The sequence below is a fragment of the Eleutherodactylus coqui genome, unplaced genomic scaffold (assembly GCF_035609145.1).
Source record: "Eleutherodactylus coqui strain aEleCoq1 unplaced genomic scaffold, aEleCoq1.hap1 HAP1_SCAFFOLD_53, whole genome shotgun sequence".
In the NCBI taxonomy this organism is placed as follows: domain Eukaryota; kingdom Metazoa; phylum Chordata; class Amphibia; order Anura; family Eleutherodactylidae; genus Eleutherodactylus; species Eleutherodactylus coqui.
The window spans coordinates 359513-647870 of NW_027101708.1; the positions used below are offsets into that span (position 1 = coordinate 359513).

Genomic DNA, 288358 nt, shown 5'->3' on the forward strand with positions numbered 1-288358 from the left:
GTAGATTGGAAGAATTACTTGTATGCCTATTCCATGTACTATGATGATAATTATTAATGTAAATTAACTACAAATATATAAACTGTTTATTAAAAGCATTTACACCCTTTTCTTGGACTTTTTTTCAGTTTGTATTGTGTAATAACTAGAGATGAGCGAATATACTCGTCCGAGCTTGATACTCGTTCGAGTATTAGCGTATTCGAGATGCTCAATACTCGAGACGAGTACCACGCGATGTTCGAGTTACTTTCACTTTCATCTCTGAGACGTTAGCGCGCTTTTCTGGCCAATAGAAAGACAGGGAAGGCATTACAACTTCCCCCTGCGACGTTCAAGCCCTATACCACCCCCCTGCAGTGAGTGGCTGGCGAGATCAGGTGTCACCCGAGTATATAAATCGGCCCTTCCCGCGGCTTGCCACAGATGCATTCTGACATAGTTCAGGGAAAGTGCTGTCTTGCTGGAGTTGCTATAGGGAGAGTGTTAGGAGTTATTTTAGGCTTCAAGAACCCCAACGGTCCTTCTTAGGGCCACATCTGACCGTGTGCAGTACTGTGGAGGCTGCTTTTAGCAGTGTTGCACATTTTTTTTTTTTTGTATATCGGCCGTGCAGAGCATTGCGTCCTGCAGTAATTTTACATTGTCCAGGGCCAGTAGTGGGCAGGGACAGAAGACATATTTAGTGTATATAGGCAGTGGGCCTTTCCAAAAACATTTGGGAAAAAAAATCTATTTGGGCTGCCTGTGACCGTCCTCAGTGTACTGGGTCTCTGCTGGGGGTAGTTGTCCTAATTCATACGCAGCCAGCTAAGTATTACAGCAGGCTTGCGCAAAATTCTTTCCTGGCTCTGTGTTGCCTGTTACATCACCGCTGTATTCCTGTCCACAGTGAAACAGTCTGCAGTAATTTTACATTGTCCAGGGCCAGTAGTGGTGAGGCAGGGACAGAAGACATATTTAGTGTATATAGGCAGTGGGCCTTTCCAAAAACATTTGGGAAAAAAAATCTATTTGGGCTGCCTGTGACCGTCCTCAGTGTACTGGGTCTCTGCTGGGGGTAGTTGTCCTAATTCATACGCAGCCAGCTAAGTGTTACAGCAGGCTTGCGCAAAATTCTTTCCTGGCTCTGTGTTGCCTGTTACATCACCGCTGTATCCCTGGCCACAGTGAAACAGTCTGCAGTAATTTTACATTGTCCAGGGCCAGTAGTGGTGAGGCAGGGACAGAAGACATATTTAGTGTATATAGGCAGTGGGCCTTTCCAAAAACATTTGGGAAAAAAAATCTATTTGGGCTGCCTGTGACCGTCCTCAGTGTACTGGGTCTCTGCTGGGGGTAGTTGTCCTAATTCATACACAGCCAGCTAAGTGTTACAGCAGGCTTGCGCAAAATTCTTTCCTGGCTCTGCTGTGCGTTCCGTAAGCGAAGTCAGCCTCCAACCACAGGCCAATAAGCGGCACATTTAATTACAGCGTTCTGTTTCTGCACTACTGGTAATACACCATGCTGAGGGGTAGGGGTAGGCCTAGAGGACGTGGACGCGGCCGAGGACGCGGAGGCCCAAGTCAGGGTGTGGGCACAGGCTGAGCTCCTGATCCAGGTGTATCGCAGCCGACTGCTGCGGGATTAGGAGAGAGGCACATTTCTGGCGTCCCCACATTCATCTCACAATTAATGGGTCCACGCGGTAGACCTTTATTAGAAAATGAGCAGTGTGAGCAGGTCCTGTCGTGGATAGCAGAAAGTGCATCCAGCAATCTATCGACCACCCAGACTTCTGCGCCGTCCACTGCTGCAACTCTGAATCCTCTGGCTGCTGCTCCTCCTTCCTCCCAACCTCCTCACTCCATTACAATGACACATTCTGAGGAGCAGGCAGACTCCCAGGAACAGTTCTCAGGCCCCTGCCCAGAATGGGCAGCAATGGTTCCGAATCCTCTCCCACTGAAGGAGTTTGCCGTGACCGATGCCCAACCTTTGGAAAGTTCCCGGGGTCCGGGGGTGAGGCTGGGGACTTCCGGCAACTGTCTCAAGAGCTTTCAGTGGGTGAGGAGGACAATGACGATGAGACACAGTTGTCTATCATTGAGGTAGTAGTAAGGGCAGTAAGTCCGAGGGAGGAGCGCACAGAGGATTCGGAGGAAGAGCAGCAGGACGATGAGGTGACTGACCCCACCTGGTTTGCTACGCCTACTGAGGACAGGTCTTCAGAGGGGGAGGCAAGGGCAGCAGCAGGGCAGGTTGGAAGAGGCAGTGCGGTGGCCAGGGGTGGAGGCAGGGCCAGACCGAATAATCCACCAACTGTTTCCCAAAGCGCCCCCTCGCGCCATGCCACCCTGCAGAGGCCGAGGTGCTCAAAGGTCTGGCAGTTTTTCACTGAGAGTGCAGACAACCGACGAACAGTGGTGTGCAACCTGTGTCGCGCCAAGATCAGCCGGGGAGCCACCACCACCAGCCTCACCACCACCAGCATGCGCAGACATATGATGGCCAAGCACCCCACAAGGTGGGACGAAGGCCGTTCACCGCCTCCACCAACGCGGTTACTGCCAAGGTCCACTTAACAACGGACACGTGGACAAGCACAGGCAGGCAGGGCCACTATATCTCCCTGATGGCACATTGGGTGAATTTAGTGGAGGCTGGGACAGAGTCAGAGCCTGGGACCGCTCACGTCCTACCCACCCCCAGAATTGCGGGCCCCAGCTCGGTGGTGGTATCTGCGGCGGTGTATGCTACCTCCACTAAACCACCCTCCTCCTCCTCCGCAACCTCTGTCTCGCAATAAAGATGTGTCAGCAGCAGCATGTCGGCAGCAGTCGGTGTCGCGCGGCGTGGCAGCACAGCGGTGGGCAAGCGTCAGCAGGCCGTGCTGAAACTACTCAGCTTAGGAGATAAGAGGCACACAGCCCACGAACTGCTGCAGGGTCTGACAGAGCAGACCGACCGCTGGCTTGCGCCGCTGAGCCTCCAACCGGGCATGGTCGTGTCTGACAACGGCCGTAACCTGGTGGCGGCTCTGCAGCTCGGCAGCCTCACGCACGTGCCATGCCTGGCCCACGTCTTTAATTTGGTGGTTCAGCGCTTTCTGAAAAGCTACCCACGCTTGTCAGACCTGCTCGGAAAGGTGCGCCGGCTCTGCGCACATTTCCGCAAGTCCCACACGGACGCTGCCACCCTGCAACATCGGTTTAATCTGCCAGTGCACCGACTGCTGTGCGACGTGCCCACACGGTGGAACTCTACGCTCCACATGTTGGCCAGGCTCTATGAGCAGCGTAGAGTTATAGTGGAATACCAACTCCAACATGGGCGGCGCAGTGGGAGTCAGCCTCCTAAATTCTTTACAGAAGAGTGGGCCTGGTTGGCAGACATCTGCCAGGTCCTTGGAAACTTTGAGGAGTCTACCCAGATGGTGAGCGGGGATGCTGCAATCATTAGCGTCACCATTCCTCTGCTATGCCTCTTGAGAAGTTCCCTGCAAAGCATAAAGGCAGACGCTTTGCGCTCGGAAACAGAGCCGGGGGAAGACAGTATGTCGCTGGATAGTCAGAGCACCCTCCTGTCTATATCTCAGCGCGTTGAGGAGGAGGAGGAGGAGGGGGAAGAGACAGCTTGGCCCACTGCTGAGGGTACCCATGCTGCTTGCCTGTCATCCTTTCAGCGTGTATGGCCTGAGGAGGAGGATCCTGAAAGTGATCTTCCTAGTGAAGACAGCCATGTGTTGCGTACAGGTACCCTGGCACACATGGCGGACTTCATGTTAGGATGCCTTTCTCGTGACCCTCGCGTTACACGCATTCTGGCCACTACGGATTACTGGGTGTACGCACTGCTCGACCCATGGTATAAGGAGAACCTTTCCACTCTGATACCCGAAGAGGAAAGGGGTTCGAGAGTGATGCTATACCACAGGACCCTGGTGGACAAGCTGATGGTAAAATTCCCATCCGACAGCGCTAGTGGCAGAAGGCGCAGTTCCGAGGGCCAGGTAGCAGGGGAGGCGCGGAGATCAGGCAGCATGTACAGCACAGGCAGGGGAACACTCTCTAAGGCCTTTGACAGCTTTCTGGCTCCCCAGCAAGACTGTGTCACCGCTCCCCAGCCAAGGCTGAGTCGGCGGGAGCACTGTAAAAGGATGGTGAGGGAGTACGTAGCCGATCGCACGACCGTCCTCTGTGACGCCTCTGCCCCCTACAACTACTGGGTGTCGAAGCTGGGCACGTGGCCTGAACTCGCGCTGTATGCCCTTGAGGTGCTTGCTTGTCCTGCGGCTAGCGTCTTGTCAGGAGAGGGTGTTTAGTGTGGCTGGGGGAATCATCACAGATAAGCGTACCCGTCTGCCAACCAACAGTGCCGACAGGCTTACACTCATAAAGATGAACAAAGCCTGGATTTCCCCAGACTTCTCTTCTCCACCAGCGGACAGCAGCGATACCTAAGCAATACGTAGGTTGCACCCGTGGATGGAAGCATCGTTCTCTATCACCATCAAAAACGGGGACATTTTTGCTTCATCAATCTGTGTATAATATTCATCCTCCTCCTCCTGCTCCTCCTCCTGAAACCTCACGTAATCACGCCGAACGGGCAATTTTTCCTAGGCCCACAAGGCTCAGTCATATAATTTTTCTAAACAATTTTTATACGTTTCAATGCTCATTAAAGCGTTGAAACTTGCACCTGAACCAATTTTTATTTTAACTGGGCTGCCTCCAGGCCTAGTTACAAATTAAGCCACATTAACCAAAGCGATTAGTGGGTTTCACCTGCCCTCTTGGTTGGGCATGGACAATTTTTCTGACGTACATTAGTACTGTTGGTACACCAATTTTTTGGGGCCCTCACCTACAGTGTAATCCAATTAATTTTTTGCCCACCTGCATTAAAGCTGACGTTACCTCAGCTGTGCTGGGCACTGCAATGGGATATATTTATGTACCGCCGGTGGGTTCCAGGGAGCCACCCATGCTGTGGGTGCACACGGAATTCCCATTGCGGAGTTTACCTGCCTGTGACTATTTATAAAAAACCGCGGTCTGACTGGGGCATGCAGACACCTTGACAGAATGAATAGTGTGTGGCACATAGGTTCCCCATTGCTATGCCCACGTGTGCAGCTCCTGATGGCGGTGGCACAGGATTATATTTCTCATTGCTTCTGTACAGCATTGTGGGCTATCGCCCCGCCCCTTTTAAAGAGGGTCGCTGCCTAGCCGTGCCAACCCTCTGCAGTGTGTGCCTGTGGTTCCTCCTCATGGCAGACGCACTTATAAATAGAGATGAGGGTGGTGTGGCATGAGGGCAGCTGAAGGCTGCGCAGGGACACTTTGGTGTGCGCTGTGGACACTGCGTCGTGCGGGGGGGGGGGGGGGGGTGTTTGGCAGCATGTAACCCAGGAGAAGTGGCAGCGGAGTGTCATGCAGGCAGTGATTGTGCTTTGTTGGAGGTAGTGTGGTGCTTAGCTAAGGTATGCATTGCTAATGAGGGCTTTTCAGAAGTAAAAGTTGTTGGGAGGGAGGAGGCCCACTCCTGCTGCTATTGTGGCTTAATAGTGGGACCTGGGAACTTGAGATGCAGCCCAACATGTAGCCCCTCGCCTGCCCTATCCGTTGCTGTGTCGTTCCCATCACTTTCTTGAATTGCCCAGATTTTCACAAATGGAAACCTTAGCGAGCATCGGCGATATACAAAAATGCTCGAGTCGCCCATTGACTTCAATGGGGTTCGTTACTCGAAACGAACCCTCGAGCATCGCGATAATTTCGTCCCGAGTAACGAGCACCCGAGCATTTTGCTCTAGTAATAACATGAATTCATAATAAATTACTTTTTATAGAAATGAATAACAAAAGCCTCTTTAATGTCAACATGAAAATGAATCTCTTCAAAGTGATCTACAGTACTAGTCAAAAGTTTGGACACGTTTTCATTTGATGTTTTTTTTAGTAGCCCTTTTACTTTTATGATAGCTTTGCACACTGTTGGATTCACTCAATCAGCTTCATTAAGTCGTCACCTGGAATGGTTTTTCAACAGTCTGAAAGTAGTTCCCACAGATATTGAACATTAGTTGGCTGCTTTCCCTTCGCTCCGCAGTCCAACTCTTCCCAAACCACCTCAGCAGGGTTTAGTTTGGGCGATTGTATAGGGCATGTCATCTGATGCAGCATTCTCCTTCTTGGTGAAATAATCCCTACATAGCCTAGAGGGCTTTTTGGGGTCATTGACCTGTCAAATGGTGTTTCCACTAAGTGCAAAACAAATGGGGTAATATGTCGCTACCGAATGATTCTGGTAAGTGTGTCTTGAAATTTGAATAAATCAACAACAGTGTCACCAGCAGAGCACCCCCACACCATCACACCTCTGGGCCTGATTCTTGCAATCTCCTTAGAACAACTGATGTAAGATGCGTCTGCACTCTGTGAAGCATTTGTGCGGACTCTAATCTGAGGTGCTCGTAATGTACTGTTTCTGAGGCTGGTAACTATAATGAACTTCTCCTCTGCAGCAGAAGTAACTGTTGGTCTTTCTTTCCTTTCTTGGTGCGGTCCTCATGAGAGCCAGTTCCATCGTAGCATTGGATTGTTTTTATGAAAGCATTTGACCTTCATGTCTAAAAGTAATGATGGACTGGGGGCGTGGCCTGGATGGCTTTGATGGCGAACGCTAGTCTGTGAGCTCCGTATTAACGCACCCCAAGCAACATGAAGCGACAGAAAGGACCCTAATTACCTACAGGAGGTGTCGGAGGAGCCGCTGCACCCAACCATATCAAGAAGGAGGCTGCCGAAATTAAAGGAAAAAAGAAGAAATAACATGGAATTAATAGGAGGTGGTTATAATAATGTGACTTGACTGTGTAAATTAATTACAATTATGAAAAAGAAAATCACTTCATTCATTACCATTCACCTCTCCCAAAGTGGCGTGAAGTACAAGTATCATACTCTACCAATATAGGCACATATAGTAATATAACACACAGTGCACTCTGGGGACTGTCTTCTGCCAAGAAGACATATTGAAATGGCCACTTTGAGGAAAGCTTATTTCTCCATCCCTGCTCTCACCCCATTGCCTCTCACAATCTGGAGGTCTCCACTGTGTGCTGCAGCCACTTCCATGCAGTTCAGCTACCTGTCTGATGCTTATCAGGCACTATCTTGATGTTGTTTTCACTTTCACACCAATCCCATGATGCATCAGCACAGCATTACGTGACCAGCTCTGCAACACTGCCATTACCATCTGTATTATATATTCACCTAAGATAAACTACTGACCATAAGTCAGGAGGATGAGCTGTGATGTACTCCGTTATAACTGTGTGACATCATCAGTACATCAGTAACTGTGTTGGGGGAGTGTCTGCATTCCCCTCTAGGCAGTTTCTGTGGTAGGGTCCATGCAACAGGATTACACAGGCTGTGAAACTGACTAGAAACTGAACATATAACCCCAAGTAAACCTGCACTGGTCAAAATTGAGATCATGTGACCATCTAAGGAGGAGGCGGCCAGGAGTTTCAAATAGAAAGTAATAATGTCAGGACAGTGTCCGGGATATGGGGGTCCCTGAGATATCCCGCAACCCCTGTCCCTGCCTACTTGCCCCCCTGGGCTAACCCCCACGGCGACAACTGGGCGGCGGTCCCCACCCTCACTAGGGAAGCGGGACACGGGAAGACAAACAGACACTGAAGACAACAAACGGTAGAGTGGTCAGACAATCCGGGTCAGCAACAGGAGGGTACGCAGTACAGAGGGGTCAGGCAAAAACGTAGTCAAGGTCCAAAAGCAGAGGTCAGGAAAGCCAGGGTCACAAAGAGCAGTAAGAAAATATGCGGGTGCAGCTGGAGAACCAAACTAACACTGGCAAGGGCTGGAAGGAAAACACACACTTTTAATTGCTGTCAGAGCTCCTGCCCCAGCAGCTGATTGGGGCAGGGAGCCTGACAGCAGCAGGGCAATCAGGAGGTGCTGGGGACACGCCCGCAGCCTACAGAACAGAGCATTACCAGGGAAGCCTGCTTGGTAGTCCGGTAACTCAAGAAGCACCTGCTGCCTCCCTAGCAACCCGGCGGGGACCAGTTTTACAGCGGCCCGGGCAGATCACTAGAACCGGGGCTCCCCTACGCCGCATTCCTGTAACCCGGGTGGCAGGACTGGTGGTGCGGGCCCGAGAATTGCTGGTTCTGACAGTACCCCCCCTTCTACGGGGGGACACCGGACCCCCATGGCCAGAAGCGGGCTTGAGCGAGAAAGCCCTGTGGAATGATCGGACTAGGCGTGGTGCATGAACATCCCAGGCAGGGACCCACGTCCTATCCTCAGGGCCAAATCCTCTCCAGTGGACCAGGTACTGCAGCACACCTCTAACCCTTCGGGCGTCAACAAGCCTTTCTACTTCATACTCCAGTTCCCCCTGTACCAAAGAAGGAGGGGCAGGTTCTGGGTGGGTAGAACTGGAGTCACGTATTTTTTAAGCAAGCTTTTATGAAAAACCTTGTGGACCTTCCAGGAGTACGGAAGTGACAACTTATATGACATCGGGTTGATAACCTGTGACACAGTAAATGGGCCATTGAACCGAGCAGCAAGTTTCAGGGAGGGGACCTTAAGTCTCAGATTCTTGGATGACAATAAAACTTGCTCCCCGACCACAAAAGGTGCTGAGATAGTACATCTTTTCTTAGAGTATTTACGTAGTTTCTCTTGGGAACCCTGAAGGTTCTTACGAACCTGGGCCCAAACTGTGCACAGTTCCTCAGAGGATATGTCAGCGACCGGATTGTTAGAGACAAAAGGAGTAGAAAGCGAGAGTTGGGGATGGAACCCATAGTTACAAAAAAAAAACAACATATATACTGGAAGGGCTCACTACATAATGAATGAAAAGAAAATCGCTCTGCATATTATAAACGTTATTTGTAATTATTAGAAAATTCTAGTACCAGTGTTGCTGGTGGTGCAATGTCAAACACACACAGCTCTGCCACACACACTTTCTAATATAGTATATTGAAAGGGATTGGAGTAGTAAGCATACGGCTGCTGTTTTAGGATCTGCTGGTTTAGGGCCTGTGATGATGTCACCATCATTTCGCCACTAGGCTGTTTGATAGATAATAGATAGCTCTGCTACATGCACATCCCACACAAACAGCTCTGTTACAAGCATGTCACACACACACAACTCTGCTATATGCACATCCCAAGCAGCTCTGCTACCTGCACGTCACATGCACACTGTTAGGAGAATTTGTGTGTTTACCAAAGAGAAGACAATCTCAGATCTCGTGTAGAAGCATGGGCCCCTGGAGAAATACAAATCACACCAGCCTGTTGCGGTATCAAATGATTTTTAATATATTCAAATTTGCATGTGGTTTATATATCATAAATTACATCACAGGAAAAGTGTATACTTTCAAAACTAATAAGAATACATGGTAGGCTACAACTAAAATGATTAAAATAAGTTACACGTTTAAGGTGCAACATTAACATACAAAGAAACCGTTATTTCATTAGGAAGGAATGCAAAGCAGGAGGCCTGGAGGACTTTCTTATCTCTGTCAGTAACATACACTCACTGGTATATAGAAATGGTTACATTAAACCCCTTCACTACTTAAACTAGCAGGATGCTATATCTTTCTAGTCTACAATCTAATAGCAAAAACAATTAACTGATACATTGATCTACAATTTTCTAAACATTCACCACTTTGGATCAATACATCAACACTGTATCTTAGTAAGATTATGTCTCAAATACATTTTTGGAGCATTCCCCTTGTACACAATCAGAACACACTGGAATAAAAATGTCACACTTTAAAATCATAAAAGTAAAAAAGTGCTTTCTTTATAGAATTTTTAACCATCGCTTGTCATACAGAGGTGGACACTTGAACCAGTAAGTCATCTTGTTCTTCATCATCTTGTATATTCAGGAACATAGTTTTAATGATGGAAATGTCATTAAGGTTTTGTAGCAGTCCTCAGATACATAAAATATAGCAGCAACTGCAGAGTACTAAAATGGAGGCAAATACTGACACAGAGACTACTTGTGACCAGTCTCTGAATGAATCGTCTGTGCCAGAGTTTTCAGCTTGTTCATTTGATAATACATTTAACCCCTCCAGTGCACTGGTAACACTACCATCTGGTGCAGCATTATTAGGAATGAAAGTACAACAACATCCTCCAATCATTTTAGAAACCCCTCCTTTTCCTGCTAGCAACATATCAAGAGCCCTTCTATTTTGCCATGCAATGAGTGAGGTAAGTCCTAGTTGCTCGGCTGGGCCCTTGATTGCATTTCTTGTATAATTAACAAATCTCTGTTGGTTATAGTATATGTAATTAATCCAGTCTACATATTTATTCACTGTTACCCACCATGCAAGAAAAGACTCAAACCCCGCAGTTATCTGATGCCTCGCCTCATACCCCCCTTGGGACTCTGATTGCATCAATGTAAAATTTGGCATCAAAGGAACCTTTGGGAGAGGTGTCCCTAGTTCTGTGGACAGGCCCTCACTATTGCCCTCTGAGGTCATGAGGTGCACAGGCACTATCAGCTGTAGCAAGGCACAATCCCTGCCGGGGCCTGAACCTGGCACTTGTTTTAGTCGCCTGTCACCACACAACCACCACACGTCTGCCCATGCTCTTTGTTGCTCAGGCCATATCCCAGAAAACAATGTGCCCTTTACTGTTATCCTCTCCGCACAGTATCCCTCAGGCAGTCTCCTGTAGTCTGCCTTAGTCCCATTACCAGGTAGTGTGAAGCAAGTATAATTCCAGGATAGGAGACAACAGCAAGTGGTATTTGGTCCTTGCACACAGGTGGAAACAGCAAACTCAATGTATAACATGAATCACTTATCTGTGGGGTGTACATAGAGCTGACAAGCTTAATCATACATTTTACATTCATCACAGCTTGAACACTTGTCATTAACTTTCATCCATCTGTGGAGTCAAGTCTTTCTCTCTCATAAATATTAATAACCATATAATTCTCTATATACAATGTTTACTGCATAGCATAAAAATTCACGCAACTTCTACTACTCCAATCATAGTAACATAGTTCATAAGGCTGAATGAAGACAATGTCCATCTAGTCCAGCCTGTCTAGCCTTCTGTTTTGTTGATCCAGAGGAAGGCAAAAAACCTAAAGAGCAGAAGCCAATTAGCCCTTTTGGGGAAAAAATTCCTTCCCAACTCCCTAATGGCAATCAGACTGTTCCCTGGATCAACCCTAATAGTTCCTACCTGCCTGTATACCCGGATTAATAAATAATCTTAGATTTATAGCCTATAATATCCTTCCTCTCCAGAAAGACATCAAGTCCCCTTTTAAACTCCTCTAAGGATTTTACCATCACTACATCCTCAGGCAGAGTCGCTTGATCCTCCAACCTAAACAACCCCCTCTCCTGAATTTCTCTTATAAAGGAGAGGTGATGAAGTAAGATAAAAAAAAGCTTTAACTGTTTCATGAATTCTTCAGCTAAATGTAGTATCATTGTAATATTTTTCCCTTAATATGAATACTCAGGTCTCACATAAAGGTTATCAACAACTCATTTCTCCTGCAGGACATTCTCACAGAGAAAACACAACAATAACACAATTTAGCAATTATACACATGTCCAACCAATTACAGAACTGACATGTACAGAAATAACAACAAGAATATACCTTAAAATTCCCATCTTTCCTATTTTTAAGACAGCATAATGCACTTCATTACAAGTTTCTATTCCATTTACTGAGGTGAGTACTGCTGTAAGAATTTGTAAGGTCAGTCACAAACTCCCCCTCCCTTCTTCTCACTGAACTCTAAAGCTGAAAGGCTGAAAGGTAGGGGTGAGGATGAAAGTGAAACTGCAGCTTTATCAGAGGTTTGGCAGAATCAAGTATCCTTTACCCACTTATTCTTTTCCTTATATCCACCTAAAGCTAGCTGATCTTCCATTGTGAGATTTGTGAACTTTATAGTGTCAACCAAGTCTTCAACCATTGTCTCACTCTGTGTCACTTAGTAACTTCCATATATAATGTTTTATTTTGAATTACTTGCATAAAGAAATGTCCTATTGAATTTATTTCAGGTACCCATGCACCTACAGCAAACAACCGTTGGTCTTTTAAGGTAGGTTTTTGCAGTGTGGTCAACAACTGATTACAATCTTTGCTACGCGTGCATGGAGAATTATTGCCTTTATTATTGATAGCCTTTTTTTTTAAACTTTGTGCATCAGTCCTTGACATTGTATAACCCCAATCCTGTGCTACAGTGGTCCATAGGGCCGGAATCCATTCTTTACACTCAGTCCTGAGAGGAATGAAAAGATGTATTTGTCTTCCCAGGTAAGCTTCTTTGCTTCATCTTGATCCCCACAGTCCATAATCTGACACATATCTACCAAAATGGTGCTCGTCACTCCTTCTGTAAAAATTAAATTCAGAGCTTTACCAGTTCTATCCCACCACGTAGGTTCAGAAACACCCCTATAATGGTTCCCTGGTTTCCCCCAACAAAAAATGTTCTACAGACTCACCGATACTCCCAAAAGTAAAACTATCCCTCCCATCCTGCACTGAAGGTTCCCTGTGGGTATGGGGTTGGAATTTTTCACCGGCTTAGAGACATCAACCACCTTATGCAGTATTTCCCCCAGTCACCAAACTATTTGGGAAGCCTCCAGCAGACTGTCCCTGCTCTGCCTGTAAAATCTTTTTACAATGGGACAGGTGAATCCAGGTTTGTCTTTCAGCAATCTTAATTGCTGTGGGGGTGGCGGGGAGAACTTGGTAGAGTCCTTCCCACTTTGGGGTCTTCCAGTTCTTTTTCTTTATCACTTTTATAAGGACCCAATCACCAGTTTTTTTCCCCTTAGTAATGCTTTAGCTACCTTGGCTGCATCCAACTGACCTGTGGGAAACACTTATATCCACATGGTTAAAGCCTCTATAATAACTAGACAATATTTTTATCTTCACATTTGTTTAATTTAATATTATTCATGCAATTGTGCAGAATAGATACTAAGATGTGGGAAAATGACCCCTTTTTGGTTTTCTAATCCTTTGTGCATTGTATTTTAGCATAAACAATATAGGGCAAATAAAATGTTTTTTAGAGTAATTTGTGAAGCCATACGCCTGTGAATACTTTAGATATTAGTGCAACCATCCCTTCTGTTGAGACATGGCAAAGGCCATGGCTCAATACTGCTGCATATCTAAGTAGTGACCTTTTTACCTTGTGCCCACTGACAAGCCGTAGTCAGAGCTACCAGTCCTGCTGTCTGCGCAGATTAGTGCTTTGGCAAGGACCCAGCTATTATGGTCTATTCTAGTGTAACCACAGCATATCCGGTGGCATTGGTGCCATCGGAGTACTTCCTGTATGACCCATCTACAAAGAGAGTGTATTCAGCATCTGCAAGGTGGGTAACACCTTTTGTGCTATCTCTCCTAGACAGTTGGAGTACCATCTGATAGGCAGTATTGTAGATGAATTGAGTGTAGTACATCTCTCAATTGTTAGGTGTGACTGTGAGAGCAGTTGTTGCAACCTCAAAAACACAAACAAAAGGCACAACTGTGCAAAGGAAACATAAAACTATGGGGAATTCTTTCCCTATAGTCCCCTAACCCGGGAAGGGGCCCTGCCTACTCAGCGAACCGATCGCTCTGAAATGTGCGAGCCCGCACGCGTGCCTGGGCCACTGACAAGTCCCTATCAGGGAGCCCTAGCACAAAAGAAAGGCAAAGCAGAAAACCAAACAAAACAGAAAAGAACTTAGCTAGCATGGAGAGCTTCAGCCAAGATGTGTTCTTCCGTCGCTGTCCAAAGGCAACTGAAGTATTGACCAGCACAGGAGATAATGCTGGCACTGTTTAAGTAGGAGCCAGGCTACTCAGCCCCAGGTGCTGACTGACATTGCTCCTGCAGCTACCACACCCCTCAGCTCCAGGAGAAGCAAGGGCACACCCAAAACCTGGTAGGGCCTGCAAGCAAGGTGCAGGCATCAGAACGGCTGCAACAGCAGTAGTGTCATGCAGGAGAGATGTCTAGAAGAACTTAGATATGAGATTTTGTTTTGTTGGAGTAGAACTGCAACTTTGTGGGGTACTTTCAGTGTGAGTGGGTGAAACAGTACTATAGTGGCAGATTTGACTGCTTCAGCTGCCGCTACTACCGCTTGTACACAGGGTGGGAGTGCTCAGGCTACTGGATCTAGTCTGGAAGAGTGTCCCTGAGTAAACATAGAGGTCATATACCCTTCCCTTGAGTTAACAGTTTACACAAAGGGCTTGTTATAGTTTGACAGCCCCAAACTGATGTGCCCACCAGAGTCTGTTTTAGTATACCAAAGGCTTCCACGGAGGGTGCATCCCACTAGGTCCTGTCAGCAGCAGCCAGAGGTTCATTATAGATAAGTCTGGTAAGAGACAAAGCCAAGGATGCATAATTTGGGATCTAGGCTCTACAGAAGTTCATCATCCCCAAAAGGACATCATTTGTTTGTGGTTTTGGGACCTCCAGGATTGCTTGTTTCCTAATATCATTCAAATGCCTACTGCTATCGGAGCTAATAGAGCTCCTCTTACGTTTACTGCGTGGGCCAAATGAGATATTCAGAAGTTTGTGCACAAAAGGTAACGGATTGACACCATGATCTGTATCAAGCCAGTACGCTTCTGATTTATTCAAAAGAATACAATCGCTTTTACGGACAAGTGTTACATCACAAACTAGTAGTATACAAAAAAGAGTTAGTGTGCTCATACAGGATTGGTTAGTCCAATGATAATGATTCACACGTTAGTAAAGTATCAAAAGTGAAAGAATTTGTAAGGAGCATATAGTGTTATCAGTAAATGAGAAGCTTATCCAATCATAATGTACAACTACTCTGTGGGAAACATGAGTGGGAGGAAGATGCAAGGGTCTAACACATTCTGAACAAGTTTGTAAATGAACACGTTTAACTGCTAACCTTTTGCAAGAGAGTAGATATAACAGAATATATATATATATATATATATATATATATATATATATGTGTGTTTCTTATATCAGCCTAAGCTGATATAAGAAACACATGACAAGATAATAAATGATATATAGCATACGAATATCATTACTATAACAGTCCCTCCTTTTTTGTGTCTTAGGGCAGCTAGGGTAACAGCTGGTCAGGTACTTACACCTGCCCTAGTGGCAAGTGCCCATATTCCCCAGATCCTCCAACTGATGCACCCCTAGGCTCACAAGAAAAAGTGTCATAGGAAGGAACTGCAAGAAGAGAGGGTTGATCAAAAGCAGATTCAGCTTCAGAGTCAGTAGTAAAAGGCAAAGCCTCTTCTTACATAACAGGGACAGCTTTGTTAAGATTCTTTGGGAAAATTCCTTGAAGGCACGGAATAATGCAGTCAATAATAGGAATGTCAGCAAGAATAGTCACTAAAGTTCCAGGAAAAGATGAAATCTGGTGGTTCCAGCTGCCAAAAGTATCAGTCCAGCAGTCATCAAAAGCGGTCAGAGATGCCAGAATTTGCCGTTCTTTAGAGAGGCTAGTTAGACCCTTAAGAACCTTAGTTCTGGAACCATAGCTGTGAGAAAGATGGCAGGGATTGAACAACCTAGGAGAAAAGTGTATGTTCATCATGGTGGGAAGACTCTCTTGCAATGAGATGCGTGTATCCGATTGGATTTGTCCTTCCAGCTGAACATCTGTAGCGGTAGTCAGAAACACCTGTTATGGACCAAGTCTGTGTTCTAGAGCTTTGCGGACGTGTCTTTTATTAACCATCCAATCTCCTAGTTTCACAGAATGAGTTCCTTCTAAGCTATCAGGCTCTGGAAGGGAAGCAAACACTGGAGAATATACATTAGTTAAGTGTTTTGTAAGAGCAATAAAACAGTTTGTGTTACGGCACTCTGCCCCCCGAGCGCCAGTTGGGGTGCCCTGATCTCCTGCACCCCACTGTCCCTGCCTACTTGCCTCGGCCCTGGCTAACCCCAGGCGGACAACTGGGCGGCAGTCCCTGCACTGGCTAGGGACCTGGCGACTGCCTAGATGGAACTACTAACAGGGGACAGAGTGCCGACAGAAGAGGCAGGTGTAACAAACCAACAAAACTTACAAGTACAAGCAGGGCTGGAGATGGAGCTCACAGGCAGATAGACAGGACCTGAATAGCAACTAGTGCTGACTGGGACAGACCAGACTAGGGGCTAACAGGACCAACAGAAACAGGCTGAGAAAGGATAGCAGGGCTGACAGACACCTAGGGACTGGCTGAGGAAACCTGCAGACAGACTGACTAGATGAAAGCAGAACCAATAACTGGCAGTGAGCTCACATCACTGCCAGTCTCTTAACCACAAGGTTCCGCCCCCGGGCGGAGAGTGGGAGGAGGCAACTCCACCCACTGCTGTATAAGAAGAACGGAGGAGTGCGGGCGGCACCCTACGGGTGGGCACGCCCATGCCGCCGCCCACCGGCCGTCCCAAGCTGCTGGGATAACCTCGACACAGGGCTCCAGGCTGCTGGAGCCGACGCCGGAGCGACGCGCGCCGACCGCGGGACCCCGTGCCGCGCTGTATGGTAACATTACCCCCCCTCTGACGGGGGACCTCCGGGCCCCCGGAAACTCGACCAGGCTTATCCAGGAGGCGGCTGCGAAAACGCTGTACCAACCCGAGAATGTGACCCTCCTGGGCGGTCACCATGGGCTGATCCTCAGGTCCATGACTTCGGTAGTCTGTGGCTGCCCCATTTCCTTCAGGGCCAACCGTTGACATATCGTCATGTTTCAGGTCGTCTTCCGAGTCAATGTCCAACCATTCACCACTGTCTTCTGAGCTATCATACTCCAAAAAACTCTTCCGGGCCCCCAAATATTGTAAGGTTCCTGTAACCCGGCGAGAATCCAGGATCTCCTGGGCCTCGTATTCAACTTCATCACGGACCGGGGTGGGCGGCGGGGGACCGGAGGTGGGCATCACCGAAGGGACAACAGGTTTCGACACAGACTTATGGAACCCCCTGCGACCCCTCTTTTTGCGATTTCCAGAGGACCGGTACCCCTTCTGTCCCGCCCTGTACGGCTCAAACACCGACAGACTCTCCTCACAACGCAACTGCATACGAGACCCCACCCCTTCCTTCCGTCCCCCCTGCAGGGCATCGGTGGCGACATCAGCAGCAGGGCAGGCGGACGGGGTGTGAAGGTAAGTGGGACCTCGGGGACTGAGTGCGGTCTCGACTGAGCAGGGAGGATGGGAAGCGCGATGGCTATGGCAGAACGGGCCCCACTGGGTTAGCTCCCCAGTGGCCCAATCGAATTGGGGGTTATGCAACGCCAGCCACGGCATCCCTAGTACCATGTCTACCGACATTTTCTCCATTACCAGGAATGATAGACCTTCCGAATGGCGACCCCCCACAGTGAGTTGTAACACTGGGGTCCTCCATCGTACCAAGCCCGAAGCCAGAGGAGTAGCATCAATGCTAGCAAAACGAATTGGCGTCTTCAGCGCCAAAAATTCCGCCCTCAGGGGCTCAACGAGACGCATGCTTACCAGGTTAGCGGCTGCTCCGGAATCAATAAATGCCTGCCCTAGGCGGGAGAAGTTCCGGAATCTAACCTGGCAGGGTATTAGAAGTCTAGGACGTACCTGTGGTCCTAGGCGACCCTCCCTGCAATCGCCTAGGACTGGGAGTCTTTCTGCCGATTCGGACTGTGGGCGCTGAGGCCTCAGGGGGCAGGTTATCACCCGATGTCCAGCTTTCCCGCAGTAGAGGCAGAGATGATGCAATAACCGAACTCGGCGTCGCTCCTTGGGATCCAGCGGGTCCAGTTCCATAGGTTCGGGAACAGAGACTGGTACGGAAGAGGAAGAAACCGGACAAACGACCTCCCTGACTCTACTGGTCTGCCTGTCCTGCTTCCCAGCCCTGAGCCTCCTATCTGCCTTCACCGCTAGCTCCATGGCCTCCTTTAAGGACCCGGGAATGGGATGGGAGATCAACAGCTCTTTGACCGCGTCCGAGAGACCCTGCAGAAAAACGTCCTTCAGGGCACTCTCGTTCCATGCAGTGTCGCCCGCATAGCGTCTGAAACTGGAGCAATAATCCTCCACACAAAGCGACCCCTGATGCAGCGCCAGCAACCGTGAAACCGCCAACCCCACTCGGTCCGGCTCATCGAAGATGCCCCCGAGTTCCTGAAAAAAGGAGTCCACCGACTGCAGGGAGGGGGAACCCTCGGGAATAGAAAAGGCCCAAGTCTGGGCAGAGCCCCGCAGCAGGGACATTATAAGCCCGACCCTCTGGGCCTCTGAGCCCGAAGAACGGGGACGCATCCGAAAAAACAGGCGACACGCCTGTTGAAAAACGAAAAACTTGTTCCTCTCCCCAGAGAACACCTCGGGGAGAGGGCACTTGGGTTCGGGACTGGTAAAGGCGTTCTGCCCCTGCGACAACGCCCACTGCTCCTGGGCCACCATGCGAGCTGACAAATCCCGGATCACCGGCACCAGGTCTTGCAGCTGGTTTGCAAGGGCGCTGATCGCCGCCATGAAAAAAAAAGTATTTTAAGGGCCAGTTATTATGTTACGGCACTCTGCCCCCCGAGCGCCAGTTGGGGTGCCCTGATCTCCTGCACCCCACTGTCCCTGCCTACTTGCCTCGGCCCTGGCTAACCCCAGGCGGACAACTGGGCGGCAGTCCCTGCACTGGCTAGGGACCTGGCGACTGCCTAGATGGAACTACTAACAGGGGACAGAGTGCCGACAGAAGAGGCAGGTGTAACAAACCAACAAAACTTACAAGTACAAGCAGGGCTGGAGATGGAGCTCACAGGCAGATAGACAGGACCTGAATAGCAACTAGTGCTGACTGGGACAGACCAGACTAGGGGCTAACAGGACCAACAGAAACAGGCTGAGAAAGGATAGCAGGGCTGACAGACACCTAGGGACTGGCTGAGGAAACCTGCAGACAGACTGACTAGATGAAAGCAGAACCAATAACTGGCAGTGAGCTCACATCACTGCCAGTCTCTTAACCACAAGGTTCCGCCCCCGGGCGGAGAGTGGGAGGAGGCAACTCCACCCACTGCTGTATAAGAAGAACGGAGGAGTGCGGGCGGCACCCTACGGGTGGGCACGCCCATGCCGCCGCCCACCGGCCGTCCCAAGCTGCTGGGATAACCTCGACACAGGGCTCCAGGCTGCTGGAGCCGACGCCGGAGCGACGCGCGCCGACCGCGGGACCCCGTGCCGCGCTGTATGGTAACAGTTTGTCAAGCTACCAGGCTGCATCTGGAGTTATCGCGCCAAGTACAATCCCAATCTTGGGACTGACCCAAAAAGTACCTCATATGGGCTGAGGCTTATTCTGTCAGGTGTGTACCTTATGGAGAAGAGTACAAGGGGGAGGCACTCGGTCCATGGTCTATTGAGCTCTGCCATGGCCTTCTGGATCATGGTTTCTAAGGTACCATTTAAACTTTCTACTCTACCACTGCTTTGTTGATGGTATGGAGTGTAAAAGGCCAGTTCTACCCACAACACTTTCATTACTTATCTGCATCACTTCTCCAATGGAGGGAGTACCTCGATCAATCTCAGTTGTCTCTTGTACTCTGAACCTGTATACCACCTCAGAGATCAGTTTTTGTGGTTGCATTTTTGTGAGCCAGTATGCCAGACTGGCTACCCTGAGAATGGAGCTAGACAGACCACAATGGACTCGTACCTGCCCATCCTTGGCAGTTGAAAGTAGTCTACTTAAAGATGCTGGAATGGGTAGTTGGGATGAGGGGTGCACTGCATGGGAGCCTATATAGACCTCCCCACGTTGTTCTGTGCACAAATCAGGCAGCCCTGCATGTGTTTAGCTGCTGTGATGCTAAATCCTGTTCAGACCAACGACTAGGAGCCACATTTGTCATAGCTGTTTTGGACAGGTGTGTATTTCCATGAGAGGCTGGAGCCATGACGAAATAGGGGCCTGTGGGAGACAAGGCTTGTTGGATACCATCCATTTATCTCCAGGTGTCTCTCTGCCCCTCTTGCTGATTTCCAGTGTTCCTTTCTCCCTCCTTTGGTTGCCTGCTTTTGTAACTGAATCAACAGGTCATAATCCCCCGGCGGTGATTTCTGGGAGGGTACCTATACCGCCCCAACCCCTGGAGGATCAAGTCTTGGCTTCTGTGTGGCTGTTTCTTTACAGCCTGATCAGCTGGGTGATTTACAGTTGCCTCTTTTGTGCCATCCTTAGAGTGGCCTTTTGTTGCGTTTTCAGGCCACTATCTCAGGCAGCAAGAGAGCTGACATCAGTGTTTGTACACCTTTTCTGCTTTTCATTGCTTTTTCATTTGCTTTCAAGAATGATCTTACTCTCCAGATGGGTAAGGAGAGCACAACATACCCTGTATAGAACCTGCCTACTTGACCATACCTCGATCCATCCACAAAGAGTGCAAAATCAGGGTTATCTAAGGACTAGAGATGAGCGAAGTACTCGGTTCGGGTGTGTTTTTGCACTTGAGCACCGCTTTTTCCGAGTAGCTGACTACTCTGACGAAAAGATTTGGGGGGCGCCAGGGGGCGGCATGGTGGAGCGGGGGGTAGCAGTGGGGAATAGGGGGGAGCTCTCTCTCCCCCCCCACTCCCCTCTGCAACCCCCCGCTCACCCCCGGCGCCCCCCGAATCTTTTCGTCCGAGTAGTTAGTTACTCGGAAAAAGCGGTGCTCGAGTGCAAAAACACCCGAAAAGAGTACGTTCGCTCATCTCTACTAATGACTGATCAACATGACTGAATCCCCTGTCTCCAGGGCTACTAGCTAGTGCATAGTCATGTGTTTCAAGCTGAAAGGAAAAAAACTATCAGGTGATTATTCCCACTTACTTCCTTTTCCAGATGTAGCAAGGTAACTGGACTGAGGGCGTTGCAACGCTGACACGTTGAGTGGCATGAGCAGGGCGCACTGTAGGTAAAAGTGACATTTTATGCGACAAAGTCTAAGCAAAAACCTATGACAGTGTTCTAAATACTGTCATATGTAAATTGAAAGCTATCTCAGAACTTTTTATTTTTTTATTATTATTTCCTTTCTCTGCTGCTAGGTATGTACAGAACTGAGAAAATGGCTAATGGAAGTCCAAGGTTTGCCTGTTTCCTCCATTGCTTTTTGTAGTTTAAATTTCAGGGCACTGTTCATCCTTTCTACTTTCCCACTACTCTGTGGATGGTAGAGTGTGTGAAAGGCCTGCGATATACCCGCAGACATAATGTGTTGCTGTTACGGCACTCTGCCCCCCGAGCGCCAGTTGGGGTGCCCTGATCTCCCGCACCCCCACTGTCCCTGCCTACTTGCCTCGGCCCTGGCTAACCCCAGGCGGACAACTGGACGGCGGTCCCTGCCCTGGCTAGGGACCTGGCGACTGACAAGCAGGAAACTACCTAATGGGGGGAACAGAGTGCCGACAGAGGAGGCAGATGAATCAGACCAACAAAACTTACAAGGCTGGAGATGGGACTCACAGGCAAACTGGCAGGGTGCTGGATAGCAACTAGTACTGACTGGGCCAGACTAGATTAGAGGCAAACAGAACCAACACAAACAGACAGAGTAATAGGGGACCAGAGGGAGCTGACCGACAACTAGGGACTGGCTGAGGCGAACCGCAGACAGACTGGCTAGGTGCATGCAGAACCAATAACTGGCAATGAGCTCACTTCACTGCCAGTCTTTTAACCACAAGGTTCCGCCCAGGGGCGGAGAGTGGGAGGAGGCAACTCCGCCCACTGCTGTATAAGAAGAACGGAGGAGGGCGGGCGGCACCCTACGGGCGGACACGCCCATGCCGCCGCCCACAGCTGCTGGGATAACCTCGACACAGGGCTCCAGGCCGCCGGAGCGACGCGCCGCGCTGTATGGTAACATTACCCCCCCTCTGACGGGGGACCTCCGGGCCCCCGGAAACTCGACCAGGCTTATCCAAAAAACGGCTGTGAAAACGCTGTACCAACCCGAGAATGTGACCCTCCCGAGCGGTCACCATGGACTGATCCTCAGGTCCATGACTTCGGTAGCCTGTGGCTGCCCCATTTCCTTCAGGGGCTCTCCTTTCTACATCTTCTTCAGGACCGACCGTTGACATATCGTCGTGTTTCAGGTCGTCTTCCGAGTCAATGCCCGAACGTTCACCACTATCTCTTGTCCCATCCTCGCTCCCAATGACGCTGTCTTCAAAATATGAGGCAATTCCAATTTTAAATCACTGTCATCTGAGCTATCATACTCCAAAAAACTCTTCCGGGGTCCGAAATATTGTAAGGTTCCTGTACCCCGGCGAGAATCCGGGATCTCCTGAGCCTCGTGTTCAACTTCATCACAGACCAGGGTGGGCGGCGGGGGACCGGAGGTGGGCATCACCGAAGAGACAACAGGTTTCGACAACGACTTATGGAACCCCCTGCGACCCCTCCTTTTGCGATTTCCAGAGGACCGGTACCCCTTTTGTCCCACCCTGTACGGCTCAAATACCGACAGACTCTCCTCACAACGCAACTGCCTACGAGACCCCACCCCTTTCTTCCGTCCCCTATGCAGGGCATCGGTGGCGACATCAGCAGCAGGGCGAGCGGACGGTGTTTGAAGGTAAGTGAGACCTCGGGGACTGAGTGCGGTATCGACTGGGCAGGGAGGAAGGGAAGCGTGATGGCTATGGCAGGATGGCCCCCACTGGGTTAGCTCCCCAGTGGCCCAATCGAATTGGGGGTTGTGCAACGCCAGCCACGGCATCCCTAGTATCATGTCTACCGACATTTTCTCCATTACCAGGAACGATAGACCTTCCGAATGGCGACCCCCCACCGTGAGTTGTAACACTGGGGTCCTCCATCGTACCAAGCCCGAAGCAAGAGGAGTAGCATCAATGCTAGCAAAACGAATTGGCGTCTTTAGCGCCACAAATTCAGCCCTCAGGGGCTCAACGAGACGCATGCTTATCAGGTTAGCAGCTGCTCCGGAATCAATAAACGCCTGCCCTAGGCGGGAGAAGTTCCGGAATCTAACCTGACAGGGTATCAGAAGTCTAGGACGTACCTGAGGTCCTAGGCGACCCTCCCTGCAATCGCCTAGGACTGGAAGTCTTTCTGCCGATTCAGACTGTGGACGCTGAGGCCTCCGGGGGCAGGTTATCACCCGATGTCCAGCTTTCCCGCAGTAGAGACAGAGATGATGTAATAACCGAATCCGGCGTCGCTCCTCGGGGTCCAGCAGGTCCAGTTCCATAGGTTCGGGAACAGAGACTGGTACGGGCGGGGAGGGGACAGGACAAATGACCTCCCTGACTCTATGGGTCGGTCTATCTTGCTTCCCAGCCCTGAGCCTCCTATCTGCCTTCACTGCTAACTCCATAGCCTCCTTTAAGGACCCGGGAACGGGATGGGAGATCAACAGTTCTTTGACTGCGTCCGAGAGACCTTGCATAAAAACGTCTTTCAGGGCGCTATCGTTCCATGCAGTATCACCCGCATAGCGTCTGAAACTGGAGCAATAATCCTCCACACAAAGCGACCCCTGATGCAGCGCCAGCAACCGTGAAACCGCCAACCCCACTCTGTCCGGTTCATCGAAGAAGCCCCCGAGTTCCTGAAAAAAGGAGTCCACCGAATGCAGGGAGGGGGAACCCTCGGGAATGGAAAAGGCCCAAGTCTGGGCAGAGCCCCGCAGCAGGGACATTATGAGCACGACCCTCTGGACCTCCGAGCCGGAAGAGCGGGGACGCATCCGAAAAAACAGGCGACACGCCTGTTGAAAAACAAAAAACTTGTTCCTCTCCCCAGAGAACACCTCGGGAAGAGGGCACTTGGGTTCGGGACTGGTAACGGCATTCTGCTCCTGCGACAACGCCCACTGCTCCTGGGCCACCATGCGAGCTGACAAATCCCGGATCACCGGCACCAGGTGTTGCAGCTGGTTTGCAAGGGCGCTGATCGCCGCCATGAAAAGAAAAACAGTATTTTAAGGGCCAGTTATTATGTTACGGCACTCTGCCCCCCGAGCGCCAGTTGGGGTGCCCTGATCTCCCGCACCCTCACTGTCCCTGCCTACTTGCCTCGGCCCTGGCTAACCCCAGGCGGACAACTGGACGGCGGTCCCTGCCCTGGCTAGGGACCTGGCGACTGACAAGCAGGAAACTACCTAATGGGGGGAACAGAGTGCCGACAGAGGAGGCAGATGAATCAGACCAACAAAACTTACAAGGCTGGAGATGGGACTCACAGGCAAACTGGCAGGGTGCTGGATAGCAACTAGTACTGACTGGGCCAGACTAGATTAGAGGCAAACAGAACCAACACAAACAGACAGAGTAATAGGGGACCAGAGGGAGCTGACCGACAACTAGGGACTGGCTGAGGCGAACCGCAGACAGACTGGCTAGGTGCATGCAGAACCAATAACTGGCAATGAGCTCACTTCACTGCCAGTCTTTTAACCACAAGGTTCCGCCCAGGGGCGGAGAGTGGGAGGAGGAAACTCCGCCCACTGCTGTATAAGAAGAACGGAGGAGGGCGGGCGGCACCCTACGGGCGGACACGCCCATGCCGCCGCCCACAGCTGCTGGGATAACCTCGACACAGGGCTCCAGGCCGCCGGAGCCGACGCCGGAGCGACGCGCCGCGCTGTATGGTAACAGTTGCATTATTTCACCTGTGAAGTGTGTACCTCTGTCTGACTTAATCACTTCCAGTACCCAATATCTGCAGATTACCTCATTCATAAGCTTCTTTATGGTTACCTGCTCATTTACCTTGGTAACAGGGTAGGCCTCCAACCTAAAAAGACATCAACAACAACAAGCACATATTCATACTTCCTAACAGGTGGGAGCTGAATGTAATCAATTTGCAATCTCTGAAATGGGTAAAGTGGTCTAGGCAAGTGTTTTTGGGACACCTTTACCCTCTGTCCTGTGTTGCTTATGTCACAGATCATGCAAGACTGGACAAATGATGCAGCAGCTACAGAGAACCCAGGAGCCACCCATCCTCATTCATGCGTCGACATCATTGCTGCTTTTGATAAGTGCATCTTTTTGTGCATCAGCTTGGCCATCATGGGATACAGGAACTGTAGTAGGCAAGTTCTGTTGACTGTTCGCCACACGCCATCCTGTCCTGCTGCTCCCATTTTTAGTCCACTTACTATTTTCTTCCTTTCTGACTTGTAACTGTAAAGTCCTTAGCATATCAATGTCCAAATTTTTGTTAATGTTCAAGTTTTTGCTACTATCTTCTTTTCTTCTCTCTTCCATGGCTTGAGGGCAGCTTCGTTTGCTGTGCTGTTGGCGAGGGCATTGCCTCTTGCTTCTCCAGTACAGGAATTGATGTGAGCTTTCCACTTTGTCCGGTAGAAGTAGGGCCTCCATGAGACTCTGCACCGCTGCACCATTCTTAATTGGCTGTCTTGCTGGGGTAAGAAACTGTCTCGCCTTTCATATTGGGCTGTAATCATGAGCTATGCCAAATGCATACCTGGAATCAGTGTAAATGTTTGCCGTCTTACCTCCTGCCACTGTACATGCCTCAGTAATGGCCTTTAGTTCCGCTTCTTGTGCTGAGAGATGCGGAGGTAGAGCTTCTGCTTTAGGACATCTTTTTGTGTGACCACTGCATATCCAGTGTGGAGTCATCAATCCTCACCCTGGTACCATCTACAAAAGGTTTAAAATATGCATTGTCAACGGGAATTCCAGTAACTGTTTAAAACCTGAATTTTCTTGTTGCATTAATGCTAGATAATCATGATGATATTCTATTTCAAATAAATCAAAATCTTGTTGCAAAAAATTTAAAATATAGCTGATCTGCAGTACCTAGATCACCTATGCTGCCCCCTCTCCCACTTGAACCGGAATACTCATTTGGAAGAAGAATAGCCGGGTTCAAGGTAGTGCAACATTGAAAAGAGATCATAGGAGGCATGAGAAGGGCCCATTGTAGCTGGATATGACAGGCCAGAGATAAGTGCTTGGGTTGCACTTGCGTGAGTATGCTCTCGATGTCATGAGGGTTGAGGACAATTAGGGGGTAGACCAAAAATGTAACCTTGTTCCCCTCGTAGAGGTCATGGACCATGTGGTAGGTGTCCAGCTGACCTCTTTGTGCCTTTTTCCTTGACCGGAAAAAGAGGGGTGTTTGCTGGAGAACGTATCTCGTGCAAAGCGCCTATTTAAACCAAGTCTCCCACTTATTCCTCAACAGCACTTTCTTGTGAGAAACTAAAGAGATACTGTTCAACCCAGAGGTGTGTATCCTGGTTTAACATATACAATCGGGGGGAGGGGGAATACATTCAATTTCTCTGTGTCTGTCTTAGAGGTGCCCCACAATTTGTCAGGAATCAGGGAAAGTTGGATTTCTTCAGCGGCTATCAGGACAAACACATAAGCTGGCTCCACCAAGAGAGCTGTTAGCTTGTAAAACTCTTCTGAACTGGCACCTGAGGTTTCAACTAGAGATGAGCGAGCACACTCGTCCGAGCTTGATGCTTGTTCAAGCATTAGGGTACTCGAGATGCTCGTTACTCGAGTTGAACACCAAGCGGTACTCGAGTCAATTCCATTTCCTTCCTCGCATGTTTAGCGCCATTTTCAAGCGAATAGACATGCAGGGAAGGCATTACCACTTCCTCCTGTGACATGCCAGCCCTATCCCACCCTCCGGCAATGAGTGGCTGGCGAGATCAAGTGACCGCCGAGTACTTAAAGCAGTCCAGCCTGCGGCTCGCCTCAGACACATGCTGGCAGAGGTTAGGGAAAGTGCTGCTGCTGATATAGGGAAAGTGTTAGCGTAGGTCTTGTCTTGAAGAACCCCCAACGGTCCTTCTTAGGGCTACATATGACCATGTGTATTATTGTTGTGGCTGGCTGGGAGCAGGCCATCTCAGCTATAGAGTTCTCAGTCTGCAGTCTATTATATAGAGTATAGGGAAAGTGCTGCTGCTGATATAGGGAAGGTGTTAGAGTAGGATGCTGTCTTCAAAAACCCCAAAACTAGTACGCTGGGCTACATCTGATCGTGTGCATTTTAGTTGAGGCCTGCAGGGAGTAGTAGTGCATCCATTTTTGTATTACGCATCTAGGCCTGTTCACAGCCTTTCAGTAATAGTTTTTTCAGGAAAGTGTTAGAGTGGGATCCTGTCTTCAAAAACCCCAAAGCTCCATTGTTGGGCTACATCTGACCATGTGCATTATAGTTGTGGCTGGCTGGGAGTTGTAGTGCATCCATTTTTGTATTACACATCTAGGCCTGTTCAGAGCCATTCAGTAATAGTTTTTTCAGGCTGCAGTGCCGTACAATCCCGCTCTCACCATGAAACTGTACTCAAATATTTCCTAGCCAGCTGTGAACGACTTCATTTATACCATTCTCTGTCTGCAGTGAATTAGACACAGAGTGTTGGGACACAGCCACTTCTATAGGGAAAGTTATATACACTATACAGTCCTCAAAGTCCTCCGTGCAAAAACCCCAAAGCTCCTTCGTTGGGCTACATCTGACCATGCGCATTTTAGTTGTGGCCTGCTGAGAGTTGTAGTGCATCCATTTTTGTATTACGCATCTAGGGCCTAGAACTGTTTGCAGCCTGTCAGTAATAGCGTTCTCAGGCTGCTGTGCCATACAACCAGCTCTCACCGTTAAACTGCACTCAAATATTTCCTAGACTACTGCGAACGACTTTGTTTATACCATTCTGTGTCTGCAGTGCATTACACAGAGGTCTTACCGCTAAACAGTACTGTAATATTACCAGGGCCGCTGCAAAGTGTTTCAGCTCAGCCGCTGTGCAGAGCGTTTCACAATACCATTTCCGTTGGTGGGGTTGAGATTGCCGCAGTTACCAGCACTATCCACTGGCTTTGGAGTCTTCTCTCACTCCACACAGACTCTATAATCTACAAGTCTCTGCGAGCAGTAAATTACCCCTAGATATCAGCGCAAGACAGTGGGTTACTTTTTTCAAGTCACAGCATAGAGCCTCCGCTATTTACAAGTCTCTGTGTGTGGTGAATTAAGCCACAGTTGTCAGTGCTGTAAAGTGGGGTAATTTATTTTGGCCCTGCTCTATTCCTAATCCGCCATGATGAGGAGTAGGGGGTAAGGGTCGAGGACGTGGAGGTGGACGTCCAAGTGAGGGTGTGGGCACAGGCTGAGTTCCTGATCCAGGTGAATCACAGCGGGATTTGGAGAGAGGCAAGTTTCTGGGGTTCCCAGCTTCATATCACAATTTATGGGTCCGCGTGGTAGACCTTTATTAGCAGTGTGAGCAGGTCCTGTCATGGATGGCAGAAAATGCATCCAGCAATGTATCAACCACCCAGTCTTCTACGCCATCCACTGCTGCAACTCTGAATCCTCTGGCTGCTGCTTGTCCTTCCTCCCAGCCTCCTCACTCCAGGAAAATGACAGATTGTGAGCAGGCAGACTCACAGGAACTGTTCTCAGGTCCCTGCCATGAGTGGGAAAAAATGGTTTCTCTCTCCCCTGAGGAGTTTGTTGTGACCGATGCTCAACCTTTGGAAAGTTCCTGGAGTCCAGGTGATGAGGCTAGGGACTTCCGGCAACTGTCTCAAGAGCTTTTTGTGGGTGAGAAGGATGATGATGATGAGACACAGTTGTCTGTCAGTGAGGTAGTAGTAAGGACAGTAAGTCCGAGGGAGGAGCGCACAGAGGATTCGGAGGAAGAACAGTTGGACGATGAGGTGACTGACCCCCACCTGGTTTGCTAAGCCTACTAAGGACAGGACTTCAGAGGGGGAGGCAAATGCAGCAGCAGGACAGGTTGGAAGAGGCAGTGGGGTGGCCAGGGGGAGAGGCAGGGCAAGAGCAAAGAATCCCTCAACTGTTTCCCAAAGCACCCCCTCGCGGCAAGCCTCCGTGCAGAGGGCTAGGTGTTCAAAGGTGTGGATGTTTTTCAGTGAGAGCGCGGACGACCGACGAACAGTGGTGTGCAACCTGTGTCGCACCGAGATCAGCCGGAAGCAACCACTATCAGCCTCACCACCACCAGCATGCGCAGGCATATGATGGCCAAGCACCCGACAAGGTGGGACGAAGGCTGTTCACCGCCTCCGGGTCATACCACTGCCTCTTCCCCTGTGCCCCAACCTGCCACACAGATCCAATTACCCTCTCAGGACACAGGCACGTGCGCCTCCCGGCCTGCACCCACACCCTCACCTCCACTGTTCTCCACCCCATCCAGCAATGTCTCTCAGTGCAGCGTTCAGCTGTCGATAACACAAGCGTTGGAGCAAAAGTGCAAATACGCCGCCACGCACCCCCACGCACAAGCTTTAAACGTGCACATTGCCAAATTAATCAGCCTGGACATGCTGCCGTACAGGCTTGTGGAAACGAAGGCTTTCAAAAACATGATGGCGGTGGTGGTCCCACGCTACTCGGTCCCCAGTCGCCACTATTTTTCCCGGTGTTCCGTCTCAGCCCTACACCAGCACGTCTCCCACAACATCAATCGTACCCTCACCAACGCGGTTACTGGGAAGGTCCACTTAACAACGGACACGTGGACAAGTACAGGCGGGCAGGGCCACTATATCTCCCTGACGGCACATTGGGTGAATTTGGTGGAGGCTGGGACTGAGTCAGAGCCTGGGACCACTCACGTCCTACCCACACCCAGAATAGGGGGTCCTACCTCGGTGTTGGTATCTGCGGCGTATTATGCCACCTCCTCCAAACCCTCCCCCTCCTCCTCCTCCGCCACCTCTAACTCTCAATTAAGAAGTGTGAGCACGTCGCCAGCAGTCGGTAGCGCGCGGCACGGCAGCACAGCGGTGAGCAAGCGTCAGCAAGTCGTGATGAAACTAATCAGCTTAGGTGACAAGAGGCACATGGCCCCCGAACTGTTGCAGGGTCTGACAGAGCAGACCGACCTCTGGCTTTCTCCGCTGAGCCTCCAACCGGGCATGGTCGTGTGTGACAACGGCCGTAACCTGCTGGCAGCTCTGCAGCTTGGCAGCCTCACACACGTGCGATGCCTGGCCTATGTCTTCAATCTGGTGGTTCAGCGGTTTCTGAAAAACTACCCCCACTTGTCTGACCTCCTCGGCAAGGTGCACCGGGTCTGCGCACATTTCCGCAAGTCCACCACGGACGCTGCCACTCTGAGGACCCTGCAACATCGGTTTCAGCTGCCAGAGCACCGACTGCTGTGCGACGTGCCCACACGCGGGAATTCTATGCTGCACATGTTGGCCAGGCTGTATGAGCAGCGTAGAGCAATAGTGGAATACCAGCTGCAACATGGGCGGCATAGTGGTAGTCAGACTCCCCAATTCTTTACTGAGGAGTGGGCATGGATGGCAGATATCTGCCAGGTCCTCGGAAACTTTGAGGAGTCAACCCAGATGGTGAGCGGCGATGCGGCGATCATTAGCATTACCATCCCGCTGCTTTGCTTGCTGAAAAGTTTGCTGCAAAGAATAAAAAGGCCGATGGTTTGCAGTTGGAACAGGAGACGAGGGCTGACAGTATGTCGCTTGATAGCCAGACCACCCTTATGTCTATATCTCAGCGCGTTTTGGAGGAGGAGGGGGAAGAGACAGCTGGGGACACTGCAGAGGGAACCCATGCTGCTTTCCTCTCATCTGTTCAGTGTGTATGGGCTGAAGAGGAGGAGGAGGATCCTGAAATTCACCTTCCTAGTGAGGACAGTGATGTGTTGCGTACTGGTACCCTGGCACACAGGGCTGACTTCATGTTAGGCTGCCTTTCTCGTGACCCTCGTGTTAGACGCATTCTGGCCAACACAGATTACTGGGTGTACACCCTTGTCGATGCACGGTATAAGGAGAACCTTTCCACTCTCATTCCCGAAGAGGAAAGGGGAGGCGTGGGGATCAGGCAGCATGTCCAGCGCAGGCAGGGGAACACTCTCCAAGGCCATTGCTAGCTTTATGGCTCTCTCAAGTCTGTGTCACCACTCCCCAGTCAAGGCTGAGTCAGAGGGAGCACTGTAAAAAGATGGTGAGGGTGTACGCAGCCGATCGTATCACTGTCCTCCGTGATGCCTCTGCTCCATACAACTATTGAGTTTCAAAGCTGGACTCGTGGCACGAACCAGTGCTGTACGCCCTGGAGGTGCTGGCCTGCCCTGCCAATAGCGTCCTGTCAGAGAGGGTGTTTAGTGCAGCTGGGGGAATCATCACGGATAAGCATAGCCGCCTGTCAACTGCCAGTGCCGACATGCTTACACTCATAAAGAGGAACACAAGCTGGATTTCCCCAGACTTCTCTTCTCCTCCGGCAGAGAGCAGCGGAACCAAAAGATTCTTTTCACTGCAACCAGAGAAAAAAGCATTCTCTATCACCGGAAAAAAGGGGGAATTAGCTTTGTCAATCACTCTTGGATATTATTACACCTCCTCATCCTCCTCCTCCTCCTAAAACAGCATGTCATCACACTGAACTGTCAATTTTTCTGCGGCCCAAAAGTTTTTTTTACAATTTTTCAAAGTTTCAAAAGTATTTATACTTTAACCCCTTAACGACCAATGACGTACCTGGTACGTCATGGAGCGTCGGGGTATGTATGAAGAGAGGTTGCGTGGCAACCTCTCTTCATACAGTGCGGGCATCAGCTGTTTATAACAGCTGACACCCGCGGGCAATAGCCGCGAGCGGCCGCGCGGCCGATCGCGGCTATTAACCATTTAAACGCCGCTGTCAATTCTGACAGCGGCATTTAAATCCCCCGAACGGTGTTCGGGTGTCCCGCGCGGCCCCCCCGCGGTGAGATCGGGGGAGCCTTGCACGTATCATGGCAGCCGGGGGCCTAATGAAAGGCCCCAGGGCTGCCTTAGCAGACTGCCTATCAAGCCGTCCCCGTGGGGTGGCTTCATAGGCTGCCTGTCAAAAAGCAGTATGACGTAATGCTATAGCATTACGTCATACTGCAGGAGCGATCAAAGCATCGCATCTTAAAGTCCCCCAGGGGGACTTCAAAGTAAAGTAAAAAAAAGAATCAATAAAGTTTTTTTTTAATTGAAAAAAAAAAAAAAGTTGTAAAAGTTTAAATCACCCCCCTTTTGCCATATCTATTATTAAAAAATCTAAATAATAAATTAAAAATATGTATTTGATATCGCCGCGTCCGTAAAAGTCCGATCTATCAAAGTAGCACATAATTTTTCCCGCACGGTGAACGTCGTCCGAAACAAAAAATGAAGAACGCCAGAAATGCACTTTTTTAGTTACCCTGTCTCCAATAAAAAACGCAATAAAAAGCGATCAAAAAGTCATATGTATTCCAAAATGGTACTATCAGAAACTACAGGACATCCCGCAAAAAATGAGACCTTGCTCAACTACGTCGAAGGAAAAATAAAAAAGTTATTGCGCGCACAAAATGACGGCAGAAAATAATTGAAAAAAATTTTATGTCTTTAAAAAAAAAAAAGAGGAGTATAGTAAAAAAAAACCTAAACAAGTTTGGCATCGTAGTAATCGTACCGACCCATAGAATAAAGTTATCATGTCGTTTTTGTTGCCATTTGTGCGCCGTAGAAGCAAGACGTACTAAAAGATGGCAAAATGTCGTTTTTTTTCCATTTTACTCCACTTAGAATTTTTTAAAAGTTTTTCAGTACATTATATGGTACTTTAAATAGCACCATTGAAAAATACAACTCATCCCGCAAAAAACAAGCCCTCATACAGTGACGTGGATGGATAAATAAAGGAGTTATGATTTTTTTAAAGGGGGGAGGAAAAAACGAAAATGGAAAACGAAAAATGGCCGTGTCATTAAGGGGTTAACAGAAACCAATTTTCACAGGGCTGCCTCCAGGCTCTGTTCCAAATTAAGCAACAGCGAGCTGTATCTTTAAAGATGTGTATAGGTTTCACATGCCCTCACGGTTGAGCAATTTTTCAGAGGTACACTTGTACTCTTGGCACAGCAATTTTTTTGGCTATTGCCTATACTGTTATCTAACTAATTTTTCTGGCCTTCACCTACACTCTTGGTAACCAAATTTTTTCAGGTGTTCAACTATGCTACAGAAATGTTACAGGGGTCTGCCTATACTCTTGCTACATAAATGTTATTAGGGTCCGCCTATACTTTTGCTACAGAAATGTTAGAGGGGTCCGGCTATACTGTGGGCGCACAAAGGTTTCCCATTGCGGTGTCCAGCTGCCTGACACATACACAGAATGAAGTGTGTGGGGACACATGGATTTCCCATAGCTATTTAACTCATGGCACCTTGAGTCACAAAAGGTGGAGGCTGGGACCAAGCCTGACCCAGGGCCCGCTCACGTACTTCCCACACAGAGTATTGCGTGTCCTACCTCGGTCATGGTTTCTCGGCCTTATGATGCCACCTCCTCCTCCTGCTTGGGGTCTGGGGATCAGCGGTGGGCAACATGTATTTTCTCTCGTGTTACCACAGTTATCTGAGACAGTGGTTTGGGCCAAACAAAAGGAGCATTACTGCATTAATGAGATGTTCACAGCTGCACTAGCATCCGAGTCTGCTTGAGGCCCACGATTACTGAGGCTGTGAGCCGAGGTCATTGCCGGGGTGTGACTGCCTTGTTTGGGCGCTCTGATTTCTTTATGTGTAATACCATCTTTGAGTTTCATGGGCTCACCTTTGCTGAGGATGCACAAAGACTTCCCATTGCATTGTTTTACCTGTCTGGCTGAAATACACTGACTGACTTGGCTAGGGTGCAGACGGCTTTTCCATTGCAGTGTTTTACCTATCTGGCACAAATACACTGAATGACTAGGGCAGAATTGTGGGCCGAGGTCCTGGGCGGGGTGAAACTCTGCCATGTTTGGGCACTCTGTTTTCCTCCTGTGTAATACCATCCTTCAGTTCCTTGGGCTCGCCTATGCTGTGGGTGCACAAAGACTTCCCATTGCGGTGTTTTACCTGTCTGGCACAAATACACTGACTGACTAGGGCAGAAATGTGGGCCGAGGTCCTTGGTGAGGTGAAGCTCTGCCATGTTTGGGCACTCTGATTTCTCCCTGTGTAATACCATCTTTGTGCACCGACAGCATAGGCGAGCCCAAGGAACTCAAAGACTTCCCATTGCTATGTCCAGCTGCCTGACACATACACAGAATGAAGTGTGTGTGGACACATGAATTTCCTATAGCTATTTAACTCACGGCACCTTGGGTCCCACAAGGTCGAGGCTGGGACCAAGCCTGACCTAGGGCCCTCTCACATGCAGTTAGGGCCAGAAATATTTGGACAGTAACACAATTTTTGCGAGTTGGGCTCTGCATGCCACCGCATTGGATTTGAAATGAAGCCTCTACAACAGAATTCAAGTGCAGATTGTAACGTTTAATTTAAAAGGTTGAACAAAAATATCTGATAGAAAATGTAGGAATTGTACACATTTCTTTACAAACACTCCACATTTTAGGAGCTCAAAAGTAATTGGACAAATAAACATAACCCAAACAAAATAATTTGTTTTCAATATTTTGTTGCGAATCCTTTGGAGGCAATCACTGCCTTAAGTCTGGAACCCATGGACATCACCAAACGCTGGGTTTCCTCCTTCTTAATGCTTTGCCAGGCCTTTACAGCCGCAGCCTTCAGGTCTTGCTTGTTTGTGGGTCTTTCCGTCTGAAGTCTGGATTTGAGCAAGTGAAATGCATGCTCAATTGGGTTAAGATCTGGTGATTGACTTGGCCATTGCAGAATGTTCCACTTTCTTGCACTCATGAACTCCTGGGTAGCTTTGGCTGTATGTTTGGGGTCATTGTCCATCTGTACTGTGAAGTGCCGTCCGATCAACTTTGCAGCATTTGGCTGAATCTGGGCTGAAAGTATATCCCGGTACACTTCAGAATTCATCCGGCTACTCTTGTCTGCTGTTATGTCATCAATAAACACAAGTGACCCAGTGCCATTGAAAGCCATGCATGCCCATGCCATCACGTTGCCTCCACCATGTTTTACAGAGGATGTGGTGTGCCTTGGATCATGTGCCGTTCCCTTTCTTCTCCAAACTTTTTTCTTCCCATCATTCTGGTACAGGTTCATCTTTGTCTCATCTGTCCATAGAATACTAATCCAGAACTGGGCTGGCTTCTTGAGGTGTTTTTCGGCAAATTTAACTCTGGCCTGTCTATTTTTGGAATTGATGAATGGTTTGCATCTAGATGTGAACCCTTTGTATTTACTTTCATGGAGTCTTCTCTTTACTGTTGACTTAGAGACAGATTCACCTACTTCCCTGAGAGTGTTCTGGACTTCAGTTGATGTTGTGAACAGGTTCTTCTTCACCAAAGAAAGTATGCGGCGATCATCCACCACCGTTGTCTTCCATGGACGCCCAGGCCTTTTTGAGTTCCCAAGCTCACCAGTGAATTCCTTTTTTCTCAGAATGTACCCGACTGTTGATTTTGCTACTCCAAGCATGTCTGCTATCTCTCTGATGGATTTTTTCTTTTTTTTCAGCCTCAGGATGTTCTGCTTCACCTCAATTGAGAGCTCCTTTGACCGCATGTTGTCTGGTCACAGCAACAGCTTCCAAATCCAAAACCACACACCTGGAATCAACCCCAGACCTTTTAACTACTTAATTGATTACAGGTTAATGAGGGAGACGCCTTCTGAGTTAATTGCAGCCCTTAGAGTCCATTGTCCAATTACTTTTGGTCCCTTGAAAAAGAGGAGGCTATGCATTACAGAGCTACGATTCCTAAACCCTTTCTCCGATTTGGATGTGGAAACTCTCATATTGCAGCTGGGAGTGTGCACTTTCAGCCCATATTATATATATAATTGTATTTCTGAACATGTTTTTGTAAACAGCTAAAATAACAAAACTTGTGTCACTGTCCAAATATTTCTGGCCCTAACTGTATTTCCCACACAGAGTATTGCGGGTCCTACCTCGGTCATGGTTTCTCGGCCTTATTATGCCAGCTCCTCCTCCTAATTGGGGACTGGGGTTAAGTAGTGGGCAACATGTATTTTCTCTCGTGTACACGGGCGGAAATTAGAAAACGCAATCCTATGCAGACGGCCGCGGTTGGTCTGCGCGAAATCACACGCAAAAAACAAATCACAGCATGCTGTATTACTGTGCGGAGATCGCAAAGCCCCGCACAGAAACATCACTCCCTGGCCACTGGCACCGGTCTGCGCATTTGGGACGCCAACTCCCACAGCCTAGGAGTTTGTATGATCTAGAGGCTCAGTCACAGCAAATGTGGACACATAATACCATATGGAACCTGTATGCCTCTATTGCCCCCCGTATCACATCTTGTATCCAAGAGGTAGTACAACAGGGTACTAGAGCCTCCATGCCGCTCGTATCACATCTTGTATACAAGCTATAGGCGGTACAACAGGGTACTAGAGTCTCCATGCCCTCCTGTATCACATCTTGTATCCAAGCTGGAGGAGGTACAACAGGGTACTAGAGCCTCCATGCCCACCTATATCACACCTTGTATCCAAGCTAGAGGCGGTACAACAGGGTACTAGACCCTCCATGCCCTCCTGTATCACATCTTGCATGCCCCAGTCAGACTGGGGTTCTTTAAAAGTGGACACATGCAGTTACAACTCCCTGTGGACCCACGGCATGGGTGGCTCCCTGGAACCCACTGGCGGTACATAAATATATCCCATTGCAGTGCCCAACACAGCTGATGTAACGTCAGCTGTAATGCAGGTGGGCTAAAAATTCATTTGATTACACTGTAGGCGAGGGCCCCCAAAAATTGGTGTACCAACAGTACTAATGTACCTGAGAAAAATTGCCCATGCCCAACCAAGAGGGCAGGTGAAACCCATTAATCGCTTTGGTTAATGTGGCTTAATTGGTAACTAGGCCTGGAGGCAGCCCAGTTAAAATAAAAATTGGTTGAGGTAAAAGTTTCAACGCTTTAAAGATTATGTGAGGTTTCAGGAGGAGGAGGAATATTATACACAGATTGATGAAGCAAAAAGGTCCCCGTTTTTGATGGGGATAGAGAACGATGCTTCCATTCGCAGGTGCAGCCTACGTATTGCTTAGGTATCGCTGCTGTCCGCTGGTGGAGAAGAGAAGTCTGGGGAAATCCAGGCTTTGTTCATCTTGATGACTGTAAGCCTGTCGGCACTGTCGGTTGACAGGCGGGTACGCTTATCTGTGATGATTCCCCCAGCCGCACTAAACACCCTCTCTGACAAGACGCTAGCCGCAGGACAAGCAAGCACCTCCAGGGCATACAGCGCGAGTTCAGGCCACGTGTCCAGCTTCGACACCCAGTAGTTGTAGGGGGCAGAGGCGTCACGGAGGACGGTCGTGCGATCGGCTACGTACTCCCTCACCATCCTTTTACAGTGCTCCCGCCGACTCAGCCTTGACTGGGGAGCGGTGACACAGTCTTGCTGGGGAGCCATAAAGCTGACCAGGGCCTTAGAGAGTGTTCCCCTGCCTGTGCTGTACATGCTGCCTGATCTCCGCGCCTCCCCTGCTACCTGGCCCTCGGGACTGCGCCTTCGGCCACTAGCGCTGTTGGATGGGAATTTTACCATCAGTTTGTCCGCCAGGGTCCTGTGGTATAGCATCACTCTCGAACCCCTTTCCTCTTCGGGTATGAGAGTGGAAAGGTTCTCCTTATACCGTGGGTCGAGCAGTATGTACACCCAGTAATCCGTAGTGGCCAGAATGAGTGTAACTCGAGGGTCACGAGAAAGGCATCCTAACATGAAGTCAGCCATGTGTACCTGTACGCAACACATGGCTGTCCTCACTAGGAAGATCACTTTCAGGATCCTCCTCCTCCTCCTCCTCCTCCTCCTCAGGCCATACACGCTGAAAGGATGACAGGCAAGCAGCATGTGTACCCTCAGCAGTGGGCCAAGCTGTCTCTTCCCCCTCCTCCTCATGCTCCTCCTCCTCCTCCTCACCGCGCTGAGATATAGACAGGAGGGTGCTCTGACTATCCAGCGACATACTGTCTTCCCCCGGCTCTGTTACCGAGCGCAAAGCGTCTGCCTTTATGCTTTGCAGGGAACTTCTCAAGAGGCATAGCAGAGGAATGGTGACGCTAATGATTGCAGCATCGCCGCTTACCACCTGGGTAGACTTCTCAAACTTTCCAAGGACCTGGCAGATGTCTGCCAACCAGGCCCACTCTTCTGAAAAGAATTGAGGAGGCTGACTCCCACTGCGCCGCCCATGTTGGAGTTGGTATTCCATTATAGCTCTACGCTGCTCATACAGCCTGGCCAACATGTGCAGCGTAGAGTTCCACTGTGTGGGCACGTTGCACAGCAGTCGGTGCACTGGCTGATTAAACCGATGTTGCAAAGTCCGCAGGGTGGCAGCGTCTGTGTTGGACTTGAGGAAATGTGCGCTGACCCGGTGCACCTTGCTGAGGAAGTCTGACAAGTGTGGGTAGTTTTTCAGAAACCGCTGAACCACCAAATTAAAGACGTGGGCCAAGCATGGCACGTGCTAGAGGCTGCCGAGCTGCAGAGCCGCCACCAGGTTACGGCCGTTGTCACATACGACCATGCCCGGTTTGAGGCTCAGCGGCGAAAGTCAGCGGTCGGTCTGCTCCGTCAGACCCTGCAACAGTTCGTGGGCCCTGTGCCTCTACTCTCCTGAAATTATTAGTTTCAGCACGGCCTGCTGACGCTTGCCCACCACTGTGCTGCCACGCTCAGTTTGGGAAACGCTGGTCTAGATGATTAAATTTCCCAGTGTTGAGACTGCTTAATCAAACTAACGTAATTCAAGCTAAATGGTTTATACCGTAGTTACTAACCAACACACAATAGTGCTAGATTACCTTACAGGGGATTCACGTGGGCAGAGGAATCCAAATCAAATTGTCAAACCTTTCACTGGGCTGATACCTAAAACTTAACTTTTATTATTATTTAAATAAAACACACTCTTAGAGCGCCTACCCACTTGCGTTGCCGATTTTCACGCGTGAAAAACGCAGCATTTTCGCGCGTTTTTGCGCGTTTTCCGTGCGTTTTTCACGGCGTTTTTTGCAGCCCTCCATTGACAATCATGGGTGCATTAAGTGAAAAATAAGGAGACATATGCAACTGACAGTTCCTATGTGAAAAAACCCCATGAAACGGGAAAAAAACCCCAGATGGACAAGAACACATTCTATACTAATTGCTCTTGAGAAAAAACACAAAACATCACAGGAAAAAAAATCGCAAGTGGGTAGGCACCCTTACCGGGCTAAAGGAAAATACTAGACAAAACACAAAAAAGCACCACTCATATTGTTTTACATCATGGACAAGCCATATAGTGGGTAAAACCCGTCCACTCTGTCTTTTCATAGGTGAAAGTATACCTATATATTTAGGCAAACAGAGCCATTCTACCAATCTAATTAGAAATGTGGATCAGTCAGAGAAATTGTGCCCAAAGTCGAATGTTCTCTGTGAAAGAGGGCACCATCTGGGGGAGGGGGTGGCAGATCAATCCCAACCCTTTCGGTGACTTAAAAGATAAAACTCTCCCCCTCAATCGCCGGATTCTGTAGATAGGGAGCTATAGGACAAGTAAGTGTTCCATTCTTAATACTAAAATAGTGGTAAAGGTTCACTGGTGACCGCTGTTTGCATATTACTGGACCAGATAGTGACCCTTCAGTTGATACTGGGAGCAAACATAGTCTCACACCATACCAGGTTCTATAGTCTCCTCATAGTGAGACTGATCTTGTCACCTTCTCGCCAAATACTTTTTTTCCCGTCTGAGTTTAGAGTAGATCTTGGGAATGAGCCAATACCTGACACAGGCTCGGTTTTAAATAATATCCTATCCAAGATGAACTCAGCTTTACAAGTGAACACTCAATGTGTCCTAAGTAGAGATGAGCGAGCACACTCATCCGAGCTTGATGCTCGTTCGAGTATTAGGGAACTCGAGATGCTCGTTACTCATGACGAGCACCACGCGGTGTTCGAGTCAATTCCATTTCCTTCCCTGAAAGATTTGCGCCATTTTCTGGCCAATAGACATGCAGGGAAGGCATTACAACTTCCTCCTGTGACGTTCCAGCCTTATCCCACCCCCCTGCAGTGAGTGGCTGAAGAGATCAAGTGACAGTCGAGTATATAAAGTGGCGCCGCCTGTGGCTCGCCACAGACGCACGCTGGCAGAGATTAGGGACAGTGCTGCTGCTGCTATAGGGAGAGTGTTAGTGTCTACAAGAACCCCAACGGTCCTTCTTAGGGCCACAGCTCACCTAGTGCACTACTGTTTTGGCTGCTGGGAGCAGTTGTGCACCTTTTTTTTTTTGTATATCGGGCGTGCAGCCCTATTACAGCTATAGCGTTCTCAGGCTGCAGTCTGTACTTGAGTATAGGGGAAGTATTGGTGAGGCAGGGACAGTGGTAGTGTGGAATCCTGTCTACAACAATCCCAACGGTCCTTCTTAGGGCTACCTGTGACCGTGTGCATTTAACTCCGTGGTTGCTGGGAGTTGTAGTACCTCAGTATTGCACAGCAAGGCCTGCGTTCAGCCTTCAGTAAATTTTTTTGCTGGGTGCAGTTAGCGTAACGTAAGCACTGTCTGCCTCCAAGTGCATGCCAAGAAACCACAAATTTTTTTCACCGCTCTGTGTTAGCCGTCAGCTGCCTGCACAGTGTATGGTGCCAGACACCCATAGAGGGAAAGTCCAATACACGCTCTATAGCCTGCATTGCATTGAAAAAAACAAATTTTAAAAATGAAATCCTTTTTACGGCTACCTGTGACCCAGTGCATATCACTGCGTGGCCTGTGGAACTTGAGGTGCATCAAAACTGCATAGTGCAAAGCAAGACCTGCGTGCAGCCCTAAGTAAAAATTTTTGCTGGGTGCAGTTAGTGTAACGTAAGAGCTGTCTGCCGCCAAGTGGACGCCAACATACAACACACTTTTTACACCGCTCTGTGTTAGTCGTCAGCTGCCTGCACAGTGTACGGTGACAGACACCCATAGAGGGAAAGTCCGATACAAGCTGTATAGCCTGCATTGCATTGAAAAAAACAGATATTAAAAAAGAAATCCTTTTTACGGCTACCTGTGACCCAGTGCATTTGACTGCGTGGCCTGTGGGACTTTAGGTGCATCACAATTGCATATTGCACAGCTAGTCCTGCTTGCATCCCTCCTTATAATTTATCTCTGGCTTCATTTTGCGTTATATAACCGCTGGTAGCCACCAACTGCGCGGCAATAATTCACAAAAATTTTTACACAGCTCAGTGTCTGCTCGATTCTTAATCTACTATGCTGAGGGGTAGGAGTAGGGGTAGGGGATGTGGACATGGTCGAGGACGCAGAGATCCACGTGAGGGTGTGGGCATAGGCCCAGTTCCTGGTCCTGCTGAATCGCAGCCGGCTGCTGCGGGATTAGGAGAGAGGAAAGTTTCTGGGGTCCCCAGCTTCATATCACAATTTTTGGGTCCACATTGTAGACCTTTATTAAAAAACGAGCAGTGTGAGCAGGTCCTATCGTGGATGGCAGAAAGTGCATCCAGCAATCTATCGACCACCCAGAGTTCTACGCCGTCCACTGCTGCAACTCTGAATCCTCTGGCTGCTGCTCCTCCTTCCTCCCAGCCTCCTCATTCCATGAAAATGTCACATTCTGATAAGCAGACAGACTCCCAGGAACTGTTCTCGGGTCCCTGCCCTGATTGGGAAAAAATGGTTCCTCTCCCACCTGAGGAGTTTGTTGTGACTGATGCCCAACCTTTGGAAAGTTTCCGGGGTCCGGGTGATGAGGCGGGGGACTTCCGGGAACTGTCTCAAGAGCTTTCAGTGGGTGAGGAGGATGATGATAATGAGACACAGTTGTCTATCAGTGAGGCAATAGTAAGGGCAGTAAGTCGGCGGGAGGAGAGCACAGAGGATTTGTAGGAAGAGCCGCTGGACGATGAGGTAACTGACACCACTTGGTTTGATAAGCCAACTAAGGACAGGTCTTCAGAGGGGGAGGCAAGTGCAGCAGCAGGACAGGTTGGAAGAGGCAGTGGGGTGGCCAGGGGTAGAGACAGGGCCAGACCGAATAATCCACCAACTGTTTCCCAAAGCACACCCTCGCGCCAAGCCACCGTGCAGAGGCCAAGGTGCTCGAAGTTGTGGCAGTTTTTCATTGAGAGTGCGGACGACCGACGGACAGTGTTGTGCAACCTTTGTCGCACCAAGATCAGCCGGGGAGCCACCACTACCAGCCTCACCACCACCAGCATGCGCAGGCATATGATGGCCAAGCACCCCACAAGGTGGGACAAAGGCCATTCACTGTCTCCGGGTCGCACCACTGCCTCTCCTCCTGTGCCCCAACCTGCCACTGAGATCCAACCCCCCTTTCAGGACACAGGCACGAGCGACTCCCGGCCTGCACCCTCACCTCCACTGTCCTCGGCCCCATTGAGCAATGTCTCTCAGCGCAGCGTCCGGCTGTTGCTAGCACAAGCGTTGGAGCGAAAGCGCAAATACGCTGCCACGCACCTGCACGCTCAAACTTTAAACGTGCACATAGCCAAATTGATCAGCCTGGAGATGCTGCCGTACAGGCTTGTGGAAATGGAGGCTTTCAAAAACATGATGGCGACGGCGGCCCTGCGCTACTCGGTCCCCAGTCGCCACTATTTTTCATAGTGTGCCGTCCCAGCCCTGCACGACCACGTCTCCCGCAACATTGTACGCGCCCTCACCAACGCGGTTACTGGGAAGGTCCACTTAACAACGGACACGTGGACAAACACAGGCAGGCAGGGCCACTATATCTCCCTGACTGCACATTGGGTGAATTTAGTGGAGGCTGTGACAGAGTCAGAGCCTGGGACCGCTCATGTCCTACCCACCCCCAGCATTGTGGGCCCCAGCTCGGTGGTGGTATCTGCGGCGGTGTATGTCACCTTCCCTAAAACTTCCCCCTCCTCCTCCTCCTCCTACGCAACCTCTACCTTGCAATTAAGATGTGTCTGCAGCACGTCGCCAGCAGTTGGTGTCACGCGGCGTGGCAGCACAGTGGTGGGCAAGCGTCAGCAGGCCGTGCTGAAACTAATAATTTCAGGAGAGTAGAGGCACACGGCCCACGAACTGTTGCAGGGTCTGACGGAGCAGACCGACCGCTGACTTTCGCCGCTGAGCCTCAAACCGGGCATGGTCGTATGTGACAACGGCCGTAACCTGGTGGCGGCTTTGCAGCTCGGCAGCCTCTAGCACGTGCCATGCCTGGCCCACGTCTTTAATTTGGTGGTTCAGCGGTTTCTGAAAAACTACCCACACTTGTCAGACTTCCTCAGCAAGGTGCACCGGGTCAGCGCACATTTCCTCAAGTCCAACACAGACGCTGCCACCCTGCGGACTTTGCAACATCGGTTTAATCAGCCAGTGCACCGACTGCTGTGCAACGTGCCCACACGGTGGAACTCTACGCTGCACATGTTGGCCAGGCTGTATGAGCAGCGTAGAGCTATAATGGAATACCAACTCCAACATGGGCGGCGCAGTGGGAGTCAGCCTCCTCAATTCTTTTCAGAAGAGTGGGCCTGGTTGGCAGACATCTGCCAGGTCTTTGGAAAGTTTGAGAAGTCTACCCAGGTGGTGAGCGGCGATGCTGCAATCATTAGCGTCACCATTCCTCTGCTATGCCTCTTGAGAAGTTCCCTGCAAAGCATAAAGGCAGACGCTTTGCGCTCGGTAACAGAGCCGGGGGAAGACAGTATGTCGCTGGATAGTCAGAGCACCCTCCTGTCTATATCTCAGCGCGGTGAGGAGTAGGAGGAAGAGCATGAGGAGGATGAGGAGGAGGGGGAAGAGACAGCTTGGCCCACTGCTGAGGGTACACATGCTGCTTGCCTGTCATCCTTTCAGCGTGTATGGCCTGAGGAGGAGGAGGAGGAGGATCCTGAAAGTGATCTTCCTAGTGAGGACAGCCATGTGTTGCGTACAGGTACACATGGCTGACTTCATGTTAGGATGCCTTTCTCGTGACCCTCGAGTTACACGCATTCTGGCCACTACGGATTACTGGGTGTACACACTGCTCGACCCACGGTATAAGGAGAACCTTTCCACTCTCATACCCGAAGAGGAAAGGGGTTCGAGAGTGATGCTATACCACAGGACCCTGGCGGACAAACTGATGGTAAAATTCCCATCCAACAGCGCTAGTGGCCGAAGGCGCAGTCCCGAGGGCCAGGTAGCAGGGGAGGCGCGGAGATCAGGCAGCATGTACAGCACAGGCAGGGGAACACTCTCTAAGGCCCTGGTCAGCTTTATGGCTCCCTAGCAAGACTGTGTCACCGCTCCCCAGTCAAGGCTGAGTCGGCGGGAGCACTGTAAAAGGATGGTGAGGGAGTACGTAGCCGATCGCACGACCGTCCTCCGTGACGCCTCTGCCCCCTACAACTACTGGGTGTCGAAGCTGGACACGTGGCCTGAACTCGCGCTGTATGCCCTGGAGGTGCTTGCTTGTCCTGCGGCTAGCGTCTTGTCAGAGAGGGTGTTTAGTGCGGCTGGGGGAATCATCACAGATAAGCGTACCCGCCTGTCAACCGACAGTGCCGACAGGCTTACAGTCATCAAGATGAACAAAGCCTGGATTTCCCCAGACTTCTCTTCTCCACCAGCGGACAGCAGCGATACCTAAGCAATACGTAGGCTGCACCTGCGAATGGAAGCATCGTTCTCTATCCCCATCAAAAACGGGGACCTTTTTGCTTCATCAATCTGTGTATAATATTCCTCCTCCTCCTCCTGCTCCTCCTCCTGAAACCTCACATAATCTTTAAAGCGTTGAAACTTTCACCTCAACCAATTTTTATTTTAACTGGGCTGCCTCCAGGCCTAGTTACCAATTAAGCCACATTAACCAAAGCGATTAATGGGTTTCACCTGCCCTCTTGGTTGGGCATGGGCAATTTTTCTCAGGTACATTAGTACTGTTGGTACACCAATTTTTGGGGGCCCTCGCCTACAGTGTAATCAAATGAATTTTTAGCCCACCTGCATTACAGCTGACGTTACATCAGCTGTGTTGGGCACTGCAATGGGATATATTTATGTACCGCCAGTGGGTTCCAGGGAGCCACCCATGCCGTGGGTCCACAGGGAGTTGTAACTGCATGTGTCCACTTTTAAAGAACCCCAGTCTGACTGGGGCATGCAGTGTTGGCCGAAGCCCACCTGCATTTATTCGGACGTTACCTCAGCTGTGATGGGCACTGCAATGGGATACGTTTATGTACAGCCGGTGGGTTCCAGGGAGCCACCCATGCTGAGGGTGCACACGGAATTCCCATTGCGGAGTTGTACCTGGCTGTGACTATTTATAAAAAACCGCGGTCTGACTGGGGCATGCAGACACCTTGACAGAATGAATAGTGTGTGGCACATAGGTTCCCCATTGCTATGCCCACGTGTGCAGCTCCAGATGGAGGTGGCACAGGATTGGATTTCTCATTGCTTCTGTACAGCATTGTGGACTATCGCCCCGCCCCTTTTAAAGAGGGTTGCTGCCTAGCCGTGCCAACCCTCTGCAGTGTGTGCCTGCTTTTCCTCTGGCAGACGCACTTATAAATAGACATGAGGGTGGCGTGGCATGAGGGCAGCTGAAGGCTGGGCAGGGACAGTTTGGTGTGCGCTGTGGACACTGGGTCGTGGGGGGGAGGGGGGGGGGGTTGGGCAGCATGTAACCCAGGAGAAGTGGCAGCGGAGTGTCATGCAGGCAGTGATTGTGCTTTGTTGGAGGTAGTGTGGTGCGTAGCTAAGGTATGCATTGCTAATGAGGGCTTTTCAGAAGTAAAAATTGTTGGGAGAGGGGGGGGCACTCTTGCCGCTATTGTGGCTTAATAGTGGGACCTGGGAACTTGAGATGCAGCCCAACATGTAGCCCCTCGCCTGCCCTATCCGTTGCTGTGTTGCTCCCATCACTTTCTTGAATTGCCCAGATTTTCACAAATGGAAACCTTAGCGAGTATCGGCGATATACAAAAATGCTCGGGTCGCCCATTGACTTCAATGGGGTTCGTTACTCGAAACAAACCCTCGAGCATCGCGAAAAGTTCGTCTCGAGTAACGAGCACCCGAGCATTTTGGTGCTCGCTCATCTCTACTGTGCACCTCATGACCTCAGAGGGCAATAGCGAGGGCCTGTCAGGAGAACTAGGGACACCTCTCCCAAAGGTTCCTTTGACGCCAATGTTTACATTGATGCAATTGGGGGGCCCAAGGCGGGTACCGAACAAGTATGAGGCGAGGAATCGGATAACTGCGGTGTTTGAGTCTTTTCTTGCATGGTGGGTAACAGTGAATAAATATGTAGACTGGATTAATTACATATACTATAACCAACAGAGACTTGTTAATTTTACAAGAAATGCAATCAAGGGCTCAGCAGAGCAACTAGGACCTACCTCACTCATTCATGGCAAAATAAAATGTCTCTTGATATGTTGCTAGCAGAAAAAGGAGGGGTTTTGTAAAATGATTGGAGGATGTTGTTGTTGTACTTTCATTTCTAATAATGCTGCACCAGATGGCAGTGTTACCCGAGCACTGGAGGGGTTAAATGCATTATCAAATAAACTAGCTGAAAACTCTGGCACACACGATTCATTCAGGGACTGGTTGGAAAGCTTATTCAGACACTGGTCACAAGTCTATACTCCACACTAGTCTCTGTGTCAGTATTTGCCCCCATTCTAGTACTCTGCGGTTGCTGCTGTATTTTATGTATCCAAGGACTGCTACAAAACCTTATTGACACTTCCATCACCAAAACTATGTTCCTAAATATACAAGATGACAAAAAACAAGATGACTTACTGGGTCAAGTGCCCACCTCTGTATGACAAGTGATGGTTAAAAATTCTAGAAACAAATATCTATTTTACTTTTATGATTTTAAAGTGTGACATTTTGATTCCAGTGTGTTCTCAATGTGTACCAGAGGATTGCTCTGAAAATGTATTTGAGACATAATCTTACTAAGATACTGTGTTGATGTACCGTATTAATCTAAAGTGGTGAATGTTAAGAAAATTGTAGATCAATGTATCAGTTAATTGTCTTTGCTATTAAATTGTAGTCTATAAATATATAGCATCCTGCTTCTACAAGTAGTGAGGGGGGTTAAATGTAACCATTTCTATATACCAGTGAGTGTATGTTACTGACAGAGATAAGAAAGTCCTCCAGACCCCCTCTCTTGCATTCTTTCCTAATGAAATAACGCTTTCTTTGTATGTTATAGCTATACCTTAAAAGTATAAATTATTCATGATATATAAACCACATGCAAATTTGAATACATTAAAATCATTTGATACCGCAACAGGCTGGTGTGATTTGTATTTCTCCAGGAGCCCATGCTTCTACACAAGATCTGAGATTGTGACGTGCGTGTAGCAGAGCTGTTTGTGATGTAAATGTGGCAGAGCTGTGTGTGTGTGACATGCTTGTAAAAGAGCTGTTTGTGTGTAATGTGCATGTAGCAGAGCTATCTATTATCTATCAAACAGCCTAGTGGCGCAATGATGGTGACATCATCACAGGTCATAAGACAGCAGCCGTATGCTTACTACTCCAATTCCTTTCACTATACTATATTAGTAAGTGTGTGTGGCAGAGCTGTGTGTGTGTGTAACGTGTGTCGCAGAGCTGTTTGAGAGTGTGACGTGCGTACAGCAGAGCTGTGTGTGTGACATGCATGTAGTAGGGCTGTGTGTGTGTCACGTGCGTGTAGCAGAGCTGTGTGTGTGTCCCATGGGTGTAGCAGAAATGTGTGTGTCATACACAAATGTAGCAGAGTTGTGGGTGTGTGACGTGCATGTAGTAGAGCTGTGTGTCTGTGATGTGCAAGGAGCCGTGTGTGACATGCTTAAAACAAAGCTGTGTGTGTATGATGTGCATGTAGAAGAGCTATCTATTATTTATCAAACAGCCAGGTGGCGCAATGATGGTGACATCATCACAGGTCCTAAACTAGCAGGTCCTAAAACAGCAGCCATATGCTTACTACTGCAATCCCTTTCAATACACTATATTAGTAAGTGTGTGTGGCAGAGCTGTGTGTGTGTGTCGTGTGTAGCACAGCAGTGTGTGTTTGACATTGCACCACTAGAAACACTGGTACTGGAATTTCCTAATAATTAAAAATGACATTTATAATATGCAGAGCGATTTTCTTTTCATTCATTATGTAGTGAGCCCCACCAGTATATATGTTAGTTTGTATTACCTTGATTAGTTATTTCTATTTGAAACTCCTGGCTGCCTCCTCCTTAGATGGTCACGTTATCTCAATTTTGACCAGCACAGGTTTACTTGGGGTTATATGTTCAGTTTCTAGTCAGTTTCACAGCCTGTGTAATCCTGTTAAATGAACCCTACCACAGAAACTGCCTAAAGGGGAATGCAGACACTCTCCCAACACCGTAACTGATGTACAGATGATGTCACAAAGTTACAATAGAGGAAATCACAACTTATGCTCCTGACTTATGGTCTGTAGTTTATTTTAGGAGAATATATAATACAGACAGTAATGGCAGTTTTGCAGAGATGGTCATGTAATGCTGTGCTGATGCATCATAGGATTGATGTGAAAGGGAAAACAACATCATGATGGTGCCTGATAAGCATTAGACAGGTAGCTGCACTGCATGGAAGTGGCTGCAGTCTCCTGCAGAGGAGACCTCCAGAGTGCAACAGGCAATGAGGTGAGAGCAGGGATGGAGAAATGTGCTGAAGGAAGTGAGGCGTTGTGGGCTGGCTTGGTGGGTATATAAAGTGTGTGTTAGGTTGTCTACTCTTATATAATTCGTTATTGTCATGAGTAAAAAGGACGATTTATCAACGTTGAAAAAAAGGATGATTATTGGCTTTCAGACCAAGGTGGCTGTATTTCATCAAACAGCGCATTTTGTGAACTGTTCGCATGTTGCTCTAGTGAAAGTGTATAATGAGTGGACAAATGGCACTATTGGGAAAAGCTAATGTTGAAACTTCTGAGCATCACTTGCCATTGACGTGAGAAGTGAATGTTGGCTATAAAGTTGCTCAAGGGCTGATTAATACTTTATAGTGGAGCAGTTCACAATGAAAATGAGCCAGGGGGCTACCAGAGATTTCTAAAAAAACAGTTTAGTGAACCCAAATGCATACGGGGCTATGAAGCAGATGGATAACAAAAGTGTATCTGAAGGAAAGGCTTCAATTTGCCTGGCAGTATTGGAATTGGCCCACTGCTGATTGGCAAATAGTTGCCTTCTCCGTTGAGTAATGTTTTCTGATTCATCGAACAGATGTACAGTGGTGTGTCAGGCGAGAAACATCTTCGAACAAACAACTTGCAACCACTGCTAGAAAAATACTATCTGGTGGCAGCAGCATTATGGTCTAGGGAAATGTTTTCTATGACATTCTCTGGGCACACTCTGAACTGATTTGGTAAAGAATCTATCCTTGCAGCTCACGTACACCCATACATACTGTTTATCTTCCCTAAGGAAGATGGGGTCTTCCAGCAAGATAGTGCAACATGTCACACAGTGACATGTCTGACAATGGTTGGAAGAGCATAACCAAGACTTCCAAGTACTACACTGGTCACCTAATTCCCTAGATTTGAACCTGAATGGTCATCCATAGGACACCTCGATTGTCATGTTCACTCCATGGATCCTCCCCCATGCACCCTCCAGGAACTGTGGGATGCACTGCAGTCAGCATGGCTCCGGCTACCAGAGACCACCTACCTCTCCTTACTGAATCCTTCCCAGCCCATCTACCTGCTGTGCTTGCGGCACATGGCAGTTACTCTAGATGTTAGCTTGTCATAATTTTGTGACTTGACTCACCGATTAATTCCATGTTTTTTCTTCTTTTTTTTCCTTTATTTTCTACATTGAAGATTCACATTGAAGACATGAAAACTATGAAGGAACACTTATGCATTTAAGTAGTAAACAAAAAAGTCTTAAATTAGATTAGGTTTTATATTTTACATTCTTCAAAAGTAGCCTCCTTTTGCTCTGATGGTAATTTTGCACACTCTGGCAATTCTGTCAATCTGCTTCATGAGATAGTCACCTGGAATGGTTTTCAGTTAGCAGACATGCCTTGTTGAACTAATTTGTGGAATTTCTTGTCTTTTTCATGTGGTTTAGCCCATCAGTTTTGTTGTGCAGAGGTCGGGTTGGTACACAGTTTCATACAGGGTTTAACCCTATTAAATTTTTGTTTTAATCCACATTGTGGCAAGAACCACTCACCTCGATAAAGAGAAATGACAGTCCATCATTACTTTTAGACATAAAGGTTAATTGGTTCAGCAAATTTCAAGAACATTGATGGTACCCTCAAATGCTTTCATGAAAACCATCCAATGCTACAATGGAACTGGCTCTCATGAAGACTGTGCCAGGAAAGGAAAGAAAGACCAACAGTTACCTCTGCTGCAAGGGGACGTTCATTAGAGCTACCAGCCTCAGAAACAGTAAATTACCAGCACCTCAGATTAGAGCCCACATAAATGCTTCACAGACTGCAGACACATCTTACATCAGGTGTTCCGAGCTGTGATGGCGTGGGGGTGCTTTGCTGGTGACACTGTTGTTGATTTATTCAAATTTGAAGGCACACTTACCAGAATCATTTGACAGCAACCCATTACCCCATCTGTTTTGCACTTAGTGGAAACATCATTTGTTTTCCGACAGGTCAATGACCCCAAACACCGCTCCTGGCTATGCTAGGGTTATTTGACCAAGAAGGAGAATGCTGCATCAGATGACATGGCCTCTACAATCGTCCAACCTAAACCCTACTGAGGTGGTTTGGGGAGGAGTTGGACTGCGGAGCAAAGGGAAAGCAGCCAGCTAGTGTTCAATATCTGTGGGAACTACTTCCAGACTGTTGAAAAACCATTCCAGGTGACGACTTAATGAAACTGATTGAGTGAATCCAACAGTGTGCAAAGCTATCATCAAAGCAAAAAGGGGCTACTAAAAAAAAACATCAAATGAAAAGATGTTTCCAAACTTTTGACTAGTACTGTAGATCACTTTAAAGAGATTCATTTTCATGTTGACATTAAAGAGGCTTTTGTTATTCATTTCTATAAAAAAGTAATTTATTATGAATTCCTGTTATTACACAATACAAACTGAAAAAAGGCCAAGAAAAGGGTGTAAATATGTTTAATAAACAGTTTATATATTTGTAGTTAATTTACATTAATAATTATTATCATAGTACATGAAATATGCAAATAAGTGATTCTTCCAATCTATAGGTGTGTCCATATTACTGACACTTTATATTATATCTTGGAATACTCTTATATAAATAGCTAACACTATAATAGAGAGTGATCAAAAGAATACCAGCTCTCCGGTGTAAGTAAGGTAGAGATGGTAGTAGCAAAATGACTTACTTCACAGGGGTGCCTTGGTCCCCGGCACCCCTGAATCCTAGACAGCAAATAGTATCGCAGACGTGGCAAAAGATCAGTATAACAATTTATTTGTTTCCATGCAATGCATTTCGGCCTCAAACAAAGGCTTTCTCAAGCCTATAACTCATTTCTTTTACTATAATAGAAAGGGCAAACAGAAGAAAATCTCTCTGCATATTAGAAACGTTATATGCTTATTTAACGAGAAAAATCAAAGTCATAGGAAAAAATGCATAAGAGGGAAAATTAATACTGTGGTGCTAAAAGTGTTTGAATAGAGATGAGCGACTATACTCGCTAAAGGCAATTGCTTGAGCGAGCATTGCCTTTAGCGAGTACCTGCCCACTCGAGACAGAAGGTTCGGGTGCCGGCAGCGGGCAGGGAGCTGGGGGGGGGGGGAGAGCGGGGCGGAACGGACGGGAGATCTCTCTCTCCCTCTCTCCCCCGCGCTCCCTCCTGCTGACAGACGCTACTCACCGCTCCCCCGCACCAGCACCCGAACCTTCTGACTCGAGCAGGCGGGTACTCGCTAAAGGCAATGCTCGCTCGAGCAATTGCCTTTAGCGAGTATACTCGCTCATCTCTATATGTGAATAATTCCGAAGGTTCACTTTAAATTACTGAATCCACCTTTGCTCTAGTGCTCCCTCCATGGCTACTGTTCTTACTCCAATTTGAAGGAATCCAAGACACCACAGATTCCAGTAAAATGTTCAATGTTTATTCATTCCGTCATTAAAAAACCAGTGACACATTTTCAATACAACGGCTGGATGTCACTGAAACGTAGTAAAGGATGTATTTTTAATTAGAATATATTTTACATTTTATTGGAATATACGGAGCCTTGGATTTCTTCAAATTGAAGTAGTACTGCCGTGAACTGGAAGGCTACTCCTAGTTATATGGTTATTAAAGACTGGAGAAATCATTCACATCCATGTACTGTACTCAATTCAAATCACATGTGATGCTTTTATTTTCCATATCACAGTTTTGTTTCCTGTATTATTTCTCTTTCAAGCTCATTAGCGTCACAGTCGACTTCTTTCAGCATTGATACCAGCCAAGAGATTGTTGTATTTGGATCCAAAATGTTGACCACAGGTATTCTAATGCTCTTATCTCGGAAGATGCGATTCTGCATTGTCATAGTGACCATGGAATCAACACCCAGAGAACTGAGAAGAGTATTCATAGTGATAGCACTAGCGCTCACGCCAGTCTGCTCACTAACTACTAGCAAAATGTAATCTTCAGGTTTTTCACACTTTATTTGGGTGGATTGTCTCACCTTCAGTGTTTCTTCCAAGTTTTCATTTACATCCAACAAAACATTGCGAAACCTTTTCTTCAGCCCCGGGGTGTAAGAAACCAGATTATTCTTCATGGTTTTAAAATCTAATTTTGCAATTGTTTGGTGGGTATTGTTTAATAAAAGACAATTCTTTAGATGAACTCGTATTTCTTCTGCATTTAATAGTAGGATTCCTTTTGCTTTTAAGAGTTCATGAATTTTGTGCTGGTTGAGTAATACCCCAAGATTGAGGGCACCCCAACTGATCGACTGTCCACAAAGACCCAGATTTCTTCTGTAGTGACAGAACACGTCTAAAAAAGAGTTGGCAGCAGCATAACTTGCTTGCCCTGAATTTCCAACTGATGAAGCAAGAGATGAATAACAAACAAAATAGTCAAGTTTAATGTTTTTAGTAGCATGGTGAAGATTCACAGCTCCATCTACTTTTGGACTTAGGACTTTCTCAAACATGAGCAAGTTTAGGTTCTGCAGAATCCCATCATGAAAAACAGCAGCGCTGTGAAAGATACCTCTGATTGGAATTCTTGGAAATGTTTTTTGGATGGAATCTATGGCCTTTATGACGTCAGTATAGTTAGTTATGTTACATTGCAGGGTGACTATCTTTGTGTTTTCTTTCTCAACCTCAGCTATTTGTTGCACCATTTCAAGAGTGGGATTTTGTCTGGATAAAATGACAACGTTGTCACCACCATTCTGTAGAATGAATTTCACCGTTTCAAACCCAAGACCAGTCAGACCACCTGTGACTATATAAACACCACAGTGCTGAAAAAGCTTTTGAGCAGGTGAAGACTCAGAAATCTTTGAGGTTATACTATTGTCTAGCTTAATGAGAGGTAAGGCCTGAACTGTTGAGTAGCTGCACAGTGTATTCTTCCCTTCAGATGTATTGCATTGTGGTTGGGTGATAGACTCCAGAATATTGATTTCAGATGGTATAGAATATAGCCATTTGTGTAAGTCACTTGCAAACCGTTGTAAATATGATTTCTGAAGCACAGCAGCAAAATCAAGTACATGAACATGAATGTCTTGCCTAGTGTAAAGCATCAGGTTTTTTACATTTTTCTGGTCTGATAGGATAATGACATATTTAAGAAGAGGTAGTTCAGTGAGTGCTTCTCTAGATATACCTTCTGCTGTGGGAAGAACTACCATAGCAACACACATTTTGTCTTTTATCATATTCCCATTGGATCTGACAACTTCCCAGCCTGCTTGTTCTGCTGTTTTGCATAAAACTCTGCATAAAATGGACTTTGCATCTGATGTCACTATTGCCAGTTGTGGTTTATTTTTTGCACATGGTAGTTGGTGATGTAATATTTCCCAGGCTAAAACAAAGAAGGAGATACAGGGAGACTTTCTTAATACAACTGCTTCCTTAACCAAGTAGCAAACATTCTCGGGAACCCTTATTTTGGAGGCTGCAACAACTGGATAACATACGACAACTCCATCCCCAACTTGAATTTCTTTGACATCTTTCCCAACTGCGCTAACAATTCCAGCAAAATCCAGAGCAATGAGCTCATGCTTTTCACTCATTGTCCAATACAAAGCACTTCCATATTTCCAACTTGAAAGGCTCACAGGAAAATAATCATCTGTGTGGGCACAAATTTTGTCAATATTAATCTCTATTTCGTTGCCCTTTAATTCTGAAAATGTGGAATTTGTAAGTTCGGCAGAAACGTCCCTTATTTTGTAGGGATTAGAGATGAGCGAACGCGTTCGTCCGAGCTTGATATTCGTGCGAATATTAGGGTGTTCGGGATGTTCGTTATTCGTGACGAACACCATGCGGTGTTCTGGTTACTTTCACTTCCTTCCCTGAGACGTTAGCGCGCTTTTCTGGCCAATTGAAAGACAGGGAAGGCATTACAACTTCCCCCTGCAACGTTTAAGCCCTATACCACCCCCCTGCTGTGAGTGGCTGGCGAGATCAGGTGTTCGCCTAATATAAAAGTCGGCCCCTCCCGCGGCTCGCCTCAGATGCGGTGTGAGTTAGATGAGGGACAGTGCTGTTTATACCGGAGCTGCTGTAGGGAAAGAATTGGTAGTTAGTGTAGGCTTCAAGACCCCCCAAAGGTCCTTATTAGGGCCACTGATAGCTGTGTGTTGGCTGCTGTTAGCAGTGGGATTTTTTTTTCTTTCTCAAAATCGCCTCTGCAGACCGTTGCACCTGGCATTAGGGACAGAAGTGCTGCATAGGCAGGGAGAGTGTTAGGAGTGAGTGTAGCCTTCAAGAACCTCAACGGTCCTTTCTAGGGCCATATTTATCCGTGTGCAGTACTGTCCAGGCTGCTGTTGGCTGTGCTGCATTTTTTTTGGGCTTCTCAAAATCGCCTCTGCAGAGCATTGCACCCTCCATTGATACTGCAGGGAAAGAATTGTATAGGCAGGGCCACAACACAGTTATTATTCATAGAATATACGCAGTGCTGCCTGTTGGTGGGAAAAAACTGAAAAGAAATCTATTTGTCCAGCCTGTGTCCGTCCTTACGCCTGTGGAGACGTGTGAGCTGCGTGAAAAACATTGCTAAATCATACGCAGCCAGCTACGCTTTACTGCTGGGTTCGCCATTTGCTTTCCTTAATTGGGGAAAAAAATACCTGCTCTCCAAGAGTTATAATAACTCTGCTACCCTCACGTTCTGTGACACATAAGCAGGGACACAGCGCAGTTATTAAACTTCGCAGGTTCATTGAATATACGCAGTGCTGCCTGTTGGTGGGAAAAAACTGAAAACAAATCTATTTGTCCAGCCTGTGTCCGTCCTTACGCCTGTGGAGACGTGTGAGCTGCGTGAAAAACATTGCTAAATCATACGCAGCCAGCTACGGTTTACTGCTGGGTTCGCCATTTGCTTTCCTTAATTGGGAAAAAAAATACCTGCTCTCCAAGAGTTATAATAACTCTGCTACCCTCACGTTCTGTGACACATAAGCAGGGACACAGCGCAGTTATTAAACTTCGCAGGTTCATTGAATATACGCAGTGCTGCCTGTTGGTGGGAAAAAACTGAAAACAAATCTATTTGTCCAGCCTGTGTCCGTCCTTACGCCTGTGGAGACGTGTGAGCTGCGTGAAAAACATTGCTAAATCATACGCAGCCAGCTACGCTTTACTGCTGGGTTCGCCATTTGCTTTCCTTAATTGGGAAAAAAAATACCTGCTCTCCAAGAGTTATAATAACTCTGCTACCCTCACGTTCTGTGACACATAAGCAGGGACACAGCGCAGTTATTAAACTTCGCAGGTTCATTGAATATACGCAGTGCTGCCTGTTGGTGGGAAAAAACTGAAAAGAAATCTATTTGTCCAGCCTGTGTCCGTCCTTACGCCTGTGGAGACGTGTGAGCTGCGTGAAAAACATTGCTAAATCATACGCAGCCAGCTACGCTTTACTGCTGGGTTCGCCATTTGCTTTCCTTAATTGGGGAAAAAAATACCTGCTCTCCAAGAGTTATAATAACTCTGCTACCCTCACGTTCTGTGACACATAAGCAGGGACACAGCGCAGTTATTAAACTTCGCAGGTTCATTGAATATACGCAGTGCTGCCTGTTGGTGGGAAAAAACTGAAAACAAATCTATTTGTCCAGCCTGTGTCCGTCCTTACGCCTGTGTAGACGTGTGAGCTGCGTGAAAAACATTGCTAAATCATACGCAGCCAGCTACGCTTTACTGCTGGGTTCGCCATTTGCTTTCCTTAATTGGGAAAAAAAATACCTGCTCTCCAAGAGTTATAATAACTCTGCTACCCTCACGTTCTGTGACACATAAGCAGGGACACAGCGCAGTTATTAAACTTCGCAGGTTCATTGAATATACGCAGTGCTGCCTGTTGGTGGGAAAAAACTGAAAACAAATCTATTTGTCCAGCCTGTGTCCGTCCTTACGCCTGTGGAGACGTGTGAGCTGCGTGAAAAACATTGCTAAATCATACGCAGCCAGCTACGCTTTACTGCTGGGTTCGCCATTTGCTTTCCTTAATTGGGAAAAAAAATACCTGCTCTCCAAGAGTTATAATAACTCTGCTACCCTCACGTTCTGTGACACATAAGCAGGGACACAGCGCAGTTATTAAACTTCGCAGGTTCATTGAATATACGCAGTGCTGCCTGTTGGTGGGAAAAAACTGAAAAGAAATCTATTTGTCCAGCCTGTGTCCGTCCTTACGCCTGTGTAGACGTGTGAGCTGCGTGAAAAACATTGCTAAATCATACGCAGCCAGCTACGCTTTACTGCTGGGTTCGCCATTTGCTTTCCTTAATTGGGGAAAAAAATACCTGCTCTCCAAGAGTTATAATAACTCTGCTACCCTCACGTTCTGTGACACATAAGCAGGGACACAGCGCAGTTATTAAACTTCGCAGGTTCATTGAATATACGCAGTGCTGCCTGTTGGTGGGAAAAAACTGAAAACAAATCTATTTGTCCAGCCTGTGTCCGTCCTTACGCCTGTGTAGACGTGTGAGCTGCGTGAAAAACATTGCTAAATCATACGCAGCCAGCTACGCTTTACTGCTGGGTTCGCCATTTGCTTTCCTTAATTGGGAAAAAAAATACCTGCTCTCCAAGAGTTATAATAACTCTGCTACCCTCACGTTCTGTGACACATAAGCAGGGACACAGCGCAGTTATTAAACTTCGCAGGTTCATTGAATATACGCAGTGCTGCCTGTTGGTGGGAAAAAACTGAAAACAAATCTATTTGTCCAGCCTGTGTCCGTCCTTACGCCTGTGTAGACGTGTGAGCTGCGTGAAAAACATTGCTAAATCATACGCAGCCAGCTACGCTTTACTGCTGGGTTCGCCATTTGCTTTCCTTAATTGGGAAAAAAAATACCTGCTCTCCAAGAGTTATAATAACTCTGCTACCCTCACGTTCTGTGACACATAAGCAGGGACACAGCGCAGTTATTAAACTTCGCAGGTTCATTGAATATACGCAGTGCTGCCTGTTGGTGGGAAAAAACTGAAAACAAATCTATTTGTCCAGCCTGTGTCCGTCCTTACGCCTGTGGAGACGTGTGAGCTGCGTGAAAAACATTGCTAAATCATACGCAGCCAGCTACGCTTTACTGCTGGGTTCGCCATTTGCTTTCCTTAATTGGGAAAAAAAATACCTGCTCTCCAAGAGTTATAATAACTCTGCTACCCTCACGTTCTGTGACACATAAGCAGGGACACAGCGCAGTTATTAAACTTCGCAGGTTCATTGAATATACGCAGTGCTGCCTGTTGGTGGGAAAAAACTGAAAACAAATCTATTTGTCCAGCCTGTGTCCGTCCTTACGCCTGTGTAGACGTGTGAGCTGCGTGAAAAACATTGCTAAATCATACGCAGCCAGCTACGCTTTACTGCTGGGTTCGCCATTTGCTTTCCTTAATTGGGAAAAAAAATACCTGCTCTCCAAGAGTTATAATAACTCTGCTACCCTCACGTTCTGTGACACATAAGCAGGGACACAGCGCAGTTATTAAACTTCGCAGGTTCATTGAATATACGCAGTGCTGCCTGTTGGTGGGAAAAAACTGAAAACAAATCTATTTGTCCAGCCTGTGTCCGTCCTTACGCCTGTGGAGACGTGTGAGCTGCGTGAAAAACATTGCTAAATCATACGCAGCCAGCTACGCTTTACTGCTGGGTTCGCCATTTGCTTTCCTTAATTGGGAAAAAAAATACCTGCTCTCCAAGAGTTATAATAACTCTGCTACCCTCACGTTCTGTGACACATAAGCAGGGACACAGCGCAGTTATTAAACTTCGCAGGTTCATTGAATATACGCAGTGCTGCCTGTTGGTGGGAAAAAACTGAAAACAAATCTATTTGTCCAGCCTGTGTCCGTCCTTACGCCTGTGTAGACGTGTGAGCTGCGTGAAAAACATTGCTAAATCATACGCAGCCAGCTACGCTTTACTGCTGGGTTCGCCATTTGCTTTCCTTAATTGGGAAAAAAAATACCTGCTCTCCAAGAGTTATAATAACTCTGCTACCCTCACGTTCTGTGACACATAAGCAGGGACACAGCGCAGTTATTAAACTTCGCAGGTTCATTGAATATACGCAGTGCTGCCTGTTGGTGGGAAAAAACTGAAAACAAATCTATTTGTCCAGCCTGTGTCCGTCCTTACGCCTGTGGAGACGTGTGAGCTGCGTGAAAAACATTGCTAAATCATACGCAGCCAGCTACGCTTTACTGCTGGGTTCGCCATTTGCTTTCCTTAATTGGGAAAAAAAATACCTGCTCTGCCACAGTTAATAACTCTGCTACCCTCACGTTCTGTGACACATAAGCAGGGACACAGCACAGTTATTAAACTTAGATAATTCATTCACTAGAGGCAGTGGGGCCTTTCGTTTTCCAAAAAGGGCAAAAATTATATTTGGCCTGCAGTCTTGCGCCAATTTATTTCCTGCCTGGGAAATCTAATCACTGGTAATACAGCATGCTGAGGGGTAGGGGTAAGCCTAGAGGACGTGGACGTGGACGTGGCCGAGGACGCGGAGGGCCAAGTCAGGGTGTGGGCACAGGCCAAGCTCCTGATCCAGGTGTGTCGCAGCCGACTGCTGCGCGATTAGGAGAGAGGCACGTTTCTGGCGTCCCCACATTCATCGCCCAATTAATGGGTCCACGCGGGAGACGGTTATTAGAAAATGAGCAGTGTGAGCAGGTCCTGTCCTGGATGGCAGAAAGTGCTTCGAGCAACCTATCGTCTACCCGCAGTTCTGCGCCGTCCACTGCTGCCAATCCGAATCCTCTGTCTGCTGCTCCTCCTTCCTCCCAGCCTCCTCACTCCACTACAATAACACCTGCTCAGGAGCGGGAGCACTCCCAGGAACTGTTCTCGGGCCCCTGCTTAGATTGGGCAGCAGCGGTTCCTCTCCCACCAGAGGAGTTTATCGTCACTGATGCCCAACCATTCGAAAGTTCCCGGGGTCCGGGGGAAGAGGCTGGGGACTTCCGCCAACTGTCTCAACAACTTTCTGTGGGTGAGGAGGACGATGACGATCAGACACAGTTGTCTTGCAGTGAGGTAGTAGTAAGGGCAGTAAGTCCCAGGGAGCAGCGCACAGAGGATTCGGAGGAAGAGCAGCAGGACGATGAGGTGACTGACCCCACCTGGTGTGCAACGCTTACTCAGGAGGACAGGTCTTCAGAGGGGGAGTCAAGGGCATCAGCAGGGCAGGTTGCAAGAGGCAGTGCAGTGGCCAGGGGTAGAGGCAGGGCCAGACCGAATAATCCACCAAGTGTTTCCCAAAGCGCCCCCTCGCGCCATGCCACCCTGCGGAGGCCGAGGTGCTCTAAGGTCTGGCAGTTTTTCACAGAGACGCCTGACGACCGACGAACAGTGGTGTGCAACCTTTGTCGCGCAAAGCTCAGCCGGGGAGCCAACACCAACAGCCTCACCACCACCAGCATGCGCAGACATATGATGGCCAAGCACCCCACAAGGTGGGACGAAGGCCGTTCACCGCCTCCGGTTTGCACCCCTGCCTCTCCCCCTGTGCCCCAACCTGCCACTGAGATGCAACCCCCCTCTCAGGACACAGGCACTACCGCCTCATGGCCTGCACCCACACCCTCATCTCCGCTGTCCTCGGCCCCATCCAGCAGTGTAGTTCAGCGCACCGTTCAGCCGTCGCTTGCGCAAGTGTTCGAGCGCAAGCGCAAGTACGCCGCCACGCACCCGCACGCTCAAACGTTAACCGTCCGCATCGCAAAATTCATCAGCCTTGAGATGCTGCCGTATAGGGTTGTGGAAACGGAGTCCTTCAAAAGTATCATGGAGGCGGCGGCCCCGCGCTACTCAGTTCCCAGTCGCCACTACTTTTCCCGATGTGCCGTCCCAGCCCTGCACGACCACGTCTCCCGCAACATTGTGCGCGCCCTCACCAACGCGGTTACTGCCACGGTCCACTTAACTACGGACACGTGGACAAGCACAGGCGGGCAGGGCCACTACATCTCCCTGACGGCACATTGGGTGAATTTAGTGGAGGCTGGGACAGAGTCAGAGCCTGGGACCGCTCACGTCCTACCCACCCCCAGAATTGCGGGCCCCAGCTCGGTGCTGGTATCTGCGGAGGTCTATGCTTCCTCCACTAAAGCACCCTCCTCCTCCTCCTCCTCCTCTGTCTCACAATCAAGATGTGTTAGCAGCAGCATGTCGCCAGCAGTCGGTGTCGCGCGGTGTGGCAGCACAGCGGTGGGCAAGCGTCAGCAGGCCGTGCTGAAACTACTCAGCTTAGGCGATAAGAGGCACACGGCCCACGAACTGCTGCAGGGTCTGACACAGCAGACGGACCGCTGGCTTGCGCCGCTGAGCCTCCAACCGGGCATGGTCGTGTGTGACAACGGCCGTAACCTGGTGGCGGCTCTGCAGCTCGGCAGCCTCACGCACGTGCCATGCCTGGCCCACGTATTTAATTTGGTGGTTCAGCGCTTTCTGAAAAGCTACCCACGCTTGTCAGACCTGCTCGTAAAGGCGCGCCGGCTCTGCGCACATTTCCGCAAGTCCCACACGGACGCTGCCACCCTGCGCACCCTGCAACATCACTTTAAGCTGCCAGTGCACCGACTGCTGTGCGACGTGCCCACACGGTGGAACTCTACGCTCCACATGTTGGCCAGGCTCTATGAACAGCGTAGAGCTATAGTCGAATACCAACTCCAACATGGGCGGCGCAGTGGGAGTCAGCCTCCTCAATTCCTTTCAGAAGAGTGGGCCTGGTTGGCAGACATCTGCCATGTCCTTGGTAATTTTGAGGAGTCTACCCAGGTGGTGAGCGGCGATGCTACAATCATTAGCGTCACCATTCCTCTGCTATGCATCTTGAGAAATTCCCTGCAAACCATAAAGGCAGCTGCTTTGCGCTCGGAAACGGGGGCGGGGGAAGACAGTATGCCGCTGGATAGTCAGGGCACCCTCCTGTCTATTTCTCAGCGCGTACAGGAGGAGGAGGAGGAGCATGAGGAGGATGAGGAGGAGGGGGAAGAGACAGCTTGGCCCGCTGCTGACGGTACACCGGCTGATTGCCTGTCATCCTTTCAGCGTGTATGGCCTGAGGAGGAGGAGGAGGAGGAGGAGGATCCTGAAAGTGATCTTCCTAGTGAAGACAGCCATGTGTTGCGTACAGGTACCCTGGCACACATGGCTGACTTCATGTTAGGATGCCTTTCTCGTGACCCTCGCGTTGCACGCATTCTGGCCACTACGGATTACTGGGTGTACACACTGCTCGATCCACGGTATAAGGAGAACCTGCCCACTCTGATTCCCGAAGAGGAAAGGGGTTCGAGAGTGTTGCTATACCACAGGACCCTTGCGGACAAGCTGATGGTAAAATTCCCAGCCGACAGCGCTAGTGGCAGAAGGCGCAGTTCCGAGGGCCATGTTGCAGGGGATGTGCGTAGATCGAGCAGCATGTACATCCCAGGCAGTGCAACAGTCTTTAAGGGCCTGGCCAGCTTTATGGCTCCCCACCAAGACTGTGTCACCGCTCCCCAGTCACGGCTGAGTCGGCGGGAGCACTGCAAAAGGATGGTGAGGGAGTACGTAGCGGATCGCACGACCATCCTTGGTGACGCCTCTGCCCCCTACAACTACTGGGTGTCGAAGCTGGACACGTGGCCTGAACTAGCCCTGTATGCCCTTGAGGTGCTTGCTTGTCCTGCGGCTAGCGTCTTGTCGGAGAGGGTGTTTAGTGCGGCTGGGGGAATCATCACCGATAAGCGTAGCCGCTTGTCAACCGACAGTGCCGACAGGCTAACACTCATCAAGATGAACAAAGGCTGGATTTCCCCAGACTTCTGTTCTCCACCAGCGGACAGCAGCGATACGTAAGCAATACGTAGGCTGCACCCGCGGATGGAAGCTACGTTCTCTCTCACCATCCAAAACGGGGACATTTCTGCTTCATCAATCTGTGTCTAATATTCCTCCTCCTCCTCCTCCTGCTCCTCCTCCTGAAACCTCACGTAATCACGCTGAACGGGCAATTTTTCTTAGGGCCACAAGGCTCACTCAAATAATTTTTCTGAACAATTTTTCTAAGTTTCAATTAGCTTAAAAGCGTTGGAACTTTAACTTGAACCAATTTTTCGTTACACTGGGCTGCCTCCAGGCCTAGTTACCACTTAAGCCACATTAACCAAAGCGATTCACCTGCCATCTTGATTGGGCATGGCCAATTTTTACTGAGGTACATTAGTACTGTTGGTACACCAATTTTTTGGGGCCCTCACCTACAGTGTAATCATAGTAATTTCTATGTTCTTCGCCTGCACTCATGGTACAGAAAGGTGTGTGGGGTTGGCCTACAGTTTAGCTACATAAATGTCACTTGTGCCTTGGCTATACTAAGGCTACTGAAATGGAACGAAGACTGCGCTCCCGCTATACTGCTGCTTCAGAATTGTTACTGGGGCCTGTCTTGAGTGCTACTATTGCTTACATGGAACGAAGACTGCGCTCCCGCTATACTGCTGCTTCAGAATTGTTACTGGGGCCTGTCTTGAGTGCTACTATTGCTTACATGGAACGAAGACTGCGCTCCCGCTATACTGCTGCTTCAGAATTGTTACTGGGGCCTGTCTTGAGTGCTACTATTGCTTACATGGAACGAAGACTGCGCTCCCGCTATACTGCTGCTTCAGAATTGTTACTGGGGCCTGTCTTGAGTGCTACTATTGCTTACATGGAACGAAGACTGCGCTCCCGCTATACTGCTGCTTCAGAATTGTTACTGGGGCCTGTCTTGAGTGCTACTATTGCTTACATGGAACGGACACGTGGAGAGGACACGTAGTGCCTCAAAAACATCCCCCTCCTCCTCCAACAGGGAAAACATTGTTGGCAAATGCCTTTGCATTGGTTCGTCTGGCGGCAGTCCAAGAATTTCACCTTTACCGACACTACTAGAGAGCCCCCCCACCATCCCCCCGCCACGGCCCACTTAATCCTGGCCACATTCCGAAAACCAACAAAATACAACCGTGGTACTAGGTCCGCAGTCACCACCACATTACCACCAACGCGGTTACTGTTAAGGTGCATATAACCACGGACACGTGGAGAGGACACGTAGTGCCTCAAAAACATCCCCCTCCTCCTCCAACAGGGAAAACATTGTTGGCAAATGCCTTTGCATTGGTTCGTCTGGCGGCAGTCCAAGAATTTCACCTTTACCGACACTACTAGAGAGCCCCCCCACCATCCCCCCACCACGGCCCACTTAATCCTGGCCACATTCCGAAAACCAACAAAATACAACCGTGGTACTAGGTCCGCAGTCACCACCACATTACCACCAACGCGGTTACTGTTAAGGTGCATATAACCACGGACACGTGGAGAGGACACGTAGTGCCTCAAAAACATCCCCCTCCTCCTCCAACAGGGAAAACATTCTTGGCAAATGTCTTTGCATTGCTTCGTCTGGTGGCAGTCCAAGAATTTCACCTTTACCGACACAACGAGAGCCCCCACACCATCCCCCCGCCACGGCCCACTTAATCCTGGCCGCATTCCGAAAACCAACAAAATACAACCGTGGTACTAGGTCCGCAGTCACCACCACATTACCACCAACGCGGTTACTGTTAAGGTGCATATAACCAGTCTGACTGGGGCATGCAGACACCTTGACAGAATGAATAGTGTGTGGCACATAGGTTCCCCATTGCTATGCCCACGTGTGCAGCTCCTGATGGCGGTGGCACAGGATTGTATTTCTCATTGCTTCTGTACAGCATTGTGGGCTATCGCCCCGCCCCTATTAAAGAGGGTCGCTACCTAGCCGTGCCAACCCTGTGCAGTGTGTGCCTGCGGTCCCTCGTCGTGGCAGACGCACTTCTAAATAGACGTGAGGGTGGTGTGGCATGAGGGCAGCTGAAGGCTGCGCAGGGACAGTTTGGTGTGCGCTGTGGGGGGGAGGGGGTGCGGTTGGGCAGCATGTAACTCAGGAGAAGTGGCAGTGGAGTGTCATGCAGGCAGTGATTGTGCTTTGTTGGAGGTAGTGTGGTGCTTAGCAAAGGTATGCCATGCTAATGAGCGCTTTTCAGAAGTAAAAGTTGTTGGGAGGGGGGGGGGGCCCACTCTTGCCGCTATTGTGGCTTAATAGTGGGACCTGTGAACTTAGGATGCAGCCCAACATGTAGCCCCTCGCCTGCCCTATCCGTCACTGTGTCATTCCCATCACTTTCCTGAATTGCCCAGATTTTCACACATGAAAACCTTAGCGAGCATCGGCGAAATACAAAAATGTTCCGGTCGCCCATTGACTTCAATGGGGTTCGTTGTTCGAAACGAACCCTCGAGCATCACGGGAAGTTCGTTACGAATAACGAACACCCGAACATTTTGGTGTTCGCTCATCTCTAGTAGGGATCTGAGGTGTGCAGGGTAAAATGATCAGGATGCTGTAAAGATTCTATTTGCTGTGTTTTCTTTTCAGTGTCAATGGGAATTATTTCATTGGTATAAATAAAACCATCATTAATCCAGATCTCTGGATGGTCCTCTGGATTATAATTTAAGAGAACCTTGGCTAGCGATGCAACATCTCGGGGACTTGAGGAGCTAACGTCAATCAGCTGAAATGTAATGTCTGGCATTTCAATTACACAAGCTCTTGTCATTCCAACAAAAGCAAATCCAGGATTGATGTGATCCACTGTGCCTTCAACAGTTCTGAAGGTCACCGTCCGGATAGTAGGCTTGGGGCTTATTTGCCTCACTGATAAAATTAACTGGCGATAGACATCACAACACTTTGCTAGGTATTGGGGGAGATTGCCTAGAGATTGCTCAGTAGGTTTGTGGACTCCCCACATAAACACAATATCTTTGCAGTTACTGTTAAATAGCTTTTCTGCCTGTAGATCTGAATCCCAGCTGTTGAAGGTTATGTAGCTCAGTCCATTTTGGATATATTTTGATAATTGTTCGCCAACTCCAAGATTATCAGAATAAACCAATATATTTGACTTGTTTTCTTGTATGTCTCTGCTTTCAGAGAATTGCGTCCATTTAACTTGGAAAAACGTTTTCTCTTGTTTGTTTGCTGTTTGATTCAGAAACGCCATTTTAACACTTTTTATTTCTACTAAAAGGAAACCGTTGTTATCTACAAAGCATCCACATAATTCAACGTACGTCTGGGTTGTTCTTATTGTTTTTATGTAGATGACCATTTCATCTTGAAGAGGCTGTAGAATCGTCAAGCTTCCTATGGATGATGGAAAGCCCACTAAAGATTCCTTGGTACAAGTTCCCACGCACACTGCCACTTGTAGGAAACAATCTAAAATGACTGGATGTATGTGGTACTCGTACATTGTTTCTTTGACATCTTCACTCACTTTTACTCTGGCAATTGCTTCTTTGAGATCTTTTCCATAATAAACATTGCCCAGCTGTCTGTAAATCTTTCCATATTCAAATCCAATTATAAAGAGATGGTCATAAAAACTCTGTTGAGAGAAAATAGTAGAACATCTTTGGAAGATCTGTTCAGTTGAGATTCTTTTGCTCGTGTCTAGAGCACGGTTAGTTGTTTCTATTTGGCCCATTGCAAAAACATGTGATGTTAGAACATCAAAATGAATTATTTGATATTCTTGTTTCCGATGTAGTTTGACATTAAGGTCTACTGAATCCTGATGGAGAACACAGGGGCTAGAAAATATTACACTGATTTCAAGAGATCTTAAAGGCACTTTAGGTTTGAAGCTGATAGCTGCTGCTGCCAATCCAAGTTCCACATAGAGTGCGCCTGGAATAAAGACCGATCCTATATTTTTGTGTTCAAAGACATAGGGTGTATTGTTTTTTGATATTTTACACCTGAACTCAGTGAAATCTTCACTCATGCTGTGGATTAATGGGTGGTTGGGACTTAATGCGGTTTGGTTTCCCTGTCTGATTTTTTCAAATTGAATATCTTGCTTGATGTGATCAAACCTGTATCTTGGAATTGTGGATGGAGCAGATTTATAGGCTTCAAATACATTACACCAGTTAGGATTGTATCCATGTACAAAAAGTGCAATCAGCATAGAAAAAATGGTCTCATACTCTTTTTGGGGCTGGATAACAGATAATACTGTTGTCTTGGCTCCTAATGTTTCAATTATGCTCCTTTGTAATGTTCTTCGAGGACCGATTTCAAGAAAGAGGACATTTTCTTTATCTCTTGCTGAAGCTTCTACAGCTTGTTGAAAGGCAACTGGTTCAGAAATATTTTTAGCCCAGTAATCGCCAGTGGTGAAATCTCCTTTGGATGCAGGTTTTCCTATCACTGTTGAAAGAAGATCAATTTCCATATTTTGTTCTTGTAAATCCCTCAACATATCTTTTACCTCATTCAGTATTGGATCCATCATGGGGCTGTGGTATGCAGCACTGACATCAAGTAGATGGAGAAATATATTATTTGAACTGTAATCTTTGGTTCTTCCTTGAGCTGGTCTATTGTTTCACCATCTCCAGAAACTGTGCAGGAAGTAGGACTGTTATAAGCAGCAATGCAAACTTTTCCCTTGTAAGATGCAATTATTTTTGACAATTCTGTAACTTTAATATTTCCAACCACCAACATTTTCCCTCCAGTAACTCTGCATTGCAGTGCGCTTCTGTAATAAATGACTTTGACAGCATCTTCTAGTGAGAGAATTCCAGAGCAATGAGCTGCTGCAACTTCTCCAACTGAGTGTCCGAGGATGCAGTCGGCCCTCAGCCCCCAATGTTTCAGTAGAGCCACTAATGACACCTGAGCTGTAAAGAGCAGTAACTGGGCTACATCCGGCCTTGAGAAATCATCAAACTCATTCTGCAACAACTGTACCACAGAAAGTGGAGTGTAGACTCTAATCATCTCATCTATCTCTTCACATTTCTTCTTGAAGACTGGCTCAAGTTCTAGGAATATCTTACACATCGCTTTATGAAGGACCCCATTGCCACACAGCACAAATACAACCTGGGGACTGGATTTAGCTGGAGCAGTGTCTTTTTTCACAATCTGAATTTGTTGGTTTAATTGAGTTAATGAAGAGGCCAAAAATCCTATTCTGTATTCGTGATTTAGATGACTTCTTCTGCAAGCTGCTGTGTAGACCAAGTTCTCCAGAGTTAAGGATGTTGCCTTGCTTAACATTTGTTGTGTATCTTCAATAGAGAGGTGAAGTGATTTTTTAGAGGCTGCAGACAAAATAAAAAGTTCAACCGGTCTTTTTGAATGATATTGAGGATATTTTTGTTTATATTGTTTGACAACGACGTGAGCGTTAGTTCCCCCAAATCCAAAATTATTTATTCCTGCCATTCTTCCAAATTTGCTGTCCTCTTGCCATTTCTCAGGGCAGGTTGGAATTTCTAGATTGGATTCCTCAATGATTTTGATGCCATTTTCCTTAGAATAGTGTAGAGATGGAATAATAATTTCATGCTGCATCATGAGAAGAACTTTTATCAACCCAGCAACCCCAGAAGCACATTCAGTGTGACCAATGTTCCCTTTAACTGATCCAATCTTCAAAGGCTTCATTCCACTAGAACGTTTTTTTCCAATTATGTTTCCTAAGCTGGCAGCTTCAATTGGGTCACCAATTGGTGTTCCAGTACCATGAGCTTCAACATACTGGATAGAACATGGATCTATGGTTTAATAGATGTACTGCAATAATTTCTCATGTTGGTATTGAGATGGTTTGGTTATTGGTGTTACTGACTGACCATCTTGGTTAACTGCACTTTTACAAATTATTCCCCAGATTTTGTTGTAATCTTCTACAGCCTGTAAGATATATAAAAATTATGTAAGAAATATATAAAATATACAATAATATATGCAATGTACCATATCATTGTATAGGCACTTTAATGAGTCAACATTAGTATGTTAAAGGGGTTGTTCCGTTATTGGAGAACATTGACTCTATACCACCAAGCATGTCAAAATAACAAAAAGTGTAGTACTTACCCTGGGGAATCCAGCGCTGTAGCCCCGCCATTGTCCTGGTGTTTGTTGTGGAGGTGATGTCACAGGAAGTCATCTAAAGGCTGCAGCCAATGAGAGGCAGCAGCAGCGCCATTCTGAACTGCTGGTATAATGGCATCCAAGATGTGAGTGCTAATACCAGGAAAACAGATGGTGAAGCAGGCGGTTAGGTGACTTACTGTGACAGCATCTCCATAATGAATGCCAGGAGGGATGGCATGGCTACAGTGCCGGATTCCCATGGCAGAGGAAGGCCTTGTTTTACTCTTTTTGTTTTATTAAAGTTGGTGGTATAGGGGCAATGTTGTCTATTAACCAGACAACCTCTTTTCATTTTTTAAAGGTTACCTATGTTTTTTTTAAATTAAATTGTAATATTTTGCATTGACATAAGTATTTACACCTTCTAGTATGACACTTATAACTTAGCTCTGGGGGCTTCCCAATTCTCTTGATCATATTTGAGATGTTTCTATACATTGATTGGAGTCACCTCTGGTAAATCCAGTAGATTGGACATCATTTTAAAAAAGATCCCCAGAAACTGTGGGACTGTGTAATGGTCCATTTTCCTTGCGGTGGTGCCACAGGGAAATTAAACCCAGCCAGTTTTCCACATGGATCACAGCTAATCATGGGGGATACTTTGTGATCTGCTTACTGTTATTTTGTCAAGGTACACTTCTAACAAGCAGGGATTGTTCAAAGCAGAGAATCTCGTAAAGTGCACTTTCACACAGCTGATTTTGGGCAGATTTTGGTGTCGATCAGCAGCAGAATTTAAGGCCCTTTTACATGCAAAGATAATCTTTCAAACGACATTTTGCATTTAAAACAATCTCTAGGAGCTGTTTACAGAGCCAAGCTTATGCTTAAACACACTCCCAGCTGTGGAAATAGCTGCCAACATATTCCATTATTCTCCTCTGGCTAGTGTAAACATATTACAGGGATAACATAGTGCACTCTCTTGAAAGATGGGCGAAATACATTCAAATGAAATGTATTTGCTCAGTCTTTCAGCGGCTGAACAATGAATTTAAAGTGAACTAAAATCCATTGTTCAAACAAAGTGCACGATGCCCGTGTTGGCATATAAATATAATCGCTCATTTTTGCGCATTTCAATGAATTTTGAGTAATAATTAGAGATGAGCAAGCACTAGAGATGAGCGAACACCAAAATGTTCGGGTGTTCGTTATTCGGAACGAACTTCCCGGGATGCTCGAGGGTTCGTTTCGAACAACGAACCCCATTGAAGTCAATGGGCGACCCGAGCATTTTTGTATTTCGCCGATGCTCGCTAAGGTTTTCATGTGTGAAAATCTGGGCAATTCAACAAAGTGATGGGAACGACACAGAAACGGATAGGGCAGGCGAGGGGCCACATGTTGGGCTGCATCTCAAGTTCCCAGGTCCCACTATTAAGCCACAATACCGGCAAGAGTGGGCCCCCCCCCCTCCCAACAACTTTTACTTCTGAAAAGCCCTCATTAGCAATGCATACCTTAGCTAAGCACCACACTACCTCCAACAAAGCACAATCACTGCCTGCATGACACTCCACTGACACTTCTCCTGGGTTACATGCTGCCCAACCGACCCCCTCCCCCCCACAGCGCACACCAAAGTGTCCCTGGGCAGCCTTCAGCTGCCCTCATGCCACACCACGCTCATGTCTATTTAGAATTGCGTCTGCCATGACGAGGGACCGCAGGCACACACTGCAGAGGTTGGCACGGCTAGGCAGCGACCCTCTTTAAAAGTGGCGGAGCGATAGCCCACAATGCTGTACAGAAGCAATGAGAAATAGAATCCTGTGCCACCGCCATCAGGAGCTGCACACGTGGGCATAGCAATGGGGAACCTATGTGCCACACACTATTCATTCTGTCAAGGTGTCTGCATGCCCCAGTCAGACCGGGCTTTTTAATTCATAGACACAGGCAGGTACAACTCCCTATTGTGAAGTCCCTGTCGACCCACAGCATGGGTGGCTCCCTGGAACCCACCGGCGGTACACAGAAATATCCCATTGCATTGCCCAACACAGCTGAGGTAGTAATGTCGTGCTTAATGCAGGTGGGCTTCGGCCCACACTGCATGCCCCAGTCTGACTGGGGTTCTTTATAAGTGTACAGATGTAGTAAAAACTCAGTGTGCACCTACAGCATGGGTGGGTGCCAGGAAGCCACCGGCGGTACATAGAAATATCCCATTGCATTGCCCAACACAGCTGAGGTAGTAATGTTGTGCTTAACCCTTTCCAATCCAATTTGTATATGGTTTTCCTAGGGGGCTTACTCTTTTTCTGCTGTTATACAACGGCGCTATATGCTGGCTAAAGCCAGTACTGCATGAGCTGACACGTAGGATAGGCTCCGACAGCAGAGAGGCTGGCAATATACAGTAAGAGAACCCCGACGGACGTCTACCAACAACGGAGCTGTACAGCCTTAAACCCTAATGTCTTCACAGGTCACACAGTGGACTGGAAAGGGTTAATGCAGGTGGGTTTCGGCCCACACTGCATGCCCCAGTCAGACTGGGGTTCTTTACAAGTGGACACATGTAGGTTAAACTCCCTGTGGACCCACTGCCTGGGTGGGTGCCAGGAAGCCACCGGCGGTACATAGAAATATCCCATTGCATTGCCCAACACAGCTGAGGTAGTAATGTCGTGCGTAATACAGGTGGGCTTCGGCCCACACTGCATGCCCCAGTCAGACGGGTTCTTTAGAAGTGTACAGATGTATTAAAAACTCAGTGTGCACCTACAGCATGGGTGGCTCCCTGGAACCCACCGGCGGTACATAAAAATATCCCATTGCATTGCCCAACACAGCTGAGGTAACGTCAGCTGTAATGCAGGTGGGCTAAAAATTAATTTGATTACACTGTAGGCGAGGGCCCCCAAAAATTGCTGTATCAACAGTACTAATGTACATCCCAAAAATTGGCCATGGCCAGCCAAGAGGGCAGGTGAAACCCATTAATCGCTTTGGTTAATGTGGCTTAAGTGGTAACTAGGCCTGGAGGCAGCCCAGTGTAACGAAAAATTGGTTCAAGTTAAAGTTCCAACGCTTTTAAGAGCATTGAAACTTATAAAAATTGTTCTGAAAAATTATTTGAGTGAGCCTTGTGGCCCTAAGAAAAATTGCCCGTTCAGCGTGATTACGTGAGGTTTCAGGAGGAGGAGCAGGAGGAGGAGGAGGAGGAATATTAGACACAGATTGATGAAGCAGAAATGTCCCCGTTTTGGATGGTGAGAGAGAACGTAGCTTCCATCCGCGGGTGCAGCCTACGTATTGCTTACGTATCGCTGCTGTCCGCTGGTGGAGAACAGAAGTCTGGGGAAATCCAGCCTTTGTTCATCTTGATGAGTGTTAGCCTGTCGGCACTGTCGGTTGACAAGCGGCTACGCTTATCTGTGATGATTCCCCCAGCCGCACTAAACACCCTCTCCGACAAGACGCTAGCCGCAGGACAAGCAAGCACCTCCAGGGCATACAGCGCTAGTTCAGGCCACGTGTCCAGCTTCGACACCCAGTAGTTGTAGGGGGCAGAGGCGTCACCAAGGATGGTCGTGCGATCCGCTACGTACTCCCTCACCATCCTTTTACAGTGCTCCCGCCGACTCAGCCGTGACTGGGGAGCGGTGACACAGTCTTGGTAGGGAGCCATAAAGCTGGCCAGGCCCTTAAAGACTGTTGCACTGCCTGGGATGTACATGCTGCTCGATCTACGCACATCCCCTGCTACCTTGCCCTCGGTACTGCGCCTTCTGCCACTAGCGCTGTCGGCTGGGAATTTTACCATCAGCTTGTCCGCAAGGGTCCTGTGGTATAGCAACACTCTCGAACCCCTTTCCTCTTCGGGAATCAGAGTGGGCAGGTTCTCCTTATACCGTGGATCGAGCAGTGTGTACACCCAGTAATCCGTAGTGGCCAGAATGCGTGCAACGCGAGGGTCACGAGAAAGGCATCCTAACATGAAGTCAGCCATGTGTGCCAGGGTACCTGTACGCAACACATGGCTGTCTTCACTAGGAAGATCACTATCAGGATCCTCCTCCTCCTCCTCCTCCTCCTCCTCAGGCCATACACGCTGAAAGGATGACAGGCAATCAGCCGGTGTACCGTCAGCAGCGGGCCAAGCTGTCTCTTCCCCCTCCTCCTCATCCTCCTCATGCTCCTCCTCCTCCTCCTGTACGCGCTGAGAAATAGACAGGAGGGTGCCCTGACTATCCAGCGGCATACTGTCTTCCCCCGCCCCCGTTTCCGAGCGCAAAGCAGCTGCCTTTATGGTTTGCAGGGAATTTCTCAAGATGCATAGCAGAGGAATGGTGACGCTAATGATTGTAGCATTGCCGCTCACCACCTGGGTAGACTCCTCAAAATTACCAAGGACATGGCAGATGTCTGCCAACCAGGCCCACTCTTCTGAAAGGAATTGAGGAGGCTGACTCCCACTGCGCCGCCCATGTTGGAGTTGGTATTCGACTATAGCTCTACGTTGTTCATAGAGCCTGGCCAACATGTGGAGCGTAGAGTTCCACCGTGTGGGCACGTCGCACAGCAGTCGGTGCACTGGCAGCTTAAAGTGATGTTGCAGGGTGCGCAGGGTGGCAGCGTCCGTGTGGGACTTGCGGAAATGTGCGCAGAGCCGGCGCGCCTTTACGAGCAGGTCTGACAAGCGTGGGTAGCTTTTCAGAAACCGCTGAACCACCAAATTAAAGACATGGGCCAGGCATGGCACGTGCGTGAGGCTGCCGAGCTGCAGAGCCGCCACCAGGTTACGCCCGTTGTCACACACGACCATGCCCGGTTGGAGGCTCAGCGGCGCAAGCCAGCGGTCGGTCTGCTCTGTCAGACCCTGCAGCAGTTCGTGGGCCGTGTGCCTCTTATCACCTAAGCTGAGTAGTTTCAGCACGGCCTGCTGACGCTTGCCCACCGCTGTGCTGCCACACCGCGCGACACCGACTGCTGGCGACATGCTGTTGCTAACACATCTTGATTGCGAGACAGAGGAGGAGGAGGAGGGTGCTTTAGTGGAGGAAGCATACACCTCCGCAGATACCAGCACCGAGCTGGGGCCCGCAATTCTGGGGGTGGGTAGGACGTGAGCGGTCCCAGGCTCTGACTCTGTCCCAGCCTCCACTAAATTCACCCAATGTGCCGTCAGGGAGATGTAGTGGCCCTGCCCGCCTGTGCTTGTCCACGTGTCCGTAGTTAAGTGGACCGTGGCAGTAACCGCGTTGGTGAGGGCGCGCACAATGTTGCGGGAGACGTGGTCGTGCAGGGCTGGGACGGCACATCGGGAAAAGTAGTGGCGACTGGGAACTGAGTAGCGCGGGGCCGCCGCCTCCATGATACTTTTGAAGGACTCAGTTTCCACAACCCTATACGGCAGCATCTCAAGGCTGATGAATTTTGCTATGCGGACGGTTAACGTTTGAGCGTGCGGGTGCGTGGCGGCGTACTTGCGCTTGCGCTCGAACACTTGCGCAAGCGACGGCTGAACGGTGCGCTGAACTACACTGCTGGATGGGGCCGAGGACAGCGGAGGTGAGGGTGTGGGTGCAGGCCATGAGGCGGTAGTGCCTGTGTCCTGAGAGGGGGGTTGCATCTCAGTGGCAGGTTGGGGCACAGGGGGAGAGGCAGGGGTGCAAACCGGAAGCGGTGAACGGCCTTCGTCCCACCTTGTGGGGTGCTTGGCCATCATATGTCTGCGCATGGTGGTGGTGGTGAGGCTGTTGGTGTTGGCTCCCCGGCTGAGCTTTGCACAACAAAGGTTGCACACCACTGTTCGTCGGTCGTCAGGCGTCTCTGTGAAAAACTGCCAGACCTTAGAGCACCTCGGCCTCTGCAGGGTGGCATGGCGCGAGGGGGCGCTTTGGGAAACACTTGGTTGATTATTCGGTCTGGCCCTGCCTCTACCCCTGGCCACCGCACTGCCTCTTGCAACCTGCCCTGCTGATGCCCTTGACTCCCCCTCTGAAGACCTGTCCTCCTGAGTAAGCGTTGCACACCAGGTGGGGTCAGTCACCTCATCGTTCTGCTGCTCTTCCTCCGAATCCTCTGTGCGCTGCTCCCTCGGACTTACTGCCCTTTCTACTACCTCACTGCAAGACAACTGTGTCTGATCGTCATCGTCCTCCTCACCCACAGAAAGTTGTTGAGACAGTTGGCGGAAGTCCCCAGCCTCTTCCCCCGGACCCCGGGAACTTTCGAATGGTTGGGCATCAGTGACGATAAACTCCTCTGGTGGGAGAGGAACCGCTGCTGCCCAATCTAAGCAGGGGCCCGAGAACAGTTCCTGGGAGTGTTCCTGCTCCAGAGCAGGTGTTATTGTAGTGGAGTGAGGAGGCTGGGAGGAAGGAGGAGCAGCAGACAGAGGATTCGGATTGGCAGCAGTGGACGGCGCAGAACTGCGGGTAGACGATAGGTTGCTCGAAGCACTTTCTGCCATCCAGGACAGGACCTGCTCACACTGCTCATTTTCTAATAACCGTCTCCCGCGTGGACCCATTAATTGGGCGATGAATGTGGGGACGCCAGAAACGTGCCTCTCTCCTAATCGCGCAGCAGTCGGCTGCGACACACCGGGATCAGGAGCTCGGGCTGTGCCCACACCCTGACTTGGCCCTCCGCGTCCTCGGCCGCGTCCACGTCCTCTAGGCCTACCCCTACCCCTCAGCATGCTGTATTACCAGTGATTTGATTTCACAGGCAGGAAATAAATTGGCGCAAGACTGCAGGCCAAATATAATTTTTGCCCTTTCTGGAAAACGAAAGGCCCCACTGCCTCTAGTGAATGAATTATCTAAGTTTAATAACTGTGCTGTGTCCCTGCTAATGTGTCACAGAACGTGAAGGTAGCAGAGTTATCATAACTCTTGGAGAGCAGGTATTTTGATTCCCAATTAAGGAAAGCAAATGGCGAAGCCAGCAGTAAAGCGTAGCTGGGTGCGTCTGATTTAGCAATGTTGTTCACGCAGCTCACACGTCTCCACCGCCCGTAAGGACGGACAGAGGCTGGACAAATAGATTTGTTTTCAGTTTTTTTCCACCAAAAGGCAGCACTGAGTATATTCTATGAATAATAACTGTGTTGTGGCCCTGCCTATACAATTCTTTCCCTGCAGTATCAATGGAGGGTGCAATGGTCTGCAGAGGCGATTTTGAGAAGCAAAAAAAAATGCAGCACAGCTAACAGCAGCCTGGACAGTACTGCACACGGATAAATATGGCCCTAGAAAGGACCGTTGAGGTTCTTGAAGGCTACACTCACTCCTAACACTCTCCCTGCCTATGCAGCACTTCTGTCCCTAATGCCAGGTGCAACGGTCTGCAGAGGCGATTTTGAGAAAAAAAAATTTGCCACTGCTAACAGCAGCCAACACACAGCTATCAGTGGCCCTAATAAGGACCTTTGGGGGGTCTTGAAGCCTACACTAACTACCAATTCTTTCCCTACAGCAGCTCCGGTACAAACAGCACTGTCCCTCATCTAACTCACACCGCATCTGAGGCGAACCGCGGGAGGGGCCGACTTTTATGTTCGGGTGACACCTGATCTTCCCAGCCACTCACAGCAGGGGGGTGGTATAGGGCTTGAACGTCACAGGGGGAAGTTGTAATGCCTTCCCTGTCTTTCAATTGGCCAGAAAAGCGCGCTAACGTCTCAGGGAAGGAAGTGAAAATAACCAGAACACCGCATGGTGTTCGTTACGAATAACGAACATCCCGAACACCCTAATATTCGCACGAATATCAAGCTCGGAAGAACACGTTCGCTCATCTCTAGCAAGCACCAAAATGCTCGGTTGCTCGTGTCGAACTTTCTGCGATGCTCGAGAGCTCGTTTCGAGTAACGAACCCCACTGAACTCAATGGGCGACTCGAGCATTTTTGTATATGACCAATGCCCGCATAGGTCTTCACTTGTGAAACTCTGGAAAACATCCGAAAGTTATGGAAACAACACAGAAACAGATAGGGAATGGCAGGGGCAGCATACATGGCTGCACCTCAGGCTCCCAGGTCCCACTATTAAGCCACAAAAGGGGCAAGAGTCTACCCCCCTAACAGTTTTTACTTCGGACAAGCCCTCATTAGCTAGGCACACCTTAGCTAAGCACTAGAGATGAGCGAGCACCAAAATGCTTGGGTGCTCGTTACTCGGGACGAAATTATCGCGATGCTCGAGGGTTCGTTTTGAGTAACGAACCCCATTGAAGTCAATGGGCGACCCGAGCATTTTTGTATATCGCCGATGCTCGCTAAGGTTTTCATTTGTGAAAATCGGGGCAATTCAAGAAAGTGATGGGAACGACACAGCAACGGATAGGGCAGGTGAGGGGCTACATGTTGGTCTGCATCTCAAGTTCCCAGGTCCCACTATTAAGCCACAATAGCGGCAAGAGTGGGCCCCCCCCTCCCAACAATTTTTACTTCTGAAAAGCCCTCATTAGCAATGCATACCTTAGCTAAGCAGCACACTACCTCCAACAAAGCACAATCACTGCCTGCATGACACTGCGCTGCCACTTCTCCTGGGTTACATGCTGCCCAACCCCCCCCCCCCGCACGACGCAGTGTCCACAGCGCACACCAAAGTGTCCCTGCGCAACCTTCAGCTGCACTCATGCCACACCACCCTCATGTCTATTTATAAGTGCATCTGCCAGAGGAACTGCAGGCACACACTGCAGAGGGTTGGCACGGCTAGGCAGCGACCCTCTTGAAAAGGGGCGGGGCGATAGCCCACAATGCTGTACAGAAGCAATAAGAAATCCAATCCTGCGCCACCTCCATCTGGAGCTGCACACGTGGGCATAGCAATGGGGAACCTATGTGCCACACACTATTCATTCTGTCAAGGTGTCTGCATGCCCCAGTCAGACCGCGGTTTTTTATAAGCTTGATAAAGGCGTCAGCTAGACGCAGAAACGCGCTGCTTTTACGATTTACTTGTAATTGATTGTTGTGTGGGGAATAAAAATATTTGCTTTCTATTGAACTAAGGTTTTTTTAGAGGCTTATTCCCTTATCTACCTAAGGGTTAATGTTGTAGCACAGCTATAAAGAAAGTTTTTTCTTTTTTTCTATTTACTGAAAGGTCTTGAGACAGTTGCCGGAAGTCCCCAGCCTCATCCCCCGGACCCCGGGAACTTTCCAAAGGTTGGGCATCAGTCACGATAAACTCCTCTGGTGGGAGAGGAACCACTGCTGCCCAATCTGAGCAGGGGCCCGAGAACAGTTCCTGGGAGTCTGCCCGCTCCTCAGAATGTGTCATTGTAATGGAGTGAGGAGGCTGGAAGGAAGGAGGAGCAGCAGCCAGAGGATTCAGAGTTGCAGCAGTGGACGGCGCAGAACTCTGGGTGGACGATAGATTGCTGGATGCACTTTCTGCCATCCACGACAGGACCTGCTCACACTGCTCATTTTCTAATAATGGTCTACCGCGTGGACCCATTAATTGTGCGATGAATGTGGGGATTCCAGAAACGCGCCTCTCTCCTAATCTCGCAGCAGTCGGCTGCGATACACCTGGATCAGGAGCTCGGCCTGTGCCCACACCCTGACTTGGGCCTCCGCGTCCACGTCCTCTAGGCCTACCCCTACCCCTCAGCATGGTGTATTACCAGTAGTGCAGAAACAGAACGCTGTAATTAAATGTGCCGCTTATTGGCCTGTGGTTGGAGGCTGACTTCGCTTACGGAACGCCAGGAAATAATTTTGCGCAAGCCTGCTGTAACACTTAGCTGGCTGCGTATGAATTAGGAGGACTACTACACCCAGCAGAGACCCAGAACACTGAGGACAGTCACAGGCAGCCCAAATAGATTTTTTTCCCAAAATGTTTTTGCAAAGGCCCACTGCCTATATTCAATAAATATGTCTTCTGTCCCTGCCTCACAATATATGTCTTCTGTCCCTGCCTAACCACCACTTCTGGCCATGGAGTATTACTGCAGGGCGCAATGCTCTGCATGGCCGATATACCAAAAAAAAAAAAAGTGCAACACTGCAAAAAGCAGCCTCCACAGTACTGCACACGGTTAGATGTGGCCCTAAGAAGGACCGTTGGGGTTCTTGAAGCCTAAAATACTCATAACGCTCTCCCTATAGCAGCTCCACCAAGACAGCACTTTCCCTAAAGTATGTCAGAACGCATCTGTGGCGAGCTGGGAGGGGCCGATTTTTATACTCGGGTGACACCTGATCTCGCCAGCCACTCACTGCAGGAGGGTGGTATAGGGCTTGAAGGTCGCAGGGGGAAGTTGTAATGCCTTCCCTGTCTTTCTATTGGCCAGAAAAGTGCGCTAACGTCTCAGAGATGAAAGTGAAAGTAACTCGAACATCGCGTGGTACTCGTCACGAGTAACGAGCATCTCGAACACGCTAATACTCGAACGAGTATCAAGCTCGGACGAGTACGTTCGCTCATCTCTACTAAGCACCACACTAACTGCACCCAAGGACAATCACTGCCTGCGGGTGACACCGCTGCCTCTTCTCCTGGGTTACATGCTGCCCAACCCCTCGCATGACACTGCGTCCACAGGGCACACAAAGTTTCCAGGCGCAGCTTTCAGCTGCCCTCATGCCACACGCCCGCTTCATAGCTACACCACCCTTATGGCTATTTCTAAGTGCGTCTGCGATGAGGAGGAACCAGAGGCACACACTGCAGAGGGTTGGCAGGGCCAGGCAGCGACCCTCCTTGAAAGGGGGGGTGATAGCCCACAATGCTGTTGAGAATCAATCATAAATTGACATACGATCATCATTCCAATCCCGTGCCAACTCCGTCGCAAAATTGTCATGAGCCGCAAACGTGGGCATAAAGGGGACTTAGGTGCCAGCCCAGCACTTATACACATCTCCACAATGCAGCAATACTCTGTGTGGGAAGTATGTGAGTGAGCCCTAGGTCAGGCTCGGTCCCAGCAAACACCTTGTGCGGCCCAAGGTGCTGCGAGTGACTTAGCAATGGGGAATCCATGTGTCCACACACTAATCATTTTGTTTGGGTGCCGGATACTTCATCGACAACGCAAGGAGAAAGCCATCTGCTCTCTGCACCCTACCCAAGTCAGTCAGTGTCTTTGTGCCAGACAGGTAAAACACCGCGATGGGAAGTCTGTGTGCACCCACAACATAGGTGAGTCCAAGGAACCCCAAGACATGAACCGTGAAGAAATCAGAGTGCCCAAACATGGCAGACTTTCACTGCGTCGAGGACATAGGCCTCTGCACAAACCCTAAGCAATCGCGGGCATGAAGCGGACTCTGATGCTAGTGCAGCTGTGAACGTCTCATTAGTGCAGTATCGCTCCTCTTGTTTGGCCCAAACCAGTGCCACAGAAAACTGTGGTAACACGAGAGAAAATACAATTCGTGCCCTAGTCAGTATTTGTGCCAGATAGGTAAAACACCGCGATGGGAAGACTTTGTGCATCCATAGTATAGACAGACCCCTGTAACATTCCTGTAGCAAAGGTATAAGCAGACCCCAGTAACATTTCCGTAGCAGAAGTATAGGCAGACCCCAGTAACATTTCTGTAGTAGAAGTATAGGCAGACCCCAGTAACATTTCTGTAGTAGACGTATAGGCACACCCCAGTAACATTTCTGTAGTAGAAGTATAGGCACACCCCAGTAACATTTCAGTAGCAAAAGGTATAGGCAGACCCCTGTAACATTTCTCTAGCAGAAGTATAGGCAGACCCCAGTAACATTTCTGTAGTTACAGTATAGACAGACAGCAGTAACATTTCTGTAGCTGAAGTATAGGCAGACCCCAGTAACATTTATGTGGCAGAGGTATAGGCAGACCCCAGGAACAATTCTGCAGCAGAAGTATAGGCAGACCCCTGTAACATTTCTGTAGCACCCATAGTATAGACAGACCCCTGTAACAATTCTGTAGCAGAAGTACAGGCAGACCCCTGTAACATTTATGCAGCAGAAGTACAGGCAGACCCCTGTAACAGTTCTGTAGTAGAAGTATAGGCAGACCCTTGTAACATTTCTGTAGCAGAAGTATGGGCACACCCCTGTAACATTTATGTGGCAGAAGTATAGGCAGACCCCAGTATCATTTCTGTAGCAGAAATATAGTCAGACCCCAGTAACACTTCTGTTGTAAAAGTATAGGCCGACCCCTGTAACATTTCTGTAGTAGAAGTATAGGCAGACCCCTGTAACATTTCTGTAGCAGAAGTATAGGCAGACCCCTGTAACATTTATGTGGCAGAAGTATAGGCAGACCCCAGTAACAATTCTGTAGCAGAAGTATAGGCAGACCTGTGTAACATTTATGTTGCAGAAGTATAGGCAGACCCCTGTAACATTTCTGTAGCACAAATATAGGCAGACCCCTGTAACATTTATACAGCAGAAGTATAGGCAGACCCCTGTAACATTTCTGTAGTAGAAGTATAGACAGACCCCTGTAACATTTCTGTAGCAGAAGTATAGGCAGACCCCTGTAACATTTATGTGGCAGAAGTATAGGCAGACCCCAGTATCATTTCTGTAGCAGAAGTATAGTCAGACCCCTGTAACACTTCTGTTGTAAAAGTATAGGCCGACCCCTGTAACATTTCTGTAGTAGAAGTATAGGCAGACCCCTGTAACATTTCTGTAGCAGAAGTATAGGCAGACCCCTGTAACATTTATGTGGCAGAAGTATAGGCAGACCCCAGTAACAATTCTGTAGCAGAAGTATAGGCAGACCTGTGTAACATTTATGTAGCAGAAGTATAGGCAGACCCCTGTAACATTTCTGTAGCACAAATATAGGCAGACCCCTGTAACATTTATACAGCAGAAGTATAGGCAGACCCCTGTAACATTTCTGTAGTAGAAGTATAGACAGACCCCTGTAACATTTCAGTAGCAGAAGTATAGGCAGACCCCTGTAACATTTTTGTGCAAGAAGTATAGTCAGACCCCAGTAACATTTCTGTTGTAAAAGTATAGACAGACCCCTGTAACATTTCTGTAGCAGAAGTATAGGCAGACCCCAGTAACATTTCTGTTGTAAAAGTATAGGCAGACCCCTGTAACATTTCTGTAGCAGAAGGATAGGCAGACCCCAGTAACAATTCTGTAGCAGAAGTATAGGCAGGCCCCAGTAACATTTATGTAGCAGAAGTATAGGCAGACCCCTGTAACATTTCTGTAGTACAAGTATAGGCAGACCCCAGTAACATTTATGTGGCAGAAGTATAGGCAGATCCCTTTAACATTTCTGTAGCAGAAGTATAGGCAGACCCCTGTAAAATGTATATGGCAGAAGTATAGGCAGACCCCAGTAACATTTCTGTAGCAGAAGTATAGTCAGACCCCAGTAACATTTCTGTTGTAAAAATATAGACAGACCCCTGTAACATTTCTGTAGCAGAAGTATAGGCAGACCCCTGTAACATTTATGTAGCAGAAGTATAGGCAGACCCCAGTAACAATTCTGTAGCAGAAGTATAGGCAGGCCCCTGTAACATTTATGTAGCATAAGTATAGGCAGACCCCTGTAACATTTCTGTAGTACAAGTATAGGCAGACCCCAGTAACATTTATGTGGCAGAAGTATAGGCAGATCCCTTTAACATTTCTGTAGCAGAAGTATAGGCAGACCCCTGTAAAATGTATATGGCAGAAGTATAGGCAGACCCCAGTAACATTTCTGTAGCAGAAGTATAGTCAGACCCCAGTAACATTTCTGTTGTAAAAATATAGACAGACCCCTGTAACATTTCTGTAGCAGAAGTATAGGCAGACCCCTGTAACATTTATGTAGCAGAAGTATAGGCAGACCCCAGTAACAATTCTGTAGCAGAAGTATAGGCAGGCCCCTGTAACATTTATGTAGCATAAGTATAGGCAGACCCCTGTAACATTTCTGTAGCACAAGTATAGGCAGACCCCTGTAACATTTATGTGGCAGAAGTATAGGCAGACCACTGTAACATTTATGTGGCAGAAGTATAGGCAGACCCCTGTAAAATGTATATGGCAGAAGTATAGGCAGACCCGAGTAACATTTCTGTAGCAGAAGTATAGGCAGACCCCAGTAACATTTCTGTTGTAAAAGTATAGGCAGACCCCTGTAACATTTCTGTAGTAGAAGTATAGGCACACCCCAGTAACATTTCTGTAGCAGAAGTATAGGCAGACCCCAGTAACAATTCTAAACCAAGAGTATAGGCGAACCCCTGAAACATTGGTGTACCATTAGTGTAGGCGAAGTCCTGAAAAATTAGTTAGATAACAGTATAGGCGAGGGCCAGAAAAATTAATGTACCTAGAGTACAAGTGTACCCCTGAAAAATTTCTCAACCGAGAAGGCAGGTGAAACCCAGAAATATTTTTTAAAGATACAGATCGCTGTTGGCTAATTTGCAACAGAGCCTGGAGGCAGCCCTGTGAAAAAAAATTTGTTTCTGTTAAAGTATCAATACTGAAAAATTGTAAAAACTTTGTAAGCAGAGCCTTTTGGGCCACAGAAAAATTGGCAGTTCAGCGTGATGACATGATGTTTCAGGAGGAGGAGGAGGACTAATATCCGAGAGTGATTGACAAAGCTAATTCCCCCTTTTTTTCCGGTGATAGAGAATGCTTATTTCTCCGGTTGCAATGAAAAGAATCTTTAGGTTCCGCTGCTCTCCGCCAGTGGAGAAAAGAAGTCAGGGGAAATCCAGGCTTTGTTCATCTTTATGAGTGTCAGCATGTCGGCACTGGCAGTTGACAGGCGGGTACACTTATCCGTGATGATTCCCCCAGCTGCACTAAACACCCTCTCTGACAAGACGCTAGTGGCAGGGCAAGCCAGCACCTCCAGGGCGTACAGTGCAAGTTCGTGCCACGTGTACAGCTTTGACACCCAATAGTTGTATGGAGCAGAGGCATCACGGAGGACGATGGTACGATCGGCTATGTACTTCCTCACCATCTTTTTACACTGCTCCCTCCAACTCAGCCTTGACTGGGGAGTGGTGACACAGTCTTGCTGGGGAGCCATAAAGCTAGCAAAGGCCTTGTAGAGTGTTCCCTTGCCTGCGCTGTACATGCTGCCTGATCTCTGCACGTTCCCTGCAACGTGGCCCTCGGAACTGCGCCTTCTGCCGCTAGCGCTGTCAGATGGGAAGTTTAGCATCACTTTTTCTACCAGGGCCCTGTGGTATTGCATCACTCTCGTACCCCTTTCCTCTTCGGAAATGAGAGTGGAAAGGTTCTCCTTATACCGTGGGTCGAGAAGGGTGTACACCCAGTAATCCGTGTTGGCCAGAATGCGTCTAACGCAAGGGTCACGAGAAAGGCAGCCTAACATGAAGTCAGCCATGTGTGCCAGGGTACCAGTATGCAAGACATGGCTTTCCACACTAAGAAGATGACTTTCAGGATCCTCCTTCTCCCCCACAGCCCATACATGCTGAACAGATGAGAGGCAAGCAGCATGGGTACCCTCTGCAGTGTGCCCAGCTGTCTTTTCCCCCTCCTCCTCCTGCTCCTTCCCCTCCTCTTCCAAAACGCACTGAGATTTAGACATGAGGGTGGTCTGGCTATCAAGCGACATACTGTCATCCCCCGTCTCCTGTTCCAAACGCAAAGCGTCAGCCTTTATGCTTTGCAGCGAACTTCTCAGCAGGCATAGCAGCGGGATGGTAACGCTAATGATTGCAGCATCGCCGCTCACCATCTAGGTAGACTCCTCAAAGTTTCTGAGGACCTGTCAGATATCTGCCAACCAGGCCCACTCTTCTGAAAAGAATTGAGGAGGCTGACTCCCACTACGCTGCCCATGTTGGAGTTGGTATTCCACTATTGCTCTATGCTGCTCATAGAACCTAGCCAACATGTGCAGCGTAGAATTCCATTGTGTGGGCACGTCGCACAGCAGTCGCTGCTCTGGCAGATTAAACCGATGTTGCAGGGTCCTCAGGGTGGCAGCATCCGTGATGGATTTGCGGAAATGTGCACAGACGTGGCGCACCTTGCCGAGCAGGTCAGACAAGTGAGGGTAGTTTTTAAGAAACCGCTGAACCACCAGATTGAAGACGTGGGCAAGGCATGGCACGTGTTTGAGGCTGCAGAGCTGCAGAGCCGCCACCAGGTTACGGCCGTTGTCACACACGACCATGCCCGGTTGGAGGCTCAGCGGCGAAAGCCAGAGGTTGGTCTGCTCTGTCAGACTCTGCAACAGTTCAGGGGCCGTGTGCCTTTTGTCACCTAAGCTGAGTAGTTTCAGCACGGCCTGCTGACGCTTGCCCACCGCTGTGCTGCTACGCCGCACCGAATGCGGGCGACGTGTTGCTCACACTTCTTAATTGAGAGGTAGAGGTTGCGTAGGAGGAGGAGGGGAGAGTTTAATGGAGGTGGCATAAACCTCCGCAGATACCAGCACCGAGGTAGGACCCGCTATTCTGGGTGTGGGTAGGACGTGAGCAGTCCCAGGCTCTGACTCGGTCCCAGCCTCCACCAAATTTATCCTATGTGCCGTCAGGGAGATATAGTGGCCTTGCCCGCCAGTACCTGTCCACGTGTCCGTGGTTAAGTGTCCTCCCTTTTTCTCAAACTAAATAAACCTCTCTAAAACTGACCTCCTTGTCTTTCCACCTTCTAACCAACCTCACCTCAACATCTCCATTCCAGTGTCTGGCACCATCATAACTCCCAGGCGGCATGCCCGATGCCTTGGGGTCACACTGGACTCTGACCTCTCCTTTACCCCCCATATCCAATCTCTGGCCCAAACATGCCACATGCACCTCTAAAATATTGTTAAAATACGTCCATTCCTAACCACGGACACGCTAAAGACACTCGTGGTTGCACTCATCCACTCCCAGCTTGACTACTGCAACTCGCTACTCATCGGCCTCCCCAGCACTAGACTCGCTCCACTCCAATCCATACTAAATGCAGCAGCTAGGTTCATTTTTCTATCCAGTCATTATTCAAATGCCTCTGCATTATGCCAGTCGCTGCATTGGCTGCCCATCCACTGCTGAACTAAATTTAAACTCCTCTACCTCACTCACAAAGCTCTGCATGGCGCTGCACCACCATACATCGCTTCCCTACTGTCAGTACACCACCCAGCCTGCTCACTCCGATCGGCTAACACACTCAGACTAAACACCCCTGTAATACCAACCTCACATGCTCGCCTACAGGACTTCACCAGAGCAGCACCCATCCTCTGGAATGCTCAACCCCAAGGCATCTGGACAATTCCCGATGCACGAAATTTCAGACGTGCCTTAAAAACTCACCTCTTCAGGGAAACATACCAACTCTCCTGAACTAGTTCCTCGCCCCTCCCCGTGGTGCTCCACCCTGTTTGCTTTCGAATAAATGATCTGTACATTAAATTTCCTATTGCCTGTGTTCCCCACCCCCTGCACCTCCTGTACCACCCCCAACCCATTTGTGTCTAACCCAATGTATCTCATATTGTAATTGTTGTACTGTTTTGCATTTATCCATGCCTGAAAGCGCTGCTGAATAAGTTGGTGTTATACAAATAAAGATTATTATTATTATATTCCCAGTAACCGCGTTGGTGAGGGCACGATTTATGTTGTGGGAGATGTGCTGATGTAGGGCTGGGACGGCACACCGGGAAAAATAGTGGCGACTGGGGTCCGAGTAGCGCAGGACCGCCGCCGCCATCATGTTTTTAAAAGCCTCCGTTTCCACAAGCCTGCACAGCAGCATCTCCAGGCTGATTCATTTGGCAATGTGCACGTTTAAAGCTTAAGCGTGCGGAAGCGTGGCGGCGTATTTGCGCTTTCGCTCCAACGCTTGTGCTAGCGACAGCTGGATGCTGCGCTGAGAGACATTGCTGGATGGGGTCGAGGACAGTGGAGGTGAGAGTGTGGGTGCAGGCCGGGAGGTGCTCGTGCCTGTGTCCTGAGAGGGGGGTTGGATCTGAGTGGCAGGTTGGCACACAGGAGAAGAGGCAGTGGTGTGACCCGGAGGCGGTGAACGGCCTTCGTCCCACCTGGTGGGGTGCTTGGCCATCATATGCCTGCGCATGCTGGTGGTGGTGAGGCTGGTAGTGGTGGCTCCCCGGCTGATCTTGGTGTGACACAGGTTGCACACCACTGTTCGTCGGTCGTTTGCGCTCTCACTGAAAAACATCCACACCTTTGAACACCTAGCCCTCTGCACGGAGGCTTGGTGCGAGGGGTTGCTTTGGGAAACAGTTGGAGCATTCTTCGCTCTGGCCCTGACTCTACCCCTGGCCACTCCACTGCCTCTTCCAACCTGCCCTGCTGCTTCACTTGCCTCCCCCTCTGAAGCCCTGTCCTCAGTAGGCTTAGCAAACCAGGTGGGGTCAGTCAACTCATCGTCCAGCTGCTCTTCCTCCGAATCCTCTGTGCGCTCCTCCCTCGAACTTACTGCCCTTACTACTAACTCACTGATAGACAACTGTGTCTCATCATCATCATTCTCCTCACCCACAAAAAGCTCTTGAGACAGTTGCCGGAAGTCCCAAGCCTCAAAACCCGGACTCTGGGAACTTTCCAAAGGTTGGGCATCGGTCACGACAAACTCCTCAGGTGAGAGAGGAACCATTTTTCCCACTCATGGCAGGGACCCGAGAACAGTTCCTGGGAGTCTGCCTGCTCATCAGAATATGTCATTTTCATGGAATGAGGAGGCTGGAAGGAAGAAGGAGCATCAGCCAGAGGATTCAGAGTTGCAGTCCCTAAGCTGGGAGTAGTGGACTGCGTAGAAGACTGGGTGGTCGATACATTGCTGGATGCATTTTCTGGCATCCACGACAGGACCTGCTCACACTGCTCTGTTTGTAATAAAGGTCTACCATGTGGACCCATAAATTGTGATATGAAGCTGGGGACCCCAGAAACTTGCCTCTCTCCTAATCCCGCAGCAGCCAGCTGTGATTCACCTGGACCAGGAACTCGGCCTGTGCCCACACCCTCACTTGGACGTCCGCGTCCACGTCCATGTCCTCGACCCTTACCCCTACTTCTCATCATGGCGGATTACGAATAGAGCAGGGGCCAAATAAATTACCCCACTGTACAGCACTGACAACTGGGCCTCAATTCATCGCACACAGAGACTTGTAGATAGCGGAGGCTCTATGCTGTGACTAGAAAAAAGTAACCCGCTGTCTTGCGCTGATACCTAGGGGTAATTTACTGCTGGCAGAGACTTATAGATTATTGAGGCTGTGTGGAGGGGGAGAAGACTCTAAAGCCAGTGGATAGTGCTGGTAACTGCGGCAATCTCAACCCCACCAAGGAAAGGGTATTGTGAGACGCTCTGCACAGCGGCTGAACTGAAATACTTCGCAGTGGCCCCTGTAATATTACGGTACTGTTTAGCGGTGAGACCGCTGTCTAATTCACTGCAGACACAGAACGGTATAAATAAGTTTGTTGGCAGCTGCAGGCTAGGAATTATGTGCGTGCACTTTCACGGTGAGAGTGGTATTTTACTGCACAATCCACCCAGATAAAAATATGACGAAAGGCTGCAAACAGGCCTAGCTGCATAATACAATAATGGGAGCACTACAACTCCCTGCAGCCACCAAGTAAAATGCACACAGTGAGATGTAGCCCTAAGAAGGAGATTGTGTTTTTTTGCACAGACGATACAGGCTGTATAGTGTATAGAACAGCTTTGCCTCTAGAAATGCCTGTGGCCTAACGCTCTGCGTCTCATTTACTCCACAAAGAACGGTATAAATAAGTATGTTCGCAGCTGCAGGCTAGGAATTATGTGCAGGCACTTTCACGGTGAGAGTGGTATTTTACTACACAATCCACCCAGATAAAAATATGACGAAAGGCTGCAAACAGGCCTAGCTGCGTAATACAATAATAGGAGCACTACAACTCCCAGCAGCCACCAAGTAAAATGCACACGGTCAGATGTAGCCCTAAAAAGGACCGTTGGGGTTCTTGAAGACAGCACCTCTGCTAACACTTTCCCTATATCAGCAGCAGCACTTTCCCTATACTCTGTATAATAGACTGCAGACTGAGAACGCTATAGCTGTAATGGCCTGCACAGTCCAAGATGGGAAAAAAAAAGGTTTGTGCAAAACTGCTCCCAGCCAGCGACAACAGTAGTGCACACGGTCAGATGTAGCCCTAAGAAGTACCGTTGGGGCTCTTGAGGACAGGATCCTACACTAACACTATCCCTGAATAACAGCAGCACTTTCCCTAATCTCTGCCAGCATGTGTCTGAGGCGAGCCGTGGGTGGGACCGCTTTAAGTGCTCGGCGGTCACTTGATCTCACCAGCCACTCACTGCAGGGTGGTGGGATAGGGCTGGCACGTCACAGGAGAAAGTGGTAATGCCTTCCCTGCATGTCTATTGGCTAGAAAATGGCGCTAAACATGCGGGGAAGGAAATGGAAGTGACTCGAGTACCGCGTGGTGCTCGTCTCGAGTAACGAGCATCTCGAGTACCCTAATACTCGAACGAGCATCAAGCTCGGACGAGTGTGCTTGCTCATCTCTAGTGTTAATCATTGCGTGTAAAGGGGCCTTTACACTTTCGATATAATAGGTGAAATCTGCTTCAGATCCATGATGATAATCTGCAACAAACCAAATATGTGTAAACTCATCCTAAAGGGGCTGTCGCAAGATCAACACTTATCACCTATCTGCAGCATAGGTGATAAAAGTCTGACCCCTGTTAATACCCAACTGTACCTGAGAATTGGGTTTTGCGTCCCCTTTGCGTTCAGTGCAGTAAGGAGGAGATTGAATGGAGCAGCAGTCGAACATGCACAGTGCATTGTCTTCATTTTCACTGGAACTGCTGGAGGTACAGGAGCTGAGTGCAAGTGCTTAGCAGTGAGACCCTTCCCCAATAAGACTTATCACCTATTATGTGGACTGCTATTTTATTTAAGCCGCCTTCCCACCAGTGTATGCGTATTTGCACTTGCCTGAACGCAGCGTATTTTTGGAATAAACAATGCTTTTTTTGAATGCGCATTGACATATCTTACTGTACTTTTTCCGCCCACAAAGCATGTTCATAGAATCATAGAATGGTAGAGTTGGAAGGGACCTCTAGAATCATTGGGTCCAACCCCCTGCTCAGTGCAGGATTTACTAAATCATCCCAGATAGATGTCTGTTCGGCCTCTGAAGCTTCCATTGAAGGAGAACTCACCAGCTCCCCTGGTAACCTGTTCCACTCATTGATCACCCTTACTGTCTGCTATCTAATCTGTGTCTCCTCCCTTTCAGTTTCATCCCATTGCTTCTAGTTAAAGATGAGCGAGCGTACTCTGTGAGGACAGATACTCGAGCAAGTATCGTCCTTACCAAGTACCTGCCTGCTCGCCTGAAAAAATTTGGGTGCCGGCGGGGGGGGGGGGCGGCGGGGGGAGATCTCTCTCTCCCCCCCGTTCCTTCCTGCTCACTCCTGCAACATAGCACTCACCCCCGCCGACACCCGAATCTTTGCGGGCGACCAGGCAGGTCCTTGGTAAGAACTAGAGATAAGCGAGCACCAAAATGCTCGAGTGCTCGTTACTCGAGCCGAACTTTCAGTGATGCTCGAGAGTTCGTTTCGAGTAACGAACCCCATTGAAGTCAATGGGCGACTCGAGCATTTTTATATATGACTGGTGCTCCGCTAATCTTAGCAAATCACCAAAGTCATGTAAAAAACACAGAAATTGATAGGACAGGCGAGGAGCAACATGCAGGGCTGCATTTCGGGCTCCAAGGTCTCACTATTAAGCCACAATACTGGCAAGAGTGAGACCACCCTCCCCCCGCACTGTCCGCATAAAGGTCGTTCTCCTCTGCCACAGCTGTAACAGCTGTGGCAGAGAAGAACGATGTTAGCCCATTGAATTCAATGGAGCCGCCAATACAGCCGGCTCCATTGAAAGCAATGGGCTGCCAGCGAGCCCGGGATGAATTTTTGGGAAGGGCTTAAAAATATAAGCCCTTCCCTGAAAATCATCCAAAACTGTGTAAAAATAAAAAAAATATATATACTCACCTTGTCCCGGCAGACAGAGTTCAGCCGCGGCCGGCTGGCAGTTCTCCTGAACTGCTGTGAGAAGTATTCAGCAGCCGGGGATTTAAAATCCCCGCCTGCTGAATGAGCTGCCTCTGATTGGTCACAGCCTCACCAATCAGAGGCAGCTCTCACTCACCCATTCAGCGCAGGGACCAATCAGGGGCAGCTCTCAGCTGAATGATTGGTGAGGCTGTGACCAATCAGAGGCAGCTCATTCAGCAGGCGGGGATTTTAAATCCCCGGCTGCTGAATACTACTCACAGCAGTTCAGGAGAACTGCCGGCCGGCCGCGGCTGAACTCAGTCTGCCGGGACAAGGAGAGTATATATTTTTTTTTAAATTTTACACAGTTTTGGATGATTTTCAGGGAAGGGCTTATATTTTTAAGCCCTTCCTGAAAATTCATCCTGAGATCGCTGGCAGCCCATTGCTTTCAATGGAGCCGGCTGTATTGCCGACTCCATTGAATTCAATGGTCAGTGCTCGTGTAATCGAGATGAGTACCGCGTGGTCCTCGTCTCGAGTAACGAGCATCTCAAGCACCCTAATACTCGAACGAGCATCAAGCTCGGACGAGTATGCTCGCTCATCTCTAGTAAGGATAATACTCGCTCGAGTATCAGTCCTTACCGAGTACGCTCGCTCATTTCTACTTCTAGTCTTTCCTTGTGCAAATGAGCATAGGGCTGATCCCTCTGCACTGTGACAGCCCTTCAGATATTTGTAGACAGCTATTAAGTCTCCTCTCAGCCTTCTCTTCTGCAAGCGAAACATTCCCAGATCCATTAACCGTTCCTCATAGGACATGATTTTGCAGACCGCTCACCATCTTGGTAACTCTTCTCTGAACTTGCTCCAGTTTGTCTATGTCTTTTTTAAAGTGGGGTACTGGACACAGTATTCCAGATGAGGTCTGACTAAGGAAGAGTAGAGGGGGATAATTACATCACGTGATCTAGACTCTATGCTTCTTTTAATATATCCCAGAATTGTGTTTTGCCCTTTTTGGCTGTTGCAATACATTGTTGACTCATGTTCAGTCTATGATCTATTAGTATACCCAAGTCTTTTTCACATGTGCTGCTTAGCCTAATCCCTCACATTCTGTATGTGCTTTTTTCGTTTTTCTTGCCCAGATGCAGGACTTTGCATTTCTCCTTGTTAAATTCCAGTTAGTCACCATGCACTGTTCAAGCTTTTTTTTACATCTTTTTGAATACTCTCTCTTCCAAATCTGATCAGTTTCCTATTAGAGATGAGCGAACATACTCGTCCGAGCTTGATACTCGTTCGAGTATTAGCGTGTTCGAGATGCTCGTTACTCGTAACGAGCACCACGCGATGTTCGGGTTACTTTCACTTTCATCTCTGAGACGTTAGCGCGCTTTTCTGGCCAATTGAAAGACAGGGCAGGCATTACAACTTCCCCCTGCGACGTTCAAGCCCTATACCACCCCCCTGCAGTGAGTGGCTGGTGATAGGGGCTAAAAGAATTAATATATGTTGCTTAGTAATCCATTTGAATCAATAAGGCTGAATACTGCTGCAATATTTTATGTGTAACAGAACTCATGACAAACCTGTGGTTTCCTGTCTTTTGAGCTCTACGTCTGACCTGAGTGGAATCAGGAAGTTCACCAGAGCAGATGTCCCTTATTCTGTCAAGAAATGGCTTAACCACAGAGAGTCATCAGTTTCTAAAAAGAATATGCTTGTCTAAGTAATATGTGGAATAACAAGTCTAAGTCATATGTTAAGTCATAAGTTTTTGTCAAATGTGAAATCACAAGTTTTTCCCTGTTTAACCACAAGTCGTATCCTGCAAGAGCGACTGGCTATAAAAGCCAAGACAATGCAAAAAATAAACAGAGCTCATTGCTTCAAACCATATACTGTGTGTATAGGTCTATGCATGGTCTCTCAGGAGCGCTCCTACCTAGGTCAATTTGGAAATGGACAACATCACTGACCAGTCTGTTTGAGCAGGCTAATCCCCGACACTGGCAAGATCAGGTGTCACCCGAGTATAAAAATCGGCCCCTCCCGCGGCTCGCCTCAGATGCGTTGTGACATAGCTGAGGGACAGTGCTATCGTGTTGGAGCTGCTGTAGGGAGAGTGTTAGGAGTTAGTGTAGGCTTCAAGAACCCCAACGGTCCTTCTTAGGGCCACATCTATCCGTGTGCAGTAGTGTGGAGGCTGCTTTTTGCAGTGTTGCACATTTTATTTTTTTTTGGTATATCGGCCGTGCAGAGCATTGCGCCCTGCAGTAATACTCCACGGACAGAAGTGTGGAGGCAGGGACAGAAGACATATATTATTGATTGAATATAGGCAGTGGGCCTTTTCTAAAAAATATTGAAAAAAAATGTATTTGGCCTGCCTGTCACTGTGCTCAGTGTTCTGGGTCTGTGTGTGCTGGGTGTAGTAGTTCTACAAAACCATACGCAGCCAGCTAAGTGTTACAGCAGGCTTGCGCCAAATTATTTCCTGGCTCTGAAATCACCGCTCTGTTGCAGTTAATAACAGTGCAACACTCTGCAGTTCTGTGACACACTCCAGGGACAGAATTGTGGAGGCAGGGACAGAAGACATATATTATTGATTGAATATACGCAGTGGGCCTTTTCTAAAAAATATTGGGCAAAAAATCTATTTGGCCTGCCTGTCACTGTGCTCAGTGTTCTGGGTCCGTGTGTGCTGGGTGTAGTAGTTCTACAAAATTATACGCAGCCAGCTAAGTGTTACAGCAGGCTTGCGCCAAATTATATCCTGGCGTTCCGTAAACGAAGTCAGCCTCCAACCACAGGCCAATAAGCGGCACATTTAATTACAGCATTCTGTTTCTGCACTACTGGTAATACACCATGCTGAGGGGTAGGGGTAGGCCTATAGGATGTGGACGCGGGTGAGGACGCGGAGGCCCAAGTCAGGGTGTGGGCACAGGCCAAGCCAGTGCGGTGGCCAGGGGTAGAGGCAGGGCCAGACCGACTAATCCACCAACTGGTTCCCAAAGCGCCCCCTCGCGCCATGCCACCCTGCAGGTGGTCAAGGTGCTCTACGGTGTGGCAGTTTTTCACAGAGACGCCTGACGACTGACGAACAGTGGTGTGCAACCTTTGTCGCGCCAAGATCAGCTGGGGAGGCACCACCACCAGCATGCGCAGGCATATGATGGCCAAGCACCCCACAAGGTGGGACGATGCCCGTTCACCGCCTCCGGTTTGCACCACTGCCTCTCCCCTTGTGCCCCAACCTGCCACTGAGATCCAACCCCCCTCTGAGGACACAGGCAGTACCGTCTCCTGGCCTGCACCCACACCCTCACCTCCGCTGTCCTCGGCCCCATTCAGCAATGTCTCTCAGCGTAGCGTCCAGACGTCGCTAGCACCACTGTTTGAGCACGAGCGCAAGTACGACACCACGCACCCGCACGCTCAAGCATTAAACGTGCACATTGCAAAATTGATCAGCCTAGAGATGCTGCCGTATAGGCTTGTGGAAACGGAGGCTTTCAAAAGCATGATGGCGGCGGCTGCCCCACGCTACTCGGTTCCCAGTGGCCACTACTTTTCCCGATGTGCCGTCCCAGGCCTGCACGACCACGTCTCTCGCAACATTGTACGCGCCCTCACCAACGCGGTTACTGCCAAGGTCCACTTAACAACGGACACGTGGACAAGCACAGGCGGGCAGGGCCACTATATTTCCCTGACGGCACATTGGGTGAATTTAGTGGAGGCTGGGACAGAGTCAGAGCCTGGGACCGCTCACGTCCTACCCACCCCCCGAATTGCGTGCCCCAGCTCGGTGGTGGTATCTGCGGGGGTGTATGCTTCCTCCACTAAACCACCCTCCTCCTCCTCCTACGCAACCTCTGTCTCGCAATCAAGATGTGTCAGCAGCAGCACGTCACCAGCAGTCGGTGTCACGCAGCGTGGCAGCACAGCGGTGGGCAAGCGTCAGCAGGCCGTGCTGAAACTACTCAGCTTAGGAGAGAAGAGGCACACGGCCCACGAACTGCTGCAGGGTCTGACAGAGCAGACCGACCGCTGGCTTGCGCCGCTGAGCCTCCAACCGGGCATGGCCGTGTGTGACAACGGCCGTAACCTGGTGGCGGCTCTGCAGCTCGGCAGCCTCACGCACGTGCCATGCCTGGCCCATGTCTTTAATTTGGTGGTTCAGCGCTTTCTGAAAAGCTACCCCCACTTGTCATACCAGCTCGGAAAGGTGCGCCAGCTCTGCGCACATTTCCGCAAATCCCACACGCACGCTGCCACCCTGCGGACACTACAACATCGGTTTAATCTGCCAGTGCACCGACTGCTGTGCGACGTGCCCACACAGTGGAACTCTACGCTCCACATGTTGGCCAGACTCTATGAGCAGCATAGAGCTATTGTGGAATACCAACTCCAACGTGGGCGGCGCAGTGGGAGTCAGCCTCCTCAATTATTTACAGAAGAGTGGGCCTGGTTGGCAGCCATCTGCCAGGTCCTTGGAAACTTTGAGGAGTCTACCCAGATGGTGAGCGGGGATGCTGCAATCATTAGCGTCACCATTCCTCTGCTATGCCTCTTGAGAAGTTCCCTGCAAAGCATAAAGGCAGACGCTTTGGAATCAGAAACGGAGGCGGGGGAAGACAGTATGTCGCTGGATAGTCAGAGCAACCTCATGTCTATATCTCAGCGCGTTGAGGAGGAGGGGGAGGAGCATGAGGAGGAGGGGGAAGAGACAGCTTGGCCCACTGCTGAGGGTACAGATGCTGCTTGCCTGTCATCCTTTCAGCGTGTATGGCCAGAGGAGGAGGAGGAGGAGGAGGAAGAGACAGCTTGGCCCACTGCTGAGGGTACAGATACAGCTTGCCTGTCATCCTTTCAGCGTGTATGGCTAGAGGAGGAGGAGGAGGATCCTGAAAGTGATCTTCCTAGTGAGGACAGCCATGTGTTGCGTACAGGTACCCCGGCACACATGGCTGACTTCATGTTAGGATGCCTTTTTCGTGACCCTCGCGTTACACGCATTCTGGCCACTACGGATTACTAGGTGTACACATTGCTCGACCCACGGTATAAGGAGAGCCTTTTCACTCTCATTCCCGAAGAGGAAAGGGGTTTGAGAATGATGCTATACCACAGGGCGCTGGTGGACAAACTGATGGTAAACTTCCCATCCGACAGCGCTAGTGGCCGAAGGCGCATTTCCGCGGCCCAGGTAGCAGGGGAGGCGCAGAGATCAGGCAGCATGTACAGCGCAGGCAGGGGAACACTCTCTAAGGCCTTTGACAGCTTTATGGCTCCCCAGCAAGACTGTGTCACCGGTCCCCAGTCAAGGCTGAGTTGGCGGGAGCACTGTAAAAGGATGGTGAGGGAGTACGTAGCCGATCGCATGACCGTCCTCGGTGACGCCTCTGCCCCCTACAACTACTGGGTGTTGAAGCTGGACACATGGCCTGAACTCGCGCTGTATGCCCTGTAGGTGCTTGTTTGTCCTGCGGCTAGCGTCTTGTCAGAGAGTGTGTTTAGTGTGGCTGGGGGAATCATCACGGATAAGCGTACCCACCTGTCAACCAACAGTGTCGACAGGCTCACACTCATCAAGATGAACAAAGCCTGGATTTCCCCAGACTTCTCTTCTCCACCTGCGGACAGCAGCGATACCTAAACAATACGTAGGCTGCACCCGCGGATGGAAGCATCGTTCTCTATCACCATCGAAAATGGGGACCTTTTTGCTTCATCAATCTGTGTATAATATTCATCCTCCTCCTCCTGCTCCTCCTCCTGAAACCTGACGTAATCACGCCGAATGTGCAATTTTTCTTAGGCCCACAAGGCTCAGTCATAATTTTTCTAAACAATTTTAATACGTTTCAATGCTCATTAAAGCGTTGAAACTTTCACCTGAACCAATTTTTATTTTAACTGAGCTGCCTCCAGGCCTAGTCACCAATTAATATATGCAAGAAAAAATTAGGATAGCGCTGCCTGAGTGTACCGAGAAAACATAACTGGATATCCGTGCATAAATAATATATCACTCACCCGGTGCCCAGTGAGAATCCTGTTTACTAGGGTCCTCACTGACACTCTTTGTCCAAGTTCTCCTATATAAAGATGTGCTCCTGCGCCTTTAAATCCCCTGGTGTCCTGCTGGGCCAGTCAGCTGGGGAGCCGCGGTCCTCCTCCGTCTCTCACTAACGAGAGCCGCTCGATTAAAGTGTATACACGCTATAACAAAATAGGTCCGCGCTCCGGGAATATGGCATCAGTACTTTTAATCTCCACAACGCGTTTCATCCCATGAAAGGGACTTTATCAAGTGTGGCAACATACTACATACAAGACATTTATAGTAAAAATTACATACCTCCATTGCATGCGGTTCGCTCCGTCCTCCTTCCCTCACAGCGTCCAGCGGCGCCACGCCTCCTCCGCAAGTGTCAGCTGACTAAGTCACGTGGGGCCGTGACGTCACCTCGTCGGGCGCTGCTTCTTGTGTGAGAACGGGAGTATGGACGGGCTCGCTCGCATTCCTGGATACATTAATCAGATGGATGTTACTGGCCAACATCACTGTATAAAACTAATGTTTTGTTATTATTACGCAATACATGAATTAAAAAATAAAATAACATATAATATCCGAATAGACATTAGACCCCTATTATATTATAAATTTTTTCCGTTCATAAACTCTTATTGGTAAATAAACTGTATGCAAACATAAATATATTACATAATAAATATAAATATAAATATTATATATAGATGTTAAATATAAAAATTATTAAAAATATTAAAAAGATCTCATTATTTTCATTATATTTTTATCTAGTATAAGACAATAAATTAACGGATTTATATAAGAATGCAATAAATGGATAAAATACATAAACTAAAATGGAACTATATTTTTATCTGTAAATTTATATGTATTTTTTATGTGTTTATAATTTCTCTACCACTTCGTTCAAACCTCTAGGGACCAGAGTATTCATACGAAATATCCAATACATTTCTCTGGATCTTAGCTTCTCCACTGATTTCTCCCTAATATTTTCTATGGGAATAACTCTTAAAAGGGAGGAATCTTGGGCATGGTGGGTACTAAAATGTCTGGACACGCTGTGTTTATCGAATCCTTTCTTAATATTGCTACGGTGCTTATTAAGTCTTCCTCGTAGCGTGTTGATGGTTCTTCCTATGTATCTCAGCCCGCAAGGGCATTCCAACATATATATGACTTTTGTCACATCACAGGTCATATTTTGTTTTATCATATACTCTTCTCCATCAGGAAGTTGAATTTTCTTGGCACCATGTTGGATATTCGTACAGCATATACATCTTTTTTTCTTGCACTTATAAGCACCTCCTATTCCTTTCTCGTTATCTCCTCCTCTACTTTTTCTTTCTTTTCCATTCTTGGGATATGACGGAGCGATAAGGTTTTTTAATGTTGCATTTTTCCGAAATATGCACAATGGTTTTGTGGTTAGTTGTTTTTCTAAAAATGGATCTTCTTTCAAGACTATCCAATTTTTCCTTAATATACCATTAATCTCTCCTGCATGGGCATTGTATTTTGTGGTGAAAGCTGCTTCATATCTCTCTCTCTCTTTTTTTGAATTTTTTACCTGTTTTGTTCTGTCTACTATTAGACTTCCCAAATTTAAAGCTTTCTTGTATGCGGCCTTCACTAAAGTTTCTGGGTACCCCTTTTCCTTGAATCTTTTTTCTAGTATTTTGGCTTGCTCGTTATAATCTTCTATTTTCGTACAATTTTTTCTGATTCTCTGAAATTGGCCATAAGGGACGTTTTTCTTCCATCTCTTATGGTGGCAGCTATTAAAATTCAAATAGCTATTAGCGTCCACTCTCTTAAAATGAGTTTTCGTAATAACTTCGTTGTTCTTCCCTTCTATTACTAGGTCCAGGTATATAATCCTTGTCGCTGATATTTCGTATGTGAACCTAAAATTAAATTCATTTGTTGATAGGTTCTCCAGAAAATCCATCAAATCTTCCTGTCTTCCGTCCCAAATTATGATGAGGTCGTCTATGTAGCGTTTATATAATTTTATCCGCTCATCCGTAAACCTTTCTTTTTCGAACGTTCCCATCACCAAGTTGGCGAACGTAGGGGCGCATTTCGTCCCCATCGCGGTACCGACATCTTGTCTGTAGATTTTTTTATCATACATAAAAATATTATTTTGTAAAATGAACATGATGCTTTTGGCTATGAACTGCCTTTGGTGTTCTGGCATAAGCAGATCTTCCTTCAATATCTCCTCCACTGATTCTACTCCAATTTTGTGTTCGATATTCGAGTAGAGTGACTCTACATCCACACTGCACCATAAATAAGTGGGTTGCCATTTAATACCTCTGATGAATTCCAATAGGTGACCTGAGTCTTTGATGTACGAAGGTAGGCCCACTACATACTTTTGTAGTTGGCGGTCTATGTATTCTGATAGCCTGTGTGTAACAGACTCCATGCCCGCCACTATTGGTCTACCTGGTGGCTGATGTATATCCTTGTGCACCTTGGGTGCATGGTAAAAATATGGCATCCCAATGGGGGTTTCTTTTAAATATAGATACTCTTTTTTACATATACTATTATTTCTATGTCCTTCCTGTATTAATGCGTAGAACTCCCCAGTAATTTCTTTCGTTGGATCTTCTCTTAATTCAGTATATTGTCCCTCCTTCCCTAAAATTCGCAGTGCTTCTTCGTGGTATTGTTGATGGTCCATTATTGTAATCGCTCCCCCCTTGTCTGCTTGTTTTATGACAATTGACTTCTCCTCTTTCAATTTCTTCAAGACATTTCTTTGTGCCCTGGTAAGGTTATGATGTTTGGGCTTATTTTCCCTACACATTTTTGTAAAGTCTTTCATAGTTTTGTTGTAGAATAGTTCCACGTATTCTCCCTTTGATTCTACTGGAAAAAACTTGCTTTTTTGTTTCAGATCTGTAGTTATGGGGTCATTTAGATTGAACTCAATTGGTCCGGCATCCTGTACTTTTTTATTCTCGATATTTTTCACTTCCTGAATAGAGAAGAACCTTTGGAGTGTGATCTTCCTTATAAAAGCATTTAGGTCCACAAATAACTCAAATAAATTTGCTCCTTTGGTTGGGCTGAATGAAAGTCCCTTCAACAGCACCTCCATTTCATCTCTTCTGAGTTTGTGATTTGATATATTATATATGCCGTTCTGTCTGGCTTCCTCAAAAGAAACTACTTCTTCGCCGGATGGTTTGGTCCGGTTGTTGATCTTTGTGTTGCGGATACCACCTCTTTTACCCCTCCGATTTCTCTTGTATTTCTTGTCTTGGTTGTAGTTGTTCGCAACGGCTGATAAAATTGGTGTATTTTCGTCCTCCCTCTCTGAGGTGCAGAGATCTTCTATTCTCTTCACCTCTCCTGTTTTGGAGTACAAAGAGGAGAATTACTTACCCCTAGGGTGGATCGATGCGAAATAGAAAATTTATTATTACGATCTCCAATGGCAAATTCGCCACCGGATATGAATGAAATACTGGATTTGAGTATAAACAGGAGAGGTGAAGAGAATAGAAGATCATCAACGGGAGTAAGTAATAACCATAGCAATACAGCTCCTTTTTTAGGAGGAAGAGGACCCCTCACTCCAAAAGAACCGATAACGGCGTCATCCCCCAATCGGAGTCTGGGAGCTTCAAGACCAACCCCACCAAGGAGTACGACCGATATGCAACCACAAAGGATGATAAGTGCACCTCAGAGAGGGAGGACGAAAATACACCAATTTTATCAGCCGTTGCGAACAACTACAACCAAGACAAGAAATACAAGAGAAATCGGAGGGGTAAAAGAGGTGGTATCCGCAACACAAAGATCAACAACCGGACCAAACCATCCGGCGAAGAAGTAGTTTCTTTTGAGGAAGCCAGACAGAACGGCATATATAATATATCAAATCACAAACTCAGAAGAGATGAAATGGAGGTGCTGTTGAAGGGACTTTCATTCAGCCCAACCAAAGGAGCAAATTTATTTGAGTTATTTGTGGACCTAAATGCTTTTATAAGGAAGATCACACTCCAAAGGTTCTTCTCTATTCAGGAAGTGAAAAATATCGAGAATAAAAAAGTACAGGATGCCGGACCAATTGAGTTCAATCTAAATGACCCCATAACTACAGATCTGAAACAAAAAAGCAAGTTTTTTCCAGTAGAATCAAAGGGAGAATACGTGGAACTATTCTACAACAAAACTATGAAAGACTTTACAAAAATGTGTAGGGAAAATAAGCCCAAACATCATAACCTTACCAGGGCACAAAGAAATGTCTTGAAGAAATTGAAAGAGGAGAAGTCAATTGTCATAAAACAAGCAGACAAGGGGGGAGCGATTACAATAATGGACCATCAACAATACCACGAAGAAGCACTGCGAATTTTAGGGAAGGAGGGACAATATACTGAATTAAGAGAAGATCCAACGAAAGAAATTACTGGGGAGTTCTACGCATTAATACAGGAAGGACATAGAAATAATAGTATATGTAAAAAAGAGTATCTATATTTAAAAGAAACCCCCATTGGGATGCCATATTTTTACCATGCACCCAAGGTGCACAAGGATATACATCAGCCACCAGGTAGACCAATAGTGGCGGGCATGGAGTCTGTTACACACAGGCTATCAGAATACATAGACCGCCAACTACAAAAGTATGTAGTGGGCCTACCTTCGTACATCAAAGACTCAGGTCACCTATTGGAATTCATCAGAGGTATTAAATGGCAACCCACTTATTTATGGTGCAGTGTGGATGTAGAGTCACTCTACTCGAATATCGAACACAAAATTGGAGTAGAATCAGTGGAGGAGATATTGAAGGAAGATCTGCTTATGCCAGAACACCAAAGGCAGTTCATAGCCAAAAGCATCATGTTCATTTTACAAAATAATATTTTTATGTATGATAAAAAAATCTACAGACAAGATGTCGGTACCGCGATGGGGACGAAATGCGCCCCTACGTTCGCCAACTTGGTGATGGGAACGTTCGAAAAAGAAAGGTTTACGGATGAGCGGATAAAATTATATAAACGCTACATAGACGACCTCATCATAATTTGGGACGGAAGACAGGAAGATTTGATGGATTTTCTGGAGAACCTATCAACAAATGAATTTAATTTTAGGTTCACATACGAAATATCAGCGACAAGGATTATATACCTGGACCTAGTAATAGAAGGGAAGAACAACGAAGTTATTACGAAAACTCATTTTAAGAGAGTGGACGCTAATAGCTATTTGAATTTTAATAGCTGCCACCATAAGAGATGGAAGAAAAACGTCCCTTATGGCCAATTTCAGAGAATCAGAAAAAATTGTACGAAAATAGAAGATTATAACGAGCAAGCCAAAATACTAGAAAAAAGATTCAAGGAAAAGGGGTACCCAGAAACTTTAGTGAAGGCCGCATACAAGAAAGCTTTAAATTTGGGAAGTCTAATAGTAGACAGAACAAAACAGGTAAAAAATTCAAAAAAAGAGAGAGAGAGATATGAAGCAGCTTTCACCACAAAATACAATGCCCATGCAGGAGAGATTAATGGTATATTAAGGAAAAATTGGATAGTCTTGAAAGAAGATCCATTTTTAGAAAAACAACTAACCACAAAACCATTGTGCATATTTCGGAAAAATGCAACATTAAAAAACCTTATCGCTCCGTCATATCCCAAGAATGGAAAAGAAAGAAAAAGTAGAGGAGGAGATAACGAGAAAGGAATAGGAGGTGCTTATAAGTGCAAGAAAAAAAGATGTATATGCTGTACGAATATCCAACATGGTGCCAAGAAAATTCAACTTCCTGATGGAGAAGAGTATATGATAAAACAAAATATGACCTGTGATGTGACAAAAGTCATATATATGTTGGAATGCCCTTGCGGGCTGAGATACATAGGAAGAACCATCAACACGCTACGAGGAAGACTTAATAAGCACCGTAGCAATATTAAGAAAGGATTCGATAAACACAGCGTGTCCAGACATTTTAGTACCCACCATGCCCAAGATTCCTCCCTTTTAAGAGTTATTCCCATAGAAAATATTAGGGAGAAATCAGTGGAGAAGCTAAGATCCAGAGAAATGTATTGGATATTTCGTATGAATACTCTGGTCCCTAGAGGTTTGAACGAAGTGGTAGAGAAATTATAAACACATAAAAAATACATATAAATTTACAGATAAAAATATAGTTCCATTTTAGTTTATGTATTTTATCCATTTATTGCATTCTTATATAAATCCGTTAATTTATTGTCTTATACTAGATAAAAATATAATGAAAATAATGAGATCTTTTTAATATTTTTAATAATTTTTATATTTAACATCTATATATAATATTTATATTTATATTTATTATGTAATATATTTATGTTTGCATACAGTTTATTTACCAATAAGAGTTTATGAACGGAAAAAATTTATAATATAATAGGGGTCTAATGTCTATTCGGATATTATATGTTATTTTATTTTTTAATTCATGTATTGCGTAATAATAACAAAACATTAGTTTTATACAGTGATGTTGGCCAGTAACATCCATCTGATTAATGTATCCAGGAATGCGAGCGAGCCCGTCCATACTCCCGTTCTCACACAAGAAGCAGCGCCCGACGAGGTGACGTCACGGCCCCACGTGACTTAGTCAGCTGACACTTGCGGAGGAGGCGTGGCGCCGCTGGACGCTGTGAGGGAAGGAGGACGGAGCGAACCGCATGCAATGGAGGTATGTAATTTTTACTATAAATGTCTTGTATGTAGTATGTTGCCACACTTGATAAAGTCCCTTTCATGGGATGAAACGCGTTGTGGAGATTAAAAGTACTGATGCCATATTCCCGGAGCGCGGACCTATTTTGTTATAGCGTGTATACACTTTAGTCACCAATTAAGCCACATTAACCAAAGCGATTAATGGGTTTCACCTGCCCTCTCGGTTGGGTATTGGCAATTTTTCTCAGGTACATTAGTACTGTTGGTACACCAATTTTTGTGGGCCCTCGCCTACAGTGTAATCCAATTAATTTTTTGCCCACCTGCATTACAGCTGACGTAACATCAGCGGTGATGGGCAATGCAATGGGATATTTTTATGTACCGCCGGTGGGTTCCAGGGAGCCACCTTTGCTGTGGGTCCACAGGGAGTTGTAAATGCATCTGTGTCCACTTCTAAAGAACCCCAGTCTGACTGGGGCATGCAGTGTGGGCCGAAGCCCACCTGCATTAAACATGACATTATTACCTCAGCTGTGATGGGCAATGCAATGGGATATTTTTATGTACCGCCGGTGGGTTCCAGGGAGCCACCCATGCTGTGGGTCCACAGGGAGTTGTAAATGCATCTGTGTCGACTTCTAAAGAACCCCAGTCTGACTGGGGCATGCAGTGAGGGCTGAAGCCCACCTTCATTAAACATGACATTATTACCTCAGCTGTGATGGGCAATGCAATGGGATATTTTTATGTACCGCCGGTGGCTTCCTGGCACCCACCCATGCTGTGGGTCCACAGGGAGTTGTAAATGCATCTGTGTCCACTTCTAAAGAACCCCAGTCTGACTGGGGCATGCAGTGTGGGCTGAAGCCCACCTTCATTAAACATGACATTATTACCTCAGCTGTGATGGGCAATGCAATGGGATATTTTTATGTACCGCCGGTGGCTTCCTGGCACCCACCCATGCTGTGGGTCCACAGGGAGTTGTAAATGCATCTGTGTCCACTTCTAAAGAACCCCAGTCTGACTGGGGCATGCAGTGTGGGCCGAAGCCCACCTGCATTAAACATGACATTATTACCTCAGCTGTGATGGGCAATGCAATGGGATATTTTTATGTACCGCCGGTGGGTTCCAGGGAGCCACCCATGCTGTGGGTCCACACGGAGTTGTAACTACATGTGTCCACTTCTTAAGAACCCCAGTCTGACTGGGGCATGCAGTGTGGGCCGAAGCCCACCTGCATTAAACATGACATTATTACCTCAGCTGTGATGGGCAATGCAATGGGATATTTTTATGTACCGCCAGTGGCTTCCTGGCACCCACCCATGCTGTGGGTCCACAGGGAGTTTTAAATGCATCTGTGTCCACTTTTAAAGAACCCCAGTCTGACTGGGGCATGCAGTGTGGGCCGAAGCCCACCTGCATTAAACATGATATTATTACCTCAGCTGTGATGGGCAATGCAATGGGATATTTTTATGTACCGCCGGTGGGTTCCAGGGAGCCACCCATGCTGTGGGTCCACAAGAAGTTGTAACTACATGTGTCCACTTCTAAAGAACCCCAGTCTGACTGGGGCATGCAGTGTGGGCCGAAGCCCACCTGCATTTCATCTGATGTTAGCTCTGCTGTCCAGGGCACTGCAATGGGATACAGTTATGTACAGCGGGTGGGTTCCAGGGAGCCACCCATGCTGTGGGTGCACACGGAATTCCCATTGCGGAGTTGTACCTGCCTGTGACTATTTATAAAAAACCGCGGTCTGAGTGGGGCATGCAGACACCTTGACAGAATGAATAGTGTGTGGCACATAGGTTCCCCATTGCTATGCCCACGTGTGCAGCTCCAGATGGAGGTGGCACAGGATTGGATTTCTCATTGCTTCTGCACAGCATTGTGGGCTATCGCCCCGCCCCTTTTAAAGAGGGTCGCTGCCTAGCCGTGCCAACCCTCTGCAGTGTGTGCCTGCGGTTCCTCCTCATGGCAGACGCACTTATAAATAGACATGAGGGTGGTGTGGCATGAGGGCAGCTGAAGGCTGGGCAGGGACAGTTTGGTGTGCGCTGTGGACACTGGGTCGTGGGGGGGTGGTTGGTCAGCATGTAACCCAGGAGAAGTGGCAGCGGTGTGTCATGCAGGCAGTGATTGTGCTTTGTTGGAGGTAGTGTGGTGCTTAGCTAAGGTATCCATTGCTAATGAGGGCTTTTCAGAAGTAAAAGTTGGCTTAATAGTGGGACCTGTGAACTTGAGATGCAGCCCAACATGTTGCCCCTCGCCTGCCCTATCCGTTGCTGTGTCGTTCCCATCACTTTCTTGAATTGCCCAGATTTTCACAAATGAAAACCTTAGCGAGCATCGGCGATATACAAAAATGCTCGGGTCGCCCATTGACTTCAATGGGGTTCGTTATTCGAAACGATCCCTCGAGCATCGCGAAAAGTTCATCTCGAGTAACGAGCACCCGAGCATTTTGGTGCTCGCTCATCTCTATTTCCTATCAATTCCCTCCTGCAAATCATTTAGAAAAATGTTAAAGAACACTGGGCCTAGGCAGAGTCTTGTGGTACCCCACTTGATACATTCTTCCACTTGGATGTGCAGCCATTTATGACCGCTCCTTTACATACGATCACTCAGGCAGTTGGGAATCCACCTAGCAGTTGCCTTGTGTATCCCATATTTGGTCATTTTTTCAATAAGTATGCTATGAGATACTTTGTCAAATGCTTTACTTAAATCAAGATATACTATATCCACCGCATTTCCCTGATCAATCCAGTTGGTGATTCTATCATAGAAGGAAATTAGATTAGTCTGGCATGACTTGTTTGTTGCAAACACATGCTGGCTCCGGTTAATTACTCCATTTTTATCCAAGTACTTGCATACATGCTTTCTAAAAATTTGCTCAAGGATCTTTCCCGGTATAGAGGTCAGGCTCACAGGCCTGTAGTTTCTTGGATCCACCTTCTTACCTTTTTTAAAGATTGGGAAAGGGCAAATGTTATCCCTATCTTCTGGGATTTCTCCTGTTCTCCAGGTATTTTTAAAGATGTTAATTTGCTAGAGGCAGATGCACCAATTGAAATGGCTAATTAGTCTAATGAATTCCAGATGTGTTGTATTTCAGTGGAATTCCGCAGCAAATCTTGAATCTTCTTATGTATTGCGTGCACATTTGCGCATCCCTATGGACCTCTATGGGGCTTTTGTCACACGAAGTTAGAGCATGCTGCAGTTTTTTTTCCAGCACGACTGAAATGTATGTACAAAACACGAACATGTGAACTAACCCATTGAACCAATGGGTTCTATTCTTTGCGTATTGTGTAAATACACCTGAGTGCAATCCTTAGGGCTCATTCACATGGGGAGCTAGGCATGCAAAAATCAAGTGCTTAAAAAACATGCAGCTATTAGAACCAATGGTTTCCTATGGGAATGTTCAGATTCCTTCATATGAATGTTCCCATAGGAAACCATTGGTTCTAATAGCCACGTGTTCTTTACGTGCGTGATTTTTGCACGCCTAGCCCCCTGTGTGAAAGAGCCCTTCCTCTGTGCTACATGTTCAGAAGTCCTGGCATCACTTCTGTTTGCCTTCACACAAGGCTATCTACTGGATGGCAAAATGATTTGGCTCCACAGAACATTTGGATCTTGTCTGTTGGTTCATGCTGAGATGAAATAACTTTTGTGTAGTTATAAATGTAACAAATTTAACCCAATGCTGATAACTTGCTGCAACAAGTAACATTTACACAAGAAAAGCTATTGGAAGAGCAAAAGATCCGTGTCACAGTTATTTCACATATTAAGTGTCAAACTAAACTTTGCTAGATCTGTATTACAAGATGTAACTCCGTAAAATAACTCGTTCACTTTACTGAATGTAAGACATCGTACCTTTTTTAAAGCTTTTAAGAGAACAACACCACATCCTTCTCCTCTTCCATATCCATCAGCTTTGTTGGAAAATGGTTTACATATCCCGTCTGAAGAAAGCATCTTTGCTTTGCTAAGCATAACGTACATAAGAGGTTCAATGATGCAATTGACTGCTCCACAGATCGCCATATCACAATCACCTGTTGATGACCGGTATCAGTCTTTGTAACAAGAAGCACTTTTCTGTTCATAAGCCAGAAATACAGTAATTCTCCTTATTCTTAGAATTAAATATACTATTCTTTGATATTAAAGCAGATCTGTTATGTAGTTAGGTTGTCCTGTACGAGGGCTGCATATTATAATGACAGGTCTGATTAGTTTTTATACCAAATGACAAAGATATACTGTGCCTCTTGGTTAATAGCCAAAATAAAATACAGCAGACTCACACAGAGGCTTTCTATATTATGAGTCCAGTGTTTTACTCGCCACCTTACTAATGAATGAGGCCCACTAAAGTAACTGTCAGTAGTTGCCAGTTATTGGTGAGGTTGATGGGAAGAGGCGGAGAGTGCTAGGGTCATAAATACAGCCGACTTTGGATTGAACTGGATATAATAAGGCCCAGCACTAGCACCAGGCTAATCCAGGCAGATGTCAGGGCACACCACACCTGGGGGAACCCACCAAGAGCCTCTTGCCACAAGTGACAGGGCAGACAGGAGGAATGAGGATGTGAGGACCTGCAGTGCTGTGGAGAGGAGGTGGGGGGGCTGCAATGATGTCAGGAGGGGTGGAGCTCAGCAATAGAAAATAAACTATACGCTAGTGCTGAAAGATATCTGTGGATATCACGAGGGGCGGAGCTCAGCGGTGAAGAATTGAAAGTCATGGGATAATGGATTTTTGGGTGAGACGGATACAACTTTCAAGTGATGGCCAGAGCCACATTATAGTGACTATCCAGCCAAACAAATCCCACATGGCATATCAATTCAAGAAAATCACTGCCAGCAGCCACACTTACTGATATAAAATGCAAGGGTAAGCGAAGAACCACTTCCCTCAGCATGCGGACAGCCAAATTACTATATGGAGGAACATTACACAGTATGGCCGCTGGCAATGATTTTCTTGCATTGATATGTCCTCTTTCCCTAGTTTGTTTCTGATGACAGTGTAGGGACCTGCAACAGGATGTGCACCCTTGACATGGGCTTGTATTTTGGCCAAAATATTAACTAACGCCTCGGTTTATCTATGTGCAAACTCACAGTTGAGTTTAGACGTAACGACTATAAAAAAATATATATATCGGTAAAACGAAAGTGAATGATAATTGTTCAGTTTAAATGCAAGCCAATGACTAAACAACAAACGAGAATATTTAACTTTTCATTCAGTTTTAACCAGCATAAAAATCATTGGCAACTCGTTCGCTTCTCGCTGCATCTAAACTCCACTTTCACTCCACAGTCTCCACTCAGTACATAAATAGGAATGTAAAACACTGAATGAGAAGCCAATGGTTCTCAACAATGATCTGCTAGTCTAAACAGGTTACACAAAAGCGGACAATTGTGAACAAGCTTGTGGTGAACTTTCTCACTCGTTCAAATGACATCGGCTCATCTAAAAAGGGCCATAATACTAAGCAGCCTCCCCCACCCTAATATGTGGTCGGGGTGAATGGTTGGTTATCAGTATTTTGCACCTGTGTAATCCTCCTCCATATAGCAATCTGCCTGTCTGCATGCTGAGGGATGTGGTTCTACACCTGGTAGGGATTTTCCAGGCTACCCAACAACAACAGAAATTTTGAAAGTGGCTCATCATAGGTTAATAAAATAAAAGCAGCCATAGTCACTTGCCTCTGATCACATGGCACTCCTGTTCCGATGGTGCACGGTTCACCGCTTCTCTCTACTCCCTGTAGCAGCAATAACATCACCATATGATCACTGCGGACAACCATCGGCACTTTAGCTAGTAATTAACTGCAGTGGTCACATGTCCGTATGTCAGGACATCGCTGCTAGCTTGCTGAAGGAGGAAATAGAGAATAGTAGTGGGGACTAGCAGAACAGGAATGGCGGGCGATCGGTTAGGGGGAGTATGGCTTATTTTATGCTTTTAAAACATGGCGAGTGGTTTTCAAAAGTTTTTAGATTTAGCGGGATAACACGGTTAAATTAAAAAATGGGTGACAGATGTTAAATGTGGGGAAACAATAAATCCTAAATTTGCATTTGCTGCTTAAAATTAGTCACTAGTATTATATGAAGCAAAGTGTTTGTACTTTATTACTGACATGTCGTAAACCTCAGTAAATTGCTGGTGCATATGGTTATGACTTAGGTCTCACATAGCCAAGCAGCATGGGGGCACAAGCCACGTGGGGCTACCGAGCCTTTGGTTGGGGATTACTGCAGTATAGTATATGAGGATATTCTTATATTATACTTGTGATGTATATACCTTGTTGGATGGATTGGCAGGCGTAATGTAAAGCAACAAGAGAGGAAGAACAAGCGGTGTCGATGGTTAGAGAAGGGCCAGTCAGGTTGAAGCAATATGATATCCTGTTGGCGGGCATACATGCGGATGTACCTACTCCATTAAAATGATTAATGTTATCAGCGCAGTTATTGTAAATGCTGTATGCATCTCTGTTCATGATACCTGTAAAATAAAATATAGATTAAAACTAGTAGCTCCTATAGATTTATTACAGAGTCATTTGTAAGATACCAGAATCATCCACCCAAAAGATACAAGTTTACACCCAGCCCATGGAACCCGGAGCCCAAACTTTATTTCCAGTGGTAGATAACTAGCATGGAGAACTATATATGTAGCAAAATGAACCCTCTGCCACCTGGTTATTACTGGTCAGTAGAGATGAGCGAGCACCAAAATACTCGGGTGCTCGTTACTCGACCAGATGCTCGAACAATGGTCTGCCGGCACCCCTCAATTGTTTTTCATGGAAGGACTTTACATATAAGCCTTTCCCTGAAAAACAATAATTTTATTGTTTAAAAAAAAAGTTACCCTCCACCGCTGCCGTGTCCCCCGCGGGGATGAAGTAAAAGAAAAACCGGGCTGCTACATCTGCCACATCTGTGACAGATGCAGCAGAGGAATTCTTCAATTCCCTACCACAGCTGTCACACATGACAGCTGCGGTAGAGGATCCTACTGCCGGCCCCCCAGTAAATGGATTTCAGGGAAGGGCTTTAAATATAAACCCTTCCCTGAAAAAACAGGAAAAATAGTGTAAAAAAAAAAATAGATACTCACCTCCCTTCAGCTGCCGGGGCTCAGCCGCGTCTTCTCCACACTGTCCCCGACTCTGTAGTGCTGATCTATCAGCAGGCGGGGATTTAAAATCCCTGCCTGCTGAAAGAGCTGATTGTGATTGGCTGAGGTGCTCAGCCAATCACAATCAGCGGCAGCTCCATTGAAAACATGTGGGGAGGAGAGGGTGAAATTTTCTCGAGCACCCGAGCACCACGTGGTGCTCGGCTCGAGTAACGAGTGCATTCGAGTATGCTAATGCTCGAACGAGCATCAAGCTCGGACGAGCATGCTCGCTCATCTCTACTGGTCAGCCATTCATGTGCAGGACTATCCTGTAACACTACAGAGGAGATACCAAGCCGGCTGCAACTTCCCCCAGTACCATCAACTGCCTGGAGTGCCAAGAGCGGGATTAAGGGTCACAAACTGATCATCCCAAACCTTGCGTTCTCAAAGGATTGTGCATCTTGGCTCACCCCTTTTAAATACGAGCGTTACAGTCTTAGGCCTTATTCAGACGGCTGTAATGTGGCCAGTTTTTAGCTTTGATATTACAGCCACAAGATCTAAAACTCTCCAGGTTTAAGTGAACTAAACATAACTCATCATACTCTACAGCATCTGCTACATGGGGCCCTAAATGTTTCCATTCTAGTATCTTAATAACCTCACCTATAAATACTCCAGTTTCACTTCCACTAATGCTTTCTGTAGGGCAGCCGCCATCTTCCAGGGCCCTGTATGTACATTCAATCAGTAGTTTTTGCTGTGGATCCATATTCTCAGTTTCAAATTTGTGGATTCCAAAAAGTTTATGATCAAATTCATTAATTCTACAAAAATGATTAAAACATTAAAATGCATTCAGCGATCAGATATTAAAGTGTATTTAAGCTCTAAATGTTTATCAAAGTACTGTTCATTTAATTACAACAGGAAGTTTTGGAAAGCGGTCAGTGACTAAAATAGACCCGACTGCACTCTATCATACAATGTCCCAAAAGTCATACGACTGTCAAATAATGGGAAGATGTATAATGCAGAATACGACATTACACACGTGTAGAATGGTTGGACACACAAAAGCGACCCTCCGGTTTCAAATTTGGTTCCAGACCCTAAGGAGGAGCAGGGTATAGTACCTGCAGTTCTTCTCTGCTGTCCCTCCGATCCACCTTCCTGCTTTTAGTCATCCAAGATGGTCCATACAATCTTCAGACTACCTAACCCCCACAGAGCATTGGTAATGTTACGACTACCAGTATACTTTACCTGGTTTTTGATTTCCCAGAGCTGCTCATTTGATCAGCACTGACCAATAAGAGAAAAGTGCATAATGTACATAAAATAGTTAGAAAATTGATGGCTAAAAACAGGATCTGGAACTGCAGATTGAGAGGCAACAGAGAAGTACAACTTCAGGTAATACACTCCCCTGCCTCAGGACAGAATTGTGTCCCAAAACTGGATGGTCACTTTAAAGCAGAGTTTCTATTGGTACCATTTTTGAGTACATAGGAAAGAGGCTTAAGACAACAAAAAACCCACAAGATTCAGCAAAAGCCTCTAAGAAATCCTCCCATGACACTCCCCATACAAGCCATCCTAAGGAGATGCAATTAGAAGAGGACAACAAAAACCACACCGCCTCCCTGCTAGGCTCAGAAAGTGATTCCAAAGATAACCTCCCAATAAATTCATCCTCAGACAATAAAAACTATATCAAGGCTCTGCCAACCAGGGAGAGCATTAAAGATCTATTCAAAGAATTCACTCAAAACAGTCAAAGAGGACATCTCAGATTTAAGGAAAGGCATGAAAGAAGTGCATGTTAGAATCAACACCCTGGAGGACTTTTGTACTAAGATAATCCACCGGGTAGAAAAAGTCAAAGATATTCTGATCGATTAAGAATTATACCTCCAAAGAATTCACATAGATGACCTGGAGAACCGCTCCAGACATAACATACGTATACGTAGAATTCCAGAGAATGTCCCTGACAAGGAGATCCCCACCACCCTCTCCCAGATCTTCAATGGCCTTAGAAAGAGATGAAGGCGCGGATCTTGGCCTGGAAAGCCTCACAGAGTCGTCAAGCCCAGATCCGTGAACTCTGACAGGCCATGAGACGTTTTCTGCTGCCTACAAAGCTTTAAAACCAAAGAAGAAATTTTGAACAAAGCCAGCATTGCCAAAAAAAATTGAATTTGACGACAACAAGGTTCAAATCTTTCAAAATCTCTCCAAACTCACACTTGATCTGAGGAGACAACTCAAACTCCTCACAGGAGCGCTGAGGGACAAAGAAATACCCTAAAAGTGGCTCCTCTCATTCGGCCTTGCAACCTCATGTCCTAATAGAACATGCATGATCAAAACCCCTGGAGCACCCCCTGGTTCTAAGCAAACTAGACCTCTCTCACATTCACATTTCAGATTGGACATCTGCAGATGAATCGTTTGATCTTCCCCTTCTCCTCAAAATGGATTCCTGGACCCAAGTCACCCCAAACAAGCCAAAGAAGGTGAGAAGATTAGAGCTGGACCACACCAGGTCCCCCAGAAAAGATCGTTCATCAGACACCATTTGACCAGATGGGACACTTCATACCTTCTCAACAATCTGCTCTCCTTTGAGGAGATAAGTATTGACAAGTTTGCTCTTCATTTATTGCAACTTGCCTGTTTATCATTTTTGTAGATTTTTTTTCTTCCTTTTTTTGAACTTTGTCATTGTTGCATTCGGCTACACTAGTAGATCTGGATCTGCCTGGAGCAAATTTAGTTTGATTCATCCAGTTTATCTCGCCGACCTTTGCTATTATAGGATCTTAAGTGACCCCCCTCTGGTTTGCGGGCCCTTCCCCCACAAACTTTGGATTTTTTTGCTTTCGAACCTGCCCAGCTGCTAAAAGTAACCAAAATTTTTTTTCTCATCATCGTGTTTTTCCCTTTCTGTATTCTACCCAAATTTTATAAATAAAGAATTTAAATATAAAAAAATGTGAAAAGAGGGGGGGGGGGGGGGTTAATCTTCAAATATTTTTGTAATCATTAAACTTCTTTTTTTTTTCCTTTCATTTTGGTCCTGTCAGAGAACTTTAACCAGAGATAGTCTAATCACTTATACAATATACCGCAACACTTCCATGTTGCAATACATTATAATTCTGCAGGCAGTCTATTAAGCTCTGTCTTAGGCAGAGCTTAATAGGATGAAATACATGGCAGACCTGGAAACCATCAAAGGCTCAAGCTGCCTTGACACCTGAATGGCATCCCACAATCTCATTGCAGGTGAAAGAGGATCATTCGGGAGAGAGATCGAGCCCCCACCCACTGTCAGGCCATTTAAATGTTGCTCTTAGAATTGACAGTAGCATCTAAATGTTCAACAGTCAGGAGTTATCACCTGTTGTAGCTATTGCAGCTTTAATGCAGAGTTTCTATTGGTACCATTTTCGGCTACATAATACTTTTTTTGGTTATCAAAGACCGCCAACACCAACAGCATATGGAGTAGGCGCGTCTCCTGCAGCTGCTTCATACCCCACCACCCCACTCAAGGAGGAGCTAAAGGGGTTTTCCCACTAAAAGCATTTATCTTCTCTTAGTAGGACAGGGTATAAAAGTCTGATTGCTGGGGTTAAAAATTCTGGAAGATCTAGTAATCAGAATAGCATACCCTGACCGCATCATGTGAATGGAATGGCAGTGCGCATGCATGGTCGTTGGTCCATTTCCATGGGTCAGAATGAGATAGCTGAGCATGATTCAGTGTGTTCCTTTAGAAACATGCTATTGTATGAACTGTCAGTAAAACTAAAAGCAATATTTTAGACACTCATTGTTAAAACCAATCCCTGCCCTAGAAGATGTCCGATAAAACTTTCTCTGTGTGATTGTAACGTTGATATAAGTAAGTGATAAAAATATCAGAGCAAAAGGATCATTTATCGTGGAAAACTAAACCCTTGATAGGAGGCTCTAGTAACCTGTTGTACCACCTCCAGCTTGGATACAAGATGCAATACCGGGGGCATGGAGGCTCTAGTACCCTGTTGTACCGCCTCCAGCTTGGATACAAAATGTGATACGGATGGACATGGAGGCTCTAGTACTCTGTAGGCTGCCACTTACTTGGATACAAGATGTAATACAAGTGGGCATGGAGGCTTTAGTACCCTGCTTGGCTACCTCTAGCTTAGATACAAGATGTGATACAGGTGGGCATGGAGGCATATGGGTTCTGTATGGTATCTTGCAGCATATCGTTCCACATTTGCAATCTCATAGGCTGTCGAAGTTGGGTTCCCAGATGGTTCTATTAGTAATAAATCTGGCCATGGGGCAGGCCACGGGAGTGTGGCAATATTGTGGGGGCTTACTGTGACCCCCTTGTCTGTGGGGCCGAGCATTACCCTGCTGGAAAATGCCTCTTGGAAGTCCTGCTATGAGAGGAACACATGTGGCTGCAGGATGTGCTTAACATATCCCTGAGCTGTTATTGTCCCTCATACCCCTACTAGGGGTGACCACCTGTCGTATGTGATGGCTCCCCAGACCATCACACCAGCAGTGGGCAGTGTGCCGCTCCACAACAAAGGCAGGATTGAGGCTCTCACCCCAAGGTCTCCAGACCCGGCCGTCATAAGTCTTCAAACTAAACCTGGATTCCTCATTGAAGGCAATGCAGTTCCACTCCGTAGCAGTACAGTTTCATCTTTCACAACACCACTGCAAACAGAGGTGGCAGTGGATGGGTTTCAAAGGCCGTACATGTAATGGGCACTGTGAGAACAAATGTCCTTCAGCCAAGTGCCTGGAAATGGTTCCAACAGACACAGGGACCTGTGACGATGGGTGGTGGACAACAAAACAGTTGGAGCTCCTTGTGCTTGGTCCCAACACCTCCTAACAGTCTGGTCAGAATGGCCCAGCATGACGAGCAATTAGTTGATACGACCATCCAGCTTCTTGCATTCCAATAATGGGGTGAATCTTTTGGATTGCATCGTAGAAGTGTCTAGTGGTCAACAAGCTCTACACAAGTGGAAAAACACGTCTACTATACACAAAGAGCCTCCGAGAGCCTATTATGCCCTCCGGTGACAAGACCATTCATCTAATTACCACAACTCTCATCATTTACAGATCTGCCTGAGATGGAACCGCAGGACGGGGTCTGCAGCAAAAGGACAACTGCTTCTAGGGGCGGGATTTATTTTGACAAAGTGTATACTGAAAAATGTTACATCAGTAAAGTGACATAATGTACTTACCCCTCCACAAAAGCAGCTCGCTCGGTACATATTTTTCCTGGCTCATTAGAATCAGAATCATACCAGTGTTTGATGTTAAATCTTTCTTCTGGTATCTCAGTGGTGCAGTTTTTTCCCTCAACAAGAACTTTCCAAAAGTTGTCAATTCCCTCACCTGTACAGTAGAAATATGACATTAGATATTCATGAACGGTGGTAGATAGAGTAATAAAAGGAGATAAATCTATCAGATCTGCAGTTAATGACACGATTTGTATCTGGAAACTGTACTACTATTTCCCTGGGCTGTTTATCTGGGCACTGTGTAAGCATCGGCACATGATAGTTGTGGAACCCTGCAAGAGATTTTACCCAAGTATGGCTGGTTTCACGCGGCCGAGAATCTCGCGGAACTTTAGTGCATTGCGAGACGCTCCAAATCCGTGCGAATATGAACTCCATTCCTTTGAATGGAGTCATATACATGAGCGATGTTTTCCCTTAACGCATCACGGTGACGGAAAATATTGTGGCATGTTCTATCTTTTCGCGTTCCTCGGAACACATCGTCAATTCATTTCAATGGGACCTTAAATACATTGCATGGCTCTCAATCAATAGGAAACACTTCTGATCAGCTAATGCGCATGAAACTCGTGGAAATTTACAAAAGCGATGCAAGGCGTTTTGAACCTGAAAATTGCCTCACATCCGCTCGCCCCTGTGTAGGTACCCTAAAAATGGCACATCACACACTCCTAATGAAGTTATACTTAGTTCCTCTTTAATCGGAATCTCCCTCTTTAGTCTACAAGATATTTTCCCAGCTGCACAAATTCTCCGGACTGCGCTACCTCAATTAGTTTAGTTCGCAATGCGCAAAAAATTAAGTGTGCCCTAAATTCATTTCTTTAGGGAGACTTACCATATTCCCTAATCTAAGTCTTGTCTATACTTCTATACTCCCTTTCAGAATTCAATCTCCTTCATTCAACTATATCCCCACGCCTCATACACCCTAATACATCTCATATCTGTACATACACATAGGAACAGTTGGTGACTGGCTCAGACAGCTTTATGTATACTACCCTATTTATATAAAAGACTAGCTTACCCGTCGCGCGTTGCTGCGAAGACAGACATACATACATACATTCGTTTTTATACATCTAGATAACAACCAATCGCAGCGCAGCTTACATGTTACCTCAGCTTTATAATATATAACACCCAATCACAGCGCAGCTTTCATGTTACCTCAGCAGTAAGAGAAATAACAACCAATCACAGCACAGCTTTCATGTTACCTCAGCAGTAAGAGAAATAACAGCCAATCACAGCGCAACATTTATTCTGCCTCAGCAATATAAAAAATAGCAACCAATCACAGCGCAGTATTCATTTTACCTCAGCAGTATAAGAAATAGCAACCAATCACAGCACATCTTTAATGTTTCCTCAGCAGTAAGAGAAATAACAGCCAATCACAGCGCAACTTTCATGTAACCTCAGCAGTATAGGTAGCAACTAGAGATGAGCAAACCTACTCAGCCACGCCCCTTTTTCGCCCGAGCGCCGCGATTTTCGAGTACTTCCGTACTCGGGTGACAAGATTCGGGGGACGCTGTGGGTGAGTGGGAGGTTGCAGCGGGGAGTGGGGGGGAGAGGGAGAGAGAGAGGACTCCTTCCTGTTCCCCGCTGCTACCCCCCGCTCCGCCACGCTCCCCCGCCCCCCCGGCGCCCCCCGAATCTTTTCACCTGAGTATGGAAGTACTCGAAAATCGCGGTGCTCGATCGAGTAATTACTCGAAACGAGTACGTTTGCTCATCTCTAGTAGCAACCAATCACAGCACAGCTTTCATGTTGCCTAAGCACTATAATATATCACAACCAATCACAGCACGGCTTTCATGTTACCTCAGCAGTTTAAGAAATAGCAACCAATCACAGCACAGCTTTCATGTTGCCTAAGCAGTATAATATATCGCAACCAATCACAGCACAGCTTTCATGTTGCCTAAGCAGTATAATATATCGCAACCAATCACAGCACAGCTTTCATGTTGCCTAAGCAGTATAATATATAGCAACCAATCACAGCACAGCTTTCATTTTACCTCAGCATTCTCAATATCCAGCAATTGTCTTGTGAAACGTTCGGCGGATGCATCACTTTGTAGTTGAACACGCTTGCTCGTAATGCCTTTTGCTTTCGTGCTTAAGATGGAAATCAAACGATCTTTGTCTGGGGGGCATAACTGTCAACAATGCTCGCACGCACGCCACCTATCGTAGGATAGATGTACTATGCCAGTGATCTTCGCAGGAGTGTACTCAACACCTTCCCAAAGTTTCATGGCGATTGGATGAATGGTGTAGTAATGCATAAAGGACAGACCAACTGACAGACAGACATACATTTATATATATGACATCAGGAAGTGAGAGAATTAGATTCCGTATGTAAAATTTGGACGCTAATTCTTTTGCGCTTAGAATTGAATAATCGAGTTGGGACCCTTTAACTTTTCTTATTTATGACATAATCAATGCTCGTGCCAAGTTTCAAGTTTTTATGACATTGGGCAGTGAGAGAATTAGATTCCGTGCGTAAAATTTGGACGCTAATTCTTTTGCGCTTAGAATCGAATAATCGAGTTGGGACCCTTTAACTTTTCCTATTTTTATGACATAATCAATGCTCGTGCCAAATTACTTCGGGAAGTGAGAGAATTAGATTCCGTACGTAAAATTTGGGCGCTAATTCTTTTGCGCTTAGAATTGAATAATCGAATTGGGCCCCTTTACCATTTCCTATTTATGACATAATCAATGCTCGTGCCAAATTACATTGGGAAGTGAGAAAATTAGATTCCGTAGGTAAAATTTGGGCGCTAATTCTTTTGCACTTAGAATTGAATAATCGAGTTGGGACCCTTTAACTTTTCTTATTTATGACATAATCAATGCTCGTGCCAAGTTTCAAGTTTTTATGACACTGGGAAGTGAGAGAATTAGATTCCGTGCATAAAATTTGGACGCTAATTCTTTTGCGCTTAGAATCGAATAATCGAGTTGGGACCCTTTAACTTTTCCTATTTATGACATAATCAATGCTCGTGCCAAATTACATTGGGAAGTGAGAAAATTAGATTCCGTAGGTAAAATTTGGGCGCTAATTCTTTTGCACTTAGAATTAAATAATCGAGTTGGGACCCATTACCTTTTCCTATTTATGACATAATCAATGCTCGTGCCAAATTTCAAGTTTCTATGACATTGAGAAGTGAGAAAATTAGATTCCGTACGTGACTTTTGGACGCTAATTCTTTTGCGCTTAGAATTGAATAATCGAGTTGGGACCCATTAGCTTTTGCTATTTATTTATTTTTTTTAAATCAAATTTTATTAATTTTTAATAAACACAAATGTATACAAACATAGTTGTCTGATATCTCTGGAAAAGCAGAAACAGATATCTCCATGTAAGCAATATCAGCGATTCATACCATCGGATAATATCACTCGGGATAAATCACTACAACCCGATAATACAATAACAATGAGTTATACACAAAAGAGGGGAAGGGGGGGGGGAAAGGAATGAGGGGGGAGGAAAGAGGGGTGGGGGAAGGGCCTTAGGGTAAGGTGAATCTCCGCCTAGTGAATAGAAAATAGTCAGATAGCAGGTGTACCTCGTCTCGTTAGTCCCACAACGCCAGGAGCCGAACCTCGCGCCATGGTGCCCAGGTTACGATAAACTGGTCATACGTGTTGTTTGTCCAGCTGTGCAGTTCCTCCATAGAGTAAAGGTTATCGACTCTCTCCCTCCATTGACCCATCGAAGGGGGAGTGTTTTGCAGCCAAAGACAGGGGATTAGTGATTTAGCTGCATCCAGAAGTAGGGCTATCAGTTTGTTCCTTTTAGAATGAAAGTGTGTCTGTGGCCTCCATAGAAAGACTAGGTCTGGTGAGATTATCGTCTTTGGGGAAATTTTTCTGATAATTGTGTCTACTCCCCTCCAGAAGGGGGTCAGGAGCGGGCATGACCACCATATGTGTAGGTATGTCCCCTCCCCGACCCACATCTCCAGCAGATATTCTGGGTGGCGAGCTTGCGGTCAAAAAGCCACTGGGGGGTCCGATACCACCTTACGAGCACTTTGTAATGTGCCTCTTGGGCTATAATGCAAGGTGACAGGCCGAATGACGTGTTCAAGATTGATCTAGACTCCTCTGCATTAATGTGTATACCCAGTTCCCTCTCCCATGAGGAGAGGAAGGCTGGTTTGTAGGACTGTCCTGGGGAGACAAAGTTCTTCCTGAGGTAGGAGATGCTTTTTTGGGATGTTTTATTTCCCAGCCAGGCCCTCTCAAAGGGAGTATAGGGTCTAGTGGATCTGAATTTATTAAGGAAAGCTCTGAGCGTGCCCGCCACCTGGGCCCTCTCTAAGAATGTGAAGTTCTCTTCAGGTCGCAGCATCTGAAGAATGCTGTTCGGATCGCAATGAGCCATGGCCTGCAGGTTAGCGATGTGAAGGGGCCTGAGTTTCTCCCACACTGGCGCTATGTCTCCTCTAGACAAAGGATTCAGTATGTTCGGTATGGAGGACATCGGTAGCATTGGTGAAGGGGCCGGGGCCAGTGTCTCCCTAAGTCTGTCCCAGACCTCGCAGGGGCCCCTAAGTAGCGGACTATATGTTCTGGACTGATAGCGTGCTCTCACTGGAAACCATAGGTCGCCATCTAGAGAATGCCTGTTGTAGCCTTCTGCCAGGCTCACCAGGAGCTTATCCCCCTCCCTCTGAGTAAGGTCCCACCAGTAGCGAAGTTGGGACGCTTTGTAGTAGTCACAAAGGTTGGGGAGATCAATGCCGCCCTCTTTACGGCCCCTTATCATAAGGCTATGTGCCAGTCTCGGTCTCCTCCACCTCCACACAAAGCCCGAGAAGGCCGCTCGGAGCTCTTTGAAAAAGCTCGAGGGGAGGTGGATAGGGAGCATCCTGATCTTATATAAAATGATGGGTAGGATGTAGGTTTTGATGATATTTTTCCTCCCAAACCACGACACACACGGTATGTCGTAGGTTTTGAGGAGCTGTTTGACTCTGTCGGTAAGGGGGACGAAGTTCACATTAAATAGATCTTCCGCTCTTTTAGTTAATTTGATACCCAAGTACTCTATGTAAGAGGGTGCCCAGGTTAAGGGCGAGTTGGTTCTTATTTGCTCAAACTGCGCTGATGGGATAGAAATATTTAATGCCGTCGACTTTGCTAGATTAATCTTGAAGTTTGATATTCCGCCGAATTCATCCAGGGTTTCTAGTAATCTGGGCAAGCTTTTCTGGGGATCGGTAACTATGAATACCGCATCGTCCGCGAAAGCCGCTACCGAAAGTTGTTGTCCACCAATGTCAAGACCCTTGACTCCTATGTCCTGTCTTACTCTCAGTAACAGAGGCTCTAATGACAGAATAAAGAGGGAGGGGGAGAGGGGACACCCCTGCCGAGTACCATTTTTTATAAGGAAGGGAGGAGAGAGAATCTCGTTTACTCTCAATCTTGCGTGAGGGCACGCATAAAGCGAAAATATCGCTCGGATAAACTGCGCTGGAAAATTAAATCGATGCAGCACCCTCTCCATGTATAGCCAGTCCACCCTATCGAAAGCCTTTTCGGCGTCAGTACCTACTAAGGTGAGCGGAATCTTGTGGTGTTGAGCGTATCTGGTCGCATGGAGAAGTCTGAGACAGTTATCTCTCCCCTCCCTTCCCTTGACGAAGCCTGCCTGCTCCCTGTCTATCAAAGAGGGCACCCAGGGAGCCAATCTGTTTGCAAGCAGTTTCGCCCAGAGCTTCATATCTTGATTGATCAAGGATATGGGGCGGTAGTTCCCACATAGTTCAGGGTTTTTGTTGTCTTTCGGAATTAAGACAATGTGGGCTTCCATGGCTTGTCTCGGCAGGGACGCCCCTCCCATCAAGTCATTGAACAAAGTCGACAGTCTCGGGCCGAGCACTTTAAGGAAGGTTTTATAATATTTGAGAGGGAAACCGTCGGGGCCCGGGCTTTTATTCGGGGGACTGGACGCTATCAAATCTTCAACTTCGGATATTGTTACTTGGTCAGTCAGCGAGGAAGTCTTAGCCGAATCAAGTTTAGGCATTCGAATCTGTCCCAGAAACCCATCTATCAGGTCGGCCATGTCCCTCGGGGAGAGAGCATCGCTGTCTTTTCTTATATTATATAAGCTCGAATAATATTTTCTGAATTCCTCCGCAATATCTACGGAAGAAGTCATTGCTACCCCCTCCGGGGATCTAATGGCCCCGATCTGGGTCTTGGTCCGGGATTTTTTGATCAATGCTGACATGAGTCTACTGCCCCTATTACCTTGGGCATATATCTTGTGTCTGAAGTTCAATTGTTTCTTGTTGAATTTAGAGTTTAATAGTAATTTCAGGTCAGCTCTGACCTCCGCTAGCTTACTCAGGTTTTGTTTTGTTTGGGACAGTTTCGCAGAGAGCTCCAGTTTAGCAATCTGAGAAAGTTTATCATCAACGGCTTTCTGTATACGCTTTTTGACCCGGGAGCCCAGGTCAATCAGCAGGCCTCGCATGTAGGCCTTATGGGCTTCCCACACCAACGGGGAACTGGTCTCCTCTACTGAGTTAAGGAGGAAGTACTCCTCGAGCTGCTTAGACAGGTATTCCCTGTCCTCAATTTGGTCAAGAAGGGAGGTGTTCAAGGACCATCTCCATTCTTTGACACTTGAGTGTGGTGGGCGAATCGTCACATGCACGGGGGCATGGTCCGATATTGTCATAGTATCTATATCAGCTCTGGTCAAGGTCGCGAGAAGGGCGGAGGAGACCAGGACGTAGTCCAGCCTTTGGTATGTTGAGTGTACCGCGGATAGGTACGAAAAATCCCTCGTGGTGGGGTTTAGGAAGCGCCATGCGTCTACTAAATCTAGTTCCCGAATCCGTCTACCCAACTTCCTCAGTTTTCCCTGCGAGATCTGGGACCGGCCCGAGGACGAATCCAGCACCGGGTTAAAGGTAACGTTAAAGTCCCCCGCCAAGATGACCTGTCCTGCGCTGAAGTTTTTCAAAATGTCTAGCTGCTTTAGCAACCAGGGTATCTGATCTGTATTGGGGGCGTATATGTTCGCAAGGGTAATCTTAGTGTTATTCAAGGTGCCTCTCAGGTAAAGAACTCTGCCCTCCTCGTCCCGGAATTGAGCCTCCTCCACAAAATGAACCGATTTGTGTAGAAATATGGAGACTCCCTTCGAGGCCGACGAGGGGTGAGTGCTGTGATAAGTGGTAGGGAAGCACTTCCCCGGAAGGGAGAAGGATTTGGTTCCCTTGTAGTGGGTCTCTTGGAGGAAGAGGATCTTTGTATCGTACCTTTTCAGAAGTAACTCCAGGTCGTGGCGTTTTTGTGGCGAGTTGAGGCCCCTGATGTTGAAGGAGGTAAGGCGCAAACCGCTCATAGTAGGGCTCCTGTTCTGAGAGAGAGAAGGACCAAAAATTACTGTCAGTTATAGGACCCACTTACTCGCAGGTGTTAGGCCAAAGGGACCCACGCGGGGCTCCTCTGCGAGAGCACCACCCTAGATAAAGGAAGGGTAACAAGTCGGATTGAGGGGGGGATAGAAAGGAGGGGAAGGTGAGGAGGGGGGGAATGGGGAAGGGTGTGCACCAGACACACTTGTCAGAAATACACGCTAGAATCCCTATCTAGGGAAACTCGGCTTCAAGTGTGACTAGTAGACAACAGACAGTGATTGAGCAGAGGTGTGCTCAATATCTGAGGACGGATTCCGAAGTCCCGGGGAGTCACAGACTCTGACGGGAGTACGGAATAAAAGTTACTGCCTGGACATTACAAGCAGTCACCCAGCGGCTCCTCTGGAAAAAGGGCGGGTGGGATAACACCCGCTAAAAAAAAAAAGACAAGTAAGTATTATGCAACGGCATAAGCACCTATAGATTACATTCTAGTGCAAGCATGAATATAATGAAACATTAGCGAAAGTAGCATTAGTGGCAATAATAGGACTAATATTAATACAACTATACGGACAAAACTCAAAGGTCACAGTCACCAATCCCATGTCATGAGCCGGGGAGGGGGGGTAGCAGGGGAATAAAGACCTTCAGCGTCCATCTGGAGCAGTTCTTTACCCTCCGACCCGGCCGTAGGAAAATGATGCTGCAGAAATCTGAAGAAAGAACGTAATAAGAAACGTAATAAAAACAACCGGTAACAGGTCGGTGAATGCAAGACCAGCCACAGGGCGGGAGCAAGACCCCTTCAGTAAGCAGACACTGTGGATGGAACTAGGTCTGCCTCTGGGGTATGCAACGCCTCCGGGCCACCATGGTAAATGGGTCGAATGAACACGCTCTTTAGCGTCACGGGTCCTGTCGTGGCTTCTTCTTCCTCCCCTTTGGGGATTTGGAGTTACTTGCTACCAGCCAGTCCCCAGGGTCCTCAAGCGGTTGGAACTGGATCGGATCTGGAATTGATTGCCAGTTTGGGAGGGCTATAGGCTCGATATCCAGAAGCTCCCATAAATTATGCATTTCCTCCTGGGTGCGAATGTTGACTCGCTTGCCCTGGATAGTGATGCTGATTCCGAACGGGAACAACCAAGCGTAGCGTAGCTCCCTGGACTTGAGGATCTCTAGTAGCGGGCGTAAAGCCCAGCGTTTAGCAAGGGTAGACGGTGCCAGGTCCTGGAAAATCCGAATCAGCGAGTCTGAATACTTCAGGTCTCCGTGCATTCTGGCTGCCCTCAGCACTGCAGTCGTGTCTGGAAATGCAAGCAGTTTGCAAATTACGCCCCTGGGGGGTTCCGCAATGCCAGGTGGGGGTCTGAGAGCTCTGTGGATTCTCTCGATATTGATGTCGGATGCCCTTTCTACACCCAACAAAATGGCGAAGATTTCTTTGGCAACTTTCGTTAAACTTTCGCTCGCGCAAGATTCGGGGATTCCCTTTAGGCGCAAGTTGTTGCCCCTATTTCTATTCTCCAGATCTTCTTGGAGTAGGAGCACTCTGTTAAGGTGTAAGTGCTGATCTTTAACAGCTTGCTCAAGTTGCAGGGAGTGTGACACTATGGCAGCGGAGGAAGTCTCTAAGTCCTCCACTCTGTGGCCCAGCTGTTTCAGTTCGTTCTTTATCTCAGACAAGTCTGAGCTGATGGGGAGCAGTGCTTGGGAGAGTAAGCTTTTCATGAACCCTCTGGAGACAGACTCACCCTCCTCTCCGTCCGAGGGCAGCTCTTTTTCTTCCTCTAGGCTGGATGCAGGGATGAGCTCACGTGCCGGCGCCATCTTGGATGGGGGTCGCGGGGACCGGGCCTGCCGTTCTCTGAAGAAGCGCTGGACGTCTGCCTGCACTTTGGCCGGTCGAGGGGTTCCCTGCAGGTCTGTGCTTCTTTCCCTTGAAGTTTTGCCCATTTTTGAAGCTGCTTGCCGTTGCTGTGAGGCTCCGTGGGTCACTGCTTGTAGGAGCGCGGCTCTCAGTCAGCCATCCCGCTCAGCGTCCAGCAGCTTTTGCTATTTATGACATAATCAATGCTTGTGCCAAATTTCAAGTTTCTATGACATTGGGAAGTGGGAGAATCAGATTCAGTACGTAAAATTTGGACGCTAATTCTTTTGCGCTTAGAATTGAATAATCGAGTTGGGACCCTTTAACTTTTCCTATTTATGACATAATCAATGCTCATGCCAAATTTCAAGTTTTTATGACATTGGGAAGTGAGAAAATGAGATTCTGTATGTAAAATTTGGACGCTAATTATTTTGCGCTTAGAATTAAATAATCGAGTTGGGACCCTTTAACTTTTCCGATTTATGATATAATCAATGCTCGTGCCAAGTTTCAAGTTTTTATGACATTGGGCAGTGAGAGAATTAGATTCCGTGCGTAAAATTTGGACGCTAATTCTTTTGCGCTTAGAATCGAATAATCGAGCTGGGACCCTTTAACTTTTCCTATTTTTATGACATAATCAATGCTCGTGCCAAATTACATCGGAAGTGAGAGAATTAGATTCCGTACGTGAAATTTGGGCGCTAATTCTTTTGCGCTTAGAATTGAACAATTGAATTGGGCCCCTTTACCATTTCCTATTTATGACATAATCAATGCTCGTGCCAAATTTCAAGTTTTTATGACATTGGGAAGTGAGAGAATTAGATTCCGTGCATAAAATTTGGACGCTAATTCTTTTGCGCTTAGAATCGAATAATCGAGTTGGGACCCTTTAACTTTTCCTATTTATGACATAATCAATGCTCGTGCCAAATTACATTGGGAAGTGAGAAAATTAGATTCCGTAGGTAAAATTTGGGCGCTAATTCTTTTGCACTTAGAATTAAATAATCGAGTTGGGACCCATTACCTTTTCCTATTTATGACATAATCAATGCTCGTGCCAAATTTCAAGTTTCTATGACATTGAGAAGTGAGAAAATTAGATTCCGTACGTGACTTTTGGACGCTAATTCTTTTGCGCTTAGAATTGAATAATCGAGTTGGGACCCATTAGCTTTTCCTATTTATGACATATTCAATGCTCGTGCCAAATTTCAAGTTTTTATGACAATGGGAAGTGAGAGAATTAGATTCCGTACGTAAAATTTGGACGCTAATTCTTTTGCGCTTAGAATTGAATAATCGAGTTGGGACTAGGAATGAGCGAGTATACTCGCTAAGGCACCACTCGCTCAAGTAATGTGCCTTAGCCGAGTGTCTCCCCGCTCGTCCCGAAAGATTTGGGTGCCACCGTGGGGCGGGGAGCTGCGGGGGAGAGCAGGGAGGAACGGAGGGGAGATCTCTCTCTCCCCCTCTCTCCCGCCCGCTCTCCCCTGCTCCCTGCCGCAACTCACCTGTCAGCTGCGGCGGCCCCCGAATCTTTAGGGACGAGCAGGGAGATACTCGACTAAGGCACATTACTGGAGCGAGTAGTGCCTTAGGCTGCCTGCAGACGAGCAGGTCGGATCCGGCAGCGAGAATTCTCGCCGCGGGACCCGACCCGAGAGCCTGCAGGGACGAGCGCGTACTCACCCGCGCCTGGCGGCCCCAGCTCCTTCATGCGCTGGCTGCGGCGCAGCCGGCGCATGCGCAGACTGGAGCCGGCGGCTGGGTGAGTGCGTGCCCGACACAAAAATAGGACATGTCGCGGTTTGTTTGCCGCGTGAGATTTCGCGCGGCCAAACCACGGCCGTCTGCATAGGAGTGCATATTGTAATGCACTCCTATGCAAACTTTCAGTGGCGGAAATCCCGCGGGAAATCCCGCCGCGGGATTTCCGCCCGTGTGCAGGCGGCCTTAGCGAGTATACTCGCTCATCCCTAGTTGGGACCCTTTAACTTTTCCTATTTATGACATAATCAATACTCGTGCCAAATTTCAAGTTTTTATGACATTGGGAAGTGAGAGAATTAGATTCCGTATGTAAAATTTGGACGCTAATTATTTTTCGCTTAGAACTGAATAATCGAGTTGGGACCCTTTAACTTTTCCTATTTATGACATAATCAATGCTCGTGCCAAATTTCAAGTTTTTATGACATTGGGAAGTGAGAGAATTAGATTCCGTATGTAAAATTTGGACGCTAATTCTTTTGCGCTTAGAATTGAATAATTGAGTTGGGACCCTTTAACTTTTCCTATTTATGACATAATCAATGCTCGTGCCAAATTACATCGGGAAGTGAGAGAGTTAGATTCCGTACGTAAAATTTGGGCGCTAATTCTTCTGCGCTTAGAATTGAATAATCGAATTGGGACCAATTACCTTTTCCTATTTATGACATAATTAGAGATGAGCGAGCATCAAAATGCTCAGGTGCTCGTTACTCAAGTCGAACCTTTCGCGATGCTCGACGGTTCGTTTCGTTCAACACCATTGAAGTCAATGGGCAACTAGAGCATTTTTGTATATCGCCGATGCCCGCTAAGGTTTTCATTTGTGAAAATCTGGGAAATTCAAGAAAGTGATGGGAACAACACAGAAACGGCTAGGGCAGGCGAGGGGCTACATGTTGGGCTGCATCTTAAGTTCCCAAGTCCCACTATTCAGCCACAGTAGCGGCAAGAGTGCCCCCCCCCTCCCAACAATTTTTACTTCTGAAAAACCCTCATTAGCAAGGCAAACCTTAGCTAAGCACCACACTACCTCCAACAAAGCACAATCCCTGCCTGCATGACACTCCGCTGCCACTTCTCCTGGGTAACATGCTGCCCAACCCCCCCTGCACGACCCAGTGTCCACAGCGCACACCAAAGTGTCCCTGCGCAGCCTTCAGCTGCCCTCATGCCACACGCTGGCCTCATAGCCACACCACCCTCATGTCTATTTATAAGTGTGTCTGCCATAAGGAGGATCCGCAGGCACACACTGCAGAGGGTTGGCAGGGCCAGTCAAGGTGTCGCATAGCTCAATCCACACTGCAAGGGGAAAGCCTTCTGCGCTCTGCCCCCTACCCAAGTCAGTCAGTGTCTTTGTGCTAGACAGGTCAAACACCGCGATGGGAGCTAAGTTTGCACCAACAGCATAGGTGGGTCCTAGGAAACCCAAGACATGAACAAAAATTGATCTGACCGGCCAAACATGGCAGACTTGCACCGCGGCCACGACATAGGCCTCGGCCCCCAGCTTCAGCAATCCTAGGCAGGAAGTGGACTTTCACTGCACCCAGGACATAGGCCTCTGCCCAACCCTCAGCAATCGCAGGCCTACAGCGGATTCCAATGCTAGCGTAGCTCTGCACATCTCATTAGAGCTGTATTGCTTCTATAGTTTGTCCCAATGCAGTGCCCTGGATAGTAGAGCTAACGTCAGATTAAATACAGGTGGGCTTCGGCCCACACTGCATGCCCCAGTCAGACCTGGGTTTTTTATAAATAGTCACAGCCAGGTACAACTCCGCAATGGGAATTCAGTGTGGACCGACAGCATGGGTGGGTCCCAGGAAGCCACCGGCGGTACATAAATTAATCCCATTGCATTGCCCTGCACAGCTGAGGTAACGTCAGATAAAATACAGGTGGGCTTTGGCCCACACTGCATGCCCCAGTCAGACCGGGTTTTTTAATACATAGACACAGGCAGGTACAAATCCCCTTTGTGAAGTCTCTGTGGACCCACAGCATGGGTGGCTCCCTGGAATCCACGGGCGGTACAAAAATATATCCCATTACAGTGCCCTGGACAGCAGAGCTAACGTCAGATTAAATACAGGTGGGCTTCGGCCCACACTGCATGCCCCAGTCAGACTGGGGTTCTTTATAAGTAGACACATGCAGTTACAACTCCGTGTGGACCGACAGCATAGGTGGGTCCCAGGAAGCCACCGACGGTACATAAATATATCCCATTGCAGTGCCCTGGACAGCAAAGCTAACATCAGATTAAATGCAGGTGGGCTTCGGCCCACACTGCATGCCCAAGTCAGACTGGGGTTTTTTTATAAGTAGACACAGGCAGGTACAACTACCTATTGTGAAGTCCGTGTGGACCGACAGCATGGGTGGCTCCCTGGAACCCACCGGCGGTATATATATATAAATCCCATTGCAGTGCCCAGCACAGCTGAGGTAACGTCAGGTTTAATGCAGGTGGGCTTCGGCCCACACTGCATGCCCCAGTCAGACTGGGGTTTTTTATAAGTAGACACAGGCAGGTACAACTACCTATTGTGAAGTCCGTGTGGACCGACAGCATGGGTGGCTCCCTGGAACCCACCGGCGGTACATAAATAAATCCCATTGCAGTGCCCAGCACAGCTGAGGTAACGTCAGGTTTAATGCAGGTGGGCTTCGGCCCACACTGCATACCCTGGTCAGACTGGGGTTTTTTATAAGTGGACACAGGCAGGTACAACTCCCTATTGTGAAGTCCGTGTGGACCGACAGCATGGGTGGCTCCCTGGAACCCATCGGCGGTACATAAATGTATCCCATTGCAGTGCCCTGCTCAGCAGAGCTAGCATCACATACAATGCAGGTGTGCTTCGGCCCACAGTGCATGCCCCAGTCAGAGTGGTAATATGTACCTTAACAGTAACCGCTTTGGTGGGAATGTGGTGGCGACTGCGGACCTAGTAGCGTGGTTTTATTTAGTTGGCTTTCGGAATGTGGCCAGGATTAAGTGGGCCGTGGCGGGAGGATGGTGGGGGGCTCTCTTGTTGTGTCGGTAAAGGTGAAATTCTTGGACTGCCACAAGACGGACCAATGCAAAGGTATTTGGCAAGAATGTTTTCATTGTTGGAGGAGGAGGGGGATGTTTTTGAGGCACTACGTGTCCTCTCCACGTGTCCGTAACATTTCAGCGGTAGCATTAGGGACAGGCCCCAGTAACATATCAGCTAACATGTCCGCTGGTGGAGAAGAGAAGTCCTCAGAATGTGTCATTTTCATGGAGTGAGGAGATTGGGAGGAAGGAGGAGCAGCAGCCAGAGGATTCAGAGTTGCAGCTGTGGACGGCGTCGAAGACTGGGTGGTCGATAGATTGCTGGATGCACTTTCTGCCATCCACGACAGGACCTGCTCACACTGCTCATTTTCTAATAAAGGTCTACCGCGTGGACCCATTAATTGTGAGATGAATCTGGGGACCCCAGAAACTTGCCTCTCTCCTAATCCCGCAGCAGTCAGATGCGATACACCTGGAGCAGGAGCTCGGCCTGTGCCCACACCCTGACTTGGGCCTCCGCGTCCTCGCCCCTGTCCACGTCCTCTAGGCCTACCCCTACCCCTCAGCATGGTGTATTACGAGATTAGCAGAAACAGAACGCTGTAATTAAATGTGCCGCTCATTGGCCTGTGGTTGGAGGCTGACTTCGTGTACGTAACGCACTGCAGAGGCAGGCAACAATTATGCTCAAGGCTGGGTATAAATTCAACAACTACTACCCCCAGCAGAGACGCAGTAAACTGAAGGCAGTGACAGGCAAGCCTAATATTGCATTTTTTTGAAGTTTTTGGGAACAACCACACTGCCTGTGATATACACTGTATTTCGATTTCACTGTTGGAGGCTGACTTCGCGTACGTAACGCACTGCAGAGACAGGCAACAATTATGCGCAAGGCTGGGTATTAATTCAACAACTACTACACCCAGCAGAGACGCAGAAAACGGAAGGCACTGACAGGCAGGCCAAATCTTGTATATTTTTTAACTTGGTGGGAACAACCACACTGCCTGTGATATGCACTGTATTTCGATTGCCCTGTTGGAGGCTGACTTCGCGTACGTAACGCACTGCAGAGGCAGGAAACAATTATGCACAAGGCTGGGTATTAATTCAACAACTACCACCCCCCGCAGAGACGCAGTAAACTGAAGGCAGTGACAGGCCGGCCTAATATTGTATTTTTTGGAAGTTTGGGGGAAAAAGCCCACTGCCTATAAAGCCAGTATACCTCTTTCCCTGCCTCACCAGTACTGCCCCTATACTGAGTAAAATGACTGCAGACTGAGGACGCTATGGTCTGCACGCCCGATATACAAAAAAAAAATTGTGCAACACTGCTAAAAGCAGCCTCAACAGTACTGCGCACGGTCAGATGTGGCCCTAAGAAGGACCGTTGGGGTTCTTGAAGACTAAAATAACACCTAACACTCTCCCTATAGTAGCAGCAGCATCAGCAGCACTGTCCCTGATCTATGTCAGCATGCATCTATGGCAAGCTGCGGGCGGGGCAGATTTAAATACTCAGGTGTCATCTGATCTCCCCAGCCACTCACTGCAGAGGGATGGTATAGGGCTGGAACGTCACAGGAGGAAGTTGTAATGCCTTCTATGTCTTTCTATTGGCCAGAAAAGCGTGCAAATTTCTCAGAGATGAAAGTGAAAGTAACTCGAATATCGCGTGGCGCTCCTCTCAAGTAACGAGCATCTCGAACACCCTAATACTCGAACGAGTATCAAGCTCGGACGAGTATGCTCGCTCATCTCTAGACATAATCAATGCTTGTGCCAAATTTTAAGTTTTTATGACATTGGGAAGTGAGAGAATTAGATTCCGTGCGTAAAATTTGGACGGTAATTCTTTTGCACTTAGAATCGAATAATCGAGTTGGGACTAGAGATGAGCGAACCTACTCGTTTCGAGTAATTACTCGATCGAGCACCGTGATTTTCGAGTACTTCCGTACTCAGGTGAAAAGATTTGGGGGGTGCTGGGTGGCGGGGGGAGGCATGGCGGAGCGGGGGTAGCAGCGGGGAACAGGGGGGAGCACTCTCTCTCTCCCTCTCCCCCAACTCCCCGCTGCAACCCCCCACTCACCCACGGCGCCCCCCGAATCTTTTCGCCGAAGTACAGAAGTACTCGAAAATCGCGGCACTCGGGCGAAAAAGGGGCATGGCCGAGTACGCTCGCTCATCTCTAGTTGGGACCCTTTAACTTTTCCTATTTATGACATAATCAATGCTCGTGCCAAATTACATCGGGAAGTGAGAGAATTAGATTCCGTAGGTAAAATTTGGGCGCTAATTCTTTTGCACTTAGAATTAAATAATCGAGTTGGGACCTATTACCTTTTCCTATTTATGACATAATCAATGCTCGTGCCAAATTTCAAGTTTCTATGACATTGAGAAGTGAGAAAATTAGATTCCGTACGTGACTTTTGGACGCTAATTCTTTTGCGCTTAGAATTGAATAATCGAGTTGGGACCCATTAGCTTTTCCTATTTATGACATATTCAATGCTCGTGCCAAATTTCATGTTTCTATGACATCGGGAAGTGAGAGAATTAGTGGCAATGATGGAAATCGAAAGATCTACGTTGGGGGGGGGGGGGCTAACTGTTCACGACGCTCACACGCGCGCCATTTATCATAGGATAGATGTACTATGCCCGTAATCTTCCCAGGAGTGTACTCAACAACTTCCCAAAGTTTCATGGCGATCGTATGAATGGTGTAGTAGCGCATAAAGGACAAACAGACAGACAGACATACACACACACAGACACACACCCATACATTCAATTTTATATATAAAAACTAGCTTACCCGTCGCGCGTTGCTGCGAAGACAGACATACATACATACATTCATTTTTATATATCTACATAACAACCAATGACAGCGCAGCTTTCATGTTACCTCAGTGGTATTATAAATAACAACCAATCACAGCGCAGCTTTCATGTTACCTCAGCAGAAAGAGAAATAACAACTAGAGATGAGCGAACGTACTCGTCCGAGCTTGATATTCGTGCGAATATTAGGGTGTTTGGGATGCTCGTTACTCGTAACGAGTACCACGCGGTGTTCCGGTTACTTTCAGTTTCCTCTCTGAGACGTTAGCGCGCTTTTCTGGCCAATTGAAAGACAGGGAAGGCATTACAACTTCCCCCTGTGACGTTCAAGCCCTATACCACCCCCCTGCTGTGAGTGGCTGGGGAGATCTGATGTCACCCGAGTATAAAAATCGGCCCCTCCCGCGGCTCGGCTCAGATGCCTTGTGAGTTAGCTGAGGGACAGTGGTATCGTGCTGGAGCTGCTGTAGGGAGAGCGTTAGGAGTTAGTGTAGGCTTCAAGAACCCCAACGGTCCTTCTCAGGGCCACATCTAATAGTGTGCAGTACTGTGTTAGCACTGTATTTTATTTTCTTTTCAAAATTGGATCTGCAGAGCATTGCGCCCTGCAATAGGGACAGAAGTGGTGGTTAGGCAGGGAGAGTGTTAGCAGTGAGTGTAGGCTTCAAGAACCCCAACGGTCCTTTCTAGGGCCACATCTATCCGTGTGCAGTACTGTCCAGGCTGCTGTTAGCAGTGTTGCATATTTTTTTTTTTTTCTCAAAACCGGCTGTGCAGACCATTGCACCCGGCATTAATACTACAGGGATAGAATTGTGTAGGCAGGGCCAGAAGACATACATTATTCATTGAATAGACGCAGTGTGGCTTTTCCTTTGAAAATCAAGGGAAAAAATTCTATTTCGCCTGCCTCTGACAGTCCTCAGGGCTCTGGGTACGTGTGTGCTGCGTGCAGAACGTTAAAAAAAATCAGACGCAGCCAGCTACGTTTTACTGCAGGCTTGCGCCAATTTTTTTCCTGCATGGGAAATCCCTGATCTGCTGTAGCGAATAACTTTGCATCACTGCAGTTCTGTGACACATTTGCAGGGCCACAACACAGTTATTAAACTTAGTAGTATTCATTGAATACACGCAGTGTGGCTTGTCCTTTAAAAAACAAGGGACAAAATTGTATTTTGGCTGCAGGCTTGCGCCAATTTTTTTCCTGCCTGGGAAATCAAATCACTGGTAATACACCATGCTGAGGGGTAGGGGTAGGCCTAGAGGACGTGGACGCGGGCGAGGACGCGGAGGCCCAAGTCAGGGTGTGGGCACAGGCCGAGCCAGTGCGGTGGCCAGGGGTAGAGGCAGGGCCAGACCGAATAATCCACCAACTGTTTCCCAAAGCGCCCCCTCGCGCCATGCCACCCTGCACAGGTCAAGGTGCTCTACGGTGTGGCAGTTTTTCACAGAGACGCCTGACGACCGACGAACAGTGGTGTGCAACCTTTGTCGCGCCAAGATCAGCTGGGGAGACACCACCAACAGCATGCGCAGGCATATGATGGCCAAGCACCCCACAAGGTGGGACGATGCCCGTTCACCCCCTCCGGTTTGCACCACTGCCTCTCCCCCTGTGCCCCAACCTGCCACTGAGATCCAACCCCCATCTGAGGACACAGGCACTACCGTCTCCTGGCCTGCACCCACACCCTCACCTCCGCTGTCCTCGGCCCCATCCAGCAATGTCTCTCAGCGTAGCGTCCAGACGTCGCTAGCGCCACAGTTTGAGCGCAAGCGCAAGTACGACGCCACGCACCCGCACGCTCAAGCGTTAAACGTGCACATTGCAAAATTGATCAGCCTAGAGATGCTGCCGTATAGGCTTGTGGAAACGGAGGCTTTCAAAAGCATGATGGCGGCGGCGGCCCCGCGCTACTCGGTTCCCAGTCGCCACTACTTTTCCCGATGTGCCGTCCCAGGCCTGCACGACCACGTCTCCCGCAACATTGTACGCGCCCTCACCAACGCGGTTACTGCCAAGGTCCACTTAACAACAGACACGTGGACAAGCACAGGCGGGCAGGGCCACTATATCTCCGACGGCACATTGGGTGAATTTAGTGGAGGCTGGGACAGAGTCAGAGCCTGGGACCGCTCACGTCCTACCCACCCCCCGAATTGCGTGCCCCAGCTCGGTGGTGGTATCTGCGGGGGTGTATGCTTCCTCCACTAAACCACCCTCCTCCTCCTCCTACGCAACCTCTGTCTCGCAATCAAGATGTGTCAGCAGCAGCAGCACGTCGCCAGCAGTCGTTGTCACGCGGCGTGGCAGCACAGCGGTGGGCAAGCGTCAGCAGGCCGTGCTGAAACTACTCAGCTTAGGAGAGAAGAGCCACACGGCCCACGAACTGCTGCAGGGTCTGACAGAGCAGACCGACCGCTGGCTTGTGCCGCTGAGCCTCCAACCGGGCATGGTCGTGTGTGACAACGGCCGTAACCTGGTGGCGGCTCTGCAGCTCGGCAGCCTCACGCACGTGCCATGCCTGGCCCATGTCTTTAATTTGGTGGTTCAGCGCTTTCTGAAAAGTTACCCCCACTTGTCATACCTGCTCGGAAAGGTGCGCCAGCTCTGGCACATTTCCGCAAATCCCACACGCACGCTGCCACCCTGCGGACTCTGCAACATCGGTTTAATCTGCCAGTGCACCGACTGTTGTGCGACGTGCCCACACAGTGGAACTCTACACTCCACATGTTGGCCAGACTCTATGAACAGTGTAGAGCTATAATGGAATACCAACTCCAACTTGCGCGGCGCAGTGGGAGTCAGCCTCCTCAATTATTTACAGAAGAGTGGGCCTGGTTGGCAGCCATCTGCCAGGTCCTTGGAAAATTTGAGGAGTCTACCCAGATGGTGAGCGGGGATGCTGCAATCATTAGCGTCACCATTCCTCTGCTATGCCTCTTGTGAAGTTCCCTGCAAAGCATAAAGGCAGACGCTTTGGAATCAGAAACGGAGGCGGGGGAAGACAGTATGTCGCTGGATAGTCAGAGCAACCTCATGTCTATATCTCAGCGCGTTGAGGAGGAGGGGGAGGAGCATGAGGAGGAGGGGGAAGAGACAGCTTGGCCCACTGCTGAGGGGACAGATGCTGCTTGCCTGTCATCCTTTCAGCGTGTATGGCCAGAGGAGGAGGAGGAGGAGGAGGAGGAGGAGGGGAAGGTGCATGAGGAGGAGGGGGAAGAGACAGCTTGGCCCACTGCTGAGGGTACAGATGCAGCTTGCCTGTCATCCTTTCAGCGTGTATGGCCAGAGGAGGAGGAGGAGGAGGAGGATCCTGAAAGTGATCTTCCGAGTGAGGACAGCCATATGTTGCGTACAGGTACCCTGGCACACATGGCTGACTTCATGTTAGGATGCCTTTCTCGTGACCCTCGCATTACACGCATTCTGGCCACTACGGATTACTGGGTGTACACACTGCTCGATCCATGGTATAAGGAGAGCCTTTGCACTCTCATTCCCGAAGAGGAAAGGGGTTCGAGAATGATGCTGTACCACAGGGCGCTGGTGGACAAACTGATGGTAAACTTCCCATCCGACAGCGCTAGTGGCCGAAGGCGGATTTCCGCGGCCCAGGTAGCAGGGGAGGCGCAGAGATCAGGCAGCATGTACAGCGCAGGCAGGGGAACACTCTCTAAGGCCTTTGACAGCTTTATGGCTCCCCAGCAAGACTGTGTCACCAGGCCCCAGTCAAGGCTGAGTCGGCGGGAGCACTGTAAAAGGATGGTGAGGGAGTACGTAGCCGATTGCAGCACCGTCCTCGGTGACGCCTCTGCCCCCTACAACTACTGGGTGTTGAAGCTGGACACGTGGCCTGAACTCACGCTGTATGCCCTGGAGGTGCTTGCTTGTCCTGCGGCTAGCGTCTTGTCAGAGAGTGTGTTTAGCGTGGCTGGGGGAATCATCACGGATAAGCGTACCCACCTGTCAACCGACAGTGCCGACAGGCTTACACTCATCAAGATGAACAAAGCCTGGATTTCACCAGACTTCTCTTCTCCACCAGCGGACAGCAGCGATACCTAAGTAATACGTAGGCTGCACCCGCGGATGGAAGCATCGTTCTCTTTCCCCATCCAAAACGGGGACCTTTTTGCTTCATCAATCTGTGTATAATATTCATCCTCCTCCGCCTGCTCCTCCTCCTGAAACCTCACATAATCACGCCGAACGGGCAATTTTTCTTAGGCCCACAAGTCTCAGTCATATAATTTTTCTAAACAATTTTTATACGTTTCAATGCTCATTAAAGCGTTGAAACTTTCACCTCAACCAATTTTAATTTTTACTGGGCTGCCTCCAGGCCTAGTTACCAATTAAGCCACATTAACCAAAGCGATTAATGGGTTTCACCTGCCCTCTTGGTTGGGCATGGGCAATTTTTCTGAGGTACATTAGTACTGTTGGTACACCAATTTTTGGGGGCCCTCGCCTACAGTGTAATCAAATTAATTTTTAGCCCACCTGCATTACAGCTGACGTTACATCAGCTGGGTTGGGCACTGCAATTGGATATATTTATGTACCGCCGGTGGCTTCCTGGCACCCACCCATGCTGTCGGTCCACACGGAGTTGTAACTGCATCTGTCCACTTCTAAAGAACCCCAGTCTGACTGGGGCATGCAGTGTGGGCCGAAACCCACCTGCATTAAACATGACATTACTACCTTAGCTGTGTTGGGCAATGCAATGGGATATATTTATGTACCGCCGGTGGCTTCCTGGCACCCACCCATGCTGTGGGTCCACAGGGAGTTGTAAATGCATCTCTTTCCACTTCTAAAGAACCCCAGTCTGACTGGGGCATGCAGTGTGGGCCGAAGCCCACCTGCATTAAACATGACAATACTACCTCAGCTGTGATGGGCAATGCAATGGGATATTTTTATGTACCGCCGGTGGGTTCCAGCGAGCCACCCATGCTGTGGGTCCACAGGGAGTTGTAAATGCATCTGTTTCCACTTCTAAAGAACCCCAGTCTGACTGGGGCATGCAGTGTGGGCCGAAACCCACCTGCATTAAACATGACATTACTACCTCAGCTGTGTTGGGCACTGCAATGGGATATATTTATGTACCGCCGGTGGCTTCCTGGCACCCACCCATGCTGTGGGTCCACAGGGAGTTGTAAATGCATCTGTTTCCACTTCTAAAGAACCCCAGTCTGACTGGGGCATGCAGTGTGGGCCGAAGCCCACCTGCATTAAACATGACAATACTACCTCAGCTGTGATGGGCAATGCAATGGGATATTTTTATGTACCGACGTTGGGTTCCAGGGAGCCACCCATGCTGTGGGTGCACACGGAATTCCCCTTGCGGAGTTGTACCTGCCTGTGATTATATATAAAAAAACGCGGTCTGACTGGGGCATGCAGACACCTTGACAGAATGAATAGTGTGTGGCACATAGGTTCCCCATTGCTATGCCCACGTGTGCAGCTCCAGATGGAGGTGGCACAGGATTGGATTTCTCATTGCTTCTGTACAGCATTGTGGGCTATCGCCCCGCCCCTTTTAAAGAGGGTCGCTGCCTAGCCGTGCCAACCCTCTGCAGTGTGTGCCTGCTTTTCCAGTGGCAGACGCACTTATAAATAGACATGAGGGTGGCGTGGCATGAGGGCAGCTGAAGGCTGGGCAGTGACAGTTTGGTGTGCGCTGTGGACACTGGGTCGTGGGGGGGGATTTGGCAGCATGTAACCCAGGAGAAGTGGCAGCGGAGTGTCATGCAGGCAGTGATTGTGCTTTGTTGGAGGTAGTGTGGTGCTTAGCTAAGGTATGTATTGCTAATGAGGGCTTTTCAGATGTAAAAGTTGTTGGGGGGGCACTCTTGCTGCTATTGTGGCTTAATAGTGGGACCTGGGAACTTGAGATGCAGCCCAACATGTAGCCCCTCGCCTGCCCTATCCGTTTCTGTGTTGTTCCCATCACTTTCTTGAATTGCCCCGATTTTTACAAATGAAAACCTTAGCGAGCATCGGCGATATACAAAAGTGCTCGAGTCGCCCATTGACTTCAATGGGGTTCGTTACTCGAAACGAACCCTCGAGCATCGCGATAAATTCGTCTCGAGTAACGAGCACCCGAGCATTTTGGTGCTCGCTCATCTCTAATCTACACCTAGTTACATCTCCAAGCCCACTCCCTTCATTAGTAGGTAATAGACACTTCTTAGCTATGTCAAGTGGTTCTTCTCTCCTCTTAGTTTATTAGACACCCCGCTGCCTCATATATGAGACTGACTGGCACAGGCTTGAGACCAGTGGCAGAAATTCTCAGGGATATTGCACTGTTGGTTGGGGCATGGTTCCAGTATCTTCATGTTGGCAATTGAATTAATTTCTTGGTACCCATCTGTAGGCTTCATGTTTAACTTTCACAATTTAAAAAGGCTATGTCTCTCTTGAGTTGCCCCAGGTCATGTGGTCTCTGGTCTATAGCATGGTGCTTGCAGAGGGCATGTGGGACAGCAGCCCTGGTTTTGTGCTGGCTTGGGAGAGGGAAATGGGGGGCTGCTTTATGGAGGATATGTGAAATAAATCCTTTGCTTTCACACTTGGGCTCTCAATATCCTGTAGGTTACAGGAACTTAAAAGGTATTTCCATTGCCTTAAATTGCTTCACAAGCGCACTGTACTTCCTGGTTGTTGCTGTCCAGGACATGTGACTCCTGCAGCCAATCACTGGCCACAGCAGTGACCTTCTATAGTCAGTGGTTGGCTACAGCAGTCACATGTCCTGGTCAGCAGCAACAAGGAAGTGCTTGTGAAGGAATTTTCGATAATAGGAAAACTCTGTTAACTATAGTGTAGGGCATAGGACCCTTGTGAAATGATCTCCACTGTATCCTTAGGTTTTGCCCCTCTTCTGAAGGTGTTCCTCAGCTCCAAGTATAATGCTCCACATTTGGTGGTTGTGCTCCTCATCGCCCCCCATGGTGAGAAATCTCTCTACTATACAATGTGTTGTGTAATGTCTCATTTACCTCCTGGGAAATTACATCCTATTCCAACAATTGCTATCTGGTCTTCTAGTTTGTTCATTTCTGCAGCCCTGCAAGACAATAAGACATCATACTTAAATAGAAGCATTACTGTTAGTATAGAACTGTTTAAAGGGAATCTGCCACGTCCTATAAGTACCAAATACTAAGTTATGATGCTTATAAGACAGGGAATGAGGAGTCCAGGGATTCTTAGCTTACTTAGCTGGCTCCCGGTTCCCGCTGTTAGGGAATATATAAAATTGTGTAGCAAGGCCGACTCTAGCTTTATATTTCCTTATATGATCAAAATTGTATGTGCAGCTTTAAGAAAGGCACCCACAGATATTTCATATTAAGTGGTTTCTAGATATGGGCGTAGTCTAGCATAGCTGCTTTAGACGTTTATCTAGATGACACAGCCAGTAGAAAAACCCTTGATAAGAAAGAAATTAATGTCATGGCGTGTTCTCGAATAGCAAAACTAAGATGACAAAGCAGAACTTATGTTCTATAAACATGTTTTTGTAAAAGAAATGCACACTTGTTTTTTTATTGGCTTGGTAGATAGGCATACCCTTTAAATTTAAAATTATAAAAGGTCTGTTGTATGAATATAAATCGGAGATCATTCAGATTACACCAAACTGAGTGTGACGTGTCATGATTTCCAGAGCAGCGTTGCTGCGAAGACAGACATACATACATACATTTCTTTTTATATATCTAGATAACAACCAATCACAGCGCAGCTTTCATGTTACCTCAGTGGTATAATATATAACAACTAGAGATGAGCGAGCGTACTCGGATAAGCACTCCTCGCTCGAGTAATTGGCTTTATCCGAGTACCGCTGTGCTCGGGGCTAAAGATTCGGGTGCCGGCACGGAGCGGGGAGCTGCAGGGGAGAGCGGGGAGGAACGGAAGTAAGATCTTTCTTTCCTTCTCTCCCGCCCGCTCTCCCCTGCTCCCCGCTGCGACTCACCTGTCAGCCGGAGCGGCACCCGAATCTTTAGCCCCGAGCACAGCGATATTCGGATAAAGCCAATTACTCGAGCGAGTACCGCTTATCCGAGTACGCTCGCTCATCTCTAATAACAACCAATCGCAGCATAGCTTACATGTAACCTCAGCTTTATAATATATAACACCCAATCACAGCGCAGCTTTCATGTTACCTCAGCAGTAAGAGAAATAACAACTAATCACAGCGCAACTTTTATTCTGCCTCAGCAATATAAAAAATAGCAACCATTCACAGCGCAGCATTCATTTTACCTCAGCGGTATAATATATAGCAACCAATCACAACACAGCTTTCATGTAACCTCAGTAGTATAAGAACTAGCAACCAATCACAGCACAGCTTTCATTTTACCTCAGCATTATTAATATCCAGCAATTGTCTTGTGAAACGTTCAGCGGATGCATCATTTTGTAGTTGAACACGCATCCCGTTGCTCGTAATGCCTTTTGCTTTCGTGCTTGAGATGGAAATCAAACGATCTTTGTTTGGGGGGCATAACTGTTGACGATGCTCGCACACGCGCCACCTATCGTAGGATAGTTGTACTATGCCACTAATCTTTCCAGGAATGTACTCAACAACTTCCCAAAGTTTCATGGCGATTGGATGAATTGTGTAGTAATGCATAAAGGACAGACAGACAGACATATATTCATTTTTTATATATATATAGATGACATCAGGAAGTGAGAGAATTAGATTCCGTACGTAAAATTTGGACGCTAATTCTTTTGTGCTTAGAATTGAATAATCGCGTTGGGACCTTTTAACTTTTCCTATTTATGACATAATCAATGCTCGTGCCAAATTTCAAGTTTCTATGACATTGGGAAGTGAGAGAATTAGATTCTGTACGTAAAATTTGGACGCTAATTCTTTTGCGCTTAGAATTGAATAATCAAGTTGGGACCCATTAGCTTTTCCTATTTATGACAATCAATGCTCCTGCCAAATTTCATGTTTTTACGACATCGGGAAGTGAGAGAATTAGTGGCAATGATGGAAATCGAACGATCTACGTGGGGGGGGGGGGGGCGTAACTGTCGACGACGCTCGCACGCATGCCATTTATCATAGGATAGATGTACTATGCCAGTAATCTTCCCAGGAGTGTACTCAACAACTTCCCAAAGTTTCATGGTGATCGGATGAATGGTGTAGTAGCGCATAAAGGACAAACAGACTGACAGACAGACAGACACGCATACATTCAATTTTATAAATATAGATTTGACACAAGCAAAGTATAGCTGTTTTGCAGACTTGCTGCGACATCATAATGTGGGGCCCCAAGGCGCATCCTTCGTCCAGCTGACAGCCTAGTAACCCTCCACCAAAAAGGATGGACAGACTTCTCAGAGCTCTATTAAAAGGGTAAGAAAATTTCTTTTTTCTTACGTTTACTATTTGGGGTGTACCAAAAGGCTCAGGGGCCCGGGTGCAAAAGTTCAGCTTACGCGCCCCCCCCCCCCCTCTTTTCCTTTCTCACCGCATCCCCATACCTAAATCATGCTGCATACAACTGCAAAACGAATTTCCGTACATGACTTAGCCCCATTAACACATTTCCTGCACTACAAGAAAATTTGTTTGTAACCCCTTAGGCCACTCTCACACACACCGCTTTTTATTGCAGTACACTGTTCCCATTCATTTGAATGCGATTACTCAGACGTGAGCTCGGAAGCAGTGATTTTTGAGAGCTATTTGTCCTGTTTTTGTGTTTTCTAATGCACTTCTCCACCCATCACAATAATAGGGTGCATTAAAACTGCTTTACCATGCGTTCAAATATGCTGCTCAAAATTGAGGTAAAAACCCCACAATTTTAAGCTGTGTTTTCTGAACGCATGTCTTGGAGCAGCCTTAGCGTTTTTTTGTACTTTTTTTTGTACTTTTGAACCACAATTAAGAAAAACACATGTAAAAAACCTGCATGCGGTATTCAAAAACCACAAACATTTCTAAGAAACTACAAACACTATTAAAAACCGCGTGAGTTTTTGATGCGTTTTTTAATTGTGTGCAAAAAGTGCAATTATATACAGAAAGATATGTAACTTATACCAGAAATAAACAGATAGATAGAGGGAAAGATTATAAAATTTACCACCTCCTCCGGTCTCCTACGCTGCCCGACACTGTCAGTGCACTAGTAGCTGTACCAATCCTGCGTCTGGCAGTTGCGACCAATGACAACTGCAGTCTCTCAGTGGGAGGAATCCGTGCCCGAGGAGTTAGCAGCCTGCTCCCCTGGTAACGGCCCTCTCCGTCTAGAGTGTAGGACCGCCGGCCACGGCGGTCAGGCTGTGGCTGAAAGGTGGCCCACGGGCAGCAGCGGTGAAGCGGCACCTGGCAGGGGTCCATGAGCCCCCATTTGCTGAGGGGCCCGGTTGCCATTGCAACCTCTCATGGTACGCCAGTGTTGGCCGCACACTTAAGGGGTTCACAGGAATGCCTCCACAACATAGTCACACTTCTGTGGCTGCCTGGTCACCAGATTCATCACCAATAGAACATATATATGACCATTTGGGATGCCAACTCCCACAACCTACGAATTTGCATGATCTAGAGGCTCAGTTACAGCATATGTGGACACATAATACCATATGGAACCTGTATGCCTCCATTGTCCCCCATATCACATGTTGTATACAAGCTAGAGGTGGTACAACAGAATACTAGAGCCTCCATGTCCATCCATATTACACATCTTGTATCCAAGCTAGAGACGGTACAACAGGGTACTAGAGCCTCCATGCCCCAATATCACATCTTGTATCCAAGCTGGAGGCGGTACAACAGAGTACTAGAGCCTCCATGCCCGCCTGTATCACATCTTGTATCCAAGCTTGAGGCAGTACAACAGGGTACTAAGCCACAATGCCTGCCCGTATCACATCTTGTATACAAGCTAGAGGTGGTACAACAGGGTACTAGAGCCTCCATGTCCACCCGTATCACATCTTGTATTCAAGCTGGAGGCAGTACAACAGGGTACTAGAGTTCATCCCGCAAAAAACAAAACCAAAAAAAAAAAAACAGCACTCAGAGGTTCCATTGATGGAAAAATAAAAAAACATAATGTCTCCTGCAATGCAGCGACTGAAAAGCAAATCTATAAAAAATATGAATAAAAAAATGGGTGTTTAGTGTATTAAAAAAAGGTGAAAACATTTAAAAAGAATACTGTATACACGTGACCCGTTTAGGACATGGCCTATTTTGGGCATAGTACTTTTGGACAACGATTTTTGTCGGATTTTAATCTTCATTTTCAAAATGTATAACTTTATTTGTTCTTCGATGCGGCCGTATAAGGGCTTGCTTTTTGAGTGGCAAACTGTAGTTTTTAACAGTGCAATTTTTAGGTACATAGACTATATTGTAAAACTTTCAGTTTTTTTTAATGATAGCAGGGAGAGAAAACGCATCAATTCTGCGATAGATTTTTTTTGGGTTTCTTATAGAGATGAGCGAGCGTACTCGTCCGAGCTTGATGCTCGTTCGAGTATTAGGGTGTTCGAGATACTCGTTACTCGAGACGAGTACCACGCGATGTTCAAGTTACTTTCACCTTCATCTCTGAGACATTTGCGCGCTTTTCTGGCCAATAGAAAGACATGGAAGGCATTACAACTTCCCTCTGTGACGTTCCAGCCCTATACCACCCCTCTGCAGTGAGTGGCTGGCGAGATCAGATGACACCCGAGTATTTAAATCTGCCCCGCCAGCGGCTCGCCACAGATGCATGGTGACAGAGATCAGGGAAAGTGCTGTCTTGCTGTAGCTGCTATAGGGAGAGCGTTAGGTGTTATTTTAGTCTTCAAGAACCCCAACGGTCCTTCTTAGGGCCACATCTGACCGTGTGTAGTACTGTTGAGGCTGCTTTTAGCAGTGTTGCACAATTTTATTTTTTTTTGTATATCGGGCGTGCAGACCATAGCGTCCTCAGTCTGCAGTCCTTGTACAAAGTATAGGGGCAGTACTGGTGAGGCAGGGAAAGAGGGAAAGGTGAAAGAGATATACTGTCTATATAGGCAGTGGGCTTTTTCAAAAAAAATTGGGGAAAAATCCTATCTTTGGGCTGCCTGTGACCATCTTCAGTGTACTGCATGTCTGCTGGGGGTAGTAGACCTAATCAATACGCAGCTAAGTGTTACAGCAGGCGTGCGCAAAATTGTTTCCTGGCTCTGCTGTGCCCGTTACATCACTGCCGTCATAGTGCCAGAGGGAAACAGTATACAATAGATACGCTGCATACAGTATCTGTCTGGTGTTTCAGCTCACCATTTAAAAAAATTGAAGCAAAATACTTAAGGCCTACCACTGCCCTTTGGCCACTTGACTGCTTCTGCGCTGTGAATTCCACTAGCTCAGTCCTATGCACCTACGTCTCACTGCAGGCGTGCGCAAAATTGTTTCCTGGCTCTGCTGTGCCCGTTACATCACCACCGTCATAGCGCCAGAGGGAAACAGTATACAATAGATACACTGCATACAGTATCTGTCTGGCGTTTCAGCTCACCATTTAAAAAAATTGAAGCAAAATACTTAAAGGGGTTGTCCTGCGCCGAAACGGTTTTTTAAAAAATTCAATAGGCCCCCCGTTCGGCGCGAGACAAACCCAATGCATGTGTTTAAAAAAAAACCGTTTAGTACTTACCTGAATCTCCGCGCTGCGGTGACTTCTTACTTACCTTACTAAGATGGCAGCCAGGATCTTCACCCACGATGCACCGCGGGTCTTCTCCCATGGTGCACCGTGGGCTCTGTGCGGTCCATTGCCGATTCCAGCCTCCTGATTGGCTGGAATCGGCACACGCGACGGGGCGGAGCTACGCGATGACGCGTAGAAGGGGGCGGAGCCAGAACACCGCTTGTGCCGAGACCCAAGAGAAGGGAGAAGACCCTTCTGCGCAAGCGCGTCTAATCGGGAGATTAGACGCTGAAATTAGACGGCACCATGGAGACGGGGACGCCAGCAACGGAGCAGGTAAGTGAATAACTTCTGTATGGCTCATATTTAATGCACGATGTATATTACAAAGTGCATTAATATGGCCATACAGAAGTGCTTACCCCCACTTGCTTTCTCGGGACAACACCTTTAAGGCCTACCACTGCCCTTTGGCCACTTGACTGCTTCTGTGCTGTGAATTCCACTAGCTCAGTCCTACGCAACTACGTCTCACTACAGGCGTGCGCAAAATTGTTTCCTGGCTCTGCTGTGCCCGTTACATCACCGCCGTCATAGCGCCAGAGCAAAACAGTATACAATAGATACGCTGCATACAGTATCTGTCTGGTGTTTCAGCTCACCATTTAAAAAAATTGAAGCAAAATACTTAAGGCCTACCACTGCCCTTTGGCCACTTGACTGCTTCTGCGCTGTGAATTCCACTAGCTCAGTCATACGCACCTACGTCTCACTACAGGCGTGCGCAAAATTGTTTCCTGGCTCTGCTGTGCGTTCCGTAAGCGAAGTCAGCCTCCAACCACAGGCCAATAAGCGGCACATTTAATTACAGCGTTCTGTTTCTGCTCTACCCGTAATACACCATGCTGAGGGGTAGGCCTAGAGCACGTGGACGCGGGCGAGGACGCGGAGGCCCAAGTCAGGGTGTGGGCACAGGCCGAGCTCCTGATCCAGGTGTATCGCAGCCGACTGCTGCGGGATTAGGAGAGAGGCAAGTTTCAGGGGTCCCCAGATTCATCTCACAATTAATGGGTCCACGCGGTAGACCTTTATTAAAAACTGAGCAGTGTGAGCAGGTCCTGTCGTGGATGGCAGAAAGTGCATCCAGCAATCTATCGACCACCCAGTCTTCGACGCCGTCCACAGCTGCAACTCTGAATCCTCTGGCTGCTGCTCCTCCTTCCTCCCAGCCTCCTCACTCCATGAAAATGACACATTCTGAGGAGCAGGCAGACTCCCAGGAACTGTTCTCGGGCCCCTGCCCAGATTGGGTAGCAATGGTTCCTCTCCCACCAGAGGAGTTTATCGTGACCGATGCCCAACCTTTGGGAAGTTCCCGGGGTCCGGGGGATGAGGCTGGGGACTTCCAGCAACTGTCTCAAGAGCTTTCAGATGGTGAGGAGGATGATGACGATGAGACACAGTTGTCTATCAGTGAGGTAGTAGTAAGGGCAGTAAGTCCGAGGGAGGAGCGCACAGAGGATTCGGAGGAAGAGCAGCTGGACGATGAAGTGACTGACCCCACCTGGTTTGCTAAGCCTACTGAGGACAGGTCTTCAGAGGGGGAGGCAAGTGCAGCAGCAGGGCAGGTTGGAAGAGGCAGTGCAGTGGCCAGGGGTAGAGGCAGGGCCAGACCGAATAATCCACCAACTGTTTCCCAAAGCGCCCCCTCGCGCCATGCCACCCTCTTTTCCTTTCTCACCGCATCCCCATACCTAAATCATGCTGCATACAACTGCAAAACGAATTTCCATACATGACTTAGCCCCATTAACACATTTCCTGCACTACAAGAAAATTTGTTTGTAACCCCTTAGGCCACTCTCACACACACCGCTTTTTATTGCAGTACACTGTTCCCATTCATTTGAATGCGATTACTCAGACGTGAGCTCGGAAGCAGTGATTTTTGAGAGCTATTTGTCCTGTTTTTGTGTTTTCTAATGCACTTCTCCACCCATCACAATAATAGGGTGCATTAAAACTGCTTTACCATGCGTTCAAATATGCTGCTCAAAATTGAGGTAAAAACCCCACAATTTTAAGCTGTGTTTTCTGAACGCATGTCTTGGAGCAGCCTTAGCGTTTTTTTGTACTTTTTTTTGTACTTTTGAACCACAATTAAGAAAAACACATGTAAAAAACCTGCATGCGGTATTCAAAAACCACAAACATTTCTAAGAAACTACAAACACTATTAAAAACCGCGTGAGTTTTTGATGCGTTTTTTAATTGTGTGCAAAAAGTGCAATTATATACAGAAAGATATGTAACTTATACCAGAAATAAACAGATAGATAGAGGGAAAGATTATAAAATTTACCACCTCCTCCGGTCTCCTACGCTGCCCGACACTGTCAGTGCACTAGTAGCTGTACCAATCCTGCGTCTGGCAGTTGCGACCAATGACAACTGCAGTCTCTCAGTGGGAGGAATCCGTGCCCGAGGAGTTAGCAGCCTGCTCCCCTGGTAACGGCCCTCTCCGTCTAGAGTGTAGGACCGCCGGCCACGGCGGTCAGGCTGTGGCTGAAAGGTGGCCCACAGGCAGCAGCGGTGAAGCGGCACCTGGCAGGGGTCCATGAGCCCCCATTTGCTGAGGGGCCCGGTTGCCATTGCAACCTCTCATGGTACGCCAGTGTTGGCCGCACACTTAAGGGGTTCACAGGAATGCCTCCACAACATAGTCACACTTCTGTGGCTGCCTGGTCACCAGATTCATCACCAATAGAACATATATATGACCATTTGGGATGCCAACTCCCACAACCTACGAATTTGCATGATCTAGAGGCTCAGTTACAGCATATGTGGACACATAATACCATATGGAACCTGTATGCCTCCATTGTCCCCCATATCACATGTTGTATACAAGCTAGAGGCGGTACAACAGAATACTAGAGCCTCCATGTCCATCCATATTACACATCTTGTATCCAAGCTAGAGACGGTACAACAGGGTACTAGAGCCTCCATGCCCCAATATCACATCTTGTATCCAAGCTGGAGGCGGTACAACAGAGTACTAGAGCCTCCATGCCCGCCTGTATCACATCTTGTATCCAAGCTTGAGGCAGTACAACAGGGTACTAAGCCACAATGCCTGCCCGTATCACATCTTGTATACAAGCTAGAGGTGGTGCAACAGGGTACTAGAGCCTCCATGCCTGTCCGTATCACATCTTGTATCCAAGCTAGAGGTGGTACAACAGGGTACTAGAGCCTCCATGCCTGTCCGTATCACATCTTGTATCCAAGCTAGAGGTGGTACAACAGGGTACTAGAGCCTCCATGCCCGCCTGTATCACATCTTGTATCCAAGCTTGAGGCAGTACAACAGGGTACTAAGCCACAATGCCTGCCCGTATCACATCTTGTATACAAGCTAGAGGTGGTACAACAGGGTACTAGAGCCTCCATGTCCACCCGTATCACATCTTGTATTCAAGCTGGAGGCAGTACAACAGGGTACTAGAGTTCATCCCGCAAAAAAAAAAAACAAAAAAAAAAAACAGCACTCAGAGGTTCCATTGATGGAAAAATAAAAAAACATAATGTCTCCTGGAATGCAGCGACTGAAAAGCAAATCTATAAAAAATATGAATAAAAAAATGGGTGTTTAGTGTATTAAAAAAAGGTGAAAACATTTAAAAAGAATACTGTATACACGTGACCCGTTTAGGACATGGCCTATTTTGGGCATAGTACTTTTGGACAACGATTTTTGTCGGATTTTAATCTTCATTTTCAAAATTTATAACTTTATTTGTTCTTCGATGCGGCCGTATAAGGGCTTGCTTTTTGAGTGGCAAACTGTAGTTTTTAGCAGTGCAATTTTTGGGTACATAGACTATATTGTAAAACTTTCAGTTTTTTTTAATGATAGCAGGGAGAGAAAACGCATCAATTCTGCGATAGATTTTTTTTGGGTTTCTTATAGAGATGAGCGAGCGTACTCGTCCGAGCTTGATGCTCGTTCGAGTATTAGGGTGTTCGAGATACTCGTTACTCGAGACGAACACCACGCGATGTTCAAGTTACTTTCACCTTCATCTCTGAGACATTTGCGCGCTTTTCTGGCCAATAGAAAGACATGGAAGGCATTACAACTTCCCTCTGTGACGTTCCAGCCCTATACCACCCCTCTGCAGTGAGTGGCTGGCGAGATGTGACACGTATGGGATACGGTTGAACTGGATGATTGTGTCAGAGCAGGGAAATTAAGGTAATCAAATAACTAGTTGCCGTATGAGTTAACCAGAACTTCAATGAACTAATGACCCGTCTGAATATTCTGCTAACATTTGTTCTAAAGCAGAATATTTTGAACATATATGGTAAGAACAGCAAGAATGACTCATAATATAACACAGATGTCGATAACTTCATGGACAAAATATTCAATATATTTTGTTGCCAATCATCTACTACGCATGTCTAGAACCTGAATAGCCATATTAGAATGACGTATATACCCATAACTGCGCAGAAGCAGATATGCCACGTAATGTAAGAACAGCATAAATAGCAGTGATCTTCAGGGAGGAGTCGGGACTCGTTTTGTTGTGGTCGATAGACGTATCGGCGTACTATCCGGATCCTCTTGACAATCGTACCTGGAGATCCCCCGATTGCGGAGTGATGCTACAATATCCGGTGACGTATTGATGCTTATCTTTGTTACCCATGTGATCTCAATGCCTATATGTTAATTAACTATTTTACTTACATATACTAAAGAGTAAATAAACCTGTGTTTTATATTTGTCTTACTTTGAAAACTGTCTCAGACGGTATGCTTGGTAGGTATGCCAATGAGGTTAAAGAATAGCCAAAACTTGAGCGGGTAAGACATAAATTGGCGTAGTCTGGCAGGATATTGTTGTCTTTGGTAAGGTTATATTACTGTATAATTTGGTATTGTGACAGTGCTTCTCAGTGCACGGGGGGCTGCTGTCACCATATTAGATTTTTGGCCCATTGCCAAGGGGTTCAAATGGTTATAACTTTGCTTTGATAAGTGATAGAGTAATAATAGTAAATACACATTGATAGTTGCAGTAAGTAGTCCCTGTTGAACCCATTGGCATACTGCCAAAATTTTATAAGTTCTGTAACTTTGAGACAGGACTTGGGAGATTGGTGCCAGTTTGCACGGTTGTGTCTAGCAATAAGCGGGACCTTTGTGCAAAATTTCACCAATTGGCACGTTGCCAAAATTTTCGGAGTTCTGTAACTTTGAGACAGGACTCGGGAAATCGGTGCCAGTTTGCAGGGTGGTGCCTCGCCGTAAGGGGGACCTCTGTGCAAAGTTTCACCAGATTGGCACGTTGCCAAAATTTTGTAAAGGGGAACTCTGTGCAGAGTTTCACCAAATTGGCACGTTGCCAAAATTTTCGGAGTTCTGTAACTTTGAGACAGGACTCGGGAAATCGGTGCCAGTTTGCAGGGTGGTGCCTCGCCGTAAGGGGGACCTCTGTGCAAAGTTTCACCAGATTGGCACGTTGCCAAAATTTTGTAAAGGGGACCTCTGTGCAAAAAGTTTCACCAATTGGCATTTTGCCAATAAGACAACAATATGTTTAGAAAAAGAACCAAGAAAGATAAAACTAAAATCGTTCAGAAAATAGACATCCCCGGCTGGTCCGAGGGTCCCTATGATATATTAGCTCAGGAGTTGATGCATAGTGGGCTTGCAGAATCATGGGATAGTAAGCTAAAAGATTCAGAGCCCCTCGATGTCGTTAAGGTACTCGAGGAGACCCCTGCCAAGGCAGGTGACGCAGTTCAGTTGGGTAGGAGAAATTGGGTATTGGCCTCAGCCTATAGGAATATCCATAAGAAGAAGTCCCAACTAATAAGAAAACTTAATCAGACGGAACAAAAGTTAGCAGAATCTGAAGGAAAGAGAGTGGTGTTGGAATGTAACCAAAGGCTGATAAAGGAAAAAATAGAACATTACCAGAATATTGCAGAAAAGGCTGTTGTAAAAGTTGCTCAGAATAAATATAAGGGGCGTAAAGGTAAAGTTGATAAGCGAAAGGTATCGAAAGCTATAGCTTCTGCTTCTGTGAACTGGGACCCAGATAAGTGGGATGGAGACTTATGGGATTCCTCATCTTCTTCGGGGGAGGAGGACTGGCATAAGGGGGATTGGGAAGACCCACCCAATCCAATAATTGATCCACCTGCTTTAAAACGTGCCCAGCCCATTAGCAGAAGGAAGGAAACTACTGAATATGGACCCGATACCCAGCCTATCGTAGGTCATGATGGGCAAAGGTTGCCCAGGTATGACGATCAGGGAAACTATATGTACGATGCCGATGGGAGACTGTTGGTGCAAGAAGAATTGGTGCCACATAGGCGCACCAGGCTTACCCTAGAGGATTTTTCTCAGTCAGAAGTTGATGATATACTGAGTAGATTTAGGCAAAGGCCTGGGGAATCTGACATACCATGGTTGGTCCGTCTATTTGAGCACGGGGCGACTGGGGTAATGTTGGATCCAAAAGATGCAATGAGATTTGTTACTCTAACTAGAGATCCAGTAATCAGTAGAAATTTTAGAGAATATTTTCCTAATCATCAAGGAGAAAGTGCTATTTCCCTGTTTAATATAGTAACCAATGGGTTTCTTAATAAATTCCCAACAGAGGCAGACATTCCAATCAATGACAAACCTTGGTACACTATCAGGGATGGCATTGAAAGGTTGAAGGAGGAAGCTATGAGGGTCTCATTAATTATCATCGAGCATATGGAAGATTATTTGGAGACTCGGCTGACAGCAGGAGTTAGAAATCGTTTAATTAAGACTGCACCTTCGGCTTATAAAGCCGTGATGATGACCCTACTTCTATCCATGACTAATGAGCCAATGTCTGCGGTCGTGGCTAGAATGCGGGAATTGCAAGATATGGGAAACTGGGATAGAGAGGAAAAGCGAACAGATCGTGATAGGTCTAGGAATCCTAGTTCCCAGGGGACTGGTGATTCAGGAGTGCCAAGGGTATCTCGTAGAGATATGTTTCAGGCTCTCCTGAAAGCTGGAGTCTCCAAGGACGCCATTGATGGAAAAGATACAGGTGATTTGTGGCGTCTTTATAAACAGAAGGTATTATCCAACAAAAAGGTGGATAAAAGGGAAGATTCAGTGGCCCCAAAAACTTCTAAAAAGAGAGAGAAGCAGGTCACTAATTCAGAGCCTAAGAAATTAGAGTGGGAGGACTTTCAAAAGATCTATCCATGGAAGGAGATGGCTGCAATGGTAGCTACCCAAGTGCAGGACCATTTGAAGCCATCTGCTCCGCTCCTGGAGGAATCAGATTCTGATTCCGCATAGGTAGCAAGCCAAGCCCCTGTCTGGGTTAGGCGGGATGACAGACCCTACGTCCCGCTAGCCATACATTGGAAAGGGGGTAATGTCCAAAGGGTCCCAGCTTTAGTAGATACAGGGGCGGAGGCTACTCTGATTTATGGAAATCCCAAAAAGTTTAAAGGTCCAAAAGTTAATATTTCAGGATTGGGAGGAAAAGTTACTGAGGGAGTACAGACACAGGTAACTTTGAAACTGGGCAATTTGCCCTTACGTAAATACACGGTGTTAGTAGTACCTATTCCGGAATATATCATTGGCATAGATATTCTGAAAGGATTGACACTACACCTCGAAGATGGTAAGTTTGCCTTTGGCGTAAGGAAAATAGGGATAAAAGCTTGTCCAGTTACGGTGGGAAAGGTCAAAATGCCACCCGTACACATCCCTCCTGCAGGAAAACTGGTTGCTATGAAGCAATACAGAATTCCTGGAGGTCACAAGGAAATAGGAGAAACCATTAAGGATTTGGTCGATGCTGGGGTTGTGAGGCCTGCAACCACAGCATGGAACAATCCGGTATGGCCTGTGAAGAAGAGTGATGGGTCTTGCAGGATGACTGTCGATTACAGGGAATTGAATAAACAAACACCTCCCTTGACGGCAGCTGTCCCAGACACCATTACAATTGTGGAGCAGATCCAAAGTCACAGTGGACAATGGTACGCTGTGATTGATATCGCACAAGCCTTCTTCACAATTCCAATAGAAGAAAAGGCGCAAGATCAGTTTGCCTTTACGTGGCAAGGACGTCAATATACGTTCACTCGATTGCCACAAGGTTGGATACATAGTCCAACCATCTGTCACCGGACGGTGGCAGAACATTTGGATGAGTTTGATTTACCATCAGAAATGCAGTTTTCACATTATATCGATGATATAATGATTCAGGGACCGGATGAACAATCTGTAAAGAAACAATTGGACAGACTGTTGCATCATTTGCGAGAAAAAGGATGGGAAATAAATGATAGCAAGGTGCAGGGCCCCTCTCAGACGGTGAAATTCTTAGGAATTCAATGGAATAAGGGCCATAGGGAGATTCTCCCTAAGGCAAGGCAGAAAATTTTAAATTTTCCCACTCCAAAAGACAAGAAGGAAACACAATCCTACATAGGATTGTTTGGATTCTGGAGACAACACATTCCGCATCTGGGGCAGCTTCTTGCTCCTCTTTACAAGGTGACTCGCAAGAAGTACGAGTTCACGTGGGGAGAAGAGCAACAGGTTGCATTTGAAGCAGTAAAAGAAGCCATACAACAGGCTGTAGATTTATGGCCTTTACAAGATGGTGAGATAGAACTTCATGTATCAGTTCAGCATATGTATGCAAACTGGTCATTGTGGCAGAAGCAAGGGGGCAAAAGAGTGCCACTAGGCTTCTGGAATCGGAAATTACCAGATGCAGGAGAAAAATACACTCCACTGGAGCAACAGCTGTTGGCATGTTATTGGGCCCTGGTGGATACTGAACAATTGACGACAGGACACATAGTCCTTCTAAGGCCGCAAATACCCATCATGAGTTGGGTATTATCTAATCCAAAGTCCAATCGGATAGGACATGCCCAGGAGCAGAGTATCATTAAGTGGAAATGGTACATCTCGGAAAGAGCGAAAAAAGGTGAAGGGGGGACAGCTGCCCTGCATGAAAAGATAGCTGATATCCCTCCAGATGGTCAGGTTACACCAGTAGCGCAAATGGAGGAATCCCCAGTAAAGTGGGGAATACCTTACTCTGAGTTGACAGACTCCCAAAAAGAGCATGCTTGGTTCACGGATGGTTCGGCCAAGTATATCAGTGGAAGACGTAGATGGAAAAGTGTAGCCTTTAATCCAAAATTAGACAAGACGTTGGTCATGGAAGGAGAAGGTAAGAGTAGTCAATATGCAGAACTTTGTGCAGTATTCTTAGCTCTGAAGCAGGAACAAGGGCAAGAATGTCATTTGTATACGGACTCATGGTCAGTTGCCAATGGTTTGGCCACTTGGATCATGGGATGGAAGAAGAACGACTGGAACATTCATGGTAAGGAATTGTGGGGGAAGGAGCTTTGGCAAGATATAGAGGAATTCATTAGGAGTACTAAAAGTACTGTGTTTCATGTTGATGCTCATGTCCCTCTTGACTCATTGGAACATTTATTTAATTCTCAAGCAGATGCGGCAGCATCGATTTCTGTTGCCGTACAAGAACCTGACAAGGAAAAGGAAGCATGGCTTCAAGGTACAGCTGTTTGGGCTCACCAAAAAAGTGGACACTTGGGAGAGAAGGCCACTTACAGGTGGGCACAAGAAAGAGGTATCCCATTGACAGTGGACATGATCAAACAAGTAATCGCGCAATGTCCAGTATGTCAACATGTTCAAAAACGAGAAGTGCCTCATACAGTAATGGGACACATAGGGAGAGGCCAGTTGCCAGCGCAGATTTGGCAGATGGATTTTGTAGGGCCCCTCCCTGAGAGCAGAGGATGTAAGTATATTTGTACAGCAGTAGATACATTCTCAGGTCTGATGGTGGGATTCCCGTGTAAAACAGCAACACAATGGAGTACTTTACGTACTCTGGAAGTTATTACCCAGTATTATGGGACTCCCCTGCAGATCCAGACAGACAATGGTTCACATTTTACCGGAAATCAGGTAAAAGAGTATGCCAGTAAAAACAACATAGAATGGGTATATCATATGCCCTACTATCCACAGGCCGCGGGCCTGGTGGAACGAATGAATGGGTTATTAAAATCTACCCTGAAGAAGCTCACTGAGACCGACAAATATGGTCAATGGAGAGATAATCTGACTGCTGCTTTACAGATTATCAACAACAGGCCCATCACTGATTCTATGACACCCTTAATGCACATGCTAACACCCAATCTCAGTATAGATGTAGCTAAGGTAGAGACAATCTTATACTGGAAAATTAATCCAGATGCGCAGGCACCTTATAGAGCCACTCCTGCCGCTGCAGGGTTGGATCTATACGCTCTTGATACGGTGGTGATAGCCCCGGGAAAGGTGAGTACTATTCCCACAGGGATAGGATGCAAGATCCCGGAGAATCACTTCGGGCAGATAGCCACTAGATCAAGTTTTGCTCTGAGAAGTGCAGTAGTCCTAGGCGGAGTCATAGATGCGGATTATCAGGGGGAAATTAAAGTAATCATGATAAATTTAGGAACAGATCCTCTGATAATAGGGAAAAAGGAGCGCATGGCACAGCTGCTACTAATACCAGTGTATCTGACACAAGTGGAAGAAGGGGCAGCTCCCACTGAACTTACAGTAAGAGGAGATAAAGGCTTTGGCTCAACTAATGTTACTAATGTAGGGGCCAAAATATGGGTTCAGAATCACCAAGGACTGCCCTCCCCGGCAGAGGTTATTGCTGTGGGGAAAGATCGAACTTTGCTTATTATGCGACCCGGAGTAGAGAAATGGGAATATGTCCCACAAGAAAAGTGCTATTTGCGGGAATAATGCTTGTTTCCTTGCCTTCTCTAGAATCACATAATCATTTTTGGAATCCTTGGCGTCATGTGTTCGGTGTTCGCAGTAGGTGATGCGTGGACGCCAGGGATCCGCGTCAATGACACCGGAAGGAATGACTATTCGTGGGGCTGGAGGAATTCAACCCGAACCAGGAAGCAAGACAACTTCACTTGTGAAGCCAACCAGAAATGTTATATCGTGAATATTACCTTTGATGGGACTATCTGGAGTGGAAATCCATTATCGCATATAAGTTCGACTTACCGTCCTTCATATGCACTGCATAAGGCAACGGGACAAATAAACATTACGTCACTTGTGAAAGTGTCCTGCTGTCAGAGACCAAAAGAGTTGCCATATCTCAATTACTCCCTGGTGATACAATATGTTCAGAATTGTACAAATACGGGAGTGCAGTTTTCATTTCCCTTAAATGAGACAGAAGTAATTACGTGTGGGAATGCAACGGAGATCGAGAATCGGGCCATGTGGGGCCAGTTCCTGGTATTCGTGAACATTAATGCTTCTAAAATAGATCCTGGACATATAAAAAGGGTTCCATCCACCTGTCGCCTGGTGGGACGAGATGCTCAAAAGACTGTTATACAAGCCTCCGTGCAGTTTCCACCCTCAAGGACTTGTCCTACCAAGCGTTCCCGTCGAGCTTGGTATGATACCTTACTCGGAGGCTACGGAGCGCTTTCTGGGACTATTAATGGTTTTGATATAGAGACTTTAGCTAATCGAATGCATAACGCGGGAAGTGGTATTAAAGATGTGCTCACATTGCAGGCTAACTGGATGCCCACTATATGGCAGCCCTTTAGTATGCAAACGGATGTGGACACAATAATGCTTGATTTGCAAGATGCATCTAATAGGTTTTCATATGAAATAAATTCTAACATATCTAACTATGTTAATTGGTCAATATGTACCTTGCAGACCATTTATCAGCAACAACAAAAGAACACACTTCAAACTATGCTCATGACTGGCAATGAGCAAGTGTGGAGGACCGTGTTCAATCAGACTATAACTGAGACTGATTGGATACAGTTGGAGGCGCAGAAAATGGTTTGCAATGATATATTATGTAAAGGGACCATATTCATATACAATGTTACTAAAAAGAATGTGATGTGTAAGTTTGTAGTTCTCCCCTTACTTATAGGTGTTCCAGAAGATATGCATTTCTGGGTACCTAGATTTAACGGGATTTACATTGATGACCAAAATAGAACTCATGATTTATCATTGTGTGATGATACATTAGAAGGGACCATATGCAAGGTCCAATCGGCTGTTTATGAACCATGCTTATTACAAAATACGATCAATGTATGTGAATGGACTGTGCTGCCACTCACTTTTAAGATGATGGTTGAAATAGCCCCACAGGAGGTATGTTTGGCAAGTAATCATCCTGTTGTACCTGGGATGGTTGTCCCATTTTCAGGATGCTTGCGAAACGTATCTGCACTTGTTTGGGAAAATGAGACCTTTGTGTTATTACCTGAACAAGACAAGACAGTGGCTGTCAATTGGCAACCACTGCCTTTAAATGTGTCAAATTGGGATCTAAATTTGACCAAATTCAAAAAGTTGTTAGAAGACACAGAAGAAGTACAGCAACATATTAAATTGCTTAATAGATCTTTGGCAACGCATATTGTAAGTACTACTGTAATAGCTGGCAAAATTGTAAAGATGGGATCGGCTATTGCTGATGCCACGTCACACCATTGGTATGACATCTTTATGGGTTATTCATCATCTGCACAAACCACTCTTAATTGGCTAATACATCCTGTTTTGGTATTGGCCATAGTTGTAATACTTTTATCGCTATGGAATTGTTTCATGGCATATAAGGTATTCTGTAGAAAACCAAAAGTTTTAATGGTATCATACGGCAAATAGTGAATGATTAAGGACCGATTGTGACACGTATGGGATACGGTTGAACTGGATGATTGTGTCAGAGCAGGGAAATTAAGGTAATCAAATAACTAGTTGCCGTATGAGTTAACCAGAACTTCAATGAACTAATGACCCGTCTGAATATTCTGCTAACATTTGTTCTAAAGCAGAATATTTTGAACATATATGGTAAGAACAGCAAGAATGACTCATAATATAACACAGATGTCGATAACTTCATGGACAAAATATTCAATATATTTTGTTGCCAATCATCTACTACGCATGTCTAGAACCTGAATAGCCATATTAGAATGACGTATATACCCATAACTGCGCAGAAGCAGATATGCCACGTAATGTAAGAACAGCATAAATAGCAGTGATCTTCAGGGAGGAGTCGGGACTCGTTTTGTTGTGGTCGATAGACGTATCGGCGTACTATCCGGATCCTCTTGACAATCGTACCTGGAGATCCCCCGATTGCGGAGTGATGCTACAATATCCGGTGACGTATTGATGCTTATCTTTGTTACCCATGTGATCTCAATGCCTATATGTTAATTAACTATTTTACTTACATATACTAAAGAGTAAATAAACCTGTGTTTTATATTTGTCTTACTTTGAAAACTGTCTCAGACGGTATGCTTGGTAGGTATGCCAATGAGGTTAAAGAATAGCCAAAACTTGAGCGGGTAAGACACGAGATCAGATGACACCCGAGTATTTAAATCTGCCCCGCCAGCGGCTCGCCACAGATGCATGGTGACAGAGATCAGGGAAAGTGCTGTCTTGCTGTAGCTGCTATAGGGAGAGCGTTAGGTGTTATTTTAGTCTTCAAGAACCCCAACGGTCCTTCTTAGGGCCACATCTGACCGTGTGCAGTACTGTTGAGGCTGCTTTTAGCAGTGTTGCACAATTTTATTTTTTTTTGTATATCGGGCGTGCAGACCATAGCGTCCTCAGTCTGCAGTCCTTGTACAAAGTATAGGGGCAGTACTGGTGAGGCAGGGAAAGAGGGAAAGGTGAAAGAGATATACTGTCTATATAGGCAGTGGGCTTTTTCAAAAAAAATTGGGGAAAAATCCTATCTTTGGGCTGCCTGTGACCATCTTCAGTGTACTGCATGTCTGCTGGGGGTAGTAGACCTAATCAATACGCAGCTAAGCGTTACAGCAGGCGTGCGCAAAATTGGTTCCTGGCTCTGCTGTGCCCGTTACATCACTGCCGTCATAGTGCCAGAGGGAAACAGTATACAATAGATACGCTGCATACAGTATCTGTCTGGTGTTTCAGCTCACCATTTAAAAAAATTGAAGCAAAATACTTAAGGCCTACCACTGCCCTTTGGCCACTTGACTGCTTCTGCGCTGTGAATTCCACTAGCTCAGTCCTACGCACCTACGTCTCACTGCAGGCGTGCGCAAAATTGTTTCCTGGCTCTGCTGTGCCCGTTACATCACCACCGACATAGCGCCAGAGGGAAACAGTATACAATAGATACACTGCATACAGTATCTGTCTGGTGTTTCAGCTCACCATTTAAAAAAATTGAAGCAAAATACTTAAAGGGGTTGTCCCGCGCCGAAACGGTTTTTTAAAAAATTCAATAGGCCCCCCGTTCGGCGCGAGACAAACCCAATGCATGTGTTTAAAAAAAAAACGTTTAGTACTTACCTGAATCTCCGCGCTGCGGTGACTTCTTACTTACCTTACTAAGATGGCAGCCAGGATCTTCACCCACGATGCACCGCGGGTCTTCTCCCATGGTGCACCGTGGGCTCTGTGCGGTCCATTGCCGATTCCAGCCTCCTGATTGGCTGGAATCGGCACACGCGACGGGGCGGAGCTACGCGATGATGCGTAGAAGGGGGCGGAGCCAGAACACCGCTTGTGCCGAGACCCAAGAGAAGGGAGAAGACCCTTCTGCGCAAGCGCGTCTAATCGGGAGATTAGACGCTGAAATTAGACGGCACCATGGAGACGGGGACGCCAGCAACGGAGCAGGTAAGTGAATAACTTCTGTATGGCTCATATTTAATGCACGATGTATATTACAAAGTGCATTAATATGGCCATACAGAAGTGCTTACCCCCACTTGCTTTCTCGGGACAACACCTTTAAGGCCTACCACTGCCCTTTGGCCACTTGACTGCTTCTGTGCTGTGAATTCCACTAGCTCAGTCCTACGCACCTACGTCTCACTACAGGCGTGCGCAAAATTGTTTCCTGGCTCTGCTGTGCCCGTTACATCACCGCCGTCATAGCGCCAGAGCAAAACAGTATACAATAGATACGCTGCATACAGTATCTGTCTGGTGTTTCAGCTCACCATTTAAAAAAATTGAAGCAAAATACTTAAGGCCTACCACTGCCCTTTGGCCACTTGACTGCTTCTGCGCTGTGAATTCCACTAGCTCAGTCATACGCACCTACGTCTCACTACAGGCGTGCGCAAAATTGTTTCCTGGCTCTGCTGTGCGTTCCGTAAGCGAAGTCAGCCTCCAACCACAGGCCAATAAGCGGCACATTTAATTACAGCGTTCTGTTTCTGCTCTACCCGTAATACACCATGCTGAGGGGTAGGCCTAGAGCACGTGGACGCGGGCGAGGACGCGGAGGCCCAAGTCAGGGTGTGGGCACAGGCCGAGCTCCTGATCCAGGTGTATCGCAGCCGACTGCTGCGGGATTAGGAGAGAGGCAAGTTTCAGGGGTCCCCAGATTCATCTCACAATTAATGGGTCCACGCGGTAGACCTTTATTAAAAACTGAGCAGTGTGAGCAGGTCCTGTCGTGGATGGCAGAAAGTGCATCCAGCAATCTATCGACCACCCAGTCTTCGACGCCGTCCACAGCTGCAACTCTGAATCCTCTGGCTGCTGCTCCTCCTTCCTCCCAGCCTCCTCACTCCATGAAAATGACACATTCTGAGGAGCAGGCAGACTCCCAGGAACTGTTCTCGGGCCCCTGCCCAGATTGGGCAGCAATGGTTCCTCTCCCACCAGAGGAGTTTATCGTGACCGATGCCCAACCTTTGGGAAGTTCCCGGGGTCCGGGGGATGAGGCTGGGGACTTCCAGCAACTGTCTCAAGAGCTTTCAGATGGTGAGGAGGATGATGACGATGAGACACAGTTGTCTATCAGTGAGGTAGTAGTAAGGGCAGTAAGTCCGAGGGAGGAGCGCACAGAGGATTCGGAGGAAGAGCAGCTGGACGATGAAGTGACTGACCCCACCTGGTTTGCTAAGCCTACTGAGGACAGGTCTTCAGAGGGGGAGGCAAGTGCAGCAGCAGGGCAGGTTGGAAGAGGCAGTGCAGTGGCCAGGGGTAGAGGCAGGGCCAGACCGAATAATCCACCAACTGTTTCCCAAAGCGCCCCCTCGCGCCATGCCACCCTGCAGAGGCCGAGGTGCTCAAAGGTGTGGCTGTTTTTCACTGAGAGTGCAGATGACAGACGAAATGTGGTGTGCAAGGTTTGTCGCGCCAAGATCAGCTGGGGAGCCACCACCACCAGCCTCACCACCACCAGCATGCGCATGCATATGATGGCCAAGCACCCCACAAGGTGGGACGAAGGCCGTTCACCGCCTCCGGTTTGCACCACTGCCTCTCCCCCTGTGCCCCAACCTCCCACTGAGATCCAACCCCCCTCTCAGGACACAGGCACGACCGTCTCCCGGCCTGCACCCACACCCTCACCTCCGCTGTCCTCGGCCCCATCCAGCAATGTCCCTAAGCGCAGCGTCCAGCTGTCGATAGCGCAACTTTTTGAGCGCAAGCGCAAGTACGCCGCCACGCACCCGCACGCTCAAGCGTTAAACGTGCACATAGCCAAATTGATCAGCCTGGAGATGCTGCCGTATAGGCTTGTGGAAACGGAGGCTTTCAAAAACATGATGGCGGCGGCGGCCCCGCGCTACTCGGTTCCCAGTCGCCACTACTTTTCCCGATGTGCCGTCCAAGCCCTGCATGACCACGTCTCCCGCAACATTGTACGCGCCCTCACCAACGCGGTTACTGCCAAGGTCCACTTAACAACGGACTCGTGGACAAGCACAGGCGGGCAGGGCCACTATATCTCCCTGACAGCACATTGGGTGAATTTAGTGGAGGCTGGGACCGAGTCAGAGCCTGCGACTGCTCACGTCCTACCCACCCCCAGAATTGCGGGCCCCAGCTCGGTGCTGGTATCTGCTGCGGTGTATGCTTCCTCCACTAAACCACCCTCCTCCTCCTCCTACGCAACCTCTGTCTCGCAATCAAGATGTGTCAGCAGCACGTCGCCAGCAGTCGGTGTCACGCGGCGTGGCAGAACAGCGGTGGGCAAGTGTCAGCAGGCCGTGCTGAAACTACTCAGCTTAGGAGAGAAGAGGCACACGGCCCACGAACTGCTGCAGGGTCTGACAGAGCAGCGGGCATGGTCATGTGTGACAACGGCCGTAACCTGGTGGCGGCTCTGCAGCTCGGCAGCCTCACGCACGTGCCATGCCTGGCCCACGTCTTTAATTTGGTGGTTCAGCGGTTTCTGAAAAGCTACCCACGCTTGTCAGACCTGCTCGGAAAGGTGCGCCGGCTCAGCGCACATTTCCGCAAGTCCAAAACAGACGCTGCCACCCTGCAGACCCTGCAACATCGGTTTAATCTGCCAGTGCACCGACTGCTGTGTGACGTGCCCACACGGTGGAACTCTACGCTGCACATGTTGGCCAGGCTCTATGAGCAGCGTAGAGCTATAGTGGAATAACAACTCCAACATGGGGGCCTGGTTGGCAGACATCTGCCAGGTCCTTGGAAACTTTGAGGAGTCTACCCAGATGGTGAGCGGCAATGCTGCAATCATTAGCGTCACCATTCTTCTGCTATGTCTCTTGAGAAGTTCCCTGCAAAGCATAAAGGCAGACGCTTTGCGCTCGGAAACGGAGGCGGGGGAAGATAGTATGTCGCTGGATAGTCAGAGCACCCTCATGTCTATATCTCAGCGCGTTGAGGAGGAGGAGTAGCAGGGGGAGGAGCAGGAGGAGGAGGGGGAAGAGACAGCTTGGCCCACTGCTGAGGGTACCCATGCTGCTTGCCTGTCATCCTTTCAGCGTGTATGGCCTGAGGAGGAGGAGGAGGATCTGGAAAGTGATCTTCCTAGTGAGGACAGCCATGTGTTGCGTACAGGTACCCTGGCACACATGGCTGACTTCATCTTAGGATGCCTTTCTTGTGACCCTCGCGTTACACGCATTCTGGCCACTACGGATTACTGGGTGTACACACTGCTCGACCCACGGTATAAGGAGAACCTTTCCACTCTCATTCCCGAAGAGGAAAGGGGTTCGAGAGTGATGCTATACCACAGGACCCTGGCGGACAAACTGATGGTAAAATTCCCATCCGACAGCGCTAGTGGCAGAAGGCTCAGTTCCGAGGGCCAGGTAGCAGGGGAGGTGCGGAGATCAGGCAGCATGTACAGCGCAGGCAGGGGAACACTCTCTAAGGCCTTTGCCAGCTTTATAGCTCCCCAGCAAGACTGTGTCACCGGTCCCCAGTCAAGGCTGAGTTGGCGGGAGCACTGTAAAAGTGTGGTGAGGGAATACATAGCCGATCGCACGACCGTCCTCCATGACGCCTCTGCTCCCTACAACTACTGGGTGTCGAAGCTGGACACGTGGCCTGAACTCGCGCTGTATGCCCTGGAGGTGCTTGCTTGTCCTGCGGCTAGCGTCTTGTCAGAGTGGGTGTTTAGTGCGGCTGGGGGAATCATCACGGATAAGCGTACCCGCCTGTCAACCGACAGTGCCGACAGGCTTACACTCATAAAGATGAACAAAGCCTGGATTTCCCCAGACTTCTCTTCTCCACCAGCGGACAGCAGCGGTACCTAAACAATACGTAGGCAGCACCTGCGGATGGAAGCATCGTTCTCTATCACCATAAAAAACGGGGACCTTTTAGCTTCATCAATCTGTGTATTCTATTCATCCTTCTCCTCCTGCTCCTCCTCCTGAAACCTCACGTAATCACGCCGTACGGGCAATTTTTCTGAGGTACATTAGTACTGTTGGTACACCAATTTTTTGGGCCTTCGCCTACAGTGTAATCCTAGTAATTTTTATGGGCTTCGCCTGCACTCATGCTACAACAAGGTGTGTGGGGTTGGCCCACACTTTTGCTACATAAATGTAACTGGGGCCTTGTCTATACTGCAACTACTGAAATGTGAAAAAGACTGTTATCTCCCTAAACTGCTTCAACGGGAATGTTACTGTGGCCTGTCTTGACTGCTACTACTACTGAAATGGAATTAATGCTGTGATCCCCCTATACTGCTGCTTCGGAATTGTTACTGGGGCCTGTCTGGACTGCTACTACTACTGAAATGGAACTAATACTGTGCTCCCCTTATAATGCTGCTAGTAATATGTTACTGTGGCCTGTTCCTAATGCTCCTTCGGAAATGTTACTAATTCTGGGCTCTGCCTATACCGCTGCCAATGCTATGTCACTGGGGTGTGGAAACGGAGGCTTCCCAAAGACATGATGGTGGCGAGGCCATTTCCCACCAACGCGGTTACTGTTAAGGTGCATATAACCACGGACACGTGGAGAGGACACGTAGTGCCTCAAAAACATCCCCCTCCTCCTCCAACAATGAAAACATTCTTGCCAAATACCTTTGCATTGGTCCGTCTGGTGGCAGTCCAAGAATTTCACCTTTACCGACACAACAAGAGAGCCCACCCACCCTCCCCCGCCACGGCCCACTTAATCCTGGCCACATTCCGAAAACCAACTAAATAAAACCACGCTACTAGGTCCGCAGTCGCCACCACATTCCCACCAACGCGGTTACTGTTAAAGTACATATTACCACTCTGACTGGGGCATGCACTGTGGGACGAAGCCCACCTGTATTGTATCTGACGTTAGCTCTGCTGAGCAGGGCACTGCAATGGGATACGTTTATGTACCGCCGGTGGGTTCCAGGGAGCCACCCATGATGTGGGTCCACAGGGACTTCACTTTAGGGATTTGTACCTGCCAGTGTCTATGTATTAAAAACCCCGGTCAGACTGGGGCATGCAGTGTGGGCCGAAGACCACCTGCATTTAATTGGACGTTACCTCAGCTGTGATGGGCAATGCAATGGGATATATTTATGTACCGCCGATGGCTTCCTGGGACCCACCCATCCTGTCGGTCCACACGGAGTTGTAACTGTATGTGTCTACTTATAAAGAACCCCAGTCTGACTGGGGCATGCAGTGTGGGCCGAAGCACACCTGCATTAAACCTGACGTTACCTCAGCTGTGCTGGGCACTGCAATGGGATTTATTTATGTACCGCCGGTGGGTTCCAGGGAGCCACCCATGCTGTGGGTCCACAGGGACTTCACATTAGGGATTTGTACCTGCCTGTGTCTATGTATTAAAAACCCCGGTCAGACTGGGGAATGCAGTGTGGGCCGAAGATCACCTGCATTTTATCGGACGTTACCTCAGCTGTGATGGATAATGCAATGGGATATATTTATGTACCGCTGGTGGCTTCCTGGGACCCACCCATGCTGTCGGTCCACACGGAGTTGTAACTGCATGTGTCCACTTATAAAGAACCCCAGTCTGACTGGGGCATGCAGTGTGGGCCGAAGCCCACCTGCATTTAATCTGACGTTAGCTCTGCTGTCCAGGGCACTGCAATGGGATTTATTTATGTACCGCCGGTGGGTTCCAGGGAGCCACCCATGCTGTGGGTGCACACGGAATTCCCATTGCAGAGTTGTACCTGCCTGTGACTATTTATAAAAAACCCCGGTCTGACTGGGGCATGCAGACCCCTTGACAGAATGAATAGTGTGTGGCACATGGGTTCCCGATTGCTATGCCCATGTGTGCAGCTCCTGATGGAGGTGGCACAGGATTGGATTTCGCATTGCTTCTGTACAGCATTGTGGGCTATTGCCCCACACTTTTTAAAGAGGGTCGCTGCCTGGCCCTGCCAACCCTCTGCAGTGTGTGCCTGCGGTTCCTCCTCATGGAAGACGCACTTATAAATAGACATAAGGGTGGTGTGGCTATGAAGCCAGCGTGTGGCATGAGGGCAGCTGAAGGCTGCGCAGGGACACTTTGGTGTGCGCTGTGGACACTGGGTCGTACAGGGGGGGCGGTTGGGCAGCATGTAACCCAGGAGAAGTGGCAGCGGAGTGTCATGCAGGCAGTGATTGTGCTTTGTTGGAGGTAGTGTGGTGCTTAGCTAAGATATGTCTTGCTAATGAGGGTTTTTCAGAAGTAAAAATTGTTGGGAGGGGGGGGGGGCACTCTTGCCGCTATTGTGGCTGAATAGTGGGACCTGGGAACTTGAGATGCAGCCCAACATGTAGCCCCTCGCCTGCCCTATCCGTTTCTGTGTCGTTTCCAGCACTTTCTTGGGTTTTGCAGATTTTCACAAATGAAAACCTTAGCGAGAATCGGCGATATACAAAAATGCTCGGGTCGCCCATTGACTTCAATGGGGTTCGTTACTCGAAACGAACCCTCGAGCATCACTGAAAGTTCGTCTCGAGTAACGAGCACCCAAGCATTTTGGTGCTCGCTCATCTCTAGTTTCTTACAGCATCAATCATGCAGCATAAATGACACAATACATTTTTTATGCGGGTCGGTACGATTACAATGATACCAAAACTTTTTTTTAGGTTTTTCCACAATAAAACCCCTTTTTTTGGAAATTATTTTTTCTAAATCGCTGCATTCAAAGTCCTATAACATTTTTATTTTTCCATGGAGCTCAGTGAGGGCTTATTTTTTGCGAGACGAGCTGTAGGTTTTATTGGTTCCATTTTGGGGTACATACGTTTTTTTGATAACTTTTATTGCGTTTTTTGGCAGGCAAAATGCTAAAAATTGGCCTTTTGCCTGTTTTTTTAGCGTTTTTTTAAACGCTTTTTGCCATGCAGGATACAAAGCGTGTTTAATTTATTGTACGGATCTTTACAGATACGACAATACCAAATATGTGGGATTTTTTTAATGCTAATATGAGAAAAAGCATAAAAAAGTTTTTTAACATTTTTTTTTTACACCATCTGTGTCCCTCTTAGGGACTTACACTGCAGCACTGATGATCGCTATCATAAGGCATTGCAGTACTTCTCTCCTGCCATGCCTTATCGCTTATTACAGCGATCTTTAGGCAATGGCAATACAGGACGCCGGTATCTGCCGTCCTGTTGCCATAGCAACCAGCCAGGCTCTCTGCGATAACATCACGAGAGCTGGCTGACTTCACAGAGGGAGCGCTCAGGGAAGGGGTTAACAGCGGGGGCGCATCTCCGATGCACTCCCGCTGCTGCTGCGGGTGGCCGGCTACTAGTGACAGATCTCGCGCTATCCCTGTGACGTAAAGGTACGTCCAGTTGCGGGAAGTAGCCCGCTCTCATGACGTACCCTTACGTCATGGGGAGGGAAGGGGTTAAATAAACAACAAACATGTCAACGAGAAAAAAAAAGTTCTGACCCCAGGAATGCACAAAAATAAAGACTTAAAAACTGGTTGCTCATTAGTGCTTAAACCAGGCCAGTCATGAAGGAGTTAACGGCAGCATTTACTGCTGGTCAGTGAGGTTATAGATGGAGGGCTCATGTCCACGGGCAAAATAGGATTTAGGATCCGCAGCGGATTTCCTGCATGCGGATCCGCATCCCATAGGGATGCATTGACCACCCGCGGGTAGATAAATACCCGCGGATCGTCAATAAAAGGGATTTAAAAAAAAATGGAGCATGGAAAAATCCGGACCATGCTCCATTTTCGTGCGGGTCTCCCGCGGGGACGGCTCCCGCGGGCTTCTATTGAAGCCTATGGAAGCCGTCCGGATCCGCGGGAGACCTAAAATAGGAATTTAAAGTATTTACCATCCGGCGCGGGCGGGGAAGGTCAGCTGTTCCTCACGGCCGCATCTTCCTTGCTTCGGCTCGGCGGATGTGCCCGGCGCATGCGCGCGGCACGTCGGCGACGTGCCGGCGACGTGCCGCCGGCGTCAGGAATTCATCCGCCGGCCGAAAATGAAGATCCGGCCGTGAGAAACAGCTGATCTTCTCCGCCCGCGCCGGATGGTAAATACTTTTAAATTCTTATTTTCAGCGCTCATGTCCGCGGGGCAGGAGGGACCCGCTGCAGATTCTACATGGAGAATCTGCAGCGGATCTGATTTTCCCCGTGGACATGAGGCCGGAGGGTTACTGGATGAACTTCATGTAAATCTCCTCACGTCAGTAACTCCACTAGTTTGTGTGACTCCCACCAGACAGATGGGTCCTCCTACCGGGAGCCGGCAGCACTGTCTTTGTCAAGGACCTCTAATGATGTCACACTCATGTGGCCAGTCATGTGACCAGCCTGTGGGAGGAGCCAATCGTGAGTTAAAGGGGTTGTCCCACCGCCCAAACTGAATTTTTTCCCATTAATGCCCTATAGAGTAAAAGCATCACACACTACAGCATTACACATAAAAATCCATATTCTGCTAACCTTTTTATTTCTTTTCTTCCGCTTCTGAAGCTGGCTGAAGAATTTTTCAAAAATGGCGCCACTGGGTAGTTCCCATGATGCACTGCTGTCTCTCTCCTCAGCATGCACACTCCCGATGACGCCAGTCACATGACTGGAGGATCGGCTTCATAATGGAGACCCACACTTCACTGCTTTGAATGGAGCCGGCAGCCGCCCGGCCCCATTCAAAGCAATGGGAGAGCAGGGAGAGCAGTGCGATCTCCTGTTACTGTTGTGACAGCTGTAGCAGGAGATTCTTTCATCTCCCCAGCATGTCCCCTCATCACTGGACACTGGGACAATGATGTGACAATGATGTGACAGTGCTGTCCCAGTGTCCAGTGATGAGGGGACATGCCAGGGAGATGAAGGAATCTCCTGCTACAGCTGTCACAACAGTAGCAGGAGATCGTGATCTCTAGCAGCACTTTCAATAGCTATGGATCGCGATCCTCTGCCACTGAAAGTGAAAGTAACACAAAACATGCCCTAACACACACATGCCCCCCCACAGTGCCCCCTACACATGCTCCCCCCCCCAAAGTGCCACTCCCCCCACACACGTGTCCCCCCCACAATGCCCCACATACACATGCCCCCTCCCACAGTGTCTCCCCCACAGTGCCCCTCCCTGCAAAGTGCCCCCCCACACATGCACCCTCCACAGTGCCCCCTCCAAAGTGCCCCCCCACACACATGCCCTCCCCAAGTGCCCCCACACACACATCCCCCCCAGTGTCCCTCCACAGTGCCCCCACACACATGCACCCTCCACAGTGCCCCCTCCAAAGTGCCCCAACACACACATGCCCTCCCCAAGTGCCCCCACACACACATCCCCCCAGTGTCCCTCCATAGTGCCCCTGCCACACAGTGCCCCCCCACACATGCACCCTCCACAGTGCCCCCTCCAAAGTGCCCCCACATACACATGCCCTCTCCAAGTGCCCCCCGACACACATCCCCCCATTGTCCCTCCACAGTGCCCCCACACACATGCAACCCCCACAGTGCCATCTCCAGTGCCCCTCCCCCCACAGTGCCCCCCAGTGCCCTCTCCAAAGTGCCCCTCCTCCCACTGTGCCCCTTCTAAAGTGCCCCTCCCACCAAAGTGCCCCTCCCACAGTGCCCCCCAGTGTCCCTCCAAAGAGCCCCCACCACACAGTGCCCCCACAAACATGCACCCTCCACAGTGCCCCCTCCAAAATGCCCCCCACACACATACCCCCCTCCCCACACACACACACAGTGCCCCCCCACACACACATGCATCCCCAAAGTGCCTCCTCCACAGTACTCCCCAAAGTGTCTCCCATACATATTCCCCCCCCACACAGTGCCCCCACACACATGTAACCTCCACAGTGACCCACAGTGTTCATCCACAGTGCCCCCTCCCCCCATTGTCCCCCCCACATTGCTCACACACAATGCTCCCCCCCAGCACTCAGGCACGGTGCTCCCCTCCACAGTGCCACCCCTGCACAGTGCCTCCTCCACAAGTACACTGACAGCACCGCCCCCCCCACATACTGTCACAGCCCTCCCCCACCCCACACAACAAATTACTGAGACAACACCCCCCCCCTCTTCCCCCAGAGACAAGTCTATGTGACAGCACCCCCTTCGGTGACAAGTCTATGTGATGTGACAGATATAACAGCACCCCACGATGACAAGTCTATGTGACAGCACTCGACAGCCAAAAATCTATGTGACAGCACTCCACGGCCAAAAATCTATGTGACAGCACCCCACAACCAAAAGTCTATGTGACAACACCCCAGGGCCAAAAGTCTATGTGACAGCAACCCCACTGCAAAAAGTCTATATGACAGCACCCCGCGGCCAAAAGCGCTCATGCACAGTGCCCCCCCTCCACAAATACACTGACAGCACCCTTCACACCTCCCTGCCACAAGTACAGTGACACATATAAATAGATAAAAGTCTATGTGACAGCACCCCACGGCCAAAAGTCTATGTGACAGCACCCTACGGCCAAAGGTTTATGTGATAACACCCCATGGCCAAAAGTCTGTGTGACAGCACCCCACGGCCAAAAGTCTATGTGAAAGCACCTCCACTGCAAAAAGTCTATGTGACAGCACCGCATGACCAAAAGTCTATGTGACAGTAACCTCACAGCCAAAGGTTTATGTGATGGAACCCCAGGGCCAAAAGTCTATGTGACAGTACCCCACGGACAAAAGTCTATGTGACAGCCTGATTACAACAGGATGCTGCCAAGAGCGGTGCAGTATAGGAAGGTGCTGTGAGTTGCGGGGTTAGACATTTGCTTGTTTCTATACAAAGCAGTAAGCGCTTGCATAGAAACAAGCCAGACCTGGGTCATAAGAAGTAAGAAAAAAAACAAGGTTAATTATAGGGGGGGGGATACAGGAAAAGGGGGGAGGGGGATGCCAAAATGACAACCGTAAGACTGCTTGACAGTTAGGAGAAGAGCAAGAAGGCTAGGAAGCTGTAAAAGGTTGCGGAAAAATGTTGAAAATAGCAGGTAGATGTAAAGAAATGGCAAAAGTTCAATAGTGAACAGAGGGGATGGCTAAGTGACAATAGTCTTACAGAAAAGGCGAATAAGTGGATGAAAATATCTGAGGAATTGATAAGGTGTGGATTTAGAGAGTATCATGAAAACAGTAAACGGGCTTATGAATGGTTTAATGGTCCCGACGAAAAGACAGGAATAATCCCCTGTGGCCCTCCCAGTTATACTTCAGTGTTGACAACCACAGATGGATTCTACTGGACTTGCACTCATTGCATCCAGCAGAACCCTGACTGGAGACAGTTACGTTTACAATGCGACTTACTTCTTTCCCCGAATGTTACATTGAAGCGTTGTACAACCATAAATCCAGCTACATTGCATCCGCTTCATTCTGAAGGGGGAGGGAGATTGAGAAAACTTTGTGTTTTAAATCATTAGAGGGTTCAGAACAGGATGCACTGCATCCATATGACTGCATTGCCCTCGTGTCACAAAAAACTGCGGGATGGCTCAAGATACCTGGATAAATGGCAAGTTCTATGCTGGATATTCAGTAATCACAAAGAATGAGGTAACAAAAGCAGAACTACTTCTACCTCATTTGTCAGCACAGGAAGTGGAGTTGAGGGCACTGACTGAAGCATGTAGAGCGGCAGAGAGTAAGACAGCAAACACAGATTCCAGGTATGCTTATGAAATAGCAGATGACGATGGCCCAATATGGAAGGCAAGAGCTTTCCTCACTTTAAGTGGGAAACCTATTACAAATTCTCAAACAGTAAATCAACTCATGGAAGCTCTTACGTTACCTATACAACTAGGGATAGTAAAGGTAAAAGCACATAGCAAGGAGGACAGTCTAGAAGCAAAAGGTAATGCACGTGTGGACGCTGCTGTCATGGCATCTGCGGTAAGATGGGCTAGTCAACATCCAAGCTGTAACCCCTGGCTCCTCCGGTGAGCTTTGATTTGCTTAATTCTCCTCAGAACCAGGCTACACAGTCTGAAATGAGGAGCTGGATGTAGGCAGGGGCAAGCCAAATAGATACCGGTCTGTGTTCTATATATGTTGTAGGACCTGCGATAATGGCACCAGGGGGCAGAGCATGAGAAGCACTCACATACTCACTGATAAGTCGTTGTTAGTAGTTTGGTAGCACGTGGCAGTTTCCCTTTAAACCCCAGTGACAAGTCATACAGGTTTTTACAGCACTCACTAACACTAAGGGCTCCTGTACATTTGCGTTTTTTTGAGTGTTTTTTTTCCACACGATATCGCTGTGTTTTTTTAACGTGATTGTCAATGGGACTTTTTAATGTTAAAAACGCATCGCAAGTTGGTGCTTTGCAATTTTTGTGCGATGCGTTTTTAACATTAGAAAGTCCCATTGACAATCACGTTAAAAAAACACAGCGATATGGTGTGAAAATAAAGAAGTGCAAGAAAAACGCAAATGTGCAGGAGCCCTTAGGCTGGGTTCACACAGGGCGGACTTGCCGTGGAAAATCCCTGCAGAATTTCGCTGCGGCAAATCTGATTGCGGCCGCTAATCCCGAGATTAGCCAGCCAAGTGGACAACATTTCTCAGAAATCTCGTCCACACAGGACGGCCAATCCGCTGCGGCTAAGCCGGCAGAAGCCGCTGCTGCCGCGCAGATTTGCCGACCGCAGCATGTCCATTTTTTTTTTCTCCTGGGGAAATACCACACTGTATGTAGAGGCGTCCGTAGTGCAGGTCCAGTTTGCTCTGACCATCTTGGTTCTACCCCAGCTTATATACACAGAAAGATGTGCACATGCAGCTATTGAGAACTTTGAGTCCTACACACCTGTGGGTGGAGTCAAAGATCATAAGATCCTTCAGAGAATTGATGGCTCAGTGCCAGATAATTAAAATATCGAAAGTCACAATACCATTCAGTAATTGATGGTTCATTTTCAATTAATTGAAACCTCATTCATACCTAAATGAGTTTTACAGGGTTAGGTCAGTTACAGTTCACATTAATTTTATCCTGACAAAATTAAGGCTATAAGAAATCCCTTTCTACAACTATCTATACAATCCACCCTTGATTACTTATATCCATCATAAAGGAATGAATTCAAAATTTATTTTCCATATTTTGTAAGCTATACAATGATTCTATACTGTAAGTCCAATACATAACAATAATCTACTTAGCATGGGATGCATTAACCAATTAAAGGGGTTGTCCCGCGGCAGCAAGTGGGTCTATACACTTCTGTATGGCCATATTAATGCACTTTGTAATGTACATTGTGCATTAATTATGAGCCATACAGAAGTTATAAGAAATTTTTCACTTACCTGCTCCGTTGCTAGCGTCCTCGTCTCCATGGTTGCCGTCTAATTTTCGCCGTCTAATGGCCAAATTAGACGCGCTTGCGCAGTCCGGGTCTTCTGCTGTCTTCAATGGGGCCGCTCGTGCAGAATGCCGGCTCCGTGTAGCTCCGCCCCGTCACGTGCCGATTCCAGCCAATCAGGAGGCTGGAATTGGCAATGGACCGCACAGAAGCCCTGCAGTCCACAGAGAGAGAGGATCCCGGCGGCCATCTTCAGCAGGTGAGTATGAAGACGCCGGACCCCCGGGATTCGGGTAAGTACTACCCGGTTTGTTTTTTTAACCCCTGCATCGGGGTTGTCTCGCGCCGAACGGGGGGGGGGGGGGGGGGGGGTTTAAAAAAAAAACCGTTTCGGCGCGGGACAACCCCTTTAAGCATTTTAGAAGCGGTTGTTGACCATTCCCTAAATATATTATTCCAATGAAAACTTGTATCAGCTTTCATTTTTGTCTCAATGCTATCTCATTTATTAGATACTAAAATAGTTTGCTTCTCCACATCTATTAATCTTTTCACAATTTAAATTATGGATGTGAATCTTAAGGTCAATCCTCATACCTTCAAATTTGGGCAACCAATATCACTATGGATATTATGATGGTCCATATATAGTCGGCAAGATTAAAATCTAGACATTAAAATCTGTATTTTGAATTTTAAAGTAATTAAACTCTCCGGTACAGTAGGTATAACATTGCACACAGGGATTTTGGAGCAATCCATATAGCTAATGGAATTCTTTCTTTAAATATATTTCTCCATACACTTTCATTATTAATCATCAAATCTGATTGAACTTTATCTTTTTAATGCAGCATACAATGTATGTGTATATGTACACGCATATACACATACATTGGGAACCACATTGAGCATAATTAATAAATGCACTCGTATTTGCTAATAATTAATATTACAAAATAAAACAGAGATTGAACAAAGATAAAATCATCTATATCATAACCTAACGAGATGTTGGGGAAGAAATAGGGAAGGCATCCATTGAGCCTGAAGATTGATAAACTGGAATACATTTTTCTTTGCAAATTTAGCAACCTATTTTACATCACTTCCATATGAATGGAGTTAAGAGCTCCTATTCCTGTTCCATCACCCCAAGTACAGTGTCTTACCATGCGCCTTTCTATTTGTTTGCACATTTCTTTATCCCACTTGCATTCTGACACCATAATGTGTACGAATCCTCCAGCATCAAAATGGTCTGGTAAATGTTCTTTTTACCACATATCCTTGCCTTTGTTAGTTGGATTTTAAACATGTTTATTAATCCAATGTGACATCTATTGGCTCACAAAAAAAAGAAAAAGAAAACCCTTTGGATATTGGACTAACAGATACAGGAATGCAAATGTCTTTCTTCTTTTGATCTTCTTAGACCCCAAATCCACAGGGTCTCTGATGCAGGGAAGTAGGGGATTATTATGTCCTTGCTGCTTTCTCTGGTTAGCCAAAGAATAGACCCTAAGGAGGAACCTGTCCCCGCCCATGGGGGGTAATCTGGAATTAACCATTTCCCCCCAATCCAGGTCAGCTTGTAGTTAGTTGAAATCTGTAGATCACTGGATTCTTTCTTCAAACGTTTTATTAATATATATCCAACACAAAATGCTTATATAAATACATAATGTCCAGTTATGCAAGGTGATATAGGGATATAAATGGCAATGCGTTTCGGGGTTATTCTGAACCCCCTTTTTCAAGAGATCCGCAGTTCAAACTGCCCATAGAGAAGCATGGGATGTCCGCACCTCAATTAACACATGCAGAATTGTTTTCCGGATTACAACTGCGGAAAACAAATTGCAGCATGCTCCATTTTATGCATGCTCCATGCGGACAGCTTTCATTGAAGTCAATGGAAGCCATCCAATCCACAAGAAAAGCAGGAGATTTGAGAAAAAAATCTGTACTGGGCATGTATGACGGCGAGCCGTGTGGACCATCCTCAGTACAGAGAATGTGAGGTATGCGTGGATGCTGCTGCTGGCAGGGTCAGATTCCGCATGCAGAACCCGAACCACCCATGGACATGAAGCCTAAACCTGTAACATATATAAGTTCCCGTCACTCCCCCACTTTCCCTGCTTCCGCCATGCCTGTTACATATATAAAAGTTTCCATGACATCGCCCCTTTCCCCCCTTGTTACAGACATAAAGATCTCTATCACATTCCCCTTTTCCCTTCTTTCTCTCCTAACATATATAAAGGTTTCCACTATGTCTTCCCTGATCAGCGCCCATCATACTCAACTGTGAAGAAATGGTGTGCCAACTTTTAAAGGGGTGATTTTTCCACCCAAGATGCTGAAAGATCTGGAGACCCATCACAATGTCACCACCGGAAATTGCTGACTGTCTTCCTGACATGGTTTCAGAAGAAAACAATAGCTGAGATACTGCAGATATCTACAGACAGATCAGGGAGCTTGGAAAACGGAAACTAGAAGTTCACTGAACATTTAGCAGCAGGTTCCAGCCAAACTTTGGGCCCCAAGTCCACGACCGAGGCGGAAAATCGCTATGGATGAGGGGTTGAGCTAATAGATAGGCTCACCGCGGAGAATCGCGACATTCGCAGCATGCCACGATTTAAGTCCCAAGAGCAGAGAATCGCTATGATTCTCCGCTCGTGGACGCGGGTGCTGCGCTTTCCATCACAACCCTATGGAAAGATTTATAGCGCATGATCTGCTGGCTATTTATTGCACGTGGATCATCGCCTGTGGACAGGCAGCCTAACTACATCCACAGCAATCACAGTAAAATCCACAGTATCTCCAGTGCATCTCTCACAAACCCAGGGAGGTTTGCTGTATCTCTGCCAGCAGCCTAATCTTACTTTAGGCGGTCCCTGCTTCTCTTCTGTACTTTCCCTAGCTTGTATCTCCAGCAATATTGCTTGTCCCTTATCCAATCTTCGGGTCTACTTCAGGTCTAGTCCAGGTGTGCTTTACTTCTGCCGGTCTCCACACACAAAGACAGGCTCTTTCAAGGGCTGGCAATAAACCTGTCGTTTTCAGGTGTTGTACAATGCTTCAGTGGAGTAGGAACAGATAAGTCACTTCCCACTCTGCTCTGCTCCACACACGCTCTAAACTGAGCCAAACAGGTGGTGCAGACTCTTATACCACTTCCAGAAGCTCCGAGCATCTTGTGGCTCAACCCCTCCTCTGCCAATCATGGCCCAGGTGCCACAGAGGGGATAAGTAACAGTAGAGGATTTTTCAGTCACTAAGGCCAAGCAGAGTCACAGGAGATACAGACATATGATCAAATACAGAAAAAGATGATGAAATAGTAAAGTGACAAGATGTCCAGATTTAGGTGGGACAGTCCTGATTTTCGCCGGGACCCCAGCGGGACAGCCATTTGTCCCGCTTTTGGGATGTCTGGTCACCAATAGGGTGATTACCAGCTGTGGTTCCGCAGCTCCTTGGCTGGTAATCACTTTGCGGCACCAGGGCCAAATGCACACACTGACTGCATCAGGGGGTTGAATCTGAGTGGCAGGTTGGGGCACAGGGGGAGAGGCAGTGGTGCGACCCGGAGGCGGTGAACGGCCTTCGCTTCACCTTGTGCGGTGCTTGGCTATCATATGACTGCGCATGCTGGTGGTGGTGAGGCTGGTACTGGTGGCACCCCAGCTGATCTTGGCACAACACAGGTTGCACACCACTGTTCATCGGTCGTCTGCGCTCTCACTGAAAAACATCCACACTGTTGAAGATCTAGCCCTCTGCAGGGTGGCTTGGCGCGAGGGGGTGTTTTGTGAAACAGTTGGGGGAGTCTTCGCTTTGGCCCTGCCTCCACCCCTGCTCACCCCACTGCCTCTTCCAACCTGTCCTGCTGCTGCACTTGCCTCCCCCTCTGAAGACCTGTCTTCAGCAGGTTTAGCGAACCAGGTGGGGTCAGTCACCTCATCGTCCAGCGGTTCTTCCTCCGAATCCTCTGTGCGCTCCTCCCTTGGACTTACTGTCCTTACTACTACCTCACAGATAGACAACTGTGCCTCATCATTTTCGACCTCCTCACCCACCGAAAGCTTTTGAGACAGTTGCCGGAAGTCCCCAGCCTCCTCACCTGGAGCCCTGGAGCTTTCCAAAGGTTGGGCATCGGTCACGACAAACTCCTCCGGTGGGAGAGGAACCATTTTTTCCTAATCAAGGCAGGGGCCCGAGAACAGTTCCTGGGAGTCTGCCTGCTCATCAGAATGTGTCATTTTCATGGAGTGAGGAGGCTGGGAGGAAGGAGGAGCAGCAGCGTAAGGATTCAGAGTTGCAGCAGTGGACCGTGTAGAAGACTGGGTGGCTGATACATTGCTGGATGCATTTTCTACTATCCACGACAGGACCTGCTCACACTGCTCATTTTGTAATAAAAGTCTACGACGTGGACCCATAAATTGTGATATGAAGCTGGGGACCCAGAAACTTGCCTATCTCCTAATCCCGCAGCAGTCGGCTGCGATTCACCTGGACCAGGAACTCGGCCTGTGCCCACACCCTCACTTGGACCTCCGCGTCCTCGCCCGCGTCCACGGCCATGTCCTCTAGGCCTACCCCTACCCCTCAGCATGGTGTATTTCAAATAGAGCAGACACAGAGCGGTGTAAAAAATTAGGCGATTATTGGCCTGCACTTGGAGGCTGACAGCGGTACTGTAATGCACACTGTAGGCCGAAAAAATTATACGCTTGCCTGCAGAAAGGCCAAGCTGGCTAATAGTGAGCCACTACAACTCACAGCAGCCACAACAGTTATGCACACGGACACGGTCACTAAGCAGGAGCTTTTTTGGGGTACTTGTTGACAGGATTCTACACTACCACTGTCCCTGCCTCACCAGTACTTCCCCTATACTCTGTATAATTGGCTGCAGACTGAGAACGCAATAGTCTGCAGAGCCCAAGATGAATAAAAAAAATTGTGCAAAACTGCTCCCAGCAGCCACAACAGTATTGCACACGGTCACAGATAGCCCTAAGCAGGAGCTTTTTTTGGGGTACTTGTTGACAGGATACTACACTACCACTGTCCCTGCCTCACCAGTACTGCCCCTATACTCTGTATAATTGGCTGCAGACTGAGAACGCAATAGTCTGCAGAGCCCAAGATTCAAAAAAAAAATTGTGCGAAACTGCTCCCAGCAGCCACAACAGTATTGCACACGGTCACAGATAGCCCTAAGCAGGAGCTTTTTTGGGGGTACTTGTTGACAGGATACTACACTACCACTGTCCCTGCCTCACCAATACTGCCCCTATACTCTGTATAATTGGCTGCAGACTGAGAACGCAATAGTCTGCAGAACCCAAGATGAAAAAAAAAATTGGTGCAAAACTGCTCCTAGCAGCCACAACAGTAATGCACACAGTAAGATATGGCCCTAAGCAGGACTGTTGGGGTTCTTGCAGACGCTGGCAGTAGCCTAACACTCTCCCTATAGCACCAGCAGCACTCTCCGTAATCTCTGCCAGCATGTGCCTGAGGCGAGCAGCGGGCGTGACTGCCTTATATACTCGGCGGTCACTTGATCTCGCCAGCCACTCACTGCAGGGGGGTGGGATAGGGCTGGCATGTCACAGGAGGAAGTTGTAATGCCTTCGCTGCATGTCTATTGGCCAGAAAATGGCGCAAAACATGCAGGGAAGGAAATGGAATTGACTCGAGTACCGCGTGGTGCTGGTCTCGAGTAACAAGCATCTCGAGTACCCTTATACTCGAGCGAGCATCAAGCTCAGACGAGTATGTTCGCTTATCTCTACTCCTAGCCTTTCAGTTATTATAGCGTTCTCAGTCTGCAGTGCATTACACCGAGGTCTCATCGTGAAACAGAAATCTAATATTTCCTAGACTACTGCAAACCATTTCAGTTATACCGTTCTCAGTCTACGGTTTATTATGCAGAGTTTAGGGGAAGAGCTGCTTAGATAGGGAAAGTTTTGCCGTAGGTATCCTCTATACAAGAACCCCAAAGGTCCTTTTTAGGGCTACTTCTCACCGTGTGCATTATAGTTGTGGCTAGCTGGGAGCAGTAGTGCACCATTTTTTTACCCATCTAGCCCTGTGCAGAGTCTTTCAGTTATACCGTTCTCAGTCTGCAGTGCATTACACCGAGTTCTCACCGCGAAACAGTACTGTAATATTTCCTGGGCCACTGCAAACTATTTCAGTTATACCGCTCTATGTCTGCAGTGTATTAGACAGAGGTCTCACCGCTAAACAGTACTCCAATATTTCCTGGGCCACTGCAAACTATTTCAGCTCTGCAGCTGTGCAGAGCATTACACAATATCCTTTCCTTGGTGGGGTTGAGATATCTGCAGTTACCAGCACTATCCACTGGCTTTAGAGTCTTCTCCCACTCCATACAGCCTCTGTGAGTGGTAAATTACCCATAGGTATCAGCGCAAGGCAGCGGGTTACTTTTTTCCTAGTCACAGCATAGAGCCTCCGCTATCTACAAGTCTCTGTGTGCGGTGAATTGGCCACAGTTGTCAGCGCTGTACAGTGGGGTAATTTATTTGGGCCCTGCTCTATCCTAATCTGCCAGGATGAGGAGTAGGGGTAAGGGTCGAGGATATGGACGCAGACGCGGGTGTCAAAGTGAGGATGTGGGCACAGTTCCTGGGCGAGGTGAATCACAGCCGGCTGTTGAAGGATTAGGAGAGAGGCAAGATTCTGGGCTCCCCAGCTGCATATCACAATTTGGGGGTCCGCGTGGTAGACCTTTATTACAAACAGAGCAGTGCGAGCAGGTCCTGTCATGGATGGCAGAAAACGTGTCCAGCAATGTATCGACACCCAGTCTTCTACACAGTCCACTACTCCCGGCCTAGGGACTGCAACTCTGAATCCTCTGGCTGCTCCTCCTTCCTCCCAGCTTCCTCACTCCATAAAAAGGACATATTCTGAGCAGGCAGACTCCCAGGAACTATTCTCGGGTCCCTGCACTGAGTGGCAAAAAATGGTTCGTCACTCACCTGAGGAGTTTGTCGTGACCGATGCCCAACCTTTAGAAAGTTCCCGGAGTCCGGGTGATGAGGCTAGGGACTTCCGGCAACTGTCTCAAGAGCTTTTTGTGGATGAGGATGATGAGACACAGTTGTCTGTCAGTGAGGTAGTAGTAAGGGCAGTAAGTCCAAGGGAGGAGTGCACAGAGGATTGGGAGGAAGAGCTGATGGACGATGAGGTGACTGACGCCACCTGGCTTGCTAAGCCTACTGAGGACAGGGCTTCAGAGGGGGAGGCAAGTACAGCAGCAGGACAGGTTAGAAAAGGCAGTGGAGTAGCCAGGGGTAGAGGCAGGGCCAGAGCAAAGAATCCCCCAACTGGCAAGCCTCCGTGCTAGGTGTTCAAAGGTGTGGATGTTTCTTAGTGAGAGCACAGACAACCAATGAACTGGGGTGTGCAACCTGTGTTGCACAAAGATCAGCCAAGGAGCCACCACTAACAGCCTGACCACCACCAGCATGTGCAAGCATATGATGACCAAGCACCCCACAAGGTGGGACGAAGGACATTCACTGCCTCCGGGTCACACCACTGCCTCTTCCCCTGTGCCACAACCTGCCACACAGATCCAATCGACTCCCAGGACGCAGGAATGAGCACCTCCCGGCCTGCACCCACATGCTCACCTCCACGGTCCTCCACTCCATCCAGCAATGTCTCTCAGAGCAGTGTTCAGCTGTTGCTAACACAAGCGTTGGAGCGAAAGCGGAAATACACCACCACCCACCCGCATGCACAAGCTTTAAACTTGCACATTGCCAAATTTATCAGCCTGGAGATACAGCCGCACAGGCTTGTGGAAACGAGGCTTTCAAAAACAGTATGTCGCTTGATAGTCAGCGTGTTTTGGAGGAGGAGGAGGACGGGGAGGAGAAGAGGAGGAGGGGGAAGAGACTGCTGGCCACACTGCTGAGGGTACCCATGCTGCTTGCCTCTCATCTGTTCAGCGTGTATGGGCTGAAGAGGAGGACGAGGAGGATCCTGAAAGTCATCCTCCTAGTGAGGACAGTGATGTGTTGTGTACTGGGACCCTGGCACACATGGCTGACTTCATGTTAGACTGCCTTTCCCGTGATCCTCGCGTTAGACACATTCTGGCCAAAACAGATTACTGGGTGTGCAATGAGAAATATAATCCTGTGCCACCGCCATCAGGAGCTGCACACGTGGGCATAGCACTGGGGAACCTATGTGCCACACACTATTCATTCTGTCAAGGTGTCTGCATGCCCCAGTCAGACCGGGTTTTTTTATAAATAGTCAAAGGCAGGTACACCTCCGCAATGGGAATTCCGTGTGCACCCACTGCATGGGTGGCTCCCTGGAACCCACCGGCGGTACGTAAATATAACCAATTGCAGTGCCCATCACAGCTGAGGTAATGTCATGTTTAACCCCTTAATGACATGGCCTATTTTGGCGTTGAGGACCAAGCGATTTTTTGGTATTTTTCCATCTCCATTTTTCAAAAGCCATAACTTTTTTATTTTTCCGTGGACGCGGCCGTGTAAGGGCTTGTTTTTTGCGTGGCGATCTGTAGTTTTTATCGGTGCCACTTTTGGGTATATAGACAATATCGTAAATTTTTTTTTTTTTTTTAATGATAACAGGGAGAGAAAACGCATCAATTCTGCCATAGATTTTTATTTTTTTTTACAGCGTTAATCATGCAGCATAAATGACACACTAAAATTTTTCTGCGGGTTGGTACGGTAACAACGATACCAAAATTGTTATATTTTTTTTAGGTTTTTACACTTTTTTGCAATAAAACCCCCTTTTTTTGGAAATCTTTTTTTTTTCTCTATAGCTGCATTCAAAGTCCTGTAACTTTTTTATTTTTCTATGTACGGAGCTCTTTAAGGGCTTATTTTTTGCGAGACGAGCTGTAGTTTTTATTGGTACCATTTTGGGAAATGTACGGCTTTTTTGATCACTTTTATTGCATTTTTTGTGAGGCAAAATGCTAAAAATTAGCATTTTGCCTCTGTTTTTTAGCGGGTTTTTTTACGCTTTTTGTCGTACAAAATAAAAAGCGTGTTCAACTTTTTGTACACGTCGTTACGGACGCGTCAATACCCAATATGTGGGGTTTTAGTTTTTTTTCCCTTTTTTTATGCTAATATTAGAAAAAGCATAAAAAAGGGGTTTTTTACATTTTTTTTTCTACATTTTTCTTTTTTTTACACTTTTCTTTTCTTTTTTTTTATACTATTTGAGTCCCTCTGAGGGACTTACATCACTGTGCCTATGATCGCTGTCATAAGGCATGGCAGAGCTACTGCTCTGCCATGCCTTATCGCTTGTACAGCGATTATAGGCACAGGCAATACAGGACGCCAGTGTCTGGCGTCCTGTTGCCATGGTGACAGGCCGGGCTCTCGCGATAACATCGCGAGTTCCGGCCGGAGACACACAGGGATCGCGATCCCTCTGTGAACTCTTTCCCTGCCGCGATCTACTTAGATCGCGGCAGGGAAGGGGTTAACAGCGGCGGGCGCATCTCCGATGTCCCCCCGCTGTTGGAGCGGGACGCCGGCTGTGACTGACAGCCGGCTCCCGCTGCGGGATAGCGCGGGATCACATGTGATCCCGCGCTATCTCCAGGACGTACCAGGTACGTCATGTTGCGGGAAGTACCAGGCTGCCATGACGTACCAGGTACGTCCAGGAGCGGGAAGGGGTTAATGCAGGTGGGCTTCGGCCCACACTGCATGCCCCAGTCAGACGGGGGTTCTTTAGAAGTGGACACATGCAGTTACAACTCCGTGTGGACCGACAGCATGGGTGGCTCTCTGGAACCCACCGACGGTACATAAATATATCCCATTGCAGTGCCCAGCACAACTGAGGTAATGCCATGTTTAATGCAGGTGGGCTTCGGCCCACACTGCATGCCCCAGTCAGACTGGGGTTCTTCAGAAGTGGACACATGCTTGAGGAGGATGAATATTATACACAGATTGATGAAGCTAAAAGGTCCACGTTTTTGATGGTGATAGAGAGCAATGCTTCCATCCGCGGGTGCAGCCTACGTATTGTTTAGGTACCGCTGCTTTCCGCTGGTGGAGAAGAGAAGTCTGGGGAAATCCAGGCTTTGTTCATCTTGATGAGTGTAAGCCTGTCGGCACTGTCGGTTGACAGGCGGGTACGCTTATCTGTGATTATTCCCCCAGCCGCACTAAACACCCTCTCTGACAAGACACTAGCCGCAGGACAAGCAAGCACCTCCAGGGCATACAGCGCGAGTTCAGGCCACGTGTCCAGCTTCGACACCCAGTAGTTGTAGGGGGCAGAGGCGTCACGGAGGACGGTCGTGCGATCGGCTACGTACTCCCTCACCATCCTTTTACAGTGCTCCCGCCGACTCAGCCTTGACTGGGGAGCAGTGACACAGTCTTGCTGGGGAGCCAGAAAGCTGTCAAAGGCCTTAGAGAGTGTTCCCCTGCCTGTGCTGTACATGCTGCCTGATCTCCATGCCTTCCCTGCTACATGGCCCTCGGAACTGCGCCTTCGGCCACTAGCGCTGTCGGATGGGAATTTTACTATCAGTTTGTCCGCCAGGGTCCTGTGGTATAGCATCACTCTCGAACCCCTTTCCTCTTCGGGTATGAGAGTGGAAAGGTTCTCCTTATACCGTGGGTCGAGCAGTGTGTACACCCAGTAATCCGTAGTGGCCAGAATGCGTGTAACGCGAGGGTCACGAGAAAGGCATCCTAAGATGAAGTCAGCCATGTGTGTCAGGGTACCTGTATGCAACACATGGCTGTCCTCACTAGGAAGATCACTTTCGGGATCATCCTCCTCCTCCTCAGGCCATACACGCTGAAAGGATGACAGGCAAGCAGCATGGGTACCCTCAGCAGTGGGCCAAGCTGTCTCTTCCCCCTCCTCCTCATCCTTCTCCCCCTCCTCCTCCTCCTCCTCAACGCGCTGAGATATAGACAGGAGGGTGCTCTGACTATCCAGCGACATACTGTCTTCCCCTGCCTCTGTTTCAGAGCGCAAAGCGTCTGCCTTTATGCTTTGCAGGGAACTTCTCAAGAGGCATAGCAGAGGAATGGTGACGCTAATGATTGCAGCATCGCCGCTCACCATCTGGGTAGACTCCTCAAAGTTTCCAAGGACCTGGCAGATGTCTGCCAACCAGGCACACTCTTCTGTAAAGAATTGAGGAGGCTGACTCCCACTGCGCCGCCCATGTTGGAGTTGGTATTCCGCAATAGCTCTACGCTGCTCATAGAGCCTGGCCAACATGTGGAGCGTAGAGTTCCACCGTGTGGGCACATCGCACAGCAGTCGGTGCACTGGCAGATTAAACCAATGTTGCAGGGTGCGCAGGGTGGCAGCGTCCGTGTGGGACTTGCGGAAATGTGTGCAGATTCAGTGCACCTTTCCGAGCAGGTCTGACAAGCGTGGGTAGCTTTTCAGAAAGCGCTGAACCACCAAATTAAAGACGTGGGCTAGGTATGGCACATGCGTGAGGCTGCCGAGCTGCAGAGCCGCCACCAGGTTACGGCCGTTGTCACACACGACCATGCCCGGTTGGAGGCTCAGCGGCACAAGCCAGCGGTCGGTCTGCTCTGTCAGACTCTGCAGCAGTTCGTGGGCCGTGTGCCTCTTCTCTCCTAAGCTGAGTAGTTTCAGCACGGCCTGCTGACGCTTGCCCACCGCTGTGCTGACGTGCCACGCGACACCGACTGCGGGCGACGTGCTGCTGCTGACACATCTTGATGGTTGCGTAGGAGGAGGGTGGTTGAGTGCAGGAAGCATACACCGCCGCAGATACCACCACCGAGCTGGGGCCCGCAATTCTGGGGGTGGGTAGGACGTGAGCGGTCCCAGGCTCTGACTCTGTCCCAGCCTCCACTAAATTCACCCAATGTGCCGTCAGGGATATATAGTGGCCCTGCCCGCCTGTGCTTGTCCACGTGTCCATTGTTAAGTGGACCTTGGCAGTAACCGCGTTGGTGAGGGCGCATACAATGTTGCGGGAGACGTGGTCGTGCAGGGCTGGGACGGCACATCGGGAAAAGTAGTGGCGACTGGGAAATGAGTAGCGCGGGACCGCGGCCGCCATCATACCTTTGAAAGCCTCCGTTTCCACAACCCTATACGGCAGCATCTCCAGGCTGATCAATTTGGCTATGTGCACGTTTAACGCTTGAGCGTGCGGGTGCGTGGCGGCGTACTTGCGCTTGCGCTCCAACACTTGCGCTAGCGATGGCTGGACGGTGCACTGAGAGACATTGGTGGATGGGGCCGAGGACAGCGGAGGTGAGGGTGTGGGTGCAGGCCGGGAGACGGTCGTGCCTGTGTCCTGAGAAGGGGGTTGGATCTCAGTGGCAGGTTGGGGCACAGGGGGAGAGGCAGCGGTGCAAACCGGAGGCGGTGAACGGCCTTCGTCCCACCTTGTGGGGTGCTTGGCCATCATATGTCTGCGCATGCTGGTGGTGGTGAGGCTGGTGGTGGTGGCTCCCCGGCTGATCTTGGCGCGACAAAGGTTGCACACCACTGTTCGTCGGTCGTCTGCACTCTCAGTGAAAAACTGCCAGACCTTTGAGCACCTCGGCCTCTGCAGAGTGGCATGGCGCGAGGGGGCGCTTTGGGAAACAGTTGGTGGATTATTCGGTCTGGCCCTGCCTCTACCCCTGGCCACCGCACTGCCTCTTCCAACCTGCCCTGCTACTGCACTTGCCTCCCCCTCTGAAGACCTGTCCTCAGTAGGCGTAGCAAACCAGGTGGGGTCAGTCACCTCATCGTCCTGCTACAGAAAAAACTATAGACCTGCGCTACTTGAAATATCGAATAAATTGTGCATGTCTCAATAATCAGTGTTTCCAATAGAGACAAACAAAAAACACTGTTTTTATTGTAAACAAACAAATAAAAGAAAAGAGGTAGCAACCTCTTCAATTAGATATATAAAAATACTTGCGGGATCCTTATACATGCAACGCGTTTCGGCGCAATATACGCCTTTCTCAAGCATGAGAAAGGCGTATATTGCGCCGAAACGCGTTGCATGTATAAGGATCCCGCAAGTATTTTTATATATCTAATTGAAGAGGTTGCTACCTCTTTTCTTTTATTTGTTTGTTTACAATAAAAACAGTGTTTTTTGTTTGTCTCTATTGGAAACACTGATTATTGAGACATGCACAATTTATTCGATATTTCAAGTAGCGCAGGTCTATAGTTTTTTCTGTAGTTTCTTTTGACTTATCCGACCTCTTAGGAGGAACGGAGTTATACTGTGACCCGCAGCTCTCCAGAAAATTTTGGATCGTTCTTCTTATTTAACCCGTTTTTTGGTACACCCTGGATAAAATAATTCTTACGAGCACACCAGGATGTTAGGTGCAGGCATAACCACCTGAGGGTGATATGCCTTGCACCAGGTGAGTTACCACACGAGCATCATTGTGGTATTATACATGTCAGAACCGGCAACTCTCGGGGCCGCCGTGCCCGCACCACCGGTCCGGCCACCCGGGGTACAGGAGCACGGCGCAGAGGTACCCCGGTTCTTGTGATCTCCCCGGGCCGCTGTAAGACTGGTCGCCGCCGGGTTGCTAGGGAGGCAGCTGGTGCTTCTAGTCGCTTGACTACCAGGCTGGCTTCCCTGGTAACTGTCTGTGCAGTGAGACTGGGGGCGTGCCCCCAGCACCGCCCTGATTAGCCCTGCTGCTGTCAGGCTCCCCGCCCCAATCAGCTTCTGGGGCGGGAGCGCTGACAGCATTTAAATAGGTGTGTTTTCCTCTCAGGCCTTGCCAGTGTTAGTTTGGTCTTCCAGCTGCACCCGCGTATTCTTTTGACTCCTGTTTGTGACCCCGGCTTTCTTGACCTCTGCTTTTGGACCTTGACTACGTTTTGCCTGACCCCCCTGTACTGCGTACCCTCCTGTTGCCGACCCGGATTGTCTGACCGTTCTACCGTTGTTTGTCTTCAGTGTCTGTTTGTCTTCCCGTGTCCCGCTTCCCTAGTGAGGGTAGGGACCGCCGCCCAGTTGTCGCCCTGGGGGTTAGCCCAGGGGGGCAAGTAGGCAGGGACAGGGGTTGCGGGATATATCAGGGACCCCCATATCCCGGACACTGTCCTGACAGTAACACTGGCCGAAGGTAGGTCAGACTCGTGCATCCGCCCGGCTACTTTGAATCCCTCGATGGAGGCCGTGGCTGCGTTAGCGAACCAGGTCCAGGTCCTTACTAACCTTGTCCAGGACCTAACCGCCCGCATGCAGCTACAGGAACAAGTGGCGGCTGCAGGTCCCATGCAGCCCCCTTCCGCTCCCGGGACTATGTCAGAACCCCGAGCCACGCTGCCGGACTGCTTCTCTGGAGAGAGAGGTCAGTTCTTTGCATTTAGAGAGAGCTGCAAGCTCTACTTTGATCTCCGACCCCACTCCTCTGGTACTGAATATCAGAAAGTGGGAATTGTAATTACCCGCCTGAGGGGGGACCCCCAAAATTGGGCTTTCTCGCTACCAGCAGGCTCTCCAGCCCGACTATCCCTTGACGCCTTTTTTTCCGCCCTGGGTCAAATTTATGACGAACCCGACCGGGCGGGCTACGCAGTCTCCAAACTTCTGGCCCTGCGCCAGGGTTGTAAAATGGCGGAGGACTACTGTTCCCAATTCCGTCAACACTGTACGGAATCCGGGTGGAACGATGCCGCCCTAAAAGACTTATTTTTGACCGGTCTGTCTGAGGGTCTCAAGGACCTACTTGTGGCCCACCCAGAGCCTAGAACCCTGGAGCAAGCCATGACGCTTGCTATTCGGGCCGACCGACGTTTGAGGGGCCGACACGCCGCTCGGGCCACTCCACTCCCCACGCCCACTTCTTCTACTGACCTGACTCTCTCACTTCCCACCACCGAGCCCATGGAACTGGGAGCCATGAACCCCAAGCAGCGACGGGAATATCGCCTGAAGAAGAATCTTTGCTTCTACTGTGGGGAGCCGGGTCACCGCATTGCCACCTGCACTAAGAAGCCACGGCAGGAAAACTCCCGCTCCTAGGCAGTTGTCGGGAGGACTGTCTAGGAGCTAAGGTACTCCCTGTGTTATCCAAAATGTTATTGCCTTGCACCCTAGAATTTCATGCTTTCCACCGTACTGGGCAAGCCTTTGTTGATTCTGGGGCTGCGGCGAATTTCGTTAACTTTAATTTCGTTGCTCAACTGTCCGGGGTTTTTTTACGTTTAGAGACCCCGATTCTGGTTTCAGGAGTGGACTCCACCCCATTGCAAGCAGGGGTGGTTCATCTGGTTACCCCTGAAGTAAGGTTTACGATAGGAGCCTTACACGTGGAAACCTGCACCTTTCTAGTGATGAGAGATTTGTCTGTGGACGTCGTCCTAGGCCTCCCCTGGCTCCGGGAGCACAACCCGGTAGTAAATTGGGACACGTTGGAACTGGTAAAGTGGGGTCCCCGCTGTGCCAACCACCTTTGTGCGGTGAAGGTGGGAATCTCCACCTGCGAGGGGACCCCCCTACCAGATTACCTCTCCGAGTTTTCTGACGTGTTCTCCAAACAATTATCTGAAGCTCTGCCCCCTCATAGGGAATGGGACTGTAAAATAGACTTGATTCCTGGGGCCAAACTTCCTAAGGGCCGCATTTATAACGTTACGGTTCCTGAGAGAGAATCCATGAGGGACTATATCCAGGACAGCCTGGCCAAGGGGCACATCCGGCCCTCAGAATCCCCGGTGGGTGCCGGGTTTTTCTTCGTTGAGAAGAAGGATGGGGGCCTCCGGCCCTGTATTGACTATAGAGAGCTAAACAAAATCACAGTACGAAACCAGTATGCCCTTCCACTCATTCCTGACCTCCTCAACCAGGTCGCTGGTGCCCGATGGTTTTCTAAACTTGATCTCAGGGGAGCATACAACCTCATCCGCATTCGGGAGGGGGATGAGTGGAAAACCGCCTTCAATACGCCCCTCGGGCATTTTGAATACCTAGTTATGCCTTTTGGATTGTGTAACGCCCCCGCCATTTTTCAGGGGTACATGAACTCAGTGTTTCAGGATATCATGGGGGTGTTCGTGGTTGTATATCTAGACGACATTTTGATTTTTTCCTCCGACTTGCCAAGTCACCATACTCACGTTCAGACTGTACTAGCTCGACTCAGACATAACAAGCTGTTTGCTAAACTCGAGAAATGTGTGTTCGGGGTACAAAAGATATCATTTTTGGGGTATATCATCACGCCATGCGACTTCCAGATGGATCCTGAAAAGGTGAAAGCCATCACGGAGTGGGCCCAGCCAGGGTCGTTGAAAGCCCTTCAACGCTTCCTCGGCTTCGCCAACTACTATCGCAAATTCATCAAAGACTTCTCCGTGGTGGCTAAACCTCTAACGGACCTCACCAGAAAGGGGGCAGATGTGAGGACCTGGTCTTCTGAGGCTCTGAGGGCCTTCGATACCCTAAAGGCGGCGTTCTCTTCTGCACCTGTCCTAGTACAACCAGATCTGTCCAGCCCTTTTTTGGTGGAAGTAGATGCCTCTGAGTTTGGTGTGGGAGCGGTACTGTCCCAAGGTCCCTCCACTCTCACCAACCTTAGACCGTGTGCCTATTTTTCTAGGAAGTTTTCTTCCACCGAACGGAACTATGATATAGGCAACCGGGAATTGCTGGCGATTAAGTGGGCTTTCGAAGAGTGGAGGCATTTTTTGGAAGGAGCCCATCACCAGATCACGGTACTCACAGACCATAAAAACCTCACCTATCTAGATTCCGCTAAGAGGTTAAATGCTCGGCAAGCCCGCTGGGCCTTGTTCTTCTCTCGGTTCAATTTTGTTGTTACCTATAGACCCGGTTCTAAGAATGTCAAGGCTGATGCCCTGTCTAGGAGCTTTGGTTCTCCGGAACCTGCCGAGCCGGAGCCTGAGAGCATTCTCTCCCCTGGGGTGGTCCTCGCTGCTGTCTCCTCCGACCTTTCACCTCTCATTCACGCCGCTCAACAATCTGCTCCTGAAGCCCTTCCGGAAGGCAAATTATTTGTCCCATTGTCACTGAGATTGAAAGTGTTAGAGGAGACACACGCTTCTGTCCTAGCTGGACACCCCGGCATCAGGGGTACGCTGGAGTTAGTATCCAGACTCTATTGGTGGCCGCACATGGCCAAGGAGGTACGGGTATTTGTGTCCGCGTGCCCGGTTTGCGCAAGGGGGAAGAATCTCAGGAGACGTCCTGAGGGTCCTCTTCTTCCCTTGCCCATTCCGTCCAGGCCATGGTCCCATTTGTCCATGGATTTTATTACTGATCTGCCATCCTCGCTGGGGAATACGGTCATCTGGGTAATAGTAGACCGTTTCTCTAAAATGTCACATTTTGTTCCGCTTTGCAAGTTGCCTAACGCCAAACTTCTGTCTGAAATGTTCATCAAGGAGATTGTTCGGTTACATGGGATCCCCGAGGACATTGTGTCAGATAGAGGGGTTCAGTTCGTCGCTCGCTTCTGGCGAGCCTTCTGTAAAAATCTAAACGTAAATTTGTCCTTCTCCTCCGCTTTCCATCCCGAGAGTAACGGACAAACGGAACGAATGAACCAAGAACTTATCCAGTATCTGCGACTGTTTGTCTCTGATAACCAGTATCAGTGGGCCAACTACTTACCTCTCGCCGAATTTGCTATCAACAACCATGTTAACTCGTCGACCCAATTGTCACCTTTTTTTTGTAACTATGGGTTTCATCCCCGGTTCTCGCTTTCCACTCCTGTGGTCTCGAACAATCCGGCCGCCGACATATCCTCTGAGGAACTGTGCACAGTTTGGGCCCAGGTTCGTAAGAACCTTCAGGGTTCCCAAGAGAAACTGCGTAAATACGCAAATAAAAGATGTACCATCTCTGCACCTTTTGTAGTCGGGGAGCAAGTTTTGTTGTCTTCCAAGAATCTGAGACTCAAGGTTCCCTCCCTGAAACTTGCTCCTCGGTTCATTGGCCCATTTACTGTTTCTCAGGTCATCAACCCGGTGTCATATAAGTTGGCACTTCCTGACCCCTGGAAGGTCCACAAGGTTTTTCACAAAAGCTTACTTAAGAAGTATGTGACTCCAGTTCTACCCACCCAGAACCCGCCTCCTCCTTCTCTGGTACAGGGGGAACTGGAGTATGAAGTAGAAAGGCTGGTGGATGCCCGACGGGTTAGAGGTGTGCTGCAGTACCTGGTCCACTGGAGAGGATTTGGCCCTGAGGATAGGACGTGGGTCCCTGCCAGGGACGTTCATGCGCCACGCCTAGTCCAGGCATTCCACAGGGCTTTCCCGCTTAAGCCCGCACCTGGCCATGGGGGTCCGGTGTCCCCCCGTAGAAGGGGGGGTACTGTCAGAACCGGCAACTCTCGGGGCCGCCGTGCCCGCACCACCGGTCCGGCCACCCGGGGTACAGGAGCACGGCGCAGAGGTACCCCGGTTCTTGTGATCTCCCCGGGCCGCTGTAAGACTGGTCGCCGCCGGGTTGCTAGGGAGGCAGCTGGTGCTTCTAGTCGCTTGACTACCAGGCTGGCTTCCCTGGTAACTGTCTGTGCAGTGAGACTGGGGGCGTGCCCCCAGCACCGCCCTGATTAGCCCTGCTGCTGTCAGGCTCCCCGCCCCAATCAGCTTCTGGGGCGGGAGCGCTGACAGCATTTAAATAGGTGTGTTTTCCTCTCAGGCCTTGCCAGTGTTAGTTTGGTCTTCCAGCTGCACCCGCGTATTCTTTTGACTCCTGTTTGTGACCCCGGCTTTCTTGACCTCTGCTTTTGGACCTTGACTACGTTTTGCCTGACCCCCCTGTACTGCGTACCCTCCTGTTGCCGACCCGGATTGTCTGACCGTTCTACCGTTGTTTGTCTTCAGTGTCTGTTTGTCTTCCCGTGTCCCGCTTCCCTAGTGAGGGTAGGGACCGCCGCCCAGTTGTCGCCCTGGGGGTTAGCCCAGGGGGGCAAGTAGGCAGGGACAGGGGTTGCGGGATATATCAGGGACCCCCATATCCCGGACACTGTCCTGACAATACATAGTTGTTGGCGCTCTCCGTGACCCCTATTCTCATCGTCCTGCTGCTCTTCCTCCGAATCCTCTGTGTGCTCCTCCCTCGGACTTACTCCAATTACTACTACCTGAGTGATAGACAACTGTGTCTCATTGTCATCGTCCTCCTCACCCACTGAAAACTCTTGAGACAGTTGCCGGATGTCCCCAGCCCCATCCCCCGGACCCCGGGAACTTTCCAAAGGTTGGGCATAGGTCACGACAAACTCCTCCGGTGGGAGAGGAACCATTGCTGGCCATTCTGGGCAGGGGCCCGGGAACAGTTCCTGGGAGTCTGCCTGCTCCTCAGAATGTGTCATTGAAATGGAGTGAGGAGGCTTGGAGGAAGAAGGGACAGCAGCCAGAGGATTCAGAGTTGCAGCAGTGGACGGCGCAGAATTCTGGGTGGTCGATAGATTGCTGGATGCACTTTCTGCCATCCACGACAGGACCTGCTCACACTGCTCATTTTCTAATAAAGGTCCACCGCGTGGACCCAAAAATTGTGAGATGAATCTGGGGACGCCAGAAACGTGCCTCTCTCCTAATCCCGCAGCAGTCGGCTGCGATACACCTGGATCAGGAGCTCGGCCTGTGCCCACACCCTGACTTGGGCCTCCGCGTCCTCGCCCGCGTCCACATCCTCTAGGCCTACCCCTACCCCTCAGCATGCTGTATTACCAGTAGTGCAGAAACAGAATGCTGTAATTAAATGTGCCGCTTATTGGCCTGTGGTTGGAGGCTGACTTCGCTTACGGAACGCACAGCAGAGCCAGGAAACAATTTTGCGCAAGCCTGCTGTAACACTTAGCTGGCTGCGTATGAATTAGGACAACTACCCCCAGCAGAGACGCAGTACAGTCAGGACGGTAACAGGCAGCCCAAATAGATTTTTTTCCCCAAATTTTTTTTGTAAAAGCCCACTGCGTATATAGACTGGATATGTCTTTCACTGTCCCTGTCTCACCACCACTACTGGCCATGGACAATGTAAAATTACTGCAGACTGTTTCACTCTGGACAGGATGACAGCGGTGATGTAAGAGGCAACGCAGAGGCAGGAAAGAATTTTGCGCAAGCCTGCTGTTACACTTAGCTGGCTGCGTATGAATTAGGACAACTACCCCCAGCAGAGACGCAGTACAGTCAGGACGGTCACAGGCAGCCCAAATAGATTTTTTCCCAAATTTTTTTGGAAAAGCCCACTGCGTATATAGACTGGATATGTCTTTCACTGTCCCTGCCTCACCACCACTACTGGCCGTGGACTATGTAAAATTACTGCAGACTGTTTCACTCTGGACAGGATGACAGCGGTGATGTAAGAGGCAACGCAGAGCCAGGAAAGAATTTTGCGCAAGCCTGCTGTAACACTTAGCTGGCTGCGTATGAATTAGGACAACTACCCCCAGCAGAGACGCAGTACAGTCAGGACGGTCACAGGCAGCCCAAATAGATTTTTTTCCCCAAATTTTTTTGGAAAAGCCCACTGCGTATATAGACTGGATATGTCTTTCACTGTCCCTGCCTAACCACCACTTCTGGCTGTGGACTATGTAAAATTACTGCAGGACGCAATGCTCTGGACGCAATGCTCTGCACGGCCGATATGCAAAAAAAAAAGAAAAAAGTGCAACACTGCAAAAAGCAGCCTCAACAGTACTGCACACGGTCAGATGTGGCCCTAAGAAGGACCGTTGGGGTTCTTGAAGCCTAAAATCACTCCTAATGCTCTCCCTATAGCAGCTCCGGCACCAGCAGCACTTTCCCTGAGCTATGTCAGAATGCATCTGTGGCGACCCGCGGGAGGAGCCGATTTATATACTCGGGTGACACCTGATCTCGCCAGCCACTCACTGCAGGGGGGTGGTATAGGGCTTGAACGTCACAGGGGGAAGTTGTAATGCCTTCCCTGTCTTTCTATTGGCCAGAAAAGCGCGCTAACGTCTCAGAGATGAAAGTGAAAGTAACTCGAACATCGCGTGGTGCTCGCCTCTAGTAACGAGCATCTCGAACACGCTAATACTCGAACGAGTATCAAGCTCGGACGAGTACGTTCGCTCATCTCTATTACTGGGGTCTGTCTATACTCTTGTTGCAGAAATGTTACAGGGGTCTGCCTCTACTTTTGGTTCAGAAATGTTACTTGGGTCCGCCTTCACTTTTGCTACCGAAATGTTACTTGGGTCCCCCTATACTCTTGCTATTAAAAGGTTTGAGGGGTTCGCCTATACTCTTGCAACAGAAAAGTTTCAGTGGTCCGCCTATACTGTGGGTGCAAAAAGGTTTCCCATAGTGGTGTTCAGCTGCCTGACACATACACAGAATGAAGTGTGTGGGGACACATGGATTTCCCATTGCTATGTAACAAGCAGCACCTTGGGTCACACAAGGTGGAGGCTGTGACTGAGCCTGACCCTGGGCCTGCTCACGTGCTTCCCATACAGAGTATTGCGGTTACTTTTGTGACACCTCCTGCTTCAAACCAATCTTTGGTGTTAGCATGCCCTGCTGCATCGTGGAGATGTGTAGAAGTGCTGGCACCTGGGTCCCCTTTACACCCACGTTTGCGGCTCCTGACAATTTTGTGACGGAGGTGGCACGGGATTGGAATGATGATCGTACATCAATTTATCATCAATTCTCATCAGCATTTTGGGCTATTGCCCACACTTTCGAAGAGGGTCGCTGCTTGGCCCTGCCAATCCTCTGCAGTGTGTGTCTCCGGCTCCTCCTCAACGCAGATGCACTTATAAATCGACATGAGGGTGGGGTCACTATGAAGCGAAACGTGTGGCATGGGGCCAGCTGAACGCTGTGCAGGGAAAATTTTTGGTGCGCTGTGGACGCAGGGTCGTGTGGGTAGTTGGACTGCAATGCCAGCATGTAACCCAGGAGAAGAGGCACGGTGTCACCCACAGGTGGTGATTGTCCTTGATTGGAGCTAGTGTGGTACTTAGCTAAGATGTGCCAGCGCATGTGCCTTGCTAATGAGGGTCTTTCCCAAGTAAATAGTTAGGGGGGGTGACCGCCAGGCTCTTGTCCCCATTTTGGCTTAAAGGGGTTGTCCCGCCACCCAAACTGATTTTTATTTCCCCATTAATGCCCTGTGAAGTAAAAGCATCACACACTACAGCTTTACACATAAAAAACAATTTTTCGCTGACCTTTTTATTCCTTCTCTTCTCCTCATAAAGCTGGCCTGAAAAATTTTTCAAAGATGGCACCGCTGGGAAGTTCCCATGATGCACTGCTGCCTCTCTCTCCTCAGCGTGCGCGCTCCCGATGACGCCGGTCACATGACTGGAGGACCGGCGTCATAATGGAGACCCACGCTTCACTGCTTTGAATGGAGCCGGCAGCAGACCGACCCCATTCAAAGCAATGGGAGAGCAGTGCAATCTCCTGTTATTGCTGTGACAGCTGTAGCAGGAGATTCCTTCATCTCCCCAGCATGTCCCCTCATCACTGGACACTGTGACAACCCTAAGGGCTCATGTCCACGGGCAAAATGAGATTTAAAATCCGCAGCGGATCTCCCGTGCGCGGATCCGCACCCCATAGGGATGCATTGACCACCCGCGGGTGGATAAATACCCGCGGATCGTCAATAAAAGTGATTTAAAAAAAAATGGAGCATGAAAAAATCTGGACCATGCTCCATTTTCATGCGGGTCTCCCGCGGGGACGGCTCCCGCGGGCTTCTATTGAAGCCTATGGAAGCCGTCCGGATCCGCGGGAGACCTAAAATAGGAATTTAAAGCATTTACTCACCCGCAGCGGGCCGCGAAGCTCTGCTCTTCCTCACGGCCGCATCTCCCTTGCTTCGGCTCGGCGGATGTGCCCGGCGCATGCGCGCGGCACGTCGACGACGTGCCGGCGACGTGCCGCCGGCGTCAGGAATTCATCCGCCGGCCGAAAATAAAGATCCGGCCGTGAGGAAGAGCAGAGCTTCGCCGCCCGCTACGGATAGGTAAATGCTTTTAAATTGCTATTTTCAGCACTCATGTCCGCGGGGCAGGAGGGACCCGCTGCAGATTCTACATGTAGAATCTGCAGCGGATCTGATTTTCCCCGTGGACATGAGGCCTAAGGGCTCCTTTCCACTGGCGATAGCGATACTGCCGCGAGAAAATTGCAATGTTAAAATCGCATTGCAACGCTGCAAAATTGCAATCTTTTGCGTTGCGATGCGAGTATCTGTTTTGCCATTGCACTGTATGGGCGACAGAATAATGCAAAACGCTGAAACAATTCTCCTGCTGCGATTATTAATCCTCGCATCGCAGCTTGCCCTTAAACATCGCCAGTGGAAAGGTTGTCATAGAACAACATGTGTGGGGCTTTCTTGCGAGAGCTCAAACTGTCACATCACACTGAAAATGTGCGATTACCTCGCCAGTGGAAAGGAGCCCTAAGCCTGGATTTATTTCTGAAACAGCTCCTAGAGATGTTCTGGCAAGAATACACTATTTCAACATCAAGGAAGCTATGATGCAAGCAGCTCATAAACTAAACCACCTGGCAGCACCCTTTTCTGACATCCGCCTTTATATGAACCTTTCACAAGCCACTCTTCAGGTGAGAAAAAAATTTGCATCTGTCGCTAATGCCCTCCGCCAAGCAAAAATTCCTTAGGATTGGGGATTCCCCCCGAAGTTGATGATCCTGAAGGAAGGCGTCAATCACGTGTTCTCCAAACCCGATGACGCAACTCCCCTCCTGAAAAATGGGGTGTCGCGCTGTCTGATGAGACTCTTGGTTTTTGTTGACTGGAAGATCTAGAACTCAGGGAAAAAAACACCTGGCTGATGACATGGGGCGCTGAAGTTATGCATAAACCTCAGATAACATGAGTGCCTGACTACCACTCTCGTTCAGGTGAACTTTCCCACCCCCCAATGCACAAGCCCACAATTTACACAGACTTGTTATTTTGTTGCAATTTAATAACTTTTTAAACAAAGCAAACATTCATTGTTAACACTATGTTTTTCACCCTTTGTGTTTTGAGAAGACATCCAACAAATTACACAATCATTCTTAGCGAAATATACTTTCCATAAATGCTAATGGGCTGAACTCACTATTCAAACGCTCAACATTATGGAAAGAAGCTCTTTCTAATATGCAGATTTATGATGTGAACAGGAGACCCATTTTGATGCCTCCGCTTGCCCAAAAATATCACACAGTAAATTTTCAAACATCTTCCTGGCCTGCACTTCTGGCAAAAAAGCAGGTGTTATGATTGCATTTAGAGATACTGCCACCTTGGAATTAGACCCTAAAGGCAGATTCATAATTATATTGGGGAAGTTGAACTCAGTTCCCTTTAGGCCTCATGTCCACGGGCAAAAGAAGAATTAAAATCCGCAGCGGATTTTAACTCTTCTCCTGCCCGCGGATCCGCACCCCATAGGGATGCATTGACCACCCGCGGGTAGATAAATAACCGCCGATGGTCAATAAAAGTGATTTTAAAAAAAAATGGAGCATGAAAAAATCTGGACCATGCTCCATTTTCGTGCGGGTCTCCCGCGGGGACGGCTCCCGCGGGCTTCTATTGAAGCCTATGGAAGCCGTCTGGATCCGTGGGAGACCAAAATCGGAATTTACTCACCTGCTCCGGTTCTTCCCTTCGCCGCGGCTTCATCTTCTCTACATCGCGGCCGGATCTTCTTTCTTCCGGCTGGCGCATGCGCAGGGCACACGACCGACGTGCCCTGCGCATCCGCCGGGCCGAAGAAAGAAGATCCGGCCGCGACGGAGAGAGGATGAAGCCGCGGCGAAGGGAAGATCCGGAGCGGGCGAGAGGTGAGTTAATTCTTATCTTTATGCCTCATGTCCGCAGGGCAGGAGGGACCCGCTACGGATTCTCCATGGAGAATCCGTAGCGGGCCTGATTTTCCCTGTGGACATGAGGCCTTACCTTGCTAAATCTATATGCACCCAATACGGCGCAGATTAAATTCTTAAATAAGAATATCAAGAGGTTGCAGAGACATGAAAAGGGTAGATTGTTGATATGCGTGGATTTCAATATTATCTATCTATATATATATAAAATTGAATGTATGTCTGCGTGCGTGCGTGTGTGTCTGTCTGTCTGTTTGTCCTTTTATGCGCTACTACACCATTCATCCGATCGCCATGAAACTTTGGGAAGTTGTTGAGTGCACTCCTGGGAAGATTATAGGCATAGTACAAATATTTTATGATAAATGGCGCGTGCGCGACCGTCGTCGACGGTTACGACCCCCCCACGTAGATTGTTCGATTTTCATCATTGCCACTAATTCTCTCACTTCCCGATGTCGTAGAAACGTGACATTTGGCACGAGCATTGATTATGTCATAAATAGGAAAAGGTAATGGGTCCCAAATAGATTATTCAATTCTATGCGCAAAAGAATTAGCGCCAGAATTTTACGTACAGAATCTAATTTTCTCACTTCCCAATGTCATAGAAACTTAAAATCTGGCACGGGCATTGATTATGTCATAAATAGGAAAAGTTAATAGGTCCCAACTCGATTATTCAATCCTAAGCGCAAAAGAATTAGCGCCCAAATTTTACGTACGGAAAATCTAATTTTCTCGCTTCCCAATGTCATAGAAACTTGAAATTTGGCACGAGCATTGATTGTCATAAATAGAAAAAGTTAATGGGTCCCAACTCCATTATTCAATTCTATGTGCAAAAGAATTAGCGTCAAAATTTTACGTACGGAATGTAATTTTCTCACTTTCCGGTGTCATAGAAACGTGAAATTTGGCACGAGCATTGATTATGTTATAAATAGGAAAAGTTAATGGGTCCCAACTCGATTATTCAATTCTATGTGCCAAAGAATTAGCGTCCAAATTTTACGTACGGAATCTAATTTTCTCGCTTCCCAATGTCATAGAAACTTGCATTTTGGCACGAGCATTGATTATGTCATAAATAGGAAAAGCTAATGGGTCCCAACTCGATTATTCAATTCTATGCGCAAAAGAATTGGCGTCCAAATTTTACGTACGGAATCTAATTTTCTCGCTTCCCAATGTCATAGAAACTTGAAATTTGGCACGCGCATTGATTATGTCATAAATAGGAAAAGTTAATTGGTCCCAACTCGATTATTCAATTTTAAGCGCAAAACAATTGGCTTCCAAATTTTACATACGGAATCAAATTTTCTCGCTTCCCGATGTAATAGAAACTTGAAATTTGGCACGAGCATTGATTATGTCATAAATAGGAAAAGTTAATGGGAAGTTGTTGAGTACACTCCTGGGAAGATTACTGGCATAGTACATCTATCCTACGATAGGTGGCGCGCGTGCGAGCGTCGTTGACAGTTATGCCCCCCCCCCCCCCCCCGACTAAGATCGTTTGATTTCCATCTCAAGCACAAAAGCAAAAGGCATTACGAGCAACGGGATGCGTGTTCAACTACAAAATGATGCATCCGCCGAACGTATCACAAGACAATTCCTGGATATTGAGAATGCTGAGGTAAAATAAAAGCTGCGCTGTGATTGGTTGCTATATATTATACCTCTGAGGTAAAATGAATGCTGCGCTGTGATTCGTTGCTATTTTTTATATTGCTGAGGCAGAATAAAAGTTGCGCTGTGATGGGTTGTTATTTCTCTTACTGCTGACGTAACATGAAAGCTGCACTGTGATTGATTGTTATATTTTATACTACTGAGGTAACATATAAGCTGCACTGTGATTGGTTGTTATCTAGATATATAAAAACGAATGTATGCCTGTCTGTCTTCGCAGCAACGCGCGACGGGTAAGCTAGTATATATATAAAATTGAATGTATGCATGTGTGTCTGTCTGCGTGTCTGTCTGTTTGTCCTTTATGCGCTACTACACCATTCATCCGATCGCCATGAAACTTTGGGAAGTTGTTGAGTACACTCCTGGGAAGATTATAGGCATAGAACAACTATCCTATGATAAGTGGCGCACGTGCGAGCGTCGACAGTTATGCCCCCCCCCCTCCCACGTAGATTGCTTGATTTCCATCATTGCCACCAATTCTCTCACTTCCCAATGTCGTAGAAACATGAAATTTGGCATGAGCATTGATTATGTCATAAATAGGAAAAGTTAATGGGTCCCAACTTGATTATTCAATTCTATGCGCCAAAGAATTAGCGTCCAAATTTTACGTACGGAATCTTATTTTCTCACTTCCCGATGTCATAGAAGCATGAAATTTTGCACGAGCATTGAATGTCATAAATAGGAAAAGTTAATGGGTCCCAACTCGATTATTCAATTCTAAGTGTAAAAGAATTAGCGTCCACATTTTACGCAGTACGGAATCTAATTCTCTCACTTCCTGATGTCATCTATATATATATATAAATGAATGTATGCCTGTCTGTCCTTTATGCATTACTACACCATTAATCCAATCGCCATGAAACTTTGGGAAGTTGTTGAGTACACTCCTGGGAAGATTACTGGCATAGTACAACTATCCTACGATAGGTGGCGCGCGTGTGACCCTTATCGACAGTTATGCCCCCCAGACAAAGATCGTTTGATTTCCATCTCAAGCACGAAAGCAAAAGGCATTATGAGCAAGCGTGTTCAACTACAAAATGATGCATCCGCCAAACGTTTCGCTTGACAATTGTTGGATATTGAGAATGCTGAGGTAAAATGACAGCTGTGCGGTGATTGGTTGCTATTAGAGATGAGTGAACGTACTCGGTAAGGGCGATTTCACAATCGAGCACCGCGATTTTCGAGTACTTCACTACTCGGGTGAAAAGTACTCAGATGCGCTGTGGGTGAGCGGGGGGTTGCAGCGGGGAGTGGGGGGGGGAGAGTGCTACCCCTCACTCTCCTCTGCAACCCCCCGCCCCACAGCGCACCCGAGTACTTTTCACCTGAGTAGTGAAGTACTCGAAAATCGCGGTGCTCGATTGCGAAATCGCCCTTACCAAGTACGTTCGCTCATCTCTAGTTGCTATTGATTAGTTGCTATTTCTTATACTGCTGAGGTAACATGAAAGCTGTGCTGTGATTGGTTGCTATTAGAGATGAGCGAGCGTACTCGGAAAAGCACTACTCGCTCGAGTAATTTGCTTTATTCGAGTATCGCTGTGCTCGTCCCTGAAGATTCGGGTGCCGCTGCGGCTGACAGGTGAGTCGCAGCAGGGAGCAGGGGAGAGCGGGCAGGAGAGAGGGAGAGAAAGATCTTACCTCCGTTCCTCCCCGCTCTCCCCTGCAGCTCCCCACTCCGTGCCGGCACCCGAATCTTCAGGGACGAGCACAGCGATACTCGGATAAAGCAAATTACTCGAGCGAGTAGTGCTTTTCCGAGTACGCTCGCTCATCTCTAGTTGCTATTTCTTATACTGCTGAGGTAACATGTAAGCTGTGCTGTAATTGGTTGCTATATATTATACTGCTGAGGCAACATGAAAGCTGTGCTGTGATTGGTTGCTACTTCTTATACTACTGAGGTTACATGAAAGTTGCACTGCGATTGGTTGTTATATACCATACCACTGAGGTAACATGAAAGCTGCGCTGTGATTGGTTGTTATATATTATACCGCTGAGGTACCTTAAAAGCTGCGCTGTGATTGGTTGTTATCTAGATATATAAAAACAAATGTATGTATGTATGTCTGTCTTCGCAGCAACACGTGACGGGTAAGCTAGTACCAGATAAATCGATAGATTCATCAGGCCAACTTTCTAGAGGTGCCCTTGTTTACTTCCCTGGATCCAGAAAGAAACACTCTATGATATGTTTCCCCCCCTTCTCTTCTCCTGTTAACATTAGAGATGAGCGAACGTACTCGTCCGAGCTTGATATTCGTGCGAATATTAGGGTGTTCGGGATGCTTGTTACTCGTAACGAGTACCACGCGGTGTTCCGGTTACTTTCAGTTTCCTCTCTGAGACGTTAGCGCGCTTTTCTGGCCAATTGAAAGACAGGGAAGGCATTACAACTTCTCCCTGTGACGTTCAAGCCCTATACCACCCCCCTGCAGTGAGTGGCTGGGGAGATCAGGTGTCACCCGAGTATATAAATCGGCCCCTCCCGCGGCTCGCCACACATGCCTTGTGACTTAGCTGAGGGAAAGTACTATCGTGCTGGAGCTGGTGTAGGGAGAGCGTTAGGAGTTAGTGTAGGCTTCAAGAACCCCAACGGTCCTTCTCAGGGCCACATCTAATAGTGTGCAGTACTGTGTTAGCACAGTATTTTTTTTTTTTCTTTCCAAAATTGGATCTGCAGAGCATTGCGCCCTGCAATAGGGACAGAAGTGGGGGTTAGGCAGGGAGAGTGTTAGGAGTTAGTGTAGGCTTCAAGAACCCCAACGGTCCTTTCTAGGGCCACATCTATCCGTGTGCAGTACTGTCCAGGCTGCTGTTAGCAGTGTTGCATTTTTTTTTCTTTCTCAAAACCGGCTGTGCAGAGCATTGCACCCGGCATTAATACTACAGGGATAGAATTGTGTAGGCAGGGCCAGAAGACATACATTATTCATTGAATAGACGCAGTGTGGGTGTTCCTTGTAAAAAGCAGGGAAAAAATTCTATTTGCCCTGCCTGTGTCAGTCCTAAGGGCTCTGGGTACGTGTGTGCTGCGTGGAGAACGTAAAAAAATCAGACGCAACCAGCTACGGTTGAGTGCAGCCTTGCGCCAATTTGTTTCCTGCCTGGGAAATACCTGCTCTGCCACAGTTAGTAACTCTGCAACAGTAAAGTTCTGTGACAGTTTTGCAGGGCCGCAACACAGTTATTAAACTTATTATTCAGTGAATAGACGCAGTGGGCCTATCCTTTTAAACAAAAGGGAAGAAAGTATATTTGCCCTGCCTGTGTCAGTCCTAAGGGCTCTGGGTATGTGTGTGCTGCGTGGAGAACGTAAAAAAATCAGACGCAACCAGCTACGGTTGAGTGCAGCCTTGCGCCAATTTCTTTCCTGCCTGGGAAATCAAATCACTGGTAATACAGCATGCTGAGGGGTAGGGGTAGGCCTAGAGGACGTGGACGCGGCCGAGGACGCGGAGGGCCAAGTGAGGGTGTGGGCACAGGCCGAGCCAGTGCGGTGGCCAGGGGTAGAGACAGGGCCAGACCGAATAATCCACCAACTGTTTCCCAAAGCGCCCCCTCGCGCCATGCCACCCTGCATAGGTCAAGGTGCTCTACGGTGTGGCAGTTTATCACAGAGACGCCTGACGACCGACGAACAGTGGTGTGCAACCTTTGTCGCGCCAAAATCAGCTGGGGAGGCACCACCAACAGCATGCGCAGGCATATGATGGCCAAGCACCCCACAAGGTGGGACGATGCCCGTTCACCACCTCCGGTTTGCACCACTGCCTCTCCCCCTGTGCCCCAACCTGCCACTGAGATCCAACCCCCCTCTGAGGACACAGGCACTACCGTCTCCTGGCCTGCATCCACACCCTCACCTCCGCTGTCCTCGGCCCCATCCAGCAATGTCTCTCAGCGTAGCGTCCAGACGTCGCTAGCGCCACAGTTTGAGCGCAAGCGCAAGTACGACGCCACGCACCCGCACGCTCAAGCGTTAAACGTGCACATTGCAAAATTGATCAGCCTAGAGATGCTGCCGTATAGGTTTGTGGAAACGGAGTCTTTCAAAAGCATGATGGCGGCGGCTGGCCCGCGCTACTCGGTTCCCAGTCGCCACTACTTTTCCCGATGTGCCATCCCAGCCCTGCACGACCACGTCTCCCGCAATATTGTACGCGCCCTCACCAACGCGGTTACTCCCAAGGTCCACTTAACAACGGACACGTGGACAAGCACAGGTGGGCAGGGCCACTATATCTCCCTGACGGCACATTGGGTGAATTTAGTGGCAGAGTCAGAGTCAGAGCCTGGGACCGCTCAAGTCCTACCCACCCCCAGAATTGCGGGCCCCAGCTCGGTGGTGGTATCTGCGGCGGTGTATGCTTCCTACACTAAAGCACCTTCCTCCTCCTCCTCCTCCTCCAACGCAACCTCTGTCTCGCAATCAAGATGTGTCAGCAGCACGTCGCCAGCAGTCGGTGTCACGCGGCGTGGCAGCACAGCGGTGGGCAAGCGTCAGCAGGCCGTGCTGAAACTACTCAGCTTAGGAGAGAAGAGGCACACGGCCCACGAACTGCTGCAGGGTCTGACAGAGCAGACCGACTACGGGCTTGCGCCGCTGAGCCTCCAACCGGGCATGGTCGTGTGTGACAACGGCCGTAAGCTGGTGGCGGCTCTGCAGCTCGGCAGCCTCACGCACGTGCCATGCCTGGCCCATGTGTTTAATTTGGTGGTTCAGCGCTTTCTGAAAAGCTACCCCCACTTGTCATACCTGCTCGGAAAGGTGCGCCAGCTCTGCGCACATTTCCGCAAATCCCACACGCATGCTGCCACCCTGCGGACACTGCAACATAGGTTTAATCTGCCAGTGCACCGACTGCTGTACGACGTGCCCACACAGTGGAACTCTACGCTCCACATGTTGGCCAGACTCTATGAGCAGCGTAGAGCTATAGTGGAATACCAACTCCAACTTGCGCGGTGCAGTGGGAGTCAGCCTCCTCAATTCTTTACAGAAGAGTGGGCCTGGTTGGCAGCCATCTGCCAGGTCCTTGGAAAATTTGAGGAGTCTACCCAGGTGGTGAGCGGCGATGCTACAATCATTAGCGTCACCATTCCTCTGCTATGCATCTTGAGAAGTTCCCTGCAAAGCATAAAGGCAGACGCTTTGCGCTCGGAAACAGAGCCGGGGGAAGACAGTATGTCGCTGGATAGTCAGAGCACCCGTCTGTCTATATCTCAGCGCATTGAGGAGGAGGAAGAGGAGCATGAGGAGGATGAGGAGGAGGGGGAAGAGACAGCTTGGCCCACTGGTGAGGGTACGCATGCTGCTGGGCTGTCATCCTTTCAGCGTGTATGGCCTGAGGAGGAGGAAGAGGAGGAGGAGGAGGATCCTGAAGGTGATCTTTCTAGTGAAGACAGCCATGTGTTGCGTACAGGTACCCTGGCACACATGGCTGACTTCATGCTAGGATGCCTTTCTCGTGACCCTCGCGTTACACGCATTCTGGCCACTACGGATTACTGGGTGTACACACTGCTCGATCCACGGTATAAGGAGAGCCTTTGCACTCTCATTCCCGAAGAGGAAAGGGGTTTGAGAATGATGCTATACCACAGGGCGCTGGTGGACAAACTGATGGTAAACTTCCCATCCGACAGCGCTAGTGGCCGAAGGCGCAGTTCCGAGGGCCAGGTAGCAGGGGAGGCGCAGAGATCAGGCAGCATGTACAGCGCAGGCAGGGGAACATTCTCCAAGGCCTTTGCCAGCTTTATGGCTCCCCAGCAAGACTGTGTCACCGCTCCCCAGTCAAGGCTGAGTCGGCGGGAGCACTGTAAAAGGATGGTGAGGGAGTACGTAGCCGATCGCACGACCGTCCTCCGTGACGCCTCTGCCCCCTACAACTACTGGGTGTCGAAGCTGGACACGTGGCCTGAACTCGCGCTGTATGCCCTGGAGGTGCTTGCTTGTCCTGCGGCTAGCGTCTTGTCAGAGAGTGTGTTTAGTGTGGCTGGGGGAATCATCACGGATAAGCGTACCCACCTGTCAACCGACAGTGCCGACAGGCTTACACTCATCAAGATGAACAAAGCCTGGATTTCCCCAGACTTCTCTTCTCCACCAGCGGACAGCAGCGATACGTAAGCAATACGTAGGCTGCACCCGCGGATGGAAGCTACGTTCTCTCTCACCATCCAAAACGGGGACATTTCTGCTTCATCAATCTGTGTCTAATATTCCTCCTCCTCCTCCTGAAACCTCACGTAATCACGCTAAACGGGCAATTTTTCTTAGGACCACAAGGCTCACTCATATAATTTTTCTAAACAATTTTTATATGTTTCAATGCTCTTAAAAGCGTTGAAACTTTAACTTGAACCAATTTTTCGTTAAACTGGGCTGCCTCCAGGCCTAGTTACCACTTAAGCCACATTAACCAAGCGATTAATGGGTTTCACCTGCCCTCTTGGTTGGCCATGGCCAATTTTTTTGATGTACATTAGTACTGTTGATTCAGCAATTTTTGTGGGCCCTCGCCTACAGTGTAATCAAATGAATTTTTAGCCCACCTGCATTACAGCTGACGTTACATCCGCTGTGTTGGGCAATGCAATGGGATATTTTTGTGTACCGCCAGTGGGTTCCAGGGAGCCACCCATGCTGTAGGTGCACACGGAGTTTAACCTACATCTGTCCACTTGTAAAGAACCCCAGTCTGACTGGGGCATGCAGTGTGGGCCGAAGCCCACCTGCATTAAGCATGACATTACTACCTCAGCTGTGTTGGGCAATGCAATGGGATATTTCTATGTACCGCCGGTGGCTTCCTGGCACCCACCCCTGCTGTGGGTCCACAGGGAATTATAAATGCATCTGTTTCCACTTGTAAAGAACCCCAGTCAGACTGGGGCATGCAGTGTGGGCCGAAGCCCACCTGCATTAAGCACGACATTACTATCTCAGCTGTGTTGGGCAATGCAATGGGATATTTTTGTGTATCGCCGGTGGGTTCCAGGGAGCCACCTATGCTGTAGGTGCACACGGAGTTTAACCTACATGTGTCCACTTGTAAAGAACCCCAGTCTGACTGGGGCATGCAGTGTGGGCCGAAGCCCACCTGCATTAAGCACGACATTACTACCTCAGCTGTGTTGGGCAATGCAATGGGATATTTTTGTGTACCGCCGGTGGGTTCCAGGGAGCCACCCATGCTGTCGGTCCACAGGGACTTCACAATAGGGAGTTGTACCTGCCTGTGTCTATGAATTAAAAACCGCGGTCTGACTGGGGCATGCAGACACCTTGACAGAATGAATAGTGTGTGGCACATAGGTTCCCCATTGCTATGCCCACGTGTGCAGCTCCTGATGGCGGTGGCACAGGATTATATTTCTCATTGCTTCTGTACAGCATTGTGGGCTATCGCCCCGCCCCTTTTAAAGAGGGTCGCTGCCTAGCCGTGCCAACCCTCTGCAGTGTGTGCCTGCGGTTCCTCCTCATGGCAGACGCACTTCTAAATAGACATGAGTGTGGCGTGGCATGAGGGCAGCTGAAGGCTGCGCAGGGACACTTTGGTGTGAGCTGTGGGGGGGGGGGAGGGGGGGCGGTTGGGCAGCATGTAACCCAGGAGAAGTGGCAGTGGAGTGTCATGCAGGCAGTGATTGTGCTTTGTTGGAGGTAGTGTGGTGCTTAGCTAAGGTATGCATTGCTAATGAGGGCTTTTCAGAAGTAAAAGTTTTTTTTGGGGGGGGGGCGGGGGGGGGCGGGGCCCACTCTTGCCGCTATTGTGGCTTAATAGTGGGACCTGGGAACTTGAGATGCAGCCCAACATGTAGCCCCTCGCCTGCCCTATCCGTTTCTGTGTCGTTCCCATCACTTTCTTGAATTGCCCAGATTTTCACACATGAAAACCTTAGCGAGCAGCGGCGATATACATAAATGCTCGGGTCACCCATTGACTTCAATGGGGTTCGTTACTCGAAACGAACCCTCGAGCATCGCGATAATTTCGTCCCGAGTAACGAGCACCCGAGCATTTTGGTGCTCACTCATCTCTAGTTAACATATATGAAAGTATGAAAGTATATATGCAAATACACAAAACACCTCGCATCCATATCAGGCTGAGTTTCACGGTCAGATATCGCACTCGCCCGTGTGAAATTAGCCTAACTCTGTAAAAAAAAAAAAAAAAAAACAAAGCCAGAATTGAGGTGTTTTTTTTCACTGCCCTCAAAAGAAAATTAATCAAAGTCATACAACGCATTATACGTACCCAATCCAAACTACAGATCGTCATGCAAAAAAGAAGCCCACATACAGCCTTGTTAACAAAATGGCTTTTGAAAAGTGGAAATCCTCCCCAAGGATCCACGTCAGGCTTGGAGAGAAAAAGAACTGCATCAATAACTGCAAGCACGTTTTGTAAAAACTGCTGTGTGTGGAGCCACCCTAAGGGTTCATTCACACGGGTGTACTGTCACTGTGTATTACACACGTGTATTTCCCGTGAGTAACACGCAGTGAATGGAGGCAGCGAAAGTCAATGGGCTTTCATTCTTCCATTCACACCTGCGTGTGGACACTGTGTATCAATATGCAGGAGAAATAAATTGCAGCACACTCTTTTTCACCTGAGTATCAAATGCAGCCCTTGTATGGGCTGAGTATGAAACCGTGTCCATACGTAGGCATTTCATATTGGCAGCGTTTGGATACTCTGTACAAACCAGGGAGTTTTGAAAAAAAAAAAGATTACACTGCACATGTCCGTGACGTCATATTCCCGTGCGAGCCAATTGCAGCCCTACACAATCTCTGCTAGCTGTCAGCTGACAAAGCATATGGGCTGCGATGCATACAGTGCTGCGGTATACTCGCAGCATTGTACACATTAGCCCTAACAGTTACAAGTGTAAACTCAGAAAAGGCTCTGACACACAGAAAATATTGAAATAGTGAGGAAATGTAACAATATTAGAAAGTTGCAAGGTTTATTATGCAAAGATATATTTACCGTTTTAGAAATGTATCGTTAGCCCCCTACTGTCCAATAACGCTGTGGTAGCGTGCGCTGGCAATGGATGGAGTTTAGGAGAAATCTGGCTTGGCAGAATTCAAGGGTGTCAAGTTGTCTTGTCCAACTTCATGCGTTATGGAAGATAGGAGAAGTAGCGAAGGTTCCATCTATCTCCCCCACTCCCAGTACTTTTGATGACAGCAGAGCCTCTTCTATATATATTGAATATAAAGCAGTACCCTCGGGTAAATGATAATGTATAGGACATCACAAGGTGTGTCTCAGTGCCTCCTATTTTCTGAAACATTCCAACATAATTACTTTAATAATCAGACCTGTTCAGCATTTTAATATATGTCCACCCTTATGTTAACTTGAATCTCGCTGAGTTACTATATACAACTTCTCATTATACCAATTCTACACAATTTCTGCCATCTAATTAAACAAAATTATCTGATAACCCCGTAGCACTCCAGGACGGACATTTACATCTGAGGTGCACAGGGTTGATATGGTGTAGGCTTGGAAGCCAAGTACTTTCCAAACAGGGATGTAACAGCTGGGTGAGCACCATGGCCACAGCAGTCCAGTCCATACTAGGCACAGTGCCGTACATTTTATAGTGATGGTGCCTGGTATAGCGGCTGATACCATTCACTTGAAGGTGCAGCGCTCACATAAGTGCTGCGTCCTCTTTAAACAGCTGATCTGTGGGGGTTTCAAAATTATAATTCTTGGCTAAATTATCGACTCGTGTTAATAGAATTGAGTGGAAAGCAAAAAAACAAAGTGCAAACTTGTTTAGAGGCGTTCAGTTGTCCGGTGTGCACCTCCCACAGAACGCTGATTGGCTGACGATGTTTATCCCCATCCACTGAATTTTCCCGACACTCATAAATGTGCGGGGGATCCTCAAATGAATATTCATTGCTGTTTCTGTTGGCTTATTTATTGCTATGTTCATTGAGTGTAGAAATAACTAATATGTGCTCACCAAAGAAAAGTAAACACCCCCACCAAGTGGGTAAATGATAATTCGGCCTGTGTAAATGCTCCCGACAATTTGTTCAACAATTGGGAATCTCAACAACTGACCAACAATCACTTTCTGTAAAACCTTTCAGACACTTGTCTTTTGACCCAAGGGTGTACCTAAAGGCTCAGGGGCCAGGGTGCAAAAGATCAGCTCGCCCCCCCACAACTGCAGTCTATCACTGGGAGGAATGCACACTCGGGCGTCTGCAGCCTGCTTCCACAGTTTGGCCCTCACCATCTTGAGTGCAGGCCCGCGGGCCACGGCGGTCAGACTGGGGCTGGTAGGTGGCCTGTGGGCTGCAGTAGTTAATCGGCACCTGGCAGAGGGCCCATGGGCCCGGTCACCACTACAATCTCTCATGGTACGCTTACTGTTGGCCGCACACACAATGGGGTCATAAGAATGCCTCCACAACATTGTCACACTTCTGTGGCTGCCCGGTCACCAGATTCATCACCAATAGAACATATATATGACCATTTGGAATGCCAACTCCCACAGCCTACGAGTTTGCATGATTTAGAGGCTCAGTTACAGCAAATGTGGACAAATTATACCATATGCAACCGGTATGCCTCCATTGCCCCCCTGTATGACATCTAGTATCCAAGCTAGAAGTGGCACAGCAGAGCACTAGAGCCTCCATGCCCACTTATATCACAACTTGTATCCAAGCTAAAGTTGGTACAACAAGTTACTAAAGCCTCCATGCCCACCCATATCACATCTTGTATCCAAGCTAGAAGTGGTACAACGGGGTGCTAGAGCCTCCTTGCCCATCCATATAACATCTTGTATCCAAGCTAGAGGTGGTACAACAGGGTACTAGAGCCTCCATGCCTGCCCTTATCACATCTTGTATACAAGCTAGAGGCGGTACAATAGGGTAGTAGAGCCTTCAGGCCCACCTACATAGCGGTGCTGAGACCGCGTGCGTGCGCATAGCGGTGTTGAGTCTGCGTGCATGCACGTAGCAGTGCTGAGTTCGCGTGCCTGCGTGTAGCAGTGCTGAGTCCGCATGCCTGCGCGTAGCGGCGCTGAGTCCCGCCCTCCCTCTTCTTCACCTCTAAATTAAAATGATATGGCAAATATGTATGAAAAGGACACTTGAGAAGTTCATTAAAATTTACAGCAGAAGACTAATGGCTCAGAAATAAAGCCATTTGGGACACTTCACTTCCTGTATTTTTCCTCTGACTGGACCCCACCTGATGGGGCCTGCTGGGCTGTCAGTGCTGTGTGCCTTCAGCAGAGGAGGAGGGAGGAGAGCCGGCACCCTGTGTAGGGTCCCTGTAGAGTGCTAGGGGAGCACTTTTGCTGGCTTTCTTCTGGTCATGCCGACCTCTCCAGTAGATCAGCTGCGCTCCAGGCGGTGAGTGATCCACGGGTCTACGTGACTGAGGTGGTGAGGAGAACAGCAGCTAGAGGAGTTAACGTCTGTTCTCCTCACAGCAAAGTCGCTTAGCAACGCATCACTTTGCCTAACCCTGTGCCGCTGCACTTAGCTGTGCGCCCATAGACTTCACATTAGAAACTTTGTCCAGCTCTAACAGGGGGCTCACTGTATCAAACTCTAACTTTAGGATTTTACAGTGGTGGTGAGGATGGTACAAATCCACTAACACCAAAATCAGCCACCAGAGGTCTCGCAAGGGGGTCAACCAGTGGTGCAAGAAAAAAACTGCAGGCTTATTTATATTAGATGTCTTTGTGTCATTTTGTTTCAAATAAAATTTCTGAGAATTCAGTTGATTCTAAATAGAGATGAGCGAACGTACTCGTCCGAGCTTGATACCCCTGCAGTGAGTGGCTGGGGAGATCAGGTGTCACTCGAGTATAAAAATCGGCCCCTCCTACGGCTCGCCACAGATGCATTCTGACAGAGATCAGGGAAAGTGCTGCTGATGCCGGAGCTGCTATAGGGAGAGTGTTAGGATTGATTTTAGGCGTTAAGAACCCCAACGGTCCTTCTTAGGGCCACATCTGACCGTGTGCAGTACTGTTGAGGCTGCTTTTTGCAGTGTTGCACTTTTTTCTTTTTGTATATCGGCCGTGCAGAGCATTGCGTCCAGAGCATTGCGTCCTGCAGTAATTTTACATAGTCCACGGCCAGTAGTGGTGGTGAGGCAGGGACAATGAAAGACATATCCAGTCTATATACGCAGTGGGCTTTTCAAAAAAAATTTGGGAAAAAAAATCTATTTGGGCTGCCTGTGACCGTCCTGACTGTACTGCGTCTCTGCTGGGGGTAGTTGTCCTAATTCATACGCAGCCAGCTAAGTGTTACAGCAGGCTTGCGCAAAATTCTTTCCTGGCTCTGCATTGCCTCTTACATCACCGCTCTCATCCTGTCCAGAGTGAAACAGTCTGCAGTAATTTTACATAGTCCACGGCCAGTAGTGGTGGTGAGGCAGGGACAGTGAAAGACATATCCAGTCTATATAGGCAGTGGGCTTTTCCAAAAAAATTTGGGAAAAAAAATCAATTTGGGCTGCCTGTGACCATCCTCACTGTACGGCGTCTCTGCTGGGGGTAGTTGTCCTAATTCATACGTAGCCAGCTAAGTGTTACAGCAGGCTTGCGCAAAATTCTTTCCTGCCTCTGCTGTGCATTCCGTAAGCGAAGTCAGCCTCCAACCACAGGCCAATAAGCGGCACATTTAATTACAGTGTTCTGTTTCTGCACTACTGGTCATACAGCATGCTGAGGGGTAGGGGTAGGCCTAGAGGACGTGGACGCGGGCGAGGGCGTGGAGGCCCAAGTCAGGGTGTGGGCACAGGCCGAGCTCCTAATCCAGGTGTATCGCAGCCGACTGCTGCGGGATTAGGAGAGAGGCACGTTTCTGGCGTCCCCACATTCATCTCACAATTAATGGGTCCACACGGTAGACCTTTATTAGAAAATGAGCAGTGTGAGCAGGTCCTGTAGTGGATGGCAGAAAGTGCATCCAGTAATCTATCGACCACCCAGAATTCTGCGCCATCCACTGCTGCAACACAGAATCCTCTGGCTGCTGCTCCTCCTTCCTCCCAGCCTCCTCACTCCATTACAATGACACATTCTGAGGAGCAGGCAGACTCCCAGGAACTGTTCTCGGGCCGCTGCCCAGAATGGGCAGCAATGGTTCCGAATCCTCTCCCACTGGAGCAGTTTGTCGTGACCGATGCCCAACCTTTTGAAAGTTCCCGGGGTCCGGGGGATGAGGCTGGGGACTTCCGGCAACTGTCTCAAGAGCTTTCAGTGGGTGAGGGGGACGATGACGATGAGACACAGTTGTCTATCACTCAGGTAGTAGTAATTGGAGTAAGTCCGAGGGAGGAGCGCACAGAGGATTCGGAGAAAGAGCAGCAGGACAATGAGGTGACTGACCCCACCTGGTTTGCTACGCCTACTGAGGACAGGTCTTCAGAGGGGGAGGCATGTGCAGCAGCAGGGCAGGTTGGAAGAGGCAGTGCGGTAGCCGGGGCTAGAGGCAGGGCCAGACCGAATAATCCACCAACTGTTTCCCAAAGCGCCCCCTCGCACCATGCCACCCTGCAGAGGCCGAGGTGCTCAAAGGTCTGGCAGTTTTTCACTGAGAGTGCAGACGACCAACGAACAGTGGTGTGCAACCTTTGTCGCGCCAAGATCAGCCGGGGAGCCACCACAACCAGCCTCACCACCACCAGCATGCGCAGACATATGATGGCCAAGCACCCCACAAGGTGGGACGAAGGCCGTTCACCGCCTCCGGTTTGCACCGCTGCCTCTCCCCCTGTGCCCCAACCTGCCACTGAGATCCAACCCCCCTCTCAGGACACAGGCACTACCGTCTCCTGGCCTGCACCCACACCCTCAACTCCGCTGACCTTGGCCCCATCCACCAATGTCTCTCAGCGCACCGTCCAGCCGTCGCTAGCGCAAGTGTTGGAGCGCAAGCGCAAGTACGCCGCCACGCACTCGCACGCTCAAGCGTTAAACGTGCACATAGCCAAATTTATCAGCCTGGAGATACTGCCGTATAGGCTTGTGGAAACGGAGGCTTTCAAAGGTATGATGGCGGCGGCGGCCCCACGCTACTCAGTCCTCAGTCGCCACTACTTTTCCCGATGTGCCGTTCCAGCCCTGCACGACCACGTCTCCCGCAACATTGTACGCGCCCTCACCAGCACGGTTACTGCCAAGGTCCACTTAACAATGGACACGTGGACAAGCACAGGTGGGCAGGGCCACTATATCTCCCTGACGGCACATTGGGTGAATTTAGTGGAGGCTGGGACAGAGTCAGAGCATGGGACCGCTCACGTCCTACCCACCCCCAGAATTGCGGGCCCCAGCTCGGTGGTGGTATCTGCAGCGGTGTACGCTTCCTCCACTAAACCACCCTCCTCCTCCTCCTCCTACGCAAACTCTGCTTTGCAATCAAGATGTGTCAGCAGCAGCACGTCGCCAACAGTCGGTGTCGCGCGGCACGGCAGCACAGCGGTGGGCAAGCGTCAGCAGGCCGTGCTGAAACTACTCAGCTTAGGAGAGAAGAGGCACACGGCCCACGAACTGCTGCAGGGTCTGACAGAGCAGACCGACCGCTGGCTTGCGCCGCTGAGCCTCCAACGGGCATGGTCGTGTGTGACAACGGCCGTAACCTGGTGGCAGCTCTGCAGCTCGGCAGCCTCACGCACGTGCCATGCCTGGCCCACGTCCTTAATTTGGTGGTTCAGCGCTTTCTGAAAAGCTACCCACGCTTGTCAGACCTGCTCGGAAAGGTGCGCCGAATCTGCGCACATTTCCGCAAGTCCCACACGGAAGCTGCCACCCTGCGCACCCTGCAACATCGGTTTCATCTGCCAGTGCACCGACTGCTGTGCGACGTGCCCACACGGTGGAACTCTACGCTCCACATGTTGGCCAGGCTCTATGAGCAGCGTAGAGCTATAGTGGAATACCAACTCCAACATGGGTAGCACAGTGGGAGTCAGCCTCCTCAATTCTTTACAGAAGAGTGGGCATGGTTGGCAGACATCTGCCAGGTCCTTGGAAACTTTGAGGAGTCTACCCAGATGGTGAGCGGCGATGCTGCAATCATTAGCGTCACCATTCCTCTGCTATGCCTCTTGAGAAGTTCCCTGCAAAGCATAAAGGCAGACGCTTTGCGCTCGGAAACAGAGGCGGGGGAAGACAGTATGTCGCTGGATAGTCAGAGCACCCTCCTGTCTATATCTCAGCGCGTTGAGGAGGAGGAGGAGGGGGAAGAGACAGCTTGGCCCACTGGTGAGGGTACCCATGCTGCTTGTGTCTCATCCTTTCAGCGTGTATCGCCTGAGGAGGAGGAGGATCCTGAAAGTAATCTTCCTAGTGAGGACAGCCATGTGTTGCGTACAGGTACCCTGGCACACATGGCTGACTTTATGTTAGGATGCCTTTCTCGTGACCCTCGCGTTACACGCATTCTGGCCACTACTGATTACTGGGTGTACACACTGCTCGACCCACGGTATAAGGAGAACCTTTCCACTCTCATACCCGAAGAGGAAAGGGGTTCGAGAGTGATGCTATACCACAGGACCCTGGCGGACAAACTGATGGTAAAATTCCCATCCGACAGCGCTAGTGGCCGAAGGCACAGTTCCGAGGGCCATGTAGCAGGGGAGGCGCGGAGATCAGGCAGCATGTACAGCACAGGCAGGGGAACACTCTCCAAGGCCTTTGACAGCTTTCTGGCTCCCCAGCAAGACTTGTCACCGCTCCCCAGTCAAGGCTGAGTCGGCGGGAGCACTGTAAAAGGATGGTGAGGGAGTACGTAGCCGGTCGCACGACCGTCCTCCGTGACGCCTCTGCCCCCTACAACTACTGGGTGTCGAAGCTGGACACGTAGCCTGAACTCGCGCTGTATGCCCTGGAGGTGCTTGCTTGTCCTGCGGCTAGCGTCTTGTCAGAGAGGGTGTTTAGTGCGGCTGGGGGAATCATCACAGATAAGCGTAGCCGCTTGTCAACCGACAGTGCCGACAGGCTAACACTCATCAAGATGAGCAAAGCCTGGATTTCCCCAGACTTCTCTTCTCCACCAGCAGACAGCAGCGATACCTCAACAATACGTAGGTTGCACCCGCGGATGGAAGCATTGTTCTCTATCACCATTAAAAACGTGGACCTTTTAGCTTCATCAATCTGTGTCTAATATTCATCTTCCTCCTCCTGCTCCTCCTCCTGAAACCTGACGTAATCACGTCGAACGGGCAATTTTTCTTAGGCCCACAAGGCGCAGTCATATAATTTTTGTAAACAATTTTTATACGTTTCAATGCTCATTAAAGCGTTGAAACTTGCACCTGAACCAATTTTTATTTTAACTGGGCTGCCTCCAGTCCTAGTTACAAATTAAGCCACATTAACCAAAGCGATTAATGGGTTTCACCTGCCCTCTTGGTTGGGCATGGGCAATTTTTCTGACGTACATTAGTACTGTTGGTACACCAATTTTTTGGGGCCCTCGCCTACAGTGTAATCCAATTAATTTTTTGCCCACCTGCATTAAGCTGACGTTACATCAGCTGTGCTGGGCACTGCAATGGGATATATTTATGTACCGCCGGTGGCTTCCTGGCACCCACCCATGCTGTCGGTCCACACGGAGTTGTAACTGCATGTTTCCACTTCTAAAGAACCCCAGTCTGACTGGGGCATGCAGTGTGGGCCGAAGCCCACCTTCATTAAACATGACATTACCTCAGCTGTGCTGGGCAATGCAATGGGATTTATTTATGTACAGCATATGGCTTCCTGGGACCCTCCCATGCCGTCGGTCCACACGGACTTCACAATAGGGAGTTGTACCTGCCTGTGTCTACTTATAAAGAACCCCAGTCTGACTGGGGCATGCAGTGTGGGCCGAAGCCCACCTGCATTAAACATGACATTACCTCAGCTGTGATGGGCAATGCAATGGGATATATTTATGTACCGCCGGTGGCTTTCTGGCACCCACCCATGCTGTCAGGTTGGGGCATGCAGTGTGGCCCGAAGCCCACCTGCATTTAATCTGACGTTAGCTTTGCTGTCCAGGGCACTGCAATGGGAAACATTTATGTACAGCCGGTGGGTTCCAGGGAGCCACCCATGCTGTGGGTGCACACGGAATTCCCATTGCAGAGTTGTACCTGCCTGTGACTATTTATAAAAAAACGCGGTCTGACTGGGGCATGCAGACACCTTGACAGAATGAATAGTGTGTGGCACATAGGTTCCCCATTGCTATGCCCACGTGTGCAGCTCCTGATGGCGGTGGCACAGGATTATATTTCTCATTGCTTCTGTACAGCATTGTGGGCTATCGCCCCGCCCCTTTTAAAGAGGGTCACTGCCTAGCCGTGCCAACCCTCTGCAGTGTGTGCCTGCGGTTCCTCCTCATGGCAGGCACACTTATAAATAGACATGAGGGTGGTGTGGCATGAGGGCAGCTGAAGGCTGCACAGGGACACTTTGGTGTGCGCTGTGGACACTGGGTCATGCGGGGGGGGGGGGGGTTGGGCAGCATGTAACCCAGGAGAAGTGGCAGCGGAGTGTCATGCAGGCAGTGATTGTGCTTTGTTGGAGGTAGTGTGGTGCTTAGCTAAGGTATGCCATGCTAATGAGGGCTTTTCAGAAGTAAAAATTGTTGGGAGGGGGGGCCCACTCTTGCCGCTATTGTGGCTTAATAGTGGGACCTGGGAACTTGAGATGCAGCCCAACATGTAGCCCTTCGCCTGCCCTATCCGTTTCTGTGTCGTTCCCATCACTTTCTTGAATTGCCCAGATTTTCACAAATGGAAACCTTAGCGAGCATCGGCGATATACAAAAATGCTCGGGTCGCCCATTGACTTCAATGGGGTTCATTACTTGAAACGAACCCTCGAGCATTGCGAAAATTTCGTCCCGAGTAACGAGTAGCCGAGCATTTTGGTGCTCGCTCATCTCTAATTCTAAAATAAAACATAAAGGTATTTGAGGGATCTACACTGGAGGTCATGTAGCACATGTACTCTACTAATTAAAGAATCTACAGCACACATGTCAAATACAAGGCCCGCGGGCTGAATCCGGCCTGCCTCACTGTATGTTGCCCGCCGGCTGTGCAGCAAGTTCCCTCACCCTTCGTGCTACTGTCAGTATCAGACCGTCTTGGTGCAAGGAGAGCAGGACTGAGGAGAAGCAGCTACAGGAGAAGAGCTCTTATCGGCTCTCCCTCAGTTCATTGCAGCAGATCTGGGGAGACATCAGGGGCCCAAGTATGCAGGAGGGCTCCAAAAAGAACTGAGGTCAGCCAGTATACCTGCCATTGGGACCACACTGGATGCAGGAAAGTATACATTTGAACATTAGAGATGAGCGAGCATCAAAATGCTCAGGTGCTCGTTGCTCGAGTCGAACTTTTCGTAAAGCTTGAGAGCTCGTTTCGAGTAACGAACCCATTGAAGTCAATGGGCGACTCAAGCATTTTTGTATGGGACCGATGCTCCGCATAGCTGATGACTTGTCAAACACCAGAAAACATCAGAAAGTCATGGAAACACCACAGAAACGGATAGGGAAGGGCAGGGGCAGTATGCATGGCTGGATCTGAGGCTCCCAGGTCCCACTATTAAGCCAAAATGGGGGCAAGAGTCTGGCGGTCACAGAATGGCTGATCCCCTGACCCCAAGCAGGAGGAGGAGGTGGTATAACAAGGCCAAGAAACCATGACTGTGTGGGAAGTATGTGAGCGGCCCAGGGTCAGGCTCGGTCCCAGCCTCCACCTTGTGTTACCCAAGGTGCCATGAGTTACATAGCAATGGGAAATCCATGTGTCCACACACAATTCATTCTGTGTAGGTATCAGATAGCTGAACAACGCAATGGGAAAGCCATCTGCACTCTGCACCCTGCCAAAGTCTGTCAGTGTATTCGTGCCAGACAGGTAAAACACCGCTATGGGAAGTCTTTCTGCACCCACAGCATAGGCGAGCCAAAGGAACCCAAGGAAAGTATTAAACATGAAGCAATTACAGTGCCCAAACATGGCAGACTTTCACTCCACCAAGGACCTCTGCCACTGCACACACCCTTAGCAATCGTTGTGTGGGAAGTATGTGAGCGGCCCAGGGTCAGGCTCGGTCCCAGCCTCCACCTTGTGTTACCCAAGGTGCCACGAGTTACATAGCAATGGGAAATCCATGTGTCCACACACAATTCATTCTGTGTAGGTGTCAGATAGCTCAACACCGCAAGGGGAAGTCTTTGAGCTCCTTGGGCTCGCCTATGCTGTCAGTGCACAAAGATGGTATTACACAGGGAAAAATCAGAGTGCCTAAACATGGGAGAGTTTTACCCCGCCAAGGACCTTTGTCTTTGTGCACCCACAGTTTAGGCAGACCCCAGTAACATTTCTGTAGCAAAAGTATAGGCAGACCCCTGTAACATTCCTGTAGTAAAAGTATAGGTGGACCCCAGTAACATTCCTGTAGCAGAAGTATAGGCAGACCCCTTTAACATTCCTGTAGCAGAAGTATAGGCAGACCCCTTTAACATTCCTGTAGTAAAAGTATGGGCGGACCCCAGTAACATTTCTGTAGCAGAAGTATAGGCAGACCCCTTTAACATTCCTGTAGCAGAAGTATAGGCAGACCCCTTTAACATTCCTGTAGCAGAAGTATAGGCAGACCCCTTTAACATTCCTGTAGCAGAAGTATAGGCAGACCCCTTTAACATTCCTGTAGTAAAAGTATGGGCGGACCCCAGTAACATTTCTGTAGCAAAGGTATAGGCAGACCCCAGAAACATTTCTGCAGTAAAAGTATAGGCAGACCCCTGTAAACATTTCTGCAGCAGAAGTATAGGCAGACCCCAGTAACATTCCGGTAGCAGAAGTATAGGCAGACCCCAGTAACATTTCTGTAGTAAAAGTATAGGCAGACCCCAGTAACATTCCTGTAGTAAAACAATAGGCGGACCCCTGTAACATTTCTGTAGCAAAGGTATAGGCAGACCCCAGTAATATTTCTGTAGCAAAGGTATAGGCAGACCCCAGTAACATTCCTGTAGTAAAACAATAGGCGGACCCCTGTAACATTTCTGTAGCAAAGGTATAGGCAGACCCCAGTGACATTTCTGTAGCAAAAGTATAGGCAGACCCCTGTAACATTTCTGTAGCAGAGGTATAGGCAGACCCCTGTAACATTCCTGCAGTAAAAAGTATAGGCGGACCCAGTAACATTTCTGTAGCAAAGGTATGGGCAGACTCAGAGGTCGGTCTGCTCTGTCAGACCCTGCAGCAACTCTGGGGCCATGTGCCTCTTGTCACCTAAGCATATCAGTTTCAGCGCGGCTTGCTGACACTTGCTCACTGCTGTGTTGCCACGTGCTACCGACTGTTGGCGACGTGCTCACACTTCTTAATTGAGAGGTAGAGGTGGCAGAGGAGGAGAAGGGGAAGGGTTTGGAGGAGGTGGCATAAAATGCCGCAGATACCAGCACCGAGGTAGGACCCGCTATTTTTGGTGTGGGTAGCACGTGAGCGGTCCTAGGCTCTGACTCGGTCCCAGCCTCCACCAAGTACACCCAATGTGCCGTCAGGGAGATATAGTGCCCTTGCCTGCCAGTACCTGTCCACATGTCCGTGGTTAAGTGGACCTTCTCAGTAACTGCGTTGGTGAGGGTACGATTTATGTTGCGGGAGATGTGCGGGAGTAGGGCAGGGACGGCACACTGGGAAAGATAGTGACGACTGGGGACCGGGTAGCAAGGGACCGCCGCCATGATCATGTTTTTGAAAGCCTCCGTTTCCACAAGCCTGTATGGCAGCATCTCCAGGCTGATTAATTTGGCAATGTGCACGTTTAAAGCTTGCGCATGCGGGTGGGTGGCGGCGTATTTGTGCTTTCGCTCTAACACTTGTGTTAGCAACAGCTGAACGCTGCGCTAAGAGACATTGCTGGATGGAGTGGAGGACTGTGGAGGTGAGTGGGTGGGTGCAGGCCGGGAGGCGCTCGTGCCTGTGTCCGGAGAGGGGAATTGGATCTGTGTGGCAGGTTGGGGCACAGGGGAAGAGGCAGTGGTGTGACCCATAGGCGGTGAATACCCTTTGTCCCACCTTGTGGGGTGCTTGGCCATCATATGCCTGCGCATGCTGGTGGTGGTGAGGCTGGTAGTGGTGGCTCCCCTGGATGATCTTTGTGCGACACAGGTTGCACACCACTGTTCGTTGGTCGTCCGCACTCTCACTAAAAAACATCCACACCTTTGAACACCTAGCCCTCTGCACGGAGGCTTGCCGCGAAGCGGTGCTTTGGGAAACAGTTGGGGGATTCTTTGCTCTGGCCTTGACTCTACCCCTGGCAACTTCACTGCCTCTTCCAACCTGTCCTGCTGCTTCACTTGCCTCCCCCTCTGAAGCCATGTCCTCAGTAGGCTTAGCAAACCAGGTGGGATCAGTCACCTCATCATCCAGCTGCTCTTCCTTTAAATCCTCTGTGCGCTCCTCCCTCGGACTTACTGCCCTTACTACTACCTCACTGACAGACAACTGTGTCTCATCATCCTCATCCACAAAAAGCTCTTGAGACAGTTGCCAGAAATCCCCAGCCTCATCACCCGGACTCCGGGAACTTTCCAAAGGTTGGGCATCGGTCACGACAAACTCCTTAGTTGAGAGAGAAACCGTTTTTTCCCACTCATGGCAGGGACCCGAGAATAGTTCCTGGGAGTCTGCCTGCTCAGAATATGTCATTTTCATGGCGTGAGGAGGCTGGGAGGAAGGAGGAGCAGCCAGAGGATTCAGAGTTGCAGTCCCTAGGCCGGGAGTAGTTGACTGCGTAGAAGACTGGGTGGTCGATACATTGCTGGACGCGTTTTCTGCCATCCACGACTGGACCTGCTTGCACTGCTCTGTTTGTAATAAAGGGTCTACCACGCGGACCCGTAAAATTGTGACATGCAGCTGGGGACCCCAGAAACTTGCCTCTCTCCTAATCCAGCAGCAGCCGGCTGTGATTCACCACGCCCAGGAACTCGGCCTGTGCCCACACTCTCACTTGGACGTCCACGTCCTCGACCCTTACCCCTACTCCTCATCTTGGCGGATTAAGAGTAGAGCAGGGCTCTAATAAATTACCGCACTGTACAGAGCTGACAACTGTGGCTAATTCACCGCACACAGAGACTTATAGATAGCGGAGGCTCTATGCTGTGACTTGAAAAAATTAACCCGCTGTCTTGTGCTGATACCTAGGGGTAATTTACCGCTTGCAGAGACTTGTAGATAAGGGAGGCTGTATCGAGTGGGAGAAGACTCTAAAGCCAGTGGATAGTGCTGGTAACTGCGGCTATCTCCACCCCACCAAGGAAAGGGTATTGTGAGACGCTCTGCACAGCGGCAGAGCTGAAATACTTTGCAGTGGGCCAGGAAATATTACAGTACTGTTTTGCGGTGAGACCTCTGTCTAATGCACTGCAGACAGAGAACAATATAACTGAAGTAGTTTGCAGTAGGCTAGGAAATGTTAGAGTGCAGTTTCACGGTGAGAGCTGGTTGTATGGCACTGCAGACTGAGAAAGCTATTACTCAAAGGCTGGGAACAGGCCTAGATGCGTAAACAAAAATTGATGCACTATTGCTCCCAGCCAGCCGTGACTGTAAAGCACACGGTCAGATGTAACCCTAAGAAGGAGCGTTGGGGTTCTTGCACGGAGGATCAGGACTGTATAACTTTCCCTATAGAAGTGGCTGTGTCCCTAAACTCGGCGTTATGCACAGCACAAACACAGCAGTATAACTGAAGTAGTTTGCAGTTGGCTAGGAAATATTAGAGTGCAGTTTCATGGTGAGAGCTCGTTGTACGGCACTGCAGGCTGAGAACGCTATTACTAAAAGGCTGGGAACAGGCATAGATGCGTAATACAAAAATTGATGCACTACTGCTCCCAGCCAGCCACAGCTATAATGCACATGGTGAGATGTAGCCCTAAGAAGGACCGTTGCGGTTCTTGTACAGAGGATCACGATCACTGTATAACTTTCCCTATATAAGTAGCTGTGTCCCTACACTCTGCCTTATGCACTGCACACACAGAACAGTATAGCTGAAATCGCATCCACAGCCCGAGATGCTTAAAAAAAATTTGGTGCACTACTGCTCCCAGCCAGCCACAACAATAATGCACACTATGAAGAGTAGCCCTAAGAAGGACCGTTGGGGTTCTTGACGACAGGATCCTACTCTGACACTGTCCCTATATCAGCAGCACTATCCCTAACCTCTGCCAGCATGCGTCTCAGGCGAGCCATGGGTGGGACCACTTTAAAGGAGATGTCCCGCGCCGAAACGGGTTTTTTTTTTTTAAACCCCCCCCCCCCGTTCGGCGCGAGACAACCCCGATGCAGGGGTTAAAAAAACCACCCGCACAGCGCTTACCTGAATCCCGGCGGTCCGGTGACTTCAATACTTACCGCTGAAGATGGCCGCCGGGATCTTCTACCTTCGTGGACCGCAGCTCTTCTGTGCGGTCCACTGCCGATTCCAGCCTCCTGATTGGCTGGAATCGGCACGTGACGGGGCGGAGCTACACGGAGCCGCTCTCTGGCACGAGCGGCTCCATAGAAGAAAGCTGAAGACCCGGACTGCGCAAGCGCGGCTAATTTGGCCATCGGAGGCCAAAAATTAGTCGGCTCCATGGAGACGAGGACGCTAGCAACGGAGCAGGTAAGAATAAAACTTTTTATAACTTCTGTATGGCTCATAATTAATGCACAATGTACATTACAAAGTGCATTATTATGGCCATGCAGAAGTGTATAGACCCACTTGCTGCCTCGGGACAACCCCTTTAAGTACTCAGCGGTCACCTGATCGGTCCAGCCACTCACTACTGTGGGGTGGGATAGGGCTGGCACATCACAGCAGGAAGTGGTAATGCCTTCCCCGCATGTCTATTGGCTAGAAAATGGCACTAAACATGCAGGGAAGGAAATTAACTTGAGTACCGTGTGGTGTTCGACTCGAGTAATGAGTATCTCGAGTACCCTAATACTTGAACAATCATCAAGCTCAGACGAGTGTGCTTGCTCATCTCTAATGAGAATACGTAAATGTGACAAAGTACAAAACATACTAGCATGCCACTTTTGGGCAGCTGTAAGATAATCTAACACTATTGTGTGTTGGTTAGTAACTATAAACCATTAGTTTGATTAAGCAGTCCCAACACTGAAATTTGATCAGTTTCCAAAACTGTGCTCCACGGAGCCCTTAGGGCTCTGCAAGTGATAGTTAGGGGCTCTGGCGGAGGGTCTAGATCCCCGCTCTACTCACCCATGTAGCAGTGTTCGGACAGGCTCTAGTGAGGAACAGGATCTGTGGTGGAATATCAACACCGGCTCCAGTCATGTGATCCGCTTTGCTATGCCACCACAGGTCCTGTTCGTTCATTTTCTCACTACAGCCTGTCCAGATACTGCTACAGTGGTGAGTTGAGCAAGGAGCACTGGCGGGGGTGGCAATGGGGGACCCTATTACTACTGTGGCCAGTATAGGGAATGCTATTACTACCAAGGTCACTGTGGGGGACACTATTACTACTGGGTATCCAATATAGGTGAAGTGAGAACACATGTTCTGTTTATAGTTTTTAGGAAATCAATTATATGACAGTTCTCTGGGAAATATACAATACAAGTGGGGGACACTAGTACTACTCGGTATAAAGTATAGGCAGAGTGAGAACTGGATCTCATCCATGTTCTGTGTATAGTTTCTAAGAAATCAATGATATGACAGTTCTCTGGGAAACATACAATACAAGATATATGTGCTTTTAATGTAATTCAGCACTGCAGCTCTCTTAGTGATGTGCCCCCAGGTCTCTCACATTCCAATTATATAATAAGTTATTAATATTTATGTTATGAACATAGAGTGGAAAGTACTTATTACCATTCATTTAAGGATAGAGGAACATTGGTGTCTAAAGAAAGATCATCATTAGAGATGAGCGAGCACCACAAATGCTCGGGTGCTCGTTGCTCGAGTCGAACTTCCCGCGATGCTCGAGGGTTCGTTTCAAGTAACAAACCCCATTGAAGTCAATGGGCGACTTGAGCATTTTTGTATATTGCCGATGCTCGCTAAGGTTTTCATTTGTGCAAATCTTCAAAACCTACAAAAGTGATGGAAACGACGCAGATACAGATAGGGCAGGCGAGGGGCAACATGCCGGGCTGCATCTCAGGTTCCCAGGTCCCACTATTAAGCCACAATAGCGGCAAGAGTCATGAACAAAAAATAGATCTGAGCGGCCAAACATGACTAACTTACAATGCGCCCACGACATAGGCCTTGGCCTCCAGCTTCAGCAATCCTAAGTAGGAAGCGGACTTTCACTGCACCCAGGACATAGGCCTCTGCACAAACCCTCAGCAATCATGGGCCTACAGCGGACTCCAATGCTAGCGTAGCTGTGTACGTCTCAGTAGCACTGTATTGCTCCTGTAGTTTTTCCCAATGCAGTGCCCCGGATAGTAGAGCTAACGTCAGATTAAATACAGGTGGGCTTCGGCCCACACTGCATGCCCCAGTCAGACTGTTTTTTTTTATAAGTCTACACAGGCAGGTACCACTCCCTAATGTGAAGTCCGTGCGGACCGACAGCATGGGTGGGTCCCAGGAACCCACCGGCGGTACATAAATATATCCCATTGCATTTTCTGCACAGCTGAGGTACCGTCAGATAAAATACAGGTGGGCTTTGGCCCACACTGCATGCCCCAGTCAGACCGGGGTTTTTAATACATAGACACTGGCAGGTACAAATCCCTAATGTGAAGTCCCTGTGGACCGACAGCATGGGTGGCTCCCTGGAACCCACCGGCGGTACATAAATATATCCCATTGCAGTGCCCTGGACAGCAGAGCTAACATCAGATTAAATACAAGTGGGCTTCGGCCCACACTGCATGCCCCAGTCAGACTGGGGTTCTTTTATAAGTCGACACAGGCAGGTACCACTCCCTAATGTGAAGTCCGTGTGGACCGACAGCATGGGTGGGTCCCATGAAGCCACCAGCTGTACATAAATAAATCCAATTGCATTGCCCTGCACAGCTGAGGTAACGTCAGATAAAATACAGGTGGGCTTTGGCCCACACTGCATGCCCCAGTCAGACCGGGGTTTTTAATACATAGACACAGGCAGGTACAAATCCCCTATGTGAAGTCCCTGTGGACCCACAGCAGGGGTGGCTCCCTGGAACCCACGGGCGGTACAAAAATATATCCCATTGCAGTGCCCTGGACAGCAGAGCTAACGTCAGATTAAATACAGGTGGGTTTCGGCCCACACTGCATGCCCCAGTCAGACTGGGGTTCTTTATAAGTAGACACAGGCAGGTACAACTCCATATGGACCGACAGCATGGGTGGGTCCCAGGAAGCCACCGGCAGTACATAAATAAATCCCATTGCATTGGCCTGCACAGCTGAGGTAACGCCAGATAAAATGCAGGTGGGCTTCGGCCCACACTGCATGCCCCAGTCAAACTGGGGTTTTTTATAAATAGTCACAGGCAGGTACACCTCCGCAATGGGAATTCTGTGTGCACCCATAGCAGGGGTGGCTCCCTGGAACCCACCGGCGGTACAAAAATACATCCCATTGCAGTGCCCTGGACAGCAGAGCTAACGTCAGATTAAATACAGGTGGGCTTCGGCCCACACTGCATGCTCCAGTCAGACTGGGGTTTTTATAAGTAGACATAGGCAGGTATAACTCCGTAATGTAAAGTCCGTGTGGACCGACAGCATGGGTGGGTCCTAGGCAGCCACCGGCGGTACATAAATAAATCCTATTGCATTTTCTGCACAGCTGAGGTAACGTCAGATAAAATACAGGTGGGCTTCGGCCCACACTGCATGCCCCAGTTAGACCGGGGTTTTTAATACATAGACACAGGCAGGTACAAATCCCCTATGTGAAGTCCCTGTGGACCGACAGCATGGGTGGCTCCCTGGAACCCACCGGCGGTACATAAATATATCCCATTGCAGTGCCCTGGACAGATTACATACAGGTGGGGTTCGGCCCACAGTGCATGCCCTAGTCAGACTGGGTAATTTTTTTTTGGGCCATGTACGTGGAACACCGTGATGGGAACACTTAGTGCACCCATAGTATGCACCGACCCCTGTAATACTCCTGTAGCTAAGGTATACGCACACCCCACTAACAGTTATGTTGCAGAAGTCTAGGGAGACCCTATTAACACTTCTGTAGTTACAGTATAGACGGACCCCAGTAACATTTCAGAAGCTGCAGTATAGGCAGAGCACAGTATCAGTTACATTTGAGTAGTAACAGTATCGACAGACCCCTGTAACATTTCCGTAACAGCAGGATAGGCAGAGCCCAGTATTAGTGGGATTTCAGTAGTAACAGTATAGACAGATTGACAACACCTATGTGGAAAGGCTAGTATTTTCTAAGACAAGAGAGGGGCATTTGATTGCAATGAAAAGGATATTCAAGGTACTGAAAGTCTGCACTCCTTCTCATCTCAAGCTGGAAAATGGAAAGGCTTCATTCCTATGGTTTCCGTTGTCCATTTCAAAGTGTTAGCAAATAGCAGTCCAAGTTTCCCGCTACTACCATGCAAGCATCTTTCTTAGGAATTACCAAAGATGATCACAAGTAAAGGCCTCATCATCGGTCAGTCCAAAATCATTCAGGGAGTATGTGGTTCTCAGCTGGTCTGCTTCCATTTAGGGTTGGTACCTGCTGCCACTCTGTCCCTTGCCCTGCAGGGATGGTGTGTTCTATAGTCACCTGTATTCCGACCTCAGCTGTACGCTAATCTTTGGACTTAGCAGTACCAACAAGTTTTAAGCCACCAATGCTTTACCAGTCGGCTGAAAGCTTCAGCTAGGGATAACGGAATACTACCGCGGTTGTATTTAGTTGGTTTTCCGGATGTGGCCAGGATTAAGTGGGCCGTGGCGGGGGGATGGTGGGGGGGCTCTCTTATTGTATCGTTTAAGGTGAAATTCTTGGACTGCCGCCAGACGGACCACTGCGAAAGCATTTGCCAAGAATGCTTTCATTGCTGGAGAAGGAGGAGGGGGATGTCTTTGAGGCTGTACGCGTCCTGTCCCCGTGTCCGTGGTTATATGCACCTTACCAGTAACCGCATCGCTGAAAAATTGTCGCGCCTGGGGACCTAATAGCACGGCCTCGCCACCATCATGTCTTTGGTAAGCCTCCATTTCCACAACCCTGTAACATAGCAGTAGCAGCAGTATAGGCAGAGCCAAGAATTAGTAACATTTCAGTGGTAAGAGTATGGACAGACCCCAGTAACATTTCATTGGCAGCAGTAGGGACAGACCCCACTAACATTTCAGTAGTATAAGTATAGACAGACCCCAGTAACAGTTCAGTAGTATAAGTCTAGACAGACCCCAGTAACATTTCAGTTCCAGCAGTGTAGACAACCTCAGTAACATTTCAGTAGTATCAGTTGCGACATGCCCCAGTAACATTTCAGTTCCAGCAGTGCAGACAGACCCCAGTAACATTTCAGTTCCAGCAGTGCAGACAGACCACAGTAACATTTCAGTTCCAGCAGTGCAGACAGACCCCAGTAACATTTCAGTTCCAGCAGTGCAGACAGACCCCAGTAACATTTCAATAGTATCATTAGGGACAGGCCCCAGTAACATTTCAGTTCCAGCAGTGCGGACAGACCCCAGTAACATTTCTGTAGTAGTAACAGTATAGACACACCCCTTAAACATTTCCGTTGCAGCAGTGTAGGCTGAGCCCAGTAACATTTCATTTGCAGCAGTATTGACAGAGTGCAGTAACTTTTCAGTTGTAGTAACAGTATCGACAGACCCCAGTAACATTTACGTTGAAGCAGTATGGGCAAAGCTGCAGATTCACATTTCTCTGGCAGCAGTGTAGGGAGAGCATTTTTTTTTTAACATTTCAGTAGTAGCAGTATAGTCAGACCCCAGTAACATTAACGTAGAAGCAGTATGGACAATGAAGCAGATTCACAATTCCCTTGCAGCAGTGTAGGGAGAGTACAGCATTTGTAACACTTCAGTAGTAGCAGTATAGACAGGCCCCAGTAACATTAACGTAGAAGCAGTATGGGCAAAGCAGCAGAAAACATTTCCCTGGCAGCAGTGTAGGGAGAGTACAGCATTAGTAACATTTCAGTAGTAGCAGTATAGACAGGTCCCAGTAACATTTACGTAGAAGCAGTATGGACAAAGCAGCAGATTCACATTTCCCTTGCAGCAGTGTAGGGAGAGCACAGCATTTGTAACATTTCAGTAGTAGCAGTATAGACAGGCCCCAGTAACATTTGCAAAGAAGCAGTATGGGCAAGGCAGCAGAAAAAACATTTCCCTGGCAGCAGTGTAGGGAGAGTACAGCATTTGTAACATTTCAGTAGTAGCAGTATAGACAGGTCCCAGTAACATTTACGTTGAAGCAGTATGGGCAAAGCTGCAGATTCACATTTCTCTGGCAGCAGTGTAGGGAGAGCATTTTTTTTTTAACATTTCAGTAGTAGCAGTATAGTCAGACCCCAGTAACATTAACATAGAAGCAGTATGGACAATGAAGCAGATTCACAATTCCCTTGCAGCAGTGTAGGGAGAGTACAGCATTTGTAACACTTCAGTAGTAGCAGTATAGACAGGCCCCAGTAACATTAACGTAGAAGCAGTATGGGCAAAGCAGCAGAAAAACATTTCCCTGGCAGCAGTGTAGGGAGAGTACAGCATTAGTAACATTTCAGTAGTAGCAGTATAGACAGGTCCCAGTAACATTTACGTAGAAGCAGTATGGACAAAGCAGCAGATTCACATTTCCCTTGCAGCAGTGTAGGGAGAGCACAGCATTTGTAACATTTCAGTAGTAGCAGTATAGACAGGCCCCAGTAACATTTGCAAAGAAGCAGTATGGGCAAGGCAGCAGAAAAACATTTCCCTGGCAGCAGTGTAGGGAGAGTACAGCATTTGTAACATTTCAGTAGTAGCAGTATAGACACGCCCCAGTAACATTTACGTAGAAGCAGTATGGGCAGAGCCCACTATGAGTTACATTTCTGTTATAGCAGTATAGACATGCCCCACTAACATTTCCGTTGAAGCAGTATGGGCAGAGCCAAGTATTAGTATAATTACAGTAGTAACAGTATACACCAACCAAGGTAACATTTCAGGAGCAGAAGTATCGGCAGACCGAAGTAACATTTCTGTTGCTGAAGTATAGACAGACCCCTGTAGCATTACTGTGGCAGAAGTATAGGTAGGCAGAACAGAGTTACATTTCTGTAGCAAAAGTGTAGGCCAACCCCAGACACAGTGGTGTAGCATGAGTGCAGGCGAAACCAATAAAAATTACTTGGATTACATTGTAGGCGAGGGCCCGAAAAATTGGTGTACCGACAGTATAAATGTACCCCACAAAAAGTTGCCCATGCTCAACCCAGAGGGCAGGTGAAACCCATTAATCGCTTAGCGTACTGTGGCTTAATTTTTAACTAGGCCTGGAGGCAGCCCAGTCAAAATAAAAATTGGTTCAGGTGGAAGTTTCAATACTTTAATGAGAATTGAAACAGATAAATATTATTTAGAAAAGTTATATGAGCCTTTTGGCCCACAGAAAACTTGCCCGTTCGCGGTGATTATGAGAGGTTTCAGGAGGAGGAGCCGGAGGAGGACGACGAATATCATATACAGATTGACAAAGTTCTTTAGGTAGCGCTGCTGTCCGCTGGTGGAGAAGAGAAGTCTGGGGAAATCCAGGCTTTGTTCATCTTTATGAGTAGCAGAAAAGGTGGCAGCATATAGTGATGCACAAAAAAAACTCCTTGTCTAAAGGAACATGCTTTATTGTTTCATAGTTTAAAAAGTCCATACCTTGTTTCATCTGTTTTTTGGCTTGAAAAAGACCTTTACAGGTCGAAACGCCGCCTAATTTTTAAACTATGAAACAATAAAGCATGTTCCTTTAGACAAGGAGTTTTTTTTGTGCATCACTATATGCTGCCACCTTTTCTGCTATACGTGTTTCCCCAAGGGGCTTCTGTCCATAGCCCTGTTGGTGGCTTTGCATCTATCTAACTAGATTTTTTTCGCTACAGAGAACTAAGATTCTCCTCTACTTAAAAATACTATTTTTCTCTAATTTGCCTCCCCCCTAGTATTTCACTCTGGTGGGGTAGAGTGAGTGCCGTGGTCTTTTGCTTACTACTTCAACTTTATGAGTGTAAGCCTGTCGTCCTTGTCAGTTGACAGACGGGTACGCTGGTCCGTGATGATTCCCCCAGCTGCACTAAACACTCTCTCTGACAAGAGCCTAGCCGCAGGGCAAGCCAACACCTCCAGGGCATACAGCGCAAGTTCGGGCCACGTGTCCAGCTTTGACACCCGGTAGTTGTACGGAGCAGAGGCATCACGGAGGACGGTGGTACAATCGGCTGCATACTCCCTCACCATCTTCTTACAGTGCTCCCTCTGACTCAGCCTGGCTGGGGAGGTGTGACACAGTCTTGCTGGGGAGCCATAAAGCTGGCAAAGGCCTTGGAGAGTGTTCCCCTGCCTGCGCTAAACATGCTGCCTGATCTCCGCGCCTCCCCTTCTACTTGGCCCTCGGAACTGCGCTTTCTGCCACTAGCACTGTCTGATGGGAAGTTTACCATCAGTTTGTCCACCAGGGCCCTGTGGTATTGCATCACTCTCAAACCCCTTTCCTCTTCGGGAATGAGAGTGGAAAGGTTCTCCTTATACCGTGGGTCAAGCAGTGTGTACACCCAGTAATCCATAGTGGCCAGAATGCGTCTAACGCGAGGGTCACGAGAAAGGCATCCTAACATAAAGTCAGCCATGTGTGCCAGGGTACCTGGATGCAACATATGGCTGTCCTCACTAGGAAGATCACTTTGAGTATCCTCCTCCTCCTCAGGCGATACACGCTGAATGGATGAGAGGCAAGCAGCATGGGTACCCTCTGCAGTGGGCCCAGCTGTCTCTTCCTCCTCAGGCTCCTCCCCTTCCTCCTCCTGCTCAACGCGCTGAGATATAGACATGAGGGTGATCTGACTATCCAGCGGCATACTGTCATCCCCTCCGCCTCCGTTTCGGACCGCAAAGCGTCAGCCTTTATGCTTTGCAGGGAACTTCTCAACAGGCATAGCAGGGGAATGGTGATGCTAATGATTGCATCATCGCCGCTCACCATCAGGGTAGACTCCTCAAAGTTTCCAAGGACCTGGCAGATATCTGCCATCCAGGCCCACTCCTCTGTAAAGAATTGTGGAGGCTGACTCCCACTACGCCGCCCATGTTAGAGTTGGTATTCCACTATAGCTCTACGCTGCTCATACAGCTGGGACAACACATGGAGCATAGAGTTCCACCGTGTGGGCACGTCGCAAAGCAGTCGGTGCACTGGCAGATTAAAGCGACACAGGGTGGCAGCGTCCGTGTTGGACTTGCAGAAATGTGCGCTGACCCGGCGCACCTTGCCAAGGAGGTCTGACAAGTATGGGTAGCCTTCCAGAAATCGCTGTACCACCAAGTTAAAGATGTGGGCCAGGCATGGCACGTGCGTGAGGCTGCTGAGCACCAGGTTACGGCCGTTGTCACACACGACCATGCCCGGTTGCAGGTTCAGTGGCGAAAGCCAGCGGTCTGCTCTGTCAGACCGTGCAACAGTTCGTGGGCCGTGTGCCTCTTCTCTCCTAAGCTGAGTAGTTTCAGCACGGCCTGCTGACGCTTGCCCACCACTGTGCTGCAGCGCCGCGTGACACCGACTGCTGGTGACGTGCTGCTGCTGACACGTCTTGATTGCGAGGTAGAGGTTGCGTTGGAGGAGTAGGAGTGTGGTTTAGTTGAGGTGGCATCCACCGCCGCAGAAACCAGCACCGATCTGGGGCCCACAATTCTGGAGGTGGGTAGGACATGAGCGGTCCCAGCCTCCACTAAATTCACCCAATGTGCCGTCAGGGAGATATAGTGGCCCTGCCCACCTGTGTTTGTCCACGTGTCCATTGTTAAGTGGACCTTGCCAGTAACCGAGTTGGTGAGGGTGCGTACAATGTTGCGTGAGACGTGGTTGTGCAGGGTGGGATGACACTCCGTGAAAAATAGTGGCGACTGGGGACAGAGTAGCGCGGGGCTGCCGCCGCCATCATGTTTTTGAAAGCCTCCGTTTCCACAAGCCTGTAGGGGGAGCATCTCCAGGCTGATCAATTTGGCTATGTGGACATTTAAAGCTTGAGCGTGCGGGTGCGTGGCGGCGTATTTGCGCTTTCGCTCCAACGATTGTCTTAGCGACAGCTGGACGCTGCGCTGAGAGACATTGCTGGATGGGGCCGAGGAGAGCGGAGGTGAGGGTGTAGGTCCAGGCCAGGAGAAGCTCGTGCCTGTGTCGTGAGAGGTAGGTTGGATCTCAGTGTCAGCTTGGGGCCCAGGGGGAGAGGCAGTGGCGCAAGCCGGAGGCGGTGAACGGCCTTCGTCCTACCTTGTGGGGTGCTTGGCCATCATATGCCTGTGCATGCTGGTGGGGGTTAGGCTGGTGGTGGTGGCTCCCCGGCTGATCTTGGCATGACACAGGTTGCGCTCCACTGTTCGCCGGTCGTCCGCGGTCTTAGTGAAAAACTACCACACCTTAGAGCACCTTGGCCTCTGCAGGGTGGCTTGGCGCGATGGGGTGCTTTGGAAAACAGCTGGTGGATTATTCGCTCTGGCCCTGCCTCTACCCCTGGCCACCCCACTGCCTCTTCCAACCTGTCCTGCGGCTGCAATTGCCTGCCCCTCTGAAGACCTGCCCTCAGTTGGCTTATCACACCCGGTGGGGTCAGTCACCTCATCGTCCTGCTGCTCTTCCTCCGAATCCTCTGTGCGCTCCTCCCTCGGACTTACTGCCCTTACTACTACCTCACTGATAGACAACTGTGTCTCATCGTCATCGTCCTCCTCACCCACTGAAAGCTCTTGAGACAGTTGACGGAAGTCCCCAGCCTCATCCCCCGGACCCCAGGAACTTTCCAAAGGTTGGGCATCGGTCACGACAAACTCCTCCGGTGGGAAAGGAACCATAGTTGCCCAATCTGGGCAGGGGCCCGAGAACAGTTCCTGGGAGTCTGCCTGCTCCTCAGAATGTGTCATTTTCATGGAGTGAGGAGGCTGGGAGGAAGGAGGAGCAGCAGCCAGAGGATTCAGAGTTGCAGCAGTGGACGGCGTAGAAGACTGGGTGGTCGATAGATTGCTGGATGCACTGTCTGCCATCCACTACAGGACCTGCTCACACTGCTCGGTTTTTAATAAAGGTCTACGACGTGGACCCAAAAATTGGGATATGAAGCTAGGGACCCCAGAAACTGTCCTCTCTCCCACTCCCAAAGCAGCCGGCTGTGATTCGCCTGGACCAGGAACTCGACCTTTACCCACACCCTCACTTGGAATGCTGCGTCCTCGCCCGCGTCCATGTCCTCTATCCCTACCCCTACCCCTACCCTCAGCATGGTGGATTAGGAATAGAGCCGACACTGAGCGCTGTGAAAATTTATTTGAATTATTGCCACGCAGTTGGTGCCTGCCAACGGTTATACAACGCAAAAAGAAGCCTGAGATAAATTATAAGGAAGGATGCAAGCAGGACTAGCTGTGCACTATGCAGTTGAGATTCACCTCAAGTCCCACAGGCCACGCAGTAATGTTCACTGGGTTACAAGCAGACGTAAAAAAGGATTCCTTTTTTAAAATTAGTTTTTCTCCAATGCAATGCAGGCAATGGAGCGTCTATTGGACTCTCCCTCTATGGCTGTCTGGCACCGCACACTGCGCCGGCAGCTGACTGGTAACACAGAGTGGAGAAAAATGTTTGTGCTTTTTAAACATGCAGTTGGAGGCAGAGAGCGCTTACGTTACACTAACTGCCCCCAGCAAAAAATGACACTGAAGGCTAAACTGAGGCCTTGCAGTGCACTATGCAGTAGAGATTCACCTCAAGTCCCACAGGCCATGCAGTAATGTGCACTGGGTTACAAGCAGACGTAAAACAGAAGTCCTTTTTTACAATTAGTTTTTCTGCAATGCAATGCAGGCAATTGAGCGTGTATTGGACTCTCCCTGTCAGGATTGGCTGCTATCGGGGTCGCTGTGGCCGCACGGCAGACGCTGTCGCCACTGCTGCAATTGCACGATGCAGGGGGACTCCTACGCTGGTCATCACTCCTGCCTGCCCGGCTCCTACATGGCGCAGAGGTGCTAGGAGCATAGCAGCTGCTGCCCGGCGCTGTGTTCCTGTTTCCATGGCAGCCTGCTGCATCTCCACTGACCTAGCCTGGTCTGCTAGTGCTGAGGGAGGTTCTCCCAGCCTTTCTGATTATCATGCTGCTGTCCGATGCTCCGCCCCAATCAGCTGCTGGGGCGGGAGCTCTGACAGCATTTAAACCCCTCAGTTGCTTCCTGACACTGCCAGTGTTTGTATAGGCTTCCTTGCACTCACCAGCGTTACCTTGTAGTCCTGTTTATTAGTGTATTGACTTCAGCTTTTTCCCTGACCTGACTTTGTCTCCTCCTTCTGTACTGCGTCTCTCCGAACTGACTTTAAGTGCTTGACCTTTGGCTTGCTCTTGGACTGGTTTGCTGGTTTCCCTTTGTGCATCGCTCTGGTTGTCTGTTTGTCTGTCCATTTGCTTTCTGTTTCCAGGGATTGTGGATTTCCCCAGCATTCCCCTAGCCAGTGTAGGGACCGTCGCCCAGTTGCCCGCCTGGGGTTAGCCAGGAGTGGAGGCAAGTAGGCAGGGACAGGGGTTGTGGGCTACGTTGCAGGGACCCCCGACTCCTGGTTTCCTGACACTCCCTCTATGGCTGTTTGGCACCATACACTGCGCCGGCAGCTGACTGGTAACACAGTGCGTTGTAAAAAATTTGTGGTTTCTTGGCGTACACTTAGAGGCAGACAGCGCTGAAGTTACGCTAAGTTCGGACAGAAAAACATTTAAATGAAGGCTGCACGCAGGCCTTGCTGTGCACTATGCAGTTTGGATGGACGTGAAGTCCCACAGGCCACGCAGGCAAATGCACTGGGTCAACGGTAGCCATAAAAAGGATTTATTTTTTAAATGTCCTTTTTTTTTCTATGCAATGCAGGCTGAGGCTATGCAGTGTGTATTGCACTTTCAATCTATGGGTGTCGGGCACACCGTGAACGTCTGAGACAGCACACGTATAACAGAGCGGTGTAAAAAATTTGTGGTTTCTTGGCGTACACTTGGAGACAGACAGCACTGATGTTATGCTAACTGCGGACAAAAAAATATTTAAATGAAGGCTGCTCGCAGGCTCTGCTGTGCAATACTGCGGTACTACAACTCCCAGCAACCACGGAGTTAAATGCACACGGTCACAGGTAGCCCTAAGAAGGACCGTTGGGGTTCTTGTAGACAGGATTCTACACTACCATTGTCCCTGCCTGACCAATACTACCCCTATACTCAAGTACAGACTGCAGCCTGAGAACGCTATAGCCTGCACGCCCGATATACATTAAAAAAAAAAGTGCAAAGCTGCTCATAGCAGCCACAACAGTAATGCACTAGGTGAGCTGTGGCCCTAAGAAGGACCTTTGTGGTTCTTGAAGACGCTAACACTCTCCCTATAGCAGCAGCACTATCCCTGATCTCTCTTAGCGTCTGTCTGTGGCAAGCCGCTGGCTGGCCCACTTTAAATACTCGGCGGTCACTTGATCTTGTCAGCCACTCACTGCAGGGGGGGTGGGATAGGGCTGGAAAGTCACAGGAGGAAATTGTAATGCCTTCCCTGTGTTACTATTGGCCAGAAAATGGCGCAAATTTCTCAGGGAAGGAAATGGAATTGACTCGAACACTGCGTGGTGCTCGTCTCAAGTACCCTAATACTCGAACGAGCATCAAGCTCGGATGAGTACGCTCGCTCCTCTCTACTAAACATCGTCAGCCAATCAGCGTTCTTTGGGAGGTGCACATCGGACAACTGAACGCCTCCAAACAAGTTGGCACTTTGTTGTTTTCTTTCCACTCAATTCTATTAACACGAGTCGATAATTCAGCCAAAAATTATAATTTTGAAACCCCCACAGATCAGCTGGTTAAAGAGGACGCAGCACTTATGTGAGCGCTGCACCTTCAAGTGAATGGTATCAGCCGCTATACCAGGCACCACCACTATAAAATGTACGGCACTGTGCTGGTATGGACTGGACTGATGTGGCCATGGTGCTCACCCAGCTGTTACATCCCTGTTTGGAAAGGACTTGGCTTCCAAGCCTACACCATATCAACCTTGTGCACCTCAGATGTAAATGTCCGTCCTGGAGTGCTACGGGGTTATCAGATAATTTTGTTTAATTGGATGGCAGAAATTGTGTAGAATTGGTATAATGAGAAGTTGTATATAGTAACTCAGCGAGATTCAAGTTAACATAAAGGTGGACATATATTAAAATACTGAACAGGTCTGATTACTAAAGTAATTATGTTGGAATGTTTCAGAAAATAGGAGGCACTGAGACACACCTTGTGATGTTCTATACATTATCATTTACCCGAGGGTACTGCTTTATATTCAATATATATAGAAGAGGCTCTGCTGTCATCAAAAGTACTGGGAGTGGGGGAGATAGATGGAACCTTCGCTACTTCTCCTATCTTCCATAACGCATGAAGTTGGACAAGACAACTTGACACCCTTGAATTCTGACAAGCCAGATTTCTCCTAAACTCCATCCATTGCCAGCGCACGCTACCACAGCGTTATCGGACAGTAGGGGGCTAACGATACATTTCTAAAACGGTAAATATATCTTTGCATAATAAACCTTGCAACTTTCTAATATTGTTACATTTCCTCACTATTTTCAATATTTTCTGTGTGTCAGAGCCTTTTCTGAGTTTACACTTGCAACTGTAAGGGCTACAGATGAGCGAACGTACTCGTTTTGAGTAATTGCTCGATCGAGCATCGCTATTTTCGAGTACCTGGCTACTCGGGTGCAAAGATTTGGGGGGCGCCGGGGAGTGGGGGATGGCGTGGTGGAGAGGAGGGTAGCAGTGGGGAACAGGGGGGAGCTCTCTCTCTCTAACTCTCCCCCCCACTCCCCTCTGCAAGCCCCCCCCCCCCCGCTCACCCACGGCGCCCCCCGAATCTTTTCACCCGAGTAGAGAAGTACTCGAAAATCGCGGTGTTTGAGTGAAAAAGGGGCGTGGCAGAGTACGTTCGCTCATCTCTAGTAAGGGCTCATGCGTACAATGCTGCGAGTATATTCCAGCGTTGTACGCATCGCAGCCCATATGCTTTGCCAGCAGACAGCCAGCAGAGATTGTGTAGGGCTGCAGTTGGCACTGCGTATGTCCAAGAATATGATATCACTGACATGCGCAGTGTGTTTTTTTTTTTTTAAAACTCCCCGCTCTGAACAGAGTATTTAAACGCTTCTAATATGAAATGCCTACGTATGGACACGGTTTCATACTCAGCCCATACAAGGGCTGCATTTGATACGCAGGAGAAAAAGAGCGTGCTGCAATTTATTTCTCCTGCGTATTGATACACAGTGTCCACACGTAGGTGTGAATGGAAGAATGAAAGTCCATTGCCTTTCTTGCCTCCATTCACTGCGTGTTACTCACGGGAAATACACGTGTGTAATACACAGTGACAGTACACCCGTGTGAATGAACCGTTAGGGTGGCTCCACACACAGCAGTGTTTACAAAACATGCTTGCAGTTATTGATGCAGTTCTTTTTCTCTCCAGGCCTGACGTGGATCCTTGGCCATAAGGAGATGATCATTTTTGGGGGGGATTTTCATTTCCACTTTTCAAAAGCCATAACATTTCTCTTTTTTTGTTGACAAGGCTGTATGTGGGCTTCTTTTTTGCATGACGCTCTGTAGTTTTGATTGGGTACGTATAATGCGTTGTATGACTTTGATTAATTTTCTTTTGAGGGCAGTGAGAAAAAGCACCTCAATTCTGCCTTTGCTTTTTTTTTTTTTTTTACATAGTTATGCTAATTTCACACGGGCGAGTGCGATATCTGACCGTGAAACTCAGCCTGATATTGTGCTCGTCAATGCACTTTTTCCCCACGAGATGTTTTGTGTATTTGCATATATACTTTCCTATATGTTACAGGAGGAGAGAAGGGGAGGAGGGTCATGACGGAAAGCTTTATATATACTACAGGAGGAAAGAAAGTAAAGGAGCACATGATGGAAACCTTTATATATGCTACAGCATGAGAAAAGGGAGTGGAGGACATGATAACATTGAGTTCATTGTATGCCGCAAAGTAAATAACGATGCGGCGTGGGACTGGGGGCAGGAAAGGAAAAGGTTAAAGAGCGAACTTAGGTAAAGGGGGTGGAGCTAAGACAGGAAGGAGACAGCCAGAGAGCGGGAAAGAGCACAAACGGCTTGGACAGTAAAGAAGAAGGTCGTAGAAGAGCAGACGAGAGTGAGAGAGCAACCAAAGCAACTAAAGCAAGACCAAGAGCGCAGAAGACAGGAGATTCAAGTGGAAAGAAGCCGGCGGAAGGTGGAGAAGGACGGAAGAATCGGGTGGAAGACACAAACAGCGGCAGACAGAAGAGAGAAGATGGACAGCTTACCTTCGATGATTCAAGAAGCGGTGAAGCAAGACGGCACCGGATGGCTAGAGGAGCTGATGACAAGCTGCAGGATGACCGCGAACTCCACGGAGCCAGTCGGGCTGGAGGAACAGCTCCAGAGGCCCGGGGAGGACGCCGCCAGCGGGAACGAGGCGCCGCGAGGTAGGCCGCGCTGAAGAAACAGCCCCCCAGCAGGATTAAGCTCTAGCCCAGCAGCAAAACGGGGAGGAGGACGAGGTACCTAGACAGCGCAGTCCGGAGGGGTACCGGAAGGGCGACAGACGAAATGGCGCCGGGACCAAGGAGTACGGCGGGAGGTCCGACTGGGGAAGTGCAGCGGTCGGCACTAATAGGTGATCCGGAGCGGAGGGAACAGCGGTTCGGCAGCTTTAACAGGCTCCGGACCGCAGCTTCAGCGCGCGGCCGGGCGCAGGATTTCAATGCCGGAAAGAGGTGAGCGGATACCAAGCAGCGAGAGGAGCAGGGAAGCGCGCGGTAAGGCCGCACGTCCTCTCAAAATGGCGGCGCAGCGCGCGGGGGGCGCAAGGATCACAAAGGGCGAACTATAGAGGAAGCCCGCGCATCGGGGGGGGGGAGGAGGAAGGAGAGCTCGAAGGGGAAGCCAGGAAGCAGGGTCCCATACAAACCCCGGCCACAAAGCCCAGGGAGTACTAGTGGGTCTAGCAGCAGCGGGGGGAGGGGCGGCAGCTTACGGTACAATCCACTAGAGTCCCTCAGCTCAGGGATAGAGTGCCACGCAGAGAGTTAGAGACCTGCCAACAGGCAGTGCGGCACATTTGGGATTAGAGCCAGGAGACACCCAGAACCACGGCCCACTCCATTATGGCCATACCGCGGGCACATCGGCCACCACCCACCATATGTCAGCCGCCACCAACGCAGCCGGCGCGTACAGGCGCTACTACGTTAATTCACACTACATAACCCCCCCAGTAGAGCCCGTAGACTACCCCCCCACACATAATCAGCCGCACCGCAGGAGCTCTAAAAGACAGTGTCAGGGGGCCAGGCGCAGGCAGAGAGAGCGTGCTAGTTAGGAGAGGCAGGACCGAGAGTTCACGCTCAGCTAGAGCAGGCAAGGGTAGAGCGCAGCGGCAGGGCGCGCGAGTCAAGCGGGGAGGAGGGGAGCGGTAACCAAGCCGAGCCCTACCAGTTGGAGGAACAACCACGGCGGCCGGACCCACAGCCATCCCTTTATAGGAAGGTCCGGGAACGACGCAGGTGGCAGGACCTCCCGCAGGATCGGTCAGGGCAAGACCAGCCTGCCACATCGCAATCAGACAGCATGAGGAGGGCTCTGCATACGAGTGGTCGGCAGCCCACGCAGAAATTGAGCCGGAACCGCGGGAGCGGTACAGCAAGGATATCACCCTTGGCAACGCCGAAGGTCGGTCCATTTGGTGAGTCCACATTATACGATGTTTGAAAAAATGTTACAGATTGGTGTCTGTGCTAAGGTTGCTGTTGAGCAAGAGTGATATGGCTCAACAGCGGGTATTAAAGTTAAAAAAAAAAAAAAAAAAGGTATAGATCCCGCAACGGTTGCGGAGAATGGTGATTTGGTGTCTGTTCTAAGGTCGCTGTTGAGCAAGATTTATACAAAAAAGGGCTTTTAGTGTCCTGTGTGGCTCCAGGGGGTGCAGGCCCGCCTGTGGTAAATACTGGATTTGGCTCAACAGCGGGTACAGAAGGTGATCCAACCGTTGGTTGGCAATATGTGGATTCTCTGTTCTGTGGTGTGGCCCCTCTGGGGGCAGGTCTGCCTGATGATACGGTTGAGAAAATTAAGTACGGTGTTTACATTGATATATGGTCCTTGCTATCAGCGGACCACGTGATGGTGGAAAAAGAGCGGACGATGGAGCGTGGTGCTTATAAAAAACCTAAAATTAAAACTTTTGGAAACTGGTTACAAGCGTATTTGGTTCTGGTGCAGGTGACATGCCAGCATCAGCCGCTCAAAGCTCCAGGATACAGGCTGCCGCAGCCTGGTGGCGCTATGGTGTAGATTTTAGACGTATAGCTGATTCTAGCACAGCGACCCGCTAAGACTTCCTTTCTCGGGGGAGCCACGGGGGGGCGCATCTCAGCCACCCGCGGCCTCTCCTAGGCCAAACGGCTCTTGTTGGTGGGTACAACAAGGGCTACTGCAGATTTTATTTCCGTACGCTTACCAACAGTCACCACTTTATGCCCTAACTTAAGATCGGCAAGAGACGATATTGAGTTAGCTTAAAAAAAAAAAAAAAAAAAAAAAAAAAAAAATTATTAAATAAATAAATGGGCCGCATGGTCGGCCTGTTTCAAGGACTCATCATTGAAGACTTGCGCGTGTCCCCATTGGGTCTGGCACCCAAGAAGGAAACCGGGGAATTTTTTCGCGGGATCCATCATTTATCTTTCCCAAGCTCGGATCGGTAAATGATGGCATCTAAAAAGAAGCAGCGGTAGCCTATACTTCTTTCGACCGCGCAATACGGCTAGTGAAGGCAGCGGGCAGGTTTGCCCAGCTGGCAAAACAGACAAGAATCGGCATTTCGACTGCTTCCATTTCACCCAGATGGCTTCAACTTTAGGAAGCAGAATCGAGGTTCCAATTTTTCTTCGACATGTGATTAACGACGGGATGCTCAATTTCATGGTATTTTCGAGTTAGTCAGTTCTTTCCTTGAGTGGATGTTAAAGCATGAGACGGGCATCACATCGGTAATACATCAGTTGGATAATTTTTTGGTCGTCGGTTCAAAACGTCAGGTGAAGGTGGGTTTCTGATGGAAAATTGTCAGAGGCTAATGCGTTTAGCGGGGGCCCCATGGTCTGAAGAGAAGACATGGGGCCCGGCCACGTGTTTGCGCTGCCTAAGGATAGAGATCGATTCGGTGGAAAGGGTGTTGGCTTCGGCAAGTGGTTGGCGATGTGGCTCGATGTTAAAAAGCAACGTTACGACAAATCAGGTTTTTGTTGGGTTTATTAAATTTCGCTTACAAAGTGATCTCCATGGGGCGGCCGTTTACCAGGCAATTATCGCTGGCGACTGTGGGGGTCCGCGAACCACACCATGTCGTGCGGGTTACGACGGGAATAAAGCAGATTTGCATATAGGTAGGGTGTTCCTTCATTCTTTCAACGGGCAGGTGGTATGCCTGAGGGAAGAGGTGGAATGCACTGAAACCAGCTTGCGCGCCGACGCAGCCGTTTCGGGCGGTGTCGGAGTATTCTTTAACAACCATCGGTGCAGGGAGTCCTGGCCAAGGTCATGGAGAGAGAAGCGGTAAAATATCACGTTGCTGGAGTCCTTCTCTGTAGTGGTGGCGATTGAGTCATGGGAATCAGAGTTACTGGATCAAAAAAAAAAAAAAAAAAAAAAAAAAAAAGGTCGCAGGTGGTAGTAAGATGTTTGAAAGGTAATATGTATTTGCGTGCAAAACATGTTCCTAGTTGTGACAAAGGAGCAGCTGACGCACTCTCTCGTTCGCGGATGGAACTGGTTCAGGGAGCGGCACCTATAGGCGAATGCCGAGGGGGTACGCTGCCCGCTTTCCTTATGGAGTCTGGCAGAGGAGAGTTGCGGAAGCTGGTGGAGGCACTGGTGGCGGTTACAACGTAAAAAATTCTAATTCAGTTTGGTCTACATGGTTGAAATTTGTCGACATTGGATATGTTGACGGAGTTGCGTGGTAGATGGTTATCGGTTGGAGCGGCAAGAAAACACTTGGCTTGCAAAAATTACACTGAATGCTAGACGTGACTAAAGAATTTGCGTTACAACAATATAGTTCGTAGTTTGGAAGAAAAAAGTTTTCTTACGGATACGCGCCGACCTATTATGGTTTCATGGTTAATTAAGTTATTGACGGGTATGTTCGGATGAATACGATACGTTTGTGTTCAGGTGCTGGCGTTTGCCGCAGTTTTGCGATCGGTGAGATAGTCCCGGCTAGCTAAGTAAAGCTGGGGTGTTACGGGTATATGATGTTATTACTACGGGAGCATCGATCCGGATAGATTCCAGGAAGTCGCAAACAGAGGGTATGGTAGAGGTGAGTGGATCGCTATTAATCGAGGGGGGATGCAAGGGTGTCCAGTGGAGGTGATGGACCAGTATATATAATAAAAAATAATAAAAAAAAAAAAAAAAAACCCATAGTGAACAGTTATTAGTACGCGAGGCCAGGCCCCCTCCCTCACCCGTTTTCCAATTTTCGGCGGTTTTTTGGCAGTCGGCGTAAAAGAAGTGTGGTGTGGATCCGGGGGAATTTGGAACCCAATCATGTAGAACGGGGGCTGCGACGACAGCGGATGCTCTCGGCATGACGGAAAGGGGGGTTTGAAGCGGTTGATGATAATCGCAGGGGTATAAATCGTACGTAAGACCGGAACGTACTGTGGAAGGATCCATGGTCACGGATTAGCTGGTAGTTGCCGTCATACCTCGGTTTTCATTACAGGTGGGTTTTTTCGGGGTGCGTTAGTTGGGATGGGTTGTTGGTAATTACGGGGGTATTTGCTAGGTCTATTTCTTTCAGCCTCGGAACCGGGCACGTTGGATTGTCGGACATTCTATTATTTATTGGGTCGAGAGAAGAGCGGCTACTCGACCTAGGGAGAGGAATCTAGGTCTGAGTGGCGCTCTCATAAACTGGATCGGGGTACGTGGGCTGCAAAGGCCCAGGATGTTGCAATTTGTCCTGGAGATAAGCAGGTGGACCCCCTGGAGAGTCATACTGGTCGTTCACGCCGGGGGGAACGACTTAGGAAAACAAAGATGATAAATCTAAGGATGTCCAGGTTCGTGCAATAGTTGGGCGGAGTGGCAGTCCGCCACTTGGAGCTGGAGGACAAGGAGAGAGGAGCATTAAGGGATGATGGTGTGCACCTCAACGAGGTGGGACTGGATACCTTTTTGTCAGGACTATAAGACGGAATGGAGATGGCGTTGGCTCGGGTTGGCGTTGGTGGGGGCGGGATGCGCCATAGGTATACGGCGCATACCGCGTGGCCGGAAGCTTCCCATGCGGGCTACGGCGTAGAGGAAGGTTTTCAAGCCCAAGGGAGATACAGGGGCTTACAAACGTCCTGTGGCCGTTACGGTTTTAAGAATTGCAGCAGTTTACGGCATGGGAAGGTGTTAGACAGAAGATAGTTAAATTAAGTGAAATTAAGTTAAATGGAAGATTAAAATATGTTTTAAATATGCTAATAAAGCTGTGGCCAACCCACGTTTCAAGCAAGAAGGTGTAAGTATATGTTTGTTATAGGTAAGTGAGCATACAGTTAAGATTAGGGTGCCCCCAGTCTTGTATGCCGCAAAGTAAATAACGATGCGGCGTGGGACTGGGGGCAGGAAAGGAAAAGGTTAAAGAGCGAACTTAGGTAAAGGGGGTGGAGCTAAGACAGGAAGGAGACAGCCAGAGAGCGGGAAAGAGCACAAACGGCTTGGACAGTAAAGAAGAAGGTCGTAGAAGAGCAGACGCCCACCCACCCGCCCTGGGAGATTGAGGGCAGTAAGGACTTGATGTGGGAGTAAAGGACTGTTCAAGGAAGTTGTCACAGCTGGTGAAGGTAGGCCGGAAGCTTCCCATGCGGGCTACGGCGTAGAGGAAGGTTTTCAAGCCCAAGGGAGATACAGGGGCTTACAAACGTCCTGTGGCCGTTACGGTTTTAAGAATTGCAGCAGTTTACGGCATGGGAAGGTGTTAGACAGAAGATAGTTAAATTAAGTGAAATTAAGTTAAATGGAAGATTAAAATATGTTTTAAATATGCTAATAAAGCTGTGGCCAACCCACGTTTCAAGCAAGAAGGTGTAAGTATATGTTTGTTATAGGTAAGTGAGCATACAGTTAAGATTAGGGTGCCCCCAGTCTTCACATGATGCATATTTTCATTAAGCATGACCTATTTTGTTGCGTACGACGCACCCCGATAGGCCATTGAAGTGAATGGGCCGCGCAAATACGAGGTGTATGCACAGGCAACCTATGTATTCACTGCATATTTGTACCCCATTTTAATGGGCCCATCTGCGTTCTTTTTTACGTACACAAATATACAGGCATAAACTATTTTTAATTGCAATTTGTGCAACCGAAATATAATTACACACGTGTGAACGAGCCCTAATAGTGACCCTGATAGTGGTCCCAGTAAAAATAACGACCCCCCCCACAGTGGCCCAATTAATATTAACCCCTATAGCAATGTTATAATTATAAGCCCGCCCCCCTCAGTAATAATAATAAGCCCCCTCAGTAATAAGTCCCCCCTCAGTAATAATAATAAGCAGCCCCCCCCAGTAATAAGCAGCGTCCCCCCAGTAATAAGCAGTCCCCCTCCCCCCCAGCAATAGGCAGCTTCCCCACCAGTAATAGGCAGCCCCCCAGTAATAGGCAGCCCCCACCCCTCAGTAATAAGCATCTCCCACAACAGTAATAACCAGCCCACTCCACAGTGATAAGCAGCCTCCCCTAGTAATAGGCAGCCGCCCCCAGTAATAGGCATCCCCCTCAGTAATAACCAGCCGCCAGCCCCCCCAATAATAGGCAGCCCCCACCCCTCAGTAATAGGCAGCCCCCACCCCTCAGTAATAGGCAGCCCCCACCCCTCAGTAATAGGCAGCCCCCACCCCTCAGTAATAGGCAGCCCCCACCCCTCAGTAATAGGCAGCCCCCACCCCTCAGAAATAGGCAGCCCCCACCCCTCAGTAATAGGCAGCCCCCACCCCTCAGTAATAGGCAGCCCCCACCCCTCAGTAATAAACAGCCCCCCCTAGTAATAAGCAGCACCCCTCAGTAATAAGCAGCTCCCCAACCCATATACTTACCTCCTCCCTGCTGTCAGCGTCGCTCCCTCTCTGCTTGCCCTGAGCCCGGCGCACACTGTAGTCAGTGTGTAGCCCGACATGCTTCCTCTCCGATTCCTCTCCTGCGGAACTTATGAGCAGGGGACTCGGGGAAGAGGATCCTGGCTGCACACTGACATCAGTGTGCGCCAGGATCAGTGGCAACAGCGCGATTACCAGCGGGGAACCGCGGCACCCCAGCTGGTAATCGCTTCAGTGGTGATACATAGTAACATAGTATGTAAGGCTGAATGAAGACAATGTCCATCTAGTCCAGCCTGTCTATCCTCCTGTGTTGATCCAGAGGAAGGCAAAAAACCCCAAGGGCAGAAGCCAATTAGCCCTTTTGGGGAAAAAATTCCTTCCCGACTCCCTAATGGCAATCAGACTGTTCCCTGGATCAACCCCTAATAGTTCCTACCTGCCTATATACCCGGACTGACAATTAACCTAAGATTCATATCCTTATAATGTCCTTCTTCTCCAGAAAGACATCAAGTCCCCTTTTAAACTCCTCTATGGATCCTGCCATCACCACTTCCTCAGGCAGAGAGTTCCACATTCTAACTGCTCTTACAGTAAAGAATCCCCTTCTATGTTGGTGATGAAACCTCCTTTCCTCTAATCGTAGCGGATGCCCTCTTGTTACCGTCGTGGTCCTGGGTGTAAACAGATCCTGGGAGAGATCCTTGTATCGTCCCCTCATGTATTTATACATGGTTATTTGGTCGCCCCTTAGCCATCTTTTTTCTAGAGTAAATAATCTCAATTTTGATGCCTCTCTGGGTATTCCAGTCCCGTCATTCCATGTATTAGTTTAGTTGCTCTTCTTTGAATCCCCTCAAGCACTGTGACATCTTTCCTGAGCACCGGTGACCAGAACTGTACGCAGTATTCCATGTGGGGTCTGACAAGTGCCTTATATAGTGGGAGGTTAATGTTCTCATCCTTCGCCCCTATACCTCTTTTAATGCACCCCAAGACTTTATTTGCCTTTGTAGCAGCTGACTGGCATTGGTTACTCCAGTTTAGTCAGCACGCCGCGGGCCACATAACATGAGGAAGCGGGCAGGATTCAGCCCGCGGGCCATGTGTTTGATACATGTGTAGAACAAAAGTTCACGGCGGTGCGGTGGACCGGCGGTGAACACCTAAAAGCCAGGTCCGCGGACTGGTGGTTGGGGACCCCTGGCCTAAAGAAATCACAGCGCTCAAACATGGCAGAGTTTCACCCCCACCAAGGACGTCAGCCCACATTTCTACCCTTGTCAGTCAGTGTATTTGTGCCAGACCGGTAAAACACCACTATGGGAAGTCTTTGTGCACCCACAGCATAGGCAGACCCCAGTAAGATTTCTGTAGCAAAAGTATAGGCAGACCCCAGTAAGATTTCTGTAGCAAGAGTATAGGCGGACCCCAGTAACATTTCTGTAGCAAGAGTGTAGGCGAACCCGTCAAACCATTCAGTAGAAACTGCATAGGCTGATCCCAGTAAGATTTCTGTAGCAAGAGTATAGGCGGACCCCTGTAAGATTTCTGTAGCAAGAGTATAGGCGGACCCCTGTAACATTTCTGTAGCAAGAGTATAGGCGGAGCCCTGTAACATTTCTGTAGCAAGAGTATAGGCGGAGCCCTGTAACATTTCTGTAGCAAGAGTATAGGCGGAGCCCTGTAACATTTCTGTAGCAAGAGTATAGGCGGACCCCTGTAACATTTCTGTAGCAAGAGTATAGGCGGACCCCTGTAACATTTCTGTAGCAAGAGTATAGGCGGACCCCTGTAACATTTCTGTAGCAAGAGTATAGGCGGACCCCTGTAACATTTCTGTAGCAAGAGTATAGGCGGACCCCTGTAACATTTCTGTAGCAAGAGTATAGGCGGACCCCTGTAACATTTCTGTAGCAAGAGTATAGGCGGACCCCTGTAACATTTCTGTAGCAAGAGTATAGGCGGACCCCTGTAACATTTCTGTAGCAAGAGTATAGGCGGACCCCTGTAACATTTCTGTAGCAAGAGTATAGGCGGACCCCTGTAACATTTCTGTAGCAAGAGTATAGGCGGACCCCTGTAACATTTCTGTAGCAAGAGTATAGGCGGACCCCTGTAACATTTCTGTAGCAAGAGTGTAGGCGAACCCGTCAAACCATTCAGTAGAAACTGCATAGGCTGATCCCAGTAAGATTTCTGTAGCAAGAGTATAGGCGGACCCCTGTAACATTTCTGTAGCAAGAGTATAGGCGGACCCCTGTAACATTTCTGTAGCAAGAGTATAGGCGGACCCCTGTAACATTTCTGTAGCAAGAGTATAGGCGGACCCCTGTAACATTTCTGTAGCAAGAGTATAGGCGGACCCCTGTAACATTTCTGTAGCAAGAGTATAGGCGGACCCCTGTAACATTTCTGTAGCAAGAGTATAGGCGGACCCCTGTAACATTTCTGTAGCAAGAGTGTAGGCGAACCCGTCAAACCATTCAGTAGAAACTGCATAGGCTGATCCCAGTAAGATTTCTGTAGCAAGAGTATAGGCGGACCCCTGTAACATTTCTGTAGCAAGAGTATAGGCGGACCCCGGTAACATTTCTGTAGCAAGAGTATAGGCGGACCCCTGTAACATTTCTGTAGCAAGAGTATAGGCGGACCCCTGTAACATTTCTGTAGCAAGAGTATAGGCGGACCCCTGTAACATTTCTGTAGCAAGAGTATAGGCGGACCCCTGTAACATTTCTGTAGCAAGAGTATAGGCGGACCCCTGTAACATTTCTGTAGCAAGAGTATAGGCGGACCCCTGTAACATTTCTGTAGCAAGAGTATAGGCGGACCCCTGTAACATTTCTGTAGCAAGAGTATAGGCGGACCCCTGTAACATTTCTGTAGCAAGAGTATAGGCGGACCCCTGTAACATTTCTGTAGCAAGAGTATAGGCGGACCCCTGTAACATTTCTGTAGCAAGAGTATAGGCGGACCCCTGTAACATTTCTGTAGCAAGAGTATAGGCGGACCCCTGTAACATTTCTGTAGCAAGAGTATAGGCGGACCCCTGTAACATTTCTGTAGCAAGAGTATAGGCGGACCCCTGTAACATTTCTGTAGCAAGAGTATAGGCGGACCCCTGTAACATTTCTGTAGCAAGAGTATAGGCGGACCCCTGTAACATTTCTGTAGCAAGAGTATAGGCGGACCCCTGTAACATTTCTGTAGCAAGAGTATAGGCGGACCCCTGTAACATTTCTGTAGCAAGAGTGTAGGCGAACCCGTCAAACCATTCAGTAGAAACTGCATAGGCTGATCCCAGTAAGATTTCTGTAGCAAGAGTATAGGCGGACCCCTGTAACATTTCTGTAGCAAGAGTATAGGCGGACCCCTGTAACATTTCTGTAGCAAGAGTATAGGCGGACCCCTGTAACATTTCTGTAGCAAGAGTATAGGCGGACCCCTGTAACATTTCTGTAGCAAGAGTATAGGCGGACCCCTGTAACATTTCTGTAGCAAGAGTATAGGCGGACCCCTGTAACATTTCTGTAGCAAGAGTATAGGCGGACCCCTGTAACATTTCTGTAGCAAGAGTATAGGCGGACCCCTGTAACATTTCTGTAGCAAGAGTATAGGCGGACCCCTGTAACATTTCTGTAGCAAGAGTATAGGCGGACCCCTGTAACATTTCTGTAGCAAGAGTATAGGCGGACCCCTGTAACATTTCTGTAGCAAGAGTATAGGCGGACCCCTGTAACATTTCTGTAGCAAGAGTATAGGCGGACCCCTGTAACATTTCTGTAGCAAGAGTATAGGCGGACCCCTGTAACATTTCTGTAGCAAGAGTATAGGCGGACCCCTGTAACATTTCTGTAGCAAGAGTGTAGGCGGACCCGTCAAACCATTCAGTAGAAACTGCATAGGCTGATCCCAGTAAGATTTCTGTAGCAAGAGTATAGGCGGACCCCTGTAACATTTCTGTAGCAAGAGTATAGGCGGACCCCTGTAACATTTCCGTAGCAAGAGTATAGGCGGACCCCTGTAACATTTCCGTAGCAAGAGTATAGGCGGACCCCTGTAACATTTCTGTAGCAAGAGTATAGGCGGACCCCTGTAACATTTCTGTAGCAAGAGTATAGGCGGACCCCTGTAACATTTCTGTAGCAAGAGTATAGGCGGACCCCTGTAACATTTCTGTAGCAAGAGTGTAGGCGAACCCGTCAAACCATTCAGTAGAAACTGCATAGGCTGATCCCAGTAAGATTTCTGTAGCAAGAGTATAGGCGGACCCCTGTAACATTTCTGTAGCAAGAGTATAGGCGGACCCCGGTAACATTTCTGTAGCAAGAGTATAGGCGGACCCCTGTAACATTTCTGTAGCAAGAGTATAGGCGGACCCCTGTAACATTTCTGTAGCAAGAGTATAGGCGGACCCCTGTAACATTTCTGTAGCAAGAGTATAGGCGGACCCCTGTAACATTTCTGTAGCAAGAGTATAGGCGGACCCCTGTAACATTTCTGTAGCAAGAGTATAGGCGGACCCCTGTAACATTTCTGTAGCAAGAGTATAGGCGGACCCCTGTAACATTTCTGTAGCAAGAGTATAGGCGGACCCCTGTAACATTTCTGTAGCAAGAGTATAGGCGGACCCCTGTAACATTTCTGTAGCAAGAGTATAGGCGGACCCCTGTAACATTTCTGTAGCAAGAGTATAGGCGGACCCCTGTAACATTTCTGTAGCAAGAGTATAGGCGGACCCCTGTAACATTTCTGTAGCAAGAGTATAGGCGGACCCCTGTAACATTTCTGTAGCAAGAGTATAGGCGGACCCCTGTAACATTTCTGTAGCAAGAGTATAGGCGGACCCCTGTAACATTTCTGTAGCAAGAGTATAGGCGGACCCCTGTAACATTTCTGTAGCAAGAGTATAGGCGGACCCCTGTAACATTTCTGTAGCAAGAGTATAGGCGGACCCCTGTAACATTTCTGTAGCAAGAGTATAGGCGGACCCCTGTAACATTTCTGTAGCAAGAGTGTAGGCGAACCCGTCAAACCATTCAGTAGAAACTGCATAGGCTGATCCCAGTAAGATTTCTGTAGCAAGAGTATAGGCGGACCCCTGTAACATTTCTGTAGCAAGAGTATAGGCGGACCCCTGTAACATTTCTGTAGCAAGAGTATAGGCGGACCCCTGTAACATTTCTGTAGCAAGAGTATAGGCGGACCCCTGTAACATTTCTGTAGCAAGAGTATAGGCGGACCCCTGTAACATTTCTGTAGCAAGAGTATAGGCGGACCCCTGTAACATTTCTGTAGCAAGAGTATAGGCGGACCCCTGTAACATTTCTGTAGCAAGAGTATAGGCGGACCCCTGTAACATTTCTGTAGCAAGAGTATAGGCGGACCCCTGTAACATTTCTGTAGCAAGAGTATAGGCGGACCCCTGTAACATTTCTGTAGCAAGAGTATAGGCGGACCCCTGTAACATTTCTGTAGCAAGAGTATAGGCGGACCCCTGTAACATTTCTGTAGCAAGAGTATAGGCGGACCCCTGTAACATTTCTGTAGCAAGAGTATAGGCGGACCCCTGTAACATTTCTGTAGCAAGAGTATAGGCGGACCCCTGTAACATTTCTGTAGCAAGAGTGTAGGCGGACCCGTCAAACCATTCAGTAGAAACTGCATAGGCTGATCCCAGTAAGATTTCTGTAGCAAGAGTATAGGCGGACCCCTGTAACATTTCTGTAGCAAGAGTATAGGCGGACCCCTGTAACATTTCCGTAGCAAGAGTATAGGCGGACCCCTGTAACATTTCCGTAGCAAGAGTATAGGCGGACCCCTGTAACATTTCCGTAGCAAGAGTATAGGCGGACCCCTGTAACATTTCCGTAGCAAGAGTATAGGCGGACCCCTGTAACATTTCCGTAGCAAGAGTATAGGCGGACCCCTGTAACATTTCCGTAGCAAGAGTATAGGCGGACCCCTGTAACATTTCCGTAGCAAGAGTATAGGCGGACCCCTGTAACATTTCCGTAGCAAGAGTATAGGCGGACCCCTGTAACATTTCCGTAGCAAGAGTATAGGCGGACCCCTGTAACATTTCCGTAGCAAGAGTATAGGCGGACCCCTGTAACATTTCCGTAGCAAGAGTATAGGCGGACCCCTGTAACATTTCCGTAGCAAGAGTATAGGGGGACCCCTGTAACATTTCCGTAGCAAGAGTATAGGCGGACCCCTGTAACATTTCCGTAGCAAGAGTATAGGCGGACCCCTGTAACATTTCCGTAGCAAGAGTATAGGCGGACCCCTGTAACATTTCCGTAACAAGAGTATAGGCGGACCCCTGTAACATTTCCGTAGCAAGAGTATAGGCGGACCCCTGTAACATTTCTGTAGCAAGAGTATAGGCGGACCCCTGTAACATTTCTGTAGCAAGAGTATAGGCGGACCCCTGTAACATTTCTGTAGCAAGAGTATAGGCGGACCCCTGTAACATTTCTGTAGCAAGAGTATAGGCGGACCCCTGTAACATTTCTGTAGCAAGAGTATAGGCGGACCCCTGTAACATTTCTGTAGCAAGAGTATAGGCGGACCCCTGTAACATTTCTGTAGCAAGAGTATAGGCGGACCCCTGTAACATTTCTGTAGCAAGAGTATAGGCGGACCCCTGTAACATTTCTGTAGCAAGAGTATAGGCGGACCCCTGTAACATTTCTGTAGCAAGAGTGTAGGCGAACCCGTCAAACCATTCAGTAGAAACTGCATAGGCTGATCCCAGTAAGATTTCTGTAGCAAGAGTATAGGCGGACCCCTGTAACATTTCTGTAGCAAGAGTATAGGCGGACCCCTGTAACATTTCTGTAGCAAGAGTATAGGCGGACCCCTGTAACATTTCTGTAGCAAGAGTATAGGCGGACCCCTGTAACATTTCTGTAGCAAGAGTATAGGCGGACCCCTGTAACATTTCTGTAGCAAGAGTATAGGCGGACCCCTGTAACATTTCTGTAGCAAGAGTATAGGCGGACCCCTGTAACATTTCTGTAGCAAGAGTATAGGCGGACCCCTGTAACATTTCTGTAGCAAGAGTATAGGCGGACCCCTGTAACATTTCTGTAGCAAGAGTATAGGCGGACCCCTGTAACATTTCTGTAGCAAGAGTATAGGCAGACCCCTGTAACATTTCTGTAGCAAGAGTGTAGGCGAACCCGTCAAACCATTCAGTAGAAACTGCATAGGCTGATCCCAGTAAGATTTCTGTAGCAAGAGTATAGGCGGACCCCTGTAACATTTCTGTAGCAAGAGTATAGGCGGACCCCTGTAACATTTCTGTAGCAAGAGTATAGGCGGACCCCTGTAACATTTCTGTAGCAAGAGTATAGGCGGACCCCTGTAACATTTCTGTAGCAAGAGTATAGGCGGACCCCTGTAACATTTCTGTAGCAAGAGTATAGGCGGACCCCTGTAACATTTCTGTAGCAAGAGTATAGGCGGACCCCTGTAACATTTCTGTAGCAAGAGTATAGGCGGACCCCTGTAACATTTCTGTAGCAAGAGTATAGGCGGACCCCTGTAACATTTCTGTAGCAAGAGTATAGGCGGACCCCTGTAACATTTCTGTAGCAAGAGTATAGGCGGACCCCTGTAACATTTCTGTAGCAAGAGTATAGGCGGACCCCTGTAACATTTCTGTAGCAAGAGTATAGGCGGACCCCTGTAACATTTCTGTAGCAAGAGTGTAGGCGAACCCGTCAAACCATTCAGTAGAAACTGCATAGGCTGATCCCAGTAAGATTTCTGTAGCAAGAGTATAGGCGGACCCCTGTAACATTTCTGTAGCAAGAGTATAGGCGGACCCCTGTAACATTTCTGTAGCAAGAGTATAGGCGGACCCCTGTAACATTTCTGTAGCAAGAGTATAGGCGGACCCCTGTAACATTTCTGTAGCAAGAGTATAGGCGGACCCCTGTAACATTTCTGTAGCAAGAGTATAGGCGGACCCCTGTAACATTTCTGTAGCAAGAGTATAGGCGGACCCCTGTAACATTTCTGTAGCAAGAGTATAGGCGGACCCCTGTAACATTTCTGTAGCAAGAGTATAGGCGGACCCCTGTAACATTTCTGTAGCAAGAGTATAGGCGGACCCCTGTAACATTTCTGTAGCAAGAGTATAGGCGGACCCCTGTAACATTTCTGTAGCAAGAGTATAGGCGGACCCCTGTAACATTTCTGTAGCAAGAGTATAGGCGGACCCCTGTAACATTTCTGTAGCAAGAGTGTAGGCGGACCCGTCAAACCATTCAGTAGAAACTGCATAGGCTGATCCCAGTAAGATTTCTGTAGCAAGAGTATAGGCGGACCCCTGTAACATTTCTGTAGCAAGAGTATAGGCGGACCCCTGTAACATTTCTGTAGCAAGAGTATAGGCGGACCCCTGTAACATTTCCGTAGCAAGAGTATAGGCGGACCCCTGTAACATTTCCGTAGCAAGAGTATAGGCGGACCCCTGTAACATTTCCGTAGCAAGAGTATAGGCGGACCCCTGTAACATTTCCGTAGCAAGAGTATAGGCGGACCCCTGTAACATTTCCGTAGCAAGAGTATAGGCGGACCCCTGTAACATTTCCGTAGCAAGAGTATAGGCGGACCCCTGTAACATTTCTGTAGCAAGGGTACAGGCGGACCCCTGTAACATTTCTGTAGCAAGGGTACAGGCGGACCCCTGTAACATTTCTGTAGCAAGGGTACAGGCGGACCCCTGTAACATTTCTGTAGCAAGGGTACAGGCGGACCCCTGTAACATTTCTGTAGCAAGGGTACAGGCGGACCCCTGTAACATTTCTGTAGCAAGGGTACAGGCGGACCCCTGTAACATTTCTGTAGCAAGGGTACAGGCGGACCCCTGTAACATTTCTGTAGCAAGGGTACAGGCGGACCCCTGTAACATTTCTGTAGCAAGGGTACAGGCGGACCCCTGTAACATTTCTGTAGCAAGGGTACAGGCGGACCCCTGTAACATTTCTGTAGCAAGGGTATAGGCGGACCCCTGTAACATTTCTGTAGCAAGGGTATAGGCGGACCCCTGTAACATTTCTGTAGCAAGGGTATAGGCGGACCCCTGTAACATTTCTGTAGCAAGGGTATAGGCGGACCCCTGTAACATTTCTGTAGCAAGGGTATAGGCGGACCCCTGTAACATTTCTGTAGCAAGGGTATAGGCGGACCCCTGTAACATTTCTGTAGCAAGGGTATAGGCGGACCCCTGTAACATTTCTGTAGCAAGGGTATAGGCGGACCCCTGTAACATTTCTGTAGCAAGGGTATAGGCGGAACCCCTGTAACATTTCTGTAGCAAGGGTATAGGCGGACCCCTGTAACATTTCTGTAGCAAGGGTATAGGCGGACCCCTGTAACATTTCTGTAGCAAGGGTATAGGCGGACCCCTGTAACATTTCTGTAGCAAGGGTATAGGCGGACCCCTGTAACATTTCTGTAGCAAGGGTATAGGCGGACCCCTGTAACATTTCTGTAGCAAGGGTATAGGCGGACCCCTGTAACATTTCTGTAGCAAGGGTATAGGCGGACCCCTGTAACATTTCTGTAGCAAGGGTATAGGCGGACCCCTGTAACATTTCTGTAGCAAGGGTATAGGCGGACCCCTGTAACATTTCTGTAGCAAGGGTATAGGCGGACCCCTGTAACATTTCTGTAGCAAGGGTATAGGCGGACCCCTGTAACATTTCTGTAGCAAGGGTATAGGCGGACCCCTGTAACATTTCTGTAGCAAGGGTATAGGCGGACCCCTGTAACATTTCTGTAGCAAGGGTATAGGCGGACCCCTGTAACATTTCTGTAGCAAGGGTATAGGCGGACCCCTGTAACATTTCTGTAGCAAGGGTATAGGCGGACCCCTGTAACATTTCTGTAGCAAGGGTATAGGCGGACCCCTGTAACATTTCTGTAGCAAGGGTATAGGCGGACCCCTGTAACATTTCTGTAGCAAGGGTATAGGCGGACCCCTGTAACATTTCTGTAGCAAGGGTATAGGCGGACCCCTGTAACATTTCTGTAGCAAGGGTATAGGCGGACCCCTGTAACATTTCTGTAGCAAGGGTATAGGCGGACCCCTGTAACATTTCTGTAGCAAGGGTATAGGCGGACCCCTGTAACATTTCTGTAGCAAGGGTATAGGCGGACCCCTGTAACATTTCTGTAGCAAGGGTATAGGCGGACCCCTGTAACATTTCTGTAGCAAGGGTATAGGCGGACCCCTGTAACATTTCTGTAGCAAGGGTATAGGCGGACCCCTGTAACATTTCTGTAGCAAGGGTATAGGCGGACCCCTGTAACATTTCTGTAGCAAGGGTATAGGCGGACCCCTGTAACATTTCTGTAGCAAGGGTATAGGCGGACCCCTGTAACATTTCTGTAGCAAGGGTATAGGCGGACCCCTGTAACATTTCTGTAGCAAGGGTATAGGCGGACCCCTGTAACATTTCTGTAGCAAGGGTATAGGCGGACCCCTGCAACATTTCTGTAGCAAGGGTATAGGCGGACCCCTGCAACATTTCTGTAGCAAGGGTATAGGCGGACCCCTGTAACATTTCTGTAGCAAGGGTATAGGCGGACCCCTGTAACATTTCTGTAGCAAGGGTATAGGCGGACCCCTGTAACATTTCTGTAGCAAGGGTATAGGCGGACCCCTGTAACATTTCTGTAGCAAGGGTATAGGCGGACCCCTGTAACATTTCTGTAGCAAGGGTATAGGCGGACCCCTGTAACATTTCTGTAGCAAGGGTATAGGCGGACCCCTGTAACATTTCTGTAGCAAGGGTATAGGCGGACCCCTGTAACATTTCTGTAGCAAGGGTATAGGCGGACCCCTGTAACATTTCTGTAGCAAGGGTATAGGCGGACCCCTGTAACATTTCTGTAGCAAGGGTATAGGCGGACCCCTGTAACATTTCTGTAGCAAGGGTATAGGCGGACCCCAGTAACATTTCTGTAGCAAGGGTATAGGCGGACCCCTGTAACATTTCTGTAGCAAGGGTATAGGCGGACCCCTGTAACATTTCTGTAGCAAGGGTATAGGCGGACCCCTGTAACATTTCTGTAGCAAGGGTATAGGCGGACCCCTGTAACATTTCTGTAGCAAGGGTATAGGCGGACCCCTGTAACATTTCTGTAGCAAGGGTATAGGCGGACCCCTGTAACATTTCTGTAGCAAGGGTATAGGCGGACCCCTGTAACATTTCTGTAGCAAGGGTATAGGCGGACCCCTGTAACATTTCTGTAGCAAGGGTATAGGCGGACCCCTGTAACATTTCTGTAGCAAGGGTATAGGCGGACCCCTGTAACATTTCTGTAGCAAGGGTATAGGCGGACCCCTGTAACATTTCTGTAGCAAGGGTATAGGCGGACCCCTGTAACATTTCTGTAGCAAGGGTATAGGCGGACCCCTGTAACATTTCTGTAGCAAGGGTATAGGCGGACCCCTGTAACATTTCTGTAGCAAGGGTATAGGCGGACCCCTGTAACATTTCTGTAGCAAGGGTATAGGCGGACCCCTGTAACATTTCTGTAGCAAGGGTATAGGCGGACCCCTGTAACATTTCTGTAGCAAGGGTATAGGCGGACCCCTGTAACATTTCTGTAGCAAGGGTATAGGCGGACCCCTGTAACATTTCTGTAGCAAGGGTATAGGCGGACCCCTGTAACATTTCTGTAGCAAGGGTATAGGCGGACCCCTGTAACATTTCTGTAGCAAGGGTATAGGCGGACCCCTGTAACATTTCTGTAGCAAGGGTATAGGCGGACCCCTGCAACATTTCTGTAGCAAGGGTATAGGCGGACCCCTGTAACATTTCTGTAGCAAGGGTATAGGCGGACCCCTGTAACATTTCTGTAGCAAGGGTATAGGCGGACCCCTGTAACATTTCTGTAGCAAGGGTATAGGCGGACCCCTGTAACATTTCTGTAGCAAGGGTATAGGCGGACCCCTGTAACATTTCTGTAGCAAGGGTATAGGCGGACCCCTGTAACATTTCTGTAGCAAGGGTATAGGCGGACCCCTGTAACATTTCTGTAGCAAGGGTATAGGCGGACCCCTGTAACATTTCTGTAGCAAGGGTATAGGCGGACCCCTGTAACATTTCTGTAGCAAGGGTATAGGCGGACCCCTGTAACATTTCTGTAGCAAGGGTATAGGCGGACCCCTGTAACATTTCTGTAGCAAGGGTATAGGCGGACCCCTGTAACATTTCTGTAGCAAGGGTATAGGCGGACCCCTGCAACATTTCTGTAGCAAGGGTATAGGCGGACCCCTGTAACATTTCTGTAGCAAGGGTATAGGCGGACCCCTGTAACATTTCTGTAGCAAGGGTATAGGCGGACCCCTGTAACATTTCTGTAGCAGGGGTATAGGCGGACCCCTGTAACATTTCTGTAGCAAGGGTATAGGCGGACCCCTGTAACATTTCTGTAGCAAGGGTATAGGCGGACCCCTGTAACATTTCTGTAGCAAGGGTATAGGCGGACCCCTGTAACATTTCTGTAGCAAGGGTATAGGCGGACCCCTGTAACATTTCTGTAGCAAGGGTATAGGCGGACGCCTGTAACATTTCTGCAGCAAGGGTATAGGCGGACCCCTGTAACATTTCTGCAGCAAAGGTATAGGCGGACCCCTGTAACATTTCTGCAGCAAAGGTAAAGGCGGACCCCTGTAACATTTCTGCAGCAAAGGTATAGGCGGACCCCTGTAACATTTCTGCAGCAAAGGTATAGGCGGACCCCAGTAACATTTCTGCAGCAAAGGTATAGGCGGACCCCAGTAACATTTCTGTAGTAAGAGTATAGGCGGACCCCAGTAACATTTCTGTAGTAAGAGTATAGGCGGACCCCAGTAACATTTCTGTAGTAAGAGTATAGGCGGACCCCAGTAACATTTCTGTAGTAAGAGTATAGGCGGACCCCAGTAACATTTCTGTAGTAAGAGTATAGGCGGACCCCAGTAACATTTCTGTAGTGAGAGTATAGGCGGACCCCAGTAACATTTCTGCAGCAAAGGTATAGGAAGACTCCTGTAACATTTCTGTAGCAAGAGTATAAGCAGACCCCAGTAACATTTCTGTATCAAAGGTACAGGCGGACCGCAGTAACATTTCTGTAGCAAAAGTACAGGCGGACCCCTGTAACATTTCTGTAGCAAAGGTATAGGCGGACCCCTGTAACATTTCTGTAGCAAAGGTATAGGCGGACCCCTGTAACATTTCTGTAGCACAGGTATAGGCGGACCCCTGTAACATTTCTGCAGCAAAGGTATAGGCGGACCCCTGTAACATTTCTGCAGCAAAGGTATAGGCGGACCCCTGTAACATTTCTGTAGCAAAGGTATAGGCGGACCCCAGTAACATTTCTGTAGCAAAGGTATAGGCGGACCCCAGTAACATTTCTGTAGCAAAGGTATAGGCAGACCCCAGTAACATTTCTGTAGTAAGAGTATAGGCGGACCCCAGTAACATTTCTGTAGTAAGAGTATAGGCGGACCCCAGTAACATTTCTGCAGCAAAGGTATAGGAAGACTCCTGTAACATTTCTGTAGCAAGAGTATAAGCAGACCCCAGTAACATTTCTGTATCAAAGGTATAGGCGGACCCCAGTAACATTTCTGTAGCAAAAGTACAGGCGGACCCCTGTAACATTTCTGTAGCAAAGGTATAGGCGGACCCCTGTATCATTTCTGTAGCAAAGGTATAGGCGGACCCCTGTAACATTTCTGTAGCAAAGGTATAGGCGGACCCCTGTAACATTTCTGCAGCAAAGGTATAGGCGGACCCCTGTAACATTTCTGTAGCAAAGGTATAGGCGGACCCCTGTAACATTTCTGTAGTAAGAGTATAGGCGGACCCCAGTAACATTTCTGTAGTAAGAGTATAGGCGGACCCCAGTAACATTTCTGCAGCAAAGGTATAGGAAGACTCCTGTAACATTTCTGTAGCAAGAGTATAAGCAGACCCCAGTAACATTTCTGTATCAAAGGTATAGGCAGACCCCAGTAACATTTCTGTAGGAAAAGTACAGGCAGACCCCTGTAACATTTCTGTAGCAAAGGTATAGGCAGACCCCTGTAACATTTCTGTAGCAAAGGTATAGGCAGACCCCTGTAACATTTCTGTAGCAAAGGTATAGGCAGACCCCAGTAACATTTCTGTAGCCAAGGTATAGGCAGACCCCAGTAACATTTCTGCAGCAAAGGTATAGGAAGACTCCTGTAACATTTCTGTAGCAAAAGTACAGGCAGACCCCTGTAACATTTCTGTAGCAAAGGTACAGGCGGACCCCTGTAACATTTCTGTAGCAAAGGTATAGGCGGACCCCTGTAACATTTCTGTAGCAAAGGTATAGGCGGACCCCAGTAACATTTCTGCAGCAAAGGTATAGGCGGACCCCAGTAACATTTCTGTAGTAAGAGTATAGGCGGACCCCAGTAACATTTCTGTAGTAAGGGTATAGGCGGACCCCTGTAACATTTCTGTAGCAAGGGTATAGGCGGACCCCTGTAACATTTCTGTAGCAAGGGTATAGGCGGACCCCTGTAACATTTCTGTAGCAAGGGTATAGGCGGACCCCTGTAACATTTCTGTAGCAAGGGTATAGGCGGACCCCTGTAACATTTCTGTAGCAAGGGTATAGGCGGACCCCTGTAACATTTCTGTAGCAAGGGTATAGGCGGACCCCTGTAACATTTCTGTAGCAAGGGTATAGGCGGACCCCTGTAACATTTCTGTAGCAAGGGTATAGGCGGACCCCTGTAACATTTCTGTAGCAAGGGTATAGGCGGACCCCTGTAACATTTCTGTAGCAAGGGTATAGGCGGACCCCTGTAACATTTCTGTAGCAAGGGTATAGGCGGACCCCTGTAACATTTCTGTAGCAAGGGTATAGGAAGACTCCTGTAACATTTGTGTAGCAAAAGTACAGGCGGACCCCTGTAACATTTCTGTAGCAAAGGTACAGGCGGACCCCTGTAACATTTCTGTAGCAAAGGTATAGGCGGACCCCTGTAACATTTCTGTAGCAAAGGTATAGGCGGACCCCTGTAACATTTCTGTAGCAAAGGTATAGGCGGACCCCTGTAACATTTCTGTAGCAAAGGTACAGGCGGACCCCTGTAACATTTCTGTAGCAAAGGTATAGGCAGACCCCAGTAACATTTCTGTAGCCAAGGTATAGGCGGACCCCAGTAACATTTCTGCAGCAAAGGTATAGGAAGACTCCTGTAACATTTCTGTAGCAAAAGTACAGGCGGACCCCTGTAACATTTCTGTAGCAAAGGTACAGGCGGACCCCTGTAACATTTCTGTAGCAAAGGTATAGGCGGACCCCTGTAACATTTCTGTAGCAAAGGTATAGGCGGACCCCTGTAACATTTCTGTAGCAAAGGTATAGGCGGACCCCTGTAACATTTCTGTAGCAAAGGTATAGGCGGACCCCTGTAACATTTCTGTAGCAAAGGTATAAGCGGACCCCTGTAACATTACCGTAGCAAAGGTATAGGCGGACCCCTGTAACATTACCGTAGCAAAGGTATAGGCGGACCCCTGTAACATTACCGTAGCAAAGGTATAGGCGGACCACTGTAACATTTCCGTAGCAAAGGTATAGGCGGACCTCAGTAACATTTCCGTAGTAAGAGTATAGGCGGACCCCAGTAACATTTCTGCAGCAAAGGTATAGGAAGACTCCTGTAACATTTCTGTAGCAAGAGTATAAGCAGACCCCAGTAACATTTCTGTATCAAAGGTATAGGCAGACCCCAGTAACATTTCTGTAGCAAAAGTATAGGCAAACCCCTGAAACATAGGGGGTACCATGAGTGTAGGCGAAGGCCAGAAAAATTGGTGTACCAATAGTACAAGAGCACCCCTGAAAAATTGCTCAACCGAGAGGGCAGGTGAAACCCATAAACATTTTTTAAAGATATAGCTCGCTGTTGCTTAATTTGTAACAGAGCCTGGAGGCAGCCCTGTGAAGAAAATTGGTTTCTGTTAAAGTATCAATACTTTTGAAACTGAAAAATTGTTAAAAACTTTTAAACAGAGCCTTTTGGGCTGCAGAAAAATAGGCAGTTCAGCGTGATGACATGCAGTTTTGGGAGGAGGAGTAGGAGGAGTAATACTACCCGAGAGTGATTGACAAAGGTAATTCCCCTTTTTTTGTGGTGATAGAGGATGCTTTTTTCTCCTGTTGCAGCGAAAAGAATCATTAGGTTCTGCTGCTTTTCGACGGTGGAGAAGAGAAGTCTGGGGAAATCGAGCCTTTGTTCTTCTTTGAGTGCAAGCATGTCGGCACTGGCAGTTGACAGGCGGGTACGCTTATCCGTGATGATTCCCCCAGCTGCACTAAACACCCTCTCTGACAAGACGCTAGCTCAGGGCAGGCCAGCATTTCCAGGGCGTACAGCGCAAGTTCGTGCCACGTGCCCAGCTTTGACACCCAATAGTTGTATGGAGCATAGGCATCACGGAGGATGGTGGTACAATCGGCTACGTACTCCCTCACCATCTTTTTACAGTGCTACCTCCGACTCAGCCTTGACTGGGGAGTGGTGACACAGTCTTGCTGGGGAGCCATAAAGCTGGCAAAGGCCTTGGAGAGTGTTCTGCCTGCCTGCGCTGGATATGCTGCCTTATTCCCGCCCCTCCCCTCCCCTTCTACTTGGCCCTCGGAACTGCGTCTTCTGCCACTAGCGCTGTCAGATGGGAACTTTAGCATCAGTTTTTCCACCAGGGCCCTGTGGTATTGCATCACTCTCGTACCCCTTTCCTTTTTGGGAATGAGGGTGGAAAGCTTCTTCTTACACTGTGGGTCGAGAAGGGTGTACACCCAGTAATATGTGTTGGCCAGAATGCGTCTAACGCGAGGGTCACGAGAAAGGCATCCTAACATGAAGTCAGCCATGTGTGCCAGGGTCCCAGTGCGCAAGACATCGTTGTCCTCACTAGAAAGATGACTTTCAGGATCCTCCTCCTCCTCTACAGCCCATACACGCTTAACAGATGAGAGGCAAGCAACATGGGTACCCTCTGCCGTGTGCCCAGCTGTCTCTTCCCTCTCCTCCTCCTGCTCCTCTCCCTCCTCCTCCTCCTCCAAAACGCGCTGAGATATAGACGTGAGGGTGGTCTGCCTATCAAGCGACATACGGTCTTCCCCTGTCTCCTGTTCCAACCGCAAAGCGTTGGCCTTTATTCTTTGCAGCGAACTTCTCAGCAGGCAAAGCAGTGGGATGGTAACGCTAATGATTGCCGCATCGCCGCTCACCATCTGGGTAGACTCCTCAAAGTTTCTGAGGACCTGGCAGATATCTGCCATCCATGCCCACTCCTTAGTAAAGAATTGCAGAGGCTGACTACCACTCCGCCGCCCATGTTGCAGCTGGTATTCCACTATTGCTCTATGCTGCTCGTACAGCCTGGCCAACATGTGCAGCATAGAATTGCAGCATGTGGGCACGTCGCAAAGCAGTCAGTGCTCTGGCAGATTAAACCAATGTTGCAGGGTCCTCAGGGTGGCAGCATCCGTGGTGGACTTGCAGAAATGTGTGCAGACGTGGTGTACCTTGCCGAGCATGTCAGACAAGTGGGGGTAGTTTTTCAGAAATCGCTGAACCACCAGATTGAAGACGTGGGCCAGGCATGGCAGGTCAGTCTGCTCTGTCAGACCCTGCAACAGCTCGGGGGCCATGTGCCTCTTGTCACCTAAGCTAATTAATTTCATCACGGCTTGCTGTTGCTTGCCCACCGCTGTGCTGCCGCTCGCTACCGACTGCTGGCAACGTGCTCACACTTAATAATTGAAAGGTAGACATGGCGGAGGAGGGGAAGGGTTTGGAGGAGGTGACATAAAACGCCGCAGATACCAGCACCAAGGTAGGACCCGCTATTCTGGGTGTGGGTAGGACATGCGCGGTCCCACTAAGTTCACCGAATGTGCTGACAGGGAGATATAGTGGCCCTGCCCACCAGTACTTGTCCACGTGTCCATGGTTAAGTGGGCCTTCCCAGTAACCGCGTTGATGAGGGCATGATTTATGTTGCGGGAGACTGCTGGTGTAGGGCTGTGATAGCACACTGGGAAAAATAGTGTCGACTGGGGACTGAGTAGCGCGGGACCGCTGCTGCCATCATGTTTTTGAAAGCCTCCTTTTCCACAAGCCTGTACGGCAGCATCTCCAGGCTGATTAATTTGGTAATGTGCACGTTTAGAGCTTGTGCGTGCGTGTGGGTGGGTGGCGGTGTATTTGCGCTTTCCCTCCAACGCTTGTTTAAGCGACAGCTGAACGCTGCGCTGAGAGACATTGCTGGATAGCGTGGAGGACCGTTGAGGTGAGGGTGTGGGTGCAGGCCGGGAGGTGCTCGTGCCTATGTCCTGGGAGGGGGATTGGATCTGTTTGGCAGGCTGGGGCACAGGAGAAGAGGCAGTGGTGTGACCCGAAGATGGCCAAGCTTTCAAAAAAGTACAACATACTGATCATGGGAGACTTTACCTATCCAGACGTTTGTTGGGAATCTCCCTCAGGTAAAAGTAATAGATCCAACAGATTTTTATCCACTCTTTCTGACAACTTTATTTTCTAAAAGGTAGAAGAGTAAACAAGAGGATCTGCTATCTTGCACCTAATTCTTACCAACAGGGAAGTGGTTGAGAAAGTAATTCGGCAGTGATCATGCTATCCTTGAATGTTGGACAAAAAGGTGAGGGAGACCTGAGAAAACTCAGACCTCAACATTGGATTTAAGAAAGGCGGATTTTAATGAACTCAGAAAGAGGGTAGGAAGAATCCAATGGCTGAATGTTCTTAAGGAGAGAAATGTCCAAGAAGGTTGGGAAATCTTGCAAAATGAGATTCTCAAAGGACAATCATTAAAAGAAACCAGGATGGATGAACAAAGAACTTGCACACATGTTAAAAAGGAAGAAAATTTTTTTATCAAATGGAAAGAGGGGGGAATATCGAAAGAAGAATACAATGCAGTCTGCAGAAACTGTAGGGTAAGTGTCAGAAAAGCTAATAATGAATCGAGGCTTGCAACGGAGGCCAAAAGCACTCAAAAAGGATTTTGGGGGTATGTCAAAAGCAAAAAAAAAATCAAAGATGCTATTGAATGCTTAAAAGATTAAAATGATGAATTGGTTAAGAATGATGTTGAGAAAGCCACATTTTTAAATTCCTATTTTGTATCTGTTTTCTCACAGATCTTCCCTGTTCTATTGGGGGTATAAAATAATGCAGGCTATCTATAAGCAGAGAGATGGTGAGGGAACACTTAATTAACTTAAATGAATTCAAGTCCCAAGGTCCAGATGAATTACATCCTAGGATACTAAAGGATGCACCGGAGGTAATTGCTGAACCACTCGCCATAACTTTGAAAATTTCTGGAGAACAGCAGAAGTCCCAGAAAATTGGAAAAGGGCAAATGTTGTCCGTATCTTCAAAAAAAGGAAGAAGGTTGATCTAGGAAACTACAGGCCTGTGAGCCTGACTTCTATACCAGAAAGGATCTTTGAACAAACTATTAAACAGCAAGTATGCAAGAACTTGGATAAAAATAGAGTAATAAACCGAGCCAGCATGGGTTTGTAACAAACAAGTCATGCCTGACTAATCTAATTTCCTTCTATGACAGAATCAGCAACTGAGCTGATCCGGGAAATGCCATGGATATAGTATATCTTGACTTTAGCAAAGCATTTGACAAAGTATCTCATACCATACCTATTGAAAAAATGACCAAATATGGGTTAGGTGGATTCACAACTGGTGATCATACTCAACGAGTGGTCATAGATGGCTGCACATCCAAGTGTAGGAATGTATCAAGTGGGGTACCACAAGGCTCTGTCCTAGGCCCAGTGTTGCTCAACATTTTTATAATCTAGAGGAGAGAATTGATGGGAAACTGATCAAATTTGCCGGTGACACAAAGCTAGGAGGGATAGCTAACTCTAGGGAAAAGAGAGAGAGAGTATTTAAAAAGATCTAGAAAGGCTTGAACAATGGACAGCGACAAACAGGATGGTATTTAATAGAGATGAGCAAGCACCAAAATGCTCAGGTGCTCGTAACTCGAGTCGAACTTTTCGCGATGCTCGAGGGTTCGTTTCGAGTAACGAACCCCATTGAAGTCAGGGGGCGACCCGAGCATTTTTGTATATCGCCGATGCTCGCTAAGGTTTTCATTTGTGCAAATCTTCAAAACCTACGAAAGTGATGGAAACGACGCAGATACAGATAGGGCAGGCGAGGGGCAACATGCCGGGCTGCATTTCAGGTTCCCAGGTCCCACTATTCAGCCACAATAGCAGCAAGAGTGGGCCCCCCCCCCTACCAATTTTTACTTTGGACAAATCCTCATTAGCAAGGCACACCTTAGCTAAGCACCACACTACCTCCAACAAAGCACAAGCACTGCCTGCGGGACACACCCCTGCCTCTTCTCTTGGGTTACATGCTGTCCAACCCCCCCCCCCCCCCGCGCACGACCCAGTGTCCACAGCGCACACCAAAGTGTCCCTGCGCAGCCTTCAGCTGCCCTCATGCCACACGCTGGCCTCACAGCCACACCACCCTCATGTCTATTTATAAGTGCATCTGCCATGAGGAGGAACCGCAAGCACACACTGCAGAGGGTTGGCAGGGCCAGGCAGCGACCCTCTTTAAAAGGGGCAGGGGCGATAGCCCACAATGCTGTACAGAAGCAATGAGAACTCCAATCCTGTGCCACCTCCATCAGGAGCTGCAAACGTGGGCATAGCAATGGGGAATCCATGTGCCACACAGTATTCATTCTGTCAAGGTGTCGCATAGCTCAATGCACACTGCACGGGAAAAGCCGTCAGCGCTCTGCCCTCTACCCAAGTCAGTCAATGCCTTTGTGCCAGACAGGTCAAACACCACGATGGGAACTAAGTTTGCACCAACAGCATAGGGGGGTCCTAGGAAGCCCAAGACATGAACCAAAAATTGATCTGAGCGGCCAAACATGGCAGACTTGCACCGCGCCCACGACATAGGCCTCGGCCCACAGCTTCAGCAATCCTAGGCTGGAAGCAGACTTTCACTGCACCAAGGACATAGGCCTCTGCACAGACCCTCAGCAATCGCGGGCCTACAGCGGACTCCTATGCTAGCGTAGCTGTGCACGTCTCATTAGCGCTGTATTGCTCCTGTAGTTTGTCCCAATGCAGTGCCCCGGATAGTAGAGCTAACGTCCGATTAAATACAGGTGGGCTTCGGCCCACACTGCATTCCCCAGTCAGACCGGGGTTTTTAATACATAGACACAGGCAGGTACAACTCACTAATGTGAAGTCCGTGTGGACCGACAGCATGGGTGGCTCCCTGGAACCCACCGGCGGTACATAAATATATCCCATTGCAGTGCCCAGCACAGCTGAGGTAGCGTCAGGTTTAATGCAGGTGGGCTTTGGCCCACACTGCATGCCCCAGTCAGACTGGGGTTCTTTATAAGTAGACACATGCAGTTACAACTCCGTGTGGACCGACAGCATAGGTGGGACCCAGGAAGCCACCGGCGGTACATAAATATATCCCATTGCATTGCCCAGCACAGCTGACGTTACGTCCGATTAAATGCAGGTGGTCTTCGGCCCACACTGCATGCCCCAGTGAGACCGGGGTTTTTAATACATAGACACTGGCAGGTACAAATCCCTAATGTGAAGTCCCTGTGGACCCACAGCATGGGTGGCTCCCTGGAACCCACCGGCAGTACATAAATATATCCCATTGCAGTGCCCTGGACAGCAGAGCTAACGTCACATACAATACAGGTGTGCTTCGGGCCAACAGTGCATGCCCCAGTCATACTGGTAATATGTATCTTAACAGTAACCGCGTTGGTGGGAATGTGGTGGCGACTGCGGACCTAGTAGCGCGGTTTTATTTAGTTGGTTTTCGGAATGTGGCCAGGTTTAAGTGGGCCGTGGCGGGGGGTGGTGGTGGTGGGGCTCTCTTGTTGTGTCGGTAAAGGTGAAATTCTTGGACTGCCACCAGACGGACCAATGCAAAGGTATTTGCCAAGAATGTTTTCATTGTTGGAGGAGGAGGGGGATGTTTTTGAGGCACTACATGTCCTCTCCATGTGTCCGTGGTTATATGCACCTTAACAGTAACCGCGTTGGTGGGAAATGGCCTCGCCACCATCATGTCTTTTGGGAAGCCTCCGTTTCCACACCCCAGTGACATAGCATTAGCAGCGGTATAGGCAGAGCCCAGAATTAGTAACATTTCAGCGGTAGCATGAGGGACAGGCCCCAGTAACATATCACTAACAGCATTATAGGGAGAGCACAGTATTAGTTCCATTTCAGTAGTAGTAGCAGTCCAGACAGGCCCCAGTAACAATTCCAAAGCAGCAGTATAGGGGGAGCACAGTCTTAGTTCCATTTCAGTAATAGTAGCAGTCAAGACAGGCCCCAGTAACAATTCCGAAGCAGCAGTATAGGGGGAGCACAGTATTAGTTCCATTTCAGTAGTAGTAGCAGTCAAGACAGGCCGCAGTAACATTCCCGTTGCAGCAGTTTAGGGAGATAACAGTCTCGCTCACATTTCAGTAGTTGCAGTATAGACAAGGCCCCAGTTACATTTATGTAGCAAAAGTGTAGGCCAACCCCACACATCTTGCTGTAGCATGAGTGCAGGCGAAGCCCATAAAAATTACTAGGATTACACTGTAGGCGAGGGCCCAAAAAAATTGGTGTACCAACAGTACTAATGTACCTCAGAAAAATTGCCCATGCCCAACCAAGAGGGCAGGTGAAACCCATTAATCGCTTTGGTTAATGTGGCTTAATTTGTAACTAGGCCTGGAGGCAGCCCAGTTAAAATAAAAATTGGTTCAGGTGCAAGTTTCAACGCTTTAATGAGAATTGTAACATATAAACATTGTTTACAAACGTAATATAACTGAGCCTTGTGGGCCTAAGAAAAATTGCCCGTTCGGTGTGATTACGTGAGGTTTCAGGAGGAGGAGCAGGAGGAGGAGGATGAATATTATACACAGATTGATGAAGCTAAAAGGTCCCTGTTTTTTATGGTGATAGAGAACGATGCTTCCATCCGCGGGTGCAGCCTACGTATTGTTTAGGTATCGCTGCTGTACGCTGGTGGAGAAGAGAAGTCTGGGGAAATCCAGGCTTTGTTCATCTTTATGAGGGTAAGCCTGTCGGCACTGTCAGTTGACAGGCGGGTACGCTTATCTGTGATGATTTCCCCCAGCCGCACTAAACACCCTCTCTGACAAGACGCTAGCCGCAGGACAAGCAAGCACCTCCAGGGCATACAGCGCGAGTTCAGGCCACGTGTCCAGCTTCGACACCCAGTAGTTGTAGGGAGCAGAGGCGTCACGGAGGACGGTCGTGCGATCAGCTATGTACTCCCTCACCATCCTTTTACAGTGCTCCCGCCAACTCAGCCTTGACTGGGGAGCGGTGACACAGTCTTGCTGGGGAGCCATAAAGCTGGCAAAGGCCTTGGAGAGTGTTCCCCTGCCTGTGCTGTACATGCTGCCTGATCTCCGCGCCTCCCCTGCTACCTGGCCCTCGGAACTGCGCCTTCGGCCACTAGCGCTGTCGGATGGGAATTTTACCATCAGCTTGTCCGCCAGGGTCCCGTGGTATAGCATCACTCTCGAACCCCTTTCCTCTTCGGGTATGAGAGTGGAAAGGTTCTCCTTATACCGTGGGTCGAGCAGTGTGTACACCCAGTAATCCGTAGTGGCCAAAATGCATGTAACGCGAGGGTCACGAGAAAGGCATCCTAACATGAAGTCCGCCATGTGTGCCAGGGTACCTGCACGCAACACATGGCTGTCCTCACTAGGAAGATCACTTTCAGGATCCTCCTCCTCAGGCCATACAAGCTGAAAGGATGACAGGCAAGCAGCATGGGTACCCTCAGCAATGGGCCAAGCTGTATCTTCCCCCTCCTCATCATGCTCCTCCCCCTCCTCCTCCTGCTCCTCAACGCGCTGAGATATAGACATGAGGGTGCTCTGACTATGCAGCGACATACTGTCTTCCCCCGCCTCCGTTTCCGAGCACAAAGCGTCTGCCTTTATGCTTTGCAGGGAACTTCTCAAGAGGCATAGCAGAGGAATGGTGACGCTAATGATTGCAGCATCGCCGCTCACCATCTGGGTAGACTCCTCAAAGTTTCCAAGGACCTGACAGATGTCTGCCAACCAGGCCCACTCTTCTGTAAAGAATTGAGGAGGCTGACTCCCACTACGCCGCCCATTTTGCAGTTGGTATTCCACTATAGCTCTACGCTGCTCATAGAGCCTGGCCAACATGTGGAGCGTAGAGTTCCACCGTGTGGGCACGTCGCACAGCAGTCGGTGCACTGGCAGATTAAACCGATGTTGCAGGGTGCGCAGGGTGGCAGCGTCTGTGTTGGACTTGCGGAAATGTGCGCTGAGCCGGTGCACCTTTCCGAGCAGGTCTGACAAGCGTGGGTAGCTTTTCAGAAAGTGCTGAACCACCAAATTAAAGATGTGCGCCAGGCATGGCACGTGCGTGAGGCTGCCGAGCTGCAGAGCCACCACCAGGTTAAGGCCGTTGTCGCACACAACCATACCCGGTTGGAGGCTCAGCGGCGAAAGCCAGCGGTCGGTCTGCTCTGTCAGACCCTGCAGCAGTTCGTGGGCCGTGTGCCTCTTCTCTCCTTAGCTGAGTAGTTTCAGCACGGCCTGCTGGCGCTTGCCCACCGCTGTGCTGCGACACCGACTGGTGGCGACGTGCTGCTGCTGACACATCTTGATTGCGAGACAGAGGTTGCGTAGGAGGAGGAGGAGGAGGAGGGTGGTTTAGTGGAGGAAGCATACACCGCCGCAGATACCACCACCGAGCTGGGGCCTGCAATTCTGGGGGTGGGTAGGACGTGAGCGGTCCCAGGCTCTGACTCGGTCCCAGTCTCCACTAAATTCACCCAATGTGCCTTCAGGGAGATACAGTGGCTCTGCCCGCCTGTGCTTGTCCACGTGTCCGTTGTTAAGTGGACCTTCCCAGTAACCGCGTTGGTGAGGGCGCGTACATTGTTGCAGGAGACGTGGTCGTGCAGGGCTGGGACGGCACATCGGGAAAAGTAGTGGCGACTGGGAACCAAGTAGCGCGGGGCCGCCGCCGCCATCATGTTTTTGAAAGCCTCCATTTCCACAAGCCTATACGGCAGCATCTCCAGGCTTATCAATTTGGCTATGTGCACGTTTAACGCTTGAGCGTGCGGGTGCGCGGCGGCGTACTTGCGCTTGCGCTCAAACAGTTGCGCTAGCGACAGCTGGACGCTGCGCTGAGAGACATTGCTGGATGGGGCCGAGGACAGCGGAGGTGAGCGTGTGGGTGCAGGCCGGGAGACGGTCGTGCCTCTGTCCTGAGAGGGGGGTTGGATCTCAGTGGCAGGTTGGGGCACAGGGGGAGAGTCAGTGGTGTAAACCGGAGGCGGTGAACGGCCTTTGTCCCACCTTGTGGGGTGCTTGGCCATCATATGCCTGCGCATGCTGGTGGTGGTGGCTCCCCGGCTGATCTTGGCGCGACAAACCTTGCACACCACAGTTCGTCGGTCGTCTGCACTCTCAGTAAAAAACTGCCACACCTTTGAGCATCTCGGCCTCTGCAGGCTGGCATGGCGCAAGGGGGCGCTTTGGGAAACAGTTGGTGGATTATTCGGTCTGGCCCTGCCTCTACCCCTGGCCACCGCACTGCCTCTTCCAACCTGCCCTGCTTCTGCACTTGCCTCCCCCTCTGATGACCTGTCCTCAGTAGGCTTAGCAAACCAGGTGGGGTCAGTCACCTCATCGTCCAGCTGCTCTTCCTCCGAATCCTCTGTGCGCTCCTCCCTCGGACTTACTGAAATTACTACTACTAGAGATGAGCGAACGTACTCGGTAAAGCACTACTCGTCCGAGTAATGTGCTTTATCCGAGTACCTCCCCGCTCTTCCTGAAAGATTCGGGGAGCGCCGCGGAGCGGGGAGCTGCAGGGGAGAGCGGGGAGGAACGGGGGGGAGATCTTTCTCTCCTTCTCTCCCGCCCGCTCTCCCCTGCTCCCCGCCGCAACTCACCTGTCAGCAGCGGCGCTCCCCGAATCTTTCAGGGCGAGCGGGGAGGTACTCGGATAAAGCACATTACTCAGACGAGTAGTGCTTTACCGAGTACGTTCGCTCATCTCTAACTACTACCTCACTGATAGACAACTGTGTCTCATCGTCATCGTCCTCCTCACCCACTGAAAGCTCTTGAGACAGTTGCCGGAAGTCCCCAGCCTCATCCCCCGAACTTTCCAAAGGTTGGGCATCGGTCACGATAAACTCCTCTGGTGGGAGAGGAACCATTGCTGCCCAATCTGGGCAGGGGCCCTAGAACAGTTCCTGGGAGTCTGCCTGCTCCTCAGAATGTGTCATTTTCATGGAGTGAGGAGGCTGGGAGGAAGGAGGAGCAGCAGCCAGAGGATTCAGAGTTGCAGCAGTGGACGGCGCAGAACTCTGGATGGTCGATAGATTGCTGGATGCACTTTCTGCCATCCACGACAGGACCTGCTCACACTGCTCATTTTCTAACAAAGGTCTACCGCGTGGACCCATTAATTGTGCGATGAATGTGGGGACGCTAGAAACGTGCCTCTCGGCTGTGATACACCTGGATCAGGAGCTCAGCCTGTGCCCACACCCTGACTTGGGCCTCCGCGTCCTCGGCCGCGTCCACGTCCTCTAGGCCTACCCCTACCCCTACCCCTCAGCATGCTGTATTACCAGTAATGCAGAAACAGAACGCTGTAATTAAATGTGCCGTTTATTGGCCTGTGGTTGGAGGCTGACTTCGCTTACGGAACGCCAGGAAATAATTTGGCGCAAGCCTGCTGTAACACTTAGCTGGCTGCGTATGATTTTGTAGAACTACTACACCCAGCACAGACAGACCCAGAACACTGAGCACAGTCACAGGCAGGCCAAATAGATTTTTTGCCCCAAATTTTTTAACAAAGGCCCACTGCCTATATTCAATCAATATGTCTTCTGTCCCTGCCTACGCACTTCTGTCCCTGGAGTATGTCACAGAACTGCAGAGTGTTGCACTGTGGACTGCAATACAGCAGTGATTTCACAGCCCAGACAGAGCCAGGAAATAATTTGGCGCAAGCCTGCTGTAACACTTAGCTGGCTGCGTATGATTTTGTAGAACTACTACACCCAGCACAGACAGACCCAAAACACTGAGCACAGTCACAGGCAGGCCAAATAGATTTTTTGCCCCAAATTTTTTAGCAAAGGCCCACTGCCTATATTCAATCAATATGTCTTCTGTCCCTGCCTACGCACTTCTGTCCCTGGAGTATTACTGCAAGGCGCAATGCTCTTCACGGCCGATATACCAAAAAAAAAAAATGTGCAACACTGCACAAAGCAGCCTCCACAGCACTGCATACGGTTAGATGTGGCCCTAAGAAGGACCGTTGGGGTTCTTGAAGCCTAAAATACTCCTAACACTCTCCCTATAGCAGCTCCACCAAGATAGCACTTTTCCTCCTCTGTGTCAGAGCGCATCTGTGGCGAGCCGCAGGAGGGGCCGATTTTTATACTCGGGTGACACCTGATCTCGCCAGCCACTCACTGCAGGGGGGTGGTATAGGGCTTGAACGTCGCAGGGGGAAGTTGTAATGCCTTCCCTGTCCTTCAATTGGCCAGGAAAGCGCGCTAACATCTCAGAGATGAAAGTGAAAGTAACCCGAATATCGCGTGGTACTCGTTACGAGTAACGAGCATCTCGAACACGCTAATACTCGAACGAGTATCAAGCTCGGACGAGTACGTTCGCTCATCTCTACCAATAACCTATCCACCCACAAATAATTAAAACATATACCTTACAGGTGTTCAGCAGGTGTCCGCCACTCCACCGTCTGCAACATGTCCCCTACGCCATCTTGCAGCGTCCATTTAACTCACCCAGATCCTCCCATGTAGGGGAATTTAGTAACATAAGGGAAATCAACCACAGGGGCAACCGTGGCGCGTCATCACGTAACGCGTCATCACGTATAGAGTCATGACGTACAACGTCACCACGCAAAGCGTCATCATATGACTGGTCACATGACCTACCCGTTTCAGCGATCGTCATCACTTCACCATATCAACATAGCTCAAGAATACATCATGGCACATAGAGAACAGTGTCCCACAGTCAATTACTTCTATATGTGCCATGATGTATTCTTGAGCTATGTTGATGTGGTTTCCATGGTGAAGTGATGACGATTGTTGAAACGGGTAGGTCATGTGACCAGTCATATGATGATGCTTTGCGTGGTGACGTTGTACGTCATGACGCTATACGTGATGACGCGCCACGGTTGCCCCTGTGGTTGATTTCCCTTATGTTACTGAATACCCCTACATGGGAGGATCTGGGTGAGTTAAATGGACGCTGCAAGATGACGTAGGGGACGTGATGCAGACGGTGGAGCGGCGGACACCTGCTGAAGACCTGTAAGGTATATGTTTTAATCATTTGTGTGTGGATATGTTATTATTGGTGATTGGTTATTGTCACTATTTAATGCGGTAATTTCCTGCTGATGTATATGCCTGACAAAGATCACAGCGGATGATCGAAACGTCGCAGTTCTATGTGTGGATTATGAATAAAAGCCTTTTTATGAACATTTTCTGGTAAGAAGAACTATTCCAGTGTGCTGCCTCTCCTATACCAGTTTCCTATACATGAGACTTGGGATAAAATGTTGGAGCCAGAATTTGAGAGAACAGCTTCATGTCTACGCTGATTAATGATATAGGACAGGGTGATGTATCCTTACCATGTTTGTGCACTGAGCTGATTTCTGCAAGAAGCAGATAGGTGCGTTCTCACTGCAGTGGCCAGGCTTGGTACTGCAGGCCCAGATTGCGTTGAAGTGAATGGGAACTTGGACTGCAATACCAAATTTGACCACTGCAGTGAGAACAGAGCTGTTATATTCCTACATAAATCAGCTCAGTGCACAAGCACAGTGTCCCACCAAACAGCTGATGGACAGGGTTCAAGGTGGTAGACCCCATTGCTCTATTATTGATGGTCTATCCTGCTGATAGGCAATCAGTAGTTTATAAATGGACAGCCTGTTTAACCCCTTAGTGATGGCCCCATCGGGAAACTACGTCCTGCCTGAGTGTGCTTTAATCCTAGAGGATCCTAGTATTATGCGTCCTCTCAGGATTAATGCCCCACAGGCTCTGGACGTGACAGCTCCATGCTGTCGGTGCCCGCAGGTAGCCGACAGCATGGAGCTGTCATCCCGGCTGCGGGCAGTCCCCCCCGGCATTGCGATCGGCGCTATCCAATGGATAGCGCTGATTACAATAAAGTTTACAAAAAAGTTTAAAAAGTTAAAGATTCAGCTGCCCTGATGGATCGAATCCATCAGGGCAGCTGAAAGTACTCGCCCGACTTCCCCGATGTCTGCTGCGGTGAAAGGGTCCTCCGGGACCCAGCGCGGCTCTTCTGCGCATGCGCGCCAGACGAATGACGTCACACTCATGCGCAGAAAACTGGAGGGTAAATTTTTAATCTCCTGGCTCCCGACTCCTGATTGCCGCTATCCAGCGGATAGCGGCAATCATGAAAAGTTTTTAAAGTAAAAATAAAGTTAATTTCACCTCCCCTCATGGATCTGTGGGTTCAAAATACTCATAACTAGGGATGAGCGAGTATACTCGCTAAGGCACTACTTTCTCGAGTAATGTGCCTTAACAGAGTATCTCCCCGCTCGTCCCGAAAGATTCGGGTGCTGCCGCGGGGCGGGGAGCTGCGGGGGAGAGCAGGAAGGAATGGAGGGGAGATCTCTCTCTTCCTCTCTCCCGCCGGCTCTCCCCTGCTCCCCGCCGCAACTCACCTGTCAGCTGCGGCGGCCCACGAATCTTTAGGGACGAGCAGGGAGATACTCGGCTAAGGCACATTACTCGAACGAGTAGTGCCTTAGCGAGTATACTCGCTCATCCCTATTCGTAACCCCCCTCAGTGAATACATTAAGGGGTGTAGTTTTTAAATTGGGGTCATTTGTGGGGGTATCTATCTTTCTGACACTTATGAGCCTTTGCAATCTTGGCTTGGTGCAGGAAAACAAAGTGTTCCTCAAAATGTTGAAATGTAATGTTAAATTTATACGTCTCCTAAATGTTTAAAAAAAAGTAAAGTTTTTCAAATGTGCATCCAGAATAAAGTAAACTGATAGAAATATATACCTTCGCAAAAATGTGTACAGTATGTTTACACATATTTACGTAATTACAGTTGAAAATGTGAAAAAAATGACAATTTTTTTCAAAATTTTCCCAATATTGGCACTTTTAATAAATATTTATAAATTCTATCAGTCTATTTTTTCCACTTATATGAAGTACAACATGTGGCGAAAAAAACAGTATCAGAATCACTTGGATATGTAAAGCCTTTATGGAGTTATGCTATGTTAGATGACACATGTCAGATTTTCAAAATTTGGCTCCATCACTAAGGCGCAAAGAGGCTTCGTCCCTAAGGGGTTAAATAGAGATGAGCGAGCACCAAAATGCTCGGGTGCTCGTTACTCAGGACGAAATTATCGCGATGCTCGAGGGTTCGTTTCGAGTAACGAACCCCATTGAAGTCAATGGGCGACCCGAGCATTTTTGTATATCGCCGATGCTCGCTAAGGTTTTCATGTGTAAAAATCTAGGCAATTCAAGAAAGTGATGGGAACGACAGAAACGGATAGGGCAGGCGAGGGGCTACATGTTGGGCTGCATCACAGGACCCACTATTAAGCCACAATAGCGGCAAGAGTGGCCCCCCCCCCCCTCCCAACAACGTTTACTTCTGAAAAGCCCTCATTACCATGGCATACCTTAGCTAAGTACCACACTAGCTACAACAAAGCACAATCACTGCCTGCATGACACTCCGCTGCCACTTCTCCTGGGTTACATGCTGCCCAACCCCCCTCCCCCCTGCACGACACAGTGTCCACAGCGCACACCAAACTTTCCCTGCGCAGCCTTCAGCTGCCCTCATGCCACACCACCCTCATGTCTATTTATAAGTGCGTCTGCCATGAGGAGGAACTGCAGGCACACACTGCAGAGGGTTGGCACGGCTAGGCAGCGACCCTCTTTAAAAGTGGTGGGGCGATAGCCCACAATGCTGTACAGAAGCAATGAGAAATCCAATCCTGTGCCACCTCCATCAGGAGCTGCACACGTGGGCATAGCAATGGGGAACCTATGTGCCACACACTATTCATTCTGTCAAGGTGTCTGTATGCCCCAGTCAGACCCCAGTCAGTAATATGTACCTTAACAGTAACCTCGTTGGTGGTAATGTGGTGGTGACTGCGGACCTAGTAGCACGGTTGTATTTTGTTGGTTTTCGGAATGCGGTCAGGATTAAGTGGGCCGTGGCGGGGGGATGTTGGGGGGGCTCTCTTGTTGTGTCGGTAAAGGTGAAATTCTTGGACTGCCACCAGACGAACCAATGCAAAGGCATTTGCCAAGAATGTTTTCATTGTTGGAGGAGGAGGGGGATGTTTTGGAGGCACTACGTGTCCTCTCCACGTGTCCGTGGTTATATGCACCTTAACAGTAACCGCGTTGGTGGGAAATGGCCTCGCCGCCATCATGTCTTTGGGAAGCCTCTGTTTCCACACCCCAGTGACATACCATTAGCAGCGGTATAGGCAGAGCCCAGAATTCGTAACATTTCAGCCGTAGCATTAGGACAGGCCCCACTAACATATCACTAGCAGCATTATAGGGGGAGCACAGTATTAGTTCCATTTCAGTAATAGTAGCACTCAAGACAGGCCCCAGTAACAATTCCGAAGCAGCAGTATAGGAGGAGCATAGTCTAAGTTCCATTTAAGTAATAGTAGCAGCCTACACAGGCCCCAGGAACAATTCCGAAGCAGCAGTATAGTGGGAGCGCAGTCTTAGTTCCATTTCAGTAGCTGCAGTATAGCCAAGGCCCAAGTTACATTTATGTAGCTAAAGTGTAGGACAACCCCACACACCTTTCTGTACCATGAGTGCAGGCGAAGAACATACAAATTGCTATGATTACACTGTAGGTGAGGGCCCCAAAAAATTGGTGTACCAACAGTACTAATGTACCTCAGTAAAAATTGGCCATGCCCAACCAAGATGGCAGGTGAAACCCATTAATCGCTTTGGTTAATGTGGCTTAAGTGGTAACTAGGCCTGGAGGCAGCCCAGTTTAACGAAAAATTGGTTCAAGTTAAAGTTCCAACGCTTTTAAGAGCATTGAAACGTATAAAAAATTTTTAGAAAAATTATATGAGTGAGCCTTGTGGCCCTAAGAAAAATTGCCCGTTCAGCGTGATTACGTGAGGTTTCAAGAGGAGGAGCAGGAGGAGGAGGATGAATATTATACACAGATTGATGAAGCAGAAATGTCCCTTCCATCCGCGGGTGCAGCCTACATATTGCTTAGGTATCGCTGCTGTCCGCTGGTGGAGAAGAGAAGTCTGGGGAAATCCAGGCTTTGCTCATCTTGATGAGTGTTAGCCTGTCGGCACTGTCGGTTGACAGGCGGGTACGCTTATCTGTGATGATTCCCCCAGCCGCACTAAATACCCTCTCCGACAAGACGCTAGCCGCAGGACAAGCAAGCACCTCCAGGGCATACAGCGCTAGTTCAGGCCACGTGTCCAGCTTCGACACCCAGTAGTTGTAGGTGGCAGAGGCGTCACGGAGGACGGTCGTGCGATCGGCTATGTACTCCCTCACCATCCTTTTACAGTGCTCCCGCCGACTCAGCCTTGACTGGGGAGCGGTGACACAGTCTTGCTGGGGAGCCATAAAGCTGTCCAGGCCCTTAAAGACTGTTGCACTGCCTGGGCTGTACATGCTGCTCGATCTCCGCACCTCCCCTGCTACCTGGCCCTCGGAACTGCGCCTTCTGCCACTAGCGCTGTCGGATGGGAATTTTAGCATCAGCTTGTCCGCCAGGGTCCTGTGGTATAGCAACACTCTCGAACCCCTTTCCTCTACGGGAATGAGAGTGGGAAGGTTCTCCTTATAGCGTGGGTCGAGCAGTGTGTACACCCAGTAATCCGTAGTGGCCAGAATGCGTGTAACGCGAGGGTCACGAGAAAGGCATCCTAACATGAAGTCAGCCATGTGTGCCAGGGTACCTGTACGCAACACATGGCTGACCGCACTAGGAAGATCACTTTCAGGATCCTCCTCCTCCTCCTCCTCCTCCTCCTCAGGCCATACACTCTGAAAGGATGACAGGCAAGCAGCATGGGTACCGTCAGCAGTGGGCCAAGCTGTCTCTTCCCCCTCCTCCTCATGCTCCTCCTCCTCCTCCTGAACGCGCTGAGATATAGACAGGAGGGTGCTCTGACTATCCAGCAACATACTGTCTTCCCCCGACTCTGTTTCCGAGCGCAAAGCGGCTGCCTTTATGGTTTGCAGGGAACTTCTCAAGATGCATAGCAGAGGAGGCTGAATTGAGGAGGCTGACTCCCACTGCGCCGCCCATGTTGGAGTTGGTATTCCACTATAGCTCTATGCTGCTCATAGAGCCTAGCCAACATGTGGAGCGTAGAGTTCCACCGTGTGGGCACGTCGCACAGCAGTCGGTGCACTGGCAGATTAAACCAATGTTGCAGGGTGCGCAGGGTGGCAGCGTCCGTGTGGGACTTCCGGAAATGTGCGCAGAGCCGGCGCACCTTTCCGAGCAGGTCTGACAAGCGTGGGTAGCTTTTCAGAAAGCGCTGAACCACCAAATTAAAGACGTGGGCCAGGCATGGCACGTGCGTGAGGCTGCCGAGCTGCAGAGCCGCCACCAGGTTACGGCCGTTGTCGCACACGACCATGCCCGGTTGGAGGCTCAGGGGCGCAAGCCAACGGTCGGTCTGCTCTGTCAGACCCTGCAGCAGTTCGTGGGCCGTGTGCCTCTTCTCTCCTAAGCTGAGTAGTTTCAGCACGGCCTGCTGACGCTTGCCCACCGCTGTGCTGCCACGCCGCGCGACACCGACTGCTGGCGACGTCCTGCTGCTGCTGACACATCTAGATTGCGAGACAGAGGTTGAGGAGGAGGAGGAGGAGGAGGAGGGTGCTTTAGTGGAGGAAGCATAGACCGCCGAACATACCACCACCGAGCTGGGGCCCGCAATTCTGGGGGTGGGTAGGACGTGAGCGGTCCCAGGCTCTGACTCTGTCCCAGCCTCCACTAAATTCACCCAATGTGCCGTCAGGGAGATGTAGTGGCCCTGCCCGCCTGTGCTTGTCCACGTGTCCGTAGTTAAGTGGACCTTGCCACTAACCGCATTGGTGAGGGCGCGTACAATGTTGCGGGAGACGTGGTCGTGCAGGGCTGGGACGGCACATTGGGAAAAGTAGTGGCGACTGGGAACTGAGTAGCGCGGGGCCGCCGCCGCCATCATAGCTTTGAAAGCCTCCGTTTCCACAACCCTATACGGCAGCATCTCAAGGCTGATAAATTTGGCTATGTGGACGGTTAACGATTGAGCGTGCGGGTGCATGGCGGCGTCCTTGCGCTTGCGCTCCAACACTTGCGCTAGCAATGGCTGGACTGTGCGGTGCGAGACATTAGTGGATAGGGCTGAGGACAGCGGAGGTGAGGGTGTGGGTGCAGGCCAGGAGACGGTAGTGCCTGTGTCCTGAGAGGGGGGTTGGATCTCAGTGGCAGGTTGGGGCACAGGGGGAGAGGCAGCGGTGCAAACCGGAGGCGGTGAACGGCCTTCGTCCCACCTTGTGGGCTGCTTGGCCATCATATGTCTGCGCATGCTGGTGGTGGTGAGGCTGTTGGTGGTGGCTCCCCGGCTGATCTTGGCGCGACAAAGGTTGCACACCACTGTTTGTCGGTCGTCAGGCGTCTCTGTGAAAAACTGCCAGACCTTAGAGCACCTCGGCCTCTGCAGGGTGGCATGGCGCGAGGGTGCGCTTTGGGAAACAGTTGGTGGATTATTCGGTCTGGCCCTGCCTCCACCCCTGGCCACCGCACTGCCTCTTGCAACCTGCCCTGCTACTGCCCGTGCCTGCCCCTCTGAAGACCTGTCCTGAGTAGGCGTTGCACACCAGGTGGGGTCAGTCACCTCATCGTCCTGCTGCTCTTCCTCCGAATCCTCTGTGCGCTCCTCCCTCGGACTTACTGCCCTTACTACTACCTCACTGCAAGACAACTGTGTCTCATCGTCATCGTCCTCCTCACCCACTGAAAGGTCTTGAGACAGTTGCCGGAAGTCCCCAGCCTCATCCCCCGGACCCCGGGAACTTTCCAATGGTTGTGCATCAGTGACGATAAACTCCTCTGGTGGAAGAGGAACCACTGCTGCCCAATCTGAGCATGGGCCCTAGAACAGTTCCTGGGAGTCTTCCTGCTCCTGAGCATGTGTCATTGTAGTGGAGTGAGGAGGCTGGGAGGAAGGAGGAGCAGCAGACAGAGGATTCGGATTTGCAGCACTGGACGGCGCAGAACTCTGGGTGGATGATAGCTTGCTCGAAGCACTTTCTGCCATCCACGACAGGACCTGCTCACACTGCTCATTTTCTAATAAAGGTCTCCCGCGTGGACCCATTAATTGGGCGATGAATGTGGGGACGCCAGAAACGTGCCTCTCTCCTAATCCCGCAGCAGTCGGCTGCGACACACCTGGATCAGGAGCTCGGCCTGTGCCCACACCCCCACTTGGGCCTACGCGTCCTCGGCCGCGTCCACGTCCTCTAGGCCTACCCCTACCCCTCAGCATGCTGTATTACCAGTGATTTCCAAGCCAGGAAAGAAATTGGCGCAAGCCTGCAGCCAAAATAGAATTTTTTCCCTTGTTTTTCAAAGGACAAGCCACACTGCGTGTATTCAATGAATACTACTAAGTTTAATAACTGTGTTGTGGCCCTGCAAATGTGTCAGAGAACTGCAGTGATGCAAAGTTATTCGCTACAGCAGATCAGGGATTTCCCATGCAGGAAAAAAATTGGCGCAAGCCTGCAGTAAAACGTAGCTGGCTGCGTCTGATTTTTTTTAACGTTCTGCGCGCAGCACACACGTACCCAGAGCCCTGAGGACTGTCAGAGGCAGGCGAAATAGAATTTTTTCCCTTGTTTTTCAAAGGAAAAGCCACACTGCGTCTATTCAATGAATAATGTATGTCTTCTGGCCCTGCCTACACAATTTAATCCCTGTAGTATTAATGCCGGGTGCAATGGTCTGCACAGCCGGTTTTGAGAAAAAAAAAAAATATGCAACACTGCTAACAGCAGCCTGGACAGTACTGCACACGGATAGATGTGGCCCTAGAAAGGACCATTGGGGTTCTTGAAGCCTACACTCACTGCTAACACTCTCCCTGCCTAACCACCACTTCTGTCCCTATTGCAGGGCGCAATGCTCTGCAGATCCAATTTTGAAAAAAAATACAGTGCTAACACAGTACTGCACACTATTAGATGTGGCCCTGAGAAGGACCGTTGGGGTTCTTGAAGCCTACACTAACTCCTAACGCTCTCCCTACAGCAGCTCCAGCACGATACCACTTTCCCTCAGCTAACTCACAAGGCATCTGAGCCGAGCCGCGGGAGGGGCCGATTTTTATACTCCGGTGACATCAGATCTCCCCAGCCACTCACAGCAGGGGGGTGGTATAGGGCTTGAACGTCACAGGGGGAAGTTGTAATGCCTTCCCTGTCTTTCAATTGGCCAGAAAAGCGCGCTAACGTCTCAGAGAGGAAACTGAAAGTAACCGGAACACCGCGTGGTACTCGTTACGAGTAACGAGCATCCCGAACACCCTAATATTCGCACGAATATCAAGCTCGGACGAGTACGTTCGCTCATCTCTAGGGTTAAACCAAAAGACAATTTTAAAAGTCTATGAGGAAATAGGGGTGACACAAGAAGTGGTAGTGTGTGTTCTGTACAATGATTGTTTATCTTTTATATAAATAGAGTAATAAATATATATATATATATATATATATATATATATATATATATCACTAGCTGATACACCCGGCTTCGCCCGAGTTAATTTGGTACTGGTGTTTATCTGGTGTTCACACGGAAAATCTTATGAAGTCGTGGTTACTTAAGAGATACTGAGGAAAAACATATGTTTACCATTTTGCATAGTTCTCTGCGTTACCCAGGAAACACCATGGGGAGGTAACCATGCGAAGTTTCCTTCATATAAAATGACCTCAGGAAGTGAGAGAATTAGATTACGTACATACAATTTGGACACTAATTCTTTTGCACTTAGAATTGAATAATCGAGTTGGGACTAGAGATGAGCGAGCACCAAAATGCTCGGGTGCTCGTTACTCGAGTCGAACTTTCAGTGATGCTCGAGAGTTCGTTTCGAGTAACGAACCCCATTGAAGTCAATGGGCGACCCGAGCATTTTTGTATATCCCGATGCTCGCTAAGGTTTTCATTTGTGAAATCTGCAAAACACAAGAAAGTGATGGAAACGACACAGAAACAAATAGGGCAGGCGAGGAGCTACATTTTGGGCTGCATCTCAAGTTCCCAGGTCCCACTATTAAGCCACAATAGCGGCAAAAGTGAGACCCCCCCCCACTGTCAGCGTAAAGATCGTTCTCCTCTGCCACAGCTGTAACAACTGTGGCAGAGAAGAACGATGTTAGCCCATTGAATTCAATGGAGCCGGCAATACAGCCGACTCTATTGAAAGCAATGGGCTGCCGGCGATCGCGGGATGAATTGTCGGGAAGGGGTTAAATATATAAGCCCTTCCCTGCAATTCATCTAGAAATGTGTAAAAATAAAAAATATATATATACTCACCTGGTCCCGGCAGAACGATGTTAGCCCATTGAATTCAATGGAGCCGGCAATACAGCCGACTCCATTGAAAGCAATGGGCTGCCGGCGATCGCGGGATGAATTGTCGGGAAGGGGTTAAATATATAAGCCCTTCCCTGCAATTCATCCAGAAATGTGTAAAAATAAAAAATATATATATATACTCACCTGGTCCCGGCAGATGGAGTTCAGCCCGGCAGGCTGCAGTTCTCCTGAACTGCTCTGAACAGCTGTGAGTAGTATTCAGCAGCCGGGGATTTAAAATCCCCGCCTGCTGAATGAGATGCCTCTGGTCACAGCCTGACCAAACAGAGGCATCCCTCACTCACACCCATTCATGAATTTATGAATGGGTGAGGGAGGGCTGCCTCTGATTGGCTCAGCGCAGGGACAGCTGAGAGCTGCCCCTGAGCCAATCAGAGGCAGCCCTCACTCACCCATTCATGAATTCATGAATGGGTGTGAGTGAGGGATGCCTCTGATTGGTCAGGCTGTGACCAATCAGAGGCATCTCATTCAGCAGCCGGGGATTTTAAATCCCCGGCTGCTGAATACTACTCACAGCTGTTCAGAGCAGTTCAGGAGAACTGCAGCCTGCTGCGCTAAACTCCGTCTGCCGGGACCAGGTGAGTATGTATATATTTTTTATTTTTACACATTTCTGGATGAATTGCAGGGAAGGGGTTATATATTTAACCCCTTCCCGACAATTCATCCCGCGATCGCCTGCAGCCCATTGCTTTCAATGGAGTCGGCTGTATTGCCGGCTCCATTGAATTCAATGGGCTAACATCGTTCTGCCGAGACCAGGTGAGTATATATATATTTTTTATTTTTACACATTTCTAGATGAATTGCAGGGAAGGGCTTATATATTTAACCCCTTCCCGACAATTCATCCCGCGATCGCCGGCAGCCCATTGCTTGCAATGGAGTCGGCTGTATTGCCGGCTCCATTGAATTCAATGGTCAGTCCTCGTTTAATCGAGACGAGTACCGCGTGGTGCTCGTCTCGAGTAACGAGCATCTCGAGCACCCTAATTCTCGAACAAGCATCAAGCTCGGACGAGTATGCTCGCTCATCTCTAGTTGGGACCTATTAACTTTTCATATTTATGACACAATCAATGCTTGTGCCAAATTTCATGTTTCTATGACATTGGGAAGTGAGAGATTTGGATTATGTACGTAAAATTTGGATGCTAATTCTTTTGCACATAGAATTGAATAATGGAGTTGGGACCCATTAGCTTTTCCTATTTATGACATAATCAATGCTCGTGCCAAATTTCCCGTTTCTATGACACCGGAAAGTGAGAAAATTACATACCGCACGTAAAATTTGGACGCTAATTCTTTTGCGCATAGAATTGAATAATGGAGTTGGGACCCATTAGCTTTTCCTATTTATGACATAATCAATGCTCGTGCCAAATTTGCCGTTTCTATGACACCGGAAAGTGAGAAAATTATATACCGCTCGTAAAATTTGGACGCTAATTCTTTTGCGCATAGAATTGAATAATGGAGTTGGGACCCATTAGCTTTTCCTATTTATGACATAATCAATGCTCGTGCCAAATTTCCCGTTTCTATGACACAGGAAAGTGAAGAAATTACATTCCGCACGTAAAATTTGGACGCTAATTCTTTTGCGCATAGAATTGAATAATGGAGTTGGGACTTATTAACTTTTCCTATTTATGACATAATCAATGCTCGTGCCAAATTTCATGTTTCTATGACACCAGAAAGTGAGAAAATTAGATTCTGTACGTAAAATTTGGACGCTAATTCTTTTGCGCATAGAATTGAATAATCGAGTTGGGACCCATTAGCTTTTCCTATTTATGACATAATCAATGCTCGTGCCAAATTTCCTGTTTCTATGACACCGGAAAGTGAAGAAATTACATTCCGCACGTAAAATTTGGATGCTAAAATTTGCGCATAGAATTGAAAAACTACCACACCTTAGAGCACCTTGGCCTCTGCAGGGTGGCATGGCGCGATGGGGTGCTTTGGGAAACAGCTGGTGGATTATTCGCTCTGGCCCTGCCTCTACCCCTGGCCACCCCACTTCCTCTTCCAACCTGTCCTGCGGCTGCAATTCCCTGCCCCTCTGAAGACCTGCCCTCAGTTGGCTTATCACACCAGGTGGGGTCAGTCACCTCATCGTCCAGCGGCCCTTCCTCCGAATCCTCTGTGCACTCCTCCCTCAGACTTACTGCCCTTACTACTACCTCACTGATAGACAACTGTGTCTCATCGTCATCGTCCTCCTCACCCACTGAAAGCTCTTGAGACAGTTGACGGAAGTCCCCAGCCTCATCCCCCGGACCCCAGGAACTTTCCAAAGGTTGGGCATCGGTCACGACAAACTCCTCCAGTGGGAGAGGATTCGGAACCATTGTTGCCCAATCTGGGCAGGGGCCCGAGAACAGTTCCTGGGAGTCTGCCCGCTCCTCAGAATGTGTCATTTTCATGGAGTGAGGAGGCTGGGAGGAGCAGCAGCCAGAGGATTCAGAGTTGCAGCAGTGGACGGCGTAGAAGACTGGGTGGTCGATAGATTGCTGGATGCACTGTCTGCCATCCACTACAGGACCTGCTCACACTGCTCGGTTTTTAATAAAGGTCTACGACGTGGACCCAAAAATTGGGATATGAAGCTGGGGACCCCAGAAACTGTCCTCTCTCCCACTCCCAAAGCAGCCGGCTGTGATTCGCCTGGACCAGGAACTCGACCTATACCCACACCCTCACTTGGAACTCCGCGTCCTCGCCCGCGTCCATGTCCTCTATCCCTACCCCTACCCCTACCCTCAGCATGGTGGATTAGGAATAGAGCCGACACTGAGCGCTGTGAAAATTTATTTGAATTATTGCCACGCAGTTGGTGCCTGCCAACGGTTATACAACGCAAAAAGAAGCCTGAGATAAATTATAAGGA

The 288358-nt window shown here is 48.6% G+C and overlaps 2 protein-coding genes and 1 long non-coding RNA gene across 4 annotated transcripts in view; 2 read left to right on the forward strand and 1 right to left on the reverse strand.

Annotated features, from left to right (window-relative positions):
* Positions 1–52153: 52153 nt before the first annotated feature.
* Positions 52154–210132, reverse strand: LOC136590905 (mycocerosic acid synthase-like polyketide synthase). The gene is given in 9 exon segments (XM_066588427.1): positions 52154–54595; positions 65298–67365; positions 67368–68709; positions 107688–107869; positions 110151–110354; positions 111648–111808; positions 116261–116414; positions 140359–140426; positions 209959–210132. Coding segments are annotated over 8 exon segments (6204 nt in total). The 5' UTR covers positions 140417–140426; positions 209959–210132; the 3' UTR covers positions 52154–52560.
* On the forward strand, positions 150406–157722 carry LOC136590894 (uncharacterized). Its single transcript, XR_010787776.1, has 3 exons — positions 150406–150741; positions 155628–155751; positions 156977–157722. It is a non-coding gene; the product is annotated as an uncharacterized lncRNA (long non-coding RNA).
* Positions 210133–238655: 28523 nt separating the features above from the next.
* Positions 238656–288358, forward strand: part of LOC136590900 (mycocerosic acid synthase-like polyketide synthase) — a 121451-nt gene continuing 71748 nt past the window's right edge. For both annotated transcript variants that reach the window (XM_066588421.1, XM_066588422.1), the window contains exon 1: positions 238656–238834. The gene's annotated coding sequence lies outside the window, so the exon portion shown is untranslated. The remainder of the gene's footprint in view (positions 238835–288358) is intronic.